The following is a 281,932-nucleotide window of genomic DNA, read 5'->3' on the forward strand; positions in this document are numbered from 1 at the left end:
TACTCAAGAAAAGAACAGGTCAGCCATTTCAACATAAACTCCTGAATCAGCACAAGATCTTTCTGATGTAATACTGAAAGTGCCATCTTGCAGTTGGAAGGAGACGGTGAGTTCACGCACGTACCAGCACCATTGTTGGCAGCGTTACCCATATCAGGTGACCTAACCTTTCCCAAAAAGCACATGACATTGATTTATCCCTGCAAATATAGCACTTCCTCGGGAATATGACGGCAAGCAGGAAACAGATTGGTAAGAAGGTATGTGAGATAACAGAGCTGGAAACGTTGAGCGACGTGATGAATGACAGAAAGATGGAAATCTGGAACCGAGGCAAGCGATGTGAGACATACTACAGGGGGCTGATATCGCTGGAAATAAGTCCAACCTGAAAGCCTTCGAGCTTCTTCATGTTTCGCTCAATTCATTTAAGTTCAACTATAAACACAGACACACAGAAACATATATAAATACCACATGGCCACATAAAAAAAACAAGGCTTCCACAAATCTGTTCAAATCTTTAAAAGAAAAGATTTGAAAGTGGAGACTTTGTCTAAGCAATATAAGTGGAAAGTAGCAGCTAACCAGCCTGCAGCTGAGCTGAAAAATGTGCACAGATGTTGGATTAAGTCTTTATAAAGCTGTTAACATGCAAACATTTGATTATTATCAAATCCCAAATGCAGTATATTAAAAACAAACCACATGCCTGCAGGCTCTTTTACACAGGAAACACTCAAACAAGTCAGAGTAAGGCAGAGGTGTGAATAATATATTTAGCTGTACACTCAGGTGGGAGTTTTTTGTTTATGCTTGCCACCTAGATATAGGGACAGTTTAAGATTACGTGTTTGACGGTAAGGTTATTGAACTTGAGCTTAAGGATTAAGCTTTTCTCGCATTTACAGGTGATGCAAGAGGAGACTGAATCTGCCTGAACACGCCCACCTCTTCTCCAACGGGAGAAGCACGCATATGAACTTGAGGAACATCCCATTCTTAATTAAAAGGCTTTAATATGATGTCAACCCACCCTTTGCAGCTATAACAGCTTCAACTCTTCTGGGAAGGCTTACCACAAGGTTTAGGAGTGTTTATGGGAATTTTTGACTATTCTTATGGGAAGTGCATTTGTGAGGTCAGACACTGATGTTGGACAGGAAGGCCTGGCTAACATCTCTGTTCTAGCTCATCCCAAAGTTGGGCTGAATGTGCATGCCAGTCAAGTTTTTCAACACCAGACTTGATCATCTATGTCTTTATGGACCTTGCTTTGTGCACTGGTGCACAGTCATATTGGAACAGGAAGGAGACTTTCCCAAACTCATAAAGCTAGGACCATGAAGTTGTCTAAAATTTCTTGGTATGCTGAAGAGTTGACCCCTTAGTTAAGGGTCAAGTGCAACTTCTAAAAAGAATAAAAACACAACATAATCCCCCCCCCTCTACCAAACTTTCCACTTGCCGTCATTTCCAATTGCTTCCACTTTGTTATAATAACACTAACAGTTGACTATGGAATATTCAGTAGTGAGGAAATTTCACAATTAGACTTGGTGCACAGGTGGCATCCTATCACGGCACCACACTGGAATTCACTGACCTCCTAAGACCGACCCATTCTTAGACAAATGTTTGTAGAAGCAGTCTGCATGCCTGAGTGCTTGATTTTAAACACATGTGGCCATGGAAGTGATTGAAACCCCTGAATTCAATGATTTGGATGCATGAATTAAGGGGGTTGGATTTTATGCTACATTTAAATGTCTCTAATGTGATCATTGTGGCTGCTGTATAGACTGAGATTTTACACAAAATCAAGCAGTTTATAAAATATATTATGGGTTTATGAATGTGCTGCAGATAAATAGGCACCTTTGATCAGATTAAGTGTTATAATACTACTGCTAATGTCTGTTTAAGTGCTCATCCAGGTCATGGTAGTCTAAGGAGCTTGGATAGAAAGCAACTGCACTTCTTCAAGTTTCTTAAAGATGTTTCACCTCTTATTCAAGAGGCTTCATCGGTTCTAAAACCAAAAGACGGACAGTCCTTTAAGTTGCTCTTTGACTCACTATTAATCATGTGCCTTATCACATGAACCAAAGTGTAAAAAAGGCGTGGTTCGTTATCAGCAGAGGTTTCGGGTGAAACTACTGTCTCACCCCATCAAATGTAAAAATGTATTCAAGAAACTTAAAGAAGTCTTTCTGTCCAAGCTCCCAAGATTGCTGCTTGTACAACATACAGTATGCTACATGATGCATCAGTAATAAATATCCAATAAACAACATATAACAATGAAAGGGCTCATTTCTGTGCTTGCATTTGATGCTTAAAAAAACTGTTGTTGTTGCAAACATATTTTAATGCTTGCAGCGTCACCACTTCTCATTCTGATGACGTTGCTACTTTTTCTTAGCTCAAGTTAGAGAGCAAAAAACCACTTCTTTCACTTAGCAATCCCTGGCCTCAATCCCACTCTTAAAATAAAAACTCCTACCGCTCACATTTCACACACAAAGTTTGGTCGTGAACAACTCTGGCTCTCTGATATGGTACAACTGTGAAACAGGCTTCGGGAGGTGAGAAGCATCACGCTGCTGGACACACATAGTTTGATGGAACAAGTGGAGTGGACGGAGTGAGTGAGTCACGAAGCATCAGAGCTGTTGACGGGCCCATCCGTCAGCGCTCTGAAATAGCCATGCGCCAGGACATCACACGCACACAGTTGATATATAAAAAGAAGAACAAGAAGTTTAGTCGTGAGATAAATGGTGAAGAAAAGCACACAGGACCCTCAGAAACACTGAACTGAAGTTTTGTCTAATATCTGCAAAGGTGAATGTTGCTGGCACTTCCAAATGAATTAGACTGGTTTATGCACCATTAAAAAAGCGGAACCAGCCACAAACAATTCATCAGCAGCAGATCAGGCATGTCCATATTCAAGGCAAAGCTTGAAATGTACATTATTTCTTGAGAAATGACCTCAGTTTATTGCAGTGTTTGTGCTTAAATGCATCACTGTTGCAAATAAACATTCAGAAAATATCTTAAAAATAAAATAACTCATCCTTAATGCCATGTCAGTCAGTTTCACAGTGCCAATATGTGGACTTTGTCTACATTTGTCTAAGTCTCGTATACAGTGCAACTGGAATGTATTGACAGTGCTTCACTTGTTCCACATTTTGTCCTGTTACGGCCTTTTTCCAAAGTGGATGCAATTATTTTTTCACCTCAAAATTCTACACTACACCCCATAATTTATTAATTTATTAACAACAGAAGACAAAAATATAACGTGTATACAAATATTAACAGCCTTTGCTTCATTGCTGCAGAAGTTTTTCTGTACTCTTCCCCAGATCTGTGCCTTGGTATAATCTTGTCTCGGAGGTGTACAGACAATTCCTTGGACTTCACGGCTTCATTTGTGCTCTGACATTCATTTTCAGCTGTAGGAGGACCTTATATAGACAAGCACGTACCTTTCCAAAGCATGTCCAATCAACTGAATTTACCACATGTGGACTCCAATCACGGTGTAGAAACATCTAAAAGATCATTGGTGGAAACAGGGGGCACCTGAGCACAATTTTAAGTGTTATGGCAAAGGCTGTGAATACTTCTGTACATTTATTTTTAATAAATTTGCGAGAATTTCAAGCGAATATCGAGAGTAGAATTTTGAGGTGAAAAATGAATTGGATCCATTTTAAATAAGGCTGCAACATGACAAAATGTGAAACAAGTGAAGCACCGCGAATACTTTTGAGATGTGCTGCACTCTCACATCCACACCTGTGGCCTGCTTAGATTTACCAGTCAACCAAATATGCATGCTGTAAACCGAGTCCCTTCAAGTCCACAAATACCCTAGCAGATACACTAAAACTGAGCTATGTTGATTACAGTAAGAGGACTTAAATAAAGGATAGTTTTTATATATCAGGCAGATCGCATGCTTTCCTAAGTATCACTGATAACTTCTAAAGATGAACAACTCGATTTGGTTAGGTCTGTTTGTGCAAACGTAACAACTGAGGTATTCAAAGGGGGAAGTGAAAGCCCTGCAGCCCTCATTACATGACAAGTTCTCTGCTCTGCTGTTGCTCTCGCTGTAGCCACCCCTACTGATGAAAAGAAGAACTGCACCGTTCACTGTTAAGGCATGACATGCAAGCCGTGTGCTTTGTTGCAAAGGACTTTGTGTTATGAGTAAAAAAGGATAAAAAGTAATCCTCTGGGATGAACATGCTTACTGCAAGCTTGAAACACTATCTTCTCCTTGAAGGACAAACCCCAGCAGGTTTATCCCTCATTAAACCCTTCGTTTGCTGTTCCGAGAAATGCCTCAGCACCTCTAAATTACCGACTGCACCGCTTATCGTCAGTCACGTGACCACCCGCTCCTTAATTGATGAGAAACTTGGTCTTTAATGAGGCTCGCGCTCTCCTCTGGATTGTTTCTTCTCCAGCTCCGAAATTTAACACCCGTTGCTATGGATACAAAACAACTGCAACTACCCAAATATGGTCAAAGGAACTGAAACGAAACGGCAATCGCGTGCTGACGTCACGCACAGCACGCATTGCGCTGCCGTGTGTGCGCTCGGATTCCCTTGGCCGTGACAATAGTGGAGCAGAGAGAAGGCTGTGAATAAATAATTAACCTGCTGTTTGCGCTGCTTCCCACTCAATTCAAACACGTCTCCGTCCACGACGCGTCTCCTTTATGTAATCCCGAAGCCAGAAATAGGCGCAATGCCGTCTTTATGGATTGATACTGAGACGAGAACATCATTAATACCACCCTTAAATTTAGGATTTTTCTTCTTCTGACGTTTTAGTGAGTGTTTGGTAGGTCAGATTCATATTTAAACTGGGTTTAAAGCAGTTTTATTACAGATGAAGTTTGCATTGAAGGTGTTCAGCTGTTCTTCGTCCCCCTCCCACCACATTTCTAAGGCATCTCATGGTTTCTTCATCTGCTGAGGAACTTCATGTAAAGTCACCAACTAAGCAAGGCTGTGGTGCCGACTATCTATTCATATAAATGCTCCTAAATCAATAACAACAGCAGCACAGCATTAATTGCAGTTGTGGTATTTTATTTCCAGCATATTTTATCAATATCTAGTTTCTAGTTTTCTTTTGTTTCTGATTTTGTTTGTTTGTTGTTGATTTTTTTGCATCTCTATGTTTTCATAAGTAAAAAAATAAACTATGTCATAAAATACATCTCAATAAAATACATGGCATGATCTTGTTTTTCATGGAAAACAAATGTAAAAGGAAATGTCAGTTCAGGTCTGGAGGCGGGGGGAGGGGGGGCACCTTACAGCAAGATGTTACACTTACATATTAGTATCCTTCTATAATTCACTTGTTACATCACAGCTTTGTCAAAAACAGTGTTACACATATATTAAGCTACTCAGCAGGATCTCGTTTCAGATCACACGCAGAGCTTTTTTTTTTAACAACACAATACAATCTCTCCTTGGATTACAGATGACTTGTATTTGCATGCATTTTACTAGCACAAGGTCTCATCTCAGACAACTGCAGCAACAGCATGGAAGAACTCAACCGTGTTTACAGTCACAGAAAAACACTGCGTCTACACAATCTCTGATTTTCAGGTATATGCACGACATCGAAACTCACACTACAAAAGGTTATTTGAGAGCGACTGGAGCTTGCTGGCTGGTTAGAATACAGTATTGTTGCATAACTTCTTTGCATTCACAAGGCCAGGAGTGTGGGCGAGTTAAGACTATCTTTCATTAACTCGGATGCACCGAGGCTGCCTTTGAGGCACTCGGAACCGTCAGCCAGGGAATCAATCTCGGAGTGATTGAAGGAAAACACTGTGCGGTAATTGCTACAAGTGGGACTGGAAGACATGACTGGGGTGCTCAGAGACTCAAGGTCGCTTGCCACGGACTTGTACAGGGTTTCCCAGTCTGAGAGGCAGAAGGGCCCACTCAGGTCAGTACTCTGTAGTATGTCAGGGACAGATGCGGCCGTCTCGGGCGTCACTTCCATCTGTATGCTGGGCACCAAGTCATCCAAGTCATCTCCTTTCAGTTCCTCCAGAGCCTCCTCTTCTGCGCTGGAACACAAAAGGATGTTGGAGTTTCCCAAGATGGCTGCAGCAGGGATGCAAGGGACACTGCTCATGTCTTGACCAATATGGGCTTCTCCAGCTGTGCTGCTCTCTGGGGTTTTTCCATTCTCTAACATGGAAAGCAGCTGCGGGGAGTCCGGTGGATCCTGCAGCATTGTGTCAACATCATCTTCCTTATCATCCCCCTCATCATCATCACCATTGCCGTCATCATCTGAGGAGAGTTTGCAGGACGGTTGGTGAGAAGCTAAGACATGCTCTAGTCTCTCTTTCTCCTTTAGCAGGTTGGCAATCTCTGTCTCCAGGGTGGACTTTTCTTCTTCTAAAGTATCAGTTTCCTGAGGGAAAGAGGGAGAAAGAGAAAAGAAAAGAGCATGAGCAAAGCACAAAAAAAACCCTAAACAAAACAAAAAAAACCTATGTGGCTCTACCGCTCTGCTTCGCTGTTGTGAACTGAGACATTATTCATCTTTGGAAGTATGCAAAGTATTCTGTGAGAATGAATCCTCTATAATGATTCAACAAAGCATTACTTACAGCTTGAAGGGTCTCTATCAGCTCCCTCCGCCTGTTACGACACTTGGCTGCCGCAATTTTGTTCCTCTCCCTCCTGATCCTCCTCCTTTCCTCCTCCTCTTTGGAAGGCTAAAATCAATCAGAAATAGCCCATTAATTTAAACGCTCATCCCACTAGGTCTTGCCATGTCGGCAGTTGGCTCTTAAACACCGTTTCTTGTGCCAAAGTGCAGAGAGAGAAAATCTCCTATGCAGTGAATGCTGATGTGGTCGGTGAAGATTCTCAGTTCAGGCGTTAAAATGCTGCACCACTGGCACGGTCTAGCCAGTCACGTGAACGCGCATTGCATGCAATTTCCTATCCCGCACATAAACAAGGCTGAGCTCGTTACCCCCGCCAAAGTAACCGCTCTGCACCAATTAAACATGATCAAATCGGCTTATGACTGACTCCCCGCAGCAAAATATTCAGATCAATCCGCTAACACTTTATTTCCCCACGACAGGGAAAGAAAAAAAGCAGTTAATTGCGTCCCGTCCCGCTAAAATATCGCGATATCTCAGTTTTCACATTAAGCTTAATGAGTGGAAACGAGGTGGTTGGGGATGGTGTGGGGATCGGGGCAGAGTGCTCTTTTGCTCGCTGTACTGACTGATTGATTGACTGGTGGTTGATTGACACATCAGCATCACCGCCCACCCCTCTCTTCTCTTTACCTGTTCTTTCGGCCCTTTCCTGTTGCTGGCTCTCGCCTTGTTTGCACCTGGCCGGGAAGACGACTGGGTCGCTGCATGAGTTTTGGGCTTTGCACGGCAGGGCGACGGAGAGGCAGATGTGATAACTGTAGGCTGCACAATCCACTTTAGTTCTGGCGATGTTGAGATTGCAGTCACAGTCGGAACAAAGGAGGCTGCTGCACTGGTCTCAGTATCCTGGAAAAACCCACACCAGACAGACATGCATATGCATGCAGTAAAATACTAATTTAGCGTATCTGACGAATGGGTGACCACGTTATTGGCTGACCTTTAGCAATGTTTAAATGTTACATCAATCATTTGTCCAAGGAATGTCAAAGAAGACAAAAAAAATCTGCTCTCTGTAAACACCTCAGAACCAGCCTCGCATCCTCATCAGTTTTTATGATAGATTTAAAAAAAAAAGGTTGCAACGAAGACTGTGAAGCAGACAGCAGTACAAACAGTTTTATTTAAATAATAATATCATTGCGCTGTTTTTGCTTGTTTGTTTGTTGGGGTATTTTTTAGGGATTTTCTACAGAGATACGCATGTTTTTCTAGTCATTTTTCCAACACGGGATAGTAATCCTGCTAGGGGAAATGCAGTGCATGAAAAGGACTTCATAAAAATGTGAAGAATTTGAGGAATGCAGTTCTATCACCCGCATGCGTCAAACACAAGATTACGCTTTGTGATCAGGTTTTTGTGTGTGTAATGATGAGATCCGGCTCTACCTTGGTGCTGTCCACTGATGATGAAAGCGAATCAGGAGGATGCTGACTGCACCCAGGGGTGTCCCCGCCAGGCGATGCTGTGCTACAGCTGGACGATAAGTCGAACTCAGTGCTGGAGTCTGGATGCATGGTTTCATTAAAAAATAAAAATTCAAAATAAAATTAAATCACCGCATAAGAGACTGAACAGTCAGTCTGTGCTAGACAGAAAACGGATGTCCCGGACGCCTATATTCCATTTGCCAGGTTCATAACTGTGCACATAGTGGAGAGGCCCGCCTTTTATAGTGAGCTGGAATTTTATGAATGAAATCTGTGTGGTGAGACCGAACCATTTCACCGAGGGAGAAGTGACTGGAGAAAGGGGTTAGCAGATGGGGTTTTTTACAGTTCAACAATCAAATCACTGAAGTGCGTAAAAATCAACACTAACCCATTGTTTCATTTCAGCTTATTATCAGAACTCAAATGATTTTTTTTAAAAAGTGTGCACATAGAAAGTGGCACCCCTCCCTCCAAAAGGTGCCCACCGCCATGAATGATCTACGTCACTTCATGTATGCAGCATCTGCATCACAGGCTATATGTTCCCGTCATGCCCTCAGATGTTCTCGACATTTACCCTTTGTTTAATGCTTCTGGGCTTTCACGGTAACACGAGCTCTCAATGCTTTAGAAGGAAAGTGGAGGCAGTGTAATAGGCTTCATTAATAAATGGTTTTAAAATAGCCAGTGTGGTGCTTCCCCGATTCTTTCTCCTCCAAACTGTCCACATTAGAACAATGATTATGCACTAATGTTCCAACTTCTATTTATAGACACAAAATAAAATCCGGCATTAATTTAATTCTTTCACAAAGCTTCCAGCACACTGTCTGATTATTTATAAGCCGTCAAAATTAAGTGTCATTCACGTATCACATTGCCTTTCACCTGTCTCTACATATGAATAGAGCTCCAGCAACAGAACTGTCGCTGAAGCCAAGCAGCCAATCGCCGATGGACCGGTCGAGCCATATATGGTATTTCCGGGAGGAGAGGGGGGAGAGGGGGGGCGTGCTGTGGCACAAGGATAGCGCGCAGACGGACGCTGCCGGGCTGTGTGTGGCCCACTCACTCACTGCCGCAAAAAGAAAGTAAAACAAGCTCTCAGAGACTGACCCTATGTTGTACCTGATATCAGCGTCATCAGCTGCGCCAAGAATGCCCGCACAGGCGTCAGTTTGAGGATGCGAAGGATTTGACCCACCTTTCCATATAAGGGCGGCAATTAGGTGCAGCCGCAGATGTGCAAAACACACTCACGAGGGAATCGGAGAATTCAAGAAGGCCAGTGACTGATATAATTTCTAGACAGGAGCAACGTGACTTACTTTCTCACAGACTGTAATGCAGTTTATCGGCACCAATTAAAGCCCGGGCTTTAATTGATGTTCCCGCATAACCTAATTCTGCTCCCATAACAAGAACTTGCGGGCTGGATTGGGCTATATTTAGGTTTCATGTGACCTCACGAATCCACCCAAGTGAAAGGGATAAGCGCTGGATAGAGTGAGAGGCTCCCCCCCTGTTTGCTCTGTGCTCCCGGGTACTTCCCGGCAGTGGCAACCCCCCCGCCTTGGGCCCTATTTACCGGCACATCACTATTGGTGGTCGGCTTGAGCGGCCTGGGACAAAACGAAGTTCAAAGGTCGAACAATACTCACCTCTCAGCACATCTCTAACAGTTGTCTTCTTCAAAGCAACTTGAGCGTGAATGCGCAAAGACTGTGGAGTTTATTTTTAGATCCACTGGCATCCAAGTTCACGGTCATTTTAGTGAACTGTTCTCCTTTGAGGAGCCAAAGAGCAGCGATAAAAAATAAATAACTTCAGCTATTAGATAACCGGAGAGTTTAAATACTTTCAAAAGCAGCAATATAAAAAAATATTTTTTCTTTTAGAAATTGCATTTCTTTCTTTCTTTCTTTCTTTCTTTCTTTCTTTCTTTCTTTCTTTCTTTCTTTCTTTCTTTCTTTCTTCTTCTTCTTATTATTGTTATTATTATAATTTTATTTCGATTAAATTATCATTCCAACACGAAATAACACTAGCAAAAACCAGGTCACTCAAACAGTGCAGGTCAGCAACCTTCATGCCAACCACTCAAACAGAACTCAAACACCGCTCAAGGTAAACGGCTTGTTTGGTGTCCCGTTCCATTCCGTTGACCCGCAGACACCGAGGAAAGGGGAGGACTGTCAGAGACTTGAAAACACTCAGAGCTCTCACTCCGACGTCGTTTCCGGGAACGGCCCCTGACGTGTTCGTGTGCACGTTCCGTCTCCACAGGCGATGCCGAAAAAGTCGGTTTGGTGTTTCTCTGTTGATGTGGCTCCTCCTCATGATTACACACGATCTTCTTTGCTATGAAAAAATAAAAACTAAATGGACGTCACTGACGCGAAAGGGGCTGGGCGTCGCTATGACAACCAGGAATGTTCAACAAAACACTGGCGCGGGAAAGAAAGCGCAAAATCCTATAGCCTGAATTAGGGTCTTTTGACACAATGACACCTTTGTTTAGTCTTTATGGTTTGTTTAATGGGACGAGAGCACTTATGGCGCTTGTTTTGTGCTTGTTTGGTTAAAGAAGGGAATTCCCGGAAGACTCACGAGAGAGAGAAAAAAAAGAAGAAGAAAAGTATGAATTGTGTTTCATAAAACTCATAAAATGCTTTGCTCGTGTTTTTTTATGTGCATGAATGTATCGCCTTTATTAAGAATAAACCATGAACAAAACCACCAGCAAAATGTTGCTGACTTTGGTAATATTGCACGAAAGTCACGATGCCTGTTCCACAGACCTACTTCTCAAGTCAACACGATAATAAAAAAAAGTGCTGATGTCAGAGAATGAACAGTTATTAAACAGCAAATGCAGTCGCAATGTTGGCTCACCGTTAAGCCTGCATTTCATGAATTCGTTTCATAGCTTCTTACGTAAATCTTGAGGATTCCCTCTGCTAGTGGCTTTGGGGAAGACCTTTACAATTAACTGCCACCCCTCCCCGTCCCCTCCTTTGAGAAATGTAAACTGTCGTCGAGGAAACGTACACACAGAAAACCAGTTATCAGCTCGCTCTGCAGCTAAACACGCCCTGTTCTGGATTGCAGGCGAAAAGTACAAATAGTACCTGAGGGTGGAGAACATGTCACCCATGTCCTGACATGTAACGTTTATGTAGAGATATTTTAGACAATTCTATGAAACAATTCCATTGTAACTTACTGGATATAAACGCATGGGATTAAATAAGAAAAATACATGGATAAAATTAAGTATATAAGTAAATTAAAAGTCGGTTTAACAGACAGACCACAGAATCAAGTGAAAATCAATTACCCACCGTTTTCTCGCTTATTCTTATCTTTATTCAAATTATTCTTTGTACTTTGTGACCTACCTACACATACAAACATGGGCCTCCTGTGATTGTATGAATTGTCTTGCATTAAATGTGTAACAATTGATCAAATTAAACACTTTAAAAATAGTCGATAAGTGAGTCAGTGAGTGAAGTTAGCGAGTACTTAAATAACATGTTATTTATATACCACCTTTCAAGGTGAATATCACAAAGTGCTTAACTACAAGTTTGCACGATAAAATTGAGTTTCTATATTTCAAAAATACAAATAAAAAAGGAGGCGCACGGCTGGGGGAGGGGGTTAAAAAAACAGAAACAGATTTTTATTTTTTAATGTGTTTGTTTGGTACGTTTTGTTCAGCACAGACACATTTACATGTTTAATTGTGTCCCTGCTGTGTAGGACGCACTTTTCCTCACTGTTATCTCAGTTCTTCAAGTTTTCACAACAGCGTCTGTGTTTGTTGTTTTACATAACGTCATGCCGCTGTCCGCCACTCTCAAGGTGTATTTCCCATCAGGCCCCGCCTCCTTCACAGGATGCACCATATATGGATACCTACGTATCGGGGATCCCGCTCCGGAATATTCCATTTCTTGAAGACGAGTTTTAGAAATAAACATTTTAAATAGTCACTTATCACCTGTAAATGACTCATTCGTGACTCGTGCAAACAAAGTGTATTGAATTTAAATGGAGCGCGAGGAAAAGTCGGTGTTATTACGGCGTTGTTAAGTCAGTGTTTTGGTGTTTTTTTCCTTCCTGGTGTCGGGTGAACGGCACACCCCTCTCTACGTCAGCAGGCACACTATAAAAAAGGCCCAGCTCGGAGAGTTGGCAGTCTAACTTTGAGTAGCAGAACAGCGACTAAAGAGAACTGATCGGGAGCAGCGCTTGAAGAGTTTTCTCGCAAACCCACTAAAGGACTATCCTGACCTCAAGTTTACATTCGTCCTTAGTAGAGTTTGTCCGGATCTTCTTATTTGCTTACATTTTTTTCGAAAAAAAGGAACGATGATGTTCAATTTCAACGCGGATTGCGACTCTTCCTCTCGCTGCAGCACCGCTTCCCCGTCCGTGGACACTTTGGGATATTACCCGTCACCAGCGGGATCTTACTCCAGCATGGGATCTCCCCAGTCTCAGGTATGTCCGCTTAAACATTGTTAAATCTTTACAACACGCTATTTCAGCTCAGAAAGAACCTGTTGGAGATTTGAATGTTTACTAAATTAAACTGACAAAGCTTAAATTTGATGTTTTCAAATAATAATAATGTTAATAATGAAAAAGGCTGGCTGGAAATTAAGAAAAGCACCCATTGAGTTTTTAAATATATATATTAAAAAATAACTCTGACCTGCGCACCACACAGTGCAAGGCAAGCTTCATTCATCCACCTGGAAACTCCATAGAGAGAATGTAACGTCATAGCTGACATCATAAGGATATTTTTAAACCATCCAGCTTTTTATAGACCCTCCGTGCTTCATTCATAGACATCTTGCAATGCTGCCACCCCTCCTGATAATGTACCAAATGTCCTGACGATCTCCTTTTTTACTTCATTTCCTCCAGGATTTCACAGACCTGACAGCATCAAGTGCCTCCTTCATCCCCACAGTCACAGCCATTTCCACAAGCCCAGATCTTCAGTGGATGGTCCAGCCTGTGGTCTCCTCAGTGGCCCCTTCCCACGGAGCTCACCCTTACACCTCCAGTCCTAGCCCTGCATACTCAAGAGCAGTCATGAAATCTGCAATGTCCAGGGCTCACAACAAGAGAGGCAAAGTGGAACAGGTAATTATCATTCGTTCATGAAGTGTTATGTATATATATAGACTAAGATTATTAAAGAGCAGGGGTCCTAACTTTTACCTTCTATCATGTGCAGATGACACCTGAGGAAGAGGAGAAGAGAAGGATTCGCAGAGAGAGGAATAAGCAGGCAGCAGCAAAATGCCGCAACAGGAGGCGAGAGCTTACAGACACTCTGCAAGCTGTAAGTATCCCATCAGATTTACCATCACTCATTGAAACATGTTTATTGTCAGAGCTATAGCAGAGCTATCCAACAGCCAAGCTGATGCAACTTCCTCCATTTCTCTCTCTTACAGGAAACTGATATCCTGGAAGACCAGAAATCCAACCTGCAGAATGATATCGCCAACTTGCTGAAGGAGAAGGAGAGGCTTGAGTTCATTCTGGCTGCCCACCAGCCCATTTGCAAAATCCCCTCTGAGCTGGGCACAGACTTCCCCCTGACCTCCCTCTCTCCTACCCACTCCTGCCACTCCATTGCAGTGTCCACCCAGCCACAGATCACCGTCTCTCATACACCCGCTATCGCTTCCAGCCAGTTGACCTTCACCTCAACCTCCAACTCCATATTCTCCAGCGCCAGCGCCACCCTCTCCACAGCCACCGTCTCTAGCAGCACAGTCAAGATGTCAGACCTGGAGTCCTCTGTCCTGGAGGAGTCTCTGGATCTCCTGGCAAAGACGGAGATGGAGACGGCACGGTCTGTGCCAGAGGTCGACCTGTCCAGCTCCCTCTACACGGGTCAGGAGTGGGAGGCTCTTCACACCTCAGCTAATACCAATGACTTCGAGCCCCTGTGCACACCTGTAGTAACCTGCACCCCAGCCTGCACTACCTACACGTCTTCATTTGTATTCACCTTCCCAGAGGCAGAGACCGTCCCCACCTGCGGCGTCGCCCACAGGAGAGGAAGCAGCAGCAATGAGCAGTCCTCCGACTCCCTCAGCTCACCCACCCTGCTGGCCCTCTAAAAGACTGTACAAGAAACAATGATTCTTCCGATCAAAGCACACTTTCTTACGTAGATGTGCCGATCACAGGGCTATGGAACAGACTTATATTAAATTATTTATGATTTTTATCTGCCTTTATCTATACTTGCCTATAACACCAATGTAGCAAGTTTAAAAAACAAAAACAAAAAACCCCCTCCCCGCATGTTTCAACTAATACCATCTAGTCGTTATATGAGTTCGTATATGATTTATATGGTGCTAGATAACATAACTTGTTGTTTATCGATGTATGTTCAGAGCAATAGCTATTATTGATCCAGTTTGTTTTCTGGTTAATGGAATGTGAGAGTTAACATGTGAATTGTTTGTGAAATTTTAAAAAGAAAAAAACAAACAAAAAAGAAACACGTGCATTGTCTTAACCATGGTCTGAGTGGTCTATCCAAAGTTTTCTGTGAAAACATTAGTCCTTTTAATTTATTAAATTTATTTTTTTACACATAGAGGAATAGAGAAAGAGATAGTAAAGAAGAATGTTGTTTGTAAAATATGTAAATAAAAAGATAGTGATATTTCAATTCAATCATCTGTGCTGGCTGGGTGTGTTGCTTTCCTCTCACGATATCCACACACACACACATATATGTATTTACATATTTATTCAGTTCAAGTCAGGTGTATTCATCAGTCACCTCATGGGGCAAGCACTTTGCGACAGCGGGAAGGAAAAACTCTTTTTAACAGGAAGAAACCTCCCGCCGTGTTTAGGGGAAGAGAGGCAAAGGAAAAATAATTTTAGAAAAGATGAAAGAGAAGAGAAAAAGAGGGGAATATTCTCAGGAGTAGTAAATTAAAAGCATTTCCAGTAAAATGCTTTCAAAAATTATTAAAATAATGCTAAAATTAGCTTATATAAGGCATAGCCATCTTTTTTCCCTGTACCTCCACTTGCTCTATTTATTGTTCCGCCTGTTGCCAGGGTTAACTATGTCAGTGGCTCTTACGTCAGTGCGTTCTTTCCATTTTTTTAATCGTAAGCCGTGCGCGATGACGTTTGGACTTCCGTGCCCAAATATAGGGCTCTGCGAGGAGTCTGCTGCTCGCTGCCGCCTGCCAACAGAAAGTAACCGGGCAGCTCGGTCAGCGCTTTTCCCCCCCGCTAAAACAGATATACGCTCTCTTCTTTCGGCTTTTTCCCCTCTGCCGGTCTCAGGGAGAGCCGATTTAATCACCGACATCTGTGATAAAAAGATGAAAAAGGCTTGCTGCACACTGCTTTCGTAACCGATGCGACACGTTTCTCACGTCCAACCGTGCGCGCGCGCACACACGCAGACACAGACATACGCACGCGATCTGTAGTTGTGCAAGGGAACTCGCAGGAGGATCTGAAAGTGACGTTTTCAGCCACAATATACGGTGGTTTAATTAATTCTCGTGCATCAGAAGGTCCCCGATTAGCCAAAACATCACCTCCCACAGAACAAAAGACGTGCGAGTTACAGCATAATTCGAGGAAGGAAAAAAAAAGGAAAAAGAGGAGTCCTCAGAAATAATTCATAAAGGCACAGACAGCATTGTCGACCTATTAAATGAACTTCTGCATGAGCGATAAGGGTTTATTTTTATGCTGTGACTGTATGCTAAATGTGGATCTTGTTGAAGCACATCTGTGCCAACATGGATGCTGAAGTGACAGCATGACATCCAAATGCCATTTGTTAGTTAAAAAGGTCACCTGATGTGGAAGATCTAGAAATGAAATTTTCATATAATCTAGTATAATCTCCCCCAATCCTTACCCCCATAATTTGTGTATGCAGTATGAATTAAAACTGAAGGTCTGGGGGTGGGGGCATCTATTGCCTCTTGTTACGCAGGAGACCATGAAGGCAATAAATGCATCACTTATGCAGTAATCATTGATTATTTCAGATAAATCTCGGTGGTGTGTTTTGTGTGTGTGTTTTTTCCATTGGCATCTCTGCAGATGAATTATTCTGCTTTTATTGCTCCTCACTGTGTCATCAGACCTCTCCCAGCCTTCTCATCTTGTCTGCATGTCATTCTCTCACCTCATTTGCTCATTTCCCCTTGTACCACTATTTCATCATGTGCAGAATCATCAAAAGGCAGGTTGCCTAATGGCTTCACACAGGAAATGCGTGGTGTGTCTGTGTAAAAGACATGCTTGGTGGAAGACTACTGTCGCACAATAACCAACCAGCTCTGACGTTGGAGGCCTTCCAGTGTGGTCACACCCTTTTTTTTGTAAAGCCACACAAGATGTCAGCAGTTGTTGCTGCTCTGCTTCCTGGTTTCAGGGCCTGCTTTCAAATGAGGAACAAGTTTAATATCGCTCAAAGCACTGAAGTAGCAAAATATGGTGTTCTTTATGAGATTGGCTTTTATAGGGTTTCTTGCTTTGTCCTTGCAGTGCCGTTGCATAACAGCCTATTTCTCAGTATCTGTTTTCCTTTACTCTTCAGCAGTACCCCCCCCCCCCCCTCTTTTCCTCAATAAAGCTTCCGTGTGCGACCATGCAGCATCTAATAACTCTGTTTATTAATACCCCTTTTGCGGGCTCGGGGAGATGGGGTAGCTGCAGAAATAGCAGGTGCCTATTGCTTCTTTTAACATCAGCATCAACAGCAGTAAAATTAGACCACTGTGACGCCAACCTGCGTCGGTGCTGCAACCCAGGGGAGGAACCAGGCAGCATACGCCTGGTAGAAAGAGAGGAGGAGGAGGAGAAGGAGGAGGAAGGGAGACAATGATGAGGATGAGAGGATTGCAGGGAGGGAGACAGACAGAGATCCCTGCCTTGGTGTAATTGTGAGCACAGTGATGATGAAACAGCTGAGTTCGCCTACGTGCCACACTGACAACAGCTCAGCTTGGCTTGGCTTTGTATTCACAGAAAGCCATCCCCCTGATAGCTTTCTGCTGCTGAGAAGGGATGTGAAAGCTTTTAACAAACTACAAAACATCAGTCTGCCAGTCATGGCTAAGTAACAGAGCAAGAGCTGACTCAGAATAACACTTATAGTAATCAATGTTAAGCACACCCAGTTTTATCCAATTTTGCCCTGAAACAACTCTTTGTCTGAGTTATTGTGAGTTTGCCTGAGGCCCTTTTTTAATGATGAATTACTGCTGTGTGAATGTGTCTTCTCAGTATTTAGAAGTGATAAGGAGCATAACTCATAAAATAACAACAGCTAGTTAAAGGGTGTGTGCATTTGCGTCAGCAGGCTTGTTCTTTAAGGAAGTGTCTGTTCTTTGGAGTCAAATTAAATGAAATTTTGGAACCGTGCCCAGAGGTGACAAAACGGTTACAGTCAATCAGGTGTAAGATTTCAAAAGAAGCTCTCATCCTACTCCTTGAAATGTTTAATTCACAATCAATAAATAAATGTGCCCAGAAAGGGTTGGAATTAACAAACAGAAGCAAATAATTTTTTTTTCTGAACAAGCATGACTTTCACACTTCAAGAACAGCTGAAACTAGTTCAAATACAGGCTACTCATTATTGTTGGATGTAAAGTTTTGTGAATTTCATTTGTAGCCTAAGCTCCTCTGCGGCACAGAGGAGTGTGTGTGACTTGCTATTCTTAGAGGTTTTGACGCAATAAGATACAAAACTGGAGGGATTTCTCTATCCAATAATTACTGTTCACCTGCTGCCAGACTCCCCACTCAGCAGCGTGTCCTCTTCTTGTCTCATGGGATCAGTAACTAGGATGTTTCCCTGGAAACTGGACAGCTCTATCATATATAATTGGGTAATCCCTGAGCTGCTGACAGAAAAATAATAGCGTTTGGGATTTTCAAAAAGACCCAAGCCAACACTGAACGTAATATGTCTTTTTCATAATCTAGATCCAGCGATTACAGGATAGATCTGGATTATTAGTAACTGTAATGATAAAGGGATTTTAGTGACAATATTTAGATATCAATAAGCAGATTGTGGGGGGTTAAAAGACTTCTAACTATAAGACTGCTATTTATTCAGTGAAAGGAGTTAAAGTCCCTGATCGATCTATTGTGCTTCTCTCCACCTTGAACTGGCTTGTTTGCACAAGCCTTCCCACGCTCTGCCACTAACATTAGTCTCAGATATGTAGCCTCTCTGACCCACTAGGGGGCCCAGGTTAAAAATATTCTCTGGTCTGCAAAACACTAACACAAGGATTTTCTGAAAATGATAGCTCCCTCAAAGGAAAGTTGAGAGTTATTTTTGTAAATACAGCTGCTGCTGTGTGAGTTAAAGTGCGGGGTTCTTGTTGTTTACTGCACATCCCATATTTCCAGTCTTAATAGGAAACTGACCACCAGTCTACTGAGTGGTGTTAGTTGAACAGAGGGCTAACAGGGAGACAGAGGCAGCCATTCAGGTCACATCCTTTTGAGAGTCATAAAAGTCCAGAACAATTTTTGTCCTAATGACTGTTATTCATTGCTCTGTGAACTGCAGCTACAGCTCTGGGCTCTGCATATCTTATATTGTGATAGGATGCTTGAATAAATGAATAGTGTGAATAGTGATGATCTTTATAATGATATATTTAGCTTATTGTGCAAGGTCACCTTGTCTCCGTACCCAGGAAACTCCTTTTTTGGAGTTGGAGCACTCTACAGAGCGAACAATACACCTGATGTAAACACTCCATCCCACACAAGACCACTACCGGGGCAGGGGTAAAAAATTGCACTTTGTTCAGCAAAGTAATTTAAACTTAATGGCCAGATAAAATATAGTTGATTCATCCCAAAACTAGGGAAATGCCAGTGGTACAGCAGCCAAGGAATTAAAAAGAATGTGTAAAAATGACTTCAGTAAAGGAGAATAGCTCAGTTAAGCAGAAAAATGGAATTTAAATAAATAAAGGGGCCTAAAAAATAAATAAATAAATAAATAAATAAATAAATAAATAAATAAGCAGAAATGAAAAAGCAATGTGTAAAAATCTGATGATACAATAAGAATACCTGTTATAAAGATGAATAAGAATAAACCTTTAAAAAATATATGTATATTTAGCTAGCTATCTCACTAGATGATAGCATAGTGATGATACTAATGTCAGAGCAGGGGTGTGTTCTCCAGGGGGGCATCGGATGGCACCAGCTCCAACTGATGCCCCCCTACAAATGATTTGTGCCCCCTAAAATGAGGGCATTAGATAACATTACTGTTAATTTTATAATCCCCCAAATCAGTAGATATATAATTCTAAAGGTGCCATTCCACATAATGAGTACACTTACTTTAGTTACTTTAAAGCTTTAAGTAACTAGCTTAAAGCTTTAAAATTTAAACAATGAACCTGTGAACTATTAAGCTACTTGATTAGGATTTTAACGTTTAGTTTGCTTTTACTTAAATGAAAAGTCTAAATACTTTTTTCCACTTTGAAACAATTTTATCCAGTGCAAGATTATGTTTAAGTTAATAAATTGGATACAGGCATTCGTGAGAGCCTAAAAATCATGTTTTCTACACCAGTTTTCTACAATGCTTTTACTTCTGATGAAATATTCTGACTTATTAGTACCTCTGTGCCACGGTTCTTAAACAATCTTGGAAACACGCCTGTGTCACAGCGGTCATTTCCGTCTCATATGCAGTCTTTGGTTAAAACACACTGGAAAGCTTGAAGAACATTTCCTACAGATCCTTCCAAAAGGCTTAAAAAGAAAAGAAAAGAAACCAGGTAGATTTTCCTGTCATAAGTAGGAGTAAGCTGTTCTGCTATTACAGTAAACATGTTAACAGCCCGGTACAGAAATTGTTTTGGTTTTTCAAGCTAAGGTATCTCTTTTAACAAGACCTGTGTGGCTGGGGCAGAGCTAGAGAAATTTTCTTAGGGTGGCATGAGGGTGGCATGGAAATCAGAGGGGGTGGCAAAAGCAAAGCCATTTCTTTAGACACATACAGTAGTTACATTCTGTAATATGCATTATATATAAATGGTGAAAATACATCAAATGCAATAAGTATACACGTTTCATATAAACAATAACAATAACAAAGTCTATAACTTTCTTATTGGCTTTATCCCAAATCATTAAACATTTCAGTTCGATCTTATGTACTGTACAGCCAACATAATAAATAAGCATGTAGCTCAATAAGTATAAACTCCTGAAAGCTACACAACATTAGGTGGATCAGTTAGAAATGCAAGTCTAACTTCTCTTTGGCACTTTTTTGTTACATGCTTGAATTTACAGGTCAGAAATCTGTACTGTCAAACACTACTGACAACAGGAAATAAAGCCAGCTCAACACTATGGGTAACACATTTTTAATGCAAGGGTAACATTTTGCAATATATTAAGTTTTAGAATTTATATTCAATGTTAACTGTAGCTAGGGTAAAAGTGTTCATGCTATAAACAACACTGTCATATGCAAAACTATGGTTGCACTAGGGATGGCAAGGGATTATTTTAGGATGGCACATGCCACCACAGTAGATCTGCCCCTGCCTGTGTGGTTGCTTTATACAATTTATATAATCATCATGTTAAGGCAGGTCCTGAAGACCAGAACCAGACCACCAAAGGTTCTGTTGTAACCCAGTGAATGGCTCTGCAAAATGTGACAAGTGGAAAGAAGAAGGGTATAAATTTCATCGTTTTACTAACAACAGCCTTAACCTGTTAGACACAAAAATACGAAGAAAATAAACCAATAAATATTCGACATGTACATGTTTTTATTGTTAGTATTCCACTAAATAACAAGTAAATAATAAGTTCCCTTTTTTTTCTTTACAATTTTTTATGTTTTCACAGCAGGCGCACAGTAAAGTTTGACTGAAAGGTGAACGCTGACTAGGTTGCTGTCTGCTTTGAACCTCTCACGTCTCTGTAACTGTCGTCAGTAACTGAACTGAACTCTGTTGGTGCCTACATGAAAATTTTAAATGACAATATCTAGCAAATAACATGGTTTGCTACGTGGTTAGTTTTTTTTTTTCTCTTTCTTTTTTTCAATTGATCTGCGTGAACTTGACAAACAGTACAAAAGTCTGAGCTCCAGTTTTAGTGAGAAAGAACTGGTTTTAGCCAGGAAAACCCCTGCAACCTGATACAGTATGCTCCAAGAAGAAATTACGCACTTCACTTAAATGCTCCGTTTATGACCAATATACACAAAAAGTAAAGCTCTGAGCAGTTGGAGTTGTGATTAATTTAGGAAAACATTTAGCAAATAACTCAAGAGTTGTAGTCATTCCTCTGACACATTGTGACACACTTATATACAGTATGATTTAGTCCTTTAACATACAATATGTGCTTGTCACACCAAAGCACTAAAGCTCATTTACCATTTTGAGTATATCTTGTAAATTTCCCCATGCTTATCATTAATTCCCCCCCTCCAAGTGTTTCCTTATCTTTCCCTCTTCTTTATCTGTGGGGTTGATTATATTTGGTTTGTGAAATGCAAATATCTGATGTTTCAGCGTAACTGTGTGTAAAATGTACTGGACAATGCAACAAAGTGGCTTATTGTGTGCAGAGAGTTGAATATTGTGACAGTACAGGGTGGAAATGGAGAACAGTTGACTCTCTGCTGGAGAATCTACTTTTCTACTTCATGTAATGACGATGTGGAGCGTTATTATATGAAGTAGAAAAGATTCTGTAGTTGAGGGCTTCACTAAATAGAATATAGAAAGTGCTCCCCTGCCTGCCCAGTGAGTGGTACAGAAGGCAGTCAGGATTAGCTTACACATGATCAAAGGATGAAGAAATCCTCCTTCAGCTTTCACTGGCCAAAATTTTGATTCCTCTTCTGTTGCAGCTGCTGTCTGTTTGGTGTCCATGCCACCTGTCATTGATCGCTGCCTTTACACCAATTTAGAGTTTTTCACATATGCATGTACCAGTCCCTCCCTTTGTAGATGATACACTAGCAGATTTCTTAGGTGTTGGATGCTTTGTGGTAAGGGCTCTTTGTGACCTGAGCAGTTATTTTTACAACAGTTTAGTCATAGAAAAGTCTTGCTGTGATTCTTCTGGTAGTTTCTGTCAAGGTAGAGTCCTTGTAAGTATTTTAATTGCCTGAGTGCAAACCAGATCTGCAATGTCATGCCTACTGCAAATGCATCCTTCTCTTTGCACCAAAGTTATAAAAGTAAACCATAACTTAACAAAAGACTAAAACTAGGTGCAAAACTGTTTCAGCTACTTTAAAAATGTAATTTAAAGCTTACTCCGCCACTCCAATCAAAACAAAACAAAAAATATTTCTTAGAAAAACATTTTTTGCCACCCATAAATCAAAATTTCAACTCACTAACTCAAAACATCAATATCTTTAGTTTTAGATATAATAGATATGCTGGACAAAAGGTTTTAAACATGCGCTGCTGCGAGGCAGGACGAAAAGAGGAAGTACACAGAGAAGACAATTGCCTGGACAAAGTGTTTATATTTTTATATGCTTTATTCTTAATTCCATGAATATTGCTCTTAACCAGTTGGCAAGCCTGGATATAATATAATAAAATGACTGTAAAGGGACTAAGATAAACTAAAATGAACAAAAAATAAAACACTTGGACCTCACCCGAACTTCACGGACACAGGATCTGCAGTTGGAGTTCCACGTCCAGGCCAGCGGCGGCGCTGGAGTGCTAAGGGAGGCCGGTAGTGTGAGTTGGAAGTCGGTGTTAAGCTGGTTGGCTGGCACGGTCTGGTTGGTCGGTTGATGGTAGCCATGGCTCGAGTCGCTGCGCTACTGCTCTTACCGGTTCTTATTGAATCGGTATTATCAATTTCCTTCTTTTTACCGGTCAACACCAGAAAGTGTTTACGGGAGGAGATCCACAAAGACGTGCTAGTCACGGGGGAGTATGACATAAGCGAGCAGGCGAACACGAAAACTAATCTGAAGGTGAGCGCAGACCTGCTGGCTAGCTACCCTCACCATTACCAAGTTTGTTGTCGGGGCCGAAATGGCTTCAATCTGGTTTTTAATGACCCGATGCATCGCTTACAAGTGACTCTCGTGGCTATATATGTTAAATCGAGTAATTTCTGCTGCGAAAATGTCTACTGTTGTTAGCATTGTAGCTAGCCCAGGCCCAGAAAACCTCGGCTTCCTGGTTTTAGAAGCTAATTAGCCAGCTGGCTACAGTCAGTGCTCGCTAACACTCCCGTTCAGGTTAATTTGAGGGGTAATTTACTTTTTAAAAAAATTAGTTAAGATACCTTGACACTAGTGAGCACTCGCTGTAACACACAGTGCACGTATTTATATTAAAACATTGGAGAAACGACCCTGCCGGTGACTTCGTCTGGGCTCTGCTGCTGTTACACGTCAGTCTTAGGGTCCATTCAGCTGCCAAGCACAGCTTAGCCATATTAGCACATTAGCTTCCAACACGTCAGTGATGGTTTGTGTATTATTTAAATGAAGATCTTAAAAGATTTTCCTCACATCAAAGAAAATGACCGATATTTATACTGTTACAGATTGCACTGCGTCCTCACGAAGTTATTTTGTTTTTTTTACTCCCCTCATGTTCTAACAGCTGGCAGTTTAATGGCTTGCGTGGGGTGTTGCAGCCTTGCATTTTCAGACACATGTAAGGATGACAAGCAACCATCATCACAATCTCAGCCTATAACTATCTAGAAAACGACACAGTTGAAGTGTCTGAAATCCTCATGTTGGTGTCATAAAAATACCATTATTAGTGATAATACTGGTCAATGATTTAAAATTCCCACATTAAAGAGCAAAGTAATTCAGTATTGATTTAAATATTTCAGTTAATATTCTGCTGTTTCTTTGGCTCTTGACTGTTGTTTATTGCTTTTGTGTATCTTTGCAGATCACAGACTCCTCTGGCCACACTCTTTACTCCAAGGAAGATGCTTCAAAAGGAAAGTTTGCATTCACCACAGAGGACTATGACATGTTTGAGGTTTGCTTCGAGAGCAAATCACCCATGGGTAAGCATGCCAACCCCCCATGTGTGTTATGGACAGCTGCTGCTGTTCACACACACTTGGTTTTATGCCTTAGTCACTGTCAAATCTTCTGATTAACCATTTAACCCGCTGTCTTCATCCGCTATTACTTATTAGTTTTAGTAGATTTTGCAGTGATTTTGGGTTATATCGATAGATGGTCATGAAACTGAAAAGTGTAATTAATGAAAATGATTAATAAAATAAATGAATGCAAGTGATATTCCAGCCACTGTTGGCCTATAAGGTGGCTGGTGACAACAACTAGTGCTAAATGTTCAACATGACATAATGTACAACTGAAAGACTACATTTATTGATTCTTTACTATATGGCAGGGCTCGCAAAATCGCTAGCCCGACGTCCCAGAGCTAGCGATATCTCTGGTCGGGCGACCAAAATCTATCTCAGCCCCGCCCGTCGGGTTATCATATAGCCCGACGGGCGGGGCTGAGATAGATTTTGGTCGCCCGACCAGAGATATCGCTAGCTCTGGGACGTCGGGCTAGCGATTTTGCGAGCCCTGTATGGGGATTTCTACATTTCAGATAGGGGGAAGAAATAAGAAAGGCCAAAATTATCATCATCACATCAAGCCAATGTTTCAAAATCAGGGCATCGCTACAAATACATCAATTATCTATACGTTTTATGTATTGATTCCTATTTGCACTGTGACTGTTAAAGTTTTACAATGCTTGTCTTTCCTGGTGTGTAAGTTAGTGATTTTTAGTTCAAGCTTCACAAAGTGCTGTAAAAGAATACACTGTATTCTTTTACAGCACTTTGTGAAGCTTGGTAAAAAAAAAAAAAGTGCTAGAAAGGATAAATTATATAAATGATGCTCATTTTAAATGTTTCAGTGAAATTGAATATGATGATTAAAGTTTTTTGCTCTTTTAATCAGGAACTGGAAGAGTGCCTGACCAGCTGGTCAATCTGGACATGAAGCACGGTGTTGAGGCCAAAAACTACGAAGAGGTCAGAATCAGTCTGAAATGTTTGTTTTCATATAGATGATGCACATGGTGTCTTGGAGATCAGGTCAGTAGGTTTTCTTGAAGCAGCCTACAATATCTTCACTGTTACATATAGGTTTAGTCTCATGTTAATCAAATGTTACGGAAGCATAATCTGGCAGTTGTGACCTCAGTGCCTCCTTTTTTAAAACTTGTCTTTTTTCCTGGAAGTACTGCTGTAGTTGTCTTTTGTTGAAGGACAGTGTTGACCTCAGGGTGCTTTGGTAATGTGTGCGGGAGGTTCCCTGGCTTCACATCATTCAATTTTTCTTGTATAGGGACGTGTGTATCGTCACAGTACTTGGGTTCCTTTCCCGAAAATGTATTACCACTAACTGTGACTGCCTTAGGCAACACTTTAGAAATTTAGGCGTGATAAAGAGCTGTGAGCTGATGATCAGTCCTCCCTCCCCACCCACACGCAGCGCACAAACATTACATGCTGTTCTTTGCGTGTTGATGGATGTTCGCCGAGACTTCCAAGTGGGCATTCCTGTTTGTGGGTAGCTGCAATTTCAGCTCCACCCACCATGTATTCACCTACATAGATGGACATGTTACTTATTGAACAAATTTGCAAGCTGTTCAGTGGGGGGTGTAGTTAAAAACACTGGAAGAATTCCTCACTGTTGCAGAATACTTGAGAATGTGTGCTTGGTAGAGCCGGCTGTAGTGTGCTGTGTTTTTGATCATTTGGCAGCTCACGGGTTTTTTACATCCAAGGTCCTAATGGCTGAGTGGGCCTGAAAAATAAATAAATATATATTTTACTTTATTTATTTTTGTTTCACACGACTAAAGGATGCATAGAGAAATTAAGTAGAAACATTCAAACCTGTTTCGGGCAGTTTTCCAGGCCTTTCTTGGACTGACGAGAATTTGTTCTAGTGGCTTACATCAAGTCATGCACAAAAAAAACAAACCAGGAGCTACCACATAACCAAGAAACTTTCTGACGCTAGTTGAGTTGGTACACGTCGTGCATTGATATCATAAAACGCTGTGGTTGGTTGTGGTTGCGGAACAAGGCCAACCACACCCAGGCTTTTCTCAGGTGCAATTGTTCACACCAGAGTTCGAATGGCAGATTCTCATGAACCTGTGTAAACAGGAATGCTTTGGCATACACACGACACTAGACTGACACCTGCTGGACAAATTATTTAATAACCCTTCTTCTCAAGCTGTTGTACAACCTTCTCTGCCATTTCCCTCTGATCATTTTCTTTTGTCCCTCCAGATTGCCAAGGTGGAGAAATTGAAGCCTCTTGAGGTTGAGCTCAGGCGCCTGGAAGACCTCTCGGAGTCCATCGTGAACGACTTTGCTTACATGAAAAAAAGAGAAGAGGAGATGCGGGACACCAATGGTAATACAACCCAGCACATAGCTATTCAGTAGCTCTCTCACTGAATTCAGTTTAATTTTATTTATATAGTGGCAAATTGCAGCTGTCACCTCAAGGAGTGTATTTTAAGTTAAAAATCCAACAATCCCAAAAGTCACACAACTCCTTATAAACTTGGACTTGGTGACTGTGGGAAGGGAAAACTCAGATTTAGCATAAAGAAACCTCTAGCAGAAGCATTGTCGGGCTGGAGCAGCCATCTGCTGCAAATGTTCCTTTGTTATTGTTTTCTTAGGAAGTAGCTAAAGACGTGAGAGTAAAGTTGTCTGCTTGTAGTGGTTACTTCAGTGATGAACAAGGAGTATTGCATCACTGTCCTATAACACGGCTACCCTTTTTTCGGTCATCTGTCTACAGAATCCACCAACACACGCGTGCTGTACTTCAGCATATTCTCCATGTGCTGTCTGATTGGGCTGGCCACATGGCAGGTCTTCTACTTGAGGCGTTTCTTCAAGGCTAAGAAGCTGATTGAGTAGAGCGACCCGCTCCCAGCTCCTTACCTCGCGGGACGCTGCCTGACGGTCAGCCAACACATCCAAACATCCACCCTCCTTGGACTAGCTTCAGCAAACAACAGCAAGTGGGGGCTCAAAATCTAGTTTTCAAGGCTGAGAGAGAGAGTACCAAGGTTTTCTTCTGGGGAAAAATAAAAGTAAAAATAAAAAAAATATCACCTGCTTATTTAGTGGTTGGAAACATGAAAAGCGCTGTAGGGAGAAATGCACTGTAAGACATGGGAGATGTCCGTCTCTGTGGTTGACATTTCTGTCTGCACTGTTTCGAATGTTGCAGCTCACTGAATAAGAACTTCGAGCGTTCGTTGAACAGCAATGTTTGATTTTGAGCTCAGTTTGAATGGATGTGCCATGAGCGAATGTCTTTTGCCCTCCTGTTTATACACTCATTCTTTGCCATGCCAAGTAAACTAGATCCTTGGTGCCCTTTTATTGAGTGAAGGTTCTTTGAAAACACAGTTTGTTGTTACTTTGATGAGACAATTGGCAACCACTGAACTTCTGTGTTTTGTCACTTAATTTGCATACATGTCTGGTAGCTAAATTTAACTGTTTTTTTTTTTTTTTTCATATTGTAATTACCACTTAGTTCTTTCAACTGGTAATTTTCTTTTTCTTTTTGGGGGTTGTGAGTTGTCAGTAATATTCTTAGTTGTAAATTAGGTCATTTCTATGGGCTCTTGCATAGATTTTTGTTTCGGAACATTAACATCACCTATCAAATGAAGCAAGGAACCAAAAACCTTGTTCCTAGGAAGGAATTTGTAACATCCTATGTATATGGTTATGAGTAAAAACACCCTCCTGATTTCTATTATACAGTTTATATATATCTATATATATATTTGTGAAAGCTTCTCCTGTCAGAGTGCAATGGACAGAGGTGTTGAAATGTAAAGCTGTCCAAGCATTTTCAGTCACAGGCCCTTCTTCTTGACACTGGTAGAGCTAATTATTCTTCTGAAATTTCACAAATATCAGTTCCCAACTACAGTATGTGCAGATCCATCCAACATGCTTCTTTCCAGCAGAATTGTTTTGGCTCGGGGTGGTTGCAGATTGTTTTTGATGGGGATAATTTAAAGCATCTGTCATGGGGTACATTTTTAACAGTGAACGTTGTGCGCAGTCACTGATTTTTATGTTGACTGATTAAATTTTGTAAATTTGTGTTGGGCTTTTATTCAATAAACTATTGGATGGATTTACATTATTTTTGTTTTGTCCTTTGAATTGCCTATTTAGGCATTTTTGAAAAGTAGGAGACGCATGTAGAGTGCATGTGCTCTCATTGGCTGATTTGTTATGTACCCCTGCCCAACTGCCAAGTAGTGCATGCATCTAATCAATCACATGGCAGCAGCTCAGTGCATTTAGACATGTAGACATGGTCAAGACAACCTGCTCAAGGTCAAGCTGAGCATCAGAATGGCGAAGAAAGGTGATTTGCGTGGCTTTGAATGTGGCCTGTTTGCTGGTGCCAGATGGGCTCGTCTGAGTATATCAGAAACTGCTTGTCCACTTGAATTTTCTCCACACAACCATCTCTGGGGTTTCCAGAGTATGGGTTAAAAAAAAAAAAGGAAAATATCCAGTGAGCAGCAGTTCTCGCAAGTTGGGTGAAACTCCATCATTGATGTAAGAGGTCAGAGAATGACCAGATTGTTTTAATCATTTTTAGTCATGTTTTTATTGTGTTTTTACCATTTTAAATACATCGGAAACCTCCATTTATTTATTTTTGCCTTTCCACGTTTCCAACATGTTACATATGCATGTTCTGTATTGTTTAGCTGTAAAGAAGGCTAAAGAGCAATTTCTGCTCGTATTTCACATGTACTAATGCTTTATAGCGGTTTTAAAAACAAAGCCTGTTTGACTACAATGGCAACTGTCACTTCAGTTAGACTGTCATTCTTCTGTTACTGTTGGTTGATTGAAAGCAAATAATAGCTCAAAAACACTTGTCACACCCAAGGTATTCAGAACAGTGTCTATGAATGGACAACATACAGAAGTTTGGGAAGATGGGCTGCAGCAGGAGAAGACCACACCAGGTGTATTTCCTGTCTGCTAACAACAGGAAACTGAGGCTAAAGTTCACGCAGGCTCACCAGAATTGGACAAAAGAAGATTTGGACTAAGGAACATGAAAACTTGGATTCCGGATGCCTCGTATCACTGGTTCAGGATGGTAGTGATGATGTAATGAAGTTGGGGATGTTTCTTTGGCAGCATCTTGTTGAATCTTTGCCACAAAGAATTAAAGCAGTTCTGAAGGCAAAAGGGTGTGCTAGTGAAGTGTGTTTATGTTTGTTTATGACTGTTATTGAATCTGCTGAGTGCTACAGTTTCTAACATGAAGCCATCATGTTAAAGTGACTTGATGCTTTCCAGTAGCCTAATATTTAGATGTGGAAGTCACCTTTTAAATGTATTTTTTGCCAGATCAAAGTGGAAAAAAATCAATGAAATAATTTTAGTAACAAACAATCTAGAAATAGACTAAAATCTAGTGGAAAAACAGTGTTGCTAACAAATTAAAACCAAGCAGAAAAACAGGTGTCCTCTGTGTCACAGCCTGATGACATTCAAATTTCCTGTCACACTAATGATTTTAAACCAGAAATCCAAACATCCCATCACCATAACAGCAGTTATCTAGGTTGGCTAGAGAACCTGCCTCACTAACCTATTAATCTTACTTTTTAGAACAACTCTTTCTATTGATCACAGTAACGACCAATAAATTTTCTTTTTGCATGCCTTAAAGCACGTGAATAATGATCACTAATGACCAATTAAATGGTAAATGGCCTGCATTTGTATAGCGCTTTTCTAGTCACTAAGGACCCCCAAAGCGCTTCACACTACATTCAGTCATTCACCCATTCACACACACATTCACACACTGGCGATGGCAAGCTACATTGTAGCCACAGCTGCCCTGGGGCGCACTGACAGAGGCGAGTGATCAAACTGTCCAGAAGATGATAACCATCTAAACACAGCTAGGATGCATGCAACACAGCGTATCTGAAGAGATGATGGAGCCATTAACCTCATGTGGAAGATGCTTCGATCCAAACAATTTCCAATAGATTGAACCTCTGCAGTGAGAAGAGGCAGATGCCATCAAAAGATGAAAAGTGAGCAACTGTGTTCTTATCTTTGTGTTTTGTGAGGCAATACTTTATAATGTCTTATATGCATCCAAATAAAATACTTGTGTCTGAAAGAGGAAGGCTGACAGTCACGACTGTTACTGGAGGATAATACAGAGACGCCAGGGTGTACTTTAGTTAGAGATTCCACTTATAGTTGCTATCAATTATTCAGACTCCCAGATCAGTGCCACAGGATACCTGCACCATAATCACAATCCACCAGGCTCAATACAAAATCATATGATTGTGACAGACAATAACCTCAACATTAATTTCAAGGTGATGGAATATCATGGGACTGCGCTCTATTATTGCTTTGTTATAAGATAGAACTTTATTAATCCCTCGGGTGGGTTCCTCTGGGAAATTCGATTTCCAAAAAAAGCACAGCAACGACCGAAGTTACAGTTACAGAATTGTTATATATATATATATATATATATATATATATACACACACACACACACACACACACACACACACACACACACACATATATATATAAATACAGAAACAAATATAAATAAAATATGCAAAGGGGATAAATAGAATAAATAGGAATAAAAAATAAAAATACAAGTGAATTGCACATTTCAAGTATTGAGTCTATTGCACTGTTGACTATTTACAAAAAGTATTGCACAAGGTATTGTACAGTGAGGTGAAGAGGCACTACAGCTTAGTTGTTCCCCCCTCCTTTGTCCTCCTGTTTCCCCTCCCTCTCCCCTCCAGAGAGGAGTTAAACAGTTTGATGGCGTGTGGGACAAAGGAGTTTTTAAGTCTGTTAATAATCCCCCTGCATAAAGCAACAGTCCCGACATATTCTCAGAAACTTATAGTTAGTAGAAATCCAAGAAAAGTCAGCAGTATTTCAATGGCTTACAGTTTTTTCTGATTGCTTAAGCACATTTTTTGTAACTATTGGCTAATTTTGCAAAACTCTTCACACAAATAAGAAAACCTGTCACCCAATAATCAAAACATTGTAGTTCTCTTGCAAAAGCAAACACAGCTAGATTAACTCTTCACACCTTCGTAAAAATGGTGTTTCCGTATCAAACAGTACACACAAGCCATCATCTACTAAGCACACAATGCGCCAACTGCACACTGATGGTATGAATACAAAACACATCTGGCTTTTGCTTTCTCTGTGCACAAGGTAGGCTATGTCAGTTTGAGCTCATACTTCTGTCATAGATCCATAAGCATAGAGGGATCCAAACTTCAAGTACTGGTGTTTATTCAAACACATCAAAACAAACACAAGTGTTTATTTCCAAGTATAGGATTATTTGCAATCGCCATAATGACTATATGGGTTACTTGGTCTGCAGTGAACATGCTTCCTCTGCCCCCAGCATCTGGTCATCTAGCAATTCTGTAAAGTAACAATTTCAGTATTTTTACATCAATGGTATTGGTGTGTTTCTCATTGGCATATGGCAGTGCTACAAATCTTTGTGCGAAGTGACTGTACTAACCGATTCTCATTTCAAGATGTCCCTATGGTACTTGCTACAGTGTAGCGGCTCGAGATAGGGTGGACCTGTTGGCCAGCTACCCTCAGGGTCATTCCACGGTTGATTACATGGTCCACTATTGTAGCTCTGATGTCATCAGCAATTCTATTTCTTACTCTTCCTACCCTTCCTCTCCCCCCTCCTCATCTTCCTCTCCTCCCTCCTCATCTTCCTCTTGCTCCTCCTTGTCCTTGTCGTCCTCTTCATCCTACTTCTTCACCTCCACGTCCTCTTCCTCGGCCTCCTCTACTTCTCACTCTTTCTGCTCCCTCCATTGTACTCCGCACACACAGCTTACCTGTATTATAGTGCTTAGGCTGATTGCAAAGTGAACTAATTATCTAAAAAAGTTTTCACATGTGAAAGTGTGCCAGACAGTTGGCAAATTAGTGTTAATGATAGCCATACATGTGTATACTTTTGCTAGGAGTGTGTTGGAAATTTGGTAATTGAGTGTTGTGCAGTGAATTGTGCCTACAGTTTTGCAAAGTGTGTTACAAAATTGCAAACTGAGTGCAAAGCAGTTTTTGTGCTTTTAGTTTTGCAAACTCAGTGAGTGGTTTTGCTATAAGTCTGAATAGTTTTGGAGATTGTGCTACAGGAATCACAGTTAGGGTTTAAGCATTCAGAAAAAACTGTAATATCAAGGCCAAACTTCCACTCAGCCTCAGACTCAAGTAACCAAGGGCTGCTTGAGAATATAACCCCCTATTAAACAGCTGACAAGGATACAAAAAGTTGTTTTTTTTAAAAAGGGAGATGATTTCTTTTGGCTTCAAGCATCATACTGAAACACATGTAAAATCCTACTCTTTAGGACTGTGTTTTCCAACCACTGTGACCGAGAAATGATCAGGAGTACCGTGGAAGATTATCTGGTTCCACCAGATTAGTGCACTAAGCGATCGACGTGAGTAACTAGCAGAACAATTACATTCTCTTCCACTAGAGGGCAGTACAACTATCTGCTCTAATTTAATGGGTTGCCAACTGCCAGTAAAATAGAATATGACGTAGAGGAAATTACATTGTCAGTGAGACAACGCAGCGCGTAATAGCAATAGATAAATATTTGAAAAGAAAAAGTGGTAAATCTGACCTGGGTCCTGGAGAAAATTGCGACCCAGACGAAGGCCGTAGCATGAGTAGTGATCAGAAAAAGCAAAAAAGGTATACTGGGGACAAACCGAGCCAGTTCCTCTATGCCTGGTGCGCGGGGGGAAATGATCAATATGCCTTTTGTGACATTTTTGTTTGGTGGTGTGCCGCGTGATTTTTCTAATGTTAAATATGTGCCATGGCTCCAAAAGGTTGGGAAACACTTCTTTAGGAAATATATGTTTTCAACAGTGCAGCGTGATCACTTTCAATGAGTCTGACAATGACAGGAAGAAGAAAAGCCTCTTGTGATGTGTTTGTGTCTTTGTGTTTGTGTCTTATTTATATTTTATTTAATTGTATATAATTTATTAAAATTATTTTGTTGCATTTTTTACAGTATGTATAAATTAACCAGGAGTGGACTAGATCTAATAAACTGTCAACTTTGTGTAAATATACATATGTTTTCTATAAAATTTGAAACCAAACGAGCAGCCAGCCCGTTCACTAATTTCTCAATTTAAATGTTTTAACGATACATAGACGATAAATATCTACTATTTTTTATTGCTATGATAGTAACTATTAATATTACTATAATTAATCTTTCTTGCGCTGTTTTCCATTTCTCTTAAAAATACACTTCTTTCAGCCTCTCTTGGTTTTCATCCAGCATCTACGGCCCAAAATGGCCATAAAAAGGAATATTTGTCAACAAAGAATTAAATTAAATGGAAATAGCACAAAGCATTGACCAGAAAGGTGTATGCTTTAGCTGAAGCTTGTTTTATCTCCAATGTATACAGAGCATATTTTCATAAATAGCAAGCAAGACTTTTATTATGGAATCTAATTTCTGCCACTAGGAAAACTAAAATTAAAAACTTTTCGTCTATAAGTCCAAAGTTGGAGTTATTGTCTCAAAATTTCAGCTTATGTACTCAATCTTCTGAGAAAATAACTAAAAATTGATCAAATAGCATATATGTTCAAGTTATTAAGTCCGGGTTTTGAGATAATAACCCGATATTTTTTACGATATAATAATAATAATAATAATAATAATAATAATAATAATAATAATAATAATAATAATATATCGTTGTTTTACATTTCACTTTCAGACTGTCATTTTACTGTAGAAATGGGAAATTGTTGTAATTTCGACCCACTCTACTGTAACGCACGTGAAGCGGCAGACCAATCAGATGACGGCGAGCCCACAGCCACCCGGATGTACTCCTGAAGTGCTTCCTCGTCAAAACACTGGCATGGTGGAACTATTGAGTGACTCAAGTGTTACAGTGACAGCTTTTTAAAACAGCTATGCCGGGCCCATACAAAGAAACAGACCTAACCGAGAGGGTCGAGGCGTTCCTGTCCGACCTGAAGCGCGGGGGGACCGGGGCAGGACCTCTCCGGGGCTCTGCGGAGACAGCCCGAGAAACGACAGCCCTGCTCCGCAAAATTACAGCCCAGGCTCGGTGGAGCAGTGCAGGTGCTGAATGCTGTTTGTTGTCGACACAGTGAAGTTAACTGCAGCGACAGCTGCCATTGTAGTCAAACAGGCTTTGTTTTTAAATCTGGTATAACGCTGTAGTACATGACAAATAAGCTTTCTTTAGCTTTCCTTACATCTAAACAATACAGAATATACATATGTAAAATGTTGAACATGTAGAAAAAGTGGTTGCTGATGTAAAATCATACACAAAAAATATTCTATCCCAAGATTTTGGTCTTTTGCAAACATCTTCTCGATTTCAGGTGATCTGATGGAAATAATCCGCAAAGACGGGAGGAGGATGACAGCAGCTCAGCCCTCAGAGACCACAGTGGGTAACATGATCAGACGGGTGCTGAAGATCATCAGAGAGGAATATGCCAGGTGAGGACGCCAAAACCTACCATTTTCAAAAAAAAAAAACATTTGGTCCTTTTTAATTTGATAGCAACGTGTCCCAAAAAAGTTCGGATGAGGAGAACAAAAAGCTGGAAAAGTAAGCAGTACTAAAAGTAAACAGCTGGAGGAACATTTTAAAACCAATTAGGTGAACTGGGAACAGGGAATTAACATGACTGGGTATAAAAGAGCATCTTAAAGAGGCAAAGTAAAGTAAAGATCAGCAGAGGTTCACCAGTCTGCAAAAGCCCTCCATAAATTGTTGATGAATTTCAGAATAATGTTCCTCAACGTAAAAATGTGAACACTTTGAATATCGCATCATGAAAAGATTTTGAGAAACTTGAGAAGACTCTGTGCGCAAGGGACCAGACTGAAAAACAGGACTGGATGCCTGTTATATTCAGGCCCTCATATGGCACTGCATTTAAAACAGACATGATTCTGTCATGGAAATTCACTGCATGGGATCAAGAGCACTTAAAGAAATTATTGTTTGTGTTCACCTGTGTTCATCCACAAGTGTATGTTAAAGCTATACCATGTAAAGAAGAAACCAAATGAAGTGAGTCAAAGTGGAAAACTCTTCTATGCATCATCAGTGCTGAAAACTATTTACAGGTTTTAGAGTAACATATGTTCCCATTCAGATATTGGTAAACTGCATCTTGTACAGCAGCATGGCTCTGTAGTAGAGGTAGGGCTGTGCGATATGACCAAAATCTCATATCCCGATATAAGAATTCTATCGTCCCGATAACGATATAAATCACAAAAATGTAACATTTTCTGTAAATTCTGTGAATCTCGGGCAGCTCGACTTGCGGCAAGTGTTTCCAGCTGCGCGTCATGTAGCTGGAGTCGAGTGTTTTAACCGATGTATGAAACTATACATTTTTAGACATAAGTTGTAACGGCTGCCGTTTTCTTTGTGAGTATTTATTACACAGTGTGCCACGGGAAACAGCCTGTTCTAACGTTTGAGTCTAAGGTTTATTTTTTAGCACCAGGCGGCTCTTTTTTACTTCTCATCCGTAAATAATCTGCTCTTTCACGTGATTCTGTTTATTTTGAAAAGTCTCAACAGGATCTTGAGCTTTATTGTGAAAGGTTTATGTGGAACATAAACAAGCGGACACGCGATGGTTTTACCGTCGTTGTTGCTAACGACAACGCATAAAAGCAGGCGCTTGTCCGTCTGTAGTGTGGTTATATAAAATATAAGAGAAAGAGAGAACTTTAAGAAATTAATATAGCCACTACAGTGACCATCAAAACTATGAAAAAATATTGCTGTAAAGAGTTTATTTTGCGACACCACGAAACAAACGATAGCATAAAATGAAACGATAAATGTTTTTATATCGTCATCCGATATATATCGTTATATCGAACAGCCCTAAGTAGAGGTGCTTCAGCTCTGAGCTTCCCTTCCTGCAGTCCAGACCTTTGACTATCTGGAAACATTTTATGCGTGTTGAAGTAAAGTAAATGTGACAAAGAAAACCCAGGACTATCGAACAGCTAGAATCCTCCAGCATCCTCCAGCAGCTTTTCTCTTCATTTCCCAGATGTTTACAAACTATTTACAAACATGTCGCTGTCCCAACCTATTTGAGATGTGTTGCTGCCCTCAAATTGAAAACAAACTAATGAGCTGCAGTTTCAAGTTTTTTCTTCTGTCCCAGAAAACCATTTGACCTAACAGTTGAAGTTGAATCAATAGGCAGCCATGAAAAGCAAGTACAATCGTACCATATATTAAAGGATGAGAGTATGTTGCTTAGAAATACTTAAGCTACAGACGGCTGAAATACTTTGTGTTTTTGGTGAGATTTGTGCTTAACTGTGTTTTTCTTTCAGATCTCGGGGCAGCAGTGAAGAAGCAGACCAGGAATCCCTCCACAAGTTGCTGACCTCTGGGGGACTCAGCGAGGAGAACTTCAGGCAACCTTTTGCTCTCCTCAAATCCAACGTCATCGAGGCCATCAATGAGCTACTCACTGAACTGGGTAAGTTGCGTTATTACCAAGATAGCGTCAGTTTGTATTTTAAATCACTCCAATTCTTGGTGCCCATCATTCTGTTTTTCAGAGGGAACGACCGACAACATTGCCATGCAGGCCCTGGAGCACATCCACTCTAATGAGGTCATCATGACGATCGGCCGCTCGCGCACCGTGGAGGCTTTCCTCAAAGATGCTGCACGCAAACGCAAGTTTCACGTCATTGTGGCAGAGTGTGCTCCTTTCTGCCAGGTAGCTCATCTACATCAGTCATAAAGGAAATATTAAATGTCTAACTTTAGATAGAAAACACAGTTCCTAATCTTATTTTTTCACCTCTCTACAGGGGCACGAAATGGCTACAAACCTCTCAAAGGCTGGCATCGAAACAACTGTGATCACAGATGCTGCCATATTTGCAGTCATGTCTCGAGTTAATAAGGTACTTAACGTTTTAAGGAGACGTTAGCGCAGTCATGTTAGAGCATGCAGGTGAACTTGTGTCATGATCTTTTTGCAGGTCATCATTGGAACACAGACAGTTCTAGCAAATGGAGGCCTGAGGGCCATCAACGGGACACACACACTGGCCCTTGCAGCTAAGCATCACTCCACACCTCTGATTGTTTGTGCTCCCATGTTCAAGCTCTCACCTCAGGTAAGAGATTACTCCAAAGTCCGAGTTATCTCCTTTCAACCCCCATAAATGATTAAACTCATACTTCTGTGAACATGATATGTCATATTTCAGTTTCCAAATGAAGAGGATACCTTCCATAAGTTTGTCTCCCCACATGAGGTGCTCCCGTTCACTGAAGGTAACATTTGCAACAAAACTGACCTCAACCACGTGCCCACCTTTGGAAAATCCTTTTCAGATTTGGACATATCCTCTTTGTCAGGTTTTTTTTAAAATAACTCACATTTTTCTGTTTATATTTCAGGTGAGATTCTCTCAAAGGTGAATGTGCACTGTCCTGTGTTTGACTATGTCCCGCCCGAGCTCATCACACTGTTCATCTCCAACATCGGAGGACACGCACCGTCATACATCTACAGACTGATGAGTGAACTTTACCACCCAGAGGACCATGAACTTTAATCGGTGTATTTAACAAATAAATAGAAATGAATGATTTTGCAGTGTAGTTTGTGTCTCTTTTGATGTGGTTTCATTTTTTGTACCTGAAGTCCCTTACAATAAAGAGAGAGCTGTTAAGAACAGCTGAGGTTATTGTGTAACACCAGTACAGATAAACGCTCATCATATCATAATGAATAACACTGACTTCCCTTTAATGGAACAATGGATTCAAACTACGATGTGGAAACAGAGTCACATGATCCTGATGAACAGCAGACTGTAGTTGCAACTGTTGTCCAGGTGGAGGTGGTGTAGGACATGCAGAGCAGCAGGTTTGTGAGTATTTCTGATGGTGATAAGAAGAATAAGACTTGGAGAAAGTCAGATTTCATCACAATAGTCTCAGTGTGAACGTCTCCAAAGAGAGGTGAGAGTGGAACAATGGTAATCCTCTCCCTCTGGTGAATTTTTTTCAAATTATTCAGGACTTCACAGTGTTGATGATTACAAAAGTGTAGAGAGATTACAAGCACACAACTAAGGTATATTTGGAATTAACACAGATGTTCATGATTTCAGTAGTAAAGTGATTTCTTTTTTTCTTTTTGTGTGTGTGTGTGGGGGGTGGGGAGACTACAAACAGCAACCTGAAGGTCTGACAGATCATGGAAAAATTTCGCTGTCAGAAGTGGGATTCGAACCCACGCCTCCAGGGGAGACTGCGACCTGAACGCAGCGCCTTAGACCGCTCGGCCATCCTGACATACTAAGCTCACGAGTATTTGAATAATCCCGAGCAGCTGCTGACTTGTATGTTGAGCGCATGTATGTTTAAGATAAACGAAAGCAAATAAAAAATAATTACAAAGAAAATACATTGATTTAAAAGTTTGTGTTAAATGTTGTAAGTCACATCGAAATAGAAAGATCAGGTGTGGGTGGACAGGAATGATTAGATGTCAACGACTTGATTGGATGGCCAAAGTGTGAAATGTGACGTCCTGTGAAGGAAGCGTGAAAAAGTGTGAGCAAGTATAAAAATTAGGTAAAATCATTTTGTCTTTTGCGAGATGAGCAGTCGGGAAGGTTGGATGTAAGAGGTTCACAGTTGAAAGTTCAAGCAGAGACACTAGATGGGGAATCACAGCCCAACCTGTGAATTGATTTCCACTGAATGCCCAGCTGCTTTCCTGTTGGGTGATTTTCATCAACACGGAATTAAGTGCGTTTTGGGGTCCAGTAGTGCTCATCCTTTCTCCATTCTCTTCTCACCATAAGTGTAGTTTAAATGATTATGGTTTTGTGATTTTACTTGATTTTGCTTTGCTCCTGCTAAATCGCTTTAATCAAACTTCCATTAATTAAAGTATAAATAGTGGACATTACGTTTGTGAAACAGTAAATATAAAAGTCGAAGTTTTATTCTTTATTAGTTCAAATAGCTCTTACAGGTTACCCTAGTCATAAAAAACAGCTGGACGATTGCTGGACGACTCTCTTGCGTTGTGAAATACACACTGTCAGTAGTATAAAATACCATTGACATGATAAATACAGCGCTGAGATTTAAAAAAAAAATGTAATTATTTTAAAATACAATATACAATTTCATTCAGTAATAGATGGCATTACAACCTGGCAAAAAGTATGATTGAATACTTTTTGGAAGGTTGTCACGACCTGACAGTATTATTGCTGCAACAGGGGTTCCATGGTGTAATGGTTAGCACTCTGGACTCTGAATCCACCCATCCGAGTTCAAATCTCGGTGGGACCTGATATTTGGGAGGTGTCTTCTCCGGCACTTTGAAATTCTGTATGAATTGTGTTTTCAGTGAACGCCGTATAAAATCAAGCAGCTAACTATGACGTCTGCCTTTACAAAACACTTGTCAATCACTAAAGAGTAGTACTAAAGAGCTGTCTGAAATTCAGTTGCACACCACACAAAGTTACAGAGTAAAAGTCACAAACACTCTGCTCACTCTCTAACCGCACAGCTCCAAACCTCTTCCGACCTCAAAGTCAGCACAGAAAGTGGGCGCCACGAGCTTCGTAGTATGTGTTTACATGGCTGAACAGCTGCTATATTCGAACAAAAGCCTCCAGAGGAGACTGCGACCTGAACGCAGTGCCTTAGACCGCTTGGCGACCAAAAACCTGCACAAGTTATCATTACCTGACATGCAGTATGGTTTCACCTCTCAAAAAACAGTCCCACCGAGACTTGAACTCTGATCGCTGGATTCAAAGTCTAGGGTGCTAACCATTACACCATGGAACCTATGCAAAATCTTGCGAACTGTCAGGTCATGGCAACCTGCATAAAAGTATTCAGCCAAATGATCAGTATGGATGACATTGTAGATTATTGGCACTACGTTTCCATGGCTGAACAGCTGCTATATGTGTTATGAGAAGGATAATGTTTGTTTCTTCCAAAGTATCTAACAGTGGTAACCTCCACCAAACTGACACTGCAATGTCAGAATGGCCGAGCGGTCTAAGGTGCTGCGTTCAGGTTGCAGTCTCCTTTGGAGGCGTGGTTTTGAATCCCACTTCCGACATTGACGCTTTACTCTTCTTGATATTGTGACAAAATGCTCTTGGGTTAACCACGAGCTTTCTAAAAACTTGCATATAACAATTGTGCACCATTCATTCCTCATCTTTGCTGCCCATCATTACAACTTTGCTAATGATGGGCAGCAGGTTAGTGTCATGATGTCACCTCAGACATGGTTAAAAGCCCTGTTAACGTAGCTGCTTGTCGCCGGGTGCGGTGGCGCGTGCCTGTAATCCAAGCTACCGGGAGGCTGAGGTTGGAGGATCGTTTGAGCTCAGGAGCTCTGAGCTGCAGCAGGCTATGTCGATCGGGTGTCCGCACTAAGTTCGGGATCGATATGGTGATCCTGGGGGAGCCCGGGACCACCAGGTCACCTAAGGAGGGGTGCACCGGCCCAGGTCGGAGACGGAGCAGGTCAAAGCCCCCGTGTCGCTCAGTAGTGGGATCGCACCTGTGAATAGATGCTGTAGCGCAGCCTGAGCAATACAGCGAGACCCAATCTTTATACACATCCTTATACCTGTCTCTACCTCACACAGCAGCCTCGTCAGTCCTTCTTTGTCTTTTTACAGTTTTTTCTGAATGCTTAAACCCTAACTGTGATTCCTGTAGCACAATCTCTAAAACTATTCAGACTTATAGCAAAACCACTCACTGAGTTTGCAAAACTAAAAGCACAAAAACTGCTTTGCTTTGCTTTTTTGACCAAGCAAAAACATGACATAGCCTTTTTAATAAGCCGAAGGACAGCGTATGTGTACGTGTGTGTTTGTATATTATTGTTTTGTGTGTACACTGTCAGAAATACAATAAAAATGTTGAAGGATTTTTACTCAGTGTTTACCATTTTCGCAAGTATCTGATTGAATTGATGACAGCCTGTCATATTTTCATGCCATGACATGGGATGGGACCAGTCCTTATTTTAGGCTAATTGGAGTCAATAAGAAAGATTGTTTCAACTTGCTGAAAGTTTTGACTTCACAAAATCAGGTTTTTAGCACATCAGTGTCAATGTGAGCACATTCAAAGATGCACCAGTAATCAGCTTCCTGTAGTGAATTTTATTAGAATTATGTAGAATGTTTTTACAGTGTACATCATTATAAAATCCACTACAGTTCAGGGATGAACGGTGCACAACTGTGATAAGCAAGTTGTGAGAAACCTCGTGGTTCAACCAAATTTCAAGTGTATGTTGTGACAATATGAAGAAGAGCAAAGCTTGAATGTCAGAAGTGGGATTCGAACCCACGCCTCCAGAGGAGACTGCGACCTGAACGCAGCGCCTTAGACCGCTCGGCCATCCTGACGTACTGCATGGGACTTTCGTGGAGGTTACAACTTTAGATAGTTGGGACGACACAAACGTTATACTCCACATAACACATATAGCAGCTGTTCAGCCATGGAAACACATACTCGTGGCGCCCACTTTCTGTGCTGACTTTGAAGTCAGCTGTGCAGTTAGTGAGTCAGGGGAGTGTTTGTGACTTTTACGCACAAGCGCACCTCAGCACTCAGACACCCCACTCTGTAACTTTGTGTGGTGTACAACTGAATTTCAGACAGCTCTTTAATACCACATAGTGATTGACAAGTGTTTGTAAAGGGAGAGGTCAAGGTTTGCTGCTTGATTTTATACACCTCTCACTGGAAACACAATTATAGCACAGTTTTGGTGTCCCAGAGAAGACGCTCAAATGTTTCACATCCCAATCAGCGGATAAAAAAACTCAGGTCCCACCGAGATTTGAACTCGGATCGCTGGATTCAGAGTCCAGAGTGCTAACCATTACACCATGGAACCCCTGTGAGAGTGTGTGAACTGCCTGATCATGGCAACCTGCCAAAAAGTATTCAGCCAATATGTAATATATATGTATATATATATATAGTTTTATATACTGTTGATTATAAGATGAAAAATCTATTTTAAAAAATAGAGAAATTATCCCAGTAAAATGCAACACAGTCCCTTCCCTGGCAATCTTTCACCATACACTCAAAGAAATGATGTAAAGAAAACATTTACTTTACCCTGAAATCCTGACTCATGCCTGTACTGAAGTTGTGCACAGTTCACTTCTAAAACAAAAAAACCCTTTTTACATGACAGTCAAAGCTGTGATCATAAGATGCAAATATTAAACCCAAAGGTTACCTGAATGAATTTCCTAGTTTGAGTTTGTCTCCACCTGCTGGGCATCAGAAGTGTTTAGGATGGAGGATGTATTTGCAGCTGTCCTGCAGGTGGAGGTGGTGTAGGACAAGCAGAGCAGCAGGTTTGTGAGTGTGTTTAACGTCAATTAAAAAGACAAAGAAGGACTGATGAGGTTGCTGTGTGAGGTAGAGACAGGTATAAGGGTGTATATAAAGATTGGGTCTCGCTGCATTGCTCAGTCTGCGCTACAGCATCTATTCACAGGTACCATCCCACTACTGAGCGACACGGGGGCTTTGACCTGCTCCGTCTCCGACCTGGGCCGGTGCACCCCTCCTTAGGCGACCTGGTGGTCCCGGGCTCCCCGAGGATCACCATATCAATGCCGAACTTAGTGTGGATACCCGATCGACACAGCCTGCTGCAGCTCAGAGCTCCTGACCTTAAACAACCCTCCAACCTCAGCCTTCCGGTAGCTTGGATTACAGGCACGCGCCACCGCACCCGGCGAGAAGCAGCTACGTTAACAAGGATTTTAACTATGTCTGAGGTGACATCATCACATAAACTTCCTGCCCATCATTAGCCAAGTTGTAATGCAATAAGTTATTAGATAGAGAGATAGAGAGATTGATTGATTGATTGATTGATTGATTTAGTTTGTCTTCACCTGCTGGGCGGCAGGAGTGTTTAGGGTGGAGGATGTAGTTGCAGGTGGAGGTGGTGCAGGACAAGCAGAGCAGCAGGTTTGTGAGTGTTTTTGACGTCAATTAAAAATATAAATAAGGGCTGACGAGGCTGCTGTGTGAGGTAGAGACAGGTATAATGGTGTGTATAAAGATTGGGTCTCGCTGTATTGCTCAGGCTGCGCTACAGCATCTATTCACAGGCGCCATCCCACTACTGAGCAGCACGGGGGCTTTGACCTGCTCCGTCTCCGACCTGGGCCGGTGTACCCCTCTTTAGACGACCTGGTGGTCCCGGGCTCCCCCAGGATCACCATATCGATGCCGAACTTAGCGCGGACACCCGATCGACACAGCCTGCTGCAGCTCAGAGCTCCTGTGCTCAAACGATCCTCCAACCTCAGCCTCCCAGTAACTTGGATGACAGGCACGCGCCACCGCACCCGGCGGGAAGCAGCTGCGTTCACAGGAAGTTTTACTTTCATTCATGTGAGCTCATCAGGTTAGTGGCCATCATCAGCCAAGATGAAATGCTGTAAAAGTAAAAAACCTAATCATTTCAAAATGAGGAAGTCAGCACAGTAATAACAGGTTGTTGTTTTTTGTTGGGTTTTTTTTTTTTTGACCAAGCAAAAACATGACAGCCTTTTTAATAAGCCGAAGGACAGCGTATGTGTACGTGTGTGTTTGTATATTATTGTTTTGTGTGTACACTGTCAGAAATACAATAAAAATGTTGAAGGATTTTTACTCAGTGTTTACCATTTTCGCAAGTATCTGATTGAATTGATGACAGCCTGTCATATTTTCATGCCATGACATGGGATGGGACCAGTCCTTATTTTAGGCTAATTGGAGTCAATAAGAAAGATTGTTTCAACTTGCTGAAAGTTTTGACTTCACAAAATCAGGTTTTTAGCACATCAGTGTCAATGTGAGCACATTCAAAGATGCACCAGTAATCAGCTTCCTGTAGTGAATTTTATTAGAATTATGTAGAATGTTTTTACAGTGTACATCATTATAAAATCCACTACAGTTCAGGGATGAACGGTGCACAACTGTGATAAGCAAGTTGTGAGAAACCTCGTGGTTCAACCAAATTTCAAGTATATGTTGTGACAATATGAAGAAGAGTAAAGCTTGAATGTCAGAAGTGGGATTCGAACCCACGCCTCCAGAAGAGACTGCGACCTGAACGCAGCGCCTTAGACCGCTCGGCCATCCTGACGTACTGCATGGGACTTTCGTGGAGGTTACAACTTTAGATAGTTGGGACGACACAAACGTTATACTCCACATAACACATATAGCAGCTGTTCAGCCATGGAAACACATACTCGTGGCGCCCACTTTCTGTGCTGACTTTGAAGTCAGCTGTGCAGTTAGTGAGTCAGGGGAGTGTTTGTGACTTTTACGCACAAGCGCACCTCAGCACTCAGACACCCCACTCTGTAACTTTGTGTGGTGTACAACTGAATTTCAGACAGCTCTTTAATACCACATAGTGATTGACAAGTGTTTGTAAAGGGAGAGGTCAAGGTTTGCTGCTCGATTTTATACACCTCTCACTGAAAACACAATTATAGCACAGTTTTGGTGTCCCAGAGAAGACGCTCAAATGTTTCACATCCCAATCAGCGGATTAAAAAAACTCAGGTCCCACTGAGATTTGAACTCGGATCGCTGGATTCAGAGTCCAGAGTGCTAACCATTACACCATGGAACCCCTGTGAGAGTGTGTGAACTGCCTGATCATGGCAACCTGCCAAAAAGTATTCAGCCAATATGTAATATATATGTATATATATATATAGTTTTATATACTGTTGATTATAAGATGAAAAATCTATTTAAAAAAATAGAGAAATTATCCCAGTAAAATGCAACACAGTCCCTTCCCTGGCAATCTTTCACCATACACTCAAAGAAATGATGTAAAGAAAACATTTACTTTACCCTGAAATCCTGACTCATGCCTGTACTGAAGTTGTGCACAGTTCACTTCTAAAACAAAAAAAACCCTTTTTACATGACAGTCAAAGCTGTGATCATAAGATGCAAATATTAAACCCAAAGGTTACCTGAATGAATTTCCTAGTTTGAGTTTGTCTCCACCTGCTGGGCATCAGAAGTGTTTAGGATGGAGGATGTATTTGCAGCTGTCCTGCAGGTGGAGGTGGTGTAGGACAAGCAGAGCAGCAGGTTTGTGAGTGTGTTTAACGTCAATTAAAAAGACAAAGAAGGACTGATGAGGTTGCTGTGTGAGGTAGAGACAGGTATAAGGGTGTATATAAAGATTGGGTCTCGCTGCATTGCTCAGTCTGCGCTACAGCATCTATTCACAGGCACCATCCCACTACTGAGCGACACGGGGGCTTTGACCTGCTCCGTCTCCGACCTGGGCCGGTGCACCCCTCCTTAGGCGACCTGGTGGTCCCGGGCTCCCCGAGGATCACCATATCAATGCCGAACTTAGTGTGGATACCCGATCGACACAGCCTGCTGCAGCTCAGAGCTCCTGACCTTAAACAACCCTCCAACCTCAGCCTTCCGGTAGCTTGGATTACAGGCACGCGCCACCGCACCCGGCGAGAAGCAGCTACGTTAACAAGGATTTTAACTATGTCTGAGGTGACATCATCACATAAACTTCCTGCCCATCATTAGCCAAGTTGTAATGCAATAAGTTATTAGATAGAGAGATAGAGAGATTGATTGATTGATTGATTGATTTAGTTTGTCTTCACCTGCTGGGCGGCAGGAGTGTTTAGGGTGGAGGATGTAGTTGCAGGTGGAGGTGGTGCAGGACAAGCAGAGCAGCAGGTTTGTGAGTGTTTTTGACATCAATTAAAAATATAAATAAGGGCTGACGAGGCTGCTGTGTGAGGTAGAGACAGGTATAATGGTGTGTATAAAGATTGGGTCTCGCTGTATTGCTCAGGCTGCGCTACAGCATCTATTCACAGGCGCCATCCCACTACTGAGCAGCACGGGGGCTTTGACCTGCTCCGTCTCCGACCTGGGCCGGTGTACCCCTCTTTAGACGACCTGGTGGTCCCGGGCTCCCCCAGGATCACCATATCGATGCCGAACTCAGCGCGGACACCCGATCGACACAGCCTGCTGCAGCTCAGAGCTCCTGTGCTCAAACGATCCTCCAACCTCAGCCTCCCAGTAACTTGGATGACAGGCACGCGCCACCGCACCCGGCGAGAAGCAACTACGTTCACAGGAAGTTTTACTTTCATTCATGTGAGCTCATCAGGTTAGTGGCCATCATCAGCCAAGATGAAATGCTGTAAAAGTAAAAAACCTAATCATTTCAAAATGAGGAAGTCAGCACAGTAATAACAGGTTGTTGTTTTTTGTTGGGTTTTTTTTTTTGACCAAGCAAAAACATGACAGCCTTTTTAATAAGCCGAAGGACAGCGTATGTGTACGTGTGTGTTTGTATATTATTGTTTTGTGTGTACACTGTCAGAAATACAATAAAAATGTTGAAGGATTTTTACTCAGTGTTTACAATTTTCACAAGTATCTGATTGAATTGATGACAGCCTGTCATATTTTCATGCCATGACATGGGATGGGACCAGTCCTTATTTTAGGCTAATTGGAGTCAATAAGAAAGATTGTTTCAACTTGCTGAAAGTTTTGACTTCACAAAATCAGGTTTTTAGCACATCAGTGTCAATGTGAGCACATTCAAAGATGCACCAGTAATCAGCTTCCTGTAGTGAATTTTATTAGAATTATGTAGAATGTTTTTACAGTGTACATCATTATAAAATCCACTACAGTTCAGGGATGAACGGTGCACAACTGTGATAAGCAAGTTGTGAGAAACCTCGTGGTTCAACCAAATTTCAAGTGTATGTTGTGACAATATGAAGAAGAGCAAAGCTTGAATGTCAGAAGTGGGATTCGAACCCACGCCTCCAGAGGAGACTGCGACCTGAACGCAGCGCCTTAGACCGCTCGGCCATCCTGACGTACTACATGGGACTTTCGTGGAGGTTACAACTTTAGATAGTTGGGACGACACAAACGTTATACTCCACATAACACATATAGCAGCTGTTCAGCCATGGAAACACATACTCGTGGCGCCCACTTTCTGTGCTGACTTTGAAGTCAGCTGTGCAGTTAGTGAGTCAGGGGAGTGTTTGTGACTTTTACGCACAAGCGCACCTCAGCACTCAGACACCCCACTCTGTAACTTTGTGTGGTGTACAACTGAATTTCAGACAGCTCTTTAATACCACATAGTGATTGACAAGTGTTTGTAAAGGGAGAGGTCAAGGTTTGCTGCTTGATTTTATACACCTCTCACTGAAAACACAATTATAGCACAGTTTTGGTGTCCCAGAAAAGACGCTCAAATGTTTCACATCCCAATCAGCGGATAAAAAAAACTCAGGTCCCACCGAGATTTGAACTCGGATCGCTGGATTCAGAGTCCAGAGTGCTAACCATTACACCATGGAACCCCTGTGAGAGTGTGTGAACTGCCTGATCATGGCAACCTGCCAAAAAGTATTCAGCCAATATGTAATATATATATATATATATATATATATATATGTATATATATATATATATATATATATATAAGGGTGTATATAAAGATTGGGTCTCGCTGCACTGCTCAGTCTGCGCTACAGCATCTATTCACAGGCACCATCCCACTACTGAGCGACACGGGGGCTTTGACCTGCTCCGTCTCCGACCTGGGCCGGTGCACCCCTCCTTAGGCGACCTGGTGGTCCCGGGCTCCCCGAGGATCACCATATCAATGCCGAACTTAGTGTGGATACCCGATCGACACAGCCTGCTGCAGCTCAGAGCTCCTGACCTTAAACGATCCTCCAACCTCAGCCTTCCGGTAGCTTGGATTACAGGCACGCGCCACCACACCCGGCGAGAAGTAGCTACGTTAACAAGGATTTTAACTATGTCTGAGGTGACATCATCACATAAACTTCCTGCCCATCATTAGCCAAGTTGTAATGCAATAAGTTATTAGATAGAGAGATAGAGAGATTGATTGATTGATTGATTGATTGATTTAGTTTGTCTTCACCTGCTGGGCGGCAGGAGTGTTTAGGGTGGAGGATTTAGTTGCAGGTGGAGGTGGTGAAGGACAAGCAGAGCAGCAGGTTTGTGAGTGTTTTTGATGTCAATTAAAAATATAAATAAGGGCTGACGAGGCTGCTGTGTGAGGTAGAGACAGGTATAATGGTGTGTATAAAGATTGGGTCTCGCTGTATTGCTCAGGCTGCGCTACAGCATCTATTCACAGGCGCGATCCCACTACTGAGCAGCACGGGGGCTTTGACCTGCTCCGTCTCCGACCTGGGCCGGTGAACCCCTCTTTAGACGACCTGGTGGTCCCGGGCTCCCCCAGGATCACCATATCGATGCCGAACTTAGCGCGGACACCCGATCGACACAGCCTGCTGCAGCTCAGAGCTCCTGAGCTCAAACGATCCTCCAACCTCAGCCTCCCAGTAACTTGGATGACAGGCACGCGCCACCGCACCCGGCGACAAGCAGCTACGTTCACAGGAAGTTTTACTTTCATTCATGTGAGCTCATCAGGTTAGTGGCCATCATCAGCCAAGATGAAATGCTGTAAAAGTAAAAAAACCTAATCATTTCAAAATGAGGAAGTCAGCACAGTAATAACAGGTTGTTGTTTTTTGTTGGGTTTTTTTTTTTGACCAAGCAAAAACATGACAGCCTTTTTAATAAGCCGAAGGACAGCGTATGTGTACGTGTGTGTTTGTATATTATTGTTTTGTGTGTACACTGTCAGAAATACAATAAAAATGTTGAAGGATTTTTACTCAGTGTTTACAATTTTCGCAAGTATCTGATTGAATTGATGACAGCCTGTCATATTTTCATGCCATGACATGGGATGGGACCAGTCCTTATTTTAGGCTAATTGGAGTCAATAAGAAAGATTGTTTCAACTTGCTGAAAGTTTTGACTTCACAAAATCAGGTTTTTAGCACATCAGTGTCAATGTGAGCACATTCAAAGATGCACCAGTAATCAGCTTCCTGTAGTGAATTTTATTAGAATTATGTAGAATGTTTTTACAGTGTACATCATTATAAAATCCACTACAGTTCAGGGATGAACGGTGCACAACTGTGATAAGCAAGTTGTGAGAAACCTCGTGGTTCAACCAAATTTCAAGTGTATGTTGTGACAATATGAAGAAGAGCAAAGCTTGAATGTCAGAAGTGGGATTCGAACCCACGCCTCCAGAGGAGACTGTGACCTGAACGCAGCGCCTTAGACCGCTCGGCCATCCTGACGTACTACATGGGACTTTCGTGGAGGTTACAACTTTAGATAGTTGGGACGACACAAACGTTATACTCCACATAACACATATAGCAGCTGTTCAGCCATGGAAACACATACTCGTGGCGCCCACTTTCTGTGCTGACTTTGAAGTCAGCTGTGCAGTTAGTGAGTCAGGGGAGTGTTTGTGACTTTTACGCACAAGCGCACCTCAGCACTCAGACACCCCACTCTGTAACTTTGTGTGGTGTACAACTGAATTTCAGACAGCTCTTTAATACCACATAGTGATTGACAAGTGTTTGTAAAGGGAGAGGTCAAGGTTTGCTGCTTGATTTTATACACCTCTCACTGAAAACACAATTATAGCACAGTTTTGGTGTCCCAGAGAAGACGCTCAAATGTTTCACATCCCAATCAGCGGATAAAAAAACTCAGGTCCCACCGAGATTTGAACTCGGATTGCTGGATTCAGAGTCCAGAGTGCTAACCATTACACCATGGAACCCCTGTGAGAGTGTGTGAACTGCCTGATCATGGCAACCTGCCAAAAAGTATTCAGCCAATATGTAATATATATGTATATATATATATAGTTTTATGTACTGTTGATTATAAGATGAAAAATCTATTTAAAAAAATAGAGAAATTATCCCAGTAAAATGCAACACAGTCCCTTCCCTGGCAATCTTTCACCATACACTCAAAGAAATGATGTAAAGAAAACATTTACTTTACCCTGAAATCCTGACTCATGCCTGTACTGAAGTTGTGCACAGTTCACTTCTAAAACAAAAAAAACCCTTTTTACATGACAGTCAAAGCTGTGATCATAAGATGCAAATATTAAACCCAAAGGTTACCTGAATGAATTTCCTAGTTTGAGTTTGTCTCCACCTGCTGGGCATCAGAAGTGTTTAGGATGGAGGATGTATTTGCAGCTGTCCTGCAGGTGGAGGTGGTGTAGGACAAGCAGAGCAGCAGGTTTGTGAGTGTGACATCATCACATAAACTTCCTGCCCATCATTAGCCAAGTTGTAATGCAATAAGTTATTAGATAGAGAGATAGACAGATAGAGAGATTGATTGATTGATTGATTGATTGATTTAGTTTGTCTCCACCTGCTGGGCGGCAGGAGTGTTTAGGGTGGAGGATTTAGTTGCAGGTGGAGGTGGTGCAGGACAAGCAGAGCAGCAGGTTTGTGAGTATTTTTGACGTCAATTAAAAATATAAATAAGGGCTGACGAGGCTGCTGTGTGAGGTAGAGACAGGTATAATGGTGTGTATAAAGATTGGGTCTCGCTGTATTGCTCAGGCTGCGCTACAGCATCTATTCACAGGCGCCATCCCACTACTGAGCAGCACGGGGGCTTTGACCTGCTCCGTCTCCGACCTGGGCCGGTGCACCCCTCTTTAGACGACCTGGTGGTCCCGGGCTCCCCCAGGATCACCATATCGATGCCGAACTTAGCGCGGACACCCGATCGACACAGCCTGCTGCAGCTCAGAGCTCCTGTGCTCAAACGATCCTCCAACCTCAGCCTCCCAGTAACTTGGATGACAGGCACGCGCCACCGCACCCGGCGAGAAGCAGCTACGTTCACAGGAAGTTTTACTTTCATTCATGTGAGCTCATCAGGTTAGTGGCCATCATCAGCCAAGATGAAATGCTGTAAAAGTAAAAAACCTAATCATTTCAAAATGAGGAAGTCAGCACAGTAATAACAGGTTGTTGTTTTTTGTTGGGGTTTTTTTTTTTTGACCAAGCAAAAACATGACAGCCTTTTTAATAAGCCGAAGGACAGCGTATGTGTACGTGTGTGTTTGTATATTATTGTTTTGTGTGTACACTGTCAGAAATACAATAAAAATGTTGAAGGATTTTTACTCAGTGTTTACCATTTTCGCAAGTATCTGATTGAATTGATGACAGCCTGTCATATTTTCATGCCATGACATGGGATGGGACCAGTCCTTATTTTAGGCTAATTGGAGTCAATAAGAAAGATTGTTTCAACTTGCTGAAAGTTTTGACTTCACAAAATCAGGTTTTTAGCACATCAGTGTCAATGTGAGCACATTCAAAGATGCACCAGTAATCAGCTTCCTGTAGTGAATTTTATTAGAATTATGTAGAATGTTTTTACAGTGTACATCATTATAAAATCCACTACAGTTCAGGGATGAACGGTGCACAACTGTGATAAGCAAGTTGTGAGAAACCTCGTGGTTCAACCAAATTTCAAGTGTATGTTGTGACAATATGAAGAAGAGTAAAGCTGGAATGTCAGAAGTGGGATTCGAACCCACGCCTCCAGAAGAGACTGCGACCTGAACGCAGCGCCTTAGACCGCTCGGCCATCCTGACGTACTACATGGGACTTTCGTGGAGGTTACAACTTTAGATAGTTGGGACGACACAAACGTTATACTCCACATAACACATATAGCAGCTGTTCAGCCATGGAAACACATACTCGTGGCGCCCACTTTCTGTGCTGACTTTGAAGTCAGCTGTGCAGTTAGTGAGTCAGGGGAGTGTTTGTGACTTTTACGCACAAGCGCACCTCAGCACTTGGTGTCCCAGAGAAGACGCTCAAATGTTTCACATCCCAATCAGCGGATAAAAAAAACTCAGGTCCCACCGAGATTTGAACTCGGATCGCTGGATTCAGAGTCCAGAGTGCTAACCATTACACCATGGAACCCCTGTGAGAGTGTGTGAACTGCCTGATCATGGCAACCTGCCAAAAAGTATTCAGCCAATATATATATATATATATATATATATATATATATATATATATATATATATATATATATATATATATATATATATATATATATATATATATATATATATATAGTTTTATATACTGTTGATTATAAGATGAAAAATCTATTTTAAAAAATAGAGAAATTATCCCAGTAAAATGCAACACAGTCCCTTCCCTGGCAATCTTTCACCATACACTCAAAGAAATGATGTAAAGAAAACATTTACTTTACCCTGAAATCCTGACTCATGCCTGTACTGAAGTTGTGCACAGTTCACTTCTAAAACAAAAAAAACCCTTTTTACATGACAGTCAAAGCTGTGATCATAAGATGCAAATATTACAGTTTTTTCTGATTGCTTAAGCACATTTTTTGTAACTATTGGCTAATTTTGCAAAACTCTTCACACAAATAAGAAAACCTGTCACCCAATAATCAAAACATTGTAGTTCTCTTGCAAAAGCAAACACAGCTAGATTAACTCTTCACACCTTCGTAAAAATGGTGTTTCCGTATCAAACAGTACACACAAGCCATCATCTACTAAGCACACAATGCGCCAACTGCACACTGATGGTATGAATACAAAACACATCTGGCTTTTGCTTTCTCTGTGCACAAGGTAGGCTATGTCAGTTTGAACTCATACTTCTGTCATAGATCCATAAGCATAGAGGGATCCAAACTTCAAGTACTGGTGTTTATTCAAACACATCAAAACAAACACAAGTGTTTATTTCCAAGTATAGGATTATTTGCAATCGCCATAATGACTATATGGGTTACTTGGTCTGCAGTGAACATGCTTCCTCTGCCCCCAGCATCTGGTCATCTAGCAATTCTGTAAAGTAACAATTTCAGTATTTTTACATCAGTGGTATTGGTGTGTTTCTCATTGGCATATGGCAGTGCTACAAATCTTTGTGCGAAGTGACTGTGCTAACCGATTCTCATTTCAAGATGTCCTTATGGTACTTGCTACAGTGTAGCGGCTCGAGTTAGGCTGGACCCGTTGGCCAGCTACCCTCAGGGTCATTCCACGGTTGATGACATGGTCCACTATTGTAGCTCTGATGTCATCAGCAATTCTGTTTCTTACTCTTCCTACCCTTCCTCTCCCCCCTCCTCATCTTCCTCTCCCCCCTCCTCGTCTTCCTCTTGTTCCTTGTCGTCCTCTTCATCCTACATCCTACTTCTTCACCTCCACGTCCTCTTCCTCGGCCTCCTCTACTTCTCACTCTTTCTGCTCCCTCCATTGTACTCCGCACACACAGCTTACCTGTATTATAGTGCTTAGGCTGATTGCAAAGTGAACTAATTATCTAAAGAAGTTTTCACATGTGAAAGTGTGCCAGACAGTTGGCAAATTAGTGTTAATGATAGCCATACATGTGTATACTTTTGTGTGTGTTGGAAATTTGGTAATTGAGTGTTGTGCAGTGAATTGTGCCTACAGTTTTGCAAAGTGTGTGTTACAAAATTGCAAACTGAGTGCAAAGCAGTTTTTGTGCTTTTAGTTTTGCAAACTCAGTGAGTGGTTTTGCTATAAGTCTGAATAGTTTTAGAGATTGTGCTACAGGAATCACAGTTAGGGTTTAAGCATTCAGAAAAAACTGTAAAAAGACCAAGACGTGCTGATGAGGTTGCTGTGTGAGGTAGAGACAGGTATAAGGGTGTATATAAAGATTGGGTCTCGCTGCATTGCTCAGTCTGCGCTACAGCATCTATTCACAGCCACCATCCCACTACTGAGCGACACGGGGGCTTTGACCTGCTCCGTCTCCGACCTGGGCCGGTGCACCCCTCCTTAGGCGACCTGGTGGTCCCGGGCTCCCCGAGGATCACCATATCAATGCCGAACTTAGTGTGGATACCCGATCGACACAGCCTGCTGCAGCTCAGAGCTCCTGACCTTAAACGATCCTCCAACCTCAGCCTTCCGGTAGCTTGGATTACAGGCACGCGCCACCGCACCCGGCGAGAAGCAGCTACGTTAACAAGGATTTTAACTATGTCTGAGGTGACATCAGCACTCAGACACCCCACTCACTCTGTAACTTTGTGTGGTGTACAACTGAATTTCAGACAGCTCTTTAATACCACATAGTGATTGACAAGTGTTTGTAATACTGTTAGATAATAATCACAAATTGTTACATTTGTGGAGCTGTGCCCATCATCAGCCAAGCTGTAACACAGTATTTGATGAGATAAATAAATAGATAGATAGGTAGACAGGTAGATAGATAGATAGATAGATAGATAGATCTAGATAGAACATCTTTCCAGATAAAAATACCTTTGTTTTTTTTATACATCTTCCAGTCTGTGAAGTGAAACGTTGTGTGGAAAGTGGATGAATGTGAAAGCTTGGGATGAGGGTCAGAGGGGAGTAGCTAGGGTTTTGGCACCCCACTAGTTCTAACAGAGAGTGTGCATTGTTCTCTGACCTAAATTTCATGACATGGAACTGCAGAATAAAAAAAGGTCAGAGTGAATTGGACGCAGCAGCAATGTATTCACTCTCCACCGCCCCACACAAATTGGTCAGACTATGACATCATCCAACTGTCAAAAAGTATTTTAAGACTAATTAGGAAAGTGCATTTTAGGAAAGATGTTAACCAATGAGCATATCTGATCTCATTTTCCTCATTTTTGCAGCTTTGGAGCAACTTTTCCAAAATATGCATTCACTGATTAGTTAATGATAAATGTTATGATAAAGGAAAAGGCCAAGGAACACCACAACCTCTTGTACTCACAAATGTGAAGCTGTATTTCAGAGCAATCACTGTATACACAGCATACTAGGACAAGGATGTAATAAATGAGGCAACAAGCTTTCAGAGGCACAGTCAAGGTCACATTAAGGCCACACATTAGAAAGACTACAAGGAAATCTTTCTAAGTTTAAACAATTTCAAGCCCCGTATTTCCTCACCTGTTCGGCAGTACCCAGTTTTCCATTCACTTGACTTTCACCTGTCAATACACCTGCTCTCATTCCACTACAAACCAGCCACTCGGAATGTATTTCTGTCTACCACACATAAGTGTTTTCTTGTAAGACGTTTGGCAAGTCACAGTAAGAAAAACAAATGTGTCACTTTGACGGTCAAACCCCATTTAGTTGCTTTGGTTTTAGGGCCCTGTAAACCCCACTTTCATCTCAGCTGTTCTGCTTGGGTTCAAAACACTCTTAAGTATAATGTATAATAAACAGAAAAGAGACATTAAAATGCTCTTTTTGTCCAGCAGGCTCATCAGCATCTAAAACACATCTAGCGGCATCATCACATTCATGGGGGTGTCTTGTCAAGCCCCACTTGTCATTTCTCTGTGCCTGTTAGCTCATCTCGGTGCGTGGAGGAGGCGGTAGAGGGAAAATATAAATCCCACACTCCTTTTTATCACACTGACTCCATTCTTCACAGGCCTTGATGAGACAGGGGAGCAAACCTGGGTGGAGTCTGAAGATTTATGACTGCCAGAAGTGTGCTGGCCATTAGATCCCTGTGTCCTGCTAATGAACAATCACACTGAGAGGTACAGTATCTTTGGAGCTCATCGATCAAGAGTCATCTTCAGGGACGTGCAAGCTGTAGTCTGACAAGGTGGCACCAAAGGACAACAAGATTCATCTTTGTTTTCTACTCAGACTTGTACTCATGCTAGATCATGTGGTGTAGTGTCTCTGACGGAACACCACATGTTGTAAGTTTGTAGTTTTAGGTTTCATGTGTTTTTCTAAATCAGAGCTGAATTGCAACAGATTAACACAATAAAGTTGCAGTTAATAAATCAGTTTAGGATGTGCCAGACTGATAGTAGCAGCAAAACTGGCCCTGCATAACTCTAACCACAAACCCCCCAACATGCAATCACACCATCGTTACTCCTTTTGCCCCCTTGGGTATTGATGTGCAGTCGGCAGCCTCAGCTGCTGGTGATGCAGAACCTTCCCTGTGTTGTCATCAGTGTTGTGGCGTCTCATGGGAGAGCAGAGATGAGTGCTGTAATTAGCGGGGAATGAAGCCAGCAGCAACAAGAGCGTCTGTGTGGGGCCCCCTCTGGCCTCTGGGGACTCTGAGACGCGTGGCTAACCTGTGGTGCACTACCTGTGGCACTGAGGGCTGATGTGTTAGACACACAGTAAAGTGCCTTTATTTGAATTTTTCTTCCAAGGAGCCGGATTTTCTCGTATTTTTTTAAAAAGTTGTTTTGAGTAGTAGTTCTACAGGACTTGTGAAGGTCTTTGTTTGGCCATTGGCTGCTTTTTTACTTATTTTCAATGCATGTCAGATATGTGTTTTTTTTTATTTGTTAGCTCTCATCTATGAATCATTAAGGTACAAAAAAAGGTCCATAACTCAAGAGAAGAACCAGTGTTCTGCACACACAAAATCCACCTAACCTGACACAAGACTTGAGAACCACATCTGGACCTTCAGTTGATCATCTACTGTTCACTGAAGTCTCATCAGCAATGGCCTCAGTGGAAGGGTGGCTGTCAAGAAGCCATTCTTAAGGAAAGGAAATAAGGGTGAAAGGATGAGGTATGCTAAATTATACAAGAACTGAACTGAAAATGAGTGGCGTCAGGTCTGTTAAATAACTGTTTGATTGTTATTTATCCTTATTTTAGGTTTTGTGCTGTTAGACTACACACTGCCTGTGTATTTCTGTAAATACCATGCAAAGTGACAGTTTGAGCCACTGGTGTTGGGGATCTCCACAACTGATGGAATTATAAATGCAGAAAAGTACTGTCAGAGTTTGATTGACCACGTAATGCCATCTGGAAAGTGTCTGATTTCCATGTCATTTTTCAGGATGGCAATGATCCCAAACACACATTGATTGTAGTAAAAGCATACCTGGATAGAAAAAACACACAACTGAGCACTTTACTCATGGATTTGGCTCCACAGTCTCTCAGCCTCAACGTCATTGGAGCAGTGTGGATCATCTTGACAGAGAACAGGGCAAAAGGCAACTTTTCAATTTTGGACATGAGGAGGGATTCAAGAATTTGGAATAGTACTGTAAAAACAACGCTTTTTTAATTTGTCCCAGTTGGAAAAGCAGAGGTGGAAAAAATAAAATCAGCATGTCAAATACTGGCATGGCTTCAGACACAGTTGATGGGAGCTACTAGTAATGCTGAAAAATATTTGTGTTTTACCTGTATGCTGTCACAAAGACTATGTTAAAAAGAATTACAAGAATATTGCCAGCAGAAAAAAAAGAAAGACAATCAGTGTGCAAGACCAGAAGCAAAAAGGAATGGATGAGTGTCCTCATGCAAAATCATAAATTTAGGGAAATAAATTATTTCTTTTACACAGGACGAGGATAAACTAAATGAACTAACACATAAACTAACACTAATTTAATCCAGATTAAAATTGTGTGGATTTATATGGTGTCAAAGACATGAAATGACTGTTTATATACTTAATTAATCTTTATGAAGAATTTGTTTTGTTTTGTTCTCTCCTGAAAATTCAGCAAATGTCTTATCATGCTTTCACTGTTAGAATGGACTGTAATAAATGACTTGTGTTTCCACTGTGTGTGTGTGTATGTATGTGTGTGTGAGTGTTACAGCCCCAGTCTCTGTGTCTGCGTGCGCTGGTGTGTGCAGGTGTATGACTGCTGCTTATGCTCCATCTGCTTCTGCCGCTGATGAGTAAAGCCATGAAATAGATCCAGCTGGAGATGTGCAGAGGAGCTTGAGGCCTCCTGGGAAATCATCCACACTTCCACCAGCACCATGTTGTCCACTTCCTTTGCACCCCAGAGAGCTATCAATAAGTGGGTAATTGAATTTTAAGCACAAACACTGCTGTCAAATGAGTGTTGCTGTGGTGGTGGTGGTGGTGGTGTGTGTGTGTGTGTGTGTGTGTGCGTGCGTGTGTGTGCGTGTGTGTGTGTCTGATGAGGCATGTTTAGCTGTGTGAACATGGTGATGCTCTCTGCGGACTTTGCGCAGAGAGGATGAATGTTTAATCCATTAAATAACAATTACAGCCTGTAATGGTCCAGAGAGGCTGGTGGAAGAAGGGAGAGAGGAAACATAGCTGGACTGTTCACAAGCCTCTAAACAGCGTGCATCCATTAAATGCGATTATCGGCATACGCGTGCAGACAAAATGAAGATGTAAGACTAATAACACGTGCATAGATTCTCTGTAATGCTCTCAAGTTAATACATGTGTCTTGTTTTAACACTAAGGTGATTTCTGGGGTGTTTTATAACCTTAAGGGGATGCATAAATGCTCTGCACTTATATACACACGTGTAGATGACATTTAAGTATTTATCACTGTGTTTGATTTAGTGTATTTAATACAGGTAATGCTTGTGACCTTGTGATCTTTTAAATGGAAAAAAGGAACACTTCAAGTCTAAACATGCTACAGCTCACACCTTGGGAAGATATCTCCTCCTATAATCATTATGCAAGAGGGTATGTTAGGTTGGCCGGCTCTCTCTTGGAAATGAGATTTAAATCTCAATCAGTCTTTTCACCTGGATAAGTAACGGATAATGACATAATGAATGAAAGATACTCTATGATATAGCTTGTAGCACTTAAAATGCTAAATATTTATGATGTAAGAAAGGGAATTATTGTTTGTTCTTTCCTCCAAAGTGCCTCAAAGGTCCTCATTAAATGAAAGGATCTTAAAGTATGATTTGTCTTCTGCGCATCCTGAATTCAAATTAATTTAATGGTAAATGGAGAGAAATCAAACCACAAGTTGGCAGCTGTATTACAAAGTGCCAAAATAAATGATAATGATGCAAGCGCACCTATGGCTCTGCAGCCTTATAACTTATTTAATTCAGTGACCTCTGAACTCACTTGTAAGCACACAATGTCTGAACTTGGATTCGGTTAATGGTGTTGCCAGTATTTTTATTTAATTATGGGAAACGTTCATAAGAAGAGGCATGTCACAGTAATAAAATAAATAAATGTAAAAATAAATGGGTGAACAGACGTTTGAGGAAATTACATTTCCACTCCAGCTGTAAAGGAAATATGTGGTCTGCATAATAAAATAATATTCTAGTGGCTTTGAAATAGCAACTATGTTAATTAATGGTCATTCATGCGAATCAGGAGGCTAAAAGGAGACGGTGGAGAAGATGACCCAAAAGTGTGACTATTTTATTGATTTAATTGTTAGAAAGACTAAAAACATCTACACTTGATATGAAGAAAAGGTATCTTATTGCCAACATCAGTGCGAATACTGACTTACATGTTTTGTGAACTTGGCAATATAGTTTGTGTTTAAATAGCTGAGTGCTCATGAGATAGTGTTTTATAGTATTTATGTTTGTGAATCTGTCAGTGTGCTGCAAATAAGGAAATCGGATCATTTTGCATATATGTGTTTGGCACATATAAACTGACATTAAAGACAAAAAGGTATACGGGTAAGATTTGCCTGATCACACTAACACACTGACCTTTACCCTGACCAGACAAACACCGCTCACACTCCCAGCTCGATGAACGCGGTTTGTCAGTGCGATCGTTAAGTTGCACTCGTGATCCAAAATGAGTTTGCTAGCTGTGGATTTCTCATGCTGCTCACACAATGGCCTGTATACGGGAGCTGCCTGGTGGCATTGCTTAATTAGGCGAACAGTTGATTCATTTGCACTAATTGACAGCTAATTAAAGGAGTGAGGGCACATCAAGCTGATGTCCCTCTGAGCTGGGCCTTGACTGCGGATGATCATAGGGAGAACATATTATGGAATATTGAATCTTCTGAGAACCAGCTGCCATTAGAAGAGGCCTCAAACATATGGACCAGTCTGTGAGGCTGTGAGTGTTTAAACAGGCTCATCCTACAGTGTTGAAATGCAGCCTGTAGAGTCCAGCTGCTTATGAGCCAAGGCTTCATTGATTGCTAGAAAAAAAGAGAGCGAATAGGACCTAGAATTGGTGTAAAATGCTGTATAATCAACAAACAGGAAAGATTTACAAGCAAGTACCCTCAGAAATGTAAAAATGACACCTTCTGCCCACCAACATAACAAACTGAGCTCTGGAAACAGAAAAAAATGTTTTACCAAAATCTACATTAGATTTAAAATGTAAAGTTTACAATTCTTATACAACAATGGATAAAAGACCACTGATGGACATGTAAAGAAGAGTGGTCCATAATTTCTCCACAATGATATGACAGACTGATAAAGTCACAGAGAAAACAAACACTCATGTTATTACTGCTAAATGTGGTTCTATAGAATTTCACACACTGCTTTTGTTAAATAAATAATGATGAGGTGTATTTAAATCATTACAAGGCCGGGTAAAGACCAGGTGAGATTTTATACATCCTGATATGCAAAATCTTAACAATGGCAGAGAGCATACTATCTTTTTACAATTAGCTATCATTAGGTTTTTCTGCTATAAAGTGTTGTCACTGGTACTAGAGGAGCTTGACTGTAATGTTTGATACTGTATTTACACTGTGTGGTCATGTAAAAACAGAAGATAAATATTAGAAGAGTGGATCCTCCCATCAGCAACCTTTACAGCTCTTTTAACTCCAATTACAGACGAGATCAGCAGAAATTTGGATACTTCATAATAAGACTCTAACTTGAAACATATTGGAATACTATACTATTTGTCATGGGCTGTACTGGCAAGAGTTTTATTTGTTCCTTTCTATGTTTCAATTTTTTAAATGTCTGCAAGTGTTGAATTTCTTGCACTTTACTCACAAGATTTAAAATAATCCTTGATATTTATCAGAATGGTAAAAATGTAACTCTATTTGGGATTTTCATTATTTTCAGCATCTATGTTACTGCTAAAATGAAATGAATGTCTGTCTGGAGTTCCCTGAGAGACGTTTGCAGGCTCTCCTTGGGCCAGGCACCACACTCTCCACAGGAAACCAGGAATAGGCTGTCTTCATGTCTGCTGGTGCTGCCCATGTGAATCACAAAAAGACAATTAGGGGCTTATTAGGGTCTTGGGGCGATGCAGCTCACGGGGCGTCCACTTGCCGGTTTGCCCCCAGTTTTGAGCCACTGCCATAGCTGAAAACAGTCAGGGGCATTGTCTCACCTAATTACACTAAATGGGCCCCTTTTTGTGCTGCTGCTGCTGCTGCTGCCATGCCTGTCTAGTTCCCTTCACCTGCCTAACTGCTAGTCCCTGTCTACTGTGGACATGTGCTAATTAGACAAGAAATGGGCCCAAGTAATTATGTCAATTCTTGTTAGGAGCAGCCACAATGTGTAATGTTATTTTGTCGAGAAACTTTTGGCGTTGGGGGGGGGGGGTGTCTCTCCCACGTTTCTCATAGTGTTTTCCTCATTACGCCAATAACACATCTGCACATGCAACAGGGGAATGCGGCACACTCGGCAAGTCCCCGACAAACTTCAGAGCGTAAATAGATGCACTCATTCAGAAATGGAGACTATAGAATGGCAATGGCATAAAGTTATTGCCCTAATTAATGCTTTGTGCCCACAGAGCAAACTGTTGATGCACTGGTTCCACATTGTTAGGACTGTGAGAGCTTTTTTGTCTTCTTTGCTCTAATGGGATGTTTTGATCAACGGCTGTTTGGTGACCCAGCTCCTCTTCTTAAATGCCAAGCTCTGGGAAATGGCAATTAGCTAGATTAGTAGAGCCATTTCGGGAGTCTCAAACATAGACAAAGATCAGACAGGGGCAGATGAAACTCTAACATGACAAAACAAACCATGCCTGATATTTATATATATAAATTACAGTAAATTTTTGCATGTCACCCAACAACATTCAGTCCTGACTTTTATTTATAACCAAATCATTACTTGTCATTGTACATGGATATTTTCACAGATTTAATTAGTGTCTGCAAAATTATCTCAGTAGAATTACAGCATATTATTGCTTTAGTCCTTTCAGGGATCGGAGATACAGAAATAGAAAACAAACTACATTTGAAGGGATTACAAGTAACAGTGTGCAGTCAACTAAACTGTCAAGTAAACTGGGACACTTTTTAGTTAGTCAATTGGGACACTGAGGAAAACCCTTTGTGTAACATTAAACTATGTTCATGCAGTTTCTTTTTGATAATTTTGTGTTGTATTGATATAATAAAATGTATTTATTCTGGCCCTAAAGTTTTATCAAACATCAGTTGTTGCACATTTTTTGAGATACGAAGGGTTCAAATAAAATGGGATATTAAACTACAAAGAGTAAAAAAAAACATTTCAGTACTATAATTTGAGAACATAATGTAATAAAACATTTGCATAGCATTAAATTATTAGAACAGTAGTATATGCCACTCTGTTGCTAGAAAGCAGACATTTGTCTGTGTCAGTGTCTCCCTGTACTCAACTAAAGTTTCTCTCATCTTCTACATTCTCTTTCTTTTCTTTTTTCTTTTCTTTTCTTTTCAGCATGCTGTCTGGATGATAACAACTATAAAATCTATCACTCAAAATGCCTCATTTATTCTCTCCTTTTTCAGCGAGTGTCAGCTAAATAGCAGTCTGTGTGCTACATGTTAATATGAAAAAATAACAATTTATCCATTTATCAGTGCTGGAAAACAGCTTCCATGCGTTAGTGAGTGTTTTTTGCATGTTTGTGAACATTTACATAGAGGTATAAAGATATCACAAAACAGATTTTGACTCATTATTTAGGAATGTTCTTTTTTTAATTGGCTTATCAACCTTGTTAATGACAGTAAGATTAGGCCTGCCATGCAGTTTGTTTCACATTTTGTAATTAAATTGGTGAGAATGCCAGTATTTTAACCCAGATTGTGGCACATAAGGTGGGAAACATCTTTTTTTTTAATTCTTTTAAAAAATTTGATATTATTGTAACACAACTAAAATTATTTAAAATAACAGAACAAATCAATATCAGAGAAGAAGACAAAATAATAATAATAATAATAATTTTTTATTTTTTTGGACCAAACAACGTCAAAAAATAATAATAATTTCGTCATAACACTTAATCTGCTTGCAGGTTTATTCCAAACTACTTTTAAGTTTTTTTTCCATGTGTCTTATTTCTCTTTTTGAATCAATTAGAGATGTACTGTAATGATACAACAAATGTCTGTCTATCTGCTGTGTGTGTGTGTGTGTGTGTGTGTGTGTGTGTGTGTGTGTGTGTGTGTGTGTGTGTGTGTGTGTGTGTGTGAAAGAGAGAGAGAGAAACCTTATTACCATGGCTATTTGGTATGGCATTGATCTCTTTATTCACCTCTAATAAATTGTCCCTGAAGTCCCTGAAGGTAATCTCATTTTCACTGTTCTCTTCTCTCCCAACTTTTTTAAGATATTTGGGTCATTTTAAAAATTTTAAACATTGTGCCTCAAACTAAATAAAAATGTGATGTAGTGCAGAGTCCTGATATTATCAGGCTTTTCTCTTAGGTTGCAGGGTGACGCGCAGCGTTAAAACCTGACGCTCTGGGCGACGACAGTGAGCCAATAATCGGCTTGATCGGGTTGATGCCACATCTCGAGATCACATTACCCATTACCAACCAACCAACAATAACCGACAGCAAACCTGGGGTTGACTGCCTGACGCTCTGGTGCCAAACAGTCCCACAGGAACCACCTATTTATTTATTTATTCATCACCACATGTCCCATTGACAATACCGCATCTCCGCAACGCGTCCACTCATCTCCATAAACTCTCCTCTGCGTAATTGTCCGCCCAGATGTCCGAAAGTGTGCCTCAAATTATCTCCGAACGATTGAAACCCGGCAATAATTGATTAATAGCTGATTAGAGCAGATTAGGTTCGAGGAGGGAAAAGAGGGGGAAACGGGACTATTTTCATTCCATTTCACAACTCACTGGCTTTGGATTTGATCTGAGGTTTATTCTATGACAAATGAAGGGAAGCTGCAGAAGATTTCCCCTGACATCCTGAAGACCTCTTCCGTTTGCTCTCACTTTTGAAATCGGATTAACCCACTGAAACACTGCGCAACCTTTCAGCCGCGGGTTTGTGATATCAGACCTCAAGCTAAAAAAAAAAAAAAGACACTTGGGTGGGTGTTGTTGGGAAACAATCTGTTGCTGTATTGTGCGCTGCCGTTTGGTCCGCTGTTTGTCTCGTTTATAATTGCCATCCGGGTGTGTCCTAAATACCCCCGAACTGGGACAGTGTATTCTTTATCATGTGGCTCTCCACAGAAGAAAAAAAGGGGAGGGGAGGGGAGGCTTAATAACCTATCAACAGATGCGCAGACCGCTACCAAAGACAAAACGTTTAGTGCGCAACCCTAATTAGAATATGCAAATCACCGTGTGAGTTATGTGGGACGCTTGGAGCTGCTAACGGATCAATCAGAGAAGGAGATGAATTAATTGATTAATTGATAGGAGGTGTTGACCAGATGTGAGTGTATGAGCCCTTCCTTAAATTTGACCTATGAAAGATTTCCTTTTTTCCTTCCTTTTGTTCTTTATATCAAAGAGAATTGGTCCCTCTATTTATTATTGGCATAATTCATGAGAAAGCATGGCTGTTATTAAGATGAATTTGCACGTCAGAACAACTATTTCATAGCATGATTATTTCGCGTCTTTAACGGACGAATTAACTAATTATGGCCTCCTTTGTGAAATGTAGTGTTTATCGATTAATACAGCTTTTAGGGCCTTCATAATACCCTTATTGTTCTAAGAAAACAAACACAAATATCGGGCTTATTAAAGAGGGTAGAAGCACAATTTTATCCAGGTTTAAGTTACATTAAATTATATTCATATATATTCTTGTTTTCTTTGTTTGTTATTTAGTTATTTTGCCAGTAATTTTCAATACTGACATCGTTTGATGCTGATTTCCTGGACTTGATGGGTTAATCCGGCTGTTTAAACTCAATGAGTCGGATCAGATGATCACACATAGAAATGCCAAGAGCTGCAGTGAAAGTAAGCCTTATTCTCGATGTAAGACAGGGGAAAAGAGTATACGCTGTCATTTCAAACCCAAAGTTTTTCCGATGAGGGTCTATAAAGCAGCTCCTTAAACTGTAGTAGTGATTGATCATCACCAGGCTAGTAGCTGTTTTACAGAAAATCCATGAAAATATATTCCGTATGTGCGATAATAAAGCTCCGGAGCAACCACAAACTTAGTATGCAGTCTCTCCTCTCTTGTGATTGGCTGCCGCCTGTTGAATAAAAAGAGCAGTGGAGATAAAGAGAGAGAGTCACATTGCGGACTGCACCGGGGACTCTAGCTTTTTTTCTTTCTTTTCTTTTTTTTGGAGGGAGCGGAACAAAAAGTGGGATCATGACGGGGGAGGAGGGAGCAGTGCATTCAGACTCAGAGAATAAACAGAAATCAGCTTCACAGACTTGCGTGAGCCACGGGGGAGCCCACCAACAGCCGCCTGCAACCTGGAAGATGGCCCCCACTGCGCAGCGGCGCACCGGCTTTGGGATCCAGGAGCTGCTCGGCCTAAACATAGAGCCGCCGGCGGCACCGAGGCGACCGCTGGAAGCTCTGCCGCACAGGGCGCACATTCTGGCCGCCAGGTCAGCCCTGGGACATGGAGGCCTCGGGGTCGGCGTAAGCTTATTGCGACCAGAGAGCATACACTCGTTTTACAGCCAGCCTGCTTTTCTGGAGGTGCTGTCAGAGGCGCAAAATGTGCACCTGCAGCCGCTGCACAGGACAACGCGCGTGGACTCTGAAATGGACGCGCAGCACTCCACCAGCTCCGGTGAGACTTCATGTCGCTGAAGCACGAGGATAGTTTCAGTCAGTCGGAGTGTTTGTAATATTTAAGTTTATGTGAAGATTAAAATGTCATGTCAAATCCCCGAACCAACGTGAGGCAACAGGGAAAAAATGTCTCACTAAAAGCAAATGAGAAAAAGAAGAAACGAGAAGTTGTGTTGAAAATGCGCAAGTTAGGGTCGAACGGAAAAGGCCTTTGTATTTATATTTATTAAATTATTAAATTATTCATAAAATAGTTTTTTTTAACATGGCTGTGGTTTTTTTTTTATTCCAGGTGTGATGTGACACATTTTCAATTTTCCATTATAATATCTGTGTTGTTTTTATATTTATTTATCATTTGTCATCAAAGAAGATGAATATGATAATTTAAATAAATAATCGGCTCCAGTTTGTTATTCTAATTATTATTATTAGTAGTAGCAGTAGTAGTAGTATTGTTATCAGTAATAATATTTTTTAACCTTTAACCTTTAAAATCATCCACAGATTCTGATGATATGAGCTCCTCCGGCGATCAGAAATTCTCCAAATCCTCTATGGGTCAGAGCAAGAAACGAAAGAAAAGACGACACAGGTAAAAACAAAACAAACAAAAAAAAAAAAAAACCCGAAAGAAATATTAGGTAGTTATTTGTCGGTTTGGCCTTCAAGACACAGTGACTGTCATATATGATCGGTGAAGCTCACGTGAGCTTACGGTGTTTTATTTAATGCCGTATTTGGCGTAAGAATAAGGAGATTTTTCTGATTTCCTTCTGGATTTTCTTTTTGACTTTTCTTTTTAACGTGTTCTTGTTGCTTTTTTCTTTATAAAAATATGAAGGATATATATTTTTATTTTCGTTTTGTTTTTTTTCTGTATTTGTATTTATTCACAAGACACAAGATATATTCATATTTATAGGTGATTAAATCTGAAGTCACCATTTTCTGCTTTAAGTGGTGCCTACATTAAAAATGTAACTAAGCTGATATCAACTAAAAATAATAAAATACTTTATTATGATATTTTTTCATAAAAAGATATTTCCTGAAAAATAAAAACCAGGTGAAATGAATGAACAGGCACAAGAAAAGCCATCATCACTGATAACTAATCAGACTGAAAGCATGATTGATTTTAAAAAGACTAAAAAGGCATCCAATCGTTTTTGGTCTTTTATTTTTCCTGCAGAACAATTTTCACATCCTATCAGCTGGAGGAGCTGGAGAAAGCTTTTAATGAGGCTCACTATCCAGACGTCTATGCCAGAGAAATGCTCTCCATGAAGACTGAGCTACCAGAAGACAGAATACAGGTGGGATCATGTCTCTGTATGAAAGCAGAAATCCACAATCTGATATCTTATATTTTCCACATGAAGATGTTTTCATCAGCTAACATTTTGATGTCTTTGACATCAAAATGTGGGCAGGTGATTCAGCTATTTGGTGCAATATGAACACTACCTCAGAGGTGACATCTTCTGTCACTATAGCAGACAGATAGAGCCAGCAGTCACCTGCTCCATCATCATCTTCACAAGGTCTTCACATTAGCAGGCACTTCACCTTCACACTGTAATTAGTTAATAGAGGAGAACTTATCACGTCTCTTCCTGGGAGAGGCAGGCCGCAGCCCTGAAATGAAATGATAACTACATAGAAATTAATTAGCAGAGGTCAGCGGCTGAGCAGGGGCCAGTGCCCGGCTGCTACGAGCATTTTAATTTCCCGTGATATTTGAGCGCCTGTCTCCCATCGACCAGGCCTGGAAATTAACTTATTTTTCAATCAGCCTCTTTGCCCCCCTCGGGTCACCTCGCAGGAAGCAAAGACACACACGCTGTCATGCACACTCACACTGCTGCTGTCAAAAAGCATGATTGCTCATCTGGGGCCCATCTTTTTATGAGATGGAGGTTATCGTCACATCTACCTGAATAGCTTTCCAGACCCAGCTTTCATCGTTTTTAATTCCAGGTCTGCAAAACGCATGCACGCACACACACACGCATGCTCATGTCCACACACACACTGGCACACCCACTCCACACACCATTTCTTACAATCTCATCCTGCATCCACGGCCATTTTAGGATGCTCATTTTTCCCCCCTGTTTTCCTCATCCATATTCACAAGCAGGCTGAGATGATTACACGGTCTGGCCTGGTGGAAATCAATTTAGGCACCTGAAACAGAAACACACACACACACAGGATAAGCATGCACGGGCTCAACACATTTGTACTGAAAATTAAAGTCCAGTTTGTGTGTTCAGACTCATACTGTGCAACACGTGCATGTGCAAAAGAAAACATTTTTAAGAAGATGTTTTTTAAGCCTCATTCCAATCTACCAGTCATATCCCAGTGCAACAAATAAAATATTACTGCACTCTGACGTGAATTGTATTATAAGGAGTTCAAAAAGCTGCAAAACGTTGAAATTAAAGGAAAATGACTCTTTAAATTTTTTTCAGAGCTTCAGAATTTTCCATTGTGCAACAATATTTGTCATTTCTGCAGAATGTCTCCAAATGTGTTTCCATATCACACACATGTTAATTGCATGCTAGACAATATTTTCCACTTCTGATATCAGATGTTCTGCTCCCACATGCATAAACAGCCTTTATAACAGGGGTGCCAAACATAAGGGCCAGGGGCTAGAATCAGCCCGCCAAAGAAATATGTGAAGGACATAAACTTTAGACTTTTAACTCTATTTTCATACGTTTTACAGCTTTTCCTACTGAAAAAGACCTCCTCTGAGACCATTCATACTATAACAACGTAAATAAGTAATAGATAAACCATGAAATGACAGAAAGGCCCTGTATTTTAACGTCTAGTCTAGAAATGTATGATGTGCACAGTTGTTATATCTGACAGTCACTAGTCAATCTCCTGATTAGTTTAGCAGAGGCTAGCTAAGAAAACTGGTTTCAAGAGCTAACATAGACACACATATTCCAGCTGTTCAGCCAGAGTCACTTTAGGTCCTTGTTCGTCAGGACACATGAGCGTGAAATTTCTTACAGGGCAGCTGTGGCTACAACTGTAGCTTGCCTCCACCAGTGTGTGAATGTGATAGTGAATGAATAGTGGCACTGTAAAGGGCTTTGGGTGCCTTGAAAAGTGCTATATAAATCCAATCCATTATTATTAAAAACCAGAATAAAAATCCATCAAACATTTCCATTGAATAAATAGAGAAAAGTCTGTGTGATAAGCTAACAGAATTTTTTGTAATTTTACATTTAAAAAAAATCTCAGGGATTACATAAAACATCCTCACCACTTAAAATTATCTGTCCAGGTGTGGTTTCAAAACCGTCGGGCCAAATGGAGAAAAAGGGAGAAGTGCTGGGGGCGCAGCAGTGTGATGGCAGAGTACGGCCTGTATGGAGCCATGGTCCGCCATTCCATCCCGCTGCCCGAGTCCATCCTCAAGTCAGCCAAGGAGGGCAGCACAGACTCTTACGCGCCGTGGTTACTGGGTGAGTCCCATGGGTACTACATGTCAATCGCCTCCCTCACAACTCTTATTAATTATGAATCATCCTCCATCATTTGATATGCATTTAAAAAAATACACATCAGAAGCACATTTTGCAGAAATCTGCTAACACTCTCCTTTCTTTGACTGATAAATCAAATGCTAAACAATTAAAACAATCTTCTTTTATTTTGGTTGAATCCGCCTTTAAGTTATCTGTCCAAAAAAAGTCTCTTGATGCAAAAAGAAAAAAAAAACCTATATATTTGTGGACTGTGTTTGAGATTGAGTTGTGTCCTACGAGGACAGGGGTTAGCTTGCCTGAAATCAGGAGCCAATAAAAGCCTCAGCATCTCATTAAAAAGGTAGAAGTCAATACAGTGATAATCCTACTTCATCAGGGCAGATTAGACCAGATCTCCTCTCTCACCTCATGTCAATTGATTAGTTTAAATCAGTTACGTAACTCTAATTGAATAATAGGTTCTATTTGCCAATCTATCCCCTATGTATGGATCATTCCTTAACGCTCCTTTTTTTTTACTTCACTGTCAAACATCTCAGTACGTTCGTTAAACTCACAGAAATAATCACAACAGGAAAGCTCTTTCATCTGTGACTTCTCCGTTCTCTTCTTTAAAAAAATACTGTTTTCCTGTCCAGGTATGCACAAGAAGTCTCTTGAAAATATCCACACGTCTCCAGGAAAAGCCCAGAGCCTGACACCGCCACCAGCTTCACCGGCACAAGAGAAATTGGTGGATAAAGTGATAGAGGAGGATAAGCCGAAGCAGAATAAAGACACCGGTTCACCGATTTCTAAAGAGGAACTGAGGGAGAACAGTATTGCTGCGCTGCGAGCGAAGGCGCTGGAGCACAGCGCTAAGATGCTCGGGACAGTTTCTGACAGAACAAACATTCACGTACCTCGTAAAGAGGAGGCTGAGGAGGAGTTGACGGAGAAGGAAACGGCGAAAGTGAGGAGAAACTGAAAGAGGCTACGGGATGCGCTCTGCAGAGTGGCAGTTCTAATGTTCAGAGGCGGCAGTCTTATTGTGTTGGTTAAACTGAATCTTGATGCACGCGGAGTCACTTTGTGTTATCATACGTTCCCTTAGGTTTATGTCTGAAGTCAAGTCTTTAGCTCTGCTGACTGATTGAGCTTCAGTAACTCAAATGTTGTAATGTTTGTACAGCTAACCAAAAATGCACAACACATTTGTGCATGTCTTCTCCTGCAGCTGATGAGGAAGGGAAGGGAGGAGCACAGAAATGTTTTCTTTTGAGTTCATAATGCCAGGTGGCAAATTAAAAGGAAAAACCTGACTTCCCCACATCTACAGTTAGAGGATCGAGTGGCTTTGATGTTGTTATTGTGCTGTTGTGACATGGTTTGGATTCACTTGACCCCTTTGGATGGAAACCTTGTTGGAAATCGATGCAAAGTTGATCTGAGCGATCGCTTTCATGCTACGATGAAACGTTTCTGTCCTACTGGATGACACCGCCTCTGTCCACACAGGACACGAGGGATCGTGATTAATTATTCAAAAGTAAGATCATGTGAATTGTGTATAGCCGTAAAGCAGTGGCAGGTTTCGTTTTGTCTAAACCAAATGAGGGAATATATTTTTGAAGAATGCTCTTTGATCACTGCAGTGGAGCTCAATCAATCCTACGGCACGCTGAACTTGCTCTGGCAGCACATTACCATATAAAAAAACCTTTGTGTTGCTTTTTTTAAATGTAGTGTGTCATTCTTCTGTCATACAGCTTGGCAGCTTTTCATGTAAGCAGAGCCTGGATTCAAGAGACTTTATATAACTTTGACCTCTGACTTTTCTGTGACCCCACATCTCGGCTCGGTAACTGACACAGGTATCACTAAAAACAGTCGATACCAAATCCTGTAAAAAGGTTTCCTCAGCTCTTAAATAAGTGGTGTAAATTTTGAACATGCCCCATAGGTAATATGGCGTTATGTATAGTTAACACCAAGTGTGTGTGTTTGTTTCTGTATAAATGTAATTGTAGCAATTAAATCTTATTGGTATTTAAATAATGTGCTTTTTGTTGCTTCGTGTGCAGAGTTTGAGAAAGGTACGTTTCACTGTGGAGATTTTATAATGCAATCAAAATAAAACCTAGGTGGTTGGAAGTAACATTAAAAAACTAAACAAAAAAACAATTGAAACTGAGAGGATGAAAGTCATAAGGCCAAAAGCAGTCGTACTGGGATCATATATAATGATAGAAAATGATCTTTAGCCTAAATTAAAATAATGCTGATGCTGAAAGGTGAGCAAATCCAAATCTTTTTAATATACTGTAGTTAACTATAAATCCAGGAATGACCGTCTGTCAAAGACATGTCCTTTAACCTGCTGCATCACTAAGTCCTGCATCTAAAACACGCTTGGTTTAGCTCTGTAAGACAGCACTGAATAAAATCAGCAGGCAGGTCATTCGGCATCTGTTTCAGGCATATTTTGCAGGTTAATCAACCTCTGAAAAGCTGCTGGTACTTGAAAACTATAACCGTTAGGGCAGAGGTTAATGGGAATTTCACACTGACAGCAAGCGATTATGAAAACAGATGGATGGTTTCTTTATAACCTGTTGCAGAATGCACTAAGCGACACTCTGGAGCCTTTTAGCCTTCAATCTCTTTTAATGAGGTCTGTATGAGTTGCAGAACAGAGAAGAAAATAGAACTAAAATAAATACTATACGCCCCTACCCTTACCTAGGGCCACGAGCTGTGGGTAGTGACCGAAAGAACGAGATCGCGGGTACAAGCGGCGGAAATGAGCTTCCTCCAAAGGGTGGCTGGCCTATCCCGAGATAGGGTGAGAAGTTCAGCCATCCGGGAGGGGCTCAGAGTAGAGCCGTAGAGAGTGATGTGCTCCTCCACATCAAAAGGAGCCAGCTGAGGTGGTTCGGGCATCTGACAAGGATGCCACCTGGGCGCCACCTGGGTGAGGTGTTCCAGGCATGTCCCACCGGGAGGAGGCCCCGGGACAGACCCAGGACACGCTGGAGAGATTATATCTGTCGGCTGGCCTGGCCTTGGTGTTCCCCCAGATAAGCCAGAGGAGGTGGCTGGGGAGAGGGAGGTCTGGGCTTCTCTGCTTAGGCTGCTGCCCCCGGATAAAGCGGAAGAAGATGGATGGATGGATGGATGGATGGATAAATACTATTACATATAGTGTTAATATTACATATAAAATTAAAGATGACCCAGTGGTGTGGGGGTTAGCACTGACACCACACAGCAAGCAAGTCCTGGGTTCGAGGACATGTTCTGTGTGGGTTCTCGCAGACTTCTTCCCACAATTCAAACACATGCCTGTCAGGTTGATTCTAAATTAGCTGTATATGTAAATGGTTGTCTATTTCTCTGTTTGCCCGGCAACAGTCTGTTGACCAGTCCAGCTGTGATGGGGTGAAAGGTGGGATAGGATAAGCAGTCAAGAAAATGGATGAATATTAAAAAAAACTGGTGAGTTAAGGTCTTAGAATAAAACATGTTTTTTAGTACAGAAATGACTAACCAACCTACTTAAAAAACCCACTGAGGACCTGCTGTAGTGACACATGTCATCACAGTTGCATAAGACTGGATAAAGTTTAATTATACCAAAAGTTAGGAAATTAGTGTGCTACAGAAGCCAAAACACACAACCTGTACAACACAGCTTGAATAAACAAGACCTATTATGTTTGTGCTCATCTTTGTTATACACTGAACGTTATGGTGAATGGGGGTACATAAAACATGACTTTAGAATAAGGTGTGCAAGCAGTCCATGTGAGCCAAGGTCCCAGGCAGTTTTTTCTTCTCCTGGATCTACATGATGTCATGTAAAGCAGATCATCCATACCAATCAGAAGAAAGGCCCAGTAGAAGATAAAAGAGGATTATTTTGAATTATGAATCACGCAAAGTTTCTCTAGTAAACTTAAAGAAAAAAGTATGAACCTGGAATTAGGTATGATGGAAGTTTTACTTTTATAAAGTTTATCTCAGCACTTCTTTATCTTTAAAGCAATCCTCACAGTAATGTGTAAAATACAACAAGCAGAACTTTACACTGTTGTAAAGCCTCTGTCTAAGCTCTCATTAATGGGCTGATTGATCCAGATATTGATTGCATTGGATCTATACTAGCACAATATGATTAATACTATGTTTCTATATTTAAGTTGTGTATGCAACCCAATGAATTCTATTAAATTAATATTTTGGGGAAAATAAACAAATATACTTCAAACTGGTATTTATTTGGTGTTGGATCGATACCAACTGCTCTTCTTTACTCACCCTAAATACTTGGTGGCCACATACGAAAACACTGTTAAGTGAAGTTAAGTACAAGCTGTACGCGGCTGCAGCAACATCGCAGTCTGTAAAGTGAAGACATCAAAGCCAAAGTTAAACTGTACTGCGGATGTTCGTTAATATCCGGGAAGCTCAGCGAAGTTGTTTAAAGCGTTTAAATGTGAAATAATAAAGATTTGTAGATGTAAACTAACATACGTGGCTATGATGGTCCAGCATGCAACGTAAACAGTGAGTCTTATTGTTGAAAGTGGTGGATTTGAGAAACAGTTTGTACCCAGAGGTGAGCAATGTTTGAAAAGACTTTAATGAGGTTGATTTCAACATTACCCAACTTCGCGGTGAAAAACAACTTGAAACTCTGTGGGGGTGGGTTTATTTTCTTGATATGTTCACTAGTTTGTAACCGCCCTTTAACGCATCACTCCTCAAGCCCTTCCTCTTTGAACTCTTCGGAGTTTCCAAGTTTTCAACTCTCGAAATTTAATCTGTGTAATTTCCAGGATATCTCAACGACCTCATACGTGACGGGAACATCGTCCAGCAAGCGCAGAGCACTTTCACTGACAATATGTGGCTGCCGTGCGGTTGCACTTCCAAGTACGTCGCTTCTTCTTTCGCTCGTCGGACTCTTGCTTCTTATCTCCATGTTTCGGGTCGAAGTCGGTGCAACGTCGCGGCGTTCATGCCGGAGGCTGCGGGCTTAGAGGGGGTGTCGGGCCGCGCGGCGCTGCGGGAGTTGTCCGTCTCCAACAGTGAGAGCTTCTGGGCCGCTGTGGCGCGCCACAGGCTCTGCTGGAGCACTCCTTTCCACACCGTGCAGGACTGTGACCTAAGCCGAGGCAAGATCAAGTGGTTCGAGGGAGGAAAGCTGAATGTGTCCGGTGAGATTGCGTCCACTTTTAAGTAGAATACAATAAGCATGTGTGCCATCGCACAAAGTTTTCTGTGCTCCCTTTGTGTTGAGAAGCAAAGCCAGGTACTACTGTATGTCATATATCTGCACATACAGTATCCTCATGGCACTGTGCTGATTAGTACACAAGGAGACATCTGTCATCTCTCTGCGTGCTTCCTTCCGGACTCTTGCAGTGAACTGCTTGGACCGCCATGTGCACACCTGTCCTGAGAGGGTGGCTCTGATCTGGGAGAGAGATGAAAGGGGGTCAGAGATGAAGTACACGTACGGGTAAGTAGTTTGGAGTTGGTGTTGCACTGATGGTTCTGGTTCCTGAAGTTCATGAGCATGTGTTTGCAGAGAGTTGCTGGAGATGACCTGTCGACTGGGCAACCTGTTAAGGCGGCATGGTGTGAAGAGGGGGGACTGCGTCACCATCTACATGTCTACCTGCCCGCTGGCCGTGGCGTCCATGTTGGCCTGTGCCCGCATTGGTGCGGCCCACAACGTGGTGTTTGCGGGCTTCAGCGCAGATGCCCTGGCAGAGCGAATCAGGGATGGTGAGATGTTATTATTGAGCTCCTAAAGCTGCCTTAGAGCTGCACTTGTCAACATTTTAATATCACAGCGGAGCAAATGACATCATTTGCTGTGCCAGTGGGCACTACTCATCGACCCAATCTGTAGTTCCCCTCAGCAAGGTCCCCAATATTTTATATTTAATCATTTTTGTGATTTAGTTTTGGTTCTTCATCCATGATTTTGCAACTGTCTTATTAAACGGCTCTAAAAACTAGGAATCAATATGTAACTTATGTCTTTAAGGGGCAGGGCGGGATGTTTGCATTTATAACATTACATCAAATAAGTCACAAAGTTAAAGACACTGAGTGAAGTGATCAATACTGATCATACTGCATACCGAGTGCAGTGGTTAGCTGTGAGACTTTGGGTCCTAGCATCCATACTGTTACCCATGCTGCCCACTGTAGTCCATAGACTCCCCACATAACAGCCGCCTACCAACTGAGCATTCAAAATGCAGCTCACCACTCTACAAAAACTCCCTTTGTCTCAAGGAGCATGGCAAACAGTCCATGGCATTGAAACAGCTCCCCCAGTTCCAAGAAATCTGACTGAGGAATCATTCGAAGAAACCTAGTTCTTAAATCAAGAGGCCCCACAGTGAAGGGAAACAGGTTGCAAAGTGCAATCATAGTTTAAGGCAGCCATAAGGAACTTATTAATTAACTACCAATGTCTCAGTGTAAAACAACCCAGAACACCTGCAAAGGGGCCATGCCTATACCCCAAACATCAGAGCTTTTTGGATACTCCAAAACATCAGACAGGCGATTTTAAACTGTTTGTTTCTTTGTGTTATTTATTCTTTTTTTTTTCAACTTCTTGCAGCTCAGTCCAGCACAGTCATCACGGTGAACCAGGGGGTCAGGGGTGGTAAGGTCACAGAGCTGAAAAAAACCGTGGACACAGCAGTGCAGAGCTGTCCGACAGTAAAGCAGGTTTTTGTTGCAATGAGAACAGACAATCCGGTCACCATGACGGCCAGGGACATTGCCATGGAGGAGGTGAGGGAGCAGAAAGCCAATCAAATCCTTAAAATCCAAATACAAGCTGTAGAGGGCGAATTTGGTATTTTTGAACAAATAACCAAAAGAAGAAAAATCACAGTTACTCATGTGAGTTTCTTTTAAATCTGATCAGTAAACAAAAACAATCAATACTAGCATGCGCATTTTGCATCTTATATTATATTGTTTGCAGTGAGCAAACAAAACATTAGAAATGAGAAATTAAGAAATCTCACACTCATGTTTCATGACGAACAAGGACCTAAAGTGACTCTGGCTGAACAGCTGGAATATGTGTGTCTATGTTAGCTCTTGAAACCAGTTTTCTTAGCTAGCCTCTGCTAAACTAATCAGGAGATTGACTAGTGACTGTCAGGTATAACAACTGTGCACAGGCTCTACTGACCTCCTGGCACAGTGACAGATACAAAATCTAAACACGGGTTGTTGTGTCTTCTTGTGATCTGGCCTTAAAAATATAAATGGTGTTGTAACTGTGTTTATTCACTGCATCGTACAGGAGATGCTAAAGGAAGATGTTGTGTGTGAGCCAGCTGTCATGAACAGCGAGGACGTCCTGTTCCTCCTTTACACATCTGGCAGCACAGGGAAGCCCAAAGGTCTTGTCCACACGCAGGCTGGATACCTTCTGTATGCTGCGCTCACACACAGGGTAAACAATCACTGTTTTCATTATCGGCAAACACAGTGTTTAGCTCCCATTTCCCAACAAAGGCCATAAATGGCAAAAATGTGATGTCTAATTCCGTGTGACTATGTGTGAGAGGAAATCTCAGCCTGGTTTGCAGCACATTAAATGAGGAGGTTCTCTGAAATGTTTTTTGCATGATGGGACAGTTCAAGATTTTTGCTGTGTTCAGAAGGGTCAAATATTAGTATAATATTGAGCCACGTGGTAGTGAATATTCAAAGTATTTTTATGTTTTTGTCTCGTCTAATCCTCTAATTATTCCCTGTCATCACCAGTATGTCTTCAGCTACCACGATGGTGATGTATTTGGCTGTGTGGCGGATATTGGCTGGATAACGGGACACAGTTATGTGGTCTATGGGCCGCTGGCCAACGGGGCAACCACTGTGCTGTTTGAGAGCACTCCTATTTACCCAGACCCAGGTATGAACATGATTACAACAAAATGGAAATTATGATTTGAGGTGTCCAAATACACTATCACAAAATAAAAAGTAAAATGTTTCTTTGATGGAAAGACAATATTGTAAATTTTTGTGTTTAATGATAGTTTAAAACCTGACGAAATGAACTTATGTGAAGAAACAAGTGCTCCTATTTCATGCTATGTATTGTTTTAAAGAGAGATCAGCTGAAGTTGAACTAGAGCTGGGGTGTACCTTTGTGTAATTCCAGATTGCACCACAAGATGGTGCAGCAAACTGCCGTGTGAGGGATTTATGATACCGTGTTTGCGTTTCTTTGCATAACTTTATGATTGTGCAGAGTGAAGGATTATTGATATGCAGTCATATGAAAAACCAGCAGTGTGTAGCTTCCCATGGTTGACACCGTATGCAGGTTGAATGCTGATTGACTGAAAAGTAAGCCAGAACAGGAAGTGATAGCCGAGTGTCTCACATGGTGGGAGAAGTAGCATGAAAAGTGATTGGTTTAACACTCGGCTCTTTGTTGGTTATGGCTTGCTGAAGGACTGATAAAAACACAAACAAGAGTAGTGTGCAGACTGTTTGTGACACTGCCCCCTGGTGACAGTAAACAGCTACAACATGTAGATGACAATCTGCAAAGTTTTCCATTGTTTGAGCCGTTATTGGCACAGAAAAAGGCAAAGCTTCTTCAAGTGATAGGTTTTTAAAAATAAATATAAAAAACAGTTGAAGGGTTCGGTTTTTAGGCTACTGCTTTATCCTAAACCCAAAAGTTAAAAAAATAAATCAACATTTTGTCTTGTTCACAGGAAGATACTGGGACATGGTTGAGAGACTCAAGATCAACCAGTTTTATGGGGCCCCCACAGCAATCCGCCTGCTGCTCAAGTATGGAGATCAGTGGGTGAACAAGTACGACCGCTCCACCCTCAAAACCCTCGGGTCTGGTATGTGAAACAGGACGCTTAGAAAGAATAAGTATTTTTTCACCTGGTTCTCATTTGTGTAGCAATAGACATGAAGCCATGAGGCGGTTATAGACAGAGAGTTGCTGTGTAAAAAGTTTTAAGCCATCTCTAATTTCTTTGTGTTGAAAGAGACTTTCCAGCATTTTTTTTTTCTTGAGCAATAGTTCAAGATTTCTGAAGGTCTTTTAAAGTTTTTCTTTGGATACTGGCTGCTTTTTCACTTATTTTCTGTCCGGGCCTTGTACCTGACAATTTTTCGAGGAAATTTTCTTTTTTGGTTGTTTATTCAAATCTAAAATGCCAACTATAACACACTTTGACAGGCATAAAATACTGTTTTTGCGCCAACAAGATTACTCATAAAGAGCTATTAGCCAATAACTTGCCAAATCTTAGCATGGTGTGTAGTATGTCCTCCTTAAGTAAGTCAAGACGAGGGGAAACACGGAGAAAAGGCTAAAGTTTGCCGAATGACTCAAGAGCTGGACTGAACCGCTCTGCTCCCAAAGAAAGTCTGTCTCTGTGGAAGCAAATTGTAAAGAAATGACAGGTGGCTGAATACTTTTGCACAGTACCGTATGATTTAAGCTATTCTTGTCTGTCTGCAGTGGGCGAGCCGATCAACACCGAAGCATGGGAGTGGTACCACAGAGTGGTCGGGGACGGACGCTGTCCTGTGGTGGACACCTGGTGGCAGACCGGTAACCGAACACACAGAAGTGACAGGTTTATTCACCGCATTTTACAACACTACACTACATTTTACAGTAGCACAAACTCAGCTGGATACTTCAGAAATTTAAATATTAGATTATTGGAAAGAGTAAAGTTACAAAATTCTGTATTTTATTTTATTTTTTAATGCAGCTGTCTGCATAAAACAACCAAAGAGACTAAGGCTGGTTAAAATACCAGTGAGTCAGCTGGACCCTGGTGTCCCAAGTTATTTGCAGTTAATAACTGGTAATTATTAACAATCAGTGGATTGAAGTTATTGTTTCTTGCGTAGCGATGTGATTACAGCACGTTTGAGAGAAACGGCGAGAATCCCAGCCTGTAAAGAGACGTTGATCATACTTCTCAAATGATGTATAGAACAATAAGATACAGATGTGTAGTCTATAGTCTGTCCTACTCTCCTTATATTGCCCTGTATTCTCTAGCTGATCTGTAATAATTCCTTTTTTGTGCTCACATTGAATTTTCATGCTTCACGGTGAGTCTTAGAACATTCCTCATTCCTAATCCTTCCACAATGGAAACTTACTGTAAGGTCATGAACTCCTCCTCAAACACAGCCACGTCTGCAGACACTAAAACAGTCCATCTTAAAGGGGAGAGAAGCTGCCTGAGTCCCTGTAGCAATAACAGTGTTACGTAATGTGTGTGTGAGACAGAGAGAGGGAGAGAGACATTTCTCTTCTCTTAGGAGTTAAAAATCAAACCACGTGTTTTCTTCTCAGACTTAAAGATTATTTCAGGAGCGGTTCAGGAAACCAAAGGAATGAGATTTTTTTTTTTTTTTTTTTTTAAAGAAAAAAAAGAAGAAAATTCAGTGGCTTTAACACTCAAGTCATCCACCACCAAAGCGGGGATAAGGACATTTAGATCTGAAGAGGATGCACTTCTCCTGTGGACTAGTCTGTGGTGCCAAACCAAAATCATCTGATTCCAGCACTGAGTATCCAAACGTAAAAACAGGTTGGACTTTCACAAAATGTTAGGATAAACGTGACGAGTCTCCGTTTCACCAATTTATTCTGCTCACGTCAACAAACACGCTAACTTGTCTGCCTTGTGGCCTTACTTGGAATGCTGAGATAAACCTTTCCCACACAGAGGTCTCACCAGCCCGCCTACGCTCGGTTCTGTAATTCTGGCAGATATCAGAACAAAAGTGCTGCTTTTGTACTGGCTTTTGTACATCCTCCTTGTTTGTGTACACACAGTTAAAACACACTTGCAGTGCTGTGGAAAAAGTATTTGCCCCCTTCCTGATTTTTTTTTTTTTTTTTTACCTATTTGACACAATTAAGTGCTTCAAATAATTAGACAAATTGTAATATTATACAAATAAAACCATCATAAATACAAAATGCAGTTTTATAAATGATGATTTAATTTATTAAAGGAATAAAACTATCTGACCCTGTATTGAAAAGCAATTGCACCCGGCTTGTTAAATCATGAATTAACTGTGATTAACCTCATTTTTTTGTATTTACCCTCAAGGTAACTTTGTATAATATTAAATTGTTTGATCTAAAAGATGTAAGTGTGACAAACATACAAAAAACAGACAAACAAACGGGAAGCTAGGATGTAGCCAGAACCAGTTTATCAGGCAGGCACTGCTGCTTCATCATATTTATTATATTTTATTATTTATTAAAGCTCCAAACCAAAATGTTCTCATAAGTTTTCTTTTCTACTCTTTCACACAATTGCTTTTTTATCTTTATTTTCTTTTACATAGGGTTATCAGAAGGTAGCAGAAACGTCTACCCCCTTCCTTTTTATTGGTCAGTTGTGGCAGTTAGCTTGTTTCGACAGCAGGATGCACATGTTGTGACTGCAGAATTTATGCAGAAGTTTCCACTGGAAAGAAGAACTTGCAAAATAAACGTGTCCTTCAGCGTTTGATGACTGAAAGATTCCAAAATGCTGCACAAGTGTAGCATTGGATGGGACATAATAACATCATGTTAGAAATCAGCTGATTTTGCTAATAATGCCAGTTATCTCTTCATTAGATTGCGTAATGACCTAATGGTGCAGAGCAGGGTTAATTACCATACAAATGGCAAAAGTCCATAATTAATTGACGATAATTAAACATTAGAGCATCATGAGCTTGAGAATTACAGACACAGATATGACCTAAATACCCTACTTCTGTAAAAAGGATTATGTTGTTATGTTATTTTCATGGTCCAGTGTTTTCAATTAGGGCTAAGTGGCATTATTCATAAATGCCATTTGGTTGATCTGGAAGCAAGTAGCCTGTTTAGAGAGGAAAATGGATTTTGAGCCGTTGCTGGCGTACAGCCTCCATGTAGGATGATCCAGGACTGGAGAGGTGAGAGGACAGAGGATGATGGGAGCTTGAAAAGTAGCTTCAATCAGCGCAAATGAAGGGGAAAAATAGCTTAGTGTATTTAAACTTTCAGACACATGATGCCATCTAATCACTGGAAAAAGAGATAACCTAGTTGTGTCCAAAGTCAGCAAAATTCAAACTGGAAGCCGGGCTTCCTGTCTCCGGTTTTTATACTTAACTGCCTGTGTGCTCGACCTGGACTGTTTTTGTTAATCACATTGTTTCTTGGGACTGTGAAGCAACGACTCTCACAGTTACAGCTGATGTAAACAGGATGCCAGTGGCTAATGCTATTGTCGAATCATCTGTTGTGTCCTATTTTGTAGAAAGTCCCCTCTGTTGCTACCAACACCACCAGGAGGATTACCAGAGGTCCCTGATGTCCACGCAGACCTAATAGCATTTAATTTACTTAGTATGGCTGTAATTCCACAATCTACATCTGTAGCTATGAGAAGGGCTTACAGTAGATTCACAAACTGCGATTTATTGAACTATGACAACATGTATGGGAATGCAGTATATTAGGCAAAAACAGAGTTCGTACAAGTGATATGACCGCCTTTATTCTTCAGTTCTTCAGTTCACAGCCTGAACTCTCTTCGTCAAACTTTCTTCTTGGATGACATTCAAAGCTTTTCTTTAGACGTCGGCTGCCTTTTTTTCTGCTGTCTGTTAAGATGATCCCACACGCCTTCAATAATGTTGAGGTTTCCCTTCCCCAAGAAGGACCTCTTGACATTCAACCTTCCACTTAGCACCTGGATTTTAAAAAATGGTCTATGTCAGGTCTTCCTTTTGAATTTCCTCATTTTTTTTAAAGAACATAATTCACGTTATGGCAATAAATATCAGGTTTTCAGCTAATAACTCTTTGGGAGTTTAAAAATACTGTTTTGTGTGTGTCAAAGTGTGTTAACTTTGGTATGCTGCTACTAAAAAGTGCCTAAATTGGTTCTTTGTCTGTTGTGTGTAGACACAACACTGGTTCATCCCTTGAGTTAGGTACCTTTTATGCTTGAATGATTCATAGATCAGTGTTAAGTGGCTTAATAAACAAAAAAAATCCTCTGAGCAACATTAAATTGGCAAAAACTGTTTAAATCAATGTGGCTAAGCAGAGAAATACAATGTATACTGAACACATCGCTGGGCCAAGTGCGGATCTTTGGGGAACATCTCTACCAAGTTTCAAATAAAATTTATAATAAAACTAATAATAATTGCCATAGCTAACAGTGGGATGTAATTTATTCCTTTGTACTATTAAATTTACTAAATGTGTCTGTCTGGAAAGCTTATTAAAGATTTTTATATACACTAACCAGTTGGCATGGGGCTGAGTGTGAGGGACAGGGCAGAGTAATCTGAAGGAAAAATGTTGAAATATATTCACACTTTACTCGCTCTGCTCTGTTCTCAGAGACGGGTGGCATCTGCATCGCACCAAGGCCATCAGACCCAGACGCAGAGATTGTCCCAGGAATGGCTATGCGACCCTTTTTTGGCATTAACCCGGTGCTTATGGACACTGAGGTGTGTGTGTGTGTGCTGTTCCTGCAAATGTTGGATGGCTGGGAACGACCTGGGAGATGGGGTCAGATTAGGATTATAAAATAGCCACCAGCTGTGTCACTTTTGATACTCCTCCCACTCCCACGATCAGGCCAAGTGTGTGCATGCCAAACTCCCTATTAAAAATCTGTCGCTCTGTTTTGTGCTGATTGAGGTTGCTTTAGCATTTGCAAAGCACAGATTGTGCTGACAGTTGGAGTGATGTCCCTGAGCCAGTCTTTTTTTCCTGCTTCTCATAACCAAAACATAGCAAAAAAAAAATCACCCAATGAGCTAAATGAGGTTTAATGTAGCGTTTCTGTGTGTCCTAGGAATGTTTTAGAAGTTTTGTAACACTGTTTTTTTCTGGTTAACATTTAGCATTGTTTTTGGATTTCTTCAGGGCGAAGTGCTGACTTCCAACAACACATCCGGAGCCCTGTGTATGGCTCAACCTTGGCCTGGTATGGCCAGAACCATTCATAACAACCACCAGAGATTTATTGACACGTACTTCCAGCCTTATCCTGGTACAGTTTTACGAGTTCAGGAACAGACCGCCTCTGTTTTCTTAATGTCTGTTTTCACAGAAAGAGAAATGTACAGTCTCTAAATCCTTCTGTACTGGTGCACATAATATAGGTTACTTCTTTACTGGTGACGGTGCCTATCGGTCTGAGGAGGGGTACTACCAGATCACCGGCCGCCTTGATGATGTCATTAACGTGAGCGGTCACAGGATAGGGACAGCAGAGATAGAGGACGTAGTGGTAAGGCCAATAACTGATTAACTTGAATGTCTTGCATTTCAAAAGCTCAAAGATACCTGATTAAACAAGGTTCACAGCTCTGAGCTTAAAAAGCAAAAACCACGTCATCTTTAAAGTTGAGTCCTTATTAAGCTCACAATGCATCTTTCTCTGGGAGCCCCAGAGCAATCTTCAATTTCTCTGTAAAACTGACCTGACTTTTATGTTGAGGAGCATCACTGCTAATGGGAGCATGGTCCGGCTACAGCCCACAGCCTAAATAGTAATGCGCTGTAGAGCTCACTTATCAGCTCATCACTTCGCTGATATTACAGATCAATATTAACTATTTGCCCATCTATAAATATTGGCATTTATAACGGTCAGAAAAAGAAAACAAAAGAAGACGCCCTTCAAACATGTTGTTGACATTGCACACTGTGTCCACCAGAGGGCAATCTTCAACTTCTCAGTTGGAAAGCCCCAAAATGCAATAAACAGCCGATTCGAGTGGAGGTGGGCGGAGCCAAAATGAGTAAATAAATTACTACATATTACAAATGTTATAAATCTGTTCAAGTTTACTGTATCTGAAAGAAAAAACATATTGGCTGATGTATCAGATGCACTATATGGTTGTTGTTTAATTTTTTTGTTTTAAAGCAATAGTTTAATGTCTTTCTAGAAGAACCACAAAGTATGAAGATGCTGAATTTATCCTGTTTGTGACTTCTGTAAACAGAATCAGTGTCCTGCAGTGGCTGAATCTGCTGTCGTAGGGTATACACACAGCATCAAAGGACAAGGTAAGAAACTCAGCACAGTTCCTTTCAGTGTAAATCAGTCAGCAATGTGTTTTGCTAAATGTAGCAGATAAATGTGTGATTTTTGCATCGTCAGGTGTCTACGCCTTTGTGGTGCTTAAAAAAGGCATCGATGTACAAGAGGCAGACTTGTCGAGGCAGCTAAACGGCATGGTATCTGAAAAGATCGCCAAGTACGCTTCTCCGGATTTCATCCAGGTAATTTTGTAGTGCTGACTTGAAAATGCTGGCAGTCATGATCTGACTTTATTTAATAACTTCTCATTGTGTTGGTGTTCGTCACAGTTTGCCAAGCGTCTGCCAAAAACCCGCTCGGGTAAGATAATGCGACGGGTGCTGCGTAAAGTTGTGGAGAGCGACTTGGAGGGTTTGGGCGACCTGAGTACTCTGGATGATCCTGCAGCAGTTCAGGAGATCATTCAAGGTCACGAGAAACTCTTGAGTAAAAATCGATCATAAGGTGTTTTCTGAAGGAGAGAAGAGTGCACAAGGCAAGCTTGCATGTTGCACTCCATTTTCATGAACCAGACCTGTGCCTTTGTATGAACACATATTTTTAATAGCCAGATCATTCCGATAGGCTCTTTTAAAATCTGTCTACACTCTCCAGATAAACCAGACCCACAAAACCTTTAAAAAGTTCCCACCTAACCTCCCAGAACTTTTTACAAAATAATGTTATTTCATGAAGCCAGATGAAATTTCAATTTTTGGACTATTTTACAAGTTCTATCCCCTTTAAGAAAGGGAAACATGGAATTTTCAGGGTTGGAAAAACAAATGTCAATGTCAAATTTGACAATCTAACCCTCTGAATCCTATCCTGGCCACTTGTGGCCACGAACAAGCTGAAAGGGTGGTGATTTTGAACAGATTCAGAGGGCTAAAAACTGCAAACGAATTAATTTTACACAAAAATTCAAACTCTAAATCCAAAATCTTGTTTTTGTTCAGCACAATTTTCTAACCTTGAGCTTCAATGTCACAAGAGGTGGTATAGAGTCAGAGAAAAAAAATTGCACCAAATTATTGTCTATGACACAATAACGGGAAAAAAGCATTGCTTGGTGATAATTCGCTACAGAGAAACTCAAAATGTGCACTTTAGGTAAACTTTAAAGGGTCGTATCACCATATGGGATTAGAGTCTGGCTGAAAGAATTTACTACATATGAGGTCTCTTTTTAGCCTACATTTTGATAGGATGATTTTTCTATCAGTGATTCTTAGGGTCAAAACTAATTTTCTATTGTTTCAAATTTCATATATCAGGTAGGAGATGGCATTTTTGAGCCATCACATGCCGGAAGAAATAATGTGAATTAAAAAGCACAAAATGTTGATGTACTTCAAGCTGGGATCATAGTATGAAGGCATAATTTTGTTTGCCTTCATCAAATATACCAATTTTCATGTGAGCAGACATACCGACATTTCTTAGAAGGAATTAAAAAGAATATTGTGTGAAAGTCTGTTTATTACACAGTAATAACCGTTTTCCCATTGGAAATGTTGTACACTAAGCTACTGTAAAGTCACATAAATGCATTAAAGATTTACAGAGTTGTTTTTGTTTTTATCTTAAAATGTGAACTTTATGTGGGACCAGAACTTTTTGAGTGGTGTGACACACGAGCCTTCTTCAAACTATTAAAGTACCTCTGTTAACAGAACAAAGTGTGCTGTCTGAGAGCACTGGAATGTTAGCGAGTGACACGGCGAGGACCCTTTACGTTCCTTATTCCCCACACTGATAGACGATGTTGAGTCAATAGTATATAATTTAATACAATGTAATCACAGCCTTACAGTACACCCCACATCTATATACCTTATCTCTTCAGCATGTGTTCGATTATTATCTTTTTCTTAAAAATATTTAGATTAAAAGCACCGTCTCCACTGAAGACCAGGTCAGTCTAGAAGCTGCCATTTTTGGGGATAACAGATGGCGTACACAAAAGCAACAGAACCAAGAAGTGATTGGGTGAAATTCCAGTTTTTTTTTTTTAGTCCACACACTAAAAATCAAAAGTTAATAGTGGATTAGTTTGATTGATTTGGTTCTAGGAAGAATTTTCACATTCTTCTAAAGACACTGTGTAAACATAAACACTGGTTAAAGCATTTCAAATAGATGGCCACAGTCACATTGCTTCATCTTTGAGACTGAGGTTTCCGCTAGTTCCTTTTAACTTTGTTAACTCCCATCGGCCTTCTCCACACAGCTTCAGCTGGACATCATGGTACTGGAAAAACAAAGTTTCACATAATGTAGTAACAGTTGGACAGATCTGAGAACAAGGTAAGAGAAGGCAGGTGAAACTAAGCCACAAGAATGTATTGCTGATCAACTTTACTCTTTTTGGAGATGTGGAAGAGTCATACAAAGCAACCCACTTACTGGGATTTGGCTCAACAACAGTGACTAAAGCAAAAGATGTGTCCAAGAACAGCAAAAGTTTTGAGTGTGCAGGCTGTAATTTCCACCAGTTATCCTAACTGGAGTCAGGATGTTTGGCCTACCTTCTCCAGGCTGCTGCGATGTCCCAGACTGACCAAAGTCATGCCCAGCTGTTTGCAAGTTCGGTACAGCTGTGCTTCCGCCTCCTCGGTCAAAGCACTAGTGGCTTCATCTAAAACTAAAGTTCAAACACCAGAAAATTGCAGACTAGAACACATCAGTCCGGTAAACACAGCAAACAGCCTCAGCTCACTTGAACCACACACTCAGCACGACTAAAAACTTCATCAGTGCATGCATGTTTTCTTATGAGATGCTCTAGCGAGTATCCAGAGGAGCATACTTGCATATTTGGGCTGCAGGTAGAAGAGTCGTGCAAAGGAGAGACGCTGCATTTCACCTGGAGACAGAACATCATACCTGCAGAGAACAAAAACAAGCTTGAGGAAGTATTACACAGTTTTACTTCTTTAATTGTTTCTTACCAGTTCCAATCCACTTTCTCATCCAGCCCGCCCGTCCGTTTCAGCAGACTGGACTGCACACACATCAAGGTTTTATTTAGCATGAGTGAAAATGAAAAGTAATTTCATGAAATAACATGCATTGGAGATGAAAGCAGAATTTATCTCACCACTCCGGCTAGTTCCAAGAATTGTATAATTCTGTCATCATCCACCGACCCTGAAAACATGACATGTAATTCTGGTTTTTCTTGAATTCTCTACAGCACTGCCATTTAGTATCAACGATCCTCAGTAAGATAAATACGCGCGCGCACACGTACACACAATATATTTGTAAAAAATAAAAATATGTTGATTCTTGATTTGGTCGAACAGTTCATTGCTAAAGAGGTTAATTTACAATAGAAGATCCTGAGGTACTTAAAGAGGGCTCTTTAGAGAGGCTGAGCTTTCTTCTTAACAACTTAAGAACTTGTAGAATTAAAGTGTAGTGGAAATTCATGTGCTCAGAAACATGGAAACTGTTGTCAAAGAGCACAGACAAACTGTCCTGTGTAATCAGTCAAAAAAAACAAAAAAGAACCGCAGGGAACGCATTGATGGGAACTGCACCCTAACTGAAAAGAAGTCTCTGCAGCAGATAGTGAGGACAGCAGAGAGGATCATTGGAGGCCCTCTCACATCCATCTCCCAACTCTATGACAGACCCATCATCCGACGTGCGAACAGCATAGTGAAGGACACTTTCCACCCCTCACATGCACTGTTCTCCCTCCTTCCATCTGGCAGACGGTTTCGCAGCATTAAAACCGTAACGACCAGACACTGCAAGAGCTTCTTCCCCCAAGCAGTCAGAGCCCTCAACTCACTACCATAAAAGGACTGATATAAACATACACCTCTACAAACACCTTATAATACTCATCAAAAGACTCAAAAACAAAAACTTCCACAAATCCACGACAAACTGGACCTGGGAACAATATGCTTACTTGAACACTCAGTCACATAGTTCTGAACACACATCTAAATTATAATATATTTGCACATTTTGCACGTCTTTGTCATGCCTCGTCAATAATATCCTAACGATAACTTGAAACTGGTATTCAATACCTACTGCACATTCCACTTTGTATTGTCTCTGTCCTGTCTTTGTTTATCGTGCAGTTAATATTGTATAGTTACCATTATAGTATTGTATAGTTAGTAATTAGTACCTTTTTAGCCCTAATTTTATCAAATCCTAGCATGTTATTTATTTGTAATTCCTAGTTTTATATCTCTTGGAGATATATCTTTTATATATTTATAAATGGACCATGGGGGGTTTACGGTGAAACAGCATTTCGGTACACTGTATACAGTGTATACTACTGTACTGACAATAAAGCTGTTGAATCTTGAATCTTGATGATTTCAGCAAGACAAAGCTGAAGCAAAAGGAACTGAGTGCAGTGCTGTCCTGCCTGCCACCGACAGCATTTGTAGCAAAGATTACAACAAAGGAAAGGCCCAAACCGCTGAGCAGCTGAGACGCTAAGTGGCACAGGGACAATGAGTCCTGCCACATTCAAAACTGCAGCAACCGTTCTCCCCAGTTTTGACACACTTAAAGGTGTTGTTTTAAAAGAAAGGCAGATGTAACACAGTGATGAGCTTGTCTCTGTCCCAACAAAATACACCACACACACAGATTAACTAATAGAGTAGTTTTCCTCTGGCTAATTAGCTGTTGATCACATTTAATACAATACCTGATGCAGGGTAAATATCCTTCAGTGGGTAGATCACCTGTTGGAAACAAGTGTTTCAGTAAATTCAGTAATTAAAGTTTTTCTTTTTTCTTTTTTAGATATAAACATATCAGCGCTTTATATAAAAGAAGAAATTTGTAGAAAAACAGCACAATAAGAAGAGACCTGCTCACGCAGAGTGCCATCGGTCAGGTAGGGTTTCTGTGGCAGGAAGAGCGTTCCTCTGGGCCCAAAGCACGTGGTCATCTGGACAAAGCCTGAGGGAAAATGAAGGACAGACAGCTGAATGAATGTATTTGTGCTTTACAGTTTCTATTTGATGGCTTTACACTGCCTTCTCATATCTCTCCCAATCAAAATAAATAAATAAACAAAAACAAGCTAGTAAATTTATTTACCCCCATATCGTGGCTTTTTAAAAACATAAAATTTAACGTAATGGAACCTTTGTTGTTGCTATTGTTCCTCAAGTCAGTGAAGTGCAGTACTGATGAGTTGTCAACAATACATGACAACATCCGTGTAAAACTATGATCTGTTTTTCATGTTCATACTTGCCATATACAAATCTCTTTAAATAACTCAGACTCAGTTTCTTTGTTATTTATGTATTTTTCCCGTCATTCTTAGTCCCCCCCCCCCCATGTTATGCATTGTTATTATTGCCCTTTTTTGTGCCGTCTTCGCTTCTCCCGATTTGCTAAAGAGTTAATACAATAATAAAAAAAGATCAAATTAGGCCAAACAGTCTCAGTTCTTCTGCTCTCACCACTGTGTGCTTCCCAGAGACGGTTGAGGACCCGCAGCAGTGAAGTCTTGCCGGTGCCCGTGTTCCCCACCACCAACAGATGAGTTCCCTGGCTGATTTTCAGATTCAGGTCCTCCACCAGCAGCTCGTCGGAGAAAGGGGATTTGTATGAAAGATGGTCCACGATGAAGGACGTGTCCACTGGGCCTGCGTGGATGTTGAAGTCACTGTGTGGAGAGGTGGTGATGTGTGATGTAGTTGAGGCTCAGAGGTTTTGGTATAAACATGAATTTTTACCATCTTTTCCCGTTTCCATTTCTGTATGTTTAATGTAATCTAATAAATTCTCCTCACATGCAGCCTGCTTCTCAAATCATCACACTGTGCTTCTTTTTTTAACGCAGCAGAGAATAATGTGCCCACACAAACCTGTCAAAGTCGTAGCTTTCTCCTGATGCTGGGTCGTAGTCGCACTGCTTGCGTAGGATGTCATCCATCACCTCCCTCAGCTCCCCGATCCTGACCGCAACACACACACACACACACACACACACACACACACGCGCACACACACGCACACGGTTATGCAAAGGTGGACGGTATACACAAATCCTGCTGTCATCATTTGTCCTCAAAGAGGTGAATTTAAGTATGCAGCCTGATACCTGTGGGTGTATCCAGCCACATCTGACAGAGTAGTTGACAGGTCTATTAACTGCGTGAAACCATTTATCAAGTAGATGCACACAAAGGCGTTCTGAATGTGAACAAGGAGAGGGAATAAGAAGCAGAGAGTCAATAAGAGACTAGGTTTGTTTGTTTTTTCAAAAGGTCTGCATGCACAACAAAACATTCAGAAGTCAAATCTGTGTGCAGCGCAAGAGATGGCGTTTACGTTTTTTGAGGGGATAAAAAGGATTTTGGTGCCACCTAGTGGGTAAACTACTCTACTAACAAACATGATGGATTTCCTCTTTCAGCCCCACTGTAAGGAAAGCATTAGGACAGTGTGCACATATGCAAGACAGCAGTTTTGGATTTTATCTTCTAATTTAGTATTGATGTCATCAGGTTAAAAATATGCACAGATACTCAGAACTATCTGGCTCCCACATATTGAAGTAGCCACTTCATTAGGTACACTTGTTCAGCAGCTTATTATTGCAACTCTTGAAATAGCCAATCACATGGCAATGCTTTTAGACGTGCAGACATGGTCAAAACATCTTGCTGAAGTTTTAGCTAAGCATCAGAATGAGGAAGAAGGTGGATTTGAACATGGGATGGTTCTAGGTACCAGACTGGTTTGTGTGAGGATTTTACAAACTGTTGCCTCTGCTGAGATTATCCTCAGACAAACATCTCTAGGCTTTACAGAGAATGATAAAAAAATAAAAAAAAAAAAACAGAGAGAAAATATCCCATGAGCAGCAGCTCTCTGGGTGAAAATGCATTTAAATGTCAGAGGTCAGAGGAGGGTCCTTCCTCTTTGAGTCCCTTAGTACCAACTAAGCATCATTTAAGCATCACAGCTTGCATACCATCTCCATACCTATATGATCACAGTTTACCCATCTTCCAATGAAACTTGTTCCAGCGAGATAATTCACAAAGAACAAATCATCTCAATCTGGTTTCTTGAACATGAAATCTTGTACTCAAATGGCCTCTGCATTCACCAGATCACAACCCAATAGAGCACCTTTGGTATTTGGTGAAACAGGAAATCCATATCATAGATGTGAAATTGACAAATCTGCAGCGACTGTGTGATGTTATCATTTTAATATGGACAAAGATCTGTGAGGAATTTTCCAACACCTTGTTGAATCTTGCTGAAACTTGTTGAAAAAATGAAGGCAGCACTGAAGAAAAAAGGGTGTCTAACCTAGTACCAGAAAGGTGTACCTAATAAGGTGGCTGGTACTTTTACATTTATTGAGGTATTAGGTTATCATGCAACATAATACAAATGGCTCAAACTGCTGCCTAACCAGGATGTACACAGTTCCTTTTTTTAATCGTTTATATAGCTCTGTTTTAAGTTCTATTTTGACATAAATAAAAAGAGATATTTAAATAAGAAAAGACATAAAACATGTCTACCTTGCTGATGAGAGCACTAAGTTCACCAGGAGTGAGGCTATCGTAAACACCACTAAAAATGGGAATGGCGATTATAATGTAGCTCAGGAATCCTCCAAGGTAGTCAAATGTGTTCACTCCAACTGTGAAAGGAGACATTACAGGCTTAGAGGTTGAGTGTACAAAGTAGTGTTATATAAGCATGATAACAGTAAGGTATAGAACTTTCTTACTATAAAGCCAGAGCTCTTTGTTTATGAGCCTCTTTTGAGTATACAACAGAGCCTGCAGTCTGCGGTCCGTCCTCATGTGCTCCACTTTACCAGCTCTGCAAGTAGAGACAGGCGGATTTTTTTTTTTTCCATTTCGTTCTCTGGTTTCATTCGATTTCTGAATAAGCTCCATCAATACATCTTATCAATACAGGAAGATAAACTCAAACTGTCTGGCAACAATAACAGCCACCTTTGCAGCATCAGTAATGTTGTGGTTGTGTCTCACCTGTAAAAAGCTGCAGACTCTGCATTGACACGGATTTGCATGTGCTTGAATCTAGACATGAAAAAAACATGTGTGATAAAAATGTGCATCAATTGCAATTTAAAAGAGATCCATCTCGCTCATTTCCAGATCCTTACTAGACTACCCACAACAGTATATTTGCATGATTCACAGTTCAAAGCAATGTGGATGAACAGCCTCTCAGTTCATCCACTGTAGGAACAGCCGCACGTTTCACATGTCATGTAATGCTTCCTTCTGCACAAAATAGACCTACAGAGCACAACCTACTCCAATCAGAGGTGGAGGAGCAGATGATACAGAGCTATAAAGAATATGAAAATATAACAAATAGCATCACTTTTACAATAGAAAAGCACACAGATCAGTTTCCCTCAATAATCCACCAATCTCACTTCATAGTATACCCCTCAGGAGGCTTCTGTTGTCTACTCTCACTGATTTCATAAAGATCTGAATCTGACTGTTTAGAGCAGTGTGAAACCTGAGCTGGTGGCTTACAGAGATCATGTGTACCCTGAACTCATTATTTGAGGATTTCTCCATGATTAATATAATCATTGCATGCTGTTGTGACAGTATACACATGACAGGAAATAAAGAAAACCATAAAAGATCCACTTTAACAGAAACCAGTTGATCTGTTCCTCTCTGAACACAAAGGGAGGCTGTTTCAGCTTGTGATAGATTCTTCTTTTAAAAAAAACAAGCTGATGCATATCCCGTGTTACACAGAAGGCATTGCGCCAAAGCCTACAGATATTTCCTTTTAACAGAACCCAAGTGTCTTTGACAACAAATACAGGAAGGATTTGTTTCAAACAAAGCTGGCAGAATACCCAAAGACTCTGTTAGAGGTTAAATCAATCTGCTGTTAGCACAAATTTACAAACTTATAAAGGCTGAACCTACCTGAAGTCTCCCTCCAGTTTCTCTTGCTCAAAGAGAGTTGACACAATCGGCCCCATGAGGATTTTATTGGCAATAGTCCCGATTACAAAGTAACCAAAGATACTCACAGGACCAATCCAGCCAGTGCTGCAAAGCAAAACAACTTTAGGAGCCCGTTACATCAAAATACATCAACAACACAACACTTAAAGTGCACGCAGTGATATTCAAAGAGTCATTTTGCTGCTTTTACAGCTCACATTTAACCTTTTTCCTCTCTGGAGGCCAGCATATCGAGTCCAGGCTGTACATGTTATATAAATGCAACCAGCGCCATTTTCAAAGGTCACCACCTATGGCACGAATACAACAAAGACCACCTGGTATTACTACAACTACGGCTGATGTAGAATTTGTTGAGCCCAGGATTTTTTAGAAAGGGTTAAAGGGGTCTGTTATTTTTACAAGGCTGTTATCTTCTCTCTAACTGACAGTTTTTGATAAAGTGGAAGCAAACAGAGTCATTTTTTCCAAATCTTACTGCAGTCTGATGATAAGGACAAGAAGGTTTATTGTATGTCAGAATATGCTTCCCATCCATAGTAGAGGTTGTTCTTTTGCCCTCACTGTTTTGCAGCCTGTTACTAAATTTAAGGTTGTTCTTTTTTTCCAGCTGGAAATGTCAAACAGAGCTTAGGGGTTAACAAGAAGCCCCAATTTAGCCTGAATTTTAATAAGGTCAAAGTTGCAGCAGACCTTTTGTAGAGCACATGTAATGCTTTAAATTACATATAACAGGTATTTATTCTTCTAACTTTCTAATTCCATCCCTTGTTTTATGTACTCTGGGCCTCTCTAAAGGACAGATATTCAGAAACGTGGCTGTAAAACTGTGGCACCCCGACATAGCTGAATGATCTCTACCACAGTGTGTGATGGGGTTGATCATACAGCACAACGTGCTCACCTGTGAAAGCAGTGGTAGGTGTAGTAAGTCAGGGTGAATGGTGAGATGATCAGGCGACTCGCCATGCTGCTCATCTGCTTACACAACCTCTCTGCATCCTGACTGATCCGCTGGTCTCTGCCCACAACAACGCAATTAGACAATGACAGCAAAACATTTTCATGCATAACAATACACCAACCAGGAAATGCATTCATGCTTACGGGTTGTCTATGTCCTCTCTGAGCACGTTGAGCGTGTAGTAGACTCTTCCCTGGAAGTAGGCCGAATGGAGGCTCTCTGTTAGCGTCTTCCTCCAGCTGACATACATCTGATTGCAAATGTACTGGTCAATACTTTTCAACTGCATGGGAGGGGAACAACAAAGAAGGGGAGAGAGAAAAAGTAACAATAAGTGACAATAACTTAAATAAAGATGTTATAGATCAGGAAAGACCTGCCACAGAAGTTCCTTTAAAAAGCAACATGCTTAAATAAGCTGACTAAAGTTAGTTTCTTAGGTTCAAAATCCAAGCAAACACAATCAAGACCAAATGCATGCGGCTATAAAATGGTCATGTCAGGTTGTCCTGACCTTATAAAGTTGCTACTGTTACAGCATCAATCCAAAGGTGTGATGCCATGCAGTAAAACATAAGAAACTATTTATCAAACTTTTGACTTAGGTATTTGAAATGCGCATCTGAATGTAACAGATAATGTACACTACTAAACAGGTTCTGATAAATAAAGTAAATGCAGTTGCAGAGACTTAGTGTTAATCTTATAAAAACTGTATATTTCACAAACCAAACCTGCACGACTCGCGTTAATTAATTCGATCCCAAGAGGAGAAACAAATCCCTTTAGGCTTGCTTCAGGAAGTGCATCCGGCATAAAAACGGCGCCAAATCAAACACAGAGCTACCACTGCGGTGACCCCTTGCGAATAGGGGAGCAGCTAAAAGCAGCTATTTCTGTTTCCTTAAATCCTTAAATCTACGTATTTCATTTAAGCGTTTAAAAGGGAAAATGCAGTTTGACATACTTCTGATACAGTGCGTGAAACTGATATGCTGCACACAGAGTTTACACCTATTGTTAATTTCCAGCCCTTGTCAAGCTAAAATCACAATACACTATAAATACAAAACTACCATAAATACACATATTAGTAAAATATACAGTAGTAAAAGAAAGATGCAGAAAATTAACATTATTTCCAAATGTATGAACAGCAATTAAATTATCATATAAATGATTTAAATGACTACACCTATACCAATCAATATGAGATGGGTTTCTACTATAGCTTTAATTTGACCAGGTATGTGTCTCAATAAAATTTAAAATAAATTTTTTTCAGGGGCGACTCGCCCAAGAAAGCATAAACAGAAATACTGGACACGCGTGAGACAGCGTGTCTGTAGGGTGTTAATCTTATTTGCTTTGCAGGATAAATGCTACTGTGTTAGTATGTTGACTTCTGTCGTTCCTCTGCTACTTTAACTTACTGTGGAGTTGAATAAAATGAGCACCATGGCAGTGCCCACCAGACTCCTGAAGCCTGAGTAATTTTTGTCTGCCAGCACATTGTAGAAGTGGCTGGGGAGGACTCCCACCTGGTAAATGATCAGCTGCTCTGATGACAGAAAAACGCGTGTTAGCACATTGTATCATGAGGAAGGAGTCAGTTCAAACAGTGACTCATAAAAGAGCAAAATGATTAGCTAAAGGTCATCAAGAAAGAGACAAAGCCTCCTGTGGTCAGGGCTCATTTGACTGCAGTCAATGCAAGCTTTCTGATGCTATCAGAAGTTCCTCAAAGTTAGACCACAGTCTAAGTTTACAGTTTCCTCCTCTTTTTGTTCTATTACACTCCTCCAGCTGTTACCTGCCAGAGTAACGCCCAGCAGCGTCCCAAACATCAGGACACTCTGACTGGTCCATGATGGGAACAAGACCTTCTGGATGCTGCAGAACCTCTGCACAAACCTCCAGTCTAACTGTGGCCTGATTTGTGTGAACAGACAGAGAAAGAGTGGAAATTACAAGCTATTTTGAATGACCTTCACTCCTCATTCCCCAGCACCACCTTAAAACCCAAAGAGTGAGTGCAGAAAAGGTTCCTACCTGTCCCTGCCTCGGAGATTTGTCTTTTCCAAACGAGGCATGTGCGCGGGCGGCAGATGACTTGCTTATGTACACAAAACTTCACATAAGTTGTTCGTGTGTCATAAAAGCCGATCCAGCCGGCAGGTCAAGGTAAACTAAGATTAGCAACAGGAAAACTTTTAACTGTTAGCGAAGAAAGTTGGAAACAAAATTCAACGAAAAATCTCTAAAATAACTACTTCACTTACTGCTGTCACGGCTACATTAGTTAACCAACACGTCATATAACCTTAACGTAATAAATCCTGCTATCCTGCTGCTCCACTGTGAACCACAGGAGTAGAGGAAAAAAATGTTTTGGACGGTAACTGTCAAACTACGGACTTCCGGGTTATCAGGTGACCAGCAGTTTTCAAAATAAAAGCTCAAATAGCTTTTAGGCGGAATTTTTAAAAAATTGAAAGCGATTCTACACGAGTGCACGTGCACTATATAATTAGTCTATTTATTTTTTTATTTTAAAAAGTATCAAGCGCCAATTTGACATGTTCAAAACATTTATTCCTGGAAAAAAGCAAAAAATACTTCACAGGGACACCTAGGTGGGAATAAAGCCTAATCACACTCCATCCTGCTTTAAGTTTTTTAGATTCACTTTTTGCTGAAAAAGAGGTAATGTACAATTAAAAGATAATGTACAATCATATATAAATGCTTTTCCACTACCATCTCAGGTGAATGGAAAAATAAAAAAATGAAAATAAAGAAAAATAAAGAAAATAAAAAGATGTAGCTGCAAGTCAGTCTTTAAAATAATTTAACTATATAAACATAGAAGCAACTTAAAAATTCTAATGTTTCTGGAATAATATTTAATTATGAAATAACTGTAATATGGCACAAAAACAAATTGCTTCCATTGTGGAATGACAAGTTCAAGAGTCACGTTTGGTGAAATTCTTTTATTTATTTATTATTTTTCCTGAGAGATGATGTCTTGAGAGCCTTCAAAGTAATTTCAACAGAAATCTAAGATTTTACAGTCTCTAAGTGCATATGTCTTCTTTTTTGTCCATTTGGCCACAATATTTACAATATTAAAAAACACAACACACTAGCATAAAAATCCCAGATGCACTAAATGGTTTCCATCAATTTTCTTAACCGCTTATCCAGATCCATGTTTTGGCCATCACTGGGTGAGAGATGGGGTACATTGTGGACAGGTCTCCCATCTATGTTGTGAGTGGCTTCACCTGAATTTATTTATAATACAACAAAATAAAATACTCTTTTTTTCTTTTTAAAATATTTTATTTTTTATTGTCTCCAAATGTTTTAAATATACACAGGTATCAGACAACAAGAGAAAAAAAAAATGGGAGAACTGATGGAAATAGCAGATCTATAAATAGCCCTACATGTTCTGATATAAGTCGGGCATTGATATTCGGACTGATTATTAAAACAACACAAGAAATTACAAACAGTTACAACAATCAGACAACTTTTAGGGTCTAAGGTTTTGCAGACTGCGAGAGTAAGGAGAACTGAAACGTCTCTGGCATTCAGAGCAATAAAGTATGAATAATATATTCCTTTGTTTCCCAATACAACCATTCATCAAATACAATGATAAAATAATTTATCAAAAATATTGTTTTTCATTAATTCTCTACTATCAATCGACTTAACCTAAATTTGGGCCAAAGTTACACAGGACAACGCTGAATATGGAAATGTAGAAAAATAGTGATGACATATACGACCCACTAAAAGGTAAAGAGTCCTCCGTATTTACATACAGATCATTAAATGTCCTGAAGCCTGGAAGCTTAAATACTTACAGTATTTTTCATCGCTTTGATTTACAGATTCATATTTTGGTTTAATTTCAAAGAGTCAAACTCTCCAAAAAAAAGAAAAATTTTTTATATTTGAACAATAGATTCCACAATGATGAATATGAGCATCATTACAGTACTTTATATTTAAGTAGCTCCAGTTAACACTTAAATGTGTTGAGCACAGGTGGATCTTAAAGGATAAAGCAGGTGATATCCCATCCATTTAATAATTCAACAAATCCCCCAAAAAGATCAAAACCAAAAGACACATTACTTTTAAACTCCTCCAGAGCATGGCTGCCAGCTCATAAACTTAAGCCAGTGGGTTTTGCAGTTTTTAGCAAGTAATTATTCATAAATAATTAATACTTGTGGTTTTGTCTGTATCAGCACGACTGCATACGTGAGCTGTTGTTCTCATGGTAATGAAACGTCACAGCTGAGGGGTGTAGTTAGAGCTGGGCGATAGAACGATAACGATATGTATCGCGATATAACTTTTACTCGATAGAGAAATTACGCTATCGCGATAGACCTCGCCGCTCTTGTCCTCAAAAAAAAAAAAAAAGGTCAGCCAATCCAAATTAAGTAGCGCAGAGCCGAACCAATCACAGCCGCAGCGTCACGTAGCGTGACTTGTTAAGTACAGCACAAGTGCCAAGCCGCACATGTGTTTGTTTGGGAAGCAGCCAGCGGGTAATGGAGGAAATGAGTGTGCCGACTAGAAAAATCAACCGAGCGTGACCGAAGAGAAAACAGATGATGGTTCCAGTGCCGGAGAGATTGTCAAACGGAAGAGCCATAGAAGTTCCGTAGTGTGAAGGTATTTCGGCTATTTCAAGTCTGACAAAAAAATAGAGTAGCGTGCACTGTAAATTGTGCCGAAAACAAGTCTGGAAATACAATAAACTGGTGCATGCGTCACACTGTGCGCCACGTTATTGTTTCGGTGAAATGAATTTCTACAATACTGTTAATTCTACTCTCTGCAGTGTTTAGATGCTTACATATACACACAGTTACTGTCCGTCCACACATACGACTCGGTTCTGCTTCTATGCCCCAGCTTTGTTTACTTTTTCCCACCGAGGCTTCTAGACTTCTGATTGGCCAACATTTCTGCACGGTTAGGAATCTAGCGCCACCTGCTGCTTTGGCATGTTCCTAGCAGCGTTTTTCTTCATTTCTGCCTTTATGTGTGGACGGGATTATTTTTTAAAACGAAAACGGAAAATCTCCGTTTTCAAAAATACCCGTGTACGTGTGGACGTAGCCTCAGTCTCTGACTGGAAGCGCTAATTCGTCATTCGGCTTTTGTCAGACTAAAGTCACTGTTAAAACTGTTTGAAAAGCTCAGCTATACAACAAGGAGAGATTGAGAATTTCCTTTTAGTTCTCAGTTTATTTGATATTGACAAAAGTTAGTCAGTTTTGTCTGTTCTTCTGTAAAACAAACTAAGATTTATTTTTAGAATTAATATTTTGTTTCTAAGTGGAATTGACAATTTAGTCTGTTTCGTTTGTTCTATTTTGAAACTTAAACGCTTTAGCGGCTGCCTTGTGTGTAGTTTGCAATATTTGCCTTTATTTATCTGAAAAAGTCTCATGTTCCTTAAGTACATCTACCCTGTTGAACTTATTATGGGAAATAAATATTTAAATAAAAACAAGCTGCTGATTATTTCACATTTTACTTGTGAGCAACGGCACATTTAAATCTTACAAATAGTTATTTGGCTCATATCGTGATAGATATCGTTATCGCCTGAAATGAAAAAAACATATCGTGATATGAAAAAAATCTCATATCGCCCAGCTCTAGGTGTAGTACAAACAAATTTCCCCATAGCCAGGCTTTCTTTGCCTCTGCTGGCTCAACAAAACCTAAAACCACAATTGGAGATAACAGATATGACAACAGTGGTTCTTATCGTTCTCTGTTAGGCGAGGTTTTCTGAGTGCTAACAAAGAGGGCATTTCACAGGTCACGTGACTCTTCTTCTTCTGCACAAAAGGTTCCCTATGTCTGTTGCCTAGTCGATCAGAGATGTTATCAGATGATAAATTGGTGATGCATGAAGATAACATAAATGACAAGAGATTAATGCTGCAGAAAATGATTAATCTTGGGATTTATCCCAGAGCCATAAAATAAACATTTTAATTCAAGTTAATTATTTTAGTGCTGAGTGAGCCCTCTGAAACTTTCAGCTGCTCGACACGGCACTTTAAACCATTAATATGACTTTGTAGTACACCCCTCTGGCTGGATACACACCGCACTGTCAATCGATTCATTACCGATTCTAGTCTTTTGATGGGATTTAACGATAATGGAAACACATAATACCATAGGACTTATCCTTTAAAACGCCCTTAATCATGCAGAAACAGAGCCTTCCCTTGTGTCAAAACAAGCAGCATGTTCACCATATCAACAGGACATGGCAGTTTGCACACAACAGTTAGGCAAGACTTAAGATCTTAAAGAGGAGAGGCACAAAGCACGCACAACTAAAACCCACAACACTGTAGACGATGTAACGATACGGCAGCTCCACTTTCATTTGCTGTCTCGCCCGTCTTACATCGTCCATGGGCAGCCCAAATAGTCGGCATAAGAAAGGAATAGTCACTGCTTTCATAATCATCCTCGTGACGAGGAGTACGGCAACTCCGATGAAGAAGCGTAGCATGGAGCGCAACACCAAGCTAACGCTGAGTGATGGCAATGTTAGAGGAAGCGATGACAGTGGAGGATCCAGCTGGAGGCCCAGCTGATAGTTCACGTGGGAAGCTAAAGCAGCTCCTGCCCCAGTGCCCAGAGCTTGAGCTGTATCGCCCCGAGAGGTGCTCCACGAATCCAGAGAGAAAGCCACAAGTCCGAAGCCCACATGTGATATGACAATCATAAGTGGAGCGTAGCTGCCCATCATGTAGTAGTTGTCAATCTTCCCCAGAATTGGTTGGAAGAAGGCGAGAATAAGGAGGGTGTACAGGAAGCCAGTGATTACCTCCTGAAACACAGGGACATAAATCATTGTAAAGCAGCAAGACAGTTTCGGTAGCATTTAAGGAAAGACAGAGTGCTGACAAAGCATATTTAGGGCTGATGATATATGTTTAATAACAATTAAACTTTTTTTTTTTTTTAAAAGTAACAGTAGTACACACATCCAATAAACAACCAAATAAAAAATGCTTTGCTGCTACCTGTCCTGTAGGAGGTGCTACAATTACACTTTCCTCCATGAAACATGTCCTTTAAGTTGCAGATTACTCCACAGTCATAAAAAAGTCCAGTTAGGATCAGGTGAGGTGCTGACAGATGAGCAGGTGTTACCATTGGAGGAAGCAGTATCTCCATAGAGCTGCTACCAGGTCACAGGTTTGCAGGTCACAGTATCTAATCTAATCTCAGCGCTTTAATTTGTTTATTGGCTCTGTTAACATCATGTTCCATGAATTATAAATGTCAACTTCATACTTATGTTATAAATCTGTTAATGGGCTTAGCATTGTGTTTTAGTGACAATGCAGAAATGCTAAAATACTGCATCTTCAAATTATATTTAAATAAATCCAGGAAAAAGTAATAACAATTATTACTAAACCCTTCTCAGGATTATTTCTTTTTCCAAATTCCCAAGGTTTCCCTAATTACAATAAATTTTACCTTTTCCCTAAAAAGCCAGCCTGAAAGACCATTAACCAAAGGCCAAGAGATGTTTTTTATCAGAGGTTTCCAAAACCCAGCAGTATGGTACGCAGATTAAAAAGAAAAAAAGAAAAAGAAAAAAAAGCACTTACTTCCTCTAACTGCTACACGCAACAGGAAATGTATTAAGTAATCAGAAAAAAATGAATTTGATACTAACAATTGGAAAAATAATGTTTTGTTTTCAACTAAAAGTCATCTGACAGCTCCTCTCACTGCAACAGTTGGACCGAAAGTAATTTTAAGTATGCATGCAAGTGATATCTGAGATATGCACGCCACTCGCAGCAGGTATCGTGACAGTGGAAGTTCTCAGAAATGCATTTTGCCTTACCAAAGTTTCATATTGAGGCTACACTAAGACTATAGTATAAGAAGGCAAATGCCTGCAGGCTATAATGGAAGTAAAAGATGCTGAATGAGGATCACCACTGAGAACATTTAATTTCAGGTTAAAAACTGCAGCTGCTTACCAGAACGGAGTGCATCCCCATGTAGACTCGGCTTACACAGACCAGGACACTCCAGCTGAGAGCCACACAGAAGCCCAAGAGGAAAGGATACTATAAGAGAAAACAGAGAATGCATTAAAAAAAAGCTGAGAAGATGTCTTAATTGGAACAAAGCCAAGCTACCCAGGATGTTCACCATCAGTGGAAATCACAGCTTTAAAAACTGCTGTGATCAGCAACCTAACGCATATTGTATTTGAAACTGATGCAAGGGTCACTGAAAACGTGTTGTGAAAACAACTCTGAGTCTCCATTAGTCTGCCCTTTGTCACAGTAGTGCATCAAAAGCTGAATGCTAACATCAGCATGCTCACAATTGCAGCAATGTTGAGACATCTGTTTACCATGATTAGCACCTTACTCAGCGTTTCCTGAGTAACATGACACGACTATCAGCTGAGAATGGCATCACTTGTGTAAACTAAATGTAAACTAAACTATTGGTAGAGTAAACTACGACCTGATTTTATCTGTGCGCGAAAATTCGAGTTAAGCTTGATCAATATTTATCGTGGGTGGACGTGAAAGAGTTACAGATTTCCTGGAAAAAGTTGTTGAGATATTTAATTCAGAACCACAAATGTCAGCTTCACCGTGGTGCAAGACGAAAAAAAAAATTAGCTGCTTCATCCTCTGAACCAATCAGTTGGACTGACTGAAAAACCAACAATCAATTCTAGCAAATATTGGCCTTGGAGATGGCTCTCAGCCTATCAGCAAATAAGAAGCCATTTACCAATGGCAGTGGCCAATGATTATCTCTTGTTCCATATTAGCTTTGGCTAAAGATTTAAAAATAGTGCAAAGAAAAGCTGGAAGTCTTTACACCAGCTGGGTTATTTTCATAAAACCTCTGGCACAAAACGGATAATAAATAACACCAAAAAACAAAAATTAAAACCAAATAGCCGCACTGGCTATCAGCCAAATTGTCATCTATATATTTAGATAACCCTCCCGCCATACTATGACAGCTTTTATGGCGTATATCTTATCTTTTGAAACCTTTTGTAACCTTCTTCTCTGAAAATTTTCACCTCTTCCTCTGAAGTCCTGACACTGCAGCAACTTAACACGGAAGAAGGTTCATGCAGTTCAGAGAGCTACATTCATTCAGTTCAAGGCCTGGTTGCAGGTGTACCATCAACACACACTTAATCAGGTACTGAGCGCTTCCTCCCTGGTGCTGACCTTCCTTTCTCTCTCTTTCCATTCTTTTTATCTCTCGGCACAAACCCCCCTTTTATATCCTCTCCCTCTCTGTTCCTTACTTTTGTCTCTGCCATTGCTCAAAGAAACGACACAGGCCAAATTCTTAGGCAGCTCCTGTTTTTGTCTCTGCTGTGTCCACAAAATAGAAATAACAGTTTAAGAAGAGACATAATGGACCCCTGTTATGTTTGCTTCGTGTACTTAGGCTTGTTTTACTGTACCACTGTACCACAAAAAAGATTAGGTAAGCATTAACTGTAGTTTTATGATGAATTCACTACTCAAAGTTGCATTTAAGAGTTGTTGCCACCTCTATTTTGGGACAGAGTCCATTTCTTTTTTTGGTCATTTATTGATTAAAAGTTCTCATCACTCAATATAACCCATTCACAGCTTTAGACACATGTTTATCTGTATTCATTGATGCGTTTTAAGTTCAAACCATTTTAACTGACTATGCAGGCAGTGGATCCCTTTTGTTTGGAGCATGAAGGCTGGAAAAAAAATGTTTTGTGTTCTTCGATCTGGTCGAACTGGACTTCCCCGCCCACTTTCCTAGAAAACCGACTCAATCACAGGATACCTTTGACACTTTCTCCTCCCAAAGCGCATTCATTGCTTCCTGCACTTGCTCTGATATTGTGATATTGTTCATTTAAATAAAAACAAAACACAGCTTGGTTCTTTCTCCTTATGTGAACCTCTGTAATCCAGCTGTCAGTCCACTTCTTTAATGTCTTGTTAGGGGCACAAATCAAAGCATACAGCTTTTGTTACGATTTGATCTAAGCTGTGCTGTTCTTCATTAAAGACTGGTCACTGAAGACTAACTGGGATTTAAATGGCAGTCCTTCAGTCGGATTGGCCGGCTCTTTGAGACCGAGGGGCCCTGCACAAAATAGTGTATGCTGGGCTTTCTGTTGGTTTGCGCTTTTCAATGTCAAGTTTACATGAAAAGAAAAAACTAAACAAAAAAGAAAACATTTGGACCCCATCTGGGAACTTGGCACCTCTGCCCACCTGTGCCGTGAATTATCAAAGTGTCCTCATATCCTGTGTTAAAGCTAGACCTTTGAAATCTAAGGCAACATGAAGAAGAAAAGCATTTACAATGGTGTTCAAAGAGCATGCCTTGACCTGGAATTCCACATTTACAAATCATTTCTGAAGATAGCATGTTTCACTGAGTAGCATAAAAATTGGAAAAGCTTTGTATTGAGATCGCAGTAAAAGTAAAGCAAGCTAGTATTTGACAGATGCTCTGAAAATATTCCAAAATGAGCATCTGCAACCTTTAGAAATCATTTTTATGGCTGAAATATTACAAAATAAAAAGTTCACCAAGTGTCACCCTGACACAAAAAGAACTGAAACTGCTAAAAGGCATGCTTACGCAGCATTTCTCTTGCATATCCCGCATATTTTATATTTGAGCAACCAAAAATAAAAATGTTGCCTTTGCAAAGTAGAATCATTAAGAGTGCAGTTTACAACAAGGTTTCATAAGTGGCCTGTACTGGATTAAAATTCATTTTTGTTTATCAAATGTCCAAATAAAATAACAGGAAAATATATTAACTTTTTTTTTTAAGTCAACACAGACTCATGTCCTTGAATATATGCAGATTAAACAAGCAGTCACCTGTGTGCAGTCATATCACAAAAGTCTATTCTAAGCCAAAAAGTTCTGCTATACAGCTGAAAGTAACATCTAGTGCACCTGCAAATGCAAACATCCTTTTGTACAGTCCTCCAAAATCCCAACTGCACAGTGATCAGTGTTGATGACCCTGTGCTTCAGAGTTCACCGGGAATGTGAGAAGTGTGAAAAAAAGCATCAAAGAAAACAAAAATACAGTATAAAACATACAGGCAGTGGCTGCAGTGGACATTTTTTTAAATTGTTTTTAACATTTAGTTTCACTTCAGCTCTTTGTATGTTATAGCTTCAATCTTCTCCACGGCTGGCTAGTGGACTGACAACAACACAAACATGAGTAGCCCTAAGACCGGTTGCACCACATATTTTTTTACACTGCCCAATCTGACAAGAAACACTCTTCAGCAGAGAGACAGGCAGTCCAAAAAACTGCCAACTGACTATTTACAGGCTGCCATAGCTGAACAATAATTTCCCCCTTAACAGAATACAGACTTATGTGTTGGTCTTAAATGATAAATTCTGATAAGCTATAGAAATCTCTCTTACTATTTCAGTTTTCTGAAAGATGATTATAATTTTAAAGGATGATCCACTTTGCAGGACCAGCAGATGTATCAAATAGCACTTTGTAGTAAAAACATAAAGCAACACTGGGGATTCAAACTCCAGGGGTGTAACAGTGTGCATACAAAGCATATGCATCCTGTTCAGGCCTGTTCCTGTCCAGAGGAAAGCCATTGTGTGGATTGTGCCTTGAACACTCTGCTATGAAACTGGGACAAGTGGGATCTCTGTTTTTCCACAGACAGTCGGAGAGTACTGGAGTCTCTCTACAACTTTAACTACAGTAATCATAGTTTTATTTGGATTGATCATGCTGACCACCATGCACAATGAAACATTCAACTCCCTAATTGTCCATTCTGGGACAGAAAATACCCCCGCTGGAGACAAAGATCTTTGGGGTTGTGTCCACTGTCAAACTCTAACAAATCAAACAAAAAGTTTTTTGGTTTTTTTTTTTTTTTTTAATTGCATATCTTATAATAGTAAAATATCAAACTGCTGCTACAGACAAACTGAGCCAGTGAAGCTCTGATCTAGTCACCTATAGGTCAGTGGGGAAAAACTTCTACTGGACACTGTAATTTAGTTGGTTTTTTTTTTCTTCTGGGGTCTGTCTAGCTATATATTTATTAGTCAAGCTTCTCGGATGAGAGGTGAAACGTCTTCAAGCAACTTAAAGAAGTCCAGACGCTTTTCTTTGCAAGCTCCTTTGACTACGATGACCTGGATGACTGAGAACCTTCACAGACATATATATTTATTACACTTTTTTAATCCGATTAAAGCACCTGGACTGTGTACATATGCTCACCTGCCACCGTCCGTAGGTCAGCATGAAGAGACAGAAAGGCAGGGCCGTGCCCGTCATGGCGTGCGTGGATGGCATGCTGTACTCGGAATTGTAGAAGACCTCCACCTTTACCACAGGAGGAGAGGCCGGTCGGGACCAGCGGATCATGTCCTTGGTGGACTGTCCCACGAACAGGTTCCAGGCCCAGACCACGATGAGTCTCCGGCTGACCAGGGCGTCGATGTTCCATAAGACGAAGGGGAAGAAGATGATGAAGAACATCTCGTTGCCCAGCTCAGTGCCAAACGTGAACAGGTAGAACAGAAACTTGTTGTGGATCAGGAACTCCTGACCGGTATCTCCGGTCAGTGAGTTCCTCCGGAGGGGTTTTGCTATGGTGGTTTCTGAGTCTGCTGCTGCTGATGAGCTATCGGGCCCGGTGGTGTCGTCTCCCAGCATCCCGTTAACTTGCGGCGTGGGACCATCTCCGGCTGCTCCATTTCCAACACCTGCATCTGAGCTCTTTGCACCTTGCTGGACCCGCTTCCTCAACCCCGGACGGTCCGGCTCAGACACCCCGCTGTCCGGTGCTTTCGGTGCATCCGGAAATGTTCCTTCAACGCCGCAGAAATGTTGAAACCTTGCTACAAGTTCTGGGTCCTGTAGATAATTACATATCTGCACAAACGTCTTTACAAAGTTCGCCATATTTTAAAATAATTTATATCAGTTAGCAAACAGGAGTTAACTCTATTTAGTCATAAAAAGCGAAGTTCATTATCCAGGAAGCTAGACAGAAGTGCAGCTCGGCGGCCGTTGCATTCCTCTCAAACAAAATACCACAAACCGAGCTAGCAGAGCGGCTAGGAACGCCTCTATCTGCTACCTGCAACCAAAGCACCGACCTTGAATGACAGCATGGAAACTCTGGCCCCGAGCATACAAAATCCGTGACAGTTAACCATTACTTCGCAGGGTATGTAACGCGAACTCATACAAACAACAACTAACTGCGTCAGGCCGTTATTCCTCGTTTTGCTAGGATTCTTCTTCGTCTGATTTAATGTTGTCAGGCCAATGCACATGTTCAGCTAGCACCCCCTGCTGAACATGTTGCACATTACACATGATCCACATGACTGCAAGACGATGATGATGTGAGGCATCCCGTCTGATGATGACTGATTAAAGAGATACATTAAGACACTTCCTCTGTAGTTTGGTTAGGTTAGATCACACTACTACATGTTGTTTTTTGCGTTCTTTGCATAGCACTAGCTTATATCAAATATTTATTGACACACACCTGTCAGAGATTCATTGTAGGTATGAATAGATTTGAATAGCTTAAGAAATTGATACACAAAAAAGAAACATTCATTTATTGAAACATGTGCAAATACTGTGTATGAGGCAAAAATAGAGTTCTAATGAGCTCTAAAATAATTTTTTGGTATGACCACATTTATTCATCAACACAGCCTGAACTCTTGCAAGTTTTAAGTTGTCTTCGGGAATAGTTCTCCAGGCTTCTCGAGGAACTATTAAAGCTCTTCTTTGGATGTTGACTGCCTTTTGTTTTGTTGTCTGTCAAGATGATCCCACACTGCTTTAATAAGTTGAGGTTCAGGCTTTGGGAAGGCCAATCCATGACTGATGGTGATCCATTAAATGTTTTTTCTCTCCAGCTATGTCATTATTGTACTGTCAGTGTTTTGGGGTTCATTGTCATGTTGAAAAAGGCTCTGGCCAGTCAGGTGCTGTCCACATAGTATTGGGATTTGGATCATAATATGAAATTATTTTTCTGCATTCATAATTCCATTAATGTTGATAAAATCTCCAACACTGCTGGATGAAATGCTGTCCCCACTCATGACAAAGCCGTCACTGTGTTTTAAAGATGACTGTAGACACTCACTGTTGTGTCTCTGTCCTAACTGTTGTTTATACATACTGTCAATGATTTGAGCCAATAATTTCACATTTGGATTAATTACTATTCTATTTGAAAGCCTGGAGAATTATTGCTTTTGACTAAAAATACAACAAAAAAAGCCTGGCTCCTTGGAAGCAAAATGTAAAGAAATGAAGACTTTTGCACATTTATGCATCTCCAGCTTCCTAATAAACCCATGAAAGGATGACCTGTTTGAATTATACTTGAACAAATTCCTGATATCAGATGTTTCATCATCATGCACGTTTTCTGAGTATTAAAAAGAAAAAGTATAAAACCCCATATTTTAACACGTATTTTAAATACAAATACGCGTCCAACCCCAGCATTTAAATTAATGCGGAAAGAAATCAGACATTTCAGGCCAGCTCGTGCGTCTGGACGGAGTTATGTATAAAGTGGAAACCTGAGACAATAATACCAGCAATACTCTAGAAAAAGAGCTTAAAAATAAAAGTTTGTTTTATCAAGAACTAACAGTTAGTCCAGTGTTGGGCCAGTGTAGATTAGTGTGGCTACAGTGTAAGCATCGGTGGATATTAATTACAATTGACTTTGTGCACCCAACCAGCTCCAAATCTGGCCCAGCTCCATATGATTACAAAGAGGCTTTTATTTTTGAAGCCTCAGTCCGGATACACAGAGCTCCATCGTGGCGATCTTGACTCCGGTGGACCAGGCTCCCGCCGGGCAGACAACGGAGAAGGGTCAGTTAGTACCAGCACGACCACCGAGCAGCACCGAGTTTCTGACCTGAAACCTCCATAATGCATGGGGGCAAGAGAGGGTTGGTGGCTCCGCAGAACACTTTCCTGGAGAATATAGTCCGGCGGTCCAGCGGTGAGTTTGACTCTGAAATGGAAACAGAAATAAGTGATGCTTTCGATTTTATTTCTCAGCCAGGGAACCACACAGGACTGGGATGCTGAAGTATACCGACGTGTGTTATTTTTGTGCCATTTGCTGGGAAGCAGAATCAGCAATCACTGATTTTTTTTTCTTTTAAGTAGCATTTTTTTTTTTTTTACCTGAAAGTTGACTGACACATTTCTTCTGATATAGAAAACAAAAAACAGTCACATTATCCGAATTATGTGGATAAATAATGAAAAATCTAAATTATAGTTTGCTCTTATGGGAGGCTTTTTAAATTAGCTCTAAATAAAATTAGGAAAACACTAATTATTTGTCTTACTTATCAAGTAAGAGTAAAGATTATTATTTATGTGATGAGTGCAATTTTACACCACCATATATTATGATTTTCACAATATGAGGAGTTTAAAGCATTTGTTTGAGGATTTGTGAGGTTGTTCCTTATTTATGCGCATTGTTGCAGAAGCTAAAGTTCATAAACGAATGAAATCTAGGCCATCTGCAGCTCCAGATTTGATGCATGGTGTTTGTTCAGTGGTATTAAGGAGTAAAGTTCTGCTAATGTGAGAACATATAGTCTCATTTTTACAAGAACTGGATTTGCAGCCAATCCTAAAGGTCGTAATGTTCTTTTCAGGGATGTATAATTTGATTTATGGCACTTTATCTCTTAGCTACAAATACCAGAGAGTAGAGCGCAGTTTTGCTGTATACCTTTTTTTTGTTCCAGAAAGGAAATGCATGTCAGCAAAACAGCCAGTAACTGTACTACTGGCGTAAATATTTAAAGTACTATGTGCACAGCAGGCAATCAGACATTATTCTCATGAGACCCAGAGGCTTTTCTTACAAATGTAGATGGAGGGGTGCAACATTGATTCAGTGTCTGTAAACTTTACTCTTCACCTCAGTAATGTGGTGGTTATCTGAAATTCAGTCTCTATTGTCTGAATGTCTGACCACAAAAGCCCGCAGAATGAACAACATGTACAGTAAGTTCAAGTGTGCAATTTAATTTGGAAGAATTTCAGTCACCCTTTTGTCTGAAGACTGCAGACTGCTCTGAAACTGCAGTAAAGTGGAAGAAGTTTTCAGCTCTTCATCAATATTTGATTCGCATTATGAGTGGAACCTAAACAGCTTTTCTTTTCTCCGTCTCATCTGGTAGACAAATGTGGATGACTTTTGCATCTTGTTTCCATTATATGCAGTAGTAAATATAAACTTGCATTATGGTGATTTAATAATGTATGGCGATTTGATAAATAATAAAAGGTATATGTTTTATTACATATGTTTTCTTTATTTGTAATTTGGTGTTTAAAATTTCCTGTATTTTGTCTCAGAAACAAGCTTCCTGTTGGGAAATGCACAGGTCCTGGAGTGGCCAGTCGTTTACAGCAATGATGGATTCTGCAAGCTGTCTGGATACCACAGAGCAGATGTGATGCACAAGAGCAGCACATGCAAGTAAGATGCTCTTCAAGCACGCAGCACCTTTCTTTCTGGTGCTTGACTGGAAGCTTTAATCCACAATTTTAGTGTGTTTTTTTTTCTTGTTTTTTTTTTTTATACATTGAATCTCCACTTTTTATTTATCAAAAGGGGAACTAATCTAAATACCTGGAAATAGTCAAACCTGAAGTATAAAAAAAACATATATATAAACCTTACATTATGGAAACTCATAATCTGTTATTCACATTTCACTATGTTTTCTTCCCTCTTTGTCTTATTTTGCAGTTTCATGTATGGTGATCTGACTGATAAAAATACGATAGACAAAATCAAACAAACATTTGACAGCTATGAGTCTAATTTCTATGAGGTGCTGCTGTATACAAAGAATAGTAAGTACTGTAAATTTGAATCGCAAGATTTTAACAAAAAACAAAAATAAAATGAATTAAGGAATAAATGTTAAAAAAGAAAAAGAAACGCACGATTAGAAGTGATATCTGGTCATTTACTTTTTGTTTTTTGATTGCTTCCCACAGAAACACCAATATGGCTTTACATGCAGATAGCCCCAATCAGAAATGAAAATGACAAGGTGGTGCTTTTCCTCTGCACCTTCAGAGACATCACCCTGTTCAAACAGCCAATTGACGATGAGTCCACAAGAGGTGAGAGACTTTATGTTACTGTACCAATAATTTCCACCTGATAGTATTCTGTATTTCATTGTATTTCTGGGATTTTCACATTGAAAGCTTTGGAGTTATCGCTAAAGGTCCAGCCATTACAATTAAAGACAAAGAGTGTTATAGATTTTGATTGCACATGAGTGGCTTTGACTTATAAGACATTAGTTTCCTGGTGTGTAACGTACAACTGTCCAGGTGTTGTGTGTCCGGGTCAGTGAACAGTGGTCTCTGTGAGTCTATGCAGTGCCATATCCCTGGGGATTAATTGTGCCACAGAGACTTTTTCCATACACCAAGCAGAATTAAATGACAGTGAGGGCACAAGGAGAAGGTAGCTGTATGAATAATCCTGTTTCACAGAGGTAAAAAAGGGTGTGGCAGGTTTCTGAAGATTGATTTTATATACTATTATATTATTATTCATATATTAATAGTTAAATATTTTTCAAGTCAGGATTTATTTATATCATGAATCTGCAGCGGTGCAATATGCATGGTGCATTTAAGGAGTGGACCCAAATGCAGTTGCTGGAGACTGACGTAATTAACCGTTTATTAGGATTGTTATAAAAAAAAAACTGAATTCAAAGTCCATTAATAAAGTCACCAAAAATCTGAAGAAAGGAGCCAGTAGAAATAATAATTAAAAAAAAAACTAACAGGGAGCATTCAAGGGAGATAACATAGAGACTTAGACAATGACTGAGGGGAAAGCAAAGGCAGGACTATTTATACACATCAGGGTAATCAGAGAAAGTGGAAACAAAGGGGTAACAAGGCACAGCCGAATCAATTCCAGACAACAAGACAAGAGGACAAAAGTTAAGCTAGTAACAAGACTTAGGAGACAGATAACTGCCAAACTAAAACAGGAAGTGAGAAGCTATAACTAAACAGGGACACATAGACACAAGAAAGTAGGAGGAACAAATAAAACAAATAGACCATAATATACAGAAACTGTAACAAAGAACTAAAAGACAAAAAATAAGAAACTAAGGAAGTACGTGAAAATTCAAAACATAAAGAGAATGTGAAAGAGACAGATCATAACAAATGCAAAAATGCAGGAAAAAAATGTAAACAAACAAACAAACAAACAAAAACAAAAACAAATTTTTGTAGTAAGATAATCCCCAACATCTCTGAGACGTAATTGATCAGACATGATGTCACAGCACTGAATGGTGCACTCGGTCAATACCAACATAATGGTGATACTAATCAACAGGTATGAGAGCCTAAACCTGTTTATTTCCATTCACTGGCTAACAAAACACTGTGGGAAAAATTACAAAAAGAAAATGAGACTGCCCCTCATGCAACTGACTTCAAATATGGCGCCACACTTGTTTGTGTATGTAACAGGATACCTTCAAAGTTTGACTCTTTGTCAAAACAGATGAAAAAGAGACAAGCACATAGAGATTCTTTGATTTAGTCGATGCAAGTACACGGGACTTGTTTATTATAAATCTTGTAGAAATAATGTCAATTGAAATTGGGATCACTTTTATTTTTCCTTCAGTTTCTGTCACTTGTCTTTTCCTTCTGTGCTTCCTCTGGGAGTGGACCAGGTTTTCTTTTGCTGGGTAAAGTTTCCAAGTGTTGAAGTGTTGTGAACATTCCTAATTTCATATAGCAGGAAACAAATGCTCTCTCCTCTTCCTGTTTTGGCTGAGCAGTCGTGCTTGTGGCAGGTAGCAGACAGCAGTGCACAGTTAAAGCAAGGCTAGTAGGCAACCAGTCTAAACGCAGATGGTGTTTTTATCCAACTGCACAAATTCAGTTCAAGTCAAAAGATATCTATTGCCCATTTAACAAAGAAAATCAACGTCACCTAATACTCCCATAAACTCCAGTAAAATGTAAACATCTTAACATTAAATGCTCTTAAATGTTTCTTAATTCTTAAATAATGCCGTGCTGTTTTCCTGTGCATTCTGTGTTGCTGTCTGTGGATAGGGTGGACAAAGTTTGCCAGGCTCACACGAGCACTGGCCAACAATCGAAACTTGGTGCAGCAGTTAACACCACTCAATAAGTCGGAGGTCAGCCACAAGCCCTCCAGACTGGCTGAGGTGAGCAAGACCCAGAATTTTCTTTCTAGAATCTGTATCTTTTAAATATGGCTTAGAGGTTCTTGTATCATGACGGCAAATGTTTCCTCTCAATGAAAGGCTCTCCAGCTGGGATCAGACATTCTCCCTCAGTACAAGCAGGAGGCCCCTAAGACCCCTCCACACATCATCCTCCACTACTGCACTTTCAAGACCACTTGGGACTGGATCATCCTCATCCTCACCTTCTACACTGCCATCATGGTACCCTATAATGTTTCCTTCAGGACCAAGCAGAACAACTTGGCCTGGCTGGTTGTGGACAGTGTTGTCGATGTCATCTTTTTGGTTGACATCGTGCTCAACTTCCACACCACCTTTGTGGGTCCAGCTGGAGAGGTGATTTCAGATGCTAAGCTCATAAGAATGAATTACCTAAAGACGTGGTTTGTCATCGACCTGCTGTCCTGCCTGCCCTATGATATCATCAATGCCTTTGAAAACGGTGATGATGTGAGTAAACTTTAATAAAGATAATTCTTTTAATGCGGGATTAATTGCTCAGACAATGGTATGTCTTTCCACGTATACATTAAAACGTATCTGCTTTACTGTTCTTTTTTTAATGTAGGATATCCTCACACATGCCTCTTCCACGGGTCATCTTCGTGAGTCACATTTCCACAGAAATAGCACACGGACTGAAGACTCCGTTCTCCCAGTAAGTAAATTTCTGTATTTCTTTAAATATGCTGTGATAAATATGGTTTGTACCATGCCTCTTGCTCTATGACAGTTTGGATAGGCTCCAGCCCCCCCGCCCCGCGACCTTGAATTGGATAAGCGGAAGAAATTGGATGGATGAATGGATGGAAATCAGGTCATATTATCGATCCCTTATGGTGACAAAACCACACTGAATAATCACATTGCAGAGTCTTTGAGCTCTTTGTTTTGAGTTTTTCACCCAGAACATTAGTATTGTCAACAATGATATCTACAAAATCCAGTGTTTACCGTGACCTAACGGCAAGAAGGTCCTGGGTTTGAATCCAGGAGGAGGCTGGGGCTTCCTCCCACTATCTAAAGACATGAATGGGTTAGGTTTATTGATGATTCTAAAATGGTCTTAGGTGTAAAAGCGAGTGACCAACCACACACAACCAGTAAGGGAATACTAATTTTTCCCTTCACCAACAGTGATTCCCATATGATTTTTGACCAGTATCTAGTGTTACTGTGGCCTTCTTCACTTGATTCTACATCATCACCATGACTGTCACATGTTTAAAATCGTGGGCAAGTTAATGTCACGTGGTTATTGGTCACCTGACTGCAAAACCTCCATATGGCCCTTGTTTTTTTTGTACCTACCCCTTATGATCACATTAAAGTTTTTAAAAAATAAGGTGGAGTCAGCTAAACTGGTAAACTCAAGGCTTCAAAACATCAGTCCACTAACCGGTAGGTGATATCATGATGAGTTCATTCATTCATCTTATATATATGATCTCTATTTACATTAGGAGAGAGCCAAAATAAGACTAATTCTAATTTAAATAACTGTATGTAATTGTAACTGTATTCAATTGTATGTAAATAATTTATTTTACAATATCAGTGTTGCAATAATATGTAAAAGCAGCCAAAAACAATCATGACTCCCGAGAACAAAACCAAGCAGTAGCATGATTTTTCAATTTTAGCAATGAAAAATATTCACCCTTTAAGGAGATATGGTTGTTGTTTTTTCATATGTACAAATGTAACATCTCTTTGTACAACAAAATGTAACAACTCTAGTCGCACTCCGTTCTTTCAACTCAAAAATATTAAATTTCACTGGCATCCCACAGGGATCTGTCCTGGAGCCTCTTTTATTTATCATCTGTCTACTTCCTCTGGGCCATGTCTTCCATAGATTTAATATCAGTTTCCAATGTTACGCTGATGACATGCAGCTCTGCCTGTGCGCCAAATGTTCCACCACTTTTCGTACCACTGCTCTCTGTGTTTGCCTCCAGGAAATCAAATCCTGGTACTCCTGTAAACTTTATCAAATCGAATAGTGATAAAACCAAGGTTCTCCTCACTGACACCAGTTCACCTTGTGTAAATGTAAATGTTTCCCTCCCTATTGACGACTCTTCTCAGGTCTTCTCTCTTCCTGGTGCTCGGATCATTACCAGAACTGCCTCCATTAGTCACAACATACAGGCCCATCAGCAGCTTCTTTGGCTAATATCATATCATAATGATATCAAGATTCTGCTCATCACCTTTGAGACCACAACATCGCTCTGCAGTACCACTCTTAACTTCTGCACATCAACACACCCATTTGCACTCTTCTTCCTTCCATCTCACTGTCCCTTCCCCTCAACTGAATACAATGTGAGCTTTCAGATGCTCTGCTCCTAAACTCTGGAGTTCCCTCTCAAAGCGCACCTCTTTAAGTTGCCATACTCTCTCGGATTGTCTTCCACCAGTCACATGAATCCTCTGTTCTTAATGATTTTACACATTCTAAACTTGTTTTATTGACTTGACAGATATTTTCTTCTCTTAAGGTGAAATCATTTTAATCATGAAAACCAGTGTAAATTTATAACATAAGATAATAATGCAGCTTTCATCTGATGTACAATGTATTGTATGTTTTAATCTGGATATCTGGTTCACATTTTCACTTTCTTTCTCTGTAGGGTCTCAGCAGCCTCTTCAGTTCCCTTAAAGTCATCCGCCTGCTCCGTCTGGGCCGCGTAGCCCGAAAACTGGACCACTACCTGGAGTATGGAGCTGCGGTCCTGGTCCTGCTGGTGTGTGTCTTCGGCCTGGTGGCTCACTGGCTTGCCTGCATTTGGTACAGCATTGGTGACCACGAGGTCATTGATGAGACCACCAACACCATTAAGACAGACAGCTGGCTCTACCAGTTGGCACTGAGTATTGGAACTCCTTACCGCTACAACACTAGCGGTAATGGCCGGTGGGAAGGAGGTCCTACCAAAGACACGCTGTACATTTCTTCTCTCTACTTCACCATGACTAGCCTGACCACAATTGGATTTGGTAACATTGCTCCAACAACAGATGGCGAGAAGATTTTCTCCGTGGCTATGATGATGGTGGGCTGTGAGTACCCAGTCACCACACACTGTATTTCCAACATGCATCACATTTAACAGTTTCTCCAAAGGTTTCACAAAACCTTTGAAAATGGCACAGGAAACATTTAACTAGCAGCCACAATGTGAGTAATACAGCCATATAATGGAACGATCCATGAGTTTTAAACTGTACTTGGAGCTGGGAAAGGATGTTTTAACCATATTCAGTAGCATCATTTGTGGGTGTTTACCAGAACAACAGCTCTGTAACAACAAAAACAGCCCTGTCTCCCCATCACTCCACACTAAACAAAGCATACATACTTTGATGTCATTCGTGCATTCATCCATTCATAATATGGTAGTTGAACCTTGCAGGAGATGAAACAGTCTGGTTACACTTCCTTGCACGCTAGTCAAGATAACGTGCTCTCCAGTCCTGCTGGCTATTTACCAGCTGCCAGTAAAGCAACATATGGTACGCGTGTTCTAAAACATGAGGAGGATCTGTGCAGGATATTAAGTCCCAGCACGCTGTGATCAATACATGGCTGCTTTTACCCATAGTTAACATAGTGTATGGCATTACTGATGTATTTAGAGATGACTTTGCTTAGACACTAATATATTTATGTAACCACTATTGAAAAATGTCATGGCAGAGTTGACTTTGCTGTCTCTTTTTACATTTTCAACAAAGTGAAAGTGAAACATTGCAAATCAGTTGAATTTCTAGTTTTCACAAAATATTTTTGAACCATTTACCTTTATTTATTGCAACTTCCTCCTAACCTTTTAATGTGCATATCCTCAGTGGACATTATTAAGGAATACTTTGCTAGGACTGAACTGGGCCCCTGTTTTCCTTCAGAACTGCTTTAATTTTTCAAGGAATAGATTCAACAAAGCGCTGGAAACATTCCTCTGAGATTTTGGACCATACTGACGTGATAGCATCACACAGTTGCTGCAGATTTGACACCTGAACATCCCATTACACCATATACTGTAACAAAGGTGCTCTAGTGGATTGAGATATGGTGGCTATGAGTACAGTGAACTCATTGTCATGTTCAAGAAATCAGTTTGAGATGATTTGTGACAGGATGTGTTATCCTACTGGAAGCAGCCATCAGAAGACAGGTGCACTGTGTTCCTAAAGGGATGGACATGGTCAGCAACAATACTCATGTAGACTGAGCGGCTCAAAGTGTGCCCTGAAAATTTTCCTTTTCACCCAGAGAACTGTCGCTCATTGGATTTCTTCTCTTTTTCAGACCATTCTCTGTAAACTCTAGAGATGTTTGAAGGAGAAAATCCCACTATATCAGCAGTTTCTGGAAAACTCAGACTAGCTCGTCTGGCACCAATAACCACACCACATTCCCTTAAATCGCCTCTCTTCCCCATCATGATGCTCAGTTTGAACTTCAGCACATCAAATTGACCATGACTACGTGCCTAAATGCACTGAGCTGGTGTCATGTGATTGGCTGGTGTGTGTATTAGCGTCACAGAAACATCAACTAGACATCCATTTAAAACATTAAAAACCATTTTCAGTAGAAAATCTCTTCCTAAAGGTCTGGAAGCATGCTCTAAATCAGGGATGTAAATAGGTTGTCTATCTGTACCTGCCACCCTAATTGACCAAACGGACAGTTAATTATTATTTAAAATCACATTTCGATAATGACAGAATTCAATATTCAGAAAGTGAAGTAAGTATTTATTCCTTATAGAGCTAAATGATCCACAGACAACATTTTCCTCTTTTCATTCTGGTCATGGTTTCACGTTTAGCTGCAGCCTCGGTGCTTGAACCACTCTGAGTTTCGGCTTTGTCAATAATCAAAAGTGACATGTTCAGCGCCCATCACAGCCTGCTCTGTGAATGTCTGTCTGAGGGCCGGTCGTCACATCAGAAAAGTATTGCATGTTAATTCAGTCAGTCGTTTTTTCAATGCAGGGAATAAATGTCATTGCATTCTTCTGTATTTCTCATGGTCAGTAGAAACTTCATGAAGAAAGTCAAAGTTAAAGACTTCATTTATTCCCAAATTACCCTTAAATTTTCAGCAAATACAGATATTTTTTCTTTACATTCCCTGTGTTGCGTGACTTTCAGTATTTAATGGGACACGACTGTCAAATTGATGAGGATGAAGCTTATAACATGAACTTAGAAATGATGCATTATGTTATATAAGTCTACGTATAAGTCACGCCATATTCCTTAGCTAACTTCAAAACTATCTAGAACTTAGTACTGTAAGCTTCGTACAGTCGAAAGTAAACACCCATTATTCTGATGGCGCCTGGATCACGATGATCATTCAGTCACACTGCAGTGTCGGCGTCAATTATGGCGCATAAATCTCCTGCTATAGATACGGTAATTATTTGAGTGGAAAAGTAATCGAAGAGAGGGCCAGTTTGCCTGCAGGCTCGGGTGTAGTAAGTGGACAATGAGCCATCACGTTAGATATGTATCCTAACCTCTGTGATCCTGCTGTGGTGACCGGAGATGAAGCTTTCCCGTTGAGTGGATAAAACCTCACAGTAAGAGATGCTGAGTGACTCTTTGAGGTCACTGCAGCACGGCACTCCTACCCAGGAACTGTGGATTAGAAATTATATCATAAAGAGTTAGCCCATCCCTCGTTGTGTATATCAGGCTATGCATACATGTATTTAAGAAAACTGCACTGTCAGCAGTGCTGTTTTGTGTACATTTACTTTTCAGTAAATTACAAAACAAAACAAACAAAATTATTAAAAACAAATAAATAAAATTCACTAAAGAGTTTATCCAAAATGTAAAATGCAAAAAGTACTATATTATTGTAGAACCAAGATATAATGATTATATGCTTGTAGTGCTTATACAGCATCACGTCAGATGGACATCCACACTGTTTTTAAGGTTTTCGTTTTTCTATCACTGTAAAATCTTTGAAATCTTAAAATTACTTTCATTTGTGCACCAGCGATTATGTAATTACAGCATCATTGATCAAGTGTTAGTCATGTATAAATCAGGGGATTGTGATAAAGAGAGGCAAGCAAAGGTTTGAGCAATCATAATCAAATGGCATAATTTGGTGATTATCAAAAGAAAAAGAAAAAAGAAGAGTCTTTGATGGTGCTGTACTCTTACTCCAGCCTTCATACAACTGCAAATGAGCGCTAACAAGATTTCCCTCAGAGTGGCCTGGAGGAGCAACTGTTCTGCATGAACAGGGTCTACAGGTTAACTCCTCATCAGGTGGGAAAATGACCTTTGACCTTATGACAAGTCACAAAAGTCCCCGAAGGTCTAGAAAGGCAAGTAGATGAGCTGGTTTGTTCCTAGAATGTCATTTGGAGGGAAAAAGTCTTCACGTGGTTGTGTGGAAGCCGGTAGCGTGGAAAACACTTAAAGGACAGTTAAATATCAGCATGCTCCGGTTTTTTCCCGTCATAAACCAGTAACCTCACCTGGAATTTTGCTCTATAACAGCTGGGACTCTAACCCTTAATTGGACAAGCGGAAAAAATTAAGGGAATAAAGTTTTGGATTAGATCTCAATTAATTATTTAATCTTTAATCCAAATATAAATTTTTTTCATGTTAAATACTCCATTAATCACGCATATATTCCACTGAAACGTTTTGTCATAGGCAGTTTCCTCAACAATATTTAACTCTAAATTTGAGGTATGAAAGTTGGATACTGTGATCCCATAAATATGATTATTTGTTATCTAAAAGCATTTATCTCTTACAGGAGAGATTAGTTCTCTTGGCTAGCTTGAGAATGACTTGTCCCCCCAGATGAGCTGGAAGAGATGGTCATGTCTCGGATAAGCGTAAGAAGGCGGATGAATGAAAACGTTAGATTCGAATAAATAAGATGAACTCTTGCTCTTCTGTCTTTTCTTTTAGCGCTGCTATATGCCACAATCTTTGGAAACGTCACCACCATCTTCCAGCAGATGTACACCAACACAAATCGCTACCACGAGATGCTCAACAATGTGCGTGACTTCCTTAAACTTTACCAGGTTCCCAAAGGTCTGAGCGAGAGGGTCATGGACTTCATCGTCTCCACCTGGGCCATGTCGAAGGGCATTGACACAGACAAGGTACAAATCTGTGCAAAAGTTTCAGGGGGTGCTTTCAAAAACTGATGTGCCATTACTTGTCAGATTTATCTTTTGGATTTCATGTTTTCATTTATTGGCTTTCCCAACAACCCAATTAAAGTTTATGCCCTTGGTTAAATCTTGCCTGCCTCCCATATCTGCCTTTTAGGTCCTGAACTTCTACAGTCCATGCAGTCAGTAACAACATTACCATTGTTGTTCTCATGAAGTAAATCCGATCACATGGTCCAACATCTGGAGTTTAAAGATTATTTAAAGAAGCAGCTTTCATGTCTCTGCAGTTCTATTTTTAAAACGTTTAGTAATACATCTGCTAAATGAGCAGCGGAAATGTGCTACATATTTAATGTCCTCCAGTGATGATGCATTAAGTGTTTGCTGCACAAATCTCACCATGTCTTTCAGGTTCTCTCCATCTGTCCTAAAGACATGCGTGCAGACATCTGCGTCCACCTCAACAAACAGGTGTTCAATGACCATCCAGCTTTTCGCCTGGCAAGTGACGGCTGTTTGCGCTCTCTCGCCATGGAGTTTCAGACTACACACTGCGCACCTGGAGACCTCATCTTCCACATCGGGGAGAGCGTTGATACGCTCTGTTTTGTAGTCTCGGGTTCACTCGAAGTCATCCAAGATGACGAGGTCATCGCAATACTAGGTAATCCAGGGCAATATTGTGAAATAGACCAAGCAAAGTTGTACCTGCTGCTCTCAGTTGAAGTTAGAGCAAAGTTTTCTGAAGTCCTTTTTATGCTTTACAACCTATATGTGTTCGACTTCATCCCATTTTATTTATATTTATCTGAGTCAACAGATGTTTATATGATATCTGGCCCTGTTCAGGTAAAGGTGACGTGTTTGGAGATGCATTCTGGAAAGAGACCACGCTGGCTCGAGCCTGTGCGAATGTGCGCGCTCTGACGTACTGCGACCTGCACGTCATCCGGAGAGAGGCTCTGATGCGGGTGCTGGAGTTTTACACCGCGTTCGCCAATTCTTTCTCCCGCAACCTCATCCTCACCTGTAATTTGCGAAAACGGGTAAAACTTTCACTGTCCTGTCTTTTAGTAAAGGATGTTAGTGTCATCTTAAAGCAAGCGATTACTGATTGCATTTTGTTGTCATAGGCAAAAGAGATAACAGGGTGCACAGCTCCCACCCAGCTGGACTTCAACATTGTACATTACACTACTAAAATTACCAAGGTGCAATGGACTGCAAGTGAATCAGTCTTTACAATCTACAACAAATGCAATACAACCAAACCTGCTTCTTTACAACATAAACTCTCCATCTACAAACTCCTACATCATCAAGAGCTGAGCAACCAAACCCAGTGCACAGGAACATCTATAACCACAACTTTTCACCAACTGACAGTATGAATAAAAAACACTTTTTCTTATTTTGTTTGTATTGCAAAGCATTTTGCAATGTCTTGCCATGCATATGCTAAACACACATATCTATATGTGTGTTTAGTACTTAAATGATCATTAAATTTAAAATAAAAGGAGAAATAAAGAACGAAAAGGTGTTTGTGCCAGCAGTAAATCATAGACAAAAATTAGAATCAAATCCCTTCTTTGCAGATGAGACTTCATTCATACAACATGTGCTGTGGCCTTGAGCTAGGCAGCATGGAATACCTGAGTGCGATGCAGAGTTGTATACAGTTTTCCATAAAGTGTGTAATGGTAAATGGATTGTGTATATATATATATATATATATATATATATATATATATATATATATATATATATATATAGCACATTGTCTTTGTATCGACCGCTCAGAAAGCCTTTTTATCAAATTACAAACTGAGAGTGAACAGCTCAAATGTGAAGAGGATAAATGTAAATAAATCAGCACATGCACACTGTCTCCATCCAGATTTCCCCAATCTGTGAAAAGGACAGTGACAAAAAATTAGTTCAAAGCTGAACAATTAGCCGGTCCAAACTAAGGCTCTAATATTTCATAGAGTTTCTCCTGGCTACGCATATTGATCCCACTACAGCACGGAGCTGCTTTGCTTTCCAGCCACAAGAGTAGGTTTCTTATACATTCTGCTGTAATACTATCTTTTAAGTTCTTAATGGATGTTCATATCGCGTCAAGTCATCCCAGGGCACGTAGTCTGTTGTGTTCTTTGTTCAGGACTGAGATGTATGAAATACTTTTGAGGATGTAGGTTTAAAAAATTTGAAGGAATTAAACAGACTCATAACAGCTCGAACTCTGGCTGTAACAAAGCAGATCGGCCTATTAAGAATGTTTGAGCAATTGTTGGAAGTGCTGTGTAGTAAATATTAATTGGCACAGTTTCGTGGCAGGTATTTGGACTTTGCAAAAGTCTCAAGCCCTCTTCATTTCTTTATGTTTTGTTAGGAAAATGGGAAATAGGTGCAGTGGTTTATTGAAACCTGTGCAAACATACATGGACAGTATACAGTATATGAGGCAAAAACAGTGTGTACAATTCCTAATGAGCTTTAAAAACAGTATTTGGTATGACCACCTTTATTCTTCAACACGGCCTCTCTCAGACAAGCTTTCTTGTTATTTCTTAAGTAGTCTTCAGTCTCCAGGCTTCTTGAAGGAAATTCAAAGCTCTTCTTTGGATTTTGGCTGCCTTTTGTTCAGTTTTCTGTTAAAATGATCCCACACTGCTTCAATAATGTTGAAGTGTGGGCCTCTGGGGAGGCCAATCCATGCTGATAGTGTTTGATGGTGTGTTTTGTCTATCCAGGTATATTTTTACTGCATTGGCAGTGTGTTTGGAACCATTGCCACTGACTTTCAGCACAGTCCTTGTGTAATTTGGCATACCTCAGCCTCAGTTTTACTTCCTTGAGAATGGCTCCTTGACAAACACACTTCCATTGAGGCCACTTCTGAGGAGGCTTCAGTCAACATTGAAGGGCCAGATGCATCTTTCAGGTCCTGTGTCAGGTCTTAACATGAATGATTCATAGGACATGTTGAAGTGGCTTAACATCCTGTGTACAAGTACTGGACTGAAAATTAGGGGTGCAACGATATTCGTATCGATATTGAACCGTTCGATACAGTGCTTTCGGTTCGGTACGCATATGTATCGAACAATACAACATTTGTAATTTATTTTATCAACTTTCCTTCTGACGATGCTGTCTGTGTGGAGCGCTCAGTGAATCTGCGTTCGACTACTCCGCCTAGGCTGCACTGTCGAGCGCAGATCCACTGAGCGCTCCACACAGACAGCATAGACAGAAGGAAGAGCGCAGGGCACCTCCCCCACCCTCATTCAGATCTGGCGTTTGGAATTATTTTGGTTTTCATGTGAGGTATGACCCTGAAGGTAAGCGAGTCATGGACTAAAGTAAAACAGTATGTTGGATGTGCCATGCAATGCTTAATTACATGGGTGGGAACTAGTGTGTTAGCGCAGTTAGCTCGTTAACGTGTTGGCCGTCTAGCCCCACGCACGGGGCGATCGGCGGTAGCTCGTTAACGGAGATTTGCCGTGTTGTGGCGTTAAGGTCATTTCAACGAGATTAACCTGAAAGCACTAGTGGGAACACAACGAATATGACTGCACATTTACGCTGACATCATCCTAGTGCAAAAACAAAAACAACAAGCATGCTACTAACTTTAGCCGAGTCATTTAGACAGCTGTTAGCACGTGATTCTCCTTATGCTGCTTTGAATATAGCCCAGAAGAAGCGGATAGTATAGCTTTTATTTTGGAAAGAGACATTTCTCTGTAATAAACTCTCTTTTCCAAAGATGAGTGATTCCTCAATCAGATACAGGGCTTGCAATATCGCTAGCCCAACGTCCTGGGGCTAGCGATTTTTTTCAGTCGGGCTACCAAAATCTATCTCTGCCCTGCCCGTCGGGCTATTGTAGGAAAAATATATGTCAATGCTTTTGCATTCTTTCAGAAATGTAGCTGGGTAATTATGTCATTGGCATCGGTGAGCCACTGTCAATATGTGACATATTGAAATCGCGTTTGAATTTGCGCTTGTTTTTTTGCTTTCACTTTGCAATCGTGCAACTGTGTATAGAGAGCGACAGCACTGATCTGTGAGTGATGATAATTTGCGCACCAATTCCTCTGACATCGTCTTATTAATTGTTAGCTTACTATGCAAACATGACAAGTGAAATCTCCTGCAGCTTAAACATGTGAGAGGTTGATCGCGCAGAGAATCGCTGAGCTTATGTGAGTGTGTGTGTAAAAGCAGCAGGATATATATTTTAGTTCTGCTGAGCCAAATAAGACAGGTCAGGGTGAAGAAGTGACAGCCAAAGAAAAGCTTACCACAAAACGGAGAAGTTATGACAAATCAGACTATAAGGCAAAAAGAAAGTGCAGCTTTATGGTTTCATGGACAAAAGAATTTCTGTGGCTGCAATATGACGAGCTATATAACCAGGGGTGCACATAAGTGGTCCGCAGGTGCGCATTCGCTGTCAAAATAAAAAACACGCACAAGGGTTAGGGTTAAATTTAAAAACTGTACTTTTGAGTTAAAATATATATTTATAAGTTTAATAAATGACAAATTAAAAAGGCATGAACATTTTTTTGTATCGAAAAAATATCGAACCGTGACACCAAAGTATCGAACCGAACCGTGAATTTTGTGTATCGTTGCACCCCTACTGAAAATGAGTAAACAAGCAGCCAAGCCTGGAGAGACACTGCTCAAGAGCACTTTGAAAAAATAATAATAGGGAAGTCTGACTTCTTTAAAGCAAAATATAAAGAAATAAACAGTGACTTAAGAGTTCTTTGCATGTTTAATAACATAACAGGTCCTAGACATTTTGTAGATTACTTATGGGCAGCCGAGCCCATTAGTAGCTGTCTTCTACATTGGTTTTCTAATCTATTTCTAATCATCTAAACTAGTCAGTTTCAGATTAATCCAAAAATGATATTAAAGAAGTTGATGCTAACTATTACACTATTAATATATCAGTTGAAATAGTGGGAGCTTTGTACACAGTGGGCTTTAACCTGGGATTCATGGGGGTAAGTGTTTCACAGATTAACTTCTCAGGTACACCAGCACTGAAAGTTTCTACCAGAGTGGTATCGGAAGGTAGTGAGACGCTTGGAGTTTATTGACATTTCTTTTCTTTGTCTTCAGAAGGAATCAGGAAAGACTCAGAGCCTAAATTGTCCTCCATTATTGACTTGTTGCTCCATTAACGGTTTCCCTTGTGCATTACTGCTTTCAGCTCATAAATATTTCAGCATTCACAACAGCTGCAGGCAGCTGTCCTTGCTTTGAAGCTGCATTATACGGACATTGTACAACTTGCTTCGTCCAGGTCGAGCACTAGAGCATGCACACTGTAAGTTACAATTTACAGTGTGTCCTGTATCAGTGTCCTCATGCACGCACTCTCCCTCTTGCAGGTCATCTTCAGGAAGATTGCCGATGTGAGGAGGGAGCAGGCGCATCAGAGTGACGTGACTCTGTCGATTCCCGAAGACCACCCGGTTCGCAAGCTGTTCCAGAAGTTCAGACAGCACAGAGACGCTCAAACGGGAGAGTCCAACACTTACTTAGATCACAACTGCGTGCAGGTGGAGATGCAGCAGCACCCCCAGCACCACACTGACTCAAACTCTTACACTCAGCCCAGTCACTCAGCATCTCCTCAGCAGCGGCAGGAGAACACCTCAGCAGGAGGGGGGAACAGTTGCAACATGCCTGAAAAGTCAGAGCAAAGGCGCACAATGGAGGCGGTGGAGTCTGCATCAAAGCCTTGTCCAGAGAGCCGGTTTGGCCAGAGCAGTGGTGCAGGTGGAGAGGGTAACGCAGGGAGCGGCAGAGGTGTGAGAGGCTGGGCAAAGTTTAGAAACGCCACATCTGCTGAGCCAGCACGTCCTCCTGTCGAGCAGGAGAAGCAGACTCAGAAAGCAGACGAGTGGCCGAAAGGATCGCAGTCCTCAGAACAGATCGCAGCCCCCAAAACGAACCACAAATCAGGGGGAGGCGGAGAGAGGGGAAGCACAGAGGGCAGCAACAGCGCAGGTGAGGAAACAAGCGCCCTGCACAAAACCGACTCCTGCGACAGTGGTATCACAAAGAGCGATCCACGCATCGACCGAGCAGGAGATTCAAGAAGCTCCTTCGAGCGAAGCCCGATGGAAAGGAGCCCCATGGAGAGAAATCCATTCGAACACAACCTCGGGGTTTACGCCGAGGTCTCCCTCAGACACTCATTCGTGCAGCCGCTGTCTGAGCAAGCACTGCTTCAAGCGACGCTCCACGCGGCCAAGCTGGAGCTGAAAGCAGACATTCAGATACTGAGCGGGAGACTGTCGCTGCTCGAGGCTCAGGTGAGCGAGATCCTCAGGCTGCTGTCGGTAAAAAGACTCTCTCTGCCGCCAGCGTCCTCTCCAAAAGCAAGACGGAAAAGTCAAGACTCGGTCACCGCCTCCAGGCCGGCTTCACCCAAAACAGAGGACGAGGATCTTTAAATTTTCTCACTTAATAAAAAAAATAAAAGGATTAGATAAGCATCGTGCATGTCCTGCTGGACTACAAGTTTTAATACTTGATTGCATGCAGAAATGTTACCTTAGCACCACAAGGATCCAGGGATTTATCTTATACTGTAGCTTTTAACTTATGAGACACTTGTGTGTGAGAGGAAGCAGGGACAAATAATTAACAACAAGCACAAAAAGGAAATGATGCTTGATGAGGTGCTTGGCAAAACATGCAAGTTTGATGAAAATAAGATGGAGTAGCTCTTTACGTTTCTGGAAGTCAGTTTACAGTTTTGAGGTTTTTTATTTTGTTTGTTTTCTTGGTAGAAAACCTTGAAGTTCACATTTCTATTTTGTGGACAAGCTGAAGCTCAGTGAGCGTTTCATCATGCACAGTGTATTATAAATACACAGCTTTATCTTATTTAGGAGGGAAATCCAGAGTTTTTGTTGCTCATCCTCAGTGGAGCGACTACCTTCCGAGTTAATTATCAGGTAATTAAATGTGCCTTACAATAGCAAAGCCTCACTGCGAGCTGTTTTGATGAAATCTAATGTTATATATACATATAAATCTATATGCATTGTCTTATTTAAAAACTCATTTCCTGTGCATGTAAAAATAAAGGACAGCAATGCAATAATGCCACTTTTACATTTTTGTTAAAGGTTTCTTTTCCTTCAGGATGTGAACATGTCACCAGGTTTTTGCAGCAGACTCATTGTGCATTTTTCTTCACGTAGCTTTGCATCTTGCTCAGGTATCTTTGTTCTCAGACTGAATTTGAACGATTTCTATTTATTAGCCATTTTGTAGGATAAATGGTACTGCATATCCTGTTTTAATCATTTAAATGATGGTTCACTATGCATATCTAAAGGGAAGGTGCACTAAACTCAGTTTGTTCATATTTTTTGGTGGTTTATGAAACCACTGGGGAAATTCTGTGTGAACTGTAAGGGTCCAAGCATGTGACTGTTAAGTATGTCTGTTCTATGTTACGTTCAGAGACGACCTTGCATGCATCCGAGGGAGCCTGTCAACTGTGAAATGAGTAATGAAAAGTAATGCCTGCTCACCATCTGTTGTTTAGTTTCTTCTCTTATGTAACACAAAAGTCTGCCTTTAAACTGGAAAGTGCAACACGCAAGCGGGTTTCATGTCACAATGTTTTGTTTAATCCAGGTGAGTCACAGGAGGATACCGATTACAGTGGATTTACACTTGACTTTCTTCAAATATGATTTTTATTTAGCAGTTGACAAACAAAGCAACACTTTTGCACTGACTTCTGAATCATCTTTAAACATCAGTGCTAATAAGGAGGAAGGATGGATGGATGGATGGATGGATGGATGGATGGATGGATAGATCACAAATACTTAATTGTAGGTGCCCACATGGAGATAACAAGTCAAGGAGACACAAATTATGCTGTAAGTACTGCGTAATTTCTTGATAATTTGGCATAAAAACAAACAGTATTTCTTACATTATAAGAACACTGGACTTTTCAAGGTGCAGGTCATGCTGTGGATTGACATAAACTTGCCTAACTTCCAGCTATTTTAGAGGAAAGGAGATGCTCTTTTCCTACCTACCTAAAGTATTTGTAGCTAAATATAATTACAATGTAATTTCAAATAACATATGAAGAAACCGCATTTAATTACAGGGGAATTACACCTTTATAAACTGGTCGTATTATAAAGTATTACAACTGCTGTGCAGAACATAAATACACATGTAAGAATTTTCGCTTTTTTAAAATTTATTTTAAAAAAACCTCATTTATTTTATTTTATTTGGGGGGGGGGACTTCTCCTGGATACGATCTTTAATCAGAAACACTGAATCGGTTTCAGCCTATTTTTGAAGGGTTATATAACATATAGAGAAACATATGTCTGCATCTCTGTGTGAATATAAAACTGTGTACAGTACTAGCAGGCTGTTTCGTGCAGCCCTCCAGAACAGCGGGTGGCACTAATGTTTCATTTTAGTGTCTTTGTGTAACTGAAACACAGAGAGAAAAGAAAAGAAAAGAAAAGTAGGAGGGCTGCACAAGTTTGAGATCTGAGCACAGAGAAAAGTTACAGCAGGTAAGTAAACTTACCAGCGCTTTAGTTCTTTTCCTCTTTGCAGTTGTGTAAGTCAACGCTGGGGTTTTGCTGCCTTTTACTGGAGAGTTGCGCTGCATGCACTCCGTTATACCTACTGCAGGCATCCAAACGTTTAACTGGGAAAAGTTTGTATAATAATAACACGGCACAGCATGTCTTGAGAAAGATAATAAAGTTCCCACTATAAACCCCTGTTTGCTTTCAAAAACGAATATAAGCAAAACTGTTGCTCATAAATCATTTTTACGATGACCTCAGATCAGCCTGCAAAACATTCGCCTTGGTGCCTGTTTTGTCAAATTTAATGCGAATCCATGTTCAATGTTTACTGCATCTACCCTCACATTTCTTAATGTTAACGAATGTTTTGATCTAAAGTATGAATAAACACATAATTTACAGGAGTTAGATGCTCAACAGCTTCCACACTGATCATAGAAGATACAGCAAAGTCTTGAACCCCTCCTCATTCTTCATATTATGCTTCCAAAGACTTATTCTTGTACTTTTTAGAAGTTGAGCAATAGTTCTTTCGGGTCTTTCAGAGCTTTTCTTTTGGACATTGGCTGCTTTTTTTGTACTCGTTTTTATGAGGAATGTTTTTGTTTGTCAAGCCACTTAACGTGAATCACTCAAGCATAAAAAGGACACTACTACTATAACTGTACTAGTACTTACTGGTTACTACTGGTTCATCTTTTGATGAACCAGTAGTAACAAAGAGCCGACTTTAAATAGTATCTTTATCCACTTTGTTACTGACAGACTGTCACAAAAAACCCCACAATTTGTCCCCGTTTGTTTAGCTGAATCTACAAAAATGCCAAAGATAACACAGTTTAATAGCTGTAAAATAGAATAGTATTTTTACAGAGCTACTAGCCAAAAACTTGGCATAGCTCACCATGGTGTGCGGTATTTTCTTTTTTTAAATTGTAAAAACTGGACAAGTGGACAGACTTTTAGGTCTGTCACATCATCTATTTACAGCAGAGGAATGATATCTGGAAGTCATGTCTTAAGTAATATGGAAAAAATCCAACATGACCTGACACATTACCTGAGTGCTGGATCTGGCCTTTTAGCTGATCCATTTACTGTACTGAACCCTCATCAGACATAGTTTACAGTATGTCTGTGAGCACCCGTTTGTACACCTGTGAGCGTGAGCGTGCTTGTATTTAAAAGGTTCCTTCATGTAATGATCTGCTAGAGGGTGTGGGGAGCCACAGCCCCGTCCTCCAGGGCATGAAGCAGGTATGGAGGAGATCAAGGCTCCAGACATCCAGAGACCCCCAGAGCACAAGAGACCAAGGAAGACCAACGGAGGGGCAACCGCGCCACTCTCCCGGAAGGAGCTGAGGAGAGCCCCAGATGAGGGGTCACTCAGCAGCCGCGGAGCAGAAGCCAGGGGGGGTTGCAGTGACGCGCCCGTGAGCTCCGCCGGCGGCCAGCTGTGCCAGGGTGACTGAGCTCCAGGCCGAGAGGCTGAGGGCACCCCATCCCCGAAGGGGCCCGAGCGAGCCCCAGGCTCCAGGCCCCGACAAGCAGCCACCAGGAGTGAGCCGGTGCGTACTGGGACGCTCATCCCCGGACACAAAGAACGAAAGAAGAGCTTTGAATGTCCTTCAAAAAGCCTGGAGAACTATTCCTGAAGTCTACCTAAAGAAATGACAAGAAAGGTTGTTTAAGAGAATTCAGGATGTGCTGAAGAATAAAGACGGTCATACCAAATATTAACTTTCAAGCTCATTTTCAAGCTGGTATCAACTGACAAAGGTCCTACTTTTTTAGCTGATCTTGTGGCCTCAATGTTACAGATGAATTATCACTCAGCAAATTTGGCTTCAAGCAGAATTTAGCATTCATAAACTAAACACGCAACACAGACACCGAGCTATAAATCGTTTTAAATGTATTTGTTACCGATGCTCCATATGTATGTTTTGATTTGAGGGATAATTTTCCAAACAAAGCTTGCTGGCAGACTCAAAAGTTTTCCCATGCAAGTGTTTACATTTAAAAAAAGGTGTATTAAAATATAAATGAGTTTATAACCCAAGGGATTGTTTTGATTTCTGAGATCAGCGCTGAGATGGAAATGCAGCTTCCACCTCACGAGGGAGGCGAGCTGTCTGTGGTCGACATGCACACGGGTGGAGAGCCTTTGCGGATCATCCTCAGTGGCTACCCAGAGGTCAAAGGCGACAGCGTGCTTTCCAAACGTCGCTACGTCCGGGAACATCTGGACCACCTCAGGAGGGTGCTGATGTATGAACCGCGAGGACACTACGACATGTACGGGGCCCTGATCGTGGACAGCGAGTTACCCGAGGCCGACCTGGCGGTGCTGTTCATGCACAACGAGGGCTACAGCACCATGTGCGGCCACGCCGTCATCGCACTGGGACGCTTCGCTGTGGACTACAAACTAGTGAAAGAGCCGAAGTCGCCAGAGACACAAGTGAACATCCACTGTCCCTGTGGCCTGGTGAAGGCCTTTGTTGAGTACTCTGAGGGGAAAACAGGAGGAGTGAGGTTTCTCAGCGTGCCAGCGTTTGCATTTGCTACAGGTAGCACAAACGACTGTAATAGTTCTCAGGTATTTGAATGTTCTCCAGGACTAATTCAATATTTTTTACCAGATGTGACAGTGTTGGTGGAGGGGTTTGGTGAAGTAACGGTTGACATCAGCTACGGAGGAGCCTTTTATGCCTTTGTGAATGCCCAGAGGTTTGGTCTGGATGTGTCCAAGTCCAGGACTCGCGATCTTGTCGACGCAGCCACAGCTGTGACCAGAGCTGTCAAATCTCAGGTGATCAGCTGACAGGAAATTTAAAAAAAAGAGCATTATTACACAGACAGTGAGAATATCACTTGCTAAATTTCTAGTAATCTAAAAGTCTAAATAATCCATACTTTAATTTAAAAAGGGGAAAAAGTAGGCCTGATCTTATATAGAGCTGCTTTGAATTGGCAGCTTCTTTTTTTATTCATTACATCTGCTTTTAGGGTGTTGTCAAATTATGGCTCAAATGTATGCACAGGATATTTTTAGAGGGCACAAGAAACATCTGGTAGTACTTATATGGGATGCAGTGCATGCCTGTAGAGCTTATAGCAAAAAATCTGAGCATTACATGACCTCTCAGCTTGATGTCACCCAAAAGTATCTGGACACGATGCTCCCAACCATATTCCACAGTGTGAACTGATTTCTTTTTCTACCTTATTCTTATTATCCTTTAGGTGAAGTTGCATCATCCAGCCAGCGATGATCTGGCCTTCCTGTATGGCACCATACTAACAGACGGGAAAGACGATTACTCCCCTGAACCCACCGCCAATATCTGTGTGTTTGCTGAAGCTCAGGTATGTTAGTTCCTGCTGGTGGAAGGATAAACCGTTGTCATGAAGCCTGAGTGTGGGTGTGGGTAACGCTATAGTGAGAGGCGTCTACTACGTTTTATTGATTACAATAAAAAAATAAAAATAAAAAATAAACAAGAAAGACTTCAAACTACTGATTGAAATCCTAAGCTTTTTAGAAATATGTTTAAAGAGATCATAAGAGAGACAAAAGCAGCAGAATTTGATGGAAAATGAGGAATGTCCCCCTGCTGGTCATTAAAAATAATGCAGATAAGGCACTTCTTAGCACCTTTTTTTGTTTGTTTTGTTTAGGCCCTGAATCCACATCCAACTTTAAATACAGTCTTTAGTCCTGAAGTAGCTCTAAGTGTACACTTAAGCACATTTGTCTTAGAGGGGCTGCAGATTCCAGGAAGTGCTACAGCTGGTCAATTTAACAAGTCACATTACAATTTGGAACAGCTGTATTAGCTGAAGCTACACCCATTAATGCCAAGGAAGAGCAGCTGTGACTGTGCTCACAGCCAGCAGTTTGACAGTGCCGGAGATCGGCCTTTTACAATGAGTAATGAGCATTATGTAAAGTGGTCACATCGTCTTTTATTTGTGCAGTCTGCAGAGTTTATCAGAAATGAAATGGACAAACACAGCAACTGTTCAGATGAAATATGAAAGAAAAACAAGACATATTGCAAGAAAACACGTTTAGGGACATTTATTATTTGTTGTCACTTCTTAAGTCTTTGTCCTTACTTCCATTATTTGAATCCTCTTTAAGTGCTCAAGTGTTGGAATCATACAAAAGACAATAAAAGGTCTGCGTTTTGTTCATTGGTGTCACCTTAACTTCATGTAATAGGAGGTTTAAATTGTGCTTCTCAGGTAGACCGAAGCCCGACTGGTTCTGGTGTCACGGCTCGAGTAGCTCTTCAGTATCACAAAGGTCTCATCCAGCTGAACCAGACCAGGACGTTCCAGAGTGGAGCCACTGGGTCCCAGTTCACAGGAAAGGCTGTTGAGGTATCACGATTTCTGTTCTCTTGTGGAATGAGGGTGATCGCCTCTTGTTCAAAGAGTGGGAAAAGAAAGAAGTGCATTTTGTAAAAAGACCAAAAGAATAAGTAAATATTTAGACGTTATGGCGCAGTGGATTTACGATGTATTGAAATGTACAGGATTAATCCAAGTTAAAAAGAAGACATGTTTTGTGTGTTTTGTTTCTAAACAGTAATAGTTAATAATACTTAATCCTAAGTGTAGGATTTTGGTGCAATTTAATATAACATCGCTTTGTTTGGCTCCTCAGGTTGACAGTTTCTAAAATACTGATTTGAAATCCTGTATTTAAATGTCTTAGAGTGAAGTCACCATGAAGCAGATGCTCCGGGTTTCTCTTACATCAAAACACAGCGCGCTGATGTGTGGACTGACAGCAAACAAATCACTACTTGCTGTCAGAATTACTCATTGCATATATCATCTGCAGAGGAATAGTTTATTCTAGTTTCAGTCAGGTTTCAGACCTCATCACAACACAGAGCCAGCTTTAGTGAAGGTTACAAATGATCTTATGGCTTCTGACAATGGACCACAAGATTTTATTACAGTAATTAGAGGATGCTGCAGGTATTAAAGGTACTGCACTGCAGCGGTTTGAATCATATCTCCAGTTTGTTTTGAGACTACAGTTTCTTCATGTAAATGGAGATTAATCTTCACACAAGTGTTAAATTAATTCAAGGCATAGCATGCTTTTCACTGCTATGCAGATGATACCCAACTTTATCTGTTCATGAAGCCAGAGAACATACCAATTAATAAAACTGCAGGACCTGGATGACCTCTAATTTCCTACTTCTACAAGATGGTTATTATCAGGATGTCCTGAAAAGCCTTCAGTTGATCTAAAGTGCTGCAGCGAGAGTAACTACAGAGAAAGCACATTTCTCCCAGACTGTTTTCTCTACATTGGCTCCCTGTTAATTTAAAATCAAATTTAAAATCCTTCGCCTCACATACAAGATGTTATACTATTGTGGGGTCTTTAGCTTACAATATAAAGTGCCTTGAGGTGACTGTTGTTGTGATTTGGTGCTATATAACTAAATATGAATTGAATTATTCTTTTGAATCAGCTCATCATAGAATGATCTGAAGCATTTATTGTGTTTCTGTCTTAATGCTCAGGAGACCAAGTGTGGAGACTTCAAGGCTGTAGTGGTGGAAGTTGCTGGCAGAGCTTTTTACACTGGAGTTTCACGCTTTGTGCAGGAGGCAGATGACAAGCTGACACATGGTTTCCTGCTGAAGTAAGCAAGACGTATAGGTTTTCTATACAAAAGCAAATTAAAACAGAGGTTATATGGTGGTTTTTAATAAGACAAAAACACATTTTATGAATAGAAAATGTTTAGGTGGCCAAGACTTGGATCTGTAATGAAGAAAATAAGACCTTATTTTCTTCTGGCCTGGTTTACCTGAGTAGTAAATGAAGAAATAGTTTTCCTTACCTGTTTTAAGAAAAACAAAAACTATTATACATCTTGTGACTCTTTAAATTGTCCTAAATTATATTTAATAGATTAGCAAAGTACATAACTAACTCTTAGAGACTGCGAGGAGCTCAGTCACTGGTACTCTTCTTCATCTGGCTTGGTAACACCTCACCATCCCCCCAAGAGAGCTGGACGAGGGGTTAGAGAGAGGAAGGTTTGGGTTTCTTTGCTTTGCTTAGACCCTGCCCCAGATAAGCAGTAGAAAATGGATGGATGGTTATAACTAAAGATAAAATCTGAAGAACAGCTAAATGGAAGTGTACTGCCATTCAGATATCTACTAAAATATTCTTGATAGTGAACTTTGATTGTATATGATAATAAACATAAATATGTTATCGTGTATGACTGAATGTAAAAAGGGATTTTTGCTTTGATGATTTGAAGTGTACATTAAATGGAGTGTACATTAAATGTTGTTGCATTTACTGACCACTAGATGGAGCCACAATGCTGGTTACCTCTAGAGTTTAAAATTCAGCCATAAAAAAGATGCTTCCACTTCCTGTTCAAGGTTTTTAGTAGCAATAAACAACTTTATAAAACCAGAGTCAATGCTGCGCGAAAGTGCATGTGTTGAAAAACTAAATAATCAAACTCATCAGTAGTTTTCTCCCATTTATTATCTTTAGGTCATTGTACAATGGAAGGCAGTTTAAATTATAAAAGTTCGGTGGAGGTGTCGGCTGGATGGAGTCACAAGGCTGAAGGGGGAACGTCGCACGTCCACATGTGATGTTTTCCACAAGAATGAAAACATCACATGTGGAGCAGATTTTTTTTTCTGCCCTTTCATTTGATGCAGTGTAAATCCAGCCAGCATGGAGCAAACATTTCATCTATTCAAATAATAAAAAAACATTTAAGGAGGGCACTCTCTTCAAAGGGGAAAGACAAGTGTATTGCATTAATTGTTGGTTTCAATGGTATTTAGCATTATGAATTCCTATGTGCATGTGTAACAAGCACACACGCTTGTATACTATAGATGTATGCAATGTATGACACGAGTGTCCACACACCTGTTAAGAATTGCAGATCAGGCCAAGGCCTTTGAGAGTACCCACTTAACAAAGAAACAAAACAAAATCAAATCAGAGTTAAGGCCAGCTCGTAACAGGAAAATGTTCAAATAAAAACATACAGTGATCAGATTTATATATATATATGTGATGCACGTCAAAAAAAGGTGAATACACAAAAAAAAAAAAAAAAAAAACGACCCTCAGCTGTGTCACTTGCAATTAAAACCACATCCATCTATACAACACAGTCTCTCAGTCCTGTGATGGCTGTGACTGCAAGAGAGCGGCAGCATCAAGAGGAAGCTTAGGTCTAGTCTCCAGAAATGATCTCTCGGAAAATCCAGGCAGGTGAAAGCAGCACACCTCAGTCTGTACAAAATGGCCCCATTTAGAGGAATAGTCCTCTTGCTTTGATCGAGCTTCCAGCCTCGGAAACACTCGACCAGATGCACATTTCACTCTGTGCATAGATTCACGTACAAAAACGGCACCGAACGGATCCTGTCAAAACACCCGTGAAAACCTTTCTCCAGCATGACTTAAAACATTTCTTTTCCACCCTCTTGTTTGGTCCAAGAGTATCAACCTTTGGCTTCTGCTCTATTTCTTATCAAAATCTTAGAGGATGAGAGGTCTAATCATGTTGTGCTGTGTGTGGCCCTGCTGCGATGACGCAATGCTGTGGTTCACCCGAGCCGAGGTGGGTGGGAGTGGAGGAGGGTGAAGAGGAATGTGGATGTCAGTTCGCCCCAGAGGGAGGCTGATGAGCAGGGGGTTGCGAGTGATCGAGCCCATTTAGAAGTTCAGCTTTGTGACTGGTCGCTCCCTGCCCGAGTCTGTGTTCTGGTTGTTGATCCGCTTGCGGTTACGTTTCATCTTGGACAAGTCCTTATCGAAGACCTCGCCCGACCGCAGCGCTGACACGAGGTCATCAAACTCACCGCCATCCTCCTCTCCGTTCGCTTTTGCTTTCCGGGCCTTTCGCTCCTTCTCCCTCTGCTCACGTAGCTGGGGACACAAATGAAAACTGTCATTTAAATATCTGAAGAGGTGAGAGGATAAGAGCATTATTAGCTTTGCTTGGATACGGGAATCTGAGCCCTCCTGGTTTTTATTTATTTATGACTCAGAGAAGCAGTCACGTAATAACATCCAATTTGACTATATAATATCAATGCACTGTATAATGCAATGAGCTGTAGAGGAGTTAGTGGGCAGATGCTGGCACCTTTGATCAAAGGTTAGGAAGCCATTTTTCAGCTCTAATCTAATCAGACCTAATGAGCTGCACAGATGTGAGTCATACTATCTTCTCACGTAGGACAGAAAACAGATCAAATATATTTCCTATGACTGTGTAACTTTTGCTAAATGAAGGCATTGTAGTATTTAATAAATTAAAGGTGCTAAATAAGTGTTTAATAGCAGCTATAGCTCTACTGAGAATCTCAGGGGATGAAAAGAGAGATCAGTCGCATACCTGAGCTTCTACTTTGGCCCTGCGTTCCTCCTCTTCCTTTCGTTTTCGTATGTTCTCGTTCTCCTGCTGAGCCTCTGTGAACGATTGCAGGAACTGGTCGAAGATGCCAAAGAACTCATCTGGCTGCATCTTACTGGCATCCTCACCAAAGTGCTTTACTGCCCTCAGGAACTGCGGGACCAAAGAGAAGAGGAGGGGGCACACGGGATTAGATTTACAGCAGGACGCAGCAGAACCGCGTTTTATTCCATCTTTGACTGCTTTACAGGAGAGTCATTCGGCCCCAGCTCTTTGAAACCAGAGCAGGGCAGGAGTGGTCGGGCTTTGAAGCCCGTGTTCATCCAGATCTCACCGGCTACTGATTGCAGCTGAGGTCAGAGACTGGAGCCAGAGCTCAAATTAAGGCAATGTGCTTGTTGGGTGTTTTTCACAATAAAAAAAAAAAAAAAAAAAAAAAAAAGAACATCCAGATGCAAGATCATGCTGGGAAGATACAGCTTCAAAAAATGTGACCGCTAACAGCAGTTATGGCATAGACAGGGAAACTATGAGCTGAAAAGATGCTGAAGTTTGTTTTTCCCCCATTAGAAAGAAAAAAAAAAGAATACATTTCTTTTCAACTTCCTCACAGCAACAATCAATAAACTCTATTTCACAGTCACCTTTTTCTGCTTTTGTTTTGTTTATATGCACAGAGCTGATGCAGTGACCCACTTAGAGGGTCACGAGGTTATCTGGCTCCCAGTCGTGAGTACAGAAGGCCGCTGTAAACATTCAAATATTTAACCGTGGCATACTGTAAATGATTAATAGCAACTAATGGTTCCCATGTCACCAGCTGAGTCCTCATGTCAATGTGGCACACACTGTGGGACATATAAAAATAATAAAGAAAAAACACCTCTTCCTGCCATTCAGGAAGACAGACACATAAATCCCATGTTAGCGTGTCAAACGGCCCTTTGAAATGTGAACATGTTCAGGTTTCTGCTGGTAGTGGAGTTTAGTCCCCATAAAATCCACATTTGCTTTGTCTTCGTTTGCTTCGATGCTGTGATTCTGTTTGCACAACATAAAGTGACATCTTAAAGTTGGCAGGTGTAATCTGATGTCCACAGTGTGAAATAATATTAAAGCCTATGTTCCTGTTTGCACTCTTGGCCCTCACACATGGCGACAAGCAGGCCGCACAATAAAGTGTCGGTGGCACTGCAGCAGGAAGCCGAAACGCTTCTCCTGCTGGTCGCTTTCCTAGAAAGGTCCCTGGCGGGGTCAGTAAGGCTTGTAGAAACAGCTGCATGGAGAGGAAATGGGATGCAAGCTTTCAGCGCCTGTGTCTGCAGGCGACTGCGACACTGTCCGGTCTGCTCAAACGCACGTGCACACCCTCGGGTTTTCTGGAGAAACCACACAGGCCGAATGACTCACCAGTTCTTTGGCCTCGATGAGAGAGTCCTCGACATCAGTGAAGCTGAAGCTGGCCACGGTGATGAACTGGCTCACCACCGACACAAACTTGTCACCTGGCTCCTGCGGCCCTTTCTTCTGGTATTCCAGTTCCTGCAAGTGGAAATCAAAAGGAGCAATTACAAAGAGAACATAAAGAAGAGCTCTGCTGAGTTTGCAAATAAATATCCATGACTTACGCTCTCTACACTTTTTAATCCACTGCGCAGGTTGCCGATATCTTTTTCCAGCTCCGTCATACTGCGTGGAAGAAAGAAAGGTCATCACCATTCACTTAAAAAGGAAGTAGCTGAAAATGAGGTTCCCCATGCAGATGATTCACCCTTTACAGAAACTCTCTTTATATGCCAACAATTGAACCACAATTGGTGGCATATTTTACAAACAAAAATTAGGAAAACACTTGGGAATCACTGCTCCCGGCCTTTACTTGACTTTGGCTGCCTCTGAGATACTCTGCAGGTCCTCCTGGAACTTCAGGACTTTGGGATATTTCTTCTCCAGGATGGTGATCAGATAGTGCAGCAGAGTAATGTTTCTGCAAACACACAGCAAAATGTGTCAAATGTGCAATATAGGGCTTTCATGATGGACTTTCAGATATGAATATGGTGAAATTTCATCACTATAATATTCCCAGATGTGACTTTTATACACCGCATGCCATTCTTGCTACTGCTGCCTGCAAAGTTTTAATACCACTGTTGAAAAATGTTCTTACTTGTCGATACTGGATTTAGTATCTGCGATCTTGTTGAGTGAAGACACCTTGAAGCCATAAGCATTGCCCCTTTGACCTTTGTTCATATAGTTTCCAAATGCTAGCACCACCTCCAACAGCTGCTTCAGGTTTCTGCTGTTTAAAACCTCCTTAGACGCCTTACCCAGCGCTAAAGCAGCAGGAAAATGGACAAAGTTGGAGATATAAATATGTTTGCTTTGGATAAATCATAGCAATCATATTTGAGATATCATTTTTATTGTATAAAGCACATATTTCCCACCTTCAACTTTGGGTTTGATCTCAGCTATCCTCTCTGCAAACTTCTTCTTAAAGTACAAAGACTGCAGCCTCTGCTGGTAATGGTTTATTCTGGACCGAGGATGGAAATAACGTGTCAGAGAAGAAGGAGAAAAAGATACAAATAATAAATTATAAACAGGGAAATCCACAAATGTAGACAAAAGCCACAATCATGAACATTGCACTTAAATCGCCACACTATATAAGTTTTATATAAGCATATCAAAGTTTTAGTTGTGGTACTGAAGCTTATTTTTGGCTGTGTTTATGATTTAAACCTATAAAAGCACAGTCTGTGCACTTAATGAATACCACAGTGGCATCTGTCTTCCAGTCCAGCCTGTAAGACGACAAACTGGAAACTACAGCGGCACTTCTTAGAGGAAACAAGACAAAACGGACTGTGTGATTCTTCCTTTACATACATTTCTGCTGTTGCTATGCTGCAGGATCTCACCCACCAGCGACCTGACCTTTGCTGGTGACCACACTCCTTTCTTTTGTCTTACATGACTTTATTTGCAAAACTGCAATAAAAGTTATTAAATTATCGGCTCACTTTCTCCAAAACAGTGTTTCACACAGACGGCTATTGTTCCCGTCAAGTAGAAAACCATGTGTCACTGGGTTTATCTACTCAGACCAAGAGGAAACAAAGACTATTGTTTGTCAGCAGATCTGAGCTGCTCTGCCCTGATGCTGTCAGCTCTGTGGTTATCAGCTGGTAAACAGTGAAATAATACGCTGCACATAAAGAGAAACTCACCTGCTCATCTCGTAAAGGAAGCGGTCGGGTTTGGCCATTCGATCGAGCTCATGTTTATGCTCCTCGAGGAGATCCACATCGCTCTTCTCTGGGACAAACTTCAGCAACTAAAGGACAAGGAAAAGACTTTTCATTATATCGAATACTCAGACACCTCTGCTTTTTGTCGTCAGTGAACATGCCTGAATCTCTGCTTCCACTGTCTCTCGCTCCAAGGCGCATGACGTTTGCCGCTCACTTCTTAACTACTTGTGATTTAAACTGACGTGCATTAATGAAAGCACAGCTGTTTTATGTTTGCATGAAAGCCGTACCTGCTCCAGCATGTCTTTGGGAAGGTCCTCCTGTTCGTCCATGGTTAGGATGGCTCTCTTAATCTCATCATTTGAAAGCTTCAGTCTGCAGTGCACAACAGATAGAATATAATAACATCTTGCTGTGTCTGGGTTTTTTTTGTTTTTTTTATTTTTTTAAAAAAAATCCTGAACTGAACTTACCGTGAGAGCAGGATGTTACAGTTTTGAGCTCGACGGCCATCAATCACTGACAGCTCCTTGACTTTTTTGGAGCCCAGCGTGTCGTCTTCCGCCTCTTTCTGTTAGCACAGTGATTAAGAGGTTAGAAAGCATGAAGCTCACATTTTGTTTCAGTTACAGTCACAGACAAACGCATAACAATTAGGACTGGATGACACATGTGCCAGCATCCCGAAGGAGAGCTTAAAACACATTTGAAAGGAGAGAGAGTGGCTGTGGAATTCACGAGAACACACAAACACGACAAGACAGCTGACGCCAAATATATGAACAAAGAGTGACTGTAGAAACTACTGTACTGTAAGTGCACTCACCTGTTTGCTGTTATTGATCATTAAGAAGTCCTAAAATGCAGGCAAGAAGCAGGGAAGATGTAAGCACTCATCAGAATAAGTAAAGCAGTTATGTGATTGCAGCCCATAAGAACAAATGAATCATTCAGCACTTCAATGACAATGGATCAGCAATGACGTGAGCATAGTAAGACATACTGTAAGTGGCTGTTCAGATTATCACTACATGCTTGTTCTTCACATGCTGTGCACATAACTAATCATTAAACTGATCAGGCTGATGCTGAGTATCTAAAATGCACATTTTTGTTTTGTTTTTTTTAATGTGTGTGGATTCAACATGCGTTAGATCACATTTTATATACTGGGCTGTCTGCAGTTTCATCTTTAAAAAGACATGCCCTTCTAATCCAGAAACTACCGATTATGAATTTCTAGAAACTACATCAGTTGCAAACTGAAAGAAAAAAGGAACAGCTGATTGTGAGCAGCGCACTCATGCATTTTCAATCACATATGGCAGAATGATCTAAACCATTAGGAAAAAAAAGAAAAAATGTTCCATTCGAAATGTGAGGAGTTTAAAATCATTCAAGCATGAAAGTCTGGAATCTAATTAACTGCCAAGTGTATCTCAAAATATCTCCTTTCTCCTGTTTTTATTGATCTGACCTCTTCCCCATGACCAAACTGTGCTTAGGAAAGAAAAGTTGTACAACAGTAAAAAAAATAAATAATAAATTTAGTAAAAAAAAAATCCAAGGAACTGAACAGCAGCCAAGTCTAAATCCCAAAAAAAACTGCAAGCAAACTGAACCCTCTGCCCACCCCAAACCCACATATCTACCCTTGGCCTTATCTAATGATAGACAACATAGCAACATGTGGTGAGACTGAAAGGTGAACTACATCATTCTCAGTACCTGCTGCCTCTGATAGGCTGAGAAGGTTTTTTCAATGTCATCTAAATCCAGCACTTTGAAAACCTTGGCATCATCCACCTCCATCCAGACCGTACCCTCCAGCTTATTCTGAGAGGAAAATAAGACATCTTATATGTCAAATTTTAACAAAGAGCAGGAATATCTGGAGGCCTCCTGTGCCTCTGCTCTTCATACCTCAGCTAACTTGGACCAGTTGAAGGACTTGAGAGGGTTGGATGGCTGAGGAATGTTCTTCTTCTTCAGCGATGATCCCAGGGGCGCTCCTGGTGGTGGAGGGATACCTCCAATGGGCGGGAGCCCAGGGGGAGGTGGAGGGCCACCTGGCGGAGGCGGTGGGGGTGGCGGAGGAGGCATCATACCACCAGGAGGTGGTGGAGGAGGTGGGGCTATTCCTGCAAAGCCTGGTTGAGGCACCGGGCCGCCAGGGGGGCCGGGGGCAACAGGAGGGCCGCCAGGAACAACAGCTGCCTGCCTCTGCAGAGACACATGGGAACACAAGAGGGGTTCAATTCTCATGGAAAGAGTATTGCTGCACATTCAATGGAATTGTAACTACAAAAAAAATTTTTATGCTTTTTTCAACACAAACCATACCACACTGATTCATAATTAAAACGATACCAGTCTAAAAGTCTAATTTTTGTTATCATAAAGCAAAAGGTTTTCCTAATTTCATGAGTTTCTTTCTCAAGTAAGGTAGATGTGTATTATTAGTTTCTTAAACCTACATTTGGCCTTCAACAACACAGTTTTTATGAGAGTTTTGTGCCATTTCAGTAGACTTGCAGTCACTATAGACAGGAAACAAGATTCCTGGTCTTGGGTGCTTTCTGAATTCTGATTATAGTCCAGCAGAAAAGGGGCACATTAGCTGAAATGGATTCTCAAAACCATCGGCTGTCATCTTCTTTTATCAGCATTCTATGTTGGCCGTGAGAGGTTAAACGCACTTGGACTTATGAAAATGCCAGCAAATAGAAAAACACTGCAAAAGCACACAAAATACAAAGGACATGTTTTTAGGGAGACAACAATGTGACATAAAAACTGTAGAAATGACAGGAAGCTCTGTTTTTTTTTCTTAACAGTTTTCATCGTTGTGAGGAACAAAAAGATGCGGGTAATGTGCATTTTAATCGCATGACTCATGCATAGATAGGTGATTGCTATTAGTCATTCAGTAGCTTGTCCCCTCGAGAGCTGTTCTGTCACATTGTTGTCACCCCGAAAACACTTTTGTTTTATAAGGTTTTTTGTGAACATTTTCTATTTCTTTTATGTTTTACTCAATTTCCATTGTAATTTGTGGGCTTGCATGTGTTTGAACTCAGGGCCACAGTAACAGTATATATGAAATATATGAAAATAAACAGAAGTGTTCCCTTCAACCTGACCTTTAATCAGACAGAAGTTAAAAATGGTTCATTTTTTCATTTCTGCTTTTCATCTAGAAAAAACAAAAAAACTTAAACTGCTTAATTTTGAGGTTTTAATAAATTTAGATCACATTGTGATATCTAAAGGACTACTCCTAACTTCTTAGATTAGGTCATATGATTATTCTGGACCGCCGCTGGCTGTCAGAGTCCATCATCCTACTCATTAAGGTTTTCATTTGAAGGTAATTGTAATTGCAAAGTACTTTAAAGGGAAACATACGGTGCTGAGCTCATGCAGTCGTGCGGTGAGTTCAGCCACTTGCTGTTTGACATTTTTCTGCTCGTTGCTCTCTTTTTCCAGCTTCTCTTTCATCTTGTTGAGAGTCTGCATCATGTCCTCTTTCTCCTGGGTCTTGGCGTCACATTCACGCTCCTTCTTCTCAAACTTCTGTTGCAGCTCATGGTGCTCTGTGATGGGGAAATTAAAGCAAGATTTTATTAAAACGTGATTTTCATTGGTAAGAAAATTGTCCCATTGCATTTATAATCGCACACACCTTTTCTCATTTTCTCTGCCTGCTCCTTCCACTGTTTGACCTCATTTTCATTGACCAGCCTGCAGAGAGAATGACACACGTAATTACTTACAGCATCTCCGCGAACGACTTCACTGATTGTTTTTCTGAACATAAAAGGGGAGCTATTTTTGAACCAACGCTGTCAAACACATGGATTTCTACTTCAGCCCTGTTCTACATTCTTCAATCCGTTCCATGTTTACGTGTCCGTCTGTGCAGAGGAAAATCGGTGCACTCACATCCGGACAACATTCTTCACGTTAAAATTCTCCAGTGGTGTGACGTCAGGGTCATGACCTTTATCATTCTGCAAGACCATCTGCTGGACGATGCGGTCCAATAGCAGCCAGTACTGTACAGTGTTTCCACTTCTCTTGTCTGGACACGGAAAGAAAGAGAGCAAAGAAAGCAAATTTCCCATTACTCATGTTTCTTCCATTCAGTGTTATCGGAGAAAATACTGATTACACTTGGATCCACAGTGGTTAGATAGCCTAAATGAGGCAAAATAATTAAAGGCTACAACAAGATGACAAATTTATTTCTTACTGATTGGTGAAATTTCATCAGTCATATGGGGACAAGATGTTAACTGGTGCCTTATAAACTCACAGTGCACAACATGCGGTACTGCTGTTATACTTTACTGTGGAAATTAAAAGTGCACTGCATCAAATTTAATATATAATTGTTTTATTTTTCCTTCCTAAGTTTGCAGATTATTGCTAACACTGGGGTGAAACCACATCACTGGTTGCGGCTCACTCCCATTTTCATTTCTTCAAAAAAAATGCCTGAAAAACACAGAATAGAGGAGTGAGAGTTAAAGCAAAAAGCCTCGCGCAGTCGTGTCTTTAGTGGCTCTTTCACTTCAAATCCATTGAAAGTGAGAGGTAGGGAAAATAGTTACGGAACTCAGAGGTGGGACCAAGTCATTGTTTTGCAAGTCTCAAGTCTTTATCCTCAAGTCTCAAGTCTTTATCCTCAAGTCTCAAGTAATGTCAGGCAAGTCAGAGTCGAGTCTCAAGTCACTGGTGTAAAAGTCCGAGTCAAGTCACAAGTCTGAAACTTTGAATTTCAAGTCCTTTCGAGTCTTTAAAAAAAACAAACGAAAAAATAATGTTGCAGTTATGCTAAATGTAAATATTAGACCATGTAATTTTTAAATCTGTGTTTTTCTCAACACATGACAAAATAGTGAACTTAGAAAATATACACAAATTGTGAAATTGCACCTCTTTAAAATGCAGCTCAATTAAACCTAGCTCCAAGAATAATTTTCACCGACAGTTCTGAGATAAGCTGCATGTTATTCTTGGATGCGGTTGTAGGACCAGCTTTAAAATCGCATGACAAAAATATCATACACATTAAAAAAAACTGTATCACCAACGTAGCCTGGACAACATTTGCTAGTTAGATGAAGTCAGCTATCTCATCTTAGCATATTTATATGCATATTTATAATTATACGGTTCTTGGAGTGAGTGCATACACTCATGAAGTTTAGTAACTTCAGGTCACTGCAACAAGCCCAGGTACAGTTTACCGACGGATGGGTGCAGGGACCATGAAATGCACCGTGTAGAACGAAAGACCATCGTACGTATCATAAGTTTACCAGTCTCACAAATCGTCATCATAAATACACATTCCTTAACCGTTTATTAATAGGACCTTTGAGTTCAACGGTAATTAATTAGTAGTGGAAATAATTTCTGGTAGCATCACAGTCAGAAATGTAGCAGTGACAATAATACTGTATGCTGTAATCGTACTGGGCAATTAGTGATACAAAAAAACTGTTTTATCCTGTGAATAAAAGTATATGTTTTTGTCAATGTACCATAATAACAGAAGCGAAACGCAATATTGTGTCAGGACAATTCACTATTTATGCACAATAAACAAAGGAGCATAGCGCGACAATTTCTGTTCAGCGCCAGACTTGCTTGTAACCTATATCACCAATTATGTTATGAAAATGACGTATTAACTACAACAGCAGACTGACCTTCGTGTAAATGCTTGGAGCAGACTAACCTGTGAGCTGGAGTGTTCTGGGACGTTATATTTGATCTTTGAATGGCTGCAATCCAGGCCATCCGTCGCGTCTTTGTTACTTCGGAAACATGAACAATTTCTCTTCAACGACGTAATCCGATAACAACCGATCTCTTTACCCGTCGGCTTCCCGTGGCTGTCATGCGACCGGCTATTGCAGTTAATAATACAACAGCTTCTTGATATTTTTGTGTTTCTTTTTATCGCTGTATAACTGATTTTAATTGAAAGCCTGCGTGCGCTAGTACCTCTTGCCACGAGTTCCCAGAATCATTTGCGGTTCTACCCGTGAATGACGTCACATTTTCAATCTCTATATAATATGCATGTTAAATTTTATATTTGGGGTAAAATATCAAGTCTTTTCAAGTAAACCGGTTCAAGTCCAATTCAAGTCCCAAGTCATTGGTGTAAAAGTCCAAGTCAAGTCACAAGTCTTAGAACATTTTTTCAAGTCAAGTCTAAAGTCATAAAATTAATGACTCGAGTCTGACTCGAGTCCAAGTCATGTGACTCGAGTCCACACCTCTGACGGAACTAAATATTAGCGTCTGAATGAATACAGCTTTAGTTTGGCTGGGAATGTGCTAATCCACCTTCTGGACTGACTAATCAGGACAAAGTCAACATTCTTATTATATAATATTTATCAAGCCTGTTTGTCCAGTCACAAACAACTAAACTTACGTGGCATGAGCAGACAGTGATGCAGGACAGACATAAAGTGCGGATATGCATCAGTGTGGCTCATCTTCTTCCGGATGAGATCAAAAACTTGCGTGGCACTTTTGGTGTCTACATGTACCTGGATAAGAAGCATAAAAAAACCCCAAATGAATAAACATTTGTTCCTCACATGATGAGTAAGGGAGAGATGTTTCTTTTCCTTACCGACTCAAAACGTTTTGACACAGCCAGCTCATCATCATTCCGCAGCATCTCAAAGTAGTCTAAATGCCTGAAAGTGTCACAGAGAATTAAGTGATGAACTCGCACACTTACAGCTTAGAAAGATCAGAGTATTAATGTTGACACGCATTAGTTGGAAAGACTTTGAAATCTACTGTGTTGTTGTTGTTGGGGGTAGAGTTCCAGGATAATGTGTAGAGTTTAAAGCCGAGGTTTTGACTCACAGTATGTGTGCTTGTGTACTTCTTTAGCTGTTCGACTGATCTGTAAATGTTTACAGACACCACTTTGGAAGAGATTATGTTTTAAAGTGAAGTTGCACCTCACCTGTCTAACGTGGCGTTTTCATGAGAATGTAGCTTATCGATCACAGGTTGGATCCCCAGCATAAGAAATTCATATCGGAGGTGAATACGGAATTCCAAACTAGTCTAAAACGGGGGGAAAAACAGCAGTAAGATACTGATGCAAGCAGTGCTTTAAAGAGCCTCTTGAATAAGTGACTCCTGTGTGAAAAGATGCATGAAAACAGTATATATTACCTCTTCAGCTCCTTGACTCAGCACAGCATTAATAAAGGACATGATGGCTGTTTTCAAGCTGACCTCATCTCTGTACCGCCCCGTACTCCGGTCCAGATCATTTACAAGTGTCTGAGAGATGAAAATCCATTACAGATGATTAATACTTTCAAGCAATGTTGCTTTTAAATTGCTTTACGCCTCCCACCCACCTGGAAGCGTGTCCTCTCGCAGGCGAAACGCTGGTAATGCAGCATTGACTCCAGGATTTTTTTGTGCCCGCCAGGCACCAGACATACAGCACCCATGATCTCCAAGACCGCCACCTTTGTCTTAATGTTTTCTGTGGCCAGGCTCTGGGCGATGATGTTGATGCTCTCGGAGTGAGCGAGGACGTGGGCGCGGCCCTGCGAGTTGTTCATCAGAGCTTTGATGCAGCCGATGAGAGACGTGTGGATCTGTGATTCTGTGGTGTCATAGTCCATGCTTTTCAGGAAGTTCAGGATACACGTCAGGCCATCCAGATCAATAAATCGAGTCACAAACCTGAACAGAGACGTCATTGCGGTTTACAGAGATGATCTTAGCGCTTAAGGAAATACTAACTATACCATAGAAGTATAGTGCATCGATAATACCCAAGTTTTTGGGTTAAAACTGCAGTGAATGTTCCTTGTGTCCTTGTGTATTCTTGCAGTACAATGAATTCATATTCAGTAAGTGTTGAAAATGAGAGGGTCTCCTTTAATGTTCTTTTATATCAATGAAAAACCTTTACAGGTGTTCAATTTTTAAAGGGTGCATTTCCATACGAGTATGAGGAGCTGAAAAGAGCGACAGATGCAGCGATGGAGGTTAATAACAGGAGATATGATGACAGGTGACATTTAAAAAGGGGGGGGGGCTGAGTTTAGATACATAAACTATCTGGGCACATGAAAAAGAAAAATATATCAACAGTTATCAGCTTGCACGCTACAGACCTCCAGTTTATTTACTGCGTCTTGGTAGTGTGCAACATCAGATACTTACCTGATAGTCATGTAGCCTTAAAACTGAGGCTCTATACCACAAGCTGTTATAATTTAATGTGTTCATTTGTTTTTCATCCCTAGGATCTGCCATAGTTTTTAATGTGGATGTGAGTGTATTTATTTGCTGTTCTAAACTTTTTGGTCACCTCATAGGTTGGGTTCTCAGAGCCGTCTTCAAGTTCTCTATAGTTTTGTTCCTCTCCTCCTCATCCTCTTTCTCCAGAGCGAGGAGCGTCTTTCTCTGTTCAGCAAAAGATTGAACATCATAAAGATCTGAGGCCAAAATAAAGTTAATTTTCTTAATGATAAACAGGTCACAAAAAACAAAACAAATGTCAATAAGGAAAAAAAAAAAAAAAAGTGTAAAAATCTGGTCGTGATATTTCAGCACCACAAACGTGCAAAATGTTTAAAAGTCATCATATCTCATCACTACATTACATAAAAGAAAAGACCATTTAGTAAATTCAAAAAAAAGACATCTCGCTCATGTTACTACTTACAGCTGCCATTGAATTGAGCTGATCAATGTAATATTCTGGCCAGCTAGTTGCACTTTTGTTTTCTTCTTGTTCCTGAAAAACAGAAAAATGAAATACATTTCACTGTCATTAAAGTAGACAAGAAAATTAAAATGAAGGAAAACATGAGGCATTAGCTCATAAATATTAACTGGGTATGATTTTCATTTTTCAAAGTTACATAAGAATGTGGTTTGGAAGGACATATTTCACATGAGAAGAAAAGTTATTTGGTTCATGTCACATGTTCAAATACCCTGAAGTCTAACTTCAAAGCAAATTATTTTTTTCCCCCTCTTTCCGTCACTTTTCAGATTGATTGGCTTTGAAAGACACGATGCACACAAACACAGACAAATGGACAGGGAACAGACGGACTGGAGCTTAAATAGCCACCAGCCAAAAACGAATCGAGAGCTCAAAGTAGGGCGACACAGATATTCAAGCTATTTTATCCTCCAGAGCTTCACTAAGTTTCAGGAGGTGGTGAAAAATGCCAAAACACGAGTGCACAGCTGCTTGAGAAAATCGTGAGATTAGCAAATGCATGTTTAAACCGTGGATTAAGGACATGGCCTGACTTATGGTGAGATTAATCTTGCTCACGGGCACGTTTGCATTGCAAGTTTAAAGGAGGGGGAGGGAAACAAAAAACAAAAAACTTGCTAGGCACTTCTGAGATGATTTCATATTTGACTTAAAAAGACTACTAAAGCACTGAGGTTAAAGTGACTTGAAGCTAACCTTGGCATGTACATAAAAGCTTTCTTGGCTTTCAGTTTACCTCATGCTCCATTAGGCACAAGTGAACTGTGACCATCAGAAACTAATTGGGCGTCGGTTAATAAAGCGAGCCTGTAGAGATTTGGCCGCTCTTGGTCGAAACTGTGGGCCTTGGCTGGTCTGCAAGGTTTGTGCTGTGACAGGAAGGACTGATCCTGCTGTTCCACTCAAGACCAGTGCCAGCTTGACCAGATGGGTCCTGGAAAATGTCCAGTCAGTTTGAAGAGGCGAAGGAGACGCAGAGGTGGGACCACTTTTACATTTTAAAGAGTTACTCCTTTAACTTCTAAGTCAGCGGTCTTCAAAATATAAAATACCCACAGTTTATTTAGAGTTATGATGACAGGCTAGGAGTGTATTTTGAGGGGTTTGTTTTTTTTCACATTTGAAAAAAATAAAGGTCAGAGACACATTACGAAATCTTAAACTGTGCATTTAATAGTTAGCCCGTTTCAGAACTCAAGAAGTTAGAAGTTAAACTTTTCTTTTTTCCTCACGTTAAAATCTGAAACCCAACAAAAAAAAAAAAAAATCTTTGCTGACAACCAGATCAGTAAATCATCTTCTTGGCAGATGATGTAGCCTTGAAGAAAATGGACAAAAGACAAGAGACAGGAAGCAGATTGATTCTCTACAGCATGATTTCATCAGCTCAGGTGTCTGGCCAAACTAAACAGCTAAAGCTTTGAATGACTTATCTCCTCCACATCCAGCTTGACTTCTGAAGCCAAGAAGCAACTGGTGGAAAAAGAGCACCCTCATCACTTGGGCTTTGAGTGCCCCGATAATGACCCATCTTCCTCCTTATCACCCCCTCACTCACCCACCCGCTGCTCACATACAAAAGAAGCACCTGTGGAAGTGAAGCCTTCCTGTTTGCTTTGGACAACTAAGTGCTTCCTCTTTTCTCTGCATGCGCACGCACACACACACGCACGCACGCACGCACGCACGCACGCACGCACCCTTCCTCTCTGAATCTCTGATGGTGAGTTTTTATCTGAGTTGGAGCCAAAGTTTGCTGCAGAGTCAGCAATATTGATGTCTGTTCTGTCTCTCCTCCCTCACCCTTATTCTGTAGGTCCACACTGCATTTAAAAAGGGTTGACTCACCTAAATCCTCCCCCAACTTCCCTTTAACACAAAAGAAGTAAAGCAACGATTCTGAGGTTTATTTTTAAGGTGCACTGTGATGCTACTGAAATAAGGCCACTAACTGGGGCACAGTAGATGCAGGAGCATGCAGCACTCTCCATCACTTGCCTTGTTGTGACTGACTAGTTGATGCTGTCTGCAGCTAAAGTAAGCCATAAGTGTACCTATACTTAAAGTATGTGTCCAGTGAAAGAGGAAAATTTGACGTGGCTCCTCGAGCTTCTCGTCATATCCAGTAACTTAACTGTGCTGGAAACGTACCATTTCTGCAAAGAAATTATCCATCAACATGAATACACACTTTTGGCTCAAACACAAATCTTTACAAGGAGTAATTTGACATTTTGGGAAACGCACCTATTCAATTCATTACCAAGAGCTACATTTGTTTCATGCATATTTAAACTCTCTGGGCTGGCTAAAGCAAAAGCATTTACATTCAGGAAGAAAACTGACATTTCAAACAACGGTGATTTTTTTTTTTTGCTCTGCTGTTCTGGCCTAATAACATCTATGCCTTTCTGCAGCTGTTTTATCTGGGGATTTATATAGTACACACACACACACACACACACACACACACACACACACACACACACACACACAATCTAAATATCCAATCCATCTGGCTAAATCCCAGTACTCCTCACCATCCAGTTTGTTACCAGATGTAGGAAAAGATTAATAAATCTGCATGGCCCGTCTGCATACTAGTCAGGACAGGATATCCTACACCCTCATACCTTTGGCCTTGAAACACTGCTGTAAAAATGTGTGGGCACATTAAGAGGTAGCTGAACTTGCACTGAGCTAAACCAGAACAGGCGTCTGCATTTTCCTGCATACTGAGGATGAGTTGTTATTATGTGGAGAAACAGCTGACGTTCCTTTTATCCGGAAGGCCATAATGAAACACGACACTATCACAGAGTAGTAGAGTATATGTTGTGTCTACATGAATGCTTTGATGGGATAGGTGTGTTACCTAAAAGAGAATTTAAAAAAAAAAATTAAATCAAAAATATGCCAAGGTTTCTTCATTTTTGAATCAGGCAGGAAGAGAAGAAGAGAAAAACCACGCTGTGTGGGAGGAAATGCGCTGTCAAAATTTAAAGGGAAAAAAATAGGACCTTTGAAATCTTCAGAACTTCATCATTTCTGACAGTACCTTCCCTGTTAGTGGATTATCTAATGTAGGAGGCCAGATTTAGCTTTCGCTTTACTCCCTCTACGCACTATTTTTATATGCACCTCATGTAGCATCCGCTCAAGGAAGTTATTCACAAAGGAGCTCTTTTTAAGTAGAAAAGATTTACTTTGTAGCGAGGGAGAAAGTGACTGTAACTCAAGAGATGTATAACAGAACAGGGGATTAATGCTGGGATATTACAAGCACTTTGTGGAATGGGAATGATGTGCTTTGTTTGAAATGTTTAGCTATCTGTTTGACTGATAATGGCTTGCATAAGCAATACATTAATTGGCTATACAAACAGTAGGCAGATGCAATGAAAATGAGCCCAAGTTTTGATCCTAATAAAGTCTGAAATGTAAGTTACTTATTTCTTAAAGCAAAATATTGCAGATACCAGAACTACTTCAGTACTGTGGGGAAGGCATAGTACCGAAGCCTCTACATTACAGGAATGGTTTGATAATTTAGATGAGAACACTGCAGACTAACCGGTTTCTGGCAGAAGCCTTAAATATACTGCACTGGCGTAGTATCAAACTTCCCTCATGTTATTTAGCCACTTCCCTCTTTTGTGAGAGATTAAAACCAGTACAGACGTACGTCAACTTTAACTGCTAGTTTCCATTAACACACCCTTTCAACTACCCTTTATATTTTAATTATCTGTCAAGTTGAATTCCTAAGGAGGCACACTATTAAATTAGCAAAAGGTGGTTCACAATGCTGTCCTGAATATTACTGTAAGCAGTGACATATTCACTACATCAAAATAAAATGGTCTGCAGTAAGCATAGGGATCCAGCGATAAAAGACTCAGAAAACACACAGCTCAAGGGATCAACAAATCAATGAGGGAGGAGATTACATAAAATTGGCTACTGGGATATTTGTAGCCCCCCCCCCAAAAAAAAAAAAAGGCAGACAGCAGCGAGTCTATGAAGGCTGATACAGTGTAATGTGCTATGCAGCCAACAGAGATCTGTTTACCTTCTTTTTGCTGCAGTAGATTTGCCATTTCTTCTCTGCAGGCAGTGCGAACATGGCTTCCCTGTGTTTCTCTGTAAGATCAAGCTCATCCTGCAAAATGAAGATGAAAAAGAAGAAAAAGGTTAAGAAATGTTGGTGCTGAGTCACAGTAACAAATCGCTGAACGTTAGATTATGAAACCCGTATTGATAACTCGAGTGTTAAAATATCGAGCATCTTTCTCAAAACCATCATCCTGCAAATTTACAAACAACTGACATCAAACCAAACAAAACATAAGTGAAGAGCAGCTCTGTTAGCTGTTTTTAGCTCAATCTCTTCATAGTATCACTGGATGGTCTCATCATATATTCAGTGCGATTTTGAAACAAATCAGATGTCTTCCCGGCTTTAGATGTGTGAGTAATGGGGAAAAGATAAGGTGTGGTTTGCCTGCTCAACATGTGGTAACAAACATCTGGAAACAACATGTGTCACAACGCATAAAAGACATTTCACAGAGGCGCGTAAAGGGTGCTTTTGGGAAGCGTTTGACTAAATACCAGGAAAAAAAACTGACTGAGACATTATCAGCAAGATCTGTAACTTATCTGAGGGATTTATGGGCTTTTTGTGCTGAACTGTAGCTGAATGACTATATGTGAAAGAGGCAGTGGAAGTTATAGAGAAATAGAGATTATGTTAACGCAGTTTACCCAACAGAATAATTGCAAAATATTTTAATGACAACTAGTCATCATGGGACGTGCCTTTGGGGGTTTCATTTGCTAAATAATGTAGGCCTGGTGAATCAATATGTGCAATGATCAAGTCCCTATTGACATCCTCAGTAAAAGGGCCACGTGTGTTTGGGGAAATGACTCAATTACTCCCTAAATCATAAAAAGCATGTATGTGTTTTATGTTGGGTATGAACGCATGATAGGAAAAGTAGCTTCACCTGACTGTCTGAGTAAATTTCAAATTCAAAGGTCGAGTTTAACTGATCGTAACAGAGCAGATGTTCAAAATCTGTTTCCCCAACATGAGTCTTTTTTTCCCCCCAGCAAACCCATTCTGATTATACAAGCACATGGTGGCTCATACTGGGTGAAAAGAAAAGCACGTGGCTGTTTTCTTCTAGTAAACAGAGCAACTGAAAGCCTCTTTGTCGTTACACTCAACGTACTCAATTATGTCTTCATAAAGAGTGGTAGACAAAAACAAGCAATTAGCAGATGGAGGAGGCCGAGGCATTAAGAGCTCCTGAATAAGGCCTATTGATGTGCAAAAATGTCATGCTTAGATTACTGTGGCAACCATGAGAGAGGAAACGGGGCCAGAAGAGAGAGCGAGAGGAGGGCACGACAAATTAGAAGTGACAATAAGACAGGGAAAAAAGGCAGTCTGGCCCTGTTATTCACAAGTTAGTGTAAGTTTAAACTGGGAGGAAGTGGCAGTTTATTTGGGAATGCCTTAAAATGTAACAGACAGGGTAAACAATGTAGTAAGAATATATTTTAGAGCCAATTTAAAACATCCACTTAAGTCAGTTTGGAAAATATTTCAAGTATTTCATTGTAAATTGTCTTGATTTGTATGATAGGGTGGTTTTTAAAGGTCATAATTATCCCAAGGTGGCCCAGTGATACAGTGCTAAGTACTGGCCTTTTATTTTAAAGAAGCGCTGGAATTCAAACTTGCTAGAAACCTTTATTTTTAATACTTTCATGACAATAAAAGTTCCAGTAAGTAATCCTGAATAAGACACATCAGGATTACCTACTGATTTCTGTAAGTGTTTAGATGTGCAAAAAACAAAAAACTAAATGGAACAGTGTCTTACCACCAACTCGGCGAACATGCTATCCAGCTCATCATTTCCCGGCATGGGCAGTGATGGCTCCATGGACTGCAGAGCAAAGTCATCCCGCAGTTTGTAGGTGATCTCTGGATGGTCTCTGTTGTTAAAACAACAGAAGATGGCGGAGAAGCCGCTGCGACCGCCGCCACCACTGCTACCCCCACCACGCTTCCGAGGAGGCATGGCGATCCAATGTCTAACTGGTCAGGCAGGGAGGGGGGGAGGCTCCTTCAGGACCTCTTTACAGCCTCCTCCACCTCAGAGTTTGGTCTCCGTCAGAGAGCACTGTAGACACAAAGAGGGGACAGTGAGTCTTGACCAAATTAGAGTGACGTATTGACCACATTAGTTAAACTGTCCATCCATCCATTCTCTTCCACTTATCCTTATCCTATCCCAGCTATCATTGGACAGATTGCCAATCTGACACAGGGATAACACAGAGAGGCAAACAACCATTTCCACTCACATTCAATTCAATTTTTTGTGGGCAATTTAGAATCACCAATTAACCTGACCCAACTAACTGCATAAAAGTGGCTTACTGTTTTTGGACTGAAGGAGGAAGCCAGAGTACCCAGTTAGAGTGCATGCCACAGAGAAAGATCTTGGCCAGATGGTGGAGTCAAACTCAGTATAGCTTAGGAAACTCAGGACCGTCTTACTGTGAGGCAACAGAGCTAGCCACCACCCCACTGTGCTGCATAGTTAAACTGGCTTTTCAAAAAGAATAAAACACAATTAAGACAATTTGAAAAGTGCTAAAAACAAAGACTGATAATTTCTGTTCTCTTCAATTAAACCACAGCAAGCTTCCAGCCACAATTGTACTGTACTACAACATGAACCTCTGATTCTGCTAATGTTTAATGAGGTAGGGTCATGATTTTTGAAAGAAAAGTACAATGTCCTCTGCCCCCAAAAGACTCGGTTATATCATTTACTCAATAGAGCCCTGCAATGAGAGTGTGACACTTGAAAGGGGGGAGATAATTTGACTGGATTAGCAAATTCAGGTCTTCTCGTGTCCAATTCCTCCTATTCAGGATTGGCTTTTCTCTGAAGATCTAACGAGTAGTAATTAGAAGGGAGTGTTTACAATGACCGTGGCGAGCAGTGTGTGATACCTTCCGGTCTTTAGAGACTGGTTTGGTCAGTGAAGGGGGGAAAGCTAAAGCAGGCCTTTTAGTAATCCCTGAGCTGCTGTACAAATCAGTCTGCATACTGACCTAATGATGGGGGAGATTTAAAACATTTAGAGACTATGTCAAACTGGAATATACAATGCTTCAATCTTCCTGATGATCCAATCACGTGACTCTACTTTCTGGCTGCTGCAGTACAAGCTACACATTTGGTTTGGTCTGTAGCAGCTGTAAGTTTCCACAGTAACGTAGGAAATGTGCACAATCCTACTCAACTATCTGCCCTGCCTGTCTATCACAGATAAAAATACACAGAGTTCAGCTGTCCCAAACGAGCAGCATTGCTGACGACCGTCTCAGCATATCAATGAAAGTTTTACAAGAGGAAGATTATTTTAAAAAATAAATAAATAAATAAATAAATACAAATCTGGGATCATTTAAGTAACCCCTCCCCCCAAATACCAGATACAGTATATTTTAGGTTGCTGTTTGACTACTTTGGTTCTGACAAAAATATCCAACTGACAGATTTATAGTCCAAATTTTAATAATCATGACAAGATAAAACCTGATGACATTGGAAATTCCCCAACACTTCCTCAAGTGCCATTGTGATGTTAAAACTCTGGCTCTGAGGGACAATCTGTAACAGCTAAACTTTCAAAGTTTAAATCTTTAGTCTTGTTTAACCTCCTAGGACCTGGGGCCTGTTCTTCGTACCTCGCTAAGTAAGTTAGCTGGATTAGATTGTTGACGATTTCGCGTGATCCCGGATCGTTCGGTTCCCCGAAGCTCATCCGGGACTTGCTGTCATAGCAACAGAGCCGTAAGCGTAAACCTGCTCGGGAGCAGGTTTACTTTATGTAAACGGGATTAGATCGCGGCCACGCAGGTATGTCCGCTTCATTTATACGAAAGCAACAGCAATATTCCACCACTGTTTCACCATAAATAAATAACATCAATGTAACTAAAGATAATGCAGCACTTGATCCTTTTATTGATGTCACACAGATACATACAGGTCATTTCCTAAAAAAGGGAAATGTACTATTAACATTCTATTACATGTATGTGATTATTACAGATGTAATTCATATTTCAGAGTAGTAATTGTAAATTACTTCGTGTAATCAAGATGAGAGACCACGGCTATAAAAGCGAAGGTGGATTTGGGAAGCCTGTCGCAGCCATGTCCTGTCCGTATACGCGAGCCACCCATTGCGGAAGGTGCAAGATTGATAAGGAGAGTCCTCAGAATTCAGCGTATATTGCGGGATAGACAGGATCCTTTAGCTCAGCGCGACAGTGTGCTCATTGAGAGATATCGATATTCCCGTGAGGGTATTATTTACTTAACCAACTTGTTGACGAGGGGGTGCAGGACCACCACCTGTCTTTTTTTCCTCTGCCCTTTTCTTGGTTGCTGTTATGAACAAACTAACAGAGTATTACAGGCCAGTATTACCTTGCCAAGAGACGAAAAGCAATCTAAGAGATAAATATTACCATTCTGTAGAATACTCCTGTATTCCACTTTTACTTGTTCCCATGTTCTTGTGGGTCCTGTTGTGGCTCTAATGTGAAAGGGGATATAATATAACATATTATAATATAATATAATGCCATATGATATTGGACAATATAGTGTCATATGATAGATCTACCCTACCGCCTACTGGTGTTGGCCAGAGGGGCCGATGGCGCGATATGGCAGCCTGGCTACAACCGTAGCTGCCTCCACCAGTGTGTGAATGTGGGAGTGAATGAATAGTGGTATCGTAAAGCGCTTTGGGTGCCTTGGAAAGCGCTATATGAACCCAATCCATTATTATCAGTATTATTATTAAATTACCTACGAGTTTGATTTGTCAGCAACTTTCTGCCAGCCCTCTCTCCTTGCTTCTGCAGCCTTTGCAGTGTTCTCTTGCGTTTTAATTAAACTCTGAAACTCCTGAAATCCCTCACTCATGAGTTCTTGCTCTGCTGCCGGAAAATACCGAGCACCCCCCTTCGACATTTTCGCCGACCAATCAGCGGGTTGCCGATCAATGTTTCTACTATCGATGCGTAGCCCCTTTTACGACACCCAGTGATGTCACATTACTGCGTCCAGCTGTACTAATCGTCAACAGCAGGCGTGTTCGGGGAACCGGATTAGCGAGCTCACGGTTAGCGCGATGGTTTGGTCTTGGATGTGTCATTTGATCTTGGATGTAGTAAGCGACGTACGAAGAACAGGCCCCTGGTGTCCACATATGTGGACATCACATTTGGGGTTGCCTGGACCAAAATACTTTGCTCTACAAAAGCCTGATATCGACTTACGAGGACATTATACTGACACTGTTCAATCAAAATTTCAAACGAATGTCTTCATATGTGGATCTCATTTTTCTCAGGAGTAAAAATCAGGTAAAAACAGAAAAATAATAAAAATTAAAAAAATAAAAATAAAATCAGGTAATTCTTTGTTTTTAACATTCATCAGGTCCCAGTCAGCTCCAATATCAAAGAGAAATTAAAAATGCATGCCATGAAAGAGTTCGGGTCTTAGGAGGTTAAGACCAGAGCCCTTCAGTCATCTCACTCAGACTGTACTTTGACCTGTGACCAGACTGAACTGTGCTTGAAACATTTGCCTCTCTGCTTTCAGCCAAGGGTGACAGATGCTAAGGTTGTTGCTAAAGCCTCAAAGTAAAACATAAGGTAAGATTTTAAAAGAAAAACAAACATCAAAACTCACTAGGAAACCCCCCCCCAAAAAAACCAGAACAACCTGGAACACATGTACAAGTATAATAATCATGTTAAACGTGACAAAGAGAGAAGAAAGTTGCAGAGTGTGCTCGCTAACCCGATGGTTTATCTTCAACAAGGAAATCAAGTGCACAAGGGACATATCTGCTGTCTGGGAAATAAAAAAAGAGATGTCCAGATATCCGCAAGTATGCTGTCGTCAGCATACCACAAAAATATCTCTACACTGTCCCTACACTGTGGTGTGAGGCTCAGCATCATAAACCACAGAGGTTGTGCTGAACTGCAGAAATGTCTGGACGTCTTGTCGTGGTGACCAATAGCCCAGCAGATTATAACCCTGTTCACTTGACCTTTTCCAGTGATTTCCTATAAGTCAAATGCTCCACACAGACTGAATGCATCAAGTTCAGTGTGAAGCATTTTTAAATTTAGTCTGGTCAGGTCACGTCCTTAGCGGTAATCGAAGATTGTGGGTCGCTATTCTCAGCGAGCCGAGGAAACAAACTAGTTATTTCTTCCAAAGGAGAAAGTGAGGGCATTTCCTATAGCAATGTCTTTGGTCAACCTAAATAGGGCCCGATAGCATCACTGTCCCATTTTTGGCACTTTTGGTTCATATGGGTTTCCTCTATCCAGCAGCTGTATTTTTATTTTTTTATTTTTTTTTTAAATTACGGATGTCAGCAACTTTTTCCAACCACCAGAAAAATTTGTCGCCTTCTATCATTTTTATTCTTAAGCACCAAATAACTCCTTTAAGATGTGCCGATTCTAACAACAACAAAAGGAGCAAACCTCTAAAAGAGATATAATTAACACAAGCAGTAACATAAGATATAATTTAACTTTTAAACAAATTGGTTTTTAAAATTTTGTCTCAAGGCAGACTGCGTTTATAACGAACTGCTACTCTGACAAATCCGAAGCACTAGATACTTGTCCACATCACTGCTTTTTGCTCTTGAAAGCCAACAGACTACAATTAACTGGACAAACTGTCAAACAATACTAGTCATAACATGTATTCCACTTTAACAATAATCACTCTTTTCTAAAGAAAAAAAGAAAGCAAACGTACCGAAATATACAACAGAGTGAATGAAAAGCATACAGTACCACTAGAAATACACGGTGCCTGAGGCCAAATGGCCACACGTGGGATAAAGTACACAGCAGCTCTCTTTTATTAACACACTGAATAGTATATTTATTTTGACACATCCTTGACTTTTCTAAATTGACTACTGGAGGCCTCGGCAGCAGCTGCTTGGCTTCACACTCACCATCTATTCTAGCATGAAGGGAAGAAGCCTTTCAAAGGCTTCTTTGACCATATTAGTACACAAAGCTGCCCATTTTTTTCCATTAGCTAAACTATGTTTAAACTTGTGAGCCAGAGTGGGACAAAGCTGGTCCCCCATCCAGCTACAGTAGCCAGAGGATATGCCACGACTCACTCATCCGAAGAAGGTCACCGGGAGTGTTTGAACATGGAGACCATCTGATGTCTGTGAAGACTTTGTGCTGGAATTGTTTACCCTCTGAGACCTGATTGCGCTCACATTAGTCCCCGGAGGCTGTCTGTCAGACGGTCAAGGTGTCGAACCTAACAGAGGCTTGTTGCAACAGGACAACATTCCTCTCATAGCCAGGTGAGTCTTGTGACCCTGAACAACACCCACACTACAACACGTTCCACTGTCACCTGCTCTAACTGAGAGGGAGCAACAGATTATCTTTAATTACAGGTCACGTACAGCCTAGCCAGCTGAACTGATCTTAACTGTCCAAGAAGTAACAGCCAAATTAGTGGTCATATCCAGTAATTATCCATGTAGTAGTATGTCTGAAATGTTAAGAGTCTGAAAGTTGATGGTGGTGCCATGTAGCAGTCCCATTGTTCATATGATCAAGAAGAATGCTATTCATCCTGAAATAAATCAAGTCCTGGACTTTAACAGAGAAACATGCCTTTTGTAGGCAGATGCATACAGATTAACCCAGATTCTTCTGTACTCCTTCATTCATACACATCCAATAACTAGACCCGCCCACCCATTTCCTAACAAACACTTCTCTCTTTGTGTGAAGGAGATTTCTGTCTGTGGATAGTCTCGTTGTTTTCTTGACCATGTGGTTTGGCGGGTGACCTGGCATGAGTCCAAACTGTAAAAACAATCCCAGTGTTTGCGAAGTGAGTGTGAGCCCGCCCATGGTGCCTGCCCAAGACCTCTCCATTAAAACCTGCACAACTGTCAGGTCCACTGGAGAAAAGGCAGAAGTAAGAAGAGCATCTTAAGCTAAACACAAAGAGGCTCACGTTACTAAACATGTGCAGGGAAAACTAAAGAATTTAAGGATGACCTGACACTTCATCCAGCTGTCATATCTTTCTTTGTTGATTTTGTTCCGTCAGTTTATTAACCTCTTTAGGATTCTCTGCCGTTAACCGTAAAAGGCTCAGTGTGCCAGATTTTCCTGATGCTACATGAGTGACAGGTACAGAAGTCGATCCAAAATTAATTGTTATAAATCAGTAGCCTTGTTTAATTTTCACACAAAAAGAGGTCAACTTTAAGCTGATGCTAATAACCCAGATTGTGCTTGACTTGGAGAAGGAATTCAACCTTGGAACGAGAACACAGTGGACAGCAGTGTATTGAAAACAGATGTGTGAAATACCTTCTTCTGCAACAGCTGGCATCTCTCAGGAGTTTCTAGCTTTGAGATGTAGTTTTAATTTTTTGATTTCTACAGTGAATAATATTGACCTAAATCACAGGCTGCATTCATGCTGAAAGAGATGAGAATCTCTCCTGTGTTTCTTTAGTAAGGCCAAGGAAACCTTGAACAACATATGTATTAAGACTCTACTCAGAATCAATACACAGAATATATTTGGCAGCACTGTACACCGTCTACCTTGATTTGGTTAAGGAGATTTGGCAACAGGATAACAATATGTAATATAATTATAATCTACCTTTGTCCTTCAGAGAAACATTGAATCTCTCCTTGCATCAGGGACATCCATCTAACAGTATTCTTGAACTCCTTACAGCGTGTACAGGGTGTTAATAAAAATAGTATTTCTCCTAGAAAAATTGCATCAGTATAATGCTGTTCTTACACAATGTCTTTCCACTAACCCACAAACATCTGTTGCATCAACATCTAAAGAGCCCAAATAATTTCATCAGATGTTTGTGGGAAAAAAAAAAAAAAAAAAAAAAAAAAAATGGCACAGCTGGTAGAAGCACGGTTGGCTATACAGGGTATAGCTGTAGCAGTGTTATGGGCGGAGCAGAAAGGTATTTGGTGCACAGAAGTTTAATCTTCTTTACCGATTTAGGATTTGGGATGGATCAGACTTACGATTTGATGATCATCTTGTCGAAGTATTTTCAACGCAAAGCAACTCCAGGTCATGGACCCAGCTATAAGATGCTGCTGCACACAGCAACATTTCTTTTGAAAACTATATCTGCTCCACTGATACTGGAGGCACAGTTCATGGTTTGCCAAGTGCACTCTCTGCAATATGCTTAACTAAAAGCCCAAGGATTATTGTGCCCTGCACTGACAAAAATATTTTGGATTTGTATGGACAGCTGCAAATGAAGCTGAGGACATAGAATAAGGTTGGAGGAAGTCATTTTGCCAAAAAACAACCTTAGCCCAGAGCTGCTGAGCTAGAAACCAGCAATCAAACCAGTATTTCAACAGTTTGCCTAACTTGTGCAAATGAAAAATGATTCAACATCAGAGGCACATTTGGTCACAGTCACAACATTAACAGCATTAAGAGTGGCATTAATAACATTTTGTAATGTAGCTTTAGTGTGTGTTGCTAAGGCTTTTCTCCTAGCAAGAAGGAAATGTTAAATGGTGTGTGACTAATTTTCCCTGGTTTAGATGTGGTACAAATGGCATAGTGGTATCTTGCACAGTTGGATACCATACATAGCTATCATTGTGCCAATTACTTAATAGCACCCTGAGCACACAATGAGTAAACAGATGATAACTTGGACACTTATCAGAAAAAAACTAGGCCGTGAGAGAAATGTTGACTGGCAGGTTTAATGGAGATTAAAATCAATCGGTCCCCATTGGCTGCCAGTCAATGGAGAGCCATCAGAAAGTCGGTGTCAAAGCTGCAGTGTTAAAGCAGCAGAGCTATTCTGCTCTGATGTGTTTGTGCTCATGTGCATTTAAATTACACGACTGCATGTCGAGATATGACAAAGGCATTGCCTCTGGAGCATTAATGTCACATGGCTGAGGGAGCAGTGCTGAAGTGGCTCTCAGATTACAGGATTAACATAGAGAGACGCAAAGCGAAGAGAAAGGGATAACACAGAGACAAAGGAAGCGATTCTTCCATCGGGTGATACACTTTACAGTCATTTTACAGGGCTGTGGGTTATAAAAGCTCTTGTAGCACTTTGAAGTAGTGAAAGTTAATGTTTCAAAGTTAGTCAGGGCTGTGACCATAAAGATTGTAATCCGACTCTATTGTTGCCATAGTTTTTTCCTGTTTTATGATGACGTGCTTATGTGCATAAATAAAACAGTTTAAAAAAATAATAAAATCTGTCAGTGGACTCTTTAAGGCAAATTAGATCCATATTAATACTATAACCCTGGATATAACAACTAATGGTAAACCATACAAGTAAATGCTATTCTGTACTCCGAGACCCTGCTGTAACTGCTTGGGGTAAAACAAAAACAAACAAAAAAAAAAAACTCCAGCAAATTCGATTACCTATGTTACATAAAGGTAATCTAATTGTTTTGTTTGTTTGTTTTCAGTACACAGGCTCATGATCTTCACACACTTCTGGAGACAGTACTCTAGTCATAGTCTATGATGCATCTGAAGCCACAACTGCTTTCAAAAACAGAAAGAGAAAGATATATACACTCACGTTGAGGCTGACTAACATAAAGTGTGAACAATAAACTCTGTAAGTGAATATTTGATTAGAAGACTGATAACCTGACCTGCATTATTTTATGAACAAAGCGTTGTGCACACCCAGTGATGATAAGCAGCTGTTTATCACCAAATTATTCTATGGTCTTGGAAAGATTCAAATCACTGGTGAATCTAACATGTGGTACCCTCTAGTTCTATACAAGCTTGTATTCCTTTATAGAAACTCCAACAGGGAAACTGACTGGATGCTCACCAAACCATATTTTGACACTTTAATAGTTGCAAAAACTATAATAATATTAACCAAATAGGCTTTAGTATCAGTTTATTACTGTTACAAATATACATATATTCCAAGCTCTTCCACAGCTCTTAAAAAAATTCCTGTGATTCTTACATGTATGAGCACAAAGCAAAAAATATACTTTGAGAAACTGGGAGTGTGCAGATAATGCTGGGAGGACAGAGATTAAAAAGCAGGTTAAAAGGCTACTGCACTTTCCACCAGCAAGGTTGCCAAACTTGTTCTGAAGACAGAGTCTTCAACCCCCCACTCTTAAGATCTTAGCATTTTTGAACAGGCCAGGCTTTCATGGAGGTTAGACTCGGGGCAAAGATGGAAAATACTTGAACATGCGACAGTATGCCAGAGTTTCATTGCTGTCATCTCGAATTCTATTTATCGACTACATTCAAGATAAAAGGAAAAAGAACAGTGCAGTTTAAAAATAGCATATAAAACAAGCCGCTCATTACACCCACTTCATGCCCCTATTAATGCACCAGTGTGATTTGTATCCACAGTATTGCATGTAATAAATCAAAGCAATGCACTAAGGTGGGATTACACCATGTCTTATCACTGACATCATTATAAACACACACACATATATATACACGTATGTATATATATATATATATATATATATACACGTATGTATATATATATATATATATATATATATATATATATATATATATATATATATATATATATATATATATATATATATATATATATACACACACATATATATATATATATATATATATATATATATATATATATATAAATAAATAAATAAAAGAAAAGTGTGAGTTAACAGCTTTCAGTCGTAAATTGTTATTTTAAATGTTGGTGACAGCTCAGAAGTTGGAAATTACAGCATTCCCAGAAATGATTTTATTGTGAAAAGAACTGATTGGCCAATGGATGAAGGAGTACTTTAGCTCTTTTGTATGTAGACATGCAGAGGTCGAGAGCTTGAGAATCATTAAACTGGAGGATCAATATGCCCTCAATTATGAGCAGCAAGGGCAGACAATCAGTGCCATCTCTGAAACAGTTCCCACGCGTGCATCAGTATCACAAACAACTGCATCACTGTAAATAAGCAGTGAGATCGAAGAGAGAACAGCAAGTAATAAACAACTGGTGAGTACAAATATAAATCCCCCAGTCTGAAAGACAGCTAGCGGTGCCTTATAAGGACCGCTAGCTGTCATCGTGATCTTTCTGTGTACTGCAAAAGATTCATGTGTGCCACAGCTAGGCACAATCCAACACCAATCACATATTTATTCCTGAGTAATGAAATGTACAAACTCACAGATCATCAATAACAGGGTGGGGACTGCGCTGTAATATTTTCCAGGATACCCTGAGCTGCAGCAGTTTAAAAATCCCTACCTCTTCCTCAGTTGCCATGGCAACCAGAGCGGTGGGTGACCGGTGCAAGCTGGGTGGGAGGGTGATTTAATGTAAGCCCTTTCCAGTGCACATTACCCTCCTTTTTAATCTGTTCTGGATGCTTATAAGGGAGAAAATAGGATTGTCGCTCTAATTCAGCAGACATAAACAAATAACAAAACCATTACGGATTACAGGGTAAAAATCTAGCTTGCCATCACCCAGACGCACTGTAAAATCCACACAAAATTACAACTACTCTATTGTAATCCATGAGTCCATATAGTATTTATGTTATGTGTAGTGTGCAGCCTCTCTCTCTCTCTCTCTCGATCGAGAGAGAGAGAGAGAGGCGCTGCGGAAGTGAGACTGGAACCTGAGAAGGATGGGCAGTGGCAGGAAACGAGCGAGGAGAATCAGCGGACCCCTCTACGCTCAAGGTGACATTGCTTTCATTGACCTGATTATCTGCACTCCACTCCCATCATGGAAAAAATATGCCATCCTCTCCCTCTCTCACTCACTTGATACTGATAATGGGCAGCAAACCAGGGAGAGAAGCTGGTGGGAGGTAGCACCCTGTAGCCACTGTGTCTGTGTGTGTGTGTTTGTGTGTGTAAGCACATATTTCTACCAGCACCTCACCCTATCTCCAGAGCAGCCTTGTCATTATGGGGCATTCCCCGCATACACAGGACAACTCTCCCACCATGAAATCAGCCGTGGGCCCCAGCAGGAGCGACCTGTCATCCTCCCCTTCCCCCTCGGTTACTACGGCAACACTGTTTTTCTGCACCAACACCTCTTAATTAGACAGACGTGACACATTCACCTACGTATTGGTGAGAGGAATCCAATCCAGCTTGTGTTCTGGGGAATGATAAAGCACACCAGCAGCCCCGACTCCCCTCACTCACACGCTGATAGCCTCCAACTATCTCCCGGTCACATGCAGTCCACACTCAAACATTTCAGCCAGCAGATAGCCGGCTTCGGCTCCTCGCTCCTATTCCTTGCATTCATTTAATTATAGGGTAGAATTGGAAGATGCATTTTGCTTGTCTTACCCTGTCCAGGAGAGAGCTTCCCTCTGTTGTGCTCTTAGCATTCCCTTTATATCCTCAACTCACTGCAGTATCCAGCTTTCTGCACTGTCGACAGAAAAAACTATGCCTGTACACAGCATGCAGTGGAGCATTTCCTGCACAAGGTATGTAGTCCACGCAGGTTCAAAGTCATCTGGATGAGGTTTAAGTGGCTAATAAGCACCTTCTCAGAGGCTGTCAAAGGAAAATCCCAGTTAGGTTGAGGATGTGTTTCTGTGATGGCTGCAGGGCAAACAAGGGATAAACTCGCCGTACATAGAACGAACTGCTGCTTGAGATCATGCACACAGCCAGCTGGCTGGCGAGTACTTCTTTCGTATTCTCTCCCTCCCTAGCCTCCTTCTCTCTGCCTTTCTCTGCAGAATGCCGTGGGGGCAGAGGGGAGAGGCACAGATGTTACTGGCTCCAGGCCACACCCCTTTTCAACACTCCTAGTCCTAATAGGATACAGGAGGGCCGTGGCCACCGCCCAGCTTGCTTCCCCACCCCCCCACCCCTACCCTGTGAACAACTTCTTGAAGGGTTTGCTTGAAGAGGGCTTGTTTGAAGAGCTGTAGGAAGAAAAGAAGGCTGTGTGGTGGAAATGTGTGACAGGGAGAGAAGAAGGATGCTATTCACGTGTGCCAGGGATGCTGGAGGAATGAAGCAATGTCCAAACCAATGTCCAAACGAAAGAAAGCAGAAGAGCTGAACTGCTTCTCATCATTATTCTGAAGTCCTGTGTTTAATAAAACACCTTCAGAATATGCAACACTGCAGTCTCGAAACGGTGATAACATCCCAAAGAATTTTAATCTAAACAATGTCAGACACTCCCACATGATTTACTGCACATGTATCATGAGTGCATCTCAGCTAATTACTGCTTAACAAAATCCAGCATCCATAAACATTCCTGAATTGCAACACTGTGACTTTTTTTTTTCAGACACCAAAGTAATAAAATTGCATATGGAATTTTCTGAGAATGACTTTCATGAAATTACAATCAATTGCACATACAGTCAGAACACAGTGTGACAGGAATTTTACCTTCACTAATGTAAAAAAGTAATAGTCAGCCATCAGTGAAGTCAGAAAAATTTGAAGTCTTAATAGAAAACTCTATTACAAAGTGACTGACAAATTTCTTAAGTATTAAAAAAAAAGACTTTTGTGAAACATGTAGAACAGCATCATCTTGATTGTTTTGACATTTTAATTATGATTCTCCTCTGATACTGATGATCTCTGCTTGCAAAAAGAAGTCTGATTGCACACATTTATATGATAAAATGACCGTACTGCTCACTTATGACGCAAAGAAACACTTATTCACTTATGAAATTTATGCTCCAAATCACTAGTTTCAAACTTTATGTAAATGAAATTCCATTTAGAACAACAGACAATAAACCTACGTATGTGCTAGGGTGTGGCTCCCTACTGATTGACACCACTACCGTATGGGTGTGTAGTGTTCTCGATTACTCACTACGATCCAACCTGTGCTTGTGACATCTGGTTTTAACAAAAACAAGATGGCTTCAGCCAAATTGCGCAACTCGAGGCTTCAGAATGGTAGTCCACAAACCGAGTCACAGTGACCACGTCTATTTTTATACACAGTCTTTGGATCAAAGACATAAAATGATCTCAGATAAAATAACACTGCTTTTTTTTCCTCCCCGCATAAGGGACACTCACTCTAAGCTTTGTTTAAATAGAATCAAATGTTCCAAACCAACAGCAATAAGCATATGATGTCGCAATATGAAAATTTACTGTGGCGTGTTGATTCACCTCTGACGTAATGTTTGAAAACATGTCATCTGTACTAATGACTATTTTGTCCATCTGTTTTCTTCAATGGTGAAGGTAACAAAATCAGACATGTTCTCATAAGAGAAAATTATCTACCTGATTTAGACACCCGGTTCCATGCAGGTGTAGACAAATTAAGTGTCATCAGTCAGTAACATCTATCCATTCATCCATTTATTTTCTTCTTATCCAATGTGGAAGGAAGCTAGAGTACTTTGGGAGAACCCACACAAGCACACAGAGAACATGCAAACTCTACACAGAAAGAACCCACCAAACAGTGGAATCAAGGCAACCACCACACCAGCACGCTCTCCCCTACTTATTAACTTTTGTTCGTTACAAAACAAAACAGGTGAGTGAAGCATTACCAAGCCGTTTCATGAGAGTGAAATCTCTCAGTGCTTTTGTTGTATATTATGTTATTCAACACCATTTTGAATCTCCATAAGTAGAAATATGGCAGAAACACAGGAGTATTATATGCTCTGTAAGTGAAACTATAACCGAGACTATGAATTTACTCTGCTTGCCAAGAAAACTGATTCTAAACACACCCCTGCCAAAAGGAAGTCGCACATCAAACCTAAAAGCAACATTTAAACCTTGACAGCTGCAAGCAAGCTTTAAAAATGTTGCCCGTCTTCGTCAGAGTTTAGTAATGTCACTTTCCCTGATTTCAGGGTTTTCAAAAGTTCAGCTTTCCAGCAGCTGCCTTTCCCTCTCATCTGGACATGCCAGCATGTAAAGCCGTCTGCAGCTTTTAGATCTCTGATCCAGTCACATGTTACGGCTAGATGATAGAAAACGTTATCTTTTGAAGCCCTTCAACTTTCTCACTGCGGACTTTATAGTTCCACGTCTGAGTTTGCATTGTTGATCCACATAGCTGGGCTTGTGTGAAACAGTTTATCTCTACAGGGCTGGGGTAACAGACATCAGTGGCAGGCCGCGCCGGTGCAGTCATGAATGGATAACAGTGGAAGCTGTACAGTGCTGGGTAGCTGCCTCTGAAAAGAATGTCGTGCAGCTGGAACAACAGACAGGTCCGGTTCCCATGGACGGCTCCTGTTCTGATGGGATGGATCTGCTGTGTCGATAAAAAGCCAGGACCAATGTTTTGTTGACCTCGTGTGCACCACGTGTAACGGCCAATGTTTGGTGTACTGAGGATGGCAATGTTTTTAGTAACATTCGGTATTACTTTCCTGCATTTCTGTTAAACTAGAATCTATGAAGAAAGACTGTGTAGCTTTCTTTCATGTGTAGCATTTTTATGAACTCCTCTTTAAAAAGGAAATCCAGAAAAGTTTATAAAATAAAGATTTTTATGTCCTACCATCCTTACTTCTACCTGCAATCTGAACATTTAGGATAATGAGACAACAATAGAATAATGTGGATGAGGAGAGTCTGGAAAAATGAGCTTAAACTATCATGGATAAAACGGTGTGTCACTAACAAGTAGTTTTTCTCTTTGGTAGACTGCTCATCTTGCAGCATGTGCATGCTTGAATGACAATCTATGACAGCACTAGCTTGAGGGTTTTGCATCATTACACCTGCAGGTTAAGAATTATCAGGAACAGCCATCCTCTGGCAGCAACTCCACTGAACCTTTCTGTTAATCATTAATCATTTAAGCACAGAGTTAAACTTTACCCTGTTTTATGACTTCCAACAAACAAAAGTACATATTATGGCTACTAATATTAATATATATATATATATATATATATATATATATAAATATATAAAAGAGATGGCACGATACCACTTTTTTATGTCCGATACCGATATCATAAATTTGGATATCTGCCGATACCGATATGAATCCGATATAGTGTTTTTTAATCAACCAAACTGTTTTTTAAATATCTTGCTGCATTTTGTATAAGTTCATACTCAAGTTTAAAACAACAACTACACTAAAGCTATTCTGTTATACCTGTATGCAAAAAAAAAAAAATTTCATAGTTCAGCAATACTGATCAATCTAATAAACTTAAACCTACACCATCCTCCCTATTCTGGTATTTTAAAGAGTACTTAGCATAAATATTAAGCAACCTAACTAATAGGGTTCCAACTCCCAGCAACAACAAAAATAAATAAATAAAAAATAGGGAACCACCCCTCACGCTCCACCTCATGATGCTTAATCGACGTAATCAACCTTAATTTGATGCAGTGTGAAAAAAAAATGCACAGAAATCAATTATTTTTCAAGAAATATTAAATAGATTCAACATCTTTCTTCAACAAAATTGCAGACTGCACAGATGGTACCTTCCCAAAGGAAAAAGTACTATAGCTTACTAGGGTATATATATTAGACTTAATAGTTACTATATACAGTAATTGACTTCTATTCATTTTACATCAAATTAAAACTTTGGGTGTCAGATAATTATTTATTAAAAGCTCGACATTTTAAATGAGAATAAGAAAGAAAAGTATGTCTTTGTGCCCCCTTTTCCCTGTTAATGCCCTATCGGCCCCCCTGGCTAAACTTTGCTAGATCCGCCCCTGCACAGTTACCAGCGTCAGCTACGTAGAAAAAGATCCTCGAGTAGAAAGTAATATTAAATACATTCTAACAACAGCTGATCAAGCTTAAATGTGCTGCTGTTGTTCAGCCGCTGGTTTCCTCTTTCTGGTGCAAAGTGGGCCAAAAGCAAACTAGAGACACGGACTCGCAACAGAAAAGCCGATCAGCTGATCGTTAAGCAGTTTCATGATTGAAGTAGCAGCAGGAAAGGCAGTCGCTTGTTAAGCTTAACGCAGGAATGCTTTACAAACATTCAGAGATGGACTTACACACTTGCTTTACTTCTCTCGGGATAACTTTGTCGGAGATGAAATGCTGGGTTGCTAGCGAAGCTCCAAATGCTATCCAGACCACAGACAGGTCCCGCATGCCACAGCCGCTCTATCACGTGATGCATACTGCTCTGACGTGCTAACGTTCTGAGGTGAGTTACGGCGTGTTGCAAGTTTTGTGAGGTGCTTTCGTGATATTTAATGGATCGGATTACATTTTTTTATTTTTCTCCGATATCCGATCCAGTAATTTAGGTCAGTATCGGACCGATACCGATACGTAATATCGGATCGGTCCATCTCTAATATATATATAGATATTCAAGCTGCTGAAGCTTGAATATCAATGTGCAACACATCAGCTGTGAAACAAGAAACCTGATTGGCTGCAGAAAAGTACAGCTGTGATGGTAATGTAAAAAATAACTTAATAGCTTATTGTTCAGATAACAGTGTGAATCATTGGAGCCAGTCAAAAACACACACAAATTAAGATTTTAAAAAAATTAAAAATTTACACACACACACACACACACACACACACACACACACACACACACACACACACACCCTTACGTGCAAAAAAATAAACCCAAGGTTCAGCTGCACAGTAATAATAAGGATGTCTGAGCTGAATCATGACTGACAGCCGCTAAATAAAAAAAACACTTTCTCCAACTACTGCAAAGGAATGTGTGAAGGGGGAACGTAATATTATGGCTCGTATCATGTGGTGGAAGGCTACAGCGCTTCACCGTGTGCATGTGTTTCATTCAGGGTGGAGCTATATCTATAAATTCCAACCATGCAGCCCTTCCCTTGCAGGAGACCCTCCTAACATTCACAAAATTAAATGCCAGGATTAAAAAGGGTCTTACTGGTCCCTTCCACCCTTTGGAAAGCTTGTAATTACTCCCTCAACCAGGTCCATCTCAGAAGGCCCGCATAACCTTCTACATCTACTAATCTGCAGAACGCAGCCAAGCAGCTGGATACAACACTTTCGACATGAAGAATGGAGTTGTATTTCTGAAATAAGACAAAAAAAAAAGAAAAAATGTGAAAGTGCATCTAAAAGAGGATACATGTAGCAAACTGGAAAAAGCATAGAGATTGGTGTTTTTCCATTTATACATCATGACGTACTTGTTAAGACAGAGCTTTTATTTCCTGTAGCCTTTCACGGCCCATTCAACTCAATCCCAAAGTTTCTCTCTGTGGAGTTTGTTGAGATAAGTGAATTGAAATGTAAGTTCTGGAAAAAGCCAGTAAGAGGACCAGGAGTTCAAGATGTTCTCACTCATATTAAAGCTTCAATGGACTTTTGACAAAGTACTTGTTATCTTCAAGTTGTTTCCTTGCTCATTTATCTAATAAAAAACAAAGCTATCTTTCAGCCATGAAACAGTCCCTAATCTTATATTTAGTGTGGATTTGTATCAAAACTAAACTACACGTAGGGTACTTTCTGAACCTTTTTACCTCTACTGCCCTCAAACTGTAAAATAACATCTTTATTTAGGCAAACCTGGAGAATTTATGGCTACAGCAAAGCAACGAAAAAAAAAAAAAAAGTCTTCCAGGAAGAAGTGGAAGACACTGCTGCAAAAATATTATGACGTGAAATGGTGCAGCTGCAGTGATCGTGCTTGTAATGGATTGACTGAATTTGAGGGTTAAAAGGCCATGGCTTAACTTGCTGATCCCTCCAGATGTTGGCACTGCGCTGAGAAATCAGTGGTTAAGTTTTCGTGCAGAGAGATAAGGCAGCGGAGGCAGCCCAGTGCACTGAATATTACTGTAGAGGTAAAATATAAGTAAACAAATCAAATCAAACAAAGTAATGATAATCCAGCATAATCTAATCAGTATCCAGTCTGCTCCGTGGGTGAAGACAGCTTCAAAGCACATGGGTCCATTAGTGTGTGTCACACATGACCAGGCGAAAATCCATGAGAAAAGGTTCAAAGTCTGAGTCTCCTCTATGGCCATTAACACGGATGTGAGACTGGCTTAATGCCAGCAGGACGCATGACTAATTCACTGGCACAGAGGCAAAGTCTGAAGTAAAACTAAGCCACCATACAGTAGATGGCCATCTTGCACGACAGGATGGCTAAGTTACAAAGCTGCTTACCTTAAAGTGTGCCATGATAACAGTAGGGGGAAAACAACCAGAGAACTAGATGCTACAATAATAAACTAAAACTAGGAAATATTTTGGAGAAGCTTCTCCTCAGAGCTGGGCCTTGTAAAGAAAAAAAAAAATGAAGCCAAAATATAAACAGCAGAAAAAAAAAAAAAGATGTTTGTGGACGTTAACAAGGCCACCTGCTGTTTAACAGGACTGACCTGACAGCCTTTGCCCTGTGGCGTCACAGCTATCAGCTGCACAACGCAAACTCCTGGAAAACAACACTGTGCTCAGGGAAGCAGTACAACTGAATGATTGTTGAGTAGATATATATGCTATGCTAACACTACTGCAATTTTGCTTAGAGAAAAAAAAAAAAAAGAAAAAAAAAGAAAAAGGAGACTTAAAAGCCTTGAATTACTAGCCAGATTTGTGGCTACAACACTGAAACAAGCAGCTGTAAAACTATCACTGCTCAAGAACATTTTTAACCGTTAACCGGTTTCATCTGACTACATGGCTGTTTTCATCACTTCTGTACACTGCTGTTATCACACAGATGTGTTATATTTTGGGAATCCTGCTTGTTCGAGCAGCAGCCTGAAATCTTTTTCAAGGAAAATCAGGATGCCTTCTTTTCCCAGAAGTAACAAAGAAGATCCTCTGATTATCTTTTATATAGAAAGACGTTTCATATTAGTCTGCATGTACTTTTGTGTGTAGCGACTCGGTGCTATAAGCTCTTTAGTGGTTTGTGTGTATTTTGTTAGTTCTGACCATAAAAACAAGAACCCCCAGACTGAGGTGGTTCACATACCTGTGAACTCTATACAAAAACATACACACCTCATGCTTTAAAAGACTAAACTTCACAACTCATAATACACTACTTCCGTTTAAACGTTTCTCTATTGTATATACCATTTCCCTATTGTGTATATTGAACTACTGCACAGAATTTTGTTAAGTGACTATCTATTAACAACAAAGAATCTTTGAATACTGTTTCTGGAAATATTTTATGAATCTATGACCATGCTCTGACTAATTTAAGATCATATGAATGTAATTTGTCAAAAGTTTTAATATGCATCACAACAAAGAAACAAAGGAACTTTTAAAAATAAAACAATTGCAAATACTTCTAATTCAATAAGAATGTGCATGACTAACATTACTGGCTCTTGACATGCCAACTCAATTAACTGGAAATTACATTATGTCAAATATACCAACAACATCTCAGCTTAAGAGGCATTAATGCAACAAAGGAGACATTTTTTTCCATCACATAAATTATTATGAGGATTATCCTGAATCGAGGCAGTGATAGTTTGCAGATCATGTGAAGTCCATCCATGATCAGGCCAAAAGAAGCTAACAACGGCAGAGTCTTAATCCTTTCCTGAGTTTAAACGTCTAAACTGATAAAGTTACATCATCCAGCATAACAGAAAGATAAATGGCATAGCCCAAACATTCTTCTCCCGTTGTTCTCTTGCTTGATAACTTGTTCAAACTTGAGTGTTGCTTTCTGGAGGGGTAGGGCAGTATTTTAAGAGCAGGATAAAGCATGCCATGCTCTGGCACAATCTGGGGCTGAATCTGATATCTGTCTGCTGTTTCAAAGCCTGTCACACATGCTTTGGTTTGTGTCTGGGGAAGATTTAAACAAGTTGGCATCTGACCTCATCCATTGAAGAAATGAAAACAGGAAAAACAGCATAATGTGCAAATCCACGTTGTTTGTAAAATGGGAAACTGAATATGTATCCCAAAGGCTTGAAATTCAGTTTCATGAGGTAACAGCATTGTTGCTGGGGTTTGTCTAAGACAAATATAAAAACAAGCCTAATATTTTGCTACTTTTAGATAGAGTCCACACCCTGAGAAATTCCAGGACCTACATCAATCACCTTTTCCAGCTGTAGACATTCATCATTTACAATGATTTATAAGTTAGAACATTAAAGAAATGCTGTGACTATTAATACTTGATGGTGAAACGCTAGAGAACAAGACCTGTTTGTGCAAGAAACAAAGCTGCATCATAGTGTGTGATATGATTCACTTTGATATGCTAAATGCACGTCAGCTTTCAGGGACTGAACGGCTATTAGCAGAACTTCAAGCTGCAACCTGAACTGATTGAATTTGCTGTCAGACAAAATGCTGGCATCCAACCGGTTGCTTACTCTCTGACAAAACTGCACACTCATACAGAATTCTAATTTTAACACATCTCTGCTTTTGGGAGTTAGCATTATTAACGTGACCTAGACAAAAGAGAGAGGCGAGCATGGGCTGAAACGTGAATCCCTCCTGGCCTATAAAATCCACCCTACCCTCCCAACCAACATGGTGCTTATAAAGGACTCCCCCACAGACACACACATATACAGAGAACAGGACTGCATGCTGCCTTTGTTTGAACTCGACCGTGGATACACTCTTTCCACATCTTGGGGCTGAGACACACATTTGATTAATTTTGAAGCTCATTGTCATGATAATCTGAGGTTTGACTTATTTCTTTCAGCCTGGCAAGAGAACAGTCATTTTCTAACTTAACTACAACTGAACTCCAAAAGCAAAGCAGTACTATTATATAATTAGAAAAATACACAAGATGAAAAGTTTAAGTGATTCTGAGACTTCAGCATGAACCAAAAAAAGCTAATTTAGTCTCCATCATGTGACATACCATACACCCCGAGACAATTATTTCAAATTACAGACCCTTTACCCAGAAAAACTACATCACAAATGTTAATTTTAGTCATAGAACAGTTTGTTATATTCTATTAAAGTTGGTGTGATCTCCTTCTTGTGGATGAAATTTGCAGTACAGAACTTCAACCTCACTTTTAAAACAAATGTTTCCACATTCCTCTGGTCAGACTGCAATAAGAAGGTTGCATCCATCAGCGTGTAAACATCAACATTGCAGGTATCATAATCGTAAAGTCTTTATCTCTTTAAATCTCAAAAAGGAAGCCAGAAGTAGCACAGCTTGTACTGTGTTCTCCAGGGCACAACTGCAACACGTTCAGATCAGCCCAAAATATAATTTCATAGGTCACCCAGTTCTAGTTATAGAAGCACAAAACTCTAGATCAAGGCTGGTTTCTCTGAGGGAAGCTGCTCTTTGGAGATAATTTGTGCTGCAAAAATCAGTGACTATAAAGGGCTTTGGACGAACTCACCATGCCCAATATTTACACTGCGTTCAGCAGATGGAGGCTAATAATCTTCAGAATTTATATTCTTATTCTAAATGTAATAACAGCAAGTAAAACATGACAGTTTGAGACACCTGCAGTGACTGCTGTTATTGATCCACCTTACATTATGTAGCTGTGATGCATTTTTCATTGCTAGTAAAACTGAATGACTTTCCATGAGGGATCCATTACTTACCATGAAGTCCAAAGTGTGTCAGCCTGAAACACATTAACGAAAAATCTGCTGCAGCTGAGAGGCTGAGCTAGAAACAGGGTGTACTGCCCTTTCAACTATGGACAATCTCAAAGGTCAAGTGTCAATGAGGTCGTGGAAAAAACACAATCAGTGCTCACTCATTGTGTGACGATCTCAACTCATCTACTAATATAAATGTTAACCATATGTAATGAAGAGCTCATGGTACAAAAATGCACCGATTACTAATAGAACTATAGTTTCTTTCTGTTTTGCTTGATGTGAATTAAACTGCAAAGCAGAGGCCAGAAAAAGAGAAGTTAACAAAGCATTCGGCCTCCAGGTCATGAAATACGTGCGTTTCTGCACTAAAAGGATGATGGCAGGTTTCACATTCTTTCTTTCTAGTTAAAACAAAAAGACAAATCACACATCAGTAGCTGTAATCCTGGATTTCCTTCAGTAAATTGTTTAGCTGAGGTAGTAATCCAGCCAGGTTCTGACACGCCTCATCTTGTGATCAATTTGGCTGATGTCCGAAAAAGCAGATATACTATATGTAATGTCTGTTCTTCAGCTTAGCTCTTTCCCACTGAGTTTATATTTTGTTTCACAAAGATGTGAATGTTTTTAGTAAGGGCTGTAACAATATCAGATTTTTTACTGCCAACTTTAATAAACAAAATAATTCACTATCACAATATTATTGCAATATCTGTAGAAACTTAAAAGAATAAATATAACTGGCTATGCAATACCATGATCAACTCTGCTAAAGTGCCAACTAGAAAGTAACAGGCAAAAACTTTATATAGATATTATTTTTAAACGTCACAGTTATACTGCAACACCACAATCCTTGTTGGCAGAGGTGATCTTTGTTTTCTAACCTCTAGCATAAAGCATTGCAGGAAACCATTCAATCATAGATTTATTTCTGTGTTTGATTTTCTTTGTTAGATAATTTTAACAGGTCTGCACCAACCTTGAGGGCAGCCTTAGTTTATTCTCAAGTTCAAAAACTATAGCAAGCTGTGAACACATGGCCACAGAGCAACAATCCTGAAAACGTGAGGTTGGGTCTCGGGTGTGGCCAACAATGGCTGTCTAAGCCCAGCTGTCCTAAGAGAGAAAACAAGTGCAAAGCTAAACCAGACTGGGGGCAGGGTGTGGCATGGGGTGTCATGGTGACAGAGCAGGCCTCAAAAAGAGAAGGGATGCTAAATGAAGCCATTGTCTGGCCCAAGTGAAGCACACCACACAAAGAATGGCACATTCAAACAGTCATACAGGCCTATTGTTGTGATGGGAGAGCAGAGTGCTGCAGGTCCACATATATCCCACAGGATCCACGACATGTCAAACAGAGAGAGCTTGATCTAAGAGCATGATGCACTAGCACCAACAGGAAGAGCAGGAACCATAATTACCCAGAGGAACCAATTAAGGAAAGACTTTTAGGTCACTTCGTCAATAAAAATCCGTCAAATATTAAACCAGAAACTTGGCTTCTTCATTCATGCTCCGCCCAGTTGATGGAACTGATTAGACCAGTGGAGATCAGCAAAATGCGAAAATACAACATACAATTATTATTCCAGTTTTCAACAATGCAATTTTAAAAACCAAAAAACAGGAGATCAACTTAAAATTCAAATTTTCCCCTATGAAGTAGGTGTGGTAATAAAATCAACATGATGAGTGAGGGTGGTGGGGTGGAGCCTATTCCAGCAACCATAGGGTACACCCTGGACAGATCGTCAGTCTGTCACAGGGCTGACACAAAGAGACAGACAACCATTCACACTCACATTCATACCTATAAGCAATTTAGAATCACCAATTAACCTAACCCCACCAATTCACTAATCCCATGAAGTAATGACAGCGGAATTCACCGAAAGCAGATGGATTTCTGTTTTCTCACAGTTGCAGTCAGACTGCCCAACCCTTGTGGAAACAGTACAGGGAGGGAATTAGGATGTGAAACATTTAGCATGAGTCAAACAAAGTCAACCATCTATGGTATGTGCTAACTGGATTTGCTACTTTCTACCTTGCTTGCAGTAACTGTGAGAGTCACTTTGACTATTCCAGTAAATAATTATCTTTTAAAAGCTTAACTAAGGCTATTAGACATTACAGTACATTTAATGTAGTGTATGGGAAAAAGTTAAACCAGTTCCCAGATGCCATGATTTATAGTAACTACTTCACAGAATATCATTCATATCCTTCCTTAAAGGATGCACATGCACTTTCACGCACACATGGTGGCCTCAGGTGCTCAGCTGTGCCAGAGCCACTCCTGAATGACACCCAGCATTGAAGAAAATGATTAGTCTACACTTCCCCCATCCTTGTTGTCAGGACTGTCAGTTACTCTTCCACCCTTAGTACTTAATGTGAGCTTCCCAGGGAGGTCCCCCCACCCAGCTGCTATGTAGACGGTCTTGTGAAACGTAACACTCAGTTCATTAGCCTAGTTCTCCATCCGTGTGTGTGTGTGTGCGCGCGTGTGTGTGTGTGTGTGTGTTGACAGACAGAAAAGCAGATAAAATACACCACTGCAGTTTGTGGGTTGGCACACTCAATGTTGATAGTTTGCTGTCACATTCCATTTCATACATTATCAGATACTTGTGCTATTCACATCTCTATTAATTCTGTACTTTTACATCCAGTTGGTGAAAATTAGAGGCATATCTGGGCTGAGACAAGCATGATTTTATTCATTTACTTGCACATTGATATTGCTCTGCTGGTCTCAGAGCACCAATGAGGAAATTTAAGGACAGAGAACATAAGTCCGATTGCTGCCAACTATAACCGACATTCACAATGGCACAGTCGATTTCACCAGGGACAGCTTTTGTCAAAGTCTGTTTCCAACAGCACGGCAGTGTGTTTGCGTCTGTGACAACAGGAGGATGACATGAAACATCAACATTTGACCACTGCCAACAAAAATAGCACAACTGCAGTTGCAGTGACTGAATTCTGCGCACGTCTGGAGAAGGCATAACTCTCAAGGTATTTCATAAAGTAGACACATCTTTTAGTCTACTGAATCATCATTATGGATACAATTTTCCTACTTTTATTTTCTTGTGAAACTCAAATTAAAACAGTTACAAAAAAAGTTCACTTGCTCTGTGATTTAATTCAAAAAGATAAACATTCATATGAAAAGGTGTTAGCATGATTCTTCCCCATGATTGTGGTTCTGTGTAATGAACTAAGTTTGAGTAAATTACAGTTGAAACTAAACTTAAAATACAGATCATACGTAATGATCTGCATGTATAGATTTCTGTATTTCTAAATTTCCATAACCTGCCAGTCTTAATAATCAAAATTAAAACAGAAAAGCTTGAAATATATCACAAAATGAGTCACAGCCCTATTATTCAGGGATTAAAAGTAACTTACTTATTGTAGGTTTAAGATATAAAACCTATTGAGTTAGACTTAGACAGCGATTATGGCTGCCCTTTGTTATGAAGTTTTGTTTCCTTGGTTTCCATAGAGATGTGTTCCTGTTGATGATTCTGGACAGCATAAGTGCTGCAGAAATGAAACGTACTTCCTATTGAAATGAGTTGTACCAAATGTCATTAAAAGTGTGACAATACATGTCCACGAACATGATCAAATAGATTACTTTTGAGTGACTATTTCACGTTTTTGCTATGAGATCGGGATGGATCACAACATGTCATAATGCACCACTCGGTGTGCTTTTGATCACCAAAAGCTGACCTGACATAGCTGCTAACAGCAACTGATAAACTGAACTCACACAGAGCAGCAAGGCTTGTAAAGGTGCATGCATCACTGTTGTGTTTGCTCATCAGTCAGGCAAGAGGACCCAACAAGCACATTAGGTAAACACAGTCTAAGGTGGCCAGGTGAGATGATTCACCACAAGAAACAGTTGAATCAAAAAGCCTCAAAGTGATTTTAGTTAGACACTATTTGCAAATCTGTATAGTTACACAAATACCAATATATCTGTGCTTGTTAATACTACCCAATTATATCATAGCCACTGGATAAACATTCCCACTTGGGAAAGCATGTGCTTACAACACAGACTAATCACTTGCAAAGTGCCCCTTTAAAAAAAAAAAAAACCTTGTAATTTGAATGTCAGGGCCTGTTGATGCTCATCTGTATCCAGCCGACTCCCTGTCTGCACATTAATGCTGTCGACAAAATAACAGCATGGTACATCATGTAAGGCTTCTCCAGTGTTTACAGTGAAAACACGTCTGCTGATCACACCACAGCAGTAAGCCATCTCACAAGACAGCAGCGGCCCATTACAAGCACACACAGCCCCCCCCCCAAATGATTTAGAGCATTTTCATTCTCGGGAATGTAAGTCCTTTCTGATAAACATCCAACAGGGAATAAGCTTACCACCGTGGTGATTTGTGCTAATCTCTGTGTTGTGACCTATGATTTCATGACAAGTCTTAGAGCTGGGCAGTAAGAGGGAAGAAACGTTCTGAAGGATATTTGTACTTTACTCACATGTCTCTGCACTCAAATCAAAACTTAATGTACATGAAAGAGAGTTAAACGTTATCATGCACGGACCTTTGTGCCTAAAGACTCTGACAGGCTTACTTTCCAGCTCTGTACACATTGGCCAAAGTTCACAATAAAGATCTGCTTATTAAAATTAATTTGTGATTCATTTGTCCAAATAGTAAAGGTGGCCTTCTTGTAATCAATTTTCCAAAAATCTAAATAATATTAGCCAAAATTTCCATTTAGATTCTTAAACGTGGATATGTGAGTTGGTGTAAGTTTAGTTTTGGTCACACAGGTTCAGTAGTTAATTATGAGCACAGGTTAGAGTTCAGACATTAACCTTTATTTTCTTTAATAGATTATAACACCACTGTCCTGTCCAAAAAATAAGTTACACTATAAGAGATATTATAAAAACGTGGCCAAAACCACTAAGGAAATTGCCAAGGTCCTCTTTAGACCTACTTTTTCAAACTTTAGTGGGTTTATCTAGCCTATACAGCCCCCCCTTTCTTTTTCTTTTTTAATAAACTCCACAAACAGGTAGAGGCGACACAACAAAAAGCAATTTGCAAAACACATGCAAATAGTACCGGACTCTCACCTTGTCCGGGCGAGGTTTTTGGATACTCGCGTGCTCCAGAGTAAATAGCTGCATCAGTGAAAATTCAACAAAGACAGCTCGAGTAAATTCACCGCAGTCATGTCAACGACGGCTGTAGCACTGACCGGCCACACCGGTACGGAGGTCACAACCACCACCACCAACAACAACAACGCAGCCCAACCGGCGGTGTGGGTTCTCGGGCGGTTTAATGGTTTAGCTGTTAACGGTAAAGTTCTGTCTGAGGACAGTCCGCTTACCTCGTTACGGTGAACATTTTTTCTGGTAAGCGCTTCATGTGCTCGAAAAGGTATAGCGCAAGAAAAACATTCAGCGCAGACGGCAGGCAGAGAATTCAACCGACTGGTTGGTCCGGGCTGCTCATGAGGTCATCGATTTACTCGAGCAGGTAACGCGCATGCGCTCTATTATTCCAAACCTGTAGTCCACTGCTTCATGGAAGTTGTAGTGTAGAAAGATACGAGCGCTGTTCACCATTGCCTTTTAATTAGTAGCCTGAATATCGTTGTCATTTGAAGGTTGAGGTCAAAGCTAGGTTTTAAATGCTCTGGAGGTGTAGATCTTTTGTTGTTTTTACTTTACTTTTATTTATTTTCTATTTGATTTGTATTTTTGTGTTAGAAAAAAAAGAAAAAAAAATTAAATTAATTTAGACACAATGACCATGTTCCAGTTTATTAATTGTGAAGATTTCATCCTGTCTTTGAAAAATAGCCAATGGAACAATCAAGAAGAAAAATTAAGGTGCTCAAACTCTAAGCCTTAAATATTTTAAATAAATGGGTTTTTTCTTACAGTTGGGAAATTACTGCAGCAATTATATTAATATGTATTTTTTGTTTTTAGAAAACATCTCCCAGTTTAGCTACAGTTAACTGTCTAAACTCTCCATCAGCAGTTTCTTTATAATGTACTTCACACCACAATGAGATTATCTGTCCTGTATGACTTGTGCCTTTTTTCTCATACTTCTCACCCTCCTACTATTCCCAGCAGTCAGTTCCAAACTTTAGAAAAATCCAGAGCTGCCACGGTCACTCTGGCCTCAGAAAACCCTCCCTTCTCCATCTCATCACCTACAAACAGTGAACAAAGGCAAGCTTAGGACGCATTTCATCAAACTGGTGATCAAGCTGGGCCTCTACAGAAGCAGCTGTGTTGCTCAGCACGATATCTGGACTATAGCCAGGTCTCCATAGGAACTACAGGAGAAGGTTGCTGGTTTTTGTGACCTTATAAACCAGTCCGGCACCAGCTCACAGGCTGGATGGATTTAAGAAAGTTTGATCTGTTTTTAAGTAGCTCTCTCTGTGGGATAGTGTTGTCCTTTGCAGTGGATTTAAAACATGGCTATTAATTAGTTAATGCACACTTTCCTGTAAGCCTTTTCTAATAGAACCTGGCATAACAGTCCTTGTAACAGCTGTAAACTGAGTACTGTGTGATAGTAGTAACAGGGAAATAGTTTTATTAAGTTAATTTTAATTTCATGTAAATGAAAAACCCTTTAGTACTAGATTGGAGCTAGAAGACAAGTCATCTGAGATGGTTTATTGCCCTCCGGTGGAAACAAAGTTAAACTGCATAATGCAAGTCTCAGTTGATACACAGCATGAAGTTATTTTTTTGAGATGAGGATATCTCATTGGCTTTGCTTTGAAGGCACTGCAGACTCGATCTAGCACCACGCTGCTGCTAAGCAAACCTCTTCCTTGCCACTAATGAAACAACTGCTGTAGGCATCATGGAGTTGATTGACAACTGTCACATCTTATGCACGTGCACATCTGGAGTGTACTACTGCAGATGCCCGTTTTATTGCAATTCACAACTGAATTTTATAAGACAAACTGTTTTAAATTCTTATTAACCAAAGGCAATTAGTTAAGCATAATTCATCCATGGTGATATAGCAATTTTACAAAGAAAGACTACTTTCTATTCTCTCTGGATATGGTTTTTGAATTTTAACCTCCTAAGACCTGAACTCTTTCATGGAATGCATTTTCATTCATCTGAGAACAGAAAGGTGTTCGGAGAGATATTTCCATCTTTGTAAAATTACACAAGAACTAAAATAAAATTTCCCATCAGCAGCATTTTAAACCCTGAGATTTAGGGTATTGTCACATATAATCCTGTTTAAAAGAACCTAACTCAGTGGGGGGTTTCTAATGAAAAGACTGAATATAGATTATTAATACAGTTTATTAAAATCAGTTCAAACTCCACTTCCTCAAGAAGGGTAAACAAAGCAAGATGGTTTGGCAGATTGTTTTCATATTTCATATAGACCTTGGAGGCTAGATTAAACTTTTAATGAAAGCTGTCAATAAAAACCCACCCTATGCTATGAATCTTTTATAACTAAATATGAGAAGTTGATTCTGGCCTGGCTCATTATTTTTGTTATATCAGATCTTTAAAGGGACATGTTATGCTTTTTTTCTTAAAAATACCGTTACAATTGTGGATGCTCACAATAGACATAACCTGACCTCATTATTTGACACGTTGGCTATGTGCAGGTTATGTTCCCCCAACAGTTCCCACCAACAGCTGAACCCTCACACCCCAGTGTTTCCAATCAATCAATAATAATAATAATAATAATAATAAAAAAAGGACCAGTTCTGAATTTTATCTTAACAAAGCTAAACACAAAAGAAGCTTCAGTAAAACTATTATTTCCTCTTCCAAAATCATTCCAAGTCACGTTAGGTTCCCTTTATATTGCACACATAGTTGCCAATATCTGACCATCCGTAGCTCCACAGTTTGAGAACCAACAGCTAAAAGAGTAGAATGATATATAGATATAGATGTAACTTTGGTTCACACAGAATGACGCACACCAGCTCACAGGGGTTATTGTTCAAAGGCTCACTTATAATTTATTAATGTTCTCGCCACACATCCGCAACAATCCTGCATCCACATTCTGAACAGATGACACTAACGGAAGAAAAATAAATAAAGAAATCACATCTTGCAACGATGTTTGTGAAATGCAATTCATGGCAATGTGCGAACTGTCAAATCTATATTCATCTTTTCTTGAATACACTGGAATTTCACTGGCCTGTCTGACAAAAATACTCAGGATTTACAGCATAGTCTCGAAGGACTCTAAAGTCTGAGAACTAATAATCCTTTCTGATAGCAGCAAATCAATTGATTATCTCACTCAACAATTCTGCAAGATCACAGGGAGTAATAGATTTAAAGTTGATGCATTTTCATCTTTGGTGGTTAGGCCTTCATTAAAGTACATATTTTCTGCATTAGTGTTTTAGTCACAGGGATCAAATTAGCCTTAAAAAAATACTTCATGTCCAATAACTCTTATTACATTACATTAACAAATAAAATAAAATGGAAAAAAAAAATCAGCGACTTCTCCCAACCTTAAAGATGAACTTCCAGTTATCAATATAGTGTCGTGTAAACCATTGCCACCACAGACCTCAGTAGGGAGATGGCTAAACAAGTGTGAACACTGCAAGAAATACTGAGACAAGGATTAGTGTTTGATTCTTCAAATTGATGTCAGTTACAGAGCTGGCACTGAAACGGGATCAAATCCAAGTCGGGACAATATCAGAGCGACAGGCTGAAGAGAGGTGGGGGTGGGGTAGGGCTGTGGGTGGGATGAAGTCATTTAATAAACATCGGAGTGCTTGTGTTTCATTGTGTTTGTGTGTGCAGCTTGTAAGCATATGTGTCACGAGTTCTGTGCCCAGAAGGAAAGAAAGAAAGAAAAAAAAAAAAAAAAGGATTTTTGTGAGAAGCACAAGGCTCAGGGGGGAGGTTATGGCCACAGGGAGAAGAGAGAGCACCAGGCTCTTTTGTTGTTCTCTGCTCTTGGTCGTGTCAGTAGTCCAGCTGTTAGCCACAGGTCAGTGGAGTGAGACACTATGCCAGGGAGCGCTGACGAGGTTTGATTCTAGGATAGAGCTGCAAAGCAAACAACAGGAGAAATGATTTATTATTATTATTAGTCACTGAAATCTTTGATGAATTCTTGTTTTGCAATGGTACATGTAAGTGGCATCTAACTAAAAAGTCAAAGAGTCAATCAGCTCGAGGGTAAATTTTCATTTTTGCTTAAACTTAAATTTGGATAACAAAGCTGAAATTTGATTGAAAAAAAAAATTGAAATGGGGGTGGGAGGAGTGACGTTTACCCCCAGCAGGTTGCGGGGAACATAGCCCTCATTGTCCTCGAGTCGTGCCCACCACCACTCCGTTTCGCTGTCGTCTTGTCGTCGCAGGATGGTGATGGCGTCCCCCTCACTGAACGACAGCTCGTCCGGATTTTGGGCTTCATAATTCCACAGAGCGTACACCGTCCCCTTGTTCATTACGCCCAGCTTCTCCTGAACACCTGCATGTAAGAGAAGCCAAACAAACAGTTAGTATAATTTACAGTTCAGGATACAATCAGGATATTTAAGTATAATCTTACATTTGCTACATTATTTTTATTACAGCCTCAGCGATTGGACTCAAAGGATTGGAAGTCTTTCTAGAATTTGTACACACCAATTGGTGTGATGTTTCTCACCGTATAGAAACTGGGAACACTGGAGGTAGCCCTCTTCCATTTCCTCGCATTTATCCGCAGCAGTCTCCACATCGCTAATGGTGCTAGCAAAGATGGCGGCCCCTGACTCGACCAACAACTTACAAAGATGAACACTGTTGCAGGAAGCTGCACAGTGAAGAGGAGTCCTGTTGTAGCACACACAAACACGAAATATGGATACAACAGGTCACGTAAACCTTTGCATTTTGCGTCATCATCCAGTTTTCCTGCGTATGAGGACTCACCATCCATCACTGTCAGCAGCATTGACGTTCACTCCAAAATCCAGCAGGAACTTGACTATGTGGTGATGTCCCGCGCACACTGCGTTGTGCAGGGGTGTGATGCCTTCGTCATTGGCAGTGCTGGGATTTTCCACCTGGAAAAAGGAAGGACCGGAACAAAAAAAGATGAGTGCTTAAACTACATTCACATATAAAACAAAGTCTATAAATAGAATCAGAACACACCTCATAGATGATCCTCTGGACCAGGTCAAATTCTCCCTCCAACGAGGCGTCCAGCAGGAGAGCCAGAGGGTTAAACTTCACTCTGAAGCCATGACCAATGCGGTCAGAGTTTGGTTTTTTTAGGTTTGTTCGCTTCTCCTGTAATAATAGAGAGGAGGGATGAGCCTTTGAAGCACTTTTATTTCTTTGAATAAAAGTCTGTGTATGTGTGTCTCTCACCAGTGGTTGTGAGACCCCTGTGCCACTCTCCTCTGGAGTGGTGACCTCCGGCACAGGGCTGGGCAGCGCCGCTTCTGAGCCTCCCACGTTGTTGTTGCTGTTGTCTTCTGATCCCTCGGCTTCAGCAGGATCCATGTGCCCTCCTTTTGGTGAGGCCACTGGCTCATTGTCATTAGCATCAGTAGTGGCAGGGGGAGCGTCAGAGCCCGGCTCCTCTTCGCCTGGTGTTGGCGCTAGCGGAGTTTCTGAGAGGAGATTCCCATTGTCTGTATCAGCCAGAGGGTCACCTCCTAGGTATCCAGGAGGATTACTTGGTTGATAAAATGGTGTTCCATTACCTGCACCACTCCCACCTCCAGATCCACCAACTCCATTTCCCTCTATGCCTCCTGCAAGAGTGTTGAATCTCTGGTAGAGCAGTTTCTGGATGTTGGGTCCGCTGGGACCCTCTGGTTCTGTGATGGAGCTGCGCTTCTTCAGTGGTCTTGGAGCGTTGGCCAGCTTTTTACGGAGCACTTCGAGGTCAGCGTCGCTTTGGTAGCGCAGCGGGGAATGTACCATTGGCGTCAGCTTGGTTGGGCTGAGTGGCCGTGGTATGTTCTCCACACTGGGAGGAGGTGCTGACGGCTCGAGGTGCTGGAAGCTCTCATGATCGTCATATTCTCCGTCTAATGTGTCCTCACCACTGGGTTGGCCTTGGAGCAATGGGAAGGCCCCTCCTGACTGACCAAAAGACAGAGGCGAGGGAGGCGTCGAGCTGGAGGGGAGAACAGGCTTCCCGTATACTAAGAGAGAGCAGACATGGTAGAGTTAAAGTTGAGGGCATTGATGCCATCATTACTTTCATTACTAATTCACTTTTTCATTTTGCTTATAATAAACAAGAGTTGGCAGTCTGAAATGCCAAAGTTAAAATTGTCTATCATATGTCCTCAAAGCTTGCGTCGCCCCTAAAATTCCTTTTATTTTTTCACACTTGAAAACTTAAAAGAATTTGATTTATATGATATAAGTATATCATCACATTTCAGACTGCAACTAACTAAATATTCTCAATTTCTGGGCAAAAGATTCATAGAAAACTGTCCCAAAATCTCAGTTCTTACCTGCTTTAATAGCAGGCTTTAGTGGCTGGCTCTTTGGCGCCAACTGCTGGAGGTACATGTGATAGATGGAGCTAGAGTTCACGGTAGGTGGGCCCTTTCGGGGAGACTGAGGCCGTGATCCTCTGTCTGGGATGAAGGGACGCACTGCCACAGCTGGCGGAGGATCCAGTCGTTCACTCATTCCAGAAGGAAAGAGCGGTGCATTAGGCTGGAAGGTGGGGCTTGGTGGCACTGAAATACGCTGCTGGATCTGCTGGGAGGACGAGCCTGTGGCGGGGGGCACACGGGGCCAAGCGGGAGCTGGTGGGTTTGGGAGTGGGCGAGGTGGGGGAGGTGCATCTTTACGGCGCTCCAAGGAGCTGGCTGAGTTTGCGGAGGTGAGGTGGGATCCGTATGGTGGTGGCTGCGGCTTGTTGATGGCTGGGGAGGACACAGCCATTTTGGAGTCTAGCACCTGTGAAGAAGCATACAGGCATTTATCATTAAAACAGCTGTTATATGCAGAAAAAATTGAAAGATTCACTCCTTCCCACTGAATAAAAATCCATCTTCAGCAGCCAATTTACCATATGTGCAACTGGTATCATACAGGCCTAGGAGGTTGCCGTGGTTACCCATAATTTGCATGAAACATGCCGACCTGTCTCAAAAATTAGCCATTTTGCTCTCCAAGCTGTATAGAAACTCAGTAAAGTGCAATGCAGATGAAAAGCAGAGAGCATTCACTTTCAAAGTGAAGGTTGTGCCTTATAACTGAAGCTAACATGTTTCAAAAAATGTTTTTTTATTTTAAAGACAAATGCTCTCCATTTTCGGTTCCATTTGCTTTCAATGAAAGGAGTTTAGGAGGACGTACCTTTTCTGCACTTGGAGCACCGGGGGAGCCTGAGGGAGCACTTTTGCCCTGGGTATCAGTCCCTGAGTCTCTTCTCTCAGGAGGTTTTAGAGTTGCACTGGGCTTGCCTAGAGTAGGCCAACCAGTTTCATTAGCTATGGCATAAACAGGACACAGTTAGTGGAGAGCAAAAGAAAGAAAAGATCACACAAGTGACTTGAAAAAGCATGTCCATCAGCACTAGTCTTAAACGGCAGCTTTTTCTTATGACTAAGTGCACTGTGTGGAATATTAGTGATGACATTTCCAGACCACTAGTAAATATAATGTTGTAAACACATAAAACAACTATACTGTTTTGACCGGTATCAACTGGAGGTCAGGATTTTTTTTTTTTAGATGCCCATCCTATTAACCAGACACAATAAAGAAACCAAGAGCTCGCTTTATGTTACATTTATGTCCATCACTGATAACAAATAGACATCGATCCAAGGAGAAGATCTTTCCCCATGAGCTCCCCCACTCTCACACATCAGAAGGGAGATTTTCTTTATTTCTTTTAAAAGTACAAACTGCATCAAATTAAATGTTTCAAGAGGCGCTGCTGATCAATAGGATCAAAATCCCGAGCCTTCACGTTAGGTAGAGGAAGGAATTTATGCATATTAGTATGTTGCTGATTTTAGTCACGTAGTGTTTAACTTAGTAACTATTATTGGTAACTACAATGAAAGTTAAGATAATCTGGCTAATAACAGATAATAATAACTGCAGAAAATGTGAAACTAAAAAGAAAATATGCAAAATTAAAAATAAAAACAATTAAAAAAATAGTAATTTCAAACAGAAAGGACAGCGTGAAAGGAAAGAAAAAGATGACAAAAAACAACAGAAATAAGTGCTGCACACACAAATTATAATAACCGTCACAATCTGTCACACAGCAATAATGCTGGTGAGTGATGTGTTAAAGATGTACATAAGTGCTATCATATATTAGTAGACCAGAGATTTTGACTTGTTATAGTAGGAAAGAACAGGTAGAAGAAACTTTGTCAAAAATCATTCCATCAGCTGTGATTGTAATCCACGAGTGTGTAAACATGCATAACGATAAAGCCATTGAACTGGCACACCTAAAACAAATGCACTACTTGTAATGTTATAAATCACAGCTGTGCTTTTCCTGCTATAAAAAACCAAAATGTTTTACAATGAAAGAAAAGTCTAAACAGGTACAATAAGGCAACACTATCCAGAGTCTAAAAGGGAAAATCTGGGTCTGGTTCTTCTCAGATTATCAGGCGTGACACTTAAAGAGTGAATCCTATGATATTTTAACATGCACAAGTTAAATTCCTCGTGCATGTAAAGCGTTTGACAGCTAAAAGTGATTCTCACAGCTTAGCTGTTAGAGTTTGGTGCGAAGGTTAAGGTGGCCGCAGGCCTGGGAATGAGGTGAAGTTAGAACAAAGCCACGATGTTATGGACTGCTTTACATGTTAAACTGACGAAGCACTCAACTCAGCGAACCTTCTCAGAAGTGTACGAGAACACACAGGACCAGCAGCGCTTTGCCATCAGTCATGTGAGGCATGATATCAGCTACAATCAACAACACCAACTTCGTGCAGCTTATGCTTTTAAACAGCACCCCAGTACTTTCAAGTCACTGGCCAAATCCACAGAGGAATCTTAATGACCAGTCAGTGATTTATGGATTCAGCCTGAGACAGTTGTAGCAATTTACCCATCACAGCAGTGAGTGATTAGAGTGTGGGTGGCTCATGGTGTTACTGGGGAGAGTTCTTAAATACTCAATTAGTCCACGCAATAAGAAACTCGATTAGATGGAATAAAAATTGTATGATGGATTACATTGTTGTAATATGGAGGGAGAAAAAATGAAATCTGGGGCATGCTGTGGATCCTGTGCTACAATCAAGACAAGGTTCTGCAGGTGCCATCCTTTTGCTTATGCAGCGCTGTGCACTCACGGGACGTGCCGTCAGAGCCAGTGGAGGCTCCAGGGCCCGGGTGTGATTCTGGAAGGGACGGGGGAACCGGGTCCACAACGATGTCTAAATCAGACACTTTCCAAGGGCCGGGAGGCTTTCGCACACCGTCTGCCCCAAGAAGAGTCATCCCCCACCCAACCCCCACACCCAGTGAGACAGACATCACAAAGACAAGACAGGATAGACATGAAAGAGAGACGGAGAGACAAGGAAGGGAAATACAGGTTACACAACACAGGAGAAGAGTGAGGTTAGAGAGGAAGGGAGGAAAGAAAAGCAATCACAGAAATCAAGCCCAGGTGGAGAATCAACTGAGATGTCAGGTAGGAAGGAATCAGTTCAGGCAGAGGAAGGAACTTCAGCAGCATGCAGAAAGTGTGTAGCTGGAAATGCTGGATTTATGATCTATCTGAACAGAACCCTGGATGATTGGAGGTTTCTGATACTGTCCAAAGTCTGAAATCAGTGATCTCACTTTCAGACATTCATGGCTTCGTTGACCAGCTGGCTCTACAACAGCGGTCCCCAACCTTTTCTGTGCCACGGACCGGTTTATGCCCGACAATATTTTCACGGCCCGGCTCTTAAGGTGTCGTGGATAAATACAACAAAATAAAACCAGTACCGGTACCAAAAGAGAAGATTTATTCATAACACATGGGAAAAAACCCAGGGAAACTAAGTTGACAATAAAAACGATTAAAAAAAAAAAAAATGCTAAAAACCAATAAAAACCCTGAAAAGCATTAATTTCACACCCGAGCCTCAACTCTCGAGGCCCAGTACCGAATGTCTCATGGACCAGTACCGGTCCGCACTCCAGGGGTTGGGGACCGCTGTTCTATAGGACCTGCACTCTCAGACTACATGTACTAAACTTTTCAGTGTTTTTTTAAACATTTCTGCATTTTGTAAAATAAAAAATTTAAAAAATAGAAAATCTCCATGTGTAAAATGTTTGGGTTTAAACAAACCTGATTTAGTGCGGCCATGGTTAGCTTGGTTATTAACACCCAGAGTCTGTGGCTTCAGTGGATCTGGTGGTATGGTGTAGCCACCTTCCTGTCGAGCCGGTACTGGAACCTGGATATATGGCCCGACAGCAGCAACACGACCCAGAGTGCCGGGAGCTGGCTGGGGAGATGGAGGCCCATTGGCTCTATTCAGCTATAATAACAGAGAATGAGAAATGTTTGAGATGTCAAAACAGCTGAAAAGCGAAAACTGTATAAAACTTTCACTACTCCAAGGGCTTTACAGCTCCTCTAAGAAGACAAATGAAAACGTTTCTTTGAGTATCTATAAAAACTTTAAAAACAGCATTTAAATGTTTCATTTTAAATAAAAAAAAACAAAAAACCCTGCAGTGTATAAGCTGATGTCTTACAGAGAGATAGAGGGGAAAAAAACAAAACAATAAAACTTTCAGAACTTTCCCGCCCCCAAAAATATGTAAACAGGAGATGTTAAGGGCTCCTAGTCTTACAGGGAGGTTCTCTTTTTGACGTGCCTCAGCTTTTTTCTTGTAGAGACGCTCCCTCAGCTCACTGATGCGCTTGTCCATAAGCGTCACTTCCATATTGCGCTTGTTCAGAAGCTCCTTCTGTTGCTGCAGCTTGCTGTTTTGCTCCTGATTCAACTTGTTTCGAATCTGATGATGAGTGAAGACATAAACAAATGCATAGAAAGACTGGACCAAGATAATCGGCTATCACTGTAAACGTAGCGGACCTTGTAAGAGTATGCACGACATGATGCACTAATTTTAACTCTGCATTACCTGAAGCTCCTGGTACAGTTTGCGGAGCTCCAGCGCTGCAGCACCGGTTACTTGGCCACCCAGGGACGCCTGTATGCCATTCAGCTTTCCTCTCCGCAGGTCCTCTAGCTGCAGGCTAAGCTGCTCCACCCTCAACACAGCTGCCTGCAACTCCGCCTGCTTCTCCTGGAACAGGCTGCTAACCTGCTCGATCTCAGCCGCTGCATTTAGGAGGGGGGGGAAAAAAAGGAAAAGGATCTGGATCAGCACCAACAGACAGCTTCTTTGTTTTGGGGGGAAAAAATACTCCAAACCATTCATCAAAAATCAAATGCTATTCTTTTATTAAAGAAACGAAAAGATCCTCAAGACCAAGACGTTTCAGAACTCTTATTCGTCTAAAGTCAAGAGTTCTGAATATAAAGTATGCACTGATATGAGATATAAATCTTCTTTCAGTGTCTGATAGACTGTGAAATAGCTCGAGCCGAGCGCAGACAACCTTTCTGTGAAACAGTTATCTATCTGATACTCAAATATAATCGTCTCTAAAGAGTGGTGGTAAAGTTATGCACATATTTTAAGTATACGTACACAGGTTGCCATTGATGACCTTGCTGTAGTCCACCTGGCCTCTCATTGCGCGAATCTTCTTTAGCTTGGCCTCCTGGCTCTCTACACGTTCCTTCAGCCTCTGCAGCTTCTCGCTCTCTGAAACGCTTTGCTGCTGACGTCGCTCCTGCTGCTTCAGGTAACGCAGACGTTGCTCCTTTGGAAAGCAAAGCAAAGAGTGATTGAGTCACAGGGGAAACCTTCATAAAATGGTGGTTTTAAACTGTACAATTTGTATATCTTTATAGGTTAAAACATAAAATCCCAACACACGAATCAAAAAAAATCAGCAGGGCACCACCCAAAGCTTAAAGGAAATCTAAAACTAGGCTAAATCGTTCTACTGAGTACATTAAGTGAATTTCTGTGCCGTGTCAAGACGGTCTGAAGGCTGAAGAAAGGGTCAGATGACTTCATCTCCGCCCAACTGAGAATTGCTCCAGTTAAAGTCCTAAAATAGGAAATGACAGGGCCAGGTTTCCAAATGACTGCAGGGCTTCAAGTGGGCCTACTTTTCAGACACCACAACAAAGGCAATAAATAGTCTTTCTATCAGTGAGTCTACAGCGGGCTTTATTTTGCATGACTGATCAGCATACCACAAGCACGGTGGTCAGAGTGAGTTAGTGCAATGAAAAGTCACAGAGTGACAAGGTAGGCTGTTTGTGCGACGTTCAGCTCCTCCTCCTCCATTGAAGGAGAAATCCTGATAATAGACAGTAGGAGGGTAGCCACCATTGGTTTGTGAGGTCCTTTTCCAAAGCCTTGATTTTTAGCAGCATATTTAGAAGCACACTGCTTTTGGAGTATAAAGTGACTCTATAGTGCTTTGTTCATTAGCATAGATGCACAGACGCAGATACTTGGCATTGATTAGCCAATTTTCTTTTAAATAATCCTTAGAAATAGTTCTCCAGGCTTGTTGAGGAACATTAGAATCTCTTCGTTGGATGTTGGCTGCCTTTTGTTCTGTTCTGTCCCACACTGCTTCAATAATGTTGAGGTCCTGGGAGACCAATCCATGGAAAATTAAATGAAATAATGACAAATTAAAATTTGGATTCATCATTCCATAAGACCCGTTGCCTCTCACTTTCAGTCCTGTTTTTTTTTTTGTAATTTGGCAATTTCTCTTTTCCTTCCTTAACAGTGGCTTCTTGAAGGCCACCAAGCACAGCACTATGGACTGAAAGCACTGTGAACTAAGACCATTTCTGATTAGGCTTCAGTGAATCATGATTGATAAACCGAGGATCCAGTTGCATTTCTCGGGTCTTGTGCCAGGTCTTTGCTGGATTCTTTTCCTCATCAAGCATGACTTGATGCAGTACTGTTCATCTGCATGTAGATCGTGTTTTAGGCCTGCCACTTCCTTTGTCCTCCACTTGTCCAGTTTCTTCAAAGAAAGCACACTGGACACTGAACAGGATATATAAAATTTTCTTCTAATAGTTCTTTGGGAATCATGTTTCTGCAAAAGTGCTTTTTTATCATGTCAAATTGTGTAATATTTGGCATTTTTGATGGATTTACCTAAAGAAACTGGAGCAAATTTGTTTTTGTAGGCTGTTAGTAACCGAGTGCCTAAAGATACAATTTAAAATTGGTTCTTTCCTAAGTTGTCAGCCCTGGCTCATCCCTTGAACTACAGTGGGGCAAAAAAGTATTTAGTCAGCCACCGATTGTGCAAGTTCCCCCACCTAAAATGATGACAGAGGTCAGTAATTTGCACCAGAGGTACACTTCAACTGTGAGAGACAGAATGTGAAAAAAAAAAAAAAATCCATGAATCCACATGGTAGGATTTGTAAAGAATTTATTCGTAAATCAGGGTGGAAAATAAGTATTTGGTCAATAACAAAAATACAACTCAATACTTTGTAACATAACCTTTGTTGGCAATAACAGAGGTCAAACGTTTACTATAGGTCTTTACCAGGTTTGCACACACAGTAGCTGGTATTTTGGCCCATTCCTCCATGCAGATCTTCTCGAGAGCAGTGATGTTTTGGGGCTGTCGCCGAGCAACACGGACTTTCAACTCCTGCCACAGATTTTCTATGGGGTTGAGGTCTGGAGACTGGCTAGGCCACTCCAGGACTTTCAAATGCTTCTTACGGAGCCACTCCTTTGTTGCCCGGGCGATGTGTTTTGGATCATTGTCATGTTGGAAGACCCAGCCTCGTTTCATCTTCAAAGTTCTCACTGACGGAAGGAGGTTTTGGCTCAAAATCTCACGATACATGGCCCCATTCATTCTGTCCTTAACACGGATCAGTCGTCCTGTCCCCTTGGCAGAAAAACAGCCCCATAGCATGATGTTTCCACCCCCATGCTTCACAGTAGGTATGGTGTTCTTGGGATGCAACTCTGTATTCTTCTTCCTCCAAACACGACGAGTTGAGTTTATACCAAAAAGTTCTACTTTGGTTTCATCTGACCACATGACATTCTCCCAATCCTCTGCTGTATCATCCATGTGCTCTCTGGCAAACTTCAGACGGGCCTGGACATGCACTGGCTTCAGCAGCGGAACACGTCTGGCACTGCGGGATTTGATTCCCTGCCGTTGTAGTGTGTTACTGATGGTGACCTTTGTTACTTTGGTCCCAGCTCTCTGCAGGTCATTCACCAGGTCCCCCCGTGTGGTTCTGGGATCTTTGCTCACCGTTCTCATGATCATTTTGACCCCACGGGATGAGATCTTGCGTGGAGCCCCAGATCGAGGGAGATTATCAGTGGTCTTGTATGTCTTCCATTTTCTGATGATTGCTCCCACAGTTGATTTTTTCACACCAAGCTGCTTGCCTATTGTAGATTCACTCTTCCCAGTCTGGTGCAGGTCTACAATACTTTTCCTGGTGTCCTTCGAAAGCTCTTTGGTCTTGGCCATGGCGGAGTTTGGAGTCTGACTGTTTGAAGCTGTGGACAGGTGTCTTTTATACAGATGATGAGTTCAAACAGGTGCCATTCATACAGGTAACGAGTGGGGGACAGAAAAGCTTCTTACAGAAGACGTTACAGGTCTGTGAGAGCCAGAGATTTATACTTACTTATTTTCCACCCTAATTTACGAATAAATTCTTTACAAATCCTACCATGTGGATTCATGGATTTTTTTTTTCACATTCTGTCTCTCACAGTTGAAGTGTACCTCTGGTGCAAATTACTGACCTCTGTCATCATTTTAAGTGGGGGAACTTGCACAATCGGTGGCTGACTAAATACTTTTTTGCCCCACTGTAGGTGGCTTTTTATGTTTAAATGATTCACAAGTTGGTGTTAAGTGGTTCAAACAAAACAAACATTGTGAAAATGGTCAGGTACAGGAATGGACAAAACATTGAAAGCCCTTCAGAAAGCCTAGAACACTAATGTGCAAGACCACTTTCTAATTATAAATATTAAGAAATAATGGGCAACTTGAGACTTGCACAGTACTGTAATTTGTCAAATAGCTGGACTATAAAATAAATGCCAAATTACCAACACCTCACAAACGGGTACTGACATGGGCCTCTTAACTTGTGTTTGTTATACTGGTATCTTTTTAATGACAATGTCACAACATTATATGGCTCGCATTGTGGTTAATTACAGGCCTAGCTAACTGCCTCTGTGTGATGCACCCATATAATGTATGGTTACAGCTTACTATCCAAGCTTTCTTGCATTAGCTAATAACTTGACTCCACCCTACGGACTTTCAGCTAAGCACTTGACCTGCTTGTCTGAAAGTCAAGCAGGTCTTTATTGATAATTATTCACAAGGATGCTTTTCACAACTCCAGATAAAATCCTGATGATGTGGAGCTGCAGCTGGTTAGTGAATAGCGCTAATTCCTGCAAAGACTTGAGTATCATTTCTGACCGACTGGACAATCCTGGCACCGTGACTCACACTGCATCCAATCTCATTCGTTACATAATGGTTTGCCCCCATTTCAGGTCACGACAGACTCTTTGGATGAGACGAGTGCAACAACATTCCACTTTCTCTCCGACAGAGCGGTCCAAGGCTGCTTTGTGTCCTGAACTTGATTGAACTAATGCCCAGGCTGCGTCTGTGGCATCGGACTAAATGACACACCATCAGGCCAAACCCTGGCCAAGGCTATGATTTGTCAGGTCTGCTATGTTACTCAGTTAAGTTACTGCAACAATTTTTCAGTAACACATCCCAGCATAAGAACATTTACCGACTTTACTGAAACACAAACATAATATGAACTGCAAAAAGACGAGAAACATGGACTCACTTGTGCTTCCAATTAACACATTTTGTTAGCATAAAACAAACTTTGCATAAAAGACCATGACTGTATTTGGAGGAAGGATTCGTGGTAAGAGAATGAAGCTGCTGATACCTTTGCAACAAGCATCTGCTGCTGAGCCTCGATTTGCTGCTGCTGCCGTGTGGCCATCTCCTGCAGCTCCGACAGCGTGAGCTCCACACGCTGGCTGCCCACCTACACACCAACACAGGAACTGGTCAATACACTGAAATCTTCCCAACTACTCTTGATGTTGAACCACTGAGACTGATGATTAATAATGAGTTTAATGAAGGTTTTCCCTTATAAAAACTCACATATGACAATATTTTAAATCAGGAAAAAAGGCTAATTTGACAAGAAAAATATGACTTATAATTCCTGTACTAAAAGGTGACTGATTCAGACTCAAAATTACATTACATTATTCTCGACTCTCAGCCAAAACATTAACATTTAACAGCAGAGTTGTTCAACATCTCTAAGAAATACCTTTGTGCTTTTTTACACCAATATTCAGGTAAATGTTTGATAGCACTCTGCTATGATAACACAAAGTTCAAGTCAATAAATGCAGAATAATACGGGCCTGCAACATTACATAAGCCAAAAATATTATATAAGAAAAAGAAGCTGAAAAACTAAGCACAGAGAAATAGGTTACGAAGAGAAAGAGAGAAAAAAAAGCCATTTGCAGAAATGATTTTAAAAGATGTCTGGATTCAGTAGCCAGAGGGTAAAACTGCAGTAGACTGCACAGTACTGAGAGCTGGGGACTCTTTCTCCAAAACAGCATCATTATGGGACCTTAATTATGATGGAGAATCAGTTAGTGGGCAGTAGGCCCGAGCCTCTGAGGGGCAACATGTCATTTGGTGTTTATACACACAGCATAAGCTTCGTATCGTATGAAGGCATTACTGGAGTAAAAGAGTGGAGCTGTGACCAGACACGAGGCTGCCACGTTACTCAAGCACACAAAATTACCAGAAGTCGGTTTTGTTACAGCAAAACAAAAACATGAATCAGTTTATTACATTTAGCTCTGGTTGTCCAGAACAAAGAGTTCCAGAGGTTTAGCTAGAGGAAGCTGTGTTTCCATACATAAAATAACCTGTTGTTGATGGCCAGTAACACTGGAGAGCTTTACTCTTTGATGACTAGGTGGACTGTAAATGTGCACAAGCTCTTATTTTGCTGTTATATTAATACACTGATCATGTTCATCGTTAAACAGAGCTCGGTAACTGACGTCACTGTGGCATCACTGCACAATGAATTGTTTGGCAGACAAACAAACAACTTCATTCTTTGCTACTTCATTGCATTACAAAGTTTAAAAGAAAATGAAGTGTACGAAACTGAAGCTCTAAGGGGAAAAAGTGAAATCCAATCAGCGTCATTGCAGATCTTTACAATGCGCCAAAAAAACGAAAAGATTAGAGACCACAATGCCTCACGTACCCCTCGCATCCCCCAATATGTTTACCCATCTTTTTTTTAAAAATCATTTTTATCATTTTAATTCCCACAAAGCACAAGTTCAGTTTAGCAGTGGCAAATTTGGAAATGTTAAATTTATATTTAAGATGAATATGAATGAAGAACATCAATTAACTGTGTTTGCCCTACTCTTTTCAGCCGGAGGCAAAATTGTAGATCTCAGTCGTTTACTTTCCTTTAGATGTGTATGTTTATAAATTTGAAACTGCTCTAACTTAGTGTCCAATAGTTAATAATCAAATTCCTTAACAAATAAATAAATACATACAACTTTGCCCTCTGTTTAGTAACTCAGACTTCTGTTTACTACCACCACAAGTCTGTAAGCTCAGAGCTGAAAACCTTCTTGAAACTTCGAGTCAGCTGTCAGCCCAAAGCTTTGTAATGAGCGGCGACACAAGCCGGTACTATTGATCATTTTTAATGACTGATCAGCCTGTGTCTTTCCATTACATTTTACATGCATAGCACAATCGAATGAGCTGAAGTCTGCAATTCACTTGTGTGTTTGTGTTGTTTTCTTATTGCTCATGTTTGTTGTCAGTGTTTGTCACTCTCAAACAATCGCCGTCACATAAGATGCAAAAGAGCAATGTGGTGTGTTAAGTTTTTTTTTTTTTTAAATATAAAAGTAACAAATCATAGCTCGCTATTCAACCAAGTGTTACAGCTGTAAAAGATAAGTGGAAGAGAGCCCTGCACAACCAAACGCTACTGCAGCCAAACCCGAGACACAGATCCATGCAGCAAACTGTCGACTACTGACGGAGAGCCTGAACAGAAATTTAAATGAGAGGTAAAAAAAAAAAGAAAAGAAAAAAGGTTTCACCTCCAAGAAGAGTTTTCATGAAGTTGAAATTTCGGCACCCATGTGTTCTTCAAGAGCTCACAGAATAAAGGCAGGCTGGCTTTTCCCTACAGAGTTTTGGATTTCTAGATTCAAAACACTGACGACTACCTTTAAACAGAATACTGAGCGAACACGCTCCACCAAACTACAAGCGATATTGAAATGCTCCCAGCCTTTGCCTTTGGAAAGAGCACTGAGAGGGAGGAGACGATGCAGGAAATGTCATGGTGCCTTTTTTCCTTCAACAACAGACTGAAAAATGTAGAATCCTGGCTCGAGTAGAGCTTAGTAAGAGGCATATCGTGTGTCAAGTGCATGGATGCTGGATCCAACACATATTTAAAGTAGTGGGGAGGACAATAATACCAACAACAATACCTGTAACTACTGCTCTGTTTGGTTAGAGGAGACGTGAAAAAACATGCGTCTTGCTGGGAGTAAATTCAACTTTTACTTTACTCAAAGAATGCAACAGTAGTGCACCCACATAGACAATCTTTTACTCCTTGGCATTTGTTAAGACTTTTAGTTATAAGGATGTCTAGAAAGCCTCATAAAGGCTGGAAGGGCAGCATGATGACTCAATCGAGATAGAGATGGGCAGAGTGGGGGAAGCCACTGGCACATGAACACGGCCATGCTCAAATGCACTCAAGCAACACTGCATCAGTGACAGTTCCTCTGAGGGAGAAATCGACTCTCTCGTGTGGCGAAGAGAGAGAAACGCCCAACTGAGCAGACGGCAGGAAGAGGGGACGAAAGCAGCCAAGTGCACGCTGATGAGGGATGCCGTTCTGCAGGATTTCATAAACCCATCTGCAAATTGTATACATTTGCCCACAACGACTGTAATTGCTTGCAAATGTAAAGTCTTATCAGGGTAACACTGGAGTAATTCCTGGGGATGTGTGCGACTAGTTGTCTGGACGTTTAAACATTGCTGTCCTTGCTAGTCGATCCCAGGAATACTAGTCTGTTAATAAAATAAGAACAATATGTTTAACAGCCAACAGCAACGGGACACCACCCGGGGATAAGGCTCTCTCTCTTAGACCCACTCTGCCTCCTGAGCTACAACCTACAAATCCTAAGCTATTAATTATAAGAGATTTCAAAGGAAAAACAGCAACCGAGAAACTGGCGTCACAGGCAGTTTGATATTGTTACTAGTCTTGACTAATTCAATTACATTTCTGGGTAGTGCCAATGAGCTGTAATTATCATTTATGGCAGCTAAAATGGTGATATAAAAAAAATGAATTGTAATCGTAGTATTCCCTACAGGGATCGCTGTTCTTTAAGATGATGATGATGATCAGCTCTGCTGGGCTGACTGAAAGCCTCTGGGGTTTGGGCAGCAGCAAGTGGAAAAGCTAAAGCACTGATCCTCTTTACAACCATTATATCATCCAGAGGGCCGACTAATATAATCCTCTAAATCAGATATTAAGAAGAAACTTGGACACAAGTTAGTCTCAGTACTTTGAATGGGAGGAGCCATTCAGTGTCTCTTTCGGTCAGTAGTGACACTAATGATACAGAGTGTGTCATTTGGTGCCGATCAATAGTCAATTTCTATATCTACACTCTAAAGCATTACACTGTTTATTTCTGAGGCTCTCTCCTTAAGCACATTACTCGTGAAATAAAATAAAGCACAGTAGATTAAAGCGCCAAGTTTAGGTTTATTTATTATACAAAGAGCTGTGGAGGAAATACACGCCTTTTAAACACAGAGTGCTCAAAGTTTTAAAAATAATATCTGCAACCATCCACAAACACCCCCTTCACCTCGTGACCATGAAAGGTCCTTCATTACTCAGATGTTTGGGCTGTTTGAAGATTTTAATTTACCTGCTGAATGTTTACATTTTGTCCAAAGAGATAATCTGAAAGCTTCGGTACACATCTGCGTTCGCCCTGTTCCCTCTATCAGCAGGGAAACTATCAATAAACGCCACCATGCCACTTTCATTAGCAGCCTCATCACAACAGAAGCAAAACCGCCATGTTTGACAGATGAGGTGATGCTTCAGAGCTCGAGTTGTTCCTTTCTTCTATCCATCATTTTCAAAGAAGCTTTTTTTTTAATGCTTTTTTGAAAACTGTACCCGCCTTACTATTATTTAAGGCTCACCCAGGGTTTCTATCTTAAGACGAATCCTCTCAGCTTCTGTCATGATATTACTCCATCTTGGTGCATTCTTGACTGTAATTAATTCACCATTAATTCTGGCTAATCAAATCACTTTGATTTATCTGCTTCTTTACACATACTGACATCCATTCAAACCCATCTAGGTCTAACTGGAAACACATCTAAGAAAAAAAAAGCCGGCCTTTTGTGCATAAAACAACATGCAGGAAACATTTAGTCACCCAGTGTCCAGTTACTTTTAAATACTTGAATACTGGTTCTGTAAAAAGGACTATACCTCACACGGTTCTTTTAATACTGACAAAAAACCTCAAATTAAATCTGAGAAATGATATTTCACTGTAGAATTAATTTTTAAGTACAATGGGCTATGTACATGTAGTCTATGGATGACAAAACAGATCTTCTCAACAAAAACAAAGTTAAAAATTGCACATTTTCTAGGAGAATATACAGAGGATAGCTTCTGGGTGCTTTTATGCTCTTGAAAACAAAATAAACAAAGCCTTCTTTCAACCCTGAAGGTTGAATTAGTTACAATTTCTTGACCGCAACACTTTCTTGTTGAGAAATCTGGGACAGATGGTCAGAGAGAGAAAGCTGTTCCCAGAGGCTGCTCTTATCGAAGTCATTCACATCTCTTAGTACACACATCCTTAAGCCAAAGAGTACATCAATGGGTACACCTGACAGGAAAACGCCAACAGTGTGTGGAAAAGGAACAGCCCTGCCACACCAGAGCAGAGATGATCCTCTGAGTTTGGAGTTAAAATCATATTATTACGGTGAAGCATGACCAAAACCCCCAAAACAAAGACACATGTACTCCCGTTTCATTTCTAGTGTGTTTTATACTTCTATCTTGTACTGTGAACTATAGGGAAAATGTTAAAGAACACTACACAGAGACAGATATTTCAACATTAATTCTCACCCCATTCTCATTGTGCTTGTCTCCAGTATTTCCACTTCTGCGACTCATTTGCTCCTGAGACTGCTGACTCCCTGAAAAAAGAAGGGGGGGGGGAAAAAAAAAAAAAAAAAAAAAAAGAAGCAGTCACCATAAATAAATAAAATCCGAAAAACCCAATACAGACATGCAGTGTACTAGTGCGACACTCAAGAGTGCAGGAGTGCAAAGACGAAGGTACCGCACGCAAGTGAAGATTCAGAGACAACCACCATTGTCTGAAATCGTCTTAAAGTTCACTGGTATGATTGCACATGACAGGGGGCTTTAAGAACTGGGACAAGCACTGCTAACTAAAGCCACCTACCTCATACTTTTAATAAATGTATAAAAATTCACAGCAGAGGACAGAAAACTGCCCTCTTTTCTGTAATTAAAAAAAAAACAAAACAAAAAAAACAAAACAGGAAAGAATGACCTCAGCTTTTATTTGGTAGTTTATAGCCAATGTAAACATGATCGGGAAGACCACCAGGTAACTTGTAGTTAAAACATTACAGACTCAGGCTGATAATACTTAAGAGTGGATGTTACACATAGCTGTTTATGTGGCTCTGCTCTATCCAGACAGAAAGACAATGTAATTAATGTGCGTGGGATAGCTGGCAAACCAGTTATTCCATTGATATTCCCCTCTGAACAACCTTTGCTTTTTTAATTCTACAAAGCTTTTAAGAACATAACGACACTTCACCTATTTTAAGAAAGGCTAAACTAATATTTACAAAGCTCCAAAAAAGGAGAAAACAAAAACAGAGAGAAATCTGGGCTTTTTTGATGTGTAAAGTCTGCAAACGGCTTGGCTAGACTAGACGTGGCAGAAGAAAACAGAAAGAAAAAACACCAAGTGACACCAGTCTTCATTACAAGGAAGGCAGAACAGATGCCAAGAATTTCCCGACAGCTATCGACTCCACCCTCTACTGTTCAGCCTTCTGTGTGAAAAAACAAGCACACAGAGCAGAGAAAGCAGCAGACAGCACACACCTTGATCGCTGCTCTCAGTTGGTGAATCTTCGTGCCGGAGGAAGAATTTGACTTCTTGCTTCCGAGGTCCCCATTTCTGCATGTGTTCATACATCATGTGCTCAAAGGGGATTGCTCGCTCTGAAAAGTTAAGGAAAGGTCGACCAGGTTCAGTCATTTACAATAGGTACACTGATTTTCAGCTAGCCTGGTACTTAAATGAACAAAAAACACTTAACTCTAAAGCTCAGTGATTAACTTGTTATACAGTCAGTCGGCACATCATTAGTTACACTCTGCTAGTACTGGGTTGGACCCTCTTTTGTCTTCAGAGCTGCCTTAAATGTTCAAGGCTCAGATTCAACAAGGTGCGGGAAACATGCCTCACAGTTTTTGCTCCATATCGATATGCCTTCCTATCAGCTCAAAGCAGTCTGGCCATTCTGCTTTGACCTGTGGCATCAACGAGGCACTTTCATCCAGACAACTGTTCTTGGATATGTATGCTGTTTCCCACTTTCCCAAACTAAGTATTACTTTACACATTAACACACTTTTAAATTCAGGGAAAAAAAGCATTTTTTCCAAGTTGTGAAATTATTTCTTGAAGCACAAATTAAAAAAAAAAAAAAAAAAAAAAATCACCACAGCAATTGAAAAAAACAAAAACAAAACCTTTCTAGTCTCTCCTACTTCAAAGATTTTCTTTCTCCCAGACTCCTCATTTTTAGTTGGGCTTCTTAATCACGCAGGGCATCAAACTGCTTGTCTCTGAGTGTGATGCCACCTTCCATACATTTGCAGGGATTATGTGTGTGAATAATTCACTTTATGCTATTTCTGTTTACATCGTAGCCATACAGACAATCTCAGAATTAAAATGATGATACCCCGAGGAAGAGTCCACTGATAGAGATGAATATTTACAGCATAATGTGTATGCAGAACTGAAAAAGATTGAGACCGAGACAGTAGGTAGAGAGGTTTTAGGAGGGTTTTGGGGCAGCCAGTTGCATTGTCAGGCCTCACATGACTGCATAACGTGAGGTCAATAAAGCGTTTTACTGGAATGCTGTTTTCAACTGAGCAGTAGGCCTTTAAAAACCGCTGATAACAAAGGGTGTGTCAGCACAGCGATGGTGATGGGACCGAGTGGAATCTGTTGTGACAGGGGCGTGAAGTACACTGGCACATAACCCTTTTTCTCATATTAAAATTTGCTATGTGAATTATTTTATTCCATTCAGGTAAGCATGCACGGCCTCATTCAGCCCCTCAACTCGTTTTTTTTTAAAGTGCTTGTTTTTACATTAATAAAGAAAGCTAAAGGCTACTGTTTGAGAAAATGAAATTCTTGTGCATGCAAATGAAGTGTCTGGCTCAGCAATAATGGGGTTTCAGATTACTTCACCTTCAGGCATTTACAAGAGACAACCGCTGTTCTTTCTCTTTAACGTGGCAGCCAACTGGATGCTGCTTCCTATAAGAAAGGCAGCGCTCCCTGTTCTGAATATTAAGCACTTCAGCAGGTCCGTGAGAAAGCTTTAAATGGGTCTTACCGTTGCCTCTCCACACCTCGGCCAGATGGCAGCCGCTCTCGCCGGGCTCTTTACAGAACTCGACGACATCGCGGCACGTTGTTTCAGGGGTGATGGGCACCTCAGTCACGGCCTGCTCCCCGTCGCTGAGGTACACCGTCAATATCATCTGAAAGGAGAAGGAAGGCAGTGAGGGGAAAACTGAATACAAGTGCTCAACAGTGAAATATGAATGACACAGATTACAATAAAAACAATGGAGTGTTTATGGATGAATCTTTACCCTCTCTATTGCTACAAAGCCTGCTCTGCTGACACTACATTTCCTTGTTGACCAGCCCAGACTGTGAGTTGGAGCTAGCATTGGACTCGTGTCTGTGCCTGCCAAATTTCTGTTTACTATGATTAGTGTCTGACATAGCACTGAACACATAAAGTATGAGCTGAAAGGTAAAACATATCAATACATGCCTTCACATGTCTGTGTCGGCTCTCAGCTTCCACCAGTTTTTGAACAACCAGCAGTTAAATCATATCGACTTGATGGGTGTATGATCTAAATGATAGCCCAAACTCTTAACTCTAAAGGACTGGTTAAAAAACTCTAAATCTGAAAAGACTGAATGAGAAACAAAACATAGCCGATTTATCATCTTTACGCTTTATAATGAGCTATGAGTAAACTTCAAGCTGCTTCAAGTTCTCCTGCATTAATCAGACATCACAATGTCTGCAATGTGCATGTCACCTTTTGACTAAGCTATTAAGAATGAAACTGAGCAGCTCAGCAGTTGAGTATTCAACTAGTCATTTAAGTTTCACATTTACACAGTAAACTTAATATGTTGTTGTTGCTTGTTTAAAAAAAAAGACATGTCATATTACTTTTCGTTTTATTACTACACGAAAGCATGAAAATAATAAGAAAATATATCTTGGGCAGTGATTTTTTTTTATTTTTTTTTTATCTGATCTGGCTTCACACAGTCTACCTAAATCATAACCCATTCACAGGTATACGATCACCCCCCTTTGGACTTTCTTGTAGTTAAGATTTAGTTATTTTCCCCTCATGCAAATCAACAGACAATCCATTTATTCAGAAAAAAAAAAAGCCATGGTCACAGTCACACAAACACTCAGTGCTACCCCTCAAGGATAAGGGCATGGAAAGCAGCCAATGCATAAATAAATAAATCCCAAAATCCAGATCGTCTAAGATGTTAAATCATTTCTAAGACGATTCGGTCACTGCAAAGTACTGAATCACTGGGTTAAATACATTTGTAGGGCACGTTAATCTATGAATTTAGGTTGCTAACTATGGGCAACATTTTTTTCTTCCATAAATTGACAAAATGTTTCTAGGCAAGCAGGTTTTGGATCCTATAATCAGATTATTCAATATCTATGTAGAATAAAACTAACAGCAGGATAAGAGGCGCAATAGGTTTGAATATTTTACTTGACAAAAACATTTATATACCTTGTTTAAACCAAAAGACTTTTTTTGCCCTGCGGGAGGTGACACATGTCTGCACTGATTATGGCAATCTCCTCTATATTCATCGCTACTGCACATCACCACAATATGGGTTTTTTTCCCCCCTCCTGAAGCGTCAGGCAGATTTCCACTGTTTCCTGTGGGACAAAGCACTCTCGAGTGTTGAGGAGTGCCTTCCTGTTTCATGTGACAGGCCTCACTCGCCCCTCGCCTTCTGTGGCATGTAACAGAAAAGCGACACTGAGAGGAGTTTAGCGAACAAAAACAACCCAAAGAAAAACTTCTGTAACAAAGAATGTTTTGCAGGGATGCTCAAAATGACGTAAACGTGTTTGAAAGGATTGCTTGGTGCATGCTAGACTCAATTTCAACTCTTTCTCAGTAAACAAAGAAGAAAAGCATTTGCTTCCAAGCCATCCCACTTCGGGAATTTTTATACATGTTTCACTGCTTTAAAAAACACCAAAACAGGGACAGCCTATGCCTAGAAACTTTTGAAGTGTGATAAAGAAAAAAAAAAAAAAAAAAAAAGGAAAAACCTACACTATGGCTTAGTTGTAACTCCTAGAGTTTCCAAGAGTACAATGGGAGGCAGAGTCTTCAGTTATCACATTCCACCTCCCACTTTATTTCTTTTTTTAACAGCCCTTTTTAATCTTTCATTCTTGATTTTAAAAAAAACAAACTAAAATGATTACGGCTGGGGTTGGCTCAGGTTGCACTAAACCACATTTTAATTATATTGCTAGAGGTCTAGGCTGACAGGGGACCTCCCATAATGCACTGAGGACCTCTATTCGCCTCTCTTTCATTTCCGACACATTTTTTGACACTCGCTCTGTCTTTTATTTCGCCCCTGCAAGTTAAGCTTTTACATTTCCATCCTTATTCTGCAGCCATCTCTTCTTGTCAGTTATGGGGCCATCTAACATGCTCAGTGTTTATGCTATGACTGACTTCTAGACAAAAAGGCTTTTTATTTACATGCAATAAGGTTCAAAATGCCAATTTAAAGCCCTCAGTGTCAAAAAGAGGTAGAAAAAGAAAAAAAAAAAAACCTCTAAAGTGAAACAACTAATACATCACTGGAAAAGTGAAGAGATCACAAATTTTTCAACACTGATTTTGCTGACTGGCTTTGACTTTGCTGAATTACAAATAAGTATAAGATGAAATGTTCCGTGTACATACTTTGTGTACACATGGCTTCATGGTGCATTTTCAATTTCACAATAATTGCCAGCAAGCACTATTGTCATATATAATCTAGCTTTAGTCACTGAACCTACCTACAGATAATTACTCCAGGAGTTTCTCCAAGACAAAGTGACTTATCCTTTGTAATGATGCAACTGCATGATTCACTGACATTTTCTGCAGCAGCCAAAATTAAACGATATGATCTCTTGTCCTAGAGATCCACTCAGTGACTATGAGAATCAACAACCTGCATTTTCAGACAAGGATGGTAAAAACATAGAACTAATGCTGAGACACCAGGAAATCCCTTTGTGGCTCTGCGCTGTTTCTTACAGTGTTAATATGAGCTAATGGATGACCTTTTTGGGACTGCATATGCAACAACGTTACTGGGGGAAAGAAATTAAATCTGAATGATCTGAATGAAACCTCAAATGGGTAAGTGGTTAAGATGGATGGATGGCAGAAAGAAAGAAAATCTTTTCTAAAAGTGTGGCAGGGGGTGCTACAAGCTGCATAATGACATACAACACAATACAGTAAAAAAAAATAAAAATAAAATATTGAGGCTACTAGGCTGCTAGAAAGAACAACAGCTTGAATATAAAGAAGACTAAGGCATTCTTATTTGTATTTGTTATACAACAGCTTCTAATATCCCTTATAGATTAAACTAAAAGGAGAAAAATACTATAAGATCCATCAAAATCTGCAGTTCTTTTTTTTAAAATGACAACACCACAAGCCTGCATTCTGAATATCCTTGGCAGCATACCAAAACAAGCCTTTAAAGATTAAAAACACATAATTAATCAATCAGACAATATGAGGTGAAAATTTAAACTAATCACAGCACCTGCAGACTAAACTATACAGAAATCTAGAAACTACTAGATATATCCAAAACAAAACAGAAACTCTGATCCAGCTGAGTGATCACTGGGGATACGAACCACCCTCACTAAGTTGCGTCTGCCCATACTCTTGGCTCTCTTGGCCGCCCTCCGTTTCCTCTTGATCTCCCTCTTTGGTGGCCGGTGATGTTCCTTTGCCCAGATGGGGTTCTCCTTGGAAAGGCTAACGAGGCCACGTAACACTATAGTCACAAATCTCTTCATTGTGGCACTGCCGCTTTTGCGGGCACGAGACTTAGATGTTATGCCATCCCGAGCAGACCTCTAAACCCGACAGTGACGCGTGCATTAGAAAAGTGCTGCAGAGGAGACTTGAGAGGAAAAAAACACAAGCTGCATGTGCAGTTCGAGCAGGGAGGGGGGAAGAGAGAGAGAGCTTGTGTGAAACAAACAGCCAGCGAAAGAAGGAGAGAGCAAGGGAACAAGAGAGTGTCACAGGGTGGTGGGTATGGATGGAGGAAAGTGATGGGTAGTAATTTTACTGGAAAAGTGTCCCTGGGATGTGCCTGTGGCTGCAGCACCAACAACTCCCTGCTAATGAGAATAGTTTGGCCACAGCTGTGACTGGCAGGCAGGTCAACACCATCATGCAGAGCCAAGAAAGAGATTATGCTTATACTGGGCTGTGCATGACTCAAAGGAGTCAATGCATTATGCTACAGTGGGCACCATCTGGAGATCATTTAACTTCTGAGAGGGAAAAGGCATCATTTAGTGCCCTGATCTCCAGCACACATCAAACATTTCCTCACATAAATCCAGTTACTTACTTATTCTTAAAGATGGGCCCTGAGTGGAGAGAAAAAAGTTTAAGCACATTACTGTTTTTTGTCTATAAACTTGAACCATTCAAACAATCCTTAAATGTCATAAATGTAAGACACTGGAATACAATACTACTTACATACTCCAGCTGTAACCAAAAACACAAGTAACTGTAACCCAGCAGAAGCCCAAATGTGTGGTAAACAACACACTATGATAAGTATTGGTCATGAGTCTGTATGGTAATCTGGTCAGACACAAACACACAGCTTAATCACAGCTAAACCCAAGGAGGCTGTCAAAGTTGTCTCTGACATTCTGGACTAATAGTCCATCTCATGCTGCCCAAACTTGCCAAAAACCACTCGTCAACCGTGCGGAGGAAAGACGAGACAAATGATGTGAAACAAACTGAAACATCTGAGTAACCGTGATTCCTGCAAACTACAAAATTATCAAGATTTTTTTTTTTTTTTTTAACGTTCCTTTAGTCGGACTTCAGCACTCACCCAGTGTTTCATGTTGGTTTAACAAATTTTATCTGGCTTTGCTTTTACAGACTTATGTAGATGGCTCTTACATGTCTAATACTTACGAAGTGCAAAAGCCTTCACTGTTAAATTTTATTTGAAACTGTGATAATGCACACTAATATTATTATTATTTTCCTTTTACTTAGAGTCGTTTTTAAAGTGTATTTTTTTAAATGAATAAAATAGATCTATCAGTCCCAAACGGAGGGAACTTGTTAAATAAATCAATTTTGATATAGTCATACCCAATTAAACTTGATATTTTTACTTTTTAATGATAATTGTTTTATTATTTCAAACAAGTATATCTACAAAAATGTGAATGCAGCAATAATATGCATTGTTTACTTTTTCCTGTAAGTCAGGCTCTGCCTGGTTCCACCGCCTGAGATTAATGCCACTTGACAATCTACTCGGCTCAAAAGTTCCCCTTAACAACAGAGCATTAGTCGACGCAGCCACACAGACCTAGATCTGCCAACGTCTCATTGGCTGCTGGATTCACGCGAGAACCAAGCGGCTCGCTGCCTCTCTGCTCGACTGGCTCTCTGACTCTGATAGCCTGTTGGTGCCACAGGGTACAGCTGTCCACCGAGGCAATGGTAGTAACTGAACCTGAGAACTGCCGCAAATATGGACTTGCTTCTGTTATACTTGGTACTTCTGGAAATGTACAAGCGTCTCTGGAATGGTGATCAAGAACTATACAAATTTACAGCCAACTTCAAACCAATAGTCGTTTGGAAAGACATAATACCAAGAGTGAATCACCCCGCCCCCCCCTTTTTTTTTTTTAAAATGACAAGATCTCACTGAACTGACTGTAAATTTATCCCTTGCACGAGTTCATGTTCCGCTCTCGATTCCCACAGTCGCTGCCTTCTCAGCACTAAAGACAACAAAAGAGGTCCCAACAATGCGCTACTCCAATAGGGTTGCCAGTCAGGTATTCTTTTCCTTGCAACACAGAGCTTCTTGAACAATAACACCAAGGTAAAAAACAAACAAACACACACACACACAAAAAAAAAACAACAATAGAATGAAAATATTTGTTGGCTTAGCACACCTACTATACCCACAGCTTTAAATACATCATCCATTGTGTAAGAGCATTTTTTGTAACACGAATGAATTACAGTACGATTATCACAGAGATAGTCAATCATACTAATCTGACCTGCCCTATTGAGACACACAGCGTTATAAATCTACCTGCTAACACTTGATAAGATGTGTCACATTCTGATAGAATTCAAAAACTGATCACATTGTGTTTATAATTTAGGATCCTTTATAAGGTTTGCGTCACTCTTTTATTCTCACGAAAAAACTGCTGTGAAATCATAAAAGCCATAGTAGATCATTTAAAAAAAGAAAAGACTTTTATGACTAGGAGCTGATCTGCCTTGAGATTATCTAAGCAGCAGTGGGAAAAGCAAACAAACTCATATCAGTCGGTTAGAACTTGAAACGTGTGTGTATGGACGGTTAGTGAACCATATTTCTGTTTTTATAATAACATATTTAGGAAAAGACCCACTCTTACATGTTCATGAAGTCCCCTAAATGCTAAATGATACGCTACATGTGCACTTACCGGCATCATATTGGCAACTCTGCGGGATCACAATCAGCGGGCATCGGCAAGCTGACTTTTGACTTCCTCGCTTATCTTCTATGGCACCAACGGAGAGTCAGCAAAGATCCACCTTGCTAGTTATGGGCTCCGATTAACTCCAATGTTACAACCAAATGGGCCTCAGTCCTCACTGTAGACCAAAAACAGCTAATTACTTGAAGTACTACAAAGCCAAACACTTTAAGACATCTGACTCATACTACAAAAATAATATGTAATGTCACCAGCCGCAGGTATCAACTTAAATTGCCCAGGCGTGGCTCTGTGCAGCGGCTGCTGCTACAAACAAGCTAGCTCGCAAAGCAACGCCGAGGCAAACGAAAAGGCAATTACATGATATTACTACGCAGTGTCTGCAAATATACTCACCAATGTCAGAGACGAGTCATTGTTTCTGCGAAAAAAATCTCAGTTCTGCTACAGTGAAAGGCACGCAGCTAACCCAACCAGCTGTCAGCCAGCCAGCTAGCGTTATCTCCCCCGGTAAGGTGGTAGCTGTGTTAGCTGGAATCAGAGATGGCTAGAGGATGGTATGCACGTCGATGTCTCCGCTCTCGTCGGCCCTTTAGCTTGCATTGGCCGAACATCGGCACGAGCTGTCGACAGAGAGGGTGGGGTTTTTTTTTCAAAGGAACAAAAATAAAGGTTTAGTTCGTTTTTTCTACGTAGGCAGCGAATCATCACAAGCAGGTTAGCAGTGCTAGTTCACGAAAATACACATAGCTGGAATCCAGTTGTTGACGGTAGGAGGGGCAACGTAGAAAGTCAGGAATCTGACGTCACCACCAGCCATGTCAACTGCAAGCATACAGTGCTATGAAAAAGTATTTGCGTCCTTTCCGAATTCTTACTTTTCTGCATATTTCTGCATATTTTCCACACTTATGTGTTTCAGATCATTACATATGTTTTTTTTTAATTTAAATTAGACAAACATAACCCGAGTAAATACAAAATTAAGTTTTTAAATGATGATTTCATTTATTAAGGGAAAAAATCTATCTAAACTTATATGGCTCTATGTGAAAAAGTAGTTCCCTCTTGTTAAACTAACTTTGGAATTAACTGTGATTAACCATTTGCTCTGGAACACTGAGTTCAGTTTCACTAACCCAATTACCGCCAAATCACTAAACATGTTTAAGTGAACCTGACAAAGTGAAGTAGGCTAAAAGATATCAAAAACACATCATGCCACAATCTAAAGAAAATAAAGAATGAAAATCGAAGTCTTAATTGACATCATCAGCCTGGGACTGGGTACAAAACAATTTATACATGTTTGGGAACCAGATTGAAAGCATAAAAAGAACATCATACCAAAAGACAAACGTGGTGGTGGTAGTGTGAAGGTTTTTGCTGCTTCAGGATCTGGACAACTTGTAGTAATTGATGGAACCATGAATTGTGCTCTCTAGCAGAAAATTCTGAAGGAGAATGTCTGGCCTTATGACTTCTTCAGTCTCAGGTGACTGCAGGTTTACCCAACCTTATAAACAGTACATTTGCATAATGACTGAAATCCCACAAATACGGAAGAAGTCACTCGGATGAGCGACAAAATGTTTTTTCCACTGAAAACGCAATGTCCAGATGAATAGAATAATTTTTGAGGGATTTTCTTACCTGGATGATTGAGCACGCATCAAAACATGGAAAAAATATGCAGAAAAAAAGCAAAGAAAAGAAAAAAAGAGAAGAAAAGCAAAGAAAGAAACGAGGAAGGGATCGATTTTTTTTTCACAGCACTATACCAGTATATTTAAAGGATTTTAACACACCAGGAAGTTGTGTTGTTGTAGGTTTTTTTTTTTTTTTTTTTTTTTTGGTAATTCACATAAAAACAAAAGCATTTGGTCTGAGAAATTATGTCATTTGGTATGAATGATGCATGAGAGTCCCTTCCTGACTCTGACATGATGTTGTAGTTTTGGGCGCTTTCTTTATTGTTATAGTAAATTTAAGATGGCCTGAAGACCTTAAATAGAGTTTCTTTTTTTACTTTCCTGTATTTCTCAGTAGAGACACATAAAACATATACACATTTCCATATATAACATTTTAATGGTAATTTGAATACAGTTAGATCCATAAGTATATTTAAACTGATACATTTTTTTGTAATTTTGCCTCTGTATATGACCACAGTGGATATGCAGGCAGACTTCAGGCAGTCTCTAACTGCAAAGGATTAACAAAATGTTCAATTTCAAATAAAGTTAATGTATCCGGTTACTTTTGAACCTCTGAAAATGAGGGACTATGTATAAAAAAGGCTGTAATTCCGAAACAGTTAACACAATGTTTTTGTAAAACCCCTTTAATTAAAGCTCAGAGTCTGTACTTCACTCACATCCTGAGTGATTTAAAATTAACTGTAGCGGTGGCAAAAATCACACACACACAAAAAAGTTTAATTGTCCAAAAACTTATGGCTCTAACTGTTTCCATATTGCCATTAAAATATTATTTATGAAATTGTTTTGTATTGTCTTTATATGTCGCTGGTGAGAAATGTAGGAAACTAAACACCAAGGAAATCTATTCAAGGTCTTCATGACATCATAAATCATGCCCCTAGCTGTAAATGCATATCTCTGTGTATCACAGTATCAATATTTTCAAAGAGGAACAAATTCTATGAAGCATGTGTTACATAATATCTTTCTCAAACTACATCACTGTTGAATCATATAACATATTCAATAGCCAGCACAATAAGGTAGTTGAGCTCAGGAACCCAATACTCCTTACATCATGTCTCCTCTTACATCAGTCCTTAGATGGAAAGTTACGGTCCCTACATGTATTCAGACAGATGTGCCAACACTATCATAATATAAACCAAGAAACACATGAGAAATGTATGTGAGAAACAATGATGACGATACACAATAATACACAGTAAAAATGACTCATAGCAGATAAAAGTTTGGAGATGCGAAAGACATACAAGGGAGTGTTGCAGAGCTCTGAATTCTGCAAGTGCTCCTGTTCCTCCTCACCAGGAGATAGTTTTGACTCTTACTGCTGAATATTTGCCTTGGAGTCATGTCAGTGTCCTGTGTGAACAGTTTTGAAAATGCATGGACTGAAGTGACTCACCAGTTTACAGGAATGGAGCCCTTGGCAAATGATGTCATGCTAACACTTTTTGATGGTTCCTACTTTATCATTTTAAATAAGTAAAAAAAACAGGCTGCGAGTCACCATATGAGGCCTGTTGATGCACGTGGACCCTCCATGTAATCTGCCATTGTGAGAGTTCCTATTGCATTACTGACATCAAGTGGCTCAGAGAAAGAACTGATCCGGTTAGAAAAAGTCTGACCCGCTGTGCGTTCTGACTTATTCTATTAATGAATGATATTTTTGAGTTAGAGATATAATGTATTGATAAACAAAATAGTAGCTAAACTGGAACTGTTTGCATTCATTTTCCAGTTTGAATTCTTGTGTTGCTTAGATAATTCTTGTAATGCTTTTTGTGTTGTTAGATGCTTATCGTTCCTTTCTGCTTATCCGTTCACTGAGTTTTTTGTTTGTTTCCGTATTTAGTTAAGCTATTTGCTATTTTCCTGTTTTAATATGAAAGTTGTCGTCTGTTCCTGCTTTGAGTTTTACTTCCTGCCTAGTTTGCACCTGTGTATTTTTCCCCCAGCTGTTTCCAGTTCCTTTATTAATCCTATGTGCATAAATAGTCCTGTCCTTTCCCTGAGTCTTTGTCATAAAATCTACACATCTTTCCCTGTGCTTCCTGTTTTTTGGACTTGGCATACAGCCTGATGCAGGTTTATTTAACCCTGCATTTTGATCTGTGACAAAAACTTTGTGATGTGCACCACAAATGAAACAGATAAATAGTCATGAGGATTACTCTCTGGGGATAATGTCCTCTCCACATCAAAAGGAGTCACTTGAGGTGAATCAGGCAACCTGCTAGAACGTCTCCTAGATGCCTCCTAGGTACAGTGTTTCTGGCTTGTCCAACCACATTGCTGGAGTCATGCAGTTAGCATTGCTAAAATCCAACACTCATGAAAGCATTTATATTGGCATGCTGGGCTCTTCCAAAAAAGATCCCAGCATGCCAATCAATAACTGGCTTTCTACTGTGACTAAAGAGTTAGTTCACTGAATTCTTTTCAGTGAAAGACACAGATGTGTTACTGAGTGGTCAAGTTTACAGATTTGAAGAGGAACTAACCAACAAACCCTTCATATTCTGCTAATTAACATGATCGTGAAAGCACTAATGGAAAGTTGAGCAGTTACAGTATAGGATACTGAAGGGCTGCATGTGTTGTACCTATGTTTGTAATAGGAGAGATTTGGAAGAGCAACCTTTAAAACAGAAATCATCTCCATTATTTGAAGCCTTTCAAGATTTTTTTTATTAATATTCATGAATTCTATACCATTTATAAAAAAAAGAAAACAGAAGTAAAAAAAATTAATACAAAGAACTCTTCTCCACAACCAAGTCAGCATGCGGCATGGAGGAAAATATTCAAACGTATTAGCACCAGAATGCCAAACAGGCTGGAGAAGTCATGCAAAGTGCACTCAGTGCGGTGGACGCTAATTAAATAACCTGTAAGCAGCAAACAAGGTTGCTACACCTGCATCTGTTCATTTCACTTTGCCATGAGTCTTCAGCTGTGAAAGCACTTTGTCTACCTGCAACAGAGCAAAACTGAGGGTTAAGAGTATTCACATGTAGTAAATTCACTCATTTTAAAAGCTCTTCACTTTAAAAGAAGGTAGCACTTAAAGGTGTACACAACACACATAAAAGACCTAACATGGGAGAGAAGATGTGGCTTGTTTCTCATTTTGACATCAGAGAATGGCGTCAGTGATAATCTGCAATAATCTCTGATCTGATTTTTATTGAATTCCTTTAAAGCATAGACCGTGATAACAAATGAGAAACAAATGTTACCATGCCATATGTCTGTCTAGTGATATTAAAAATAAACAGTCCCAATTGAATTATTTTCCTTGGCTCAATCCAGCCCTGACTTACTGTAATAAACCAGTAAGACTGCTGCCCGTAGCGAAGCTGAGACTTCAAGTTCATCTTACTGGCTGGAGCTAGAGCGTGGAGGTGGAGGTGGGGAACTGACGAGAATGGAGGGAGATGAAACCCCAGCCTACAAAATAAAATTAACAAAAAGATATTACAACATGAAAAAAAAACCTGTTTAATTTGAAAGCATAATAAAATTCTAAGTGATAAAGAGTCGCAGCTCATCACAGGGATTGTTTTACCTGACGTCATCGAGGCTGCAGACTTTGTTCTTCTCCAGTATACTTCTTCCCATTTGTTCCATCCGCTCCACTGTCAACAAATAAAACTTATCGGCGATGTGCGATCAGAAAGTCAAGATTATGCAAGACAGTTTTACACATATGTACATATACTCCCTAGCCACTTTATTAAGCACACCTGAACATTAACACAAATATCGAATCAGCCAATCACATAGCAGCACCTCAGTGTATGTAGACATGGTTCAAACAGAACGTTAGAATGAGGGAGAAAGGTGACTGACGTGACATTGAATGTGGCATGGTTGCTGCTATCAAACGGGCTGTTGTAGGCATTTCAAAAACTGAGCTACTGGGATTTTTTTTTTCCCATAAAACCATCATTAGAGTTTACAGAGGTCTGAAAATGTGAAAATATCCAGCGAGTAGCAGTTCTCTGGGTGAAAATGGCTTGTTGATGACAGAGGTCAGAGGAGAATGGCCAGACTGCTTCGAGCTGATAGGAAGGAACTCAAATCAACACGCTTTGTAACCGAGGTATGCAGAAGAGCATCTCTGAAAGCACAAGCCTAAAAAAATGGTTTGTGAACAGTCACCAGATCTCAGTCCAGTAGAGCTCATTTGGCGCGTAGCGGAACAGGAAATTTGTATCATGGGTGTGCAGCTGATTTCTGAAGACACAATTAATCATTTCATGGTCATGGTGGCGCTTTTAAATCTGTCTTTACAGACACAAACTACAAAGCTAAGCTCACTGAGGTCATACTGGTGACTCAACAAAACAATTTACTCATTAACCTGAATTTACTATAAACTATTATTAAAATAGTTTGTACTGATTAACCAGATGGCTGCTCCTCCCTGTGCAATGTTCCTTCTGTTGAAAGGGAGTTTTTCCTTTCCACTGTCGCCAAGTGCTTGCTCATAGGGGGTCATCTACATGCTATGTATGACCTTACAATATGAAGCCGCTTGAAGCAACTATTGTGATTTGGTGCTATATAAATAATCAGTTGCTTGGAAACATGTTGCTTTAAAGGGTGGGGTGCTTTTGTGTAATCAATCATAACTACCGACTCATATTTTCCCATTGACCAAGTCTTGTCAGCAGAAGTTGCTACCAGGAAAAACAAACAAACAAACAAGCAAACAAACAGACTGATTAAGTTCATGTTTCCTCACCTAGAGGTATGTTGTCCATCTTAAGGGTTTTACAGTTGCTGATATGCATCCTGGGAATAACCAGGTAGTGATGGGTGGCTCCAGGCTTCATGTCACGAAAGCAAACCAGCTCATCGTCCTGTACACACACACACACACACACACACACACACACACACACACACACACACACACACACACACAGAGAGAGAGAGACAGGAATTTCCAGTGGCTAACTTTTTTTTCTCCTTAAACATGAATGAATGTTGTTGTTGTTTTACTCACGCTCAGCAGGATCTCTGTGTCAGTTTTGTTGTTTACTATTTCACAGAATTTACAGTCATCAATCCCAGAAGCCTCCAGCGTCCCCATTCGTGAGTTTTAAAGCGTCTTTTATATAGAGCGCAGTAAATGCTGTAATATAATTCCTGGGTGTGCCCAGAGACAAAGGCAGGACAATCGCCCGAAGACAGAGCTAGTCGAGCCCAGAGTGCACCGTCAAATTATTTGTCTTAGGAAAAAAAATAAATAAATAAATATATATTTTATTTTATTTTATTTATTTTATTTACGAGAGCTGAACAGGTTCAGTCTGAACCCCAAGTCAGAGATTAATTTTTTGATAATGGAAAGTTGGTTGAACTTTTAGACAAAATCTATAAAAATATATCAAATTTTAATCTGCATATATGAGTTTTAATTTGTATCACATTTGCTACATAGGCCATACTTTTGCACTTTAGTCATTAATAATGTGTCATGCAATTTCTATCATTTTTTTGAGGGTAAAAAAAAGTCACGCTGATGATGTAGAAGTCTCAAAAACTCACAAAAATTCATGTATCAAATATGATACGCTTGACTTTAAAGGAGTAGAGGATGTCTAACGTTTGCCCTTCTGTCACCATAGCAACAGATTACTCGCCAATTAAAATCCGTGTCGCTACGTTTTTAAAGTTTTTAAAGAAGCTAAGCGCATGTCTATAGATGGGAGAATAACACTGAGTATTGCAGCTATATTAGTCTTAAAACTGGATAATCTTAGAAACATTTATTTTCCGTTGCCTGGACTTTGTTAACGGCAGATCATGGTAAGTCTATATGTTACAGCGAGCACTGACAAGCCACTTTTCATATTGCCTTAGATGCTAGATCCTGTTTTTTAAATGCAAAAGATACTATTCTATAAAGTCTGTATTTAACGCTAGAAAAAGTCCCTGTATATTCATCCACTGTTGTTTTCAATGCCAGCAGAGACATCCGTCCAGTTCCAGAGCTAGCTCTTTTAGCAGCTGCTACCGCCCACTGAGCCCAAGCTCTCAGGTGGATGATGACGACATCCTCTTTGGGAGCCCAGACCCGGTGAGTGTTACTCTCACAGAGTGAAATGTCACATCTTAACTACACTCACCGGCCAATTTATTAGGTGCAGTTTATTAGCACCGCTTTTTGCCCTCTGAATTACCTTAAATTTTCAACAAGGCGCTGGAAACATTACTCAGATTTTTGCTCCATATTGGCATAATAGCATTACATAGTTACTGCTGATCTATTGACTGTACATCCACCATAAGAATCTCAAAGGTGAGATTTCGTGACTGTGGAGGCATTGGAGTAGAGTGAACTCACTGTCATATTCAAGAAACCAGCCTGAGATGATGTGAGTTTTGTGACATGGTGTGTTATCCTGTTGGAAGCAGCGATTAGAAGATGGTTACACTGTTGTCAATAAGGGGTTGGAGATGGTCAGCAGAACTACTCAGGTGGGCTGTGGCATTTAATTGATGTCCAGACAGTATTAAGGAGACAGTGTACCTAGTGTCTGAGTTGCTGCCAAGTGATTGGCTGATAAGATATTTGGATTAATGAGCAAATGAACCTAATGAAGTGGCCAGTGAGTGGATATCACAAGTAAGAAAAAAGAAAACCCAAAAAGAAAACTGAAAATACTTGTGTGTTGAGTTCACTAATTATGGTGCTATTTTGCGGGTTTTTATCAACTAACAACTGCTAAGATATCATCACAGCTTTGTGAAGACGATCCTTGTGAGGAAGCTCCGTCAAAGATCAAAAAAGACAAAGACACCATTCAAATCATCTCTAAAGACCTCATCCGCAATCTCAGGTAGTCCCAAACCTGTTGAGTTTCTCCGCTGGTTTAAAAAGCATAATGCACATTTTTAAAACATGGAAATGGAAGCAATTTGATTACATTTAATATGAATTTAAAAAAAAACAATGGTGCACCTAACAGTTTTCCATTAATGTATGACCTGGTATCGTTTCAAGTGATTTAGAGAGACAATTAGATTTTTTTAAAAACAAATGTCATGATGATAATGATGTTTTAACCCAAAATGGACATCCTCACCACAACATAATTCCTCCTGTCGTTATGCCAGAATCCCACTTAACAGTCCTTTGGGAAAGTCAGTCTTTCTCCCGTCAGCTAAGTATAAACGCATCATTTTAGCATCCCAGGCTAACCTCAAGGAGGAGAGAGAGGCTTTTCACCAGGCTTATCAGAGAAAGGAGGAAGAGGAAACGGTAGGATTCATGGCTCTGATGATGTTTTCTTGGACATTAACACAAGAGGCTCGTTCCTGTGATTTTGCAATATGATATCTATATGATGGCTCCCCAGAAATCCGCAGAGGAAAGGAAGCAGCAGATCCAGGCAGCAGATCTGTCCCGTAAGAACAACAAGGCCCTGACTGAGCTCGAGCAAGAGGCCCGGAAACGTTCACAGAGCTTGCTGGAGCAGTCTAACGCTTTAAGGATGGAGCAAGAAGAGGAAATCAAAAGGCTGAACACGGTAGGAATTGGCTGGGAGTATGTGGATGAAGAAAACAAAGGCGGTGTCAATTCACACACATATAAATGCTTCTGTTTTTGTCACTCCCTCAGCTTATTCTGAATGCTCAATGTCAAGCCACAAGCAATGCTCAGCTGGAGGAGAAGAAGCAGATCCAGGCAGAGATGGAAGAGGAGGAGAGGCGCCTGGATGCGGTGATGGAGGCAAAGCGCCAAAAGGGTCTGGAGACTGAAAGGAAGATCGACGAGCTGAGGAAACAGCACAGGAACGAGTAAAGAGAGCACCTTTTTTTTCTTCACCAAATGCTTTATATATTCTTAAAATAACTCCAAGGATGGGAAGACGTTAAATTATGCACTTTATCTGATCCAAAAAGGAGGCCATTAGGAGATCTGTCACTCTGTTTGTGTGTGTTACATTTCAGAGGAAGAGCGCAACTTTTAGAACAAATTCAGAAACATCTAGAGGAAAAGGAAAATGAGAGAAAGATGAGAGAGCAAGAGAAACAGCAAATAAAGGAGAACCAGAAGAAGATGGAAAAGGATGACCTCAAGGTGCACACACGGCCCATGTGCAGACTTAAACTCACTAACGTGAACACAGTGCAGTGTACGGGAGTCAGTTTCATCTCTGACCGGCTGCTTTGTTCCAGGCTAAAGAGAAGAATAGGATGGAGCAGCAGCGTATGCAGGAGGAGATCATGCGCATCAATGCTGAGACCCTCCGAGTCAAGGAGCAGAGGATGAAGGAGGAGAAGCTGGCGGACATTAAAGCCATGGAATACATTAAAAAGAAACAGGTCAGCTGGAAAAGCAACTGAACTCTGTAGATCGGCTACAGATGTTTGTTCTCTGCTGATATTTTATTGTTTTTGCAGGCGAGGGACGCGGAACGTGAAGCAGAGCAAAAGCGGATAAGGAAAGAGAAGGAGATGGAGATTGCTAAGCTGAGGGCCCAGCAAGAAAAAGATCGAAACTATAAGGCAGAGCAGGTCAGAAATTGTTTTTGAAGCGTTAACCTTATTACAGGTGGATTAATATGACTTTTAACTGTTCTCGGCCACTTGTGCTGGTGTTTCTGCGGATTTTAAAAAGGATGAACTCTGTGCCCATCGGCATCAAGAAGAGTTACAAAAGAAATGGAGGGAGAAAAACAGAGAGCAGGCCGTGAGGAAAGCACAGCAGGAGGCGATGCTGGGGGCTGCTCGGCTGGAGCAAGTTCACAGCAAACAGCACTACCAGACAGTGCAGGCCACCATAAAGAAGGAAGAGTTTGATCGGATGCTGAAGTAAGAAAGTTGGGGGGCTTTTGTTTGTTTTTCCCACCTCAGTGTGCATTTTCTGCACGTTTTTGCATGAAATTGCTATTTTTCCTCCACACAGGGCTCAGAAGGAAGCAGAGGCCAAAGAAAAGGAGCAGCAGGAGAGGCAACGTCAGAAAGTGCTGCGCCACGCTGAGGCCGTCAGGCAGCAGGTGAATGAGCGCAAGAAGCTTGCCAAAGCTGAGCATAGAGAGGGGTTCGGGGAGGCTGACAAACTGCTGGAGGAAGCCCAGCAGCGACAGATGCGCCTGAATGAGATAAAGGAAAAGAAACTAAAGGAGCTCAGGTAAGCATGAGCAGGTTACTGTAGTAATATTCAGGCATGATTGTCATATATCAGGTTTACTGGATATAATGAATGAACCTAATGTGCATGTCTGTGTGCAGGGTTATAGGGCTTGGTGAAAAATACTGTTGTGAAGTGGAGAGAAAGGCCCAGGGACTCATTTTGTATAGCTCCATAATTGAAACAGTAGTTTCAATTACTACTCTAAATTAAAATATGTTGGATTAAAGTCATATTTCACTCTCAGAGGTGTATGATCATTGGTCTATGCCCTCCAACTCTGGCTCACTGATACAGTTTGTAGGTTTTATTTTTGTGTAATATCTGCATTTGAGTCGTGTCCCGTTCATTCACTGGGAGGTTTTGGGATGGGGGGACGTTCGCAAGATGGGTGTACAGCCTACACATCTGCATCAACTGTGTGACGCTATCGTGTCAATATTAACCAAGATCTGTGATGTATCCAGCAACTTGATGAATCTATATTTATCTATACACACATATCTGCCAGTGAGGATTACCAGGATTATGACACTGTACTAAAATAATTAACATTAGAAAGTCACAACACTGGCCTTAAAACTTAATTACCTTAATTATTAGTTTATTAAAGGGTTCTCCATGAATGATTTTTTATTTTATTTAAAAAACTGTTTATTTTTTAATATCATTACAAACAAGCAGACACACATCCAATACAGAGGCAACAGTATCTCCACACATTTTTCTTCTTTACAGTGACTGTCAGTAATAGAAAACTCTCAATAATGTTATTTAAATAAATAATTTTATTTTAAAAAATACTTAGTGGAATCAGTCTTGTCTCTTCTTATGATAAAAGTACAATTCATTTCCCACGTGCATTCATTCAAAAACGACACTGTTACAGTGCACGAGCACAAAACACTATAGATAAAATCTGACCGTTAATTTTCTATATTGCACTGGCCCGTGCAGAGGTCAGTCACTGCTAATGAATATTAAAGTGGTAAATATCGCTCTAAACAATTACAAAGGCATTTCAAAAGTGTCTCCAGTCTTCATTCTGCCTCAGCGATTCTTCTGAGATTTTTTGGTTTTGTTTCCCTGCTCTGATCTAAAGTCCAGTCTGAGCACAATTGATGCACTGAAATAACTTGCAGTTCTCTAAATAATGACACCGGAGTGGTGGGGAGATACTTTTAAGACGCTTGCGTAAAACTTCTTCCTGCAAAGGGGAAATTATGAGTTTATCAGTTCAAATGTGAAGTAACAGAAGTAGCCTGATAAAACCAGTGACTGCATGGAAACCGCTGCAGTGGTTTAGTTATTGTAGTGTAAGAAAACTAATAAAGAAAATCAAAGAAAAAAAAAAAACAGAATGAGGAAAGAAGTCGCCTGCAGTACTCACAGTAACAAAATAGTTGGTTTCTGGAGTGAACTTATACAACATGTACTTTGAGATCTGGCTGGCTGGGGCGAGCACGTGGAGGTGGAGGTGACCTACTGAAATGAAGGGCGGCTGGTGGAACCCCAGCCTGTGGAGAAAAACACATCAGCACTGAAATTCAGCCGCCCAGAGCAGGGATGAAACGCTTACAAACAACAGAGCAACTAGACCCCTCACTCCATGTTAAACTATAATTATATAGATTACATTAGCACGAAGATTACTTATGCAGTTACTTAAAGCAAAAGATTCATCCACCCTCCCTTTAATATCATTTTTTAAGATACACTGTAGCTTTTTTAATTTAATGTTAAAAGTAAGATTTTTACTGAGTTTTGGCTTCGGGCAGCTACAATGCACCCAGCAGAAACTGCAGGATTTTACTTCACACTCGTATTCAAAACTACGGCCAATTTTGGATCGCTGATTAACCTCATATGAGCGTGAACGTGAATGATCGTCCGTCTCTGTGCTTTAGCCCTGTGAGTGGGTGGATGTATGCATGGATGAATGCAAGGATGGATGGATGAAAAATGGGTGTCCACTGTAAATGATTCCTGAATGCCCACGAGAGAACTTGAGTTTGCAGACTTTGCCTTTTTACTAGTATGAATATTTTTTCCGGTACTTCCAAGAACCGTCTCCACCAACCTTATATCCGCCATGTCAGTAATCCCTTGGGCGTGGAGCACATCTTTCCCCAGTTTAGCCATCCTTTCAACTATTGGAGACATGATTTCTTATGGGTTATGTGATATAGTTTTGATAATCTCAAATAGTTGGAAAAATAAGAGTATCAGAAGTCTATAGTACCAGCAGTAATAGTCTAGTTTAAAGTATTTAAAGGAAAACTTGCAGCAGTAGTGACGACAGGATAGCCACAGTGTTAGGAGATAGTATGGTAAGTTGACAGAGGACTAACTGACCTAGATCAATGTGTCCTTTGTGCAGTGAGAAGCAGCTGGGTATGTGCTCTCTGGGAACAACCAGGTAGTGGTGAGGCGCACCTGGGAAAATGTCGCTGAAACACACCAGGTCTTTAGTCTGTAGTCGGGGCAGAAAAATGAAAGAGTCATTCAAGCTGTGAATGCAGCACTATCAAGACTCAGTACAGTATATTTCCCTGGTGGATCAGAAAGTACCGTGTCGAGGCACTCTTCCTATTGGAGGCGGTAGCGCTACTCCAGCTGTGCACATAAAAGAACCAGGAAACCCCGGACACAAACTCCCACTCTGCACAGTACATGAAAAGGTGGCAGTGGGACTCAGTTTTAAAATATACAGCATTATTATTATTGTTATTATTTTACTCACTTTTTCTGAGTAGATACATTATTACACATACCTGATGAATGTCAGACTGACTGAAACACTGAGGCTTAAATGTATTTGCAGTAAGCGAGGCAGCGTGTGGGAATTAGATTTAAATTGTCATGGAACTTTTCCACCTGTCACTCATTCAGGTGTGCGGAGACTTTGAACTATTAATTTAGCTGCACATAGATGAAGAGAAACCCACCACTTAAAACCAGCCTTAAAATCTTTTGATGCTTGGCTACTCTCTTTGCCTCGGCATTGTAAGGGGTCCGCGAGTGTCTTGAAAGGTGCATATAAATAATAAATGTATTATCATTACTTAAGATGTAACCAGTCCTCAACCAAATAAGAAGTCATGCATGGACCTGTGCCTGCGCAGGGACCCTTTAACGTTTTGGTGATTTGCAGGTGTTAAAGCATCTGGATTTAAACAAAGTGCATTTTTAGATTTACACACTTTAGAGTGGACCTGTTGTGCTTTTCTTTATTTTCTGTCACATGACAGGTTTTTACCTGTCTGGGCTGGTGGGTGCTCACATTACAAACAGCCAAAAGAGCTCAGACTGCTCTAAATGCCCTATTTCATACAGTTTTATTTGTTTTGGCTCAGAGTTGCAAAACAGCTCTCGTCGTGAAATGCCGCCCCCGCGGTTTCCCTGCTGTAGTCTGTTTCTTCTATTAAATAGCTGATTTGCCATACGCTTTAAACTTCATCTGCCGTCAAGTGCTAAAATCTCCAACTAACTATGTGTGTGTTTAATAGTATATCAAAACCTCGGATCCGCAACTTCCGGGTACAGTTTCCTCCTATAACACCTGTATCGCTCTACATGGGATAAAAAAAAAAAAAAAAGCATCTCACCTCTTTTATTATCTTTGTGTTTTCGTCTTTTTTGTTCGCTATTAAACAGAAAATACACGTTTCAACATAATTTACATCTGAGTTTGACCAGTTGGTCGCTGTGTCCTCCATGTTGCCTGAGGACTGTCTCTCTGTTGCGTTTCCTGAACACTTTCCGAAGATCTTCTATGACGTGCAGAGGTGTTACTCAATGCTTTTCTGAGAACTCTGCCCTCCTAATAAACATTGTGGAAATGAAGGCAGTCGGGCAGGCACTACTATCGTCACTGATTTCTACAGCTGATTCACAAGGTCCCGATTCGATTTTGTTCCATTTTGAGTCAGTCAGAAATATTATAATTTTGTCCATTTATCTAGGATATGTCCTGTCGAAAGAACCCTCTAAGCCTTGTAAATTAAGAATATTTAATTCAAAATTATTTGACTATTTCTCTGCAGTTAGTTTGCGCTGAGTTTGTAGGCTGTGTATAAAAAAAATTAAGCTGCCACTTTATCAGATGTGTAAGCATCACAGCAGATGCCTTTGTGTCAAAGTAACAGGATAAAACAGAAAAACTTGGAGATTTTGCTGGCATGGTTTTTTATAGTAGATAACACCCTTAAAAATATTCTGCAGTAGATCAAAAACTTAAAGCCAGGAATCCGTATATGGAGATTACCTGATGTTGCTGCAGTGAAGCAGTGTTATTATCCATCCAACCATGCAAAATAGGATTTTTTGCAATTTTCAGGTGGTCTTAAACTTTTGATCGGGACTATATTTCAACATAATTTTATTTTAATATTCACAATTCTTAAAGAATGTTTAACAATGTAAATTATGACTGACTTCCAAAAAAGCTGCTTCTGACCTACCAAAATAATTGAGAATTCTTAAACTGCAATCCAAAAAGGTACGACTAAAACAATTATGGTTAATATTGTGTTTTAATACATAGTGTGTGATTAGGATGAGAATGAGTCTAAAACATGACACAAGCTTGAAAAGCTCCAAGTGTTTCATCTTCTTTAATAATCACTGATTGTTGAAGAGGTGGAAGATATAAACCACACACTGCCAATATTTTATTTGTATATATTTAACATTTAATTTTAAATGTAGTTGCAGTGACAACACAATAAATAGATCATGATATCACAGAACACAGCAGTTTTGGATTCACAAGAAATAATACTTCACAGCTACAACACTGAACAGCCGACGACAACCAAGCTCAATTCAACATGAAGCGCTAACCAGCGTTATAGTGACTAGTACGGCAGGGATCGTTGTCAGTGGTGTCAGATGTTTGCAGTATTGCATATTCATGCACTACAAGCCTGTGTCAGATACAGAGGGCGCAAATGGACATTTTCACCCTGTGTTAGTAGATCTGATTGTTTAGTTAGTGGCATATCAATGTGCATTGAAAAAAAAAGTGTATCCCTTTCCCATCCCTTTTTAAGGAGGCTGGACTCCCTCCTGTAGTGACATTCAGTAACAATTTTACATTGTAGAAAAGCTTCAGGGTACAACACAGCACGGGCCATCAATTTATCCTGCAGTGCAAAGTGACATCATGTTAAACTTCTACAGGCTGCAAGTCTCTGAACAACACAGACCACAAATAAGAGTCTACATTACTCATTTAGAGGCAGGAATTCAATACTGGCAAAAGTCAACAGAGAGAGAGAGAGAGAGAGAGAGAGAAAAAAAAAAAAAGGAAAAATAAAGCAAACATTCTTTGTAAAAACAGAATGCAAAAATATATTTATAAAATAAGACGAGCGCACGACAAATATGAAATTATTTAATTAAACAGAACATATTTGGTCACTGCAAGTGTTTCCTGGCTCCGTCAGCGGTTTTTGGACTGGACACAGGGAATGCCAACATTGTGCGCAGTTGTGAGGAATTCACTCATTTCACATGAACAAACTCAAAATAAAAAGATAAAGACAGCGTTCACAAGATGTCCTTCACAGAAAGTGAACTCTTTCACTGTAAACAATTCCAGCCAAACTGAATTTGATGGCGAGTGATTTGAACATTTGAAAAAAAAAAGCAAAAAAAAAGCCACTAAGTATTTTCAGTACACACATCTGTACGTTCCCCAAAATACAAATTATATTAACAATTATTTATTAACAAATAGACACGTGGTATTGTCGGACTCCTTTTTCTTTCACGCAGACTTAAAAATCAGCTCTTATAGGGATCACCTCAATAGTATCGTCAGCAGATTGGCTTCTTTAGCCCTCACAGCAACATGGGTCAAAACAAACAAAGAGAAAAAGACAAAAAGCAGCTATCCTCACCTTCAATCTCTCCTCACAAGCTTATGGTGGTAAGGCAGTCTGCATGTTGGGGGAAGCTGGAGGCTTTGTCTGATGTCTAAGGCAGCCAATGAACCAAGAGCAAAAAACATTTTCTTACATCTTCACCTCTGAACGGACGGTGACCCAGACAAACTCACCAGCCTACCTGCTGAATACACTCACTTCAAAAACAGGCTACAGAAGACACAGCGCGGCCGGCGGTCAACATGGCTCCACGAGGGGCTTCTGAACTTCATTCACATAACATTTAGCGTCATTTGTGGGTAGCTAGGTTTGCCTCCAAGTGGTGCATAATAGAAATGGGTGATGTTAAAGGTTTTAGGGAGAGTGAATGTAGTTTGAGAAGATGGGTTTACTCGAAGGTCCAGACCTCCAGACTGTGGATGTTAAAGTCCTGCTGGGAGGACAGTGGCTGGTTGTTAAAGGTGGCACATTTGGTGGTGGTCCCTCGGTACAGCTCGGCGTCCAGCCACAGACCCAGCTGACCACTGCAGAGGAAGGCAGTGCTGATTACTGACAACTATCAAACCCTCTACTGTCTCTACTCTTCTGTCCCAAGGATTTAGATTATTGAGACAACTTGATGCTTGAATTGAAACTAAGGTAGCTGTACATACCCTCCTCCTCCCATCTGCAGTGAATCGGTATTGCCTTTCACAAAGTAGGAATTCTCCCCTGTCCAGCGGTACACCTGAAAGCAAGTAGCAAAGCAGCACAGTCGCTACTGAGATCTTTTTAGTGATTAAGGGTGAACTAACCAGAGTGAGCTTGTGAACTGATTGGACGCAAACCTTGATTTCAGGACAGAAGCTGTAGAGGAAGGTCTCTCCTGTGCCATAGCAGTGCTCGCTCACTCTGAAAGGATGAGTTGAAAATGCCCCAAAGATCTGTGACGAGAGTCAGATTAGATTTGAAATCAAGTTTCCTTACGACTAATAATCACACAGATTCCACTCTCTCAGGCCATAGCATAAATCAAATTAGTACATTTGAAATTAGTCTTAACCCACAAAAATCAAACGCTTCGAAAAGCAGAGCAGACGAGCTTCATGGAGAAATTTGGTGCATCGCAATAGCACAAATCATTCACAAGGTACTGCGGTCTGAATGCAGACAGAAAAACCAGCTCCGCCTAGATTTTTCCCATGTGTGCTTCTCATTATTATAACTCCTCAAGCATTTTGGGCAAAAGAGAAAATTCAAATGGTTCCTGAAAGATGAGAATTATTTTGCAATTTTACACCCAAAGTTATAAAATAACTCCAGGTGGCCTGCGTAAAGTGTTAAACCATATAAGAAGATAGGCAAAGTCTGGAAAGTAACAGAGTGATGCAGTAATGCCTTAAAACTGCACTCTTTATATTGGCCAGCAGGGGGCCCCTTGTTTCAAAATGAAGTGGAAGTGAAAACTATGACCTCATCAAACACTCTTCTGCTGACTTTATAGACTCAGTAGCTCTAAACCATATGAGTATGCAGTGTCCACTGGTTTGGTTTTAAAACGCTAAGATGATGTGACTGTCACTGTCAGCTTGAGGGTTAACAGATATGAATCTATACAGGCAATAAAACACAAGCCAACAACACTGTGCTTAGGAGTCAAACCATCTGAAGTTACTCACCTCCCGATGTCTCATATTCTGTTCACCTAATGCTGATGTCACGTTCCTAAAGCTCACAGTTATTTAAACACTTCACATCTATGATGACTATGTCTACCTGGTTATCCATGTCTTTGATGGCCAGCAGCACAGGACTGTCAACATCTGCAAGGTTCCTATACAGAGTCTTCAGACTGGTCCCATGTTTCTCTGTGCTGTAGGCCAGTCTCCATGGATAGCCCTGCACACGGGCAGGCAAACGACAGGCCAGCTGGGGAAACGTACACACCATTAGCCCTGAAAAACTGAATTTCCTTAAATTCCTTTCACCAAGTGAGATGTTAAAGTGTTCAGAAAGCAGCCGCATGTCTGGATATTTGAAGATTACCTTCTCAATGTGTGTATCCTGCAGCAGATCACTTGTATCAATGAGCATGGGGAGTGCATCCATAGAGAAGTCTACATCGATACTGCCAAAACTCTGCCTACGTTTAGCCTCATCAAGGGTGATAATCTAGCGCACAAGTACACAAACAGAACAGAAATGATTGCAAGACAAAGGTGCTTTTAAAATGCTGAAAAAGGCAAAACACCACTGTAGTGTTAGCTTGAAAAAGAAAATAGATGAGGTGAGGTGAGCTGGAGGCCCGAGCATACCTCCCAGCTGCAAGATGCAGGGTCGCTGAAGAAATTATCAATCATGTCCAGCTCATCCTTCTCCACCACAACGAAGCCCTGCTCTCGAGCCTCCTTCCCGTACACGTCTGGGGACCACTGAACGAAGAAGGCATACAGATCGTCCACCCTACCGCAGACACACACACACACACGAAATCAGGAGACTGCCGACTAGTGTAGCCGCAAATATACCATTAGTAAACCAATGCCCCTTCAACACAGCTTACATCAGTTATTTTTGCAGCATTTAACTGGCACTAGGATTATATAAAACATTTAAATATACCTTTCCTGTGGCACAGCAAACCAATATTCTGGCTGCTTTTCCCGGCCCCCGAATGAGTGGGCGGGGCTAGAGGTCATGCAGGTGGCAAAGGACTTCCGCATTGGCTTCCCAACTTTGAAGCAGAGGAACATTGGTGGGTTTTTGCTCTTCTCCTCTGATGAGAAAAGCATGTCTGCAAGGTATGGAGAAAATAAAGAGTTTAGCTATTTCATGCTGAAACTTTATTTTAGTCCCATCGAAGTCTGAAATCTTGTACCTTCTATTGGAGCTTGCATTCTCTTCAGTAGCCAGGATTTCATCTCCAACTCATAGGTTTTCTTCTGCCTCTCCTCCTCACTGAGTTCGTCCTCCTCTGCTGGTCTGTCTGGGCCAGACGTCTCATCAACCTCTGAAGCCTGCTTCAGACTTTGCCTCCTGATTTGGTCCACTGGTGCACTTGTTATTTTATCATCAACACCGTTTAGCAGCTTTTCAGTTCCTTCACAGTTTGCGTCTTTGGTTTCAGTTACCATCTGGTTTGTAGGTTTATTATGCAAGTCACCCTGTTTTTCAGCCTCTGAGGAGGACTGTATCGACTCTCCATCCTCGATGGAGGTGTTCTGAGCAACACCTTCGTCTTCCTCATCATCCAGCTTCCCTTGAGTTTGGTTCTTATGGTCTCCCTGGCCTGGACTCTGTCCTAGGAGTTCATGTTGGTGTCTGTCGAGTGTTCTGCAGGATGTCCCCTCTGCCTCGTCTGTGCTCCCGTTGACAGTTGGCTCCAGCTCGGTAAAGCCTTCATCTGATGGAGACTTCTCTGTCTGTTCGCCCACTGTACTCACTGTTATCAAAACAGGTTTTGATTAAATTTAGCATATGTCAGAAATCAGTGTCAAATGCCCCCCTACTACAACCCCCCTCCTTATACTTCAACATTAGTAAAGCAGTACGGGTAGTAAAATCCTTAATTTCTTGATTAGAAAATATCTAAAAAAAAGCAATCACATGGTAGAGGCTCAGTTCACATAGACATATAGACACTCTCTTGGGTTTACGGCAAATGAAAAAAGAAAGTATCCAATGAGCAGCGGTTCTCTGGGTGAAAATGAAAATGTCTTGAGGAGAATGGCCACGCATCTTTGAAGTCAGGAGCTACAGCAGCAGAAGACCACACCTGGTGCTACTCCTGTCAGCTAAAAAGAGACAAACAAGCTCAGCAAAAGACTGGAGACTAATCAGACCAGGCAACATTTTTCCAATCCCAATTTCTTTTGCATGGCAGGGTCAGAATTTGGTGTAATCAATACGATACCGTGAATCCATCCTGCCTTGTGTCAACAGTTTAGGATGATGCTGGTGGTGTGGGGAATTTTGTATTTTTTTTCCCCCCACACTTTGAGCCTTTTAATGTCAACTGAGCATCGTTGAAAATAAATTAATATTTGGTCTCAGGTTTGGATTTCAAGATTCGCAAGCTGCCTTTCATTAATGGGCTAGCTAACGAAAAGTAGCTTGTGTTAACCATAAAAGCAGACAAAAAAGCAACCACAAGTGGACCACAAACACAAACTTCATATCCTACCAGTTTCAGAAAGGGTTGATTCAATGTCATCCAGAACTATTGGTTGTTTGGGATTCAGAGCTTCATAGCGACTGAAGGGGTTTAGTTCCTGCTCTGATGGCAGCTGTTCCCACTCTCCGGGCCTGTACACAGGACACAGATCCTGGGGTAGGTCTCTGTGAGTTCACGGTGTGGCACCACACACACCGCAATTAAGAATGAGGAAAAAAACAAACAAACAAACAAACAGAATTGCGGGGGGGAAAAAAAAAAAGAAAAAAAAAGAAATGGGAAAACAAAAGAAAAAAGAAAAATGCCCAACAGAAATTAATGTGGTATACAACTTAAAAGTAGTAAATGTGATGTGAAACAGCAACTTAAAGCTTAAACAGAACAAAAAAGGTGAAAATGGGAAAGTAAAAAGTCTGATCTTGCACTGGAGAGAGTTTTGATTAACAGCTATGGAGGAAAGAGTGAAACAAAGCTAAGATGACAATCTCAGGAGCATGTTAGGAAACACGTTGAAAAGCTTGAAGGGCTCGTAATATCTTAGTTTGCAGTTTATTTCTCATAAAACAGAAACGGGAAGGAGGAACAAAAAAGGAGGAATAAGAATCGAGTTGAGAGGAACGGTTAGCGAAGGAGGAAATGTGGCAAGTGACACGGAGAGAGGTCTTACGATGGCAGAGCGTCCTTGAGCTTCATGCGCGACACGTCGTCGTACAGCGCTACAGAGACGACCTCCCCCATTGGGCAGATGAGGCCGTATTCCTCACAGCCGTGCTCGATCACCAGGGGGTCCGACTTGTGCGGATCAAACATGATGTTGTTGGGCGTCACAATTAACACGCCTCCAACAACACCCTGGAAAAATCAAAATGCACAAAGAGGCAGCAAGATGGTGACAATTTGATCAAAGACAAAACTAAATATTGATGTTTCCAATTGCATTTTACTTTATATAGTAACCATCTGTATATAGTGTAGTATTTTGTCTTGTTTTGTACACCATTGTTTTCTACTACATCTTTAATTCCCCTTTTTTTACTGTTCCTTGTGCTGCTGTAACAAGGAAATTTCCCCCAGTGTGGAATTATAAAAAATTAAAATAAGTCTAACTTCATACATGAGATGCAATAATTCACCAGTTTGGACATTTCTGCTTGTTAACCCAGTATGAATTTTCCTTCTTACCATGCCATCAGTGAAGTACTTGCAGCTCATTTTTATGAATTTGACCGTTAATGGACTCTCGTCCTCAGAGCTTGGGGAGAGCTCGCGGCGAAGGGCCGTTGCTGACCTACAGTTTGGAACGCCATACTGAAAGATGTTGAAAGGCAGAGATCAGAGAGATTAATGTTGTGCTTTTATTTAGTACGGCTTGTTTCAAAGGTACAAACATAAGGATATACTGTACATAAGTCAAGAACACAATCTTTGAATTTGAGTCTGATACCAGACATCCATCTGGCTTGGGCTTATTTTAAAGGAATTTTTATGAAGATTTTAAATAAGCATGCACCTGCCAGAAAATTTAGGGTCAAGGGACGGGAGAACCCTTGGTTTTCATCGGAATTATCAGAGTCCATCCATCAGCGCAATGTGGCATGGGCAAAAGCTAGGAACAATGATTCCCTGACTGACTGGTTAGACTTTAGGAAATTAAGAAACAAATGCACGACACTTATCAAGAAGGCTAAGTCAGAATACTATTTATCTGTTACTACAGAAAACCTCAATAACCCTCAGAAATTTTGGAAAGTAATTAAGTCCTTATCTATAAATAAAATATCACAGGCTCTTCCAAAATTCATTTTAAAAGATTCTGTCCCAGTTTATGACAGAACTGAGGTCTTAAATAGCTTTAACAAGCACTTCGTAGCTACTGGTTTTTTATTTAACTCTGTTGGATCAGCCCCCATGACTCCCTGTACAGAACCCCAAACATATTTTGGGGAGCTTTTTGATTTTTCTCCTTTTTCTGTCCAGGAAGTACATAAAGCTCTTAAAGCCTTAGATCACAGGAAACCCCCAGGGCCAGACTTAATAGAGCCCTATTTTCTGAAAATAGCAGCTGATTACATTGCACAACCTCTTATGATCCTTTTTAATCTTTCAATCCAAACTAAAGAAATTCCACTTGTTTGGAAGTCTGCTTTTGTTACGCCAATATTAAAAGGAGGCAACCCAGCCATTCTGACTAATTACAGGCCAATATCAAACTTGTGTGTCTTGGCAAAAGTCCTTGAGTCTCTCGTCAGTGAGCAATTAAAAGAGTTCTTGTACTCTAATGAAGTTCTCTCAAAAATGCAATCTGGGTTTAGAAAACAGTATAGTGCTGTTACGGCTGCCACAAAAGTGATAAATGACATACTTGTTGCTCTGGATAAAAAACAGCACTGCGCTTCTCTCTTTATCGACCTGTCAAAAGCTTTCGACACTGTGGATCACGTCATTTTGAAGCATAGGCTTCTTTCTTTGGGGCTGTCTAGACATGCTGTCTCCTGGTTCACTAACTATTTGAGTGACAGGACTCAATGCATTAAATGTGAAAATCTGTGCTCAGAACTTTTGAATATTCACACTGGGGTGCCACAGGGTTCAATTTTAGGACCTCTGTTGTTCATCATGTATATAAATGATTTGGGACAAAATGTGTCAAATGCTAGTATGCATTTTTATGCTGATGACACAGTTATTTATTCCTTTGGCTCAAACCTTGAAAAGGCAATAGAATCTTTGCAGAAAGCTTTTGATGTGGTTCAGCACACACTTCTGGAGCTGAAATTGGTTCTTAATGCTGAAAAGACAAAGCTAATGTTGTTTTCAAACATGAAGAGATTTCCTCAAACTGTCCCTTTGGTGTCCACTCTTGAGGGAAACCTCATAGAAGTGGTGCATACGTATAAATATCTTGGCTTTTTAATTGATGATTCTCTGACCTTTAAATCTCACATAGACAATCTTGTGAAAAAACTCAAACTAAAATTAGGATTTTTCTTTCGAAACAAATTTTGCTTTTCTTTTGAGACAAAAAAGCGTCTTGTAAATGCCACATTTTTATCTGTTTTAGATTATGGTGATCTGCTGTACATGAATGCTTCCGCCTAGTGTCTTCATAAGATTGACTCAGTATATCATGCCTCTTTACGGTTTATTACAAACTGTAGGGCTTTGACCCATTGTTGTGATCTGTATGCTCGAGTGGGATGGCCTTCGTTGTCCTCCAGGAGGTTTGATCACTGGTGCATCTTTATTTACAAGGCCCTGCTTGGACAAATGCCCACCTATATTTGCGATCTGCTCACATGGAGGAGTACTGTTTCTTATAGCCTGCGTTCAAGCGATCTTCTTCTGCTCAATGTTCCATTTGCCAGAACTGAACTGGGAAAGAGGGCTTTTTCTTATGCTGCCCCTTTTACATGGAACATGATGCAAAAAGACTGGAAGATAGCAGATCTTATTTCATTAAATGCTTTTAAGTCCAAATTGAGAGAGCCAGAGAAAAATGTTTTTTAAAATGTAATTGTTACTTATAATCATGTATGTAACTTTGTAATTTTAACATGTTGTCGCCTCTTGGCCAGGACTCCCTTGGAAAAGAGGTTTTTAATCTCAATGGGACTTTTCCTGGTAAAATAAAGGTTAATAATAAAATAATAACACAGTTTGTACAATTCTAATGAGTCAATATTTGGTGTGACCACCTTTTTTCACCAACCGGCCTCAAATCAGTCTGACTAGGTGACCAGACCCCCAAATGTTACTCAGCACTGGATCCCTGCAGGGCTGTGTTCTCAGCCTCCTACTTTACACCCAGTACACATCAGACTGCACATCAATCCACCCAACCAACCTCATTGTCAAGCATGCCAATGACGTTGGGCTGATCCCTAAAGGAGATCAGAGATCAGAGATACAGGGCGGAGATAGAGAACTTGTCCCGCTGGTGTTTAGAAAATAATGTGAAGCTGAGCGTCCTTAAGACAAAAGAATTCATAATGAAGTATAGGTGGGATCTGTCTTTGCCTTCAGGTTTCTCAAGGTTTTCTGGGCACTCACATCTCCACCAACCTCACCTGGACCCACAACACCAACGTCTTGGTAAAGACTGCACTTCCATGTCCTGAGGAAACATAACTTGGACCAGAAGCTGCTGCTGGTCTTCTACCACTCCTCAATAACTCTGCCCCCCAAAATTATTGACTTCCCTTCATCTGCTGTTGATAGTGTTTTAGGCCTGTCACTTTTTGTCCTCCACTTGTCCATTTTTCCTCAAATCTCACACTGCACACCATGCTGAGATATGGTAAGCTTTCTGCTAACAGCTCTTTGGGAGTCACCTTGTTGTTACAAAGTTACTATCTTTATACCTTTAAAACTGATTCAACCAAGGAAATCAGAACAAATTACATGTTTTTGCACTAGACTGCTAGTAACAAAGTGCCTAAAGATATAACTTTGCTAAGTTCTCTTGTGTGTAGACAACACTGGTTAAGCACTTGAGGTAGGTGCCTTTTTATGCTTGAATGATGTACAGGTCGCAGAGTTAAGAGGCTTAAAAAGCAAAAACAAAAACATTCATCTGAATGGTCAGGTATAAGTGTCTGAACTGCAATAGGGTGAAAAAGCAGCTTGGAAAAAAAAAAAAAAGCAGCTTGGAAAAAAAAAAAAAAAAAAAAAAGCAGCTTGAAAACTTCTTGATAACTTGAAAGACTTTAGAAAGGACTTTCTTATTAAGAAAGTCTGTATTATAAATTGCTGTATGACAGATGTACTGCAAATACAAATACGCATTCTTGTGCAAAGTTTACTATGGTGTTGCTTTTCATTGCTGATTTTTACACCTCGCACTACTGCCGACCCAGTGATATTGTCTTTACTGTTATTAATTAAGGGTAAACAGGGTTACACTGACTTCTTGGAAGCAAAATATAAAGTGGAGCAGCTCAAGACTTATGCACAAGACTGTAATTCAAGAATTACCTCAAGTATAACTAATTTAAGCAAATGTAGTTCTAAATACACATCTTACAGTGCATTTTAAGCACATGCTACCAAAACCTTCAAATACCCTTTAACAATCTTTTTGTCCTTGAATGGCCACAATACGGGTAAAGGTTCTATAATTTGGAATACTTATCTCGGGGTGTATGGTATGTCACATGATAGAGGCTAAATTAGCTTTTTTGGTTCATGCCGAAGTCCTGTGTATGATCACAGTACTCCAAGTAATATAATGAATGTTATTTGACTTACTTGTGATGACTTCTCTGACACGTTTTTAGCGATGGGATCAGAGGAAGTCGGAGATTTGAGTTCAGTTTCTGACTGAGTCACATCAGGGACAAACAGTTTCTGTAGTAATAACAGATAGTTAGATGATCAGTAATGAACAGGGGAAAAAAGCAGCATGACATAATAAATGGGCTAAACTTCTATATCTGCTTTTAACCTTCAGTGATCATTTTCATTTCCATCAAACGATGAAGATTCTTTTCATTCCTAGTCCACATCAGTGTAGCCGATATCGCTGCCCTACCCCTTTCAAGATATGCGTTTTCAAAGTGTTCCTTTGTGGAAATTAGTGGAAAACCCGCTCTAACACATTATCCAGCTGATGCTTAGTGTCAGAGCTTTCTCACCTGCCCGGGGTAGACACTGCGAGAAAACAGCTTGTTCAGCTGGACCAGTTTATTTGGGGTGATGTTGAACTTGAGTGCGATGCTGTTGAGGGAATCATCACGTCCCACCTGTAACACAAATCATCTCCTCTGTAAAAATGTGAGACATTTTAAATGCAAACAGCTCAAAATGCTACACAACGGAAATTTTCTATCTCTTCACTTGCAAGTCTACAGCACCTTACTTAAAAGGAAAAAAAACAACAACAACAACAACAACAACAACAACAAAAAAAATGATGTTACTCACAACGAACTCCACTGTCCCCGGCGGCCTTGTCTTTTCCATTTTTGCCTTGTTGGTAACTTTACAGCCATCATCTGACAGAACAGAACAGAAAGAGGACTGTAGACTAAGGACGACTGTAAAATAACAGTATGATTAGGAAAAAACTTCTTATAAGAGCTATATAAATGGGTTATATAGGTCTTATAAATGGGTTAATTGTGTTAATAAAGAAAAAAAGCAATGTTTCAGGGGTTGGGGTTAGAAAAAGGAAAAAAAAAAGAAAAGAAAAAAGGGGGGGGGGGGGGGAGGACCCTCTAAAAAGCCTTTAGTTGTCTGACTGTGATTCAGTACCAGCTGCTCATCTCCTATCATTATCCAGCCTCAAAACACTACAAACACAGAAGTGGTTATTGTATATACACACACACATAATCTGACCCTTGTAGCAGAGAAGGTCCACAGTCAGCAGTTTCTTCCTGCCGGGAAAGCACAGGCTATTAGTGCTCCACTCCCTGACTGCCTCATTATACTGCCGCCCCCGCCATGGATACAGAGGGCATGAGTAAGCATTAGCTGGCCAGACTCCAGCTGCGTCTGCTTCTTTTTACTGTACAGAGCATCAAAGAAAAGGCCGCTGTCACTTTATTCACCGAGCCTGTACCAGGCTGTGACTGATATTATACTGTGCAGGACTTTTAGTCAATGGGACTTAACAGTTTGTTTGTGTGTATTTCTTGCCCTTTACACTAAAGAATACCACATTTGCACTATGTATTATAATAGAAATGGCTTTTTACAGCTGGCTGACCCACTGAACTTGTGACAGGAGTTATCACTGCTCTTTCACAGCCAAAGAAACCCAGCAAAACATGCTAGCATGACACGCACTGCCCATAATGGTTGCAATGGTCACTTTTTGTTTTGCAGGTCATAATGGGTTTCTACACAAGACAATGTTGGCCCACAGGATGTCTTGTAATAAAATCTGTAGTGTACACACTTATTAAATATTGTTTTATTTGGTTAAAATAATATTAACAACCGCAACTTTTTGACTGGCATATTTTAAAAGCCACACCAACGACAATTCAACTGAGTCATTTTAATGACTCAATAATAATTTAATAAGAAGCTTACCTCGACCATGCAAAAAGTCTGATGCCCATTAAATTTAGGGGGGGAAAGACAGCCTTAAATCACCCCTCTTTCAATATTGCTTCCAAACAGCCAGACCTCATAATCTTTTCAGTGGGCTTGAACAATAGTTTTTTCAGGCTTTCTGAAGGTCTTTCAGTTTTTCTTCAGATACTTCTTGCTTTTTCTATTCGTTTTCACTCCTGTCCTTGCACTTGACCAATTTGAGAGGATTTTTTTTAATCTTTTAAACTTGGCAATGATCTTTGGATTATTTAAGCATAAAACGACACCTAACTCATGGAATGAACCATTGTTGTGCCTACACATAGAAGACAAATTAAAGAACCAGTTTTAAATTTTATCTTAGGCACTCTGTTTCTAACAGCCTGTTGCAAAAACAATTTGGTTCTATTTCTTTACTTGAATCTACAGTTGATACATCTACTGTTTACTGAAGCCTCATCAGAGCCTCGGTGCAAGGGTCGTTTCTGTACCCGACTGAAAATCAGTGACAGGTCTTACAGAACGACTTATAAATTTAAAATTTTGGGTTTAAAATCTTTTTCAGTGTGATACTGATCCTAAACACACTTTTATTGCAGTAAAAGCATACCTGAAAATTAAATCATACAATGGATCACAGTCAGTCATGGACTGGCCTCCTGAGAGCCTGGACCTTAAGATTACCCAGCAAAATATAAAGAAATGATGGGTGGCACAATATTGTTGATCAATAATGACATTTTTCCAAGAGTAGCGTCAAATCTTAGTACTAAATGACATTGTGAATACAGAGTACTGAATATCATCTTTAACGGTATACTAGAACAGGATAAGGGTTATGCAACTTCCCGTTTAAAACTGCTGAGGTTGTTTTACCACAGAGGATCCTCAGATATTAATCAGTGTATATTGCAAGTGTAAAACAACTCTAGTTAAAAATAAATAAATCTTTTTTTAAAAATAAGTTCGGAAAGCTGCTGGAAAAATGCAATTCAAATTATGATTAGTAAAAGCAAGGGAAAGTTTAACTTCCTCCGTATAAGATTTTGTTATTCAACTGTAAAGCTGACATGCAAGGTTAGTTTTATTTGCATTTTCAATTCTTTACCCTCAAAAGATCACATCTGTGCCACAAAGCCTTCTGTCAGCCAAAGGGCTACCATTTGTTTTACAGACTTCCACAAATCTGATTTACAAGTCACACAACATGTTTTTTTTTTCTTTTTTCCTGTTTGTACAGCACTAAGGTCAACCTGTGTTGTTTTTAAATGCGCTTATAAATAAATTTACACCGATTCTGATGAAGGGCATTAGATGATAAACATTACAGAGAAAGGCCATTATATACCAAGTGCATTGCAAAAAACAAACAAACCCAAAAACCCACACAAAATTACGAATTTTTCAGATTTGCACTTGTAGTGTGATGCACATACACAATGAACATGTTGCGTTTGCACCGTAGAAAAATATAAATAAAATCAATCGAGTTGACATCAAGCCACGATGAGCTGGTCCTAATGTCTCTAAAGAAAGGGAAGAAACTGAAATTTTGGGTTTATCTAATTGTCATGGCAGGGCACAGCTGAGTTAAAGCAGTGTCACGGCTGCTTTCGTACATATTTCAGGATGTCAGTGGGGCAGTTTGAGTGTTGCTGGCAGAGTTGGGAACATATCTGAGGAGGCAGAGAAATCATTTCAGAGAGCCGACTGACCTGAAGCAGAGTCTAGCTGTGTGCCTGAGGTAAAACAGTATTATTTTATCATTTCCATATCACTGTATAATCATTCTCTGTGTGTGTTTTGAGCCATGAGTGCACTTGCTGTCAGGTGCATCTGTCTGGTCAGATCTGTTTGGTATAATTTGTGCTTGGTTTAAAAAAAACAAAACAAAAAGCGCTGCAAATTCCTCCACCGAAATGACGTGGCCCTCATGAACAGCTGCAAGAGAGTCCGAAAAATATTTTTAACGCATGAAATATTCACAGATTGTACGTGTTCAGTGCGTAAAGGGCTTAAGATCAGCAATCTTATTCTCCCAAACAGAACTAACCCAAGCAGAGATGTGCACACAGCCTGCACAGTCTTTATGCTAAATTATTCAGTCTTTATGTTATCAGAGGGTAACTAAAATGCTATGTTCCAACTCCATATTTGTATTCGTGGACTCCTCATCTTTTACTGTATCGGTGCCATCTGAGCCCATTCATATTCCGAAACTATTAACTCTTCTCCCTTTAAGCCAACTTTCATCTGATTGGCCAGGATTTGGCCAGCAGGTGGGTGAGGCTTCTGCGTTCACAAGATGCCGATATTAAGGATGCCTCTTTAGAGCTTTTGCGTTACATGGATTACTTGCGTATACAATGACCTTCTCATTTGAAATGTTTGCCTTGTTTGACATGACCATCCACCATTTTCAACAGGAAAAGCAGCCACTTAGATTTAGGGTATATTCCAACATTCAGAGAAGCAACTTTGAAATGTGTGTTGTCACCATCTTACCTGGCTTTCCTGTCGCTCTCTGTAGCTCTGCCTTTTTGTTGGCGTCACTGTAATTTGGAATGTCGGGACAGGAGATGATTTCCGGATTCTGTTCATTCACAGTCTTCTCCGATTGGCTCCCCCTGAGCTGTTTCCGCCTCTTCAGCCTGATGAGATGCCCCGGGGGGTAGATCAAGTAGAAACATGGTGAATTTAAATCCTACAGTTAAAACCATGTCCATAACTTAAAGTATTCTGCTAGCTTGCAGAGGAAATAATAAATTAAACCCTTCAGAACTTCTGCTTCAGATATCAGGTTTACTGAATAATCTAGAAGAATAGCTCCAGAATAATGTGTAATGACCAGGGAGCCCACACTTCTTTTCTAGCATCGACAATGCAGCAGACTTTAACTGTTAATTCCTTCTGTCAGAGGTGCTGCAATAAGTTTTTAATAATGAGCAGCAACTTTTCTCTCCATTTACTTTGCTGCTTCAGCTGTTTTGTGACGCTGCCTTTTCTCCCTCTTTAATCATTAATAGGGAAGGGAATCAAGTACACCGCCTCCAGATTGTGTTGGGGTGCATTACAGGGGGCCACTGCAGTGCAGTGAAATCACAGGTTAGCTGTACACTTAAGGATTATGCTGGCTCTCAGAGGCGTGCTGAGAGCTTAAGTACTTTAAGAAAAGACAGCACCAAACTGATTCGTCACAAGCATTGAGGGAGAGTGGTTAGGCTGCTCTGCACAATCTGGGCAAACGAGAAAAAGCAAAAGGCTCGACTTAAGTGTTCAAGTGCTTTAATGGAAAGGAAGGATTGGGTCGATAAGTCAGCAGCCAGACAGAGCTCAGGCGCACATCTGCTCGCGGACTCAAGAATCTGCTGATGCATTTCTCAACAGCACGCCATCTGTTTCACTCAGGGGCATTTCTCAGTGCTCTCCATCACAGCCTTCATCTTTACATCATCTTCATCTCCTCTTTAACCCTTCTTATCTCCCTCTTGAGTTTCTAAACAGTGACTGCTTCCTACCATAATAAAAAGAAAATTAAACACAAAACAGACCCCAGGATGTTTTAAAGTTATTAATGAGAATGGACAAATTATGGTTTATTGTATAGTATAAGCAATGAAGATAATGAACATCCAAACAAATGCTAAATGATTTAAAGCAGCAATGTGAAACATAAAGCCCGAGGGCCAGAATTGGCACAGCAAAGACTCCAATCCGGCTCACTCAAACACATGAAAGAGGGCATGAACAACAACAACAGCCCTTGCATAACACAGACACACAATTACTAATAATATTAATTTTCATATCCCTTAAACATGCGGCAAATACGGCTTCAGTCTATGGATCTGGCCCAGTGTGGACACAGCCAGTCTATATGTTAGCTTGTTGAAAACCTTGAGCTCTGCTCTACTTTTTTTTTTTTTTTTTTTTTTAGGGCATTCAGGAATTATTTTGTTTTGTATCCAGAGCAGCAATGAAACCTTCCAGACAGCAGAAGGCCTCCTTCTATTGATCAAACTTCATAACACTTTTTGTATAGGTTAATGCAAATTAAAATGCTTCAAGTGAGACAGTCTGAAACAAAGATGCATGAGGAAAAACTACTAGTGCAAATACACCACCTTTTTTAAAAAAAAAAAAAGAAAAAAGCCACAAAGCAGTTTATAGTGTAAAGGAAAACATGGTCATCAGTGTGTGGATTTTCTCAAAAAGCAATTAAAGTCTGACTGGTAAGAATAAAGTAACAGTTACTTTAGTAACATAAGTTGATATGAGCCTCTTTGTGTGACTATTTATGCACAGTTGTGCCATATTCTTTCATATATCTATACCAGACCTTGTGATATTTAACAAGACTAATAATACCTTTGATGGAACTTTTGCAGATATTAAAGTTCTCCCACCTTCATATCCTCATAATGCCTCAATTCAATTTATTTTGGATTGCTTGGAAACAAAACTGAAGTGCCACATTACGAAGGCAGGCCTGGATTTACGTTCCATTCCACCAGCATTTTAATTTACTGATCTTCATTTCCAATCTGACATTTGTACCGTGGCTGGTTAATACTGTCCCTGTGCACCTCACATTGACCTTTGCTCTATTTGTCAGGAAGCGAGGTGGCACAAAGCAGCCGAAGAGATACGCATTACAGGAGTGGCTGTGTTAGATGATAACGCTTATTTTTGTTCTACTTTCTGTACAAACAGGCACCAGTGCTACTGCACAGTGTCTCTGCATGAGCAGTTTGAAGCCTGCAACCCCCATTAACATCTAATATGCTGTCTACCTAATAATTAGAGGCTGCCTGGATTGTGATGACAGTCATTTTTCTCCATAATATAATATTTCCAACATAACCTAATCATATGGGGGGAAAAAGAAATACAGACATGACAAATGGCTGGATCGCACTAGACTGTCTGTGTAGTCTTAGTGAGTAACGTGAGCCATAAGAAGGAATTAAGCTCACTAAGCTATAAAGCATGACCTCATATACACAAGATTAAACAGTTTCTATATTTTACTGTATATCCAATGACAGAAGCATTTAATTGTTTTACCTTCCATATGCATTAGTTTACATGTTTGTAAGGGTTTTTAAAAAAGAAAAGAAAAAACAAGGTTTATATTTTTTCTACACTATGATAAGACTGTTTTGTAGAACAGGTTAGACAAGGCAGAATAAGAGCAGTATTGTGCAGCGAGGGTTTTCCAGCAGCAAGTGAGCCTCAGTGCACAAGCAGTACACCCCCAAAATAATGTTTACCCATCTTAAATCAGCCATGCAGTTCGATGACACACCTCATTTGTTCCGACATCCGCGAAAGCAGGTGTTGACAATAGGGCTGCCACAAACGATTATTTTGATAGTCGACTAGTCACCGATTATTTATGCGATTAGTCGACTAATCAGATCATCATCCACTGGACGTAAAACTACAGCTTATTGCACCAGCAGCATCTGCTCTTATACAACTATCATTAGCTTACAGCTTTAAGCTTTTAAGGTGCTAACTAAAAATAAAGACAAGATGATAGTTTATTCAATTTTAATGAAATTTGCAGATTGTTTCGGTGAAGTTTAATAAACTCCTTGCTATCTAAAATATAACAGGACACCGGAGTATATTCTCCAGCATCTCACACTTCTGATAATCAGCTGTCTGCTTGACATTTATTCAGCTGTGTAAAAACTATAACTTTAATCTCAGCCAAACCGATTTACTCAGGAACAAATAAAATACTAAAAAAAAGCCAAACAATAACATTTTTAATTTATCTAAGTGACTCATATATATTTAACCTGAGTCGCGAAAGATGGCGGTGGGTTTGAAAACAATTTGCCGGGAGTCCGGAGTTCTCACGGCGCTAGTGACCTAGCCCCCGGCTAGCTATCGAGCTAGTGGGTAACAGACGTCTCCGAAAACGTCGGAGCGCTTTTGAAAATATGTGGTGTCCTGATAAACTGAGCAGATATTTGAGGTTTACACAGCTACATTCTCGCCTGAAAATATGTTAAATGTTTATTTTGTGACCCAGAAAGAATAATAAGAGTAATATTAAAACTAACTAGCTACCGCCATTGTTGGAAACTAAGCTGGGCCGCGCTATGAATTCTGGGACACAGCTGCTTCTTCTTCTTCGGGGTTTAACGGCAGCTGGCATCCTTGTACATGCTGTGCTGCCATCTTCTGTTTCAGTCCGTTATTACACTCTTAAATCCTGCTATTATTCCTGCGTCTTTTGCGATCTTACAAAGCTTCAAACGACACGTCGACTATTAAATCAGTCGTCGACGATTTTGATAGTCGACGTAATCGTGACTAGTCGACAAATCGTGGCAGCCCTAGTTGACAACCTGCAGATTTCTTGTCACTTTATACACCGCAACTGCGATAAGCCTCTTTCCACACATTTCCTAATATCATGTTTCACACGGTGTCAAAAATCTGTTACTAAAGTTGACACTGCGTCAGCAGGCCACGGCCCCACGTGTGATGCACGACTGCCATTTATATTAAATAATAAATAAATTCTAAAAGAAATAAATCAGTAACTGCTTCAGATCAACTTATATCCTTGTAAAGTTTGAGAACCACTAGTTTATCCTCACAAGAAAAAAAAGAAAAAGAAAAAAAAAAAGCATCACATGATAGCTTGTATAGCTAACTCCACAACATAATTAAAATGCCTTTCATTGCTGTGTTTACACTGAAATAGAGGAGCACAGTGATTTGTAGTGATAGATGGCATCATGTTAGAGAGACGGCTGGGTTGGAGGAGTGCATCATAGCAAAAAAACATTTATTTTTTAAAAATATTGTTTGACTCAGGTACTCTGCGATATCAAGGAACACATACAATACCCTAACATGATCACCTCTGGGGTGCCTTTCTGGCTATGAGCAGCTGCTTCTCAAACTTTCCAATCATGCAAAAGCCGGCTTTAAAGGAAGGTGGTCTCAAAGAAAGTAGTAACTGCACCAAAGCCCAGTATGAGATAAATAAGGGTTATATTGACATATGAATCATGCAGAGCTACCCTGGGAGAATCTTAGAATAAAAACCGTGCAGCTGGAAATCAGAGTTACATTATCTTTATTGGATTTCTATGACTGAACTGAACCATTAAAAATTTCCAAGAGCACCAGCTTGTGCCTTCTTCACAGCACAGTACATACCAGCTGAGCAAGGTTCATTACTCCAGCAAGGGCACAGGTGTCTACAATCAATCAACCATGCTAAGCCACAGCTTTAAACCCAGGCCACAGAGTAGACCGTGGCACTAGTTTATTCAGTGTGTGAAGGGACATCTCACGATCACATGCCTTCCAAAAGACAACCTCGACAATAAAACAAAGAGGAAAAATAAAGATATTAGTTAAGTTACATTAAATGCACAAAGAGGGGATTAAAGAAACTATTTTCTCATTAAGATTTTTCACAGATTTGAAAGTTTCCAACACCTTCAACCTATCATTCTCACGTAAAGATTTTCATAGCTTCTGTTCCCTGAGCCTTTAAACACAAAGGGATGGGTGTGCTTCTTTGTAGTGATTAACTATGGGTAAATCATTATTGTTCAGCAAAAAAACATTACATAATTACATCGACTCATTGAGCACCAAACATGGTGATTCACAACAAATGAGAGGCCGATTTTAGGAGGTAAAAAATAAATGCAAATCTTAAGATGACAGCTGCATAAAAACTAGAGTCCCTTACCTGGCAAAATATCCAGGCTTCCTGTCTCTCTTTTCCATCAGGCCAGGGTGCTAAATCTGCATGTATTTACGTGCATCCATACAAACAACCACCTTCTTACATCCGTACGCAGTGTGTGTATCCAAGCGCGGAGACACAAGGCTGGGAAGATCACCTCTCACACGTCTTTCTTGTCCTGCAGAGTGAAGAAGAAACCGGATTAATCTCTTCATTCAGCAACGCTCAGTGCACTGCAAGAGCCCAATAACCGATCGCGAAGCCCCATCAGCTTAAGTGGATGGCGATGAAAGCATCCCATAATAGGCATGTCAGCTCAGTCAGCTGACAATAACCCGAAGAGGGTGGAAAATGGAGCGCTCGGCTACAAAACACAATCACACCTGCATCTGGTTAACGGAAACACTGTAAACGGTTGTTTTACTACTTAATATAAAGTCTATTCTCAGCAGCTGATGTAAAGAGTCAAAGCATTATGGTTGTATCAAGTTACCGGCTAGCTTCAACGCCGTGGAGTTAAATAAAAGCGAAACTAATATTTGTAGTATGTAGCACAGTTTAGCGGGTTTACGTATAGCAGTTCATCCACGTGTAGCCTAAAGGCGTTACATAACAGGTGAGAGGCTAACCACTGAGGGAAAGCTCAATCCGAAGCAACGTTACGATCCCATTTAGCCACATTCTCAGTTTTTAGCAGCCTGCATGATTTGAAATCCTCCATAAATGGTTCCGTAAAAAGAGGCTTTCGGCCTCTTTTTACAGTGCAACAACGAGAAAAGATATCCCTGATGTGCTTAAACCAAACAAACAAACGCGGGAGAAGTGAAAGGTGCTCCAGCTGACAAGACAGCTGATGCTAACGATGCTAGTTAGCCACTTTGTTTACAAGACAATAGCAACCTGGTGGTGAGAATAAGAATATATTTGTCGTTCATTAAGCAAATTCGCTTTCTTAAAATAGCGCATACCTGTTCATGCATCCAGATAAACCTCTCACGCCAAGCACGGATTTGCAACGACGCCTCGAAACGCTTATATTTGACATAAAAACAGGTACCTAAAATTTCCCACATACCTTGTATGCATCCTCCCACTTACAACGCCCTCTTGTGTCGCGTGCGCGGTAAAGCTTAGACTTAGAGAGACTTGTAGTGATGGGATTTCAGGCTCTTTTTAGAGATCCGGCTCTTTCGGTTCGGCTCACTAAAAAGAGCCGGCTCTTTCGGCTCCGAACCGACTCTTCAGGTTGTTTTGTTGCTTTAATTAATTTATTATTAACAATAATATAAAATTATGCACAAAAGGAATTACTAACATAAAAACAAGTGGTTTTATTTATATATGTTTATATATAAATATATGCGGTGGCCCCTAGAGACAAAACACGTACAAACTCCAAAACACATTTCTAGCATGAACTGAACTTCCAAAGCAGAGCTACTAGATCACTTAAATTACACAATTGAAAGCATGTGTGTATTGTTTGTGTATTTATACACAGGCACTCATATATATATTCAAATAATTTTAAAAAAAGTTCATTTACCTGTTATTACCACACACCAAATCCGGTCGTTGGTACTTGCTGGTTTGTGTAGCCACAAGATAACAAAGGCTCAACACTGCGCCCAGCATCCTGGAGCACTTCTGTTGTCTTTTGTACGTGTTTTGAGTTTTTATGTGCTTCTGAGTTTTTATATGCTTCTGAGTTTTTACGTGCTTCGGAGTTTGTACGTGTTTTTACGTGTTTTGGAGTTTTTACGTGTTTTGGAGTTTGTACGTGTTTTTACGTGTTTTGGAGTTTGTACATGCTTCAGAGTTCGTACGTGATTTGAAGTTTGTATGTGCTTTGTCTCTAGGGGCCACCGTAAATATACTTTTATTTATTCACTCCACATAAAATGTAATAAATAAATCATATAATACAAAAATCAACTATTCACATTTCAAGTTTTAACTATTTAAATTTTCAGCTTTTTCCTTTCACAAATTTAAAGTGAAAAGAACACAAAACACTGCAAACCACAACACAATTAAATATAAATTATAATATGAAAACTAAAAGAACATGCATATTCTCTGTCATATGGACCTGCATGAATAAACTTTCTCAATCCTTTATCATCTGCAACTGAAAATAGTTGTGGATGATTACTATACCTTTCTAATGTTGTTGTCCCTGCCTCTCTTTCTCTCTCTCTGGCTCTGTTCCTGTGCTACTGAGTGTAACTACCGCCCCTCCCCCCTCTGCCCAGCGTAAAGCACAAGGCTCGCGTGCAGAGTGAAGCGGAAAAAAAGTGCGAGAGAGAGGCTGAGAGAAAGAAAAAAAAAAAAAAAAACCCCACGTGACGGCTCGCGATAAGGAGCCGGCTCGCGTCGTTCACGTCAAAGAGTCGGCTCTAAGAGCCATTTCGTTCGCGAACGACCCATCACTAACTTGGAGCTTTTTATTGTCATTGTGCGGTTTCTTGCACAGCGAAATTGGGTAGCTGGACCACAAAGGTGCAAAAGTAAAGAAAAGAAAACAATATACAACCAGTGGAAAACATAAAAAACAATATATATGTATACATATAGCACAGACAGCTCACCTCCAATTGGCTCTTGGTAAGTTGTGTTAGCAATATTTAACTAGGCTGGAGACTAGGTTGTCTGTCCGTATATTATCATAACTTTACCTCGAATCATGATACCGTGTTGACGACAAAAGGTACAGACCTTCAGCCATTGCTATCTCTCCCTGGTGGTCTAGTGGTTAGGATTCGGCGCTCTCACCGCCGCGGCCCGGGTTCGATTCCCGGTCAGGGAACAGATATTTTTCGTTTTCTCTAAAGAAAACTTAACGTTCCAGTATAATTTGTTTCGTGTATTGGTTACACAGATAATGTAATCTTTCTTTATAATATACATGGAAAGTGGATCCTTCTCTTGTTAGAGCAAAAATACTTTCACAGACGTCTCTAATGCCTGTAATTGCACGAGATGTACATTTTATTTTGCCACCCACTAGAAACTGTGCCACTAGGTGGCGACACTTCACAATAAATGGCACAAGTCTTCAAAAGTAGGAAAATGGCAGCTATATGGTATCATATTATAAAAATTCTTACAGACTAAAACAATGTCTTCCCTAAGGTTTAATTTGTCTTCATTTTACATCAAAGTCACTATCAATGTTCAAGGTGTCTTCAACCTATATTAATTTCTCAGACATATTGGTATTTGATTCAACGTACATTTGGTTTTAAACTTAATTGCTTTGTTTCCTGCCATTCCCACAATAAAGCTTTTGCCAAGTTAAACCCAACCTGTCTGAGTTATTAGTGAGCAATGAGACAGAGATAACGTTTGCTTGTAGTCCCAGAGAGCCCTCTAAGGTGGGACCCCAGCGAGAAGGCCCTCATGATTGGACGGCCTGTGAGTTGACCAGTTCCTGCCTGGCTGTGTATCTTGGCAGTTATTTTGACAGGCGCTATCATTGTGAGAGACGAGATAAGTTGTCTTAGGGATCGCCATGGCGCCTGTGTGTCCCTCCTCCGGCCTGTTCAGCCTCTCATCAACCCACTCATCTACTTCCACCCCCTCCTCTTCTCAGAAGCAAAGGATTGTGGGGGGTGGAGGGGAGCAGGATTTGTGTTGGCAGGGACCCTGTGGCTCTGGGTATCATCGTCCCCTTGCATGGCCATCAAAAGCTTCTTGTGACTCAGATATAGTACAGCTCAAAATATTGCCCACCATCTGCGTATACACTGTCTATGAATGAGGCTTTCTGATTGGAATCTTTCTCTTAATTTTCCTACTTTTTAAATGATGGATTAACATCTATGTCTCTTGTTTTCTCTCTTTTTCTTTCCTGATGTCGAATCAAAAGAGAGAAAGGAAGCAAAATGGAAGAAGACTCACAAGCATACTGTCAGAATTTTAAGCACTAAAAAAGCCAAGGATGTCCAGAAGTAAACTTTTGACTCTTTACAGAGTAATGTTTTCAAGATGTGCTTCACAGACAGAGCTATAATACAAGTCTAATTCTGTCCATACAGTCATATAAGATCTGTACAGTAGACAGGTAGTTTCATTTCAGCCTCTGATATTAGAATTTTTACGGTACTCTTACATCAGAGTCAGCAAACAGCTTGGTATTATTACAGTGTGTGCTTTCTTAAAGTTAAAATTACTTTAAAGTTACACACACATACATACAAAAATACACAATCTCTGAGGATGGGCACATTGTTAGGGCATGGTATATGTTAAGGTTCATGTGTGTGGGGTTAAAATGAAACAGATTTGTTGTGCACTGTTTTACAAAGTCAGAGAAAACAAAGATAATATCTTGCTTCTATCTTTTCAAACAGTTGTAGGCACAAAGGTCGGAACCAGCGCAGGCCTTGGAGCGATTTTGAATCATTTTGCTTGGACGTCACACTTCTAGCTTAGACTACAGCCGCTGATAATGTCAAGTACGGCATAGCATCAAGAAGACACAAAACCTAAACACTGGGAAAAGGATATGTCACACAAATGATAACTGATGGAGATGTGTGTGGCGTGTAATATAATGATCTTAAGTGTGTAAAAAAAATGTGAATTTTTATCTTGAAGTTTATGGGAAGATGTAAGAATGCTGACATTGTTGCACCATAAACCAATTAGCTGTTAGTTAGGAAGCTAAAAAAAATGCTGTGTAAGTATAATTTAGGGTCCCCTATACAAGCAGCTAACAGCTTTGACAGATTTACATGAGGCTGACACAAAAAATGCTCAGAATGAGGAAGATATCATGACTTTTCTTTCAAGAGTCTGCTGAAACAAAGCTCATGAATGTGACAGTTTTTGCTTTATTCAAAAATTTGAGTTAGCTATTTCAAAACTTTCAGTTACTGACTTAGTATCCAGTTACAGCTGAAGAAGTTACAAATTTAAGATCCATATCTAAAAAATGTAACTTAGTTTCTACTGAGTAAGTTTAAATTTTGGAATGTGCAACTGAAAAATTTGCATTATTAAATTCTAATTTCAAGGTATGCAACCTGAAATTTCAACATAAAATGTCAGGATGTGTAACTCTAAATTTTGAGTTATTTCGAGGTACATAACTTGAAATTCTGACTTCTTGGCTGAGTATCTTGGAATTTCCTGTTACGTCTAAGTCTAAATTTAGAGATATGTAATTTAAAATTTTTTGAGTTATTATATTGCAATTTTTAAATATATTTTATGTAGATTAATTAATATTTTGTCCCATTATCTGCTAAGTTTAAAAGTTACCTAGCCAAATTATTACTGAAGCTAATGTTTGCCAGACCTGTTAGCAGTGAGGATGTTGATTTAAAGGCGAGCAAACAGTAGCAAACACATGTTACCAACAGCCTAGTGGTTAAAAAAGTACTAAAGCCACCTTTTAAATGAAATTATTCTGTTTGTAATTGTAATTATGAAGCTAGTACCTATGTGGCTTGTCAGCTTAGCTTAGCATAATTACTCATTCTTCCAGCTAGCTATACAAGCTCAGGTTTAAGCACAGCAGGATACACAGACAAACTGCTTATTTTACAATTAGTCTTTAAGATAATTTAAGTTTTACTGCAACAATTAATAGACTTTAGCAGATACTTTTGTATTTTGACTTGATTATCTCTAGGAAGTGGTAACACATTGGTAATGGATTTATAATCAATGGTACAAGCCAGTGTTAGGCGGGGTAATCTATAGACTGATAGAGCTGAAATATTATAATTAAAATAATAATGATAACATTGTATGAGTCATTGCAAGTTGTTTAGATGTAATTGAGGCACTCACCACTCCTTTGGTGGTCTAGGACAGTCCAGAGTGATTGAAAGACCACCTATAGGCTACTATGAGGTTAATGACCCCTCACACAGACAAACACACACATGCAGCCTCTGCTTGCACACATACTAGCCACCAACAAAGTCCAGTAAGCAAAGACAAAGAGGAGAATGCGGGTGATGGAGATATGGCTTAAAACCGCACTATACTGTATACCATCCAGTGCCACTACACCTACTGTCAATCTGCCAAGTCAGCTGAGGCTCTGCAGCCATGACCTTCGACCCGGGAACTGAACAGCAGGGGAAAGGTTATCAAAGCTGGGGTCTTGGTTCTTAAAGCTAGCCATCCAGACAGCACAGGAGCTACACCTTTAATACGGTGCAGACAGTGCCTGAAACTTTAAGGAAAGATGGGAGCAAAACAGAATATTACCCCTTCCAGTCACACATACATACACACTCTCTCTATCATCAGAGTTCTCGATCATGTGACCGTGGCAGGGGAGCAAACAGTGCATGGTTGTTTACTCTGCTTATCAGTGGTGTTGTAACAACTAGAGGAACACACAGGTTGACCTCAGCACTTGCGCACACACGCAAACAAATGCAAGGAACCTTACCTTGGGCAAATGAAAAAACAAACAAAAAAAGCTCTGAAAACTGAAATTGTGAATTTTACAAATTATTTAGGATTTTTAATAACCTTCCTTGACATACTGTTAGTTGTGGGAGCAGCTGTCTGTGTTCTAACACATAGTGAAACCACAATAATGAGCAGAGATCATGGACTATTAGCTAGCATTACTAATAAATCTCCTTAACTCTCCTCTGATCTCATCTGCCATAAAAAGAGGCTCGTCCTGCACAGTAACGATCAGTATCTGGAAGAAAAATTGCTGTCTCTGCTCAGCTTATAGGTATAAAACTATGAGCCCCAGTAAACACCGGCCAATAAATAACAGCTATAAATTCCTATATGAGTTATGACCAAGTCTGCCCATTTGTGACTGTGCGATAAGTCAAGTTTTCATGTACGGCAAAGGTAATATTCCTTTGAGAGGCAAAAAAAGATATAAGGTAACATGAGCTATGCGTAGCCTTTTGATGTGTGTGTTCTCCTGTGTGTGTATGTCATACATGCACTCCCACTCTCACACTCAGACTCTGGTTAGTCCGAGCCAGCGCCACATCAGTCCATCATCGCAGATATGGCCTGTGGTTAGATAGCAGGTCTGGCGGCGCACAAGACATTTTGTCCACTCTGTCATGTTTACTTATAATGATAAGCTTTGATGGATTTCTCAAAAACTATAGACGCCTCGACGCACATGCACAAACCGTCTAATTCACACATGCAGGCCTGAGAACGCGCTGACCAAAAAGTAAAAGCTGCATTTGACAAGTCACTCTCAAGGCATCAGTGTAAAACTCCAAGCATTAATGAGAAAAGCAAATAAAAAAAATACTTTGTAGGCAACAAAAACAAGACAAACACAGTGAATCATAAAGATTGCAAAAACTTTGTAATTGCTCTCTTTTTCACATCAGTCGGGGAATAAAAAGATTTGTTTGAATAGCTAATGAATAAGTGTTTTTTAAATGATTTAACACTGAGGAGACAGTTAAAGTTTTGTGGGCATAAGGCCATCAAGCTGTCAAATGGAGGGAGTAGATGTGTTTAGAGAAGGATTCCTGGGGTAACTTTTTTTTAAAGATGTAAATTCTATACAGAGAGCAAGTCTAAGAATAGTCAGACAGGAGATTTTTAAACTGAAGGAGTAGTTTTGCCAAAATTATACCATAAATTCTGATTAATTTCCCATCAAATAGAGTCTTTGCACTCTGTGATCTGTTGGTCAGCCTGTACAGTGTTTCCACTGGGTTAGTTTACTTTAGCCTGGCATGTAGCCAGCCCACAGACCGGCCCAGTGCAACTGTGCTGGACCAGTTAAAAAGGCTAATGAGGCCTGCGCTTATCATGTCACCCAAAGGCCAGAGAGGTTTGCAGTGGAGAGAGTGCAGGTGGTGATAACTTGCCATACAAATACTTCATACATACAGTGTACTGTAAAAACCTTTTGTGCTACCAAAAGCTTCCCACAGAGGTTTTAAGCGGTCAACCTTTTCTGGAGTCTTTAAGTAAATTTTTCTCAGGATAGATAAAACTAATTATGGGGGAAAAAAAACAAACAAACATGTCTAACAGCTGAATCACTTCACAAAATATGGCCACTTCATTAGGTACAACTGTTTAAACGCATATATTTAGCTAGCAACTTGCTAGATTTCGATTTGAAGCTCAAACTGAGCATCAGAATGGGATAGAAAGATGAATTTAATAATTTTGAACTTGGCATGGTTGTTGGTGGATCGACTGTGATTTTCTCCACAAAAACATCTCAGAGGGTTTACAGAATATGCAGATGAGCTTCTCTGAACGCACAACAAAGTGAATATTGAAGAAAAGGGGCTACAACAGCAGAAGACCACATAAGGTGCCACAGAGCCATATTAGTAATTGTCTCTTCATATCATGAAATACATCAAAATTTCATGTATGGGTCAGTTGCAGTGGGCCGTGGTCTTGTTATTTATGTATGCGCCAAACTAAATCAGCTCCTTAGGACAGACTGCTTAATTATCTGAGTCTTGTGGCAAAGCTTATCAAACATGGGCTCCATTAAGAACTTACTGCCGATTTGAAATAAAGTTTGCTAACTCCTAAAACGAAGGGAAAAGCTATTAACACATATTAATGGATAACCAGGGATGCAGTTTTCCAAAGCTTGACAGTCTGAATCTATGAAGAGCAAACTTTTCAATAAAACTGAACATTTGCTGGGCTGAAAATCCTCACAAGTGCACGAGAGCTGCAGGAGTGGAGTGGTGGTTGTCCACTCTGCAGCATTAGTGCACAAAACTTTGGAACATGGCACAGTCATAGAAGCCAGCTTAGCTTTATCTGGAGGCTAATCATAAATGTGAAAGTAGTATCTTCAGTTGTTTGAACAAGTGCTTTAGGTTTAAGTTCAAACTGAGCACTCTCTTTTTTTCTTTCTTTCTTTCAGTTGCAAATAGTTTTTCTTCTTTTGAAGAAAAAGGAGCAGATGATAATATCTTTTTTTGAGGAAGTCAGAGGCACAGAAAACGCAGATAGAAGGAAATAAAAGAGCCCATAAGCAAGTTTGGGCTACAAATATCAAGCATTGAGTCAAGACAGAGAAACTGAAAAGACCCTGACTTGTACAACGGCGGGCACTGATCCAAAGCAGACCTCTAACTTATAAGCAGTTCAAGAAACACAAGCTGAAGAGTTTGGAGTGACCCTCGCCATTGTCTAAAAATATCCCAGAACTTGAAGTGATCTGCAAGGAAAAGGATGAAAATAGCCAAAAATTGTCTGGGAGTAGTGGTGGTGTTTTCCTGTTAATAATTGCCCACAGCAGCATTCACTGCTCTTGCACACCTACTTGGTGTTTTAGCGCAAGCGTGTGTGCAACCACATCTGCAGGCTGTTCACCACTTGCATCTTGCCCAGTGACAGCTGGGATAGGTTCCAGCTCCCTCTACGACCCTGAATTGGATAAGCAGAACTCAGACAAAGGCACACTGCACCACTTGTTAACGAGGGACAGAGATGTTAATTGGGGGAAAAATGATAACACAAATATCCTCAAAAGTTAAAGACTAGATCCGATTTCGTCAGTGATTTCTGCTGGAAGATAGCTAAACTTTTAAACCCTCCAAATTACATCAAACTATATTAATAGCATGCTTTACGATATGATGAAAAAAATTACTATAACCATAAAAAAACGACTTGCACTGAATACACAGTCCAGGTTATATTATCTTATTCTTTTCCTAATGCATCATTTCATTTTACAGTAAGAGTGCACCCTAAGTTCACCACTTTTCTTCCCCCCCCCCCCCCCTTTTTTTTCTAACCCTACTCTCTCTCTAGTCTTACTGTACAGTTATTTACAAGGGCACGCAGGCCATTGGTGAGATTTAGGGAGTAGGTGTCCGACAAAGAGAGTGAGAGAAAATGACAGCAAGGGGTGGAGGAGAAGAAATAAGCAGGCGAGAAACAACGCTTTCCTTCTTCTTAGTTCTTCTGATTCTACATCTCACCCCTCCTCTCACACTGTCAAGGCCATTCTTTTCTTCCTCCTACTTTACTCGGCCAAGAAGAGGTCAGAGAATAGGAGAGAGAGACACACACACACACACAAACATATGCACACATCCAGGACTGACCGACCGCAACCATTACAAATCTTCCCGGCCTTATCGAGGACAACACACTGATAAGTATGTCTCCACTCCCCATCCGACAGATCCATCTCCGAAAACATCTGTGACACCCCGTAGGAAAATGTGGAAGTATATACACGTAAATGTGCGTAATGGCAGATTGATGATTCAACCGAATCCCGTCGCTCATTAATGAATCAAATCAGAGCTGAGCAGAGGTACAGCCGTGGTTTTGGGTGAGCAAGGTTCAGATGACTTGCGATGTGTGGGCGTGTGTGTGAATATGTGTTTTTGCGCATGTTGTGGGAGTGCTGCACCTGCAACTAATGATGTGAAACTTGCCATCCAGGCTGCACTAACTCTCCACACTTTAAACTCACACCTGTGGACCTGCAACACAAACACACACATATTCTCACTCTTTTTCTCTTTTTCTCTTTAGCTCTTCTGAAGATTTGGCAAGACAATAACCATCTCAGTACTCTGGGCTAAGTGCCTCCTTAACCTAATCAGAGGAAATTAATTTCTTGATTTTTTTTCTTTCTTTTTTTGCATCCCCGTCTCCAGTGAATTCATGTCTACTGGACTAAGACCAACCCCGACAGGAGAATCTGTCAAATGCAGTGCAGCTGCAGGCCTGGTGTCTTTTCTGGAGATGCATGAGCCGACAGATGTCACAAAAAGTAACCTCAGCTTCATCATGAACTTAAATGGCAGCTTGTATCTGCATATACAGCTTTATCAGCCTGAGAGGGTGTTTGGGGAACTGTTTTCTTAAGAGTGAGCTTGAAAACATGCATAAAGCAAATCTGTTCTACTTGCACACTTTATTTTGTCCACTGTCAATCAGATCCTTTGGTTTATTTTAAAGAAGCTCTAAAAAGGGTTGCAGAGTGACATTGCCAGGAGTTTAGAAACACTACTCTCATGGGTAAGCCCATATAAAGATCTAAACCATGCTCCACACTACATTGTGAAGAATAAATAGTCCTATGTGACTGTTTTTACAGTAGTGGTGTAAAAACTCTCCTCAGGTTCCTAAACATGCCACAATTCATAAAAAGTGTGCATGTGTGTGCTTTCGCGAAATACCCGTACATCCTCACCTCCGTGTGTTTTTGTGGCGGACGTGCGGGGCCACTGGGTCGAGGTGGGCTGGGTCCGTGGTTCCCACAGGCTGTGTGGAGGCTGCCTCTGCCGCGCTATCAGCCTCCGTCTCCGGCCCCCCAGCACCAGCGGGCCCCCTGACGTCAGCCCTGACCTGATAACGGAGTCCACAGCTAGCAGTACAGAGTTGTAGGGAGGGGGGGTGCTGAAGCTGGAGATGGAGGGATGAGCGGCAAGGAGGGGAGGGAATGGGGTTACACTAACAGAGCCAGCGGTGGATAAGCCCCTCAGACAGATAAGACAGAGCAGAGTGTGGAGCCTCTTTTGTTTTCCAGTGCGCCTCCTGTCTGGTGGCATCTCCCTTCTCCTCTCCAACATTCCCGCTCTCTTTCTCCATCTATTTTCAACATTTTTTCTTCCTTCTCAGCCTTACCCAATTTGTTAAACCTTTCTCCTCCTCCTCCACCACTGCCACCCCTCCTCTCTTTGTCCAAACAGAAATATTCCTGCTGTTATCAGGCAATATGCACTATGACAGCCTCTGGATTGAGGGACCTTTTTTCCCTCTTGCTTCCTCATTGTGTTTTTATTTTCTCTTACAGTGTTTCCAGAGATTGGGTGGAGGGAGGTGGTTGGGGGACGCCTGCCTTTGACTGACAGGCGCAGCCAGTTTTTAGGCACTGATAAAGACTTCGCCCGCTTATGTTGTGAATATTTCTCCTCTTGTTTTGATCTCAAGCCTCTTTCAGTGCCATTTTGCCCACACCTTACACCTCTTTAGCCATCTCTCCATGAACTCTGCACGAACCCTTCATCAACACCAAAACAACGCCATTGTTTTGATGATGTCGCTTCACCTTTACCTAACCTTCTTCTTGCCCCTAACTTGCCCCTTGCATTCAAACAAACAGGTTTTCCCTCTCCCTGCAACATCACACTGCAACTAAGCCCCACGTATGAGTGTATTAAACATTGTGTGTGTGCGTGTGTGTTCCCTATTTGCTCTTTAGGCCTTTGCTAGCCAGCGGACTTTGGCCACTGCTTATCACAGGGAGAGGTCCTGGGATCCCTTGGTCTTCACTGCTAAAAATACACTTGCTAATGCTTGCATGCACACTCTCAGTGACATAGGGCACCCCACTATGTTTTTTGTGATGGCTAACAGAAGTTAACTGTCTGTTTTGGATGCGATTGCTTACAGAATTGATCTATAGCTTCAACAGCAGGCTATAACCCCAAGGAGCAGAATTTCAAGTACGTGCATAAGCATCAGAGCAACGATCAAACCTCTGCTGGTGAAGTAGTTTTACAAACAGTGGAAGTCATTGGGACAAAAGAGCGTTTTGATAATTGAATTCTTATCATGCATAATTGAGTGTTGTGCGACGTGTTTGCGCTGCTCTTCAAGCTACGTGAATCAAGAGTCCAATTCAGCACTCGAGTCTGTCACACATATGAGAACCTGCGAGGAGTTAATAATTTATTCCAAAACACACTCCTCATAGATGGTGCGAGAATGTGCATGTGTGTGTGTGTGTGTGTGTGTGTGTGTGTGTGTGTGTGTGTGTGTGTGTGTGTGTGTGAGAGAGAGAGAGAGAAACGACTGCGTTGCTGAAGCCCAGGTGTCCCGCTGGGAAAACTTGTGTCTCCCCAGAGTGACTCTCTGACCTTACCTGTGCAAACACACTTAATCCACAAGAACAACACAGACACCTTAGATTAACACTTGAACGCACACACTTGGACATTTACACACTTACAAGAATGACTGCACAAGGAAATTGCACTCGTTCATAAAAATAAGCAGTAAATATGAAAGAAAAATGTTGACTGAGCGTTTGTGTGTGTTTTTATCACATCAAAGCTTAACATACTAAAGAAATGAAACATTTTCACTAAAACTGTGATTTGCATGTGGCATTAGACACATATGTGTGAGTTTATTCTACTGGAGGCATCAGTAAAAACACCACAAATATTCCAAAAATCCAGTTTTGATCTTTCAGTGTGACATTGAATCAATCTGAATATGTTTTACTGCCAAGTTTACACTGCCAAGTAGTGCAAGGGATTTGCTTTACAATGCACATGACAATGACCATAACGGAAAGTAGAAACAAAAGCAAGCGATGTGACAATACCCAGATATGAATTTGAATAATACACAAAAACGCAAAACATGAAAAACATTTGAATTACGCAAATATCATAAAAAATGTTCTGTTTGCAGATGATGAGCTGTGGGAGGAGGTGGAAGACGTTGGAGAGAGCGGAGCTTTCATGTCAGTTTGGTTGTTTGGTTTGGAGGATTCTGCAGTTACAAAAATTCATAGCCATACCCATAAATAATCGGCAAAAGAAAGAAAGAAGGATAATGCCTCCCACATTTTCTGTCCAAACAAAAACGCCGCTGGTGAGGATGAGTCCCGATCACAATTAATTACAGGCTACACTGCATTCAAAAAGCCAACGCTGGGAAAAAAAATTTCTGAATTGTTTTCTTCCTGGAGACACTTGTTAAATTTAAACTTTGGAGGCGACATGAGGGTTTCTCAAGTGACAGCAAAGGTAGACCTAAACCTCTATTGATCTGCGCTGTCATCATTATTGTTATCTCATTACTGTGCATCAGATAAAACAAGACAAACAGCTGACGTCTTCAGGAGCAGATGCTGAACAGATGAAAGCCCTTCTGACAAACAAAAAGAAGAAGACGTTTTTTGCTAACCAAAATGTCCATGAGGAATACCGAGAATTTGAGCTGAGTGACGTCTCTGTGTGCGTTTCACTGGCCTCATATCGTTCCTCCTCCTGTGTTTTCCTGCCTTTCCATTTGAAGTGTTCTTCCTGGAGCCAGAAGTCTACCATACCCTCGGTGTGTGTGTCTGTGTGTGTGTGCGTGTTTGTGTGTGTGAGGAAGAAGGGCCAAAATAAGTCACCGACCCCCGAATGATTGAGTCGTGGCCCCAGCCAAGACGGGGACACTTTTCCTGGTGCCTGGTTCAGACACACACACACACACACACACACACACACACACACACACACACACACACACACACACACACACACACCTTCCTCAGCAACAGTCTGCTGCTGTCCAACACATACCAGCATCTCTATCTAGTCCCTCACCCAACACCTCTTCATTCATACACACTGACAGCGAACACACACTGGGAAACACACGGTTGCACAGAATCATTGTTATAAACACACACACGCACAGTTTACACGAGCTCTGGCCTCTGTCACTGTCAGTGCTTCAGCTTGGCATATGCAAACACACCAATCAAAACACACACTGTACTCTCCAATAACAGCAGAAAAAGAATGAACGCCACTTTTTCGGTATTTTTCTAAACTTTTTACCTCACATTTTGCCTGATTATGCTGCGGCTGGAAGCAGCTTTAAAGAAGAACGACACCAACATATTTTTTGGGGGTTTTTTTTCCCGCCAACCAACCGTCAGAAATTTTCCACTTTCTTCTTCTCCTGCTCGAAACACGCGAACGGAGAAATTTCGCGTCACAAAACAAACTTCCACGCTGTGACTGGAGCTGTAAAACTCGAAGCGTCTCTTTCATGAATCGACTTTGCCGCTACTTTATGCTTTCTCAGGTTAACAGACCCACGCCCAGATATTATTAGCCAGCAATTGGTGGCTCTGTTATCAGCCTATGGTTACACATTGATGACAGTTGCCCGTTTCCACTCAGGCAATATTGCACTGTTTGCCTTGACTTTGTTCAAGAAAAAGGGGGGGGGGAATCGATACTAAAGTACGAAGGTTAGAGGTTATTATTCATGCTTTATGCACAGACTGATAGATCGATTGTGTTCTCATGAATATTAATAGGGTATTTTCAATTCATTACAGCGGGGCCAATTAATTCTAACAATAAGCACTGATTTGCATACCAAACAGATAGTTTTATTGGTTCATTCATCATGAATTATTATGAATAACCACAGTTAATAATTGCTTAAACTACACATCATACAGCAGAATCCCTGGTCTCTTCACACACACACACACACACACACACACACACACACACACACACACACACACACACACACACACACACACACACACACACTGTAGAAGTACATAATTCAGTGAGGGGATGTCAGTGGGAAGTGGCTGCACAATGAAATGGCCTCGTGTGTTTAGGTTTACTGGTGTTGATGACAGGTATAAATCTGTCCTGGAGAGGACAACAGCCGCCGGACACTTCCGACTAAAGTAGCGCAATTCTTCATTTTGTCAAAACAAAAATAATAATAATATGAAAACACACAACAAAAGAAAAATCATTTCTGGCTGTGGAGAAGTGCTGTGACGAAAACACGAATGAATAAATGGCCCGTGGGACCCCTGCAGGTCACAGCTCATTTATTTACAGGCAATATCCCTCCGCATCTAAGTACATCTATGCGTCCTCCAACAGGTTATAGCCAGATGCATGTGCACTTTTAACTGTCGTAAATAACGGATATTAACCTTAAAAAAAAGACGCTTCGAATTACCAGAAAGAAAGTTGCTAATCGTAATTATAACACATTATTAGAACAATAACACCAATATCTCTGCCTCCAGTTTTATTTTATTTTATTTTATTTTATTTTATTTTATTTTATTTTATTTTATTTTATTGTATAGAGAGCGAGAGAGAGAAATTATCAGATGTAAAAAATATTTAATAATAGCCTATAAAATATATAAGTCAAAGCACAGAATAATTACAGAACAAAAAAGAAGACTAAAATCGAGAATTGAAATCTGATAGATTTAAAAAACATTAAAAAAAAAGAAACACAAAGTTTAGATCTTTAGATTCCCGATTCTTCATTTCAGATAAGCGAAAAATAAATAATAAAACAGCAATTAAAAAATCGGCGTTCAATGAGTTCAGCCAGGTTTTAATTTAATAAAAAAAAGTATTTGGATATTTTGTGCTAGCGCTAAAAATGATTTTATAGCGATGTTTTAAAATCGATAAGGACAGAAAAAGAAACCGCTAGACTCCAATAAGATCCACGTGAAGCAGCGAGTCTCCAATTCCCTTGGAGACTTGAAAGTCTTTATTTATATTTATGTTTTTATTACATTAAAATGCAACATTTAAAAACAGCAACATTTAAAAAAAAAAAATCACCTCTAAACAAAAGATAATAGGTCAGAAAGAAAATAGACCCCCCCAAAAAGTGCTCGGCCTTCGCCAAATCCATGTGATAGGCCTATCTGGAATCCATGAAATAAATACTGTGCAGTTTTGGAAACGTCATTAGAAAAAATGTTTGGATTTGTTTTTGGCAAAAAGAGAGAGAGAGAGAGAGAGAGAGAGAGAGAGCGATAGATAATGACAGCTGGATCTTGATCACAGGGTCTGTCACTCCTCCTCCACTCTTGTGTGTTCACTAATGCGTTTATTTTCACTTCTCTGAGTGTTGCGCTGTTTTGCTTGACTTGATCAGATCTGAACAAGTAGCCTGACTTAAGCCAGCTTCGCGAGCTGCTTTAAACCAGATGTTTTGCGGTAACACGCAGTAGTTCCGTGCGTAACCGCATCCACACAGCCTTCATACCTTCTACCGACGCGGATGTCCAGCTTCAAGGTGAGGATATGTACCAGGGCATAATGACAAGCAACCACGGACCCTCTTCATACGAGGCCGGATTTCTTCATAACGGCTCGGCGGGCACCTCTCCGGTTTATGTCCCCACCACCCGGGTCGTCACACCCATGATTCCTGCGCTTCCTTACCTTCAGGCGCCCGGTGCGTCGCAGCAGAGCAGCCCGGCGTCGAGCCACTCTGCGTGGGCACAGCCGGGGGCAGACTCGGTGCCCTCATACAACCACTCCCCGGTGTCTCCGCGCTTCACTTTCTCCACCAGCCCGCCTCTGTCCTCCGGGGTGGCCACGGCCCGGGAGACGGCAGTTTCTTACACAAGTCCGCTGAACATCTCCGCTAACGGTAGGGATCACTACAGCGCTCGCGGTCTGAGCGGGTCGTATCACAGCCCTTATTCGGCCTACATGAGCCCTAACGTGGGCGGAACGTGGCCGGCGTCCCCCTTCGACAGTCCGGTTCTCCACGGTCTCCAAACTGGCGCTCCTCCTGGGACAACAAGACACCCCAACATAGGTGAGGAAATAAAATACACTTTTACACAAATACAGTGTTTCAGTATTTTAAGAAGGAAAAACGCACAAATGAAATGGATTACAAAAGGGAGAACACAATTATTTGTTTAATTTAGAGATTAAAAGTTGGAATTAATAAGAGTTAATCGGCGAAACTAAAAAATATAAAAACGTGCATTAATTATTAATGGTCAATATCAATTTTGGCTCCATTTTGTTACTTTTACGCGGTTGTAAAGAGGCAGATTGTGATTTTAAAGAAAGGGTAACTGAATTTTAAAACATTAACACCATGAACAAGAATATATGTTTTTACTCATATTTACACATTTAACGTACAATTTCTGATAGTTTATAAAGATATAAAATTATATAGACTTCGGGAAAATCTTCTAAAAGTTCACGTTTTTACATTTATGCTGATCACAAATGAACATTTTCACACAACCTAAATTGAGATGCATTTGAGTGCAAATCCACACAGTTTTATATCTATAATAATTCAACAAAATTAATAATACGTTTTATAAGCCGTTTTAAATGTGTGGCACACATCTCTAAATCCCTATATATATCTATACCTAACTATATATCTATGTATGTATGTATGTATGTATGTATGTATGTATGTATCTATCTATCTATCTATCTATCTATACACACACACACACACACACACACACACACACACACACACACACACACACACACACACACATATATATATATATATATATATATATATATATATATATATATATATATATATATATATATATATATGAACACTCATCAGGCTCAATCCAAACACCCAAAGTTAGACTTACAATAGTTAAACATAAACAACATACAGGAAACATGCTATCTATTAGTTATGAATGAATCTGAGCAATATTATTGGTAAGATTGAAATTAGTATTTAACACAAGTGGAGTTGATAACACCATTTGCGGTTTATGAGCTGTGTTTGACTGTGGCCTTTTGGATCAGGACAGATTTTACTTGCTGGGAATCTCATCCATGCGTCACATATCATCAATCATTTATTAAAGAAGTCTTTCACGATTCTTATATATATATATATATATATATATATATATATATATATATATATATATATATATATATATATATATATATATATATATATAATTATTATTTAAAAATACATGTTAGAAGTCACTTTAAGGTGAACAGATTAATCTAATATCTGACCTTTATGTACTGGATGTGATTTTGGCCTGTAGCTGCAGCCTGCAGTGTACTCTGAACCATGGATGACGGAGATTTCACAACACATTCATTTTGCTTAGGCTGTCAGATTTTGTGTGGCTCACGTTTTGCATAGTCTGCATCACCAATAAGCACTGTGTTTGTTTAAACTGTCTTCCCCCCCTACATCTAAAGTTTCTGAACTTATGCAGAACGATGGTGGGCAACATCTTTTAATTCAAACGTGCACAACTGGCCACTTTTCCAGTTCAGTATCCTCAGAAGTAACCAGTCGTTATCGCTCATTCTTCACCACATCAGTTATTATTCACAGCTGATTAACAGCTCATTACTTCCTCATTTCTAAATATCATGTACAGTTTCCATCTGCCACATCCCCCCTCCCCACCCCCCAACCCTCAACAGTTTCATGGAGAAAAAAAAAAGCATCTCTCAAATTATCTCTAAAAAAGAGAGATAACAGCATTGATCCAAACGGAGCTCTTCATCTTATTACAATCACACTCGTCACAAAGACCCCTGTGTTCACTCTGATTTGGTTTACAAGCGTAACAGTAACACCTCACTGTTGTGCAATCTCAATAAATTCAATCAAGTCTCTGTGTTTAATTAAGAGGCTTTCAGCCGGGTGCCGAAAGCACATTGTTCTGGGGAAAGGGAAACTCCCTCATTTGTTCCGTAAAGATGGAAAAGAGGAAATAAAATCTAATCAGAATTCATTCATTAATCAACGCACAGAAATGCTCAGTGACATTTAGCTTGAATGGATGTGAGGGCACTAAACTAAAATCAGTTTTGATCTTCAAATGGAACAACTAAATTCACTTTAGTTTTGTCTTTTGAGCAAAGCTATCATGGTCGTGTTAAAATTGCAAACCATAAATATATTGATTGTAGAAAACAACAATATTGGCATTTATTAAGTGTGGGATACAATGCATGGATTTATTTATGCTTAAATTGAACAATCCTTTGCTCAAGTTTAATTAGATTGGGGGGGGGGGGGGGATAACTTTTCAACTAAAGGACAGCATAATTCATCGATATTTCAGATTCTAATATCTATGTTATGACTCTGATAAATTCCTGGAAGTCATGAAAGCAGTTTAGGTGGAATTTGTATGAACAACATGGAAAAAAATACAAAAATTCTATTAAAGTAAAATCTAACAAAGTACCCCTAAAATCAGGTTAAATTGTAATAATTAATATGTGTTAATAAAATATTAATATAATAAAATGTATTTTACTAGGTAAAGCAAGAACAGCAAGGTAAAAAAAAGAACAAATTGAAGGCTTAAATAAGGTATCAAAAATAAACCCTGAAAGAGGTGATATTTTAATACAAATATTTTATTATTATGCATTCAGGCATGTTTAGTCTTTTCATTCTTTCACTCATGGGGCCAATTAAACAGTGTTGTTGGATAATGTGTAACAATGTGTCCTATTTCGCATGCTGGCCCCCCTTTTTTACATTTAAAAAAAATCTTTTTAAAAAAACTTTAAAATCAGAATTTAAATCAGAAAACTTGAGTGGAATACTTAGTACAGTATGTACCCTAAAATTTTGCCATTGCTGAAAATTGAACTGTTAATTTACAGCAGTACATTATTATAATTATTATTGTTTCTTATAGTAGCTAATCACGCTGTGTTGGCCAGCATGTTGAGTTAAATCACTTTTCTTAATTGAAGTTTCATTGAAATTTCAGAAAGATTTATGACTTAAATGATAATCTGATTAATTAATCTGGTTATGTTTCCCAAAATGCAAAAGTGTAAAATCCCAAGAAAATACTCAGAAAATACTCATTCTATTAAAGTTAAATCTTTTAATGTTAAAAATAAGTTTACAGATACAATCATTATCTTGCTGACTTTAGCCTTTTCCTTGTAACAGCTGACACCATGTACACTCTGTATTTCTATTTTCACTCCTGGCCTCCTAAAGCATTTGTGTCTGGGTTTTTTAACCGCACTATGATAAACGCTGACATATAAACAGTGGGCATGAAAACTTCCATTTAGATATTTCTTTTGTGTATTGTCTCATGTTGCTGCGTTGTGTTGGCTACAATTGCTGCCTCGCTCAAGGTTAGCTCGCCCTGTCGTGTCTGTTTGGCTCTCAGCCTTGAGGAGGCCTGCATGTGTGCAACTGCCTGTCCGGTTGCACAGCGCGGCGAGGGAGGAACACATGTGGGCCAGATTTACGCTATCTGAAGAAGAGCAATTATGCACAGCGAAGTGTGTGTGATTAAAACACATTAGGATTTGAACGGGACGTCCACAGTTAATACGTTGCTGTTTTCTGCTGTTTATCAAGGTGCTCTCAGACCTGACACGTATTTTAGATTACAGCTCGTGCTGGTGGTGGCATTGCTGAAATATGAAGAAGGACTAGTAGTGTTCTCACCTCTATTCCAAAGATTGATGTCTCCTATCCCAAATAGTTAAGAGGTTCTTGGGAGACACTTTGTTATGTGCCAGATGAGAGAGTGAAGATTACATTTATCACATTTATCAGATGTCCCGCTAAGTGAAAAAGAAAAAGAGAAAGAGGTATGATAGACATTTCAGTAGGACTGAGCTCTATTCCATCTTTATTTCCAGCCACCCTTTATCTCATGGGGGTGGGGGTAGGGGGGTTGCGAGCTAAGGAAGGACTCCAGGTTGCGGTTGTGTGGGCCCCTGAGTGGATCCAGCCTGCACCTCCTGCTGGTGCATGAATGCCACTGTACTGCTTGATCACTGTCAGGGTCTGAATGTACAGGAAAGCAATGGATTATTATTATTATTATTTTTTTTTATCAGCCAAAAAAAAAAAAAGGAAAGCAATGGATTTATATTTGCGGTATCAGAGCGGCTGGAGGTTAATTTCTCTAAGAAGTATTGTAGCATAACTGTTCCAGTAATATTTGAGTGTTACTTCAGATCATATTTTGTATTTTACTTACAAAAGGTTAGAAATGACCAGTGGCCCCATCTCAAGAAAAAGAACTTTTTGGCTTATATTTGTCATCTCTTATCAGATTTGTTTGATGACTTCGCTGAGGGCCGAGAGTGCGTGAACTGCGGAGCGATGTCAACCCCCCTCTGGAGGCGAGACGGTACCGGTCACTACCTGTGTAACGCCTGCGGGCTGTACCATAAGATGAACGGCATCAACAGACCTCTTATCAAACCCCAGAGACGGCTGGTTGGTCACCCACGATTTCATCTTCTCCTTTAGCAAGTCCTGTAAAACAGATGCTTTCATCTCTTTGCTAAATGTCACTCCACTGACGACCGACATGTTTTATCTGTGGCAGTCTGCCTCGAGGAGGGTGGGCCTGTCCTGCACCAACTGTCACACCACCACCACCACCCTGTGGCGACGAAACGCAGAGGGAGAGCCGGTCTGCAACGCCTGTGGGCTCTACATGAAACTCCACGGGGTAAGAGAGAGAACAATGGGAGAACTCTTGCACTCTTCTTCTTCTTTCGGGTGCTCCCTTTAGGGGTCGCATCCATCTCAACCTATCCCTGTATCTTCTTCTGTCACACTTCTTCCGTGGTCTTCCTGGCAGCTCCACTATCCCTCCTCTACACATGTCCAAACCATCTCAGCCTTGCCTCTCTAACTTTGTCTTAAACTTGCACATATGATGGTTTGCAAAATAAAAATTAATGCAGAACATCTAAATGAAAAGACATTAAGAAACTGCATCAAGTCAGTGATCAACTTTTCCTTAAAAACTGTTTTCCAGCCTTTTTGATTGTTTAATGTATATTAATACAACCTGCGTTTTCTTTAAGGTTCTTTCTTTGTCTTTGTGTCTCGACAGGTCCCTCGACCTTTGGCTATGAAGAAAGAGGGGATCCAGACCCGCAAACGCAAACCTAAGAACCTCAATAAATCCCAAACTGGTGGGCTTCAAAAACACACTTGATTATATTTGTGTTTCTATTTAAGAGCAAGCAGGAGCAGAGCCGTAAATGTCGTTTCTCCCCTGTGTTCTACATTAGAGTGATAATTTTCTGCTGTCACCTGTTGTCCTTTGTACTTTCAAACCGAAGAAATAAACGTTTTTAGATTTATCAGTGCAAATGTGATACAGGTTTACGTATCAAGGACGGATCACATGTGTACAACACCTGTAACCTCACCTGTGCTGTACCCTGCAGGGACACCAGGCAATGAGGGGGCTCCGATTACACCCAGCAGCACTCCCTGCGCCTCCACCACCTCCACCACTACCACCACTGCAGAGGAGACTCGCCAGATAAAGACGGAGCCAGAAAATCACAGCTTGTACACACATCACAGCTCACATGCACAGGTGAGACACCTCAATGGCGAAATCTCGAAGGACATTAAGAAATTTACGATAAACTCAGATTTTTGGTAGACATTAGTGTAAAAATCAATGCCTCCCTAACCACGTGTCACTCAGAGGTAGTGGGAAGTGAACAGAAAGATGGCAAAAATTCCACTTCTCATCACCTTCTCCATTATCTCTCCAGATTTCTGCTTTGCCAGCCTACATGGCAACTCAAGGAGGCCCCATTCCCCTGAAGATGTCCCCTGGGGGGCACAACGGGTCCTCTGGCTCCAAAGCTGAACCCTGGAACAGCCTAATCCTGGCTTAGAAAAAACCTACAACCCAACATCTCAAAAACCTACCTAACCACAGAATACCTATTAAAGTCTCCTGACAGACTCTGGGTTCAGACCATCTGTTTCCTGCCCGCTGTGCAGCGTTGTCAGTGCAGGAACAGAAATCTGGGAGCTACTACAGAAGAAACGAGGCCTTACAGTGCTGCACACACTGTGTGTGAACTCAGAGCAAACAAGGACTTGAATGGACTTTGTTATAGAAATCTGAAAGAAGAGCAGTGACTAGATTCACTCAGTAACACGACAGAAAACTTTTCGTCACCCTCCTCAACAGATAAATACTGTAACATAATACATGACAATAATAGTTATAGTCATTTTTTTTAAATTAACTTTTTTTTTGATTTGCATATGATTGTGGATATTTTGCCAAAAAGGAAAAACATTAAAATACACAAAAAATGTTTAAAAAGAAAATCACAATTTTTAAACTTAATGTAAAAAGTTGCACCACCAGGTTTACAGAAAGTGTATTTAAAGGCCAGCTCAGATACATGTATATAAAAGAACCAGAAATATAGTAGAGTTGATCACTTTCCACTGGTTGTATCAAGGCAATTCAACAATAGACTTTCCACACATTTTTCTTCATGGTGCTTAAAGCTTTGATTTTTTTTTTTTTAACTGTGTGGGATAAAATCTTCCCTTGGATTCATCCAAAGAAACTGGCACGCTGTTTAGGGGAAAGTACAGTGCCTTTTAGGGTTTGCAGGTTTAATTAAACGAGTACTTTTTTGTAGTTCAGTTGTAATGTAATAAGATTGCAGCAGACGCAAACTATTAAGTGTTTCTATGCAGGTTAAATTCAGCAAACTGAAACAATGAGCGATCTGTTATACTCTTTTCAAACTGCAATAGAAGGTAAAGCAAATATAAAACAGGTTATATAGAGTGTCCCAGGGATCCACGGCAGTGGGCCATCCTGCACAACAGTATGTTTTGTCATTGGCAGATCGGTATTTCTGCTGACAAGAATCTGCAGTTAAAAGGCAACTGTGTAATTAGCCCATCTAACCTTTGAATGACTATTCCCCCCTAAACTTACTTTATGGGATCCACCACTCCCCAGTGCCAGTTATCCGATCGCTACACGATCTACTACTCAGTGCAATAATAACAGCTCCTTATCACTTTCTTCCATTCAAAGTATGAAAAATACACGTCAGTATTGGCATCTCTTACAACACATGATAAACTACCTGCGCAGGAAGAGTGCACGTGATGATTGTGATGTGGAGGCCACATAGCTCCCCCTGCTGACAGATGCACAGGCATGCAACCACTGGACTTTAATTAAAAGGTTTAGCGCCAAACCACATCATTATCATCACCGTCATCATCGGATTACCATCTACTATATAAGGACTGACCAATAAGCTGTATAAAGGATTAACTGTACAGTATGTTAGCATTACTTCAATTTGCTTTCTAAAAGCATGGAGGCAACCATTGTAAATGTAGGATATTGCTACTGCTTCTATGTAAAAACTCCACTCCAGTATGATCTGTGACATATTGTAGACAAAGACACTAATAAAGACACAGCATTTTGACATAATGCAAACAGTATGCAAAGGTGGTGGAATTCATTCTGTTTCTAATGACAGTGTCTTACAATAACTTCATCTTCTTCTCAAAAGCACGTGGAGCCTTTGAGTCCTCTTAATTTCCCAATTTGTAAAAATTGCTCTGTGATGTTCACGGTGTTTTTGGTAAAAAGCTGAAGGGCACAGTGGTTAAAGTCCTCAGTCAACTTTTCTCTGATGACCTCTGCACACTTGTCCTGTACCAAGTCCCTCCAACACTGCTGAAACGCAAGTCTCATTATATCCTCGAGGCCAGCATCACACGCTTGTGAGCTAAATGTGTAACCAAGTGCAAAAACACGCCCTCTTTCTAAATATTCCTGGAGACTTTCGGTACTCATCGAAAGCAGAACTTCTGCAGAGTCGATCAGTGCCTTCACCCTCTGCGTCAGGATTTTTTTTCTTCTCATGCGCTGGTTTGCTTTCAAATATAGAACGCATGCTTTTAAAATAAGTCTTCCTGTCCTGCTTCTGCATGGTGGCTGCAAAGTGGATGTTTTCTTGTTGAGGCCCCAGCAAGCGCTTAAGAAGAGAAAACACAGTTTCACACAAAAGATTAAGATCGGTGCTCATTTCAGCTGCTTTAACATAACTCTCATAGTCCACAGTTTGATTTAGGCACTCCACCTGTTTGTAGTTAACACCCTGAAACAGATTTTCTCTGGTTCCTCTAAAGCCCAAGCACTTCATATGGCCAATATGAGTCTTCACTCCAAGTGCATTCCACCTCTCCAGAGCCTTATGAACCAAGTTCAGCATGCACGGGTTGGCATATCTTGCCAAACTTGGGCTGTTCACAGTGAAGATGTAGCCCTTTATGTCTTCAGAGAAACTCTCTGACTCCAGAAGTTCCTGGGTTTGGCTGATAACGAGGTCCTCACTATGTTCTCTATAGTTAGGATAATAAGGCCCGTACATGATAATCTCCTCCTGTCTTTCAATCACTGCCCAAGAATGCTGTTTGTCGTCTTCACAGCATTCATCAGTGATGTCGTGGTGAAACTAAAAAATTACTGTTCACTGAGTCATTGAGGAAAAAATGATTTGTGGCTTGATTAAATTTTAGATACTCCAAAACTTTCATCCCAGATTGCTGTGCGTTAGCCCAGGATGATGTCAGCTCCAAGAGGAGATTGGTCCTTCTAGTTGCACAGGCTTCACGTGTCCAGGGGTGACCACAGCTTGTCCTGTGATGCAAATATATCCATTATTAATGAATTTCACACAAAAGCTGGACAATGAGCACGGTGGCACGGTGGTTAGTACTGTTGCCGCACAGCAAGAAGGTCCTGAGTTCAATTCCACCATCAGGCCGGGGTCTTTCTGTGTGGAGTTTGCATGTTCTCCCCGTGTTTGCGTGGGTTCCCTCCGGGTACTCCGGCTTCCTCCCACCGTCCAAAGACATGCAGCTTGTGGGAATAGGTTAATTGGATAATCCAAATTGTCACTAGGTGTGAATGTGCGAATGAATGTGAGTGCGAATGGTTGTCTGTCCCTGTGTGTTAGCCCTGCGACAGACTGGCGACCTGTCCAGGGTGTACCCCGCCTCTCGCCCTATGACAGCTGGGATAGGCTACAGCGACCCCCGCGACCCTGAAAAGGATAAGCGGAAGCGAATGGATGGATGGATGGAGCCGGACAATGACGATGTTAAACCTCGGTTCTTTTAAGGACATCTGTAGTTTTATGGGAACTGTGTCTGGTACTGATGAAGAGCTAAAACTTGTTGGACACTTGCTGTGTGAATGGCAAAGAAAAGTGATTTAAGTGACCTGGTTCAGGGACATGAGATGGTTGTTGATGCCAAAAGAGCTCAGCCGAATATTTCAGAAACTGCTGCTGGGATTTTCCCACACAAAAATCTCCAATGTTTACAGTGAACAGTCAGAAAAAGAGAAAATAGTTGTGTGAAAAAGTCTTGTTGATGTCAGAGGTCAGAGGAGAACGGCCAGACTGCGCTGAGTTGATAGGAAGGCAACAGTAAATCATATAAGTGATTGCTACAACCAGCATATGCAGAAGTGCATCCTTGAATGCACAGCACCTTGAAACAGATGGGCTTCATCAGCAGCAGAAGACCACACCAGGTTCCACTCCTGTCAGCTAAGAACAAGAAACCGAGTCCACATTTCACACCTGCTCACCGAAACTGCACAACAGAAGATTTGAAACATGTTGCCTGGTTTGCGGACTCTCCGTTTCTGCTGCAACATTCAGATAGTAGGATAAGAATTCCGGACTACACGGACGCATGGATCACTCGCACCTTGTATCAATGGTTCAGGGTGGTGCTGATGCTGCGGGCAAATATTTTACTGACACAGTTTGGGCCCCTTTGTACCAATTTAGCAACATTTAAAAGCCACAGACTGCCTGAATTTTGTTGTTGACCATTACCATCCCTTTAAGCCCACAGTGTACTGATCTTGTGATGGCTGCTTGCAGCAGGATAACACACTGGATACGTTTTTATCAAACTGTACCAGCTATAGCTGATATTGTTGGATGAACCGACCTGTATTATGTGGTCACATTTCTTCTTTTTTATATATAGATTTAGTAGTTAACTAAACAGACACTACTTGACTCAATAACTCTTCATTTCCCGCAGGTAACATATTATTGAACTACTTGTGTGACTACATTTGGTTCACTATTGCCTAAAACAAAACAAATACACACAACAATTTGTGATCGTCTTGTTACAACACCTGGAAACTATTTCACATTGGAAAATCCATCCAGTCTTCTCACCTCAGCCAAACTTATAACCCTTCTTTGCCAGGCTCTGTCTTAATTTAGGATCTCCAGACAGAAAAAGCCTCATAACCTGATCTGTTGCACTACATTTTTTCAGCCAGGCTGTCATTTGTCAGTACGTAGCTCCTCCTTCCAGTAATACTCAGGCCTTTGTGGCTATGACCTAAACATTGCTGAAGAGCTGCTTCTTTTATTAAACATCAGCCCTCAGGAGTCTTTCCTCATAAAAGGACAGAGTTATTTATGAAGTCTGCTCCCATCTATGATATATTTCAGTTAAAACAGCTGTGTGGTGCTTTTCACTGTGTAATTTTAAACAACGCTGACATATTTTGTATTTGTATTTTTAATCTGTCTTCTAGGTGTTTTCCTTCCTGTGGTTTCAGTTGACGGAGGTAAGCGAGTAGAGGCAACTTGTCTTGGCAACTTGATTTTTTTTAGAACTAATTTGCATATGTGCTCTTTTATGTGTGGTGCTTTTCTAACTGTGTTTCAGAAGACATTTTTTAAAATATTCAATCAATCAATCAGTCAATCAATTAATTTATTTATAAGCACTTTCAAAAACAACACAGGTTGACCAAAGTGCTGGACATAGTAAAAAAGGAAAAAGTAGATCAAACACACAAAAAGAACAAAACAAAACTCTGTCAAAATTAAAAGCTACAGAGTAAAAATGTGTTTTCAAACGGGTTTTAAAAATGTCAAGTGTTGGAGAGACCCTAATTTCAAGAGGCAGACTGTTCCAAAGTTTGGATGCAGCAATCGCAAAGGCCTGGTCTCCTCTGTTTTTTAGCCTGCTTCTAGGGACAACTAGAAGCAACTTATCAGCTGACATGAGTTCTATTAGGAGTATTTTTAGTTAACAGATCATAGAGGTATGACGGAGCTAATCCATTTAGAGATTCAAAAAACAAGCAATAAAATCTTAAAATCAATTCTACAACGTATTGGAAGCCAGTGTAAATGAGCCAAGACTGGGGAAATATGCTCATGTTGAGCGCCTGTCAAGATTATTCATTTAATTTTGGGGGGATTTTTTCTTTCTTTTTTTGCTGATAGATTTTGGCCTTCACTCTTAGTACTCAGCTATCAGGCCGCTCATACAACTTGTTAGTTTTAAAGCTTCCGAGTTTAATGGAAGAAAGTATTTTTTGCAAAATCCAAAGCTTAAAAAAAATCGAGGAAGAGAGTAAGTAAAGTAAAAAGTCCTTTCCTGGTTCTGTCTTAGATCATCAAGGTCAGTAAACTCATATGGTGCATGTTGCCACAGCCAGAGGTGCCAGACTGCAGCGTTCTCATTCAAGAAATCTGTGTATCTTCATTTGAGACGTAACGTTTAAGATCTGACACATTTCAAACTGTCAAAGGAAACTTTATTGTCATCCCAGTTGTATATAAGTATACAGAGAGATGAAATTGTGAAGCTTAGGGTCCACAGCTTAAACATACACATTATGCAAGTAGAACAAGACAAGAACAGTGCAAGTATGACATACAAAAACTCAAATTACAGGTAACTTGGTAATATGGCTACAAAAGCTGTTTGTCTTGTTGTATATTTTTCACATTAAATTGAATTCCTCTCACACTGACTGCATATCTTGTCTTGTAATAGATGTAATGAATTGATTGTCATCTTAAGAAATTTTAAGAAAGCAAGAGAAACTATGGCTCCAGTCCATATATAGGCCCCAGTGTTCACCCATACAGGTGACATCTCCCTTAGAAAGTGTTAAACCTACTTATTTTGTGTCACACTCCAGCAGTTTTCCAGTTTTGCAAAGAGGAAGTAACCATGAACATCAGCGGTTGCTGCATCTCTTTACACTCTGGAACACAGCAGAGGTAGGGCAGGTGGGATTAATATTGGTAATAACATTCAGACATTTTTGGCTTGCCTGGAGATTTCGCTCCTCCGTACATGGTACATTTTGGATAAGTCGGTATTTAGTCGAGTCTACAATTAGCTCAGCTGACACCTTTCTACATCATTCTGGTCATGTAGGGGATTTAATTCATACCGCCTGAATTATCCTGTCATAGACAAAGAGACTCTGGCCCTTGTGTGAGCAGTGCAACATTGAGAAGTTTGTGTGTTCCTCTTGTGGTCTACACAGCGCACAGCCCTCTAATTTTTCTTCTGCTCATTGAGTTCCCCAAACTGCAGACTGATGTGTCGATTTCTCACCTTCCTCCGCACGGTCCAGCATCGCATTAGTGTTTTCAGTCAAATCACTTCAAACTATTTTCCGATATTTATAAAACCCCTCCGAGGGTGCCAGGTGCTAGCAGTGAAACTGGCCTTCCAGCGTGGAGGGTTTAGATCTAATATAGAGTAAACTTTAAAAGTGTTCATACACAGATATCAAATGTAAAGGATTTATTTGAAACTTTGCACAATATAATTACTGAAAATAATAACAGCAATAGGTTTTTGTCCTAATAATTATAAACATTTAATGATACAGAGGAAATCAGTTAAAGGTTAAGTGTGGGACTGACAGACAAGCTTGTCTGAGCCTTAGTTTTCAAAGCATGTAAAATGTGCAAGTGCAACATTGAAAACTTGGAATACACCAGTTACAGCTCACACTGATGCAGAGGGACGCACTAACATATAAGCATGTGTTACAGAGTGAACCGGGTATTTTAAAGCATCAGGAAACAACTTCTCACACATACACAAACAAGCTAAGTGAGGTTAGATGGTGTTGTTGTGGACACTGACTAATACCTGTTAATACCGTCTAGCCACATGATTTTTTTGGGAGGAGGGGGCATGATTCTCTTTGGTTTCATTTTGGCTTAAAATAAATTTTGGTTAGCCCGAAGGCCAGTCGGCAGCTGGCTGTAAATATGCACAACAATATATATTATATACATACATTGTATATGTCTAGTTTGTAGACAAAGGCTATAAATGAGGGGAAAATGTAAAAATATTAAATTTAAAAAGGAGCAGAGAAACACTTGGCTGTGTGCTCACCGTGTTTTGACTTTGGCCATTAGGTGTCCTCTATTGAACTGTTGATGATCTACTTGGCAATGAATCGGTTCAGATTATCACGGATTTTGCGGCCTTCCTTAGCTGCAAATGAGCAAATGACCTTACAAGCACGTCGTTTAATTGACAGGGAAATATATTTTCAACACGAATGCAATGTCGGATTTTGATTTTTTTTTTTTATCATAGGACAGCTTCCTTGTCCAATTTTTGTATTCGCAGTAGTTTCAGTATGCTCCAACTTCACAGTGGTGGGATGCATCACGAGCAATGATGAGTCTGACTGCAGGATGGGGGTAAAGCGATTGATGCTTTGATGCATGGGATAACAATCTCTGCATCAGTGTCAAGAAAACAGAAGGAGATGATTGTGGATTTCAGGAGGGATGGAAACTCCCAACCAACCTGCACATTGGATGAGCAGCTGTGAGAATGATCTCCAGCTTTAGAAGTACCCGAGAACCTTAACTGGAGCTACAACACTTCCTTCCTGGTTAAAAAGACTCACCAGTGCCTTTGTTTTTATAACATACAAGGTGCTGCTGTGTATAAACAGTCAACAGGTATCAGACCTGGCCGGGATTACCACGATTTCATTGAGCAGACAGTTTCTTTCTTGATTAACTAACGGACCAATCAGCAGCTGGGCTCCACTGACAGCCCAGGGCGGGGCGGGGCATCACACCAGTCACTCTGGCCGCTCATTGGACGTTAACCTCTAAGCCCATGACTCGCCAGCCAATCAGACGCTCCGTTGATCTGACGAGGCTCCCGGCCGCAAACCGTGTCCTCGCTCATGTTTGTGGTGCTGCCGCATCTCAGAGACACGAATATCTGATGGGGCTACATCTTGTCAGTCTGCCAGAGTAACCGCTGAACACCTGAAGCAACATGGACATCCTGAAGTCGCTGGGTCACCCGGAGGAGATATTCAACCTGTTTAAATTTAAGATGGGTGGATGCAGAGCCGTCATGCCAAAGTTGGATTATGTGAGTAAAATCTACTCGAAAACGCAGTCTGAGCTCATATTTATAGATTCGTTTGAATACTAACACATCAGCCACACGCAGAGAAAGGATGTTGCGCGGATTAAAAAGCAGATAGCCGTTCCTCTTTTCAGAGCATCATCACAGTGAGTCTGCGCAGAGGAAAAAAAAACAAACCAAAACAAAAAGCACATAGCCATATCTGGCACTTTACACCTCAAACCTAACTGAGCAACACGGTCCTTAGTTTTGCTCCAAACGATCCGGGTGAAAACAGAGACAGCTAATTGGACTTTGTCAAATTAGATCTGCGCTCACACAGTCTACTCACACAGGCAGAGATGACCATTGACTTGGGATTTACCTTACATAATGAGCTTGGAGGGCGCACCGGTGGGGAGAGATGCTGTGCGCGTGTTTGACGGATAATCCCACTGTTTTAACGCCAATGTGACCCAGAGGCAGGACCCGGAGAGCCTGCAGACTGCACCATGCCAACGAGGCTTCGTGCTCGGATTGGCAGCATTACTTAAACAAAACACACACACAGTAAAAATATTCTTCATTTAAGATTTGGATTAAAGCACCCGAGGAACAAACCTGCACAGGA

General features: G+C 40.5%; 18 protein-coding genes, 1 long non-coding RNA gene, 23 other non-coding genes and 1 pseudogene across 66 annotated transcripts in view; 14 read left to right on the forward strand and 29 right to left on the reverse strand.

The window, feature by feature from the left end:
• Positions 1-4,944: 4,944 nt before the first annotated feature.
• On the reverse strand, positions 4,945-9,700 carry LOC147312512 (protein c-Fos-like). Its single transcript, XM_086263963.1, has 4 exons — positions 8,138-9,700; positions 7,379-7,594; positions 6,683-6,790; positions 4,945-6,483 (listed from the first exon to the last, which is right to left on the reverse strand). The coding sequence occupies exons 1-4, from the start codon at positions 8,264-8,266 to the stop codon at positions 5,761-5,763; spliced, it is 1,176 nt and encodes a 391-aa protein (XP_086120089.1). The 5' UTR covers positions 8,267-9,700; the 3' UTR covers positions 4,945-5,760.
• Positions 9,701-12,381: 2,681 nt separating this feature from the next.
• Positions 12,382-14,908, forward strand: fosab (Fos proto-oncogene, AP-1 transcription factor subunit b). Its single transcript, XM_086263964.1, has 4 exons — positions 12,382-12,694; positions 13,127-13,348; positions 13,443-13,550; positions 13,666-14,908. Exons 1-4 carry the CDS (start codon positions 12,563-12,565, stop codon positions 14,338-14,340), a joined length of 1,137 nt encoding a protein of 378 aa, XP_086120090.1. The 5' UTR covers positions 12,382-12,562; the 3' UTR covers positions 14,341-14,908.
• Positions 14,909-22,999: 8,091 nt separating this feature from the next.
• tmed10 (transmembrane p24 trafficking protein 10) lies at positions 23,000-28,478 on the forward strand. Its single transcript, XM_086263965.1, has 5 exons — positions 23,000-23,243; positions 24,187-24,307; positions 25,233-25,306; positions 26,585-26,711; positions 27,108-28,478. Exons 1-5 carry the CDS (start codon positions 23,058-23,060, stop codon positions 27,227-27,229), a joined length of 630 nt encoding a protein of 209 aa, XP_086120091.1. The 5' UTR covers positions 23,000-23,057; the 3' UTR covers positions 27,230-28,478.
• A 5,817-nt stretch (positions 28,479-34,295) lies between these two features.
• On the forward strand, positions 34,296-38,105 carry eif2b2 (eukaryotic translation initiation factor 2B, subunit 2 beta). The gene is made up of 8 exons (XM_086263704.1): positions 34,296-34,557; positions 34,827-34,947; positions 36,826-36,974; positions 37,057-37,220; positions 37,315-37,410; positions 37,489-37,626; positions 37,720-37,786; positions 37,913-38,105. The coding sequence occupies exons 1-8, from the start codon at positions 34,386-34,388 to the stop codon at positions 38,068-38,070; spliced, it is 1,065 nt and encodes a 354-aa protein (XP_086119830.1). The 5' UTR covers positions 34,296-34,385; the 3' UTR covers positions 38,071-38,105.
• A 627-nt stretch (positions 38,106-38,732) lies between these two features.
• Positions 38,733-38,815, reverse strand: trnal-cag (transfer RNA leucine (anticodon CAG)). The gene has a single exon. It is a non-coding gene; the product is annotated as a tRNA-Leu (tRNA).
• Positions 38,816-39,757: 942 nt separating this feature from the next.
• On the forward strand, positions 39,758-39,829 carry trnaq-cug (transfer RNA glutamine (anticodon CUG)). The gene has a single exon. It is a non-coding gene; the product is annotated as a tRNA-Gln (tRNA).
• Positions 39,830-40,536: 707 nt separating this feature from the next.
• On the forward strand, positions 40,537-40,619 carry trnal-cag (transfer RNA leucine (anticodon CAG)). The gene has a single exon. It is a non-coding gene; the product is annotated as a tRNA-Leu (tRNA).
• Positions 40,620-40,824: 205 nt separating this feature from the next.
• LOC147312519 (signal recognition particle RNA) lies at positions 40,825-41,123 on the forward strand. The gene has a single exon (XR_015125218.1).
• A 725-nt stretch (positions 41,124-41,848) lies between these two features.
• On the reverse strand, positions 41,849-41,931 carry trnal-cag (transfer RNA leucine (anticodon CAG)). The gene has a single exon. It is a non-coding gene; the product is annotated as a tRNA-Leu (tRNA).
• A 425-nt stretch (positions 41,932-42,356) lies between these two features.
• trnaq-cug (transfer RNA glutamine (anticodon CUG)) lies at positions 42,357-42,428 on the reverse strand. Its single transcript has one exon. It is a non-coding gene; the product is annotated as a tRNA-Gln (tRNA).
• A 564-nt stretch (positions 42,429-42,992) lies between these two features.
• Positions 42,993-43,291, reverse strand: LOC147312522 (signal recognition particle RNA). The gene has a single exon (XR_015125227.1).
• A 326-nt stretch (positions 43,292-43,617) lies between these two features.
• LOC147312523 (signal recognition particle RNA) lies at positions 43,618-43,916 on the reverse strand. The gene has a single exon (XR_015125222.1).
• Positions 43,917-44,616: 700 nt separating this feature from the next.
• Positions 44,617-44,699, reverse strand: trnal-cag (transfer RNA leucine (anticodon CAG)). Its single transcript has one exon. It is a non-coding gene; the product is annotated as a tRNA-Leu (tRNA).
• Positions 44,700-45,125: 426 nt separating this feature from the next.
• On the reverse strand, positions 45,126-45,197 carry trnaq-cug (transfer RNA glutamine (anticodon CUG)). Its single transcript has one exon. It is a non-coding gene; the product is annotated as a tRNA-Gln (tRNA).
• A 565-nt stretch (positions 45,198-45,762) lies between these two features.
• On the reverse strand, positions 45,763-46,061 carry LOC147312526 (signal recognition particle RNA). Its single transcript, XR_015125229.1, has one exon.
• A 322-nt stretch (positions 46,062-46,383) lies between these two features.
• LOC147312527 (signal recognition particle RNA) lies at positions 46,384-46,682 on the reverse strand. Its single transcript, XR_015125224.1, has one exon.
• A 698-nt stretch (positions 46,683-47,380) lies between these two features.
• On the reverse strand, positions 47,381-47,463 carry trnal-cag (transfer RNA leucine (anticodon CAG)). Its single transcript has one exon. It is a non-coding gene; the product is annotated as a tRNA-Leu (tRNA).
• Positions 47,464-47,889: 426 nt separating this feature from the next.
• Positions 47,890-47,961, reverse strand: trnaq-cug (transfer RNA glutamine (anticodon CUG)). Its single transcript has one exon. It is a non-coding gene; the product is annotated as a tRNA-Gln (tRNA).
• A 133-nt stretch (positions 47,962-48,094) lies between these two features.
• On the reverse strand, positions 48,095-48,393 carry LOC147312530 (signal recognition particle RNA). Its single transcript, XR_015125226.1, has one exon.
• Positions 48,394-48,719: 326 nt separating this feature from the next.
• On the reverse strand, positions 48,720-49,018 carry LOC147312531 (signal recognition particle RNA). The gene has a single exon (XR_015125219.1).
• Positions 49,019-49,717: 699 nt separating this feature from the next.
• Positions 49,718-49,800, reverse strand: trnal-cag (transfer RNA leucine (anticodon CAG)). The gene has a single exon. It is a non-coding gene; the product is annotated as a tRNA-Leu (tRNA).
• A 425-nt stretch (positions 49,801-50,225) lies between these two features.
• Positions 50,226-50,297, reverse strand: trnaq-cug (transfer RNA glutamine (anticodon CUG)). Its single transcript has one exon. It is a non-coding gene; the product is annotated as a tRNA-Gln (tRNA).
• A 779-nt stretch (positions 50,298-51,076) lies between these two features.
• On the reverse strand, positions 51,077-51,375 carry LOC147312534 (signal recognition particle RNA). The gene has a single exon (XR_015125221.1).
• Positions 51,376-52,075: 700 nt separating this feature from the next.
• Positions 52,076-52,158, reverse strand: trnal-cag (transfer RNA leucine (anticodon CAG)). Its single transcript has one exon. It is a non-coding gene; the product is annotated as a tRNA-Leu (tRNA).
• A 268-nt stretch (positions 52,159-52,426) lies between these two features.
• On the reverse strand, positions 52,427-52,498 carry trnaq-cug (transfer RNA glutamine (anticodon CUG)). The gene has a single exon. It is a non-coding gene; the product is annotated as a tRNA-Gln (tRNA).
• A 1,750-nt stretch (positions 52,499-54,248) lies between these two features.
• Positions 54,249-54,547, reverse strand: LOC147312537 (signal recognition particle RNA). The gene has a single exon (XR_015125230.1).
• Positions 54,548-65,753: 11,206 nt separating this feature from the next.
• LOC147312538 (visual system homeobox 2-like) lies at positions 65,754-71,905 on the forward strand. Its single transcript, XM_086264575.1, has 5 exons — positions 65,754-66,339; positions 66,849-66,936; positions 67,537-67,660; positions 69,664-69,844; positions 70,507-71,905. Exons 1-5 carry the CDS (start codon positions 65,907-65,909, stop codon positions 70,833-70,835), a joined length of 1,155 nt encoding a protein of 384 aa, XP_086120701.1. The 5' UTR covers positions 65,754-65,906; the 3' UTR covers positions 70,836-71,905.
• LOC147312539 (uncharacterized) lies at positions 68,237-74,468 on the reverse strand. Its single transcript, XR_015125086.1, has 3 exons — positions 74,384-74,468; positions 74,168-74,250; positions 68,237-68,534 (listed from the first exon to the last, which is right to left on the reverse strand). It is a non-coding gene; the product is annotated as an uncharacterized LOC147312539 (long non-coding RNA).
• A 146-nt stretch (positions 74,469-74,614) lies between these two features.
• On the forward strand, positions 74,615-86,690 carry LOC147312540 (acetyl-coenzyme A synthetase 2-like, mitochondrial). Its single transcript, XM_086263974.1, has 14 exons — positions 74,615-75,069; positions 75,278-75,374; positions 75,444-75,643; positions 76,497-76,672; positions 77,196-77,348; positions 77,663-77,810; positions 78,628-78,765; positions 79,395-79,487; positions 83,310-83,422; positions 83,844-83,970; positions 84,083-84,210; positions 84,932-84,995; positions 85,090-85,211; positions 85,299-86,690. The coding sequence occupies exons 1-14, from the start codon at positions 74,757-74,759 to the stop codon at positions 85,470-85,472; spliced, it is 2,046 nt and encodes a 681-aa protein (XP_086120100.1). The 5' UTR covers positions 74,615-74,756; the 3' UTR covers positions 85,473-86,690.
• On the reverse strand, positions 86,323-97,393 carry abcd4 (ATP-binding cassette, sub-family D (ALD), member 4). Of its 6 annotated transcripts, none has more exons than XM_086263976.1 (20): positions 97,257-97,393; positions 97,027-97,163; positions 96,788-96,906; positions 96,408-96,535; positions 95,118-95,257; positions 94,915-95,031; positions 93,969-94,094; positions 93,036-93,086; positions 92,768-92,862; positions 92,556-92,677; positions 91,115-91,206; positions 90,879-90,968; positions 90,471-90,676; positions 89,867-89,958; positions 89,702-89,738; positions 88,112-88,161; positions 87,963-88,015; positions 87,821-87,897; positions 87,540-87,655; positions 86,323-87,262 (listed from the first exon to the last, which is right to left on the reverse strand). In XM_086263976.1, the coding sequence occupies exons 2-20, from the start codon at positions 97,065-97,067 to the stop codon at positions 87,161-87,163; spliced, it is 1,854 nt and encodes a 617-aa protein (XP_086120102.1). In that variant the 5' UTR covers positions 97,068-97,163; positions 97,257-97,393; the 3' UTR covers positions 86,323-87,160. The 6 variants fall into 6 exon arrangements, 4 of the variants coding, with proteins under 4 accessions (XP_086120102.1, XP_086120103.1, XP_086120101.1 ...); XM_086263977.1 differs by having other exon boundaries at positions 97,027-97,184; XM_086263975.1 differs by having other exon boundaries at positions 97,027-97,393.
• A 3,289-nt stretch (positions 97,394-100,682) lies between these two features.
• Positions 100,683-108,386, reverse strand: LOC147312542 (sphingosine-1-phosphate phosphatase 1-like). The gene is made up of 3 exons (XM_086263986.1): positions 107,339-108,386; positions 103,047-103,136; positions 100,683-101,872 (listed from the first exon to the last, which is right to left on the reverse strand). Exons 1-3 carry the CDS (start codon positions 108,023-108,025, stop codon positions 101,321-101,323), a joined length of 1,329 nt encoding a protein of 442 aa, XP_086120112.1. The 5' UTR covers positions 108,026-108,386; the 3' UTR covers positions 100,683-101,320.
• Positions 108,387-109,957: 1,571 nt separating this feature from the next.
• LOC147312543 (voltage-gated delayed rectifier potassium channel KCNH5-like) lies at positions 109,958-129,310 on the forward strand. Its single transcript, XM_086264163.1, has 12 exons — positions 109,958-110,117; positions 111,500-111,623; positions 111,897-112,003; positions 112,151-112,279; positions 114,266-114,381; positions 114,481-114,873; positions 114,992-115,081; positions 117,066-117,495; positions 121,399-121,598; positions 122,025-122,277; positions 122,463-122,659; positions 127,043-129,310. The coding sequence occupies exons 1-12, from the start codon at positions 110,045-110,047 to the stop codon at positions 128,111-128,113; spliced, it is 3,183 nt and encodes a 1,060-aa protein (XP_086120289.1). The 5' UTR covers positions 109,958-110,044; the 3' UTR covers positions 128,114-129,310.
• Positions 129,311-130,124: 814 nt separating this feature from the next.
• On the forward strand, positions 130,125-137,037 carry l3hypdh (trans-L-3-hydroxyproline dehydratase). Of its 2 annotated transcripts, none has more exons than XM_086264001.1 (6): positions 130,125-130,228; positions 132,338-132,822; positions 132,895-133,064; positions 133,499-133,621; positions 134,504-134,641; positions 135,809-137,037. In XM_086264001.1, the coding sequence occupies exons 2-6, from the start codon at positions 132,345-132,347 to the stop codon at positions 135,932-135,934; spliced, it is 1,035 nt and encodes a 344-aa protein (XP_086120127.1). In that variant the 5' UTR covers positions 130,125-130,228; positions 132,338-132,344; the 3' UTR covers positions 135,935-137,037. The 2 variants fall into 2 exon arrangements, with proteins under 2 accessions (XP_086120127.1, XP_086120128.1); XM_086264002.1 differs by having other exon boundaries at positions 130,181-130,228; positions 132,333-132,822.
• Positions 136,782-184,076, reverse strand: daam1b (dishevelled associated activator of morphogenesis 1b). 5 transcript variants are annotated; one of them, XM_086263996.1, is made up of 26 exons: positions 183,919-184,076; positions 156,663-156,965; positions 154,838-154,927; positions 150,700-150,771; positions 150,343-150,437; positions 149,375-149,708; positions 149,184-149,294; positions 148,969-149,072; positions 148,624-148,690; positions 148,420-148,537; positions 145,908-146,046; positions 145,648-145,706; positions 145,371-145,558; positions 143,886-144,185; positions 143,691-143,798; positions 142,789-142,818; positions 142,436-142,533; positions 142,253-142,337; positions 141,939-142,045; positions 141,153-141,241; positions 140,870-141,038; positions 140,579-140,686; positions 140,328-140,388; positions 140,110-140,241; positions 138,682-138,852; positions 136,782-138,209 (listed from the first exon to the last, which is right to left on the reverse strand). In XM_086263996.1, the coding sequence occupies exons 2-26, from the start codon at positions 156,861-156,863 to the stop codon at positions 137,997-137,999; spliced, it is 3,249 nt and encodes a 1,082-aa protein (XP_086120122.1). In that variant the 5' UTR covers positions 156,864-156,965; positions 183,919-184,076; the 3' UTR covers positions 136,782-137,996. The 5 variants fall into 5 exon arrangements, with proteins under 5 accessions (XP_086120122.1, XP_086120124.1, XP_086120125.1 ...); XM_086263998.1 differs by lacking the exon at positions 183,919-184,076 and adding an exon at positions 183,659-183,893; XM_086263999.1 differs by lacking the exon at positions 183,919-184,076 and adding an exon at positions 173,837-173,857.
• A 2,471-nt stretch (positions 184,077-186,547) lies between these two features.
• Positions 186,548-214,851, reverse strand: ppp1r13bb (protein phosphatase 1, regulatory subunit 13Bb). 7 transcript variants are annotated; one of them, XM_086263994.1, is made up of 19 exons: positions 214,476-214,851; positions 214,065-214,236; positions 207,570-207,717; positions 206,032-206,151; positions 205,009-205,079; positions 199,657-199,758; positions 195,272-195,446; positions 194,699-194,898; positions 194,405-194,569; positions 193,893-194,085; positions 192,898-193,026; positions 190,919-191,052; positions 190,063-190,516; positions 188,957-189,741; positions 188,738-188,875; positions 188,513-188,646; positions 188,247-188,413; positions 187,867-188,066; positions 186,548-187,636 (listed from the first exon to the last, which is right to left on the reverse strand). In XM_086263994.1, exons 2-19 carry the CDS (start codon positions 214,071-214,073, stop codon positions 187,595-187,597), a joined length of 3,366 nt encoding a protein of 1,121 aa, XP_086120120.1. In that variant the 5' UTR covers positions 214,074-214,236; positions 214,476-214,851; the 3' UTR covers positions 186,548-187,594. The 7 variants fall into 7 exon arrangements, with proteins under 7 accessions (XP_086120120.1, XP_086120118.1, XP_086120121.1 ...); XM_086263992.1 differs by lacking the exons at positions 214,065-214,236; positions 214,476-214,851 and adding an exon at positions 211,206-213,233 and having other exon boundaries at positions 188,957-189,201; positions 189,295-189,741; XM_086263995.1 differs by lacking the exon at positions 192,898-193,026.
• Positions 214,852-218,484: 3,633 nt separating this feature from the next.
• Positions 218,485-224,639, reverse strand: LOC147312547 (adenosine 5'-monophosphoramidase HINT3-like). 2 transcript variants are annotated; one of them, XM_086264016.1, is made up of 5 exons: positions 220,827-224,639; positions 220,563-220,680; positions 219,381-219,450; positions 219,136-219,262; positions 218,485-218,786 (listed from the first exon to the last, which is right to left on the reverse strand). In XM_086264016.1, the coding sequence occupies exons 1-5, from the start codon at positions 220,911-220,913 to the stop codon at positions 218,739-218,741; spliced, it is 450 nt and encodes a 149-aa protein (XP_086120142.1). In that variant the 5' UTR covers positions 220,914-224,639; the 3' UTR covers positions 218,485-218,738. The 2 variants fall into 2 exon arrangements, with proteins under 2 accessions (XP_086120142.1, XP_086120141.1); XM_086264015.1 differs by lacking the exon at positions 218,485-218,786 and having other exon boundaries at positions 218,989-219,262.
• On the forward strand, positions 221,429-239,281 carry LOC147312548 (cilia- and flagella-associated protein 45-like). Of its 5 annotated transcripts, none has more exons than XM_086264013.1 (12): positions 221,429-221,632; positions 221,793-221,903; positions 222,557-222,666; positions 222,944-223,088; positions 223,186-223,356; positions 223,449-223,627; positions 223,781-223,910; positions 224,009-224,155; positions 224,234-224,347; positions 224,451-224,644; positions 224,739-224,963; positions 239,031-239,281. In XM_086264013.1, the coding sequence occupies exons 1-12, from the start codon at positions 221,630-221,632 to the stop codon at positions 239,101-239,103; spliced, it is 1,602 nt and encodes a 533-aa protein (XP_086120139.1). In that variant the 5' UTR covers positions 221,429-221,629; the 3' UTR covers positions 239,104-239,281. The 5 variants fall into 5 exon arrangements, with proteins under 5 accessions (XP_086120139.1, XP_086120135.1, XP_086120137.1 ...); XM_086264009.1 differs by lacking the exon at positions 239,031-239,281 and adding an exon at positions 225,065-225,209; XM_086264011.1 differs by lacking the exon at positions 239,031-239,281 and adding an exon at positions 225,065-225,209 and having other exon boundaries at positions 222,569-222,666.
• Positions 225,560-228,732, reverse strand: LOC147312549 (adenosine 5'-monophosphoramidase HINT3-like). The gene is made up of 5 exons (XM_086264014.1): positions 228,572-228,732; positions 227,319-227,436; positions 227,044-227,113; positions 226,354-226,480; positions 225,560-226,170 (listed from the first exon to the last, which is right to left on the reverse strand). The coding sequence occupies exons 1-5, from the start codon at positions 228,680-228,682 to the stop codon at positions 226,060-226,062; spliced, it is 537 nt and encodes a 178-aa protein (XP_086120140.1). The 5' UTR covers positions 228,683-228,732; the 3' UTR covers positions 225,560-226,059.
• ncoa7b (nuclear receptor coactivator 7b) lies at positions 229,624-250,907 on the reverse strand. Of its 3 annotated transcripts, none has more exons than XM_086264007.1 (17): positions 250,853-250,907; positions 249,781-249,955; positions 244,554-244,699; positions 240,930-241,000; positions 240,641-240,748; positions 240,255-240,353; positions 236,190-236,315; positions 235,675-235,859; positions 235,017-235,171; positions 233,712-234,275; positions 233,456-233,627; positions 233,149-233,296; positions 232,880-233,005; positions 232,610-232,762; positions 231,682-231,777; positions 231,508-231,581; positions 229,624-231,378 (listed from the first exon to the last, which is right to left on the reverse strand). In XM_086264007.1, exons 2-17 carry the CDS (start codon positions 249,816-249,818, stop codon positions 231,243-231,245), a joined length of 2,397 nt encoding a protein of 798 aa, XP_086120133.1. In that variant the 5' UTR covers positions 249,819-249,955; positions 250,853-250,907; the 3' UTR covers positions 229,624-231,242. The 3 variants fall into 3 exon arrangements, with proteins under 3 accessions (XP_086120133.1, XP_086120134.1, XP_086120131.1); XM_086264008.1 differs by having other exon boundaries at positions 235,017-235,138; positions 250,746-250,882; XM_086264005.1 differs by having other exon boundaries at positions 250,746-250,882.
• Positions 250,908-252,514: 1,607 nt separating this feature from the next.
• Positions 252,515-252,586, forward strand: trnae-cuc (transfer RNA glutamic acid (anticodon CUC)). Its single transcript has one exon. It is a non-coding gene; the product is annotated as a tRNA-Glu (tRNA).
• Positions 252,587-266,353: 13,767 nt separating this feature from the next.
• gata4 (GATA binding protein 4) lies at positions 266,354-274,544 on the forward strand. The gene is made up of 6 exons (XM_086264118.1): positions 266,354-267,090; positions 271,355-271,521; positions 271,634-271,759; positions 272,150-272,231; positions 272,490-272,644; positions 272,829-274,544. The coding sequence occupies exons 1-6, from the start codon at positions 266,568-266,570 to the stop codon at positions 272,952-272,954; spliced, it is 1,179 nt and encodes a 392-aa protein (XP_086120244.1). The 5' UTR covers positions 266,354-266,567; the 3' UTR covers positions 272,955-274,544.
• Positions 274,545-274,615: 71 nt separating this feature from the next.
• LOC147312553 (uncharacterized) lies at positions 274,616-275,652 on the reverse strand (annotated as a pseudogene).
• Positions 275,653-281,110: 5,458 nt separating this feature from the next.
• fdft1 (farnesyl-diphosphate farnesyltransferase 1) overlaps positions 281,111-281,932 on the forward strand; it is a 7,935-nt gene continuing 7,113 nt past the window's right edge. The window contains exon 1 of one of the 2 annotated variants that reach the window (XM_086264022.1): positions 281,111-281,325. In XM_086264022.1, coding sequence (XP_086120148.1) covers positions 281,227-281,325 — 99 coding nt within the window. In that variant the 5' untranslated portion in view covers positions 281,111-281,226. Of the gene's footprint in view, positions 281,326-281,406 lie in introns of those variants that run through there. The other variant, XM_086264021.1, reaches the window with a different exon arrangement.

Source organism: Aulonocara sp. 'chitande type north' Nkhata Bay, linkage group LG15 (assembly GCF_057382095.1).
Source record: "Aulonocara sp. 'chitande type north' Nkhata Bay isolate Kocher_YH1m ecotype deep benthic linkage group LG15, A_spYH_male_GT1.1, whole genome shotgun sequence".
In the NCBI taxonomy this organism is placed as follows: domain Eukaryota; kingdom Metazoa; phylum Chordata; class Actinopteri; order Cichliformes; family Cichlidae; genus Aulonocara; species Aulonocara sp. 'chitande type north' Nkhata Bay.

Excerpts from the sequence above, each read along its gene's own strand:
- LOC147312512 (XM_086263963.1), bottom strand. The coding sequence starts at position 8,266 with ATGCATCCAGACTCCAGCACTGAGTTCGACTTATCGTCCAGCTGTAGC. Across the intron at positions 7,595-8,137 it reads CATCAGTGGACAGCACCAAG|GATACTGAGACCAGTGCAGC; the intron begins GTAGAGCCGGAT and ends GGGTTTTTCCAG. Across the intron at positions 6,484-6,682 it reads TGATAGAGACCCTTCAAGCT|GAAACTGATACTTTAGAAGA; the intron begins GTAAGTAATGCT and ends TCTTTCCCTCAG.
- LOC147312547 (XM_086264015.1), bottom strand. The coding sequence starts at position 220,913 with ATGGGGACGCTGGAGGCTTCTGGGATTGATGACTGTAAATTCTGTGAA. Across the intron at positions 220,681-220,826 it reads ACACAGAGATCCTGCTGAGC|GACGATGAGCTGGTTTGCTT; the intron begins GTGAGTAAAACA and ends GTGTGTGTACAG. Across the intron at positions 219,451-220,562 it reads GATGGACAACATACCTCTAG|TGGAGCGGATGGAACAAATG; the intron begins GTGAGGAAACAT and ends ATTTGTTGACAG.
- l3hypdh (XM_086264001.1), top strand. The coding sequence starts at position 132,345 with ATGGAAATGCAGCTTCCACCTCACGAGGGAGGCGAGCTGTCTGTGGTC. Across the intron at positions 132,823-132,894 it reads AGCGTTTGCATTTGCTACAG|ATGTGACAGTGTTGGTGGAG; the intron begins GTAGCACAAACG and ends ATTTTTTACCAG. Across the intron at positions 133,065-133,498 it reads CCAGAGCTGTCAAATCTCAG|GTGAAGTTGCATCATCCAGC; the intron begins GTGATCAGCTGA and ends ATTATCCTTTAG.
- ncoa7b (XM_086264007.1), bottom strand. The coding sequence starts at position 249,818 with ATGGAAAAGAGAGACAGGAAGCCTGGATATTTTGCCAG. Across the intron at positions 240,749-240,929 it reads CGGGGACAGTGGAGTTCGTT|GTGGGACGTGATGATTCCCT; the intron begins GTGAGTAACATC and ends TTTGTGTTACAG. Across the intron at positions 231,778-232,609 it reads TCAAAGACATGGATAACCAG|ATCTTTGGGGCATTTTCAAC; the intron begins GTAGACATAGTC and ends CTCTCGTCACAG.
- LOC147312538 (XM_086264575.1), top strand. The coding sequence starts at position 65,907 with ATGACGGGGGAGGAGGGAGCAGTGCATTCAGACTCAGAGAATAAACAG. Across the intron at positions 66,340-66,848 it reads GCAGCACTCCACCAGCTCCG|ATTCTGATGATATGAGCTCC; the intron begins GTGAGACTTCAT and ends AATCATCCACAG. Across the intron at positions 66,937-67,536 it reads CGAAAGAAAAGACGACACAG|AACAATTTTCACATCCTATC; the intron begins GTAAAAACAAAA and ends TTTTTCCTGCAG.
- fosab (XM_086263964.1), top strand. The coding sequence starts at position 12,563 with ATGATGTTCAATTTCAACGCGGATTGCGACTCTTCCTCTCGCTGCAGC. Across the intron at positions 12,695-13,126 it reads TGGGATCTCCCCAGTCTCAG|GATTTCACAGACCTGACAGC; the intron begins GTATGTCCGCTT and ends CATTTCCTCCAG. Across the intron at positions 13,349-13,442 it reads AGAGAGGCAAAGTGGAACAG|ATGACACCTGAGGAAGAGGA; the intron begins GTAATTATCATT and ends TATCATGTGCAG.
- tmed10 (XM_086263965.1), top strand. The coding sequence starts at position 23,058 with ATGGTAGCCATGGCTCGAGTCGCTGCGCTACTGCTCTTACCGGTTCTT. Across the intron at positions 23,244-24,186 it reads ACACGAAAACTAATCTGAAG|ATCACAGACTCCTCTGGCCA; the intron begins GTGAGCGCAGAC and ends GTATCTTTGCAG. Across the intron at positions 25,307-26,584 it reads AGGCCAAAAACTACGAAGAG|ATTGCCAAGGTGGAGAAATT; the intron begins GTCAGAATCAGT and ends TTGTCCCTCCAG.
- LOC147312549 (XM_086264014.1), bottom strand. The coding sequence starts at position 228,682 with ATGGAGGACACAGCGACCAACTGGTCAAACTCAGATGTAAATTATGTT. Across the intron at positions 227,114-227,318 it reads CAAAGGACACATTGATCTAG|TTGAAAGGATGGCTAAACTG; the intron begins GTCAGTTAGTCC and ends TGTCTCCAATAG. Across the intron at positions 226,171-226,353 it reads AAACCAACTATTTTGTTACT|GAAGAAGTTTTACGCAAGCG; the intron begins GTGAGTACTGCA and ends TCCCCTTTGCAG.
- eif2b2 (XM_086263704.1), top strand. The coding sequence starts at position 34,386 with ATGCCGGGCCCATACAAAGAAACAGACCTAACCGAGAGGGTCGAGGCG. Across the intron at positions 34,948-36,825 it reads ATCAGAGAGGAATATGCCAG|ATCTCGGGGCAGCAGTGAAG; the intron begins GTGAGGACGCCA and ends TTTTTCTTTCAG. Across the intron at positions 37,627-37,719 it reads TGTTCAAGCTCTCACCTCAG|TTTCCAAATGAAGAGGATAC; the intron begins GTAAGAGATTAC and ends GTCATATTTCAG.
- daam1b (XM_086263996.1), bottom strand. The coding sequence starts at position 156,863 with ATGCCTCCTCGGAAGCGTGGTGGGGGTAGCAGTGGTGGCGGCGGTCGC. Across the intron at positions 149,709-150,342 it reads CTGAGAACCCAACCTATGAG|GTTTGTGACTCGATTTATTG; the intron begins GTGACCAAAAAG and ends GTCTCTGTTCAG. Across the intron at positions 142,819-143,690 it reads CAGCCTATCAGAGGCAGCAG|GACTTCTTAATGATCAATAA; the intron begins GTACTGAGAATG and ends CCTGCATTTTAG.
- LOC147312548 (XM_086264009.1), top strand. Across the intron at positions 224,645-224,738 it reads GAGTTTGATCGGATGCTGAA|GGCTCAGAAGGAAGCAGAGG; the intron begins GTAAGAAAGTTG and ends TCCTCCACACAG. Across the intron at positions 224,964-225,064 it reads AAGAAACTAAAGGAGCTCAG|GGTTATAGGGCTTGGTGAAA; the intron begins GTAAGCATGAGC and ends GTCTGTGTGCAG.
- LOC147312543 (XM_086264163.1), top strand. The coding sequence starts at position 110,045 with ATGCATGGGGGCAAGAGAGGGTTGGTGGCTCCGCAGAACACTTTCCTG. Across the intron at positions 111,624-111,896 it reads CACAAGAGCAGCACATGCAA|TTTCATGTATGGTGATCTGA; the intron begins GTAAGATGCTCT and ends CTTATTTTGCAG. Across the intron at positions 115,082-117,065 it reads CTGAAGACTCCGTTCTCCCA|GGTCTCAGCAGCCTCTTCAG; the intron begins GTAAGTAAATTT and ends CTTTCTCTGTAG.
- abcd4 (XM_086263976.1), bottom strand. The coding sequence starts at position 97,067 with ATGCCTCGTTTGGAAAAGACAAATCTCCGAGGCAGGGACAG. Across the intron at positions 89,739-89,866 it reads ATGGCACTCTGCGTGAGCAG|GTGATCTACCCACTGAAGGA; the intron begins GTCTCTTCTTAT and ends TGTTTCCAACAG. Across the intron at positions 88,162-89,701 it reads GGATATTTACCCTGCATCAG|GGTCGGTGGATGATGACAGA; the intron begins GTATTGTATTAA and ends TCATGTTTTCAG.
- LOC147312542 (XM_086263986.1), bottom strand. The coding sequence starts at position 108,025 with ATGGCGAACTTTGTAAAGACGTTTGTGCAGATATGTAATTATCTACAG. Across the intron at positions 103,137-107,338 it reads TGACCTACGGACGGTGGCAG|TATCCTTTCCTCTTGGGCTT; the intron begins GTGAGCATATGT and ends TTTCTCTTATAG. Across the intron at positions 101,873-103,046 it reads TGGGGATGCACTCCGTTCTG|GAGGTAATCACTGGCTTCCT; the intron begins GTAAGCAGCTGC and ends CCTGTGTTTCAG.
- gata4 (XM_086264118.1), top strand. The coding sequence starts at position 266,568 with ATGTACCAGGGCATAATGACAAGCAACCACGGACCCTCTTCATACGAG. Across the intron at positions 267,091-271,354 it reads AACAAGACACCCCAACATAG|ATTTGTTTGATGACTTCGCT; the intron begins GTGAGGAAATAA and ends ATCTCTTATCAG. Across the intron at positions 271,522-271,633 it reads TCAAACCCCAGAGACGGCTG|TCTGCCTCGAGGAGGGTGGG; the intron begins GTTGGTCACCCA and ends TATCTGTGGCAG.
- ppp1r13bb (XM_086263989.1), bottom strand. The coding sequence starts at position 211,370 with ATGAAGAGATTTGTGACTATAGTGTTACGTGGCCTCGTTAGCCTTTCC. Across the intron at positions 195,447-199,656 it reads AGCAGATGCTTGTTGCAAAG|GAGCAACGTCTGCGTTACCT; the intron begins GTATCAGCAGCT and ends TGCTTTCCAAAG. Across the intron at positions 188,876-188,956 it reads CAGGGGTCTCACAACCACTG|GAGAAGCGAACAAACCTAAA; the intron begins GTGAGAGACACA and ends CTATTATTACAG.
- LOC147312540 (XM_086263974.1), top strand. The coding sequence starts at position 74,757 with ATGTGGCTGCCGTGCGGTTGCACTTCCAAGTACGTCGCTTCTTCTTTC. Across the intron at positions 78,766-79,394 it reads CCTCAAAACCCTCGGGTCTG|TGGGCGAGCCGATCAACACC; the intron begins GTATGTGAAACA and ends GTCTGTCTGCAG. Across the intron at positions 83,971-84,082 it reads GTACTTCCAGCCTTATCCTG|GTTACTTCTTTACTGGTGAC; the intron begins GTACAGTTTTAC and ends CACATAATATAG.